The sequence below is a fragment of the Astyanax mexicanus genome, chromosome 17 (assembly GCF_023375975.1).
Source record: "Astyanax mexicanus isolate ESR-SI-001 chromosome 17, AstMex3_surface, whole genome shotgun sequence".
Classification (NCBI taxonomy): Eukaryota; Metazoa; Chordata; class Actinopteri; order Characiformes; family Acestrorhamphidae; genus Astyanax; species Astyanax mexicanus.
Window position 1 is genome coordinate 47,411,899 of NC_064424.1, and position 288,358 is coordinate 47,700,256.

Below are 288,358 nucleotides of genomic sequence, written 5' to 3' on the forward strand. Positions count from 1 at the left end.
TCATTCAGGTTTTCAGTGTGTGAACCATTAGACTCTGTGTAAGCTCACACTTCAGTTCTTCCCCTAGATAACTACAGTTCTATACTTTCAGTTTCTCTGATTTTGTTATTTATAGGTTTATGTTTGAGTAAAATGAACATTGTTGTTTTATTCTATAAACTACAGACAACATTTCTCCCAAATTACAAATAAAATTATTCTCATTTAGAGCATTTATTTACAGAAAATGAGAAATGACTGAAATAACAAAAAAGATGCAGAACTTTCAGACCTCAAATAATGCAAAGAAAACAAGTTCATATTCATAAAGTTTTAAGAGTTCAGAAATAATCAATATTTGGTGGAATAATCCTGGTTGGTTTTAATCACAGTTTTTTTTTTCATGCATCTTGGCATCATGTCCTCCTCCACCAGTCTTACACACTGCTTTTGGATAACTTTACGCTGCTTTACTCCAATTTAGACATGAAGCCTAAAATCCCACACTAAAATGATGACAGGTGTTTCAGTTTCATTGTCCAACCCCTATAGGTCAGATAATTTCAGAGATTTGGCTTTACTGAACTTAATAAACTGTAAATTAGTTGTCCTCATACATTTGAACACACAGTGTACTGTAAGAGTAGTTAAGCTCTGTTGTGTTTATCATTGTTCTAAAATGTGGAAAACAGTGTGTGTGTGGTTGTGTGGTGTGTGTGTGTGTGTGTGTGTGCCAGCGGGTGTGTGAGTGTGTGTCGGGGTGTGCCCGAGTGGCAGATTGAGCTGGTTAGTGTGAGATGTGTGTGTCAGGGTGTGAGATTGAGAGGTGAGGGTCTGTGGACATGGCTGCCTGGTTAAGAGCGTCTCTGGAGAGCCGGCCTGCGTAGCGCTGCGTGCTGCACGACCATATGCCTGCAATATGGCCCACACCACACACACACACACACACACACACACACGCCAGCAAGTCTGCATGACACTGCATTTTATTATTATGGGATAGCTGGACACAACTGAAGACATTGTGATTCACTCTGACCACTTCTGAACTGCTTGAATTTTTGCACCAGGAGTAAAGCAGCATAAAGTTAACCAAAAGCAGTGTGTAAGACTGGTGGAGGAGGACATGATGCCAAGATGCATGAAAAAAAAAACTGTGTTTAAAAACCAACCAGGGTTATTCCACCAAATATTGATTTCTGAACTGCATTATTTGAGGTCTGAAATCTCTGCAGAGCTGTAGTGTACAGGCAGTCATTAAAATACTGTGCTTTTGAGCATCACTTTCACTTCATTCCCAAGTGTCAGGTGTGCTCTGACTTTGGCGGATTGCTAATAAAATGGTGCATCGCTTTTGTTGCTTCTCAGCAGAGGAAACTGAGCTGCTGGTTGACGCTGTGAAGGAGCTCCAGCAGCTCATTTACGGGAACAGCAATGTTATTTTATTTACTATTCTGTTTATTGTTGATGTCCATGTGTGTATGTAACGGTTACTGGACTTATCTATTTTTATTAGAAAAAAAAGTAAGAAGTAGAAAGAATGTCATTATAAATCCAGTAATGTCACTATTTTCATCTAAAATAATTTCCCTACTCTACTTTTCACTTTTATTTATTGTTTATTAAACGGCCAGGAATCAGTTAAATAGTGTCTTTTTAGTGTTTTTTAATTTATTTTATCATCAGTTTTGAGCAGTGAGTCAAAGTCATTTTTTGTTGAAAATCTCGTTGTATTGGTTTCTCTCTCTTTTAATTGTATTAATTGATCATAAAGGCTCAATGGATATTTTAAGGCATATGTATTCTTGATGTGTGTAGTGTGTGTGAAGCTGGTGTAAGTGTGTGTGTGTGTGTGTGTAAGTGTGTGTGTAGGTTGTACAGAAGGGCAGGTGTAATAGTGAAGAAATGATTCTCAGATTTCTGTGTTATGAGTTGTTTTTGCTGCAGAGAGAGCGCAGTGTGGACAGCGCCGGCTGAACGCTACAGACATTAGGATGCTGAAGGAGCAGGTAATCAATACGGAGGAAACGGGATACACTCCACAGGAAACAGGAACTGATCAGAGCCGTGTGAACACCGAGCTCCACCGAACCCTCAACATCTCACTGCACTGATCCTCCGGCCTGTCCAGCTTCAAACGTGCTTTATATCTGTTTCTTAAAGTTAAATTCATCCTTTTTGTTACATTTTATACTGTATTTCAATGTATAGAGCTGTTATTATTATAGAAAGGATTACATAATTAACTTATTGTACAATATATGGACACAACTTTAATATTTTTACTTATCGAGTTGATGAAAAAATCGTGTATTTTATATTTGAACAGAGTATTGTTGCTTTTTAAATAGTGTAATTGCATTAGTCATTTATCATGCAGTGTGGCATGAAACAAAAAAAGTGAAAGGACAATCAAAACATGCATTGCACTTAAAAAGAGTATAAATGTATTATTATGCACTGCAAAAAACAAGGCAAAATCTATGTAAATTAAGACATATATGCTTACCGGCATTTTAAGCAAAAAAAAAAAAAAAAAAAAAAATTCTGCCAATGGGGTGAACAATTTTTTTCTTAATAAGATTTCTTAAAAAAGCAATAGCAACGTCTCAAAATAAGTAAACTAATACTAATAAACTCAAGTAAAAATCACTTGATTGCTGACTTTTTGTGCTTAATTTGAGTACAACAATTACTAAAATTCTGATTGCTAAAAAAAAACTGATTAAAATAATTATTATTAAAATAAGCATAATAATCTAACACTTACACAATGCTTAGTAAGACAAAAAAGTCCTATCAGAGAAGAAAATAAGATTTATTGCATTAAAATAAGAAGAATTCACTTGCTAAGATTTAGTTTTTTGCATTGTGCTGTTGCATCATCATCATCATCATCATCATCATCATCATCTATACAGTGGTGTAAAATGACTTAAATTGTCTTAAAATTACAATAATATTTTATTTTGTTAGAAATAAATATTGTGTTAATAGACTTGTTAAGCAAGTTAATTCTGGAAAGCAATATTAGAGTTTGATTATGGTTATTAATCTTATTAGAAGTACACACACACACACACACACACACACACACACTGAGCCTTGAGCCATGGCTTATGGGGTCACGTTTTGATTGACAGCTCCTTTAAAAGCTTCGTACTAATGAGCTGGAAAGAGGAACCAATGGCAGGAGTCTCCACTTCATTATGCTAATTAATAGAGCATTGATTGGCCGAAAGGCGGGAGTGGTGGTGAGGCAGGTGGTTGGAGGAGAAGACTGGCGGGGGGGTTGGGGAGGTATATGGGGGGTTAGGAGAGGTTTGGCGGGGGGGTTGGGGAGGTATAGGGGGGGTTAGGAGAGGTTTGGGGTGGAAATGTGACTTTTTTGCTCCTGACCTTTTGGACCCAAAGCTGAACAGAATCTTCTGACCTGGAATTAATTGGAACAGAAGTCCAGTCCTGATACCATCTGCCTGAACTACTGCTTCCTACTGACCACTACTGCGTGTGTGTGTGTGTGTGTGTGTGTGTGTGTGTGTGTGTGTGTGTGTGTGCGTGTGTGTATTTAATTACATTCAATCAGCCACTTAGTATTCTATATACAGGTGATATATTATTACAGTGATGTACTATTTATATACAGTTTATTTTTAACAGTTTTATAGATCCTACAATTGAACCTTGTGGAACTCCACCATTCACAATAACAATAGTATTAGCAACATTTGAAATAGTAACATGTCTCAGTAGACATACTGCATATACAATAAACAATAAATAAATCAATAAAAATATCTGCAGATCAGATGAAGTTCAAAGTGTGTAAGGCCACACAGTAGCTCCAGTAGGTGGTGCTTAAACATTTTGGCTTGATTGTTGGTGCTACAGTGCTGTAAGTGTTTGAGAACTACTGTACTAAAGTTTTAATTTGTTAACTTTTAATTACATTATTGCATGATTACATGAGTTTAAGTTGTTCTAATCTTCATTTTGCTTATTGTTTGAATGTATTTGTTGGTGTGTTTATAGTACAGTGCACTGAGGGCTGAAGTGTGTGTGTGTGTGTGTGTGTGTGTGTGTGTGTGTGTGGTATTTGGCTGTATGTAATCATTCTCCGCTGTAGTTATGGGGGTAGTTGCTATGTTGATTGCCGATGTAGTTTTTATTGATTTGTCAATACTTACATGCCTTTTTGGCAGCATAGGTTTGTAGCTAAAGGAACAATGCTATTTGATAATGCACCGCTCCCCTCCTCTCAGTTCCCACGGCCAATACACACATACACACACACACACACACACACACACACACACTGAGATATCGACCTGTCACGCTAAACATACACACTAATATTCTAATGGTATCTTATGTGTCTTTAAAGGAAAAATAATACACCCATCATAATCTCCCCATAATTCTGTCTAATAAAATATTGGGATTATTTTCTCAGGGGGTTCTGGGAAATTTTCTCTCTCTTTTATGTTTTTTTTTTATCCTCTGTGATTTTATTCCCGTCCAGAACGATCATGTAGGTGTTTTTTTCAGACGTCCTCTGAGAAAAAATTACAGGCTGAATTATCTACTGTTTTTCTCTGAACTCCGTGCTCCTCCGGTAATTTTAGTCCCGTCCAGACGCACATCTCTGAGTTTCGTCTCCTTGCCTTTAATAAAATAGATATTTGTCCACTGCCGCGCACCACCTTAGGTCTTGTGTAATTTAATCATTTATTTCATTTGCAGCATTTATTTAACGCTCTTATCCAGGATGACTTACAAGGTTATTTCAGTTACAGAACAGGAATTGAACCCCAGTCATGATAAGGTAGCTCACTGGCAGGTAGTGGTGTTTTCCACACGCTGTATACATGTTCTACGGTAAGAATTTGTTTGTTATATACATGTAATGCTGTAAAAACATCAGACATTTGTTACACGATGGTCTATAACGGTATAGAATCATTTCTGACTTCATGGTTGGGTCTAAAAAACGTTGTTGGTGCAAAATGTTGACCTTTCCATCAGTTTTTCTACATTTTTCAGCTGTTGTCCAGGTTCGGTTGGCCTGTGCTCTGAGCCACTGCAGCCTCAGCTTTCTGTTCTTAGCTGATAGAAGCCATATAACTGGTCTTCTAAACACAATGCACTTTTCTGCTGCTGTTTAAACCCATCTCCCAATCCAGTACTTGTAATTGGGGAAGTTGGGGAGCACCATCAGTTCCATAAAACACAATTCCACAGCTCCACAGCTCAATGCATGCTTTTATCTGCTCCAGAGAGTCAAATTCTATGGGCTTTACTTCTGAATACATTAATTGGAAGGGCGTGTCCACAAGCATTTGAACATAAAAACACAAGCACATGCATGTTAGTGAGCTGTTAGTAAATGAACTAGACTGGAGCTGTGAAGCTCTGCAGGCTTTGGCTTCTGACTGTGGGTCAGGAGACAGAGCTGATCCTCAGGATATTTGCTCCATTAGCAGACTGAGAGCTTTTAAATGCAATTAAATCGTTTCTCACGGTCTTAAACTGTGACTGCGGCACGGCAGATTGGTTTGTTGTCGTCTAGCCGCTGTCATCCTCTTCCAGAAGCAGGTCTTTATACTGCGTGAGTCTGGAGACACTGGTGACACAGGATTGAAACCAGTTTGTCCATCGTACACTGTTTTCCTGATTTTAAAATGCGTTAAGGAGTGTTTTAAATATTTCTGAACGTAATGAATATGCTGTTATCAGTGTTGTGATCACTGTGCCTGAGATTTCCAGCGTCTGTAAACATCCCCAGACATTTGAGTCCATTATGAATTATTACTAAAACAAATAAAAAGAGTATAAAATGTGTACATGTGCATGTAAGTGTGACTATACGCCTTTGTGTCTGCATTGTGTGTGTGTGTGTGTGTGTTTGTGAGTTCGTGTGCGTGTCACTGGACCCTCCATTAGAGTTAATGGGGAAGCAGACCTGTTGTCTCCTGCATTATTGCTAATGGAGGCAGTGCTGACAGGAAAGGTGGTTTCCTTTCATACCCACGGGCGTCACTGTCTGTCTGCGTGCTGCTATGGTGTGTGTGCGTGTGTGTGTGTGTGTGTGTGTGTGTGTGAGGGAGAGAGAGAGTGTCTGTGTCTATGTTGGCGTCTGCAATTTTGAATAACCTATGTCAAACTATAGAAACTGTGATTATACACACATACAGCTCTGAAAAATAATAAGATTTCACTTAAAAATGGTGAGTTTCTTTGATTTTACCAAATTTAAAAAAACCTCTGGAATATAATCAAGAGGAAGATGGATGATCACAAACCATCAAACCACCAAACTGAACTGCTTGAATTTTTACACCAGGAGTAAAGCAGCATAAAGTTATCCAAAAGCAGTGTGTAAGACTGGTGGAGGAGGAGAACATGATGCCAAGATGCATGAAAACAACTGTGATTAAAAACCAACCAGGATTATTCCACCAAATATTGATTATTTCTGAACTCTTAAAACTTTATGAATATGAACTTGTTTTCTTTGCATTATTTGAGGTCAAATTTGTGTCAAATTGTTAATCAGTTTTCCATTTATACATGACATAGACTGACTGTGTGTGTGTTTTTGTATGTGTGTGTGTATTTGTGTGTTTGTCAGTCGGTCATTACTCTGTGCACTCTCAGGGTATTTTTCCACAGGCACTCGGTCAGGCAGACCTGAAGGGGGTCCTGAGAGGAGATGTGTGGCTGAAAAACAGACAGGGATCAAATGCTTCTGTCATTTCACATCATGTCACTAGCCTGTGCCTGTGTGTGTGTGTGTGTGTGTGTGTGTGTGAGAGGGAAAGACCTCCTCTACACTACAGCTGCTGTTAGTCACATCACATCTCTGTGCTCCACCACCCATGGGCACAGATGACCTTGAGTCCAAACACAGACACACACACACACAAATGCACACACACAGTTTTTTTGTATTATTAAAAAACATTTAAAAGTATCTTCAAGTGCAGTCACCGCAAAGACCAGCAAAAACATCATGATGATGAAACTGGCACTCATCAGGATCACACCAGGATAGGAGGAGAAAGGACGGGTAATAGCATCCTGGTTCCTAGCAGCGTTTGTCTGGGAGAGTGAGAGCGAGTCAGTGGTTATGGTGAAGTTGGATTTAAAAAGATTGTTTTGCTGAAAGAACCAGAAGTTCAGTCTTGGATGAGTTTAGTTACTTAAAGCTGGTGATCCTCACACACACACACACACACACACACGCATACACACACACACACCTTACACGCATACATAGACATATACACAGTTTTTATTTCCCAACCTGTTCACTTTCAATAGTGACTCTGGATGAGGTCATGTCTGGATGTGACATCACCAGTAGACGTGCAGCCCTTGAAAATATATCAGAATAATTATAATTATACCAATATTATATAATATATTACATCGTACATGCTGTAGGTATGACCCCACGTGTGTGTGTTTGTGTGTGTTTCGGTGTGTGTGTGTGTGTGTGAGAGAGAGAGACCTGTTCTAATCAGGCTCAGGATGACAGATCAGTTCGATGCTGATGATAATTAATTACGTCTTCTTTTCTTTTCCTTTTCTCACCCCCTCCTTTCTCTCCCTCTCTCTCTCTCTCTCTCTCTCTCTCTCTCGTGTTGAGGGGTCAGTGTGCTAAGTGTCTATCACTCTGATGGTACTCTCGGGGTTTGCTGGTCCTGAACGCAGGAGAATCGGAGCGGTAGAATAGAGATTCTGAGCCCGATCAATTCCCACTAACAACTCTATTGATTAGCTGCAGTAACATTTTTCATTTATTAATTATGAGGAATATCTTCTTGGGATTTTGCTCCTCTCTCTGTCTCTCTCTCTCTCTCTCTCTCTCTCTCTCTCTCTCTCTCTCTCTGGTGTACCTCCATGCTGTCTGCTTGTCCTCGATGAGAGCACTTCCTCGTTTGTATCACTTTCGCGCTTTTTCTTTTACGTTCTGTCGATCCCGAGCGAACGATTGGACGGCTGCTTCCCCTGCGCGCAGCGATTAATGCTCTTTCAGATCCTCTCTGACTGCTGTGGCAGAAAGTTATAAATTCAGGTTTGGGGGTTTTTATATCTATTTTTTTGCCCTCTTTTGTGTATCTGCACATTTACCTCGATTTCCACATTTTGTTTCCTTACAACCATAAACTTAAATAAAAGATCCAACTTTTAGGGTTTGTCTCTACCAGCTTTGATCATCTAGAGACGGGATTTCAGTGGGATTTAGGTCTTTAGGATTTTAACTGGATCATTCTAACACATGAATATTCTCTGTTCTAAATCATTATAGCTCCACTGTAGCTCTGGCTGTATGTTTAGGGTCATTGTCTTGCTGGAAGGTCTCTGCAGCTCCTCCAGAGTGACCATGGGTCTCTTGGCTGCTTCTCGGACCAGTGTTCTCCCTGCTCGATCTGTCAGTTTGAGTGGACCGTGGCCATGTCTTGGTAGGTTTGCAGTTGTAAAATACAAAGTCTAAGACTCTGAAAGACAGTAATGTTAGTAGAAGTGTATTATTTATTTTAGAAACTTGGCTTTGTTTGTTTCATCTTTACAGGTAAGCTGCCAAAAAAATATTATTGTTTTAATAAACAATAGCAATAAATAATCTCAAAATATATGAAATAATAAAAAATACAAATATGTATCCCATACCTTTTATTTGACTAAAATGTGTTATACTAAATTTAGACTAAAACTATTAATAACTAAATGACTAAAATATGACTAAAACTTTTAAATATTTTAGTGAAAAGACTTTGACTAAAACTAAATTATTCCCAAAAAATTCCCATAACATTCTAGCAGTGATGATAAGTGATGAGTTATGATGAGTTATGATGAGTCATGATAAGGAGATAATGATAAATGTCGCTTATTTCAGGCTGATATTTGGCATCGAGGCTCAGTGGTCGATTTGGTTGGACCGCTTCTTCTTCTTTTTTTTTTTATTCTCCAGCTTCCTCTGTTCACAGGAAATCAGTCTTCTATCGGCAGAGTGTCCTCCTGAGATGAATGTGTTTCAGGTTGTGGGTGAAATCTATACTCCAGGCTTGAGGGACGGTATGTTCTGCTCCTCCGGGTGAGTGAGGGATGTTCCAGTGAGCGAATGTTCCCAACGTTACGCTCTGATCCGTCGGGTTAATGAAGTGAACGCTGTTAATTAGAGTTCGGCCAGTTTCTGTAGGTGTTTCTGCTTCTCGCACTCAGTTTAGAACTCTCTGGAGAATCAAACATAGCACCTTATAACACCTTAGCAACCATTATAGAAGCAGCTAACATCCACCTAGTAACCACTTAACAACACCATAGCAACCACTTAGAAACAACTTGGCAACCACCAAGCAACACCACAGCAACCACCTTGCAACGCATTAGCAACTGCACAGGAACTTTATATCCTGTTCATCTTCTGTTGGCAGGATAAACTTTAATACACTTAAAATACACTAATTTGTACAAAATAAATTAGCAGGTGTCCCAATGTGATTGTTTATATATTGTACAGGTTACTGATTTATATATATATATATATATATATATATATATATATATATATATATATATATATATATATGATCAGTACCAGTCAAAAGTTTGAACACCCTAAATTCAGTGTTTTTTTGTTATTTTAAAATTGTTCACATTATAGAGTCCTAGTCATCAAAACTAGGAATAAAAAAACGAAAGTATCCTTACATGCAGTCACAAAGACCATCAAAAACGTAATGATGAAACTGGCTCTCATCAGGATACCTCACAATGAAGAGCAAAAGTTCCCTCTGTTGTACAGGATAAGTTTAACAGAGTCATCAGCCTCAGAATCCAAAAGGACGCCAGACATGAGCACCTTAAAAAAGGTTTGTTTAACACTTTTAAGTTACTACATGATTCCTTATGTGCTCCTTTATAATCGTGATCACTATATATAAACTATATATAAACTATATATATATATATATATATATATAGTTATATATAAGAGCAGTTCTGTAACCTTGCCAGGGTGTGTGTTAGACCTCTAAAAATAAATCTGATTAGTGTTGCAGCCCAAGGCTCCGGAGGCCAGACCGATGAGAGTATTGATGAGTGGAGTCCAGCCTGGGAGGCAGCACTGAGAGAGAGAGAGAGAGAGAGAGAGAGAGAGAAAAGGAGAGAGAGGGGGAAACATCCACTGGCCAGCGGCCATAGTAAACCTATTGATTCAGCACCCAGCCCATCTGTGCACAACACAGTGAATACACAGCCAATTCCCACCTCTCTCTCTCTCTCTCTCTCTCTCTCTCTCTCTCTTTCTTTTTTTTAGCAGCATGTGAACATTCAAAGTCCAGCCAATAGCAGTGCAGGCTGATTAGCCATAACATTAAAACCATCTGCCTAATCCTCTGTAGGTCCCAAGAAGAAAGGATTCAAAAATAAATAAATAAGCACAGCGCTCCTCATGCGGGATCAAACCCATGTCGTCAGGGAGGTATGTAAACAAAAGCTCTCCAGAGAAGCATTTTATTTTTTATCATTATCGTTCATTATAGTTTAAACAACTTCATGAGCCAGATGTTTCCTATTGCTGACCCCTGACCTATGCGTTTGATATGTGTGCAGCATGTAGTTTTGGAATGTCTTATTTTTAAAAGTGTAGACCTCCTGAAGCCAGCATGCATTGCTCTAAAATCTCAGTGTACTTTTCTGCATTAATGCTGTATCACAGAAGTGTATTGAGATGTCTCCGTATCATGACAGATTCTAGGTTTTGGACTTGTTCTTGCTAAGAACAGTCTGTATAGTGGTTTTTATCTTTGGTCTGGAGCACATTTTATACATAATTTCCCACTTAGAGCTGCAATACTGATTCATCTGAACACTGACAACACACTTCACAGTGCAATGGTCCATCTGAGAAACCTGAGAAAGCCCAGAGAAGTGGTGAACATAAAGGTTCTGTTTTGCTTAATAACATTTTAACTCTTTATTGTAGAGCTGGTTTATGATAAAGGTACGTAAATGAATCCCTTGTTCACGTGGTTGATAAATCAGCTGTTGATGAATGATGGTATTAGAGATAAAGGGATTTAGCAGGATTGAGTTCTTTCCATTTCATGCATTGGAAATTCTTTCAGTTCTTTGAATGCTTTAATGATATAATACACTTTAAAGGAAGAAATATACATTTCATTTCTGTCTTTCATGTTTCTTTGAGGAACAATTGATTGTATGGAGCTCCATCATTCCAGAGAACACAGTTCCTCTGCTCTACAGCTCAGTGTTGGAGACTCTACACTCCTCCAGCCTGTAAGACCTTTTACTGCATTTTGGTTCATTCCTGTAAAATATAAATCTCAGCTGATCTTCACTGCCTGTAGAGAAATGACACGCACTCATGGAGAAGCTGGCGGTGTGTTTGGTCCTCCTTGGCCGTACGGACGCTGCTGGACCCCACTCAACCTTCTCCTGGACCTGCTGATTGGCAGATGGGTTCGGTATTGATTGCAGAATCAGTTTTAAGAGTAATTTGGCCTTTACCATGAGCACGCAGAGAAGTGTGTGTGCGTGTGTGTGTGTGTGTGTGTGACGTTGTAAACACTATATAAATGTTGTCAGTGATTTAGCAGGACATGCAGCCGACAGAAAAGTCTCCAAAACAAACTGTCGAAAGGAAGGCCAACGACTGCTACAAACTGTCTGAGAGAGAGAGAGATGGAGAGAGAGAGAGATGGGAAGAGAGAAAAAGATGGAGAGAGATGGAGAGAGAGAGAGTGGGAGAGATAGAAAAAAAAATTGAGGGGATGTGCATTAAATCATATTGTGATCTAATCAGGTACAGACATACATGCACACTCACATGCAGTAGGATCATCAGTACCATGGCCACAGTTATGACATTCTGGATTTAGAGAGAAAAGAGATAGCAGCACTAGCATTAGCATTAGCTTAGCACAGGCTAGCTGGATCATCTTATGTGGAAAAAAAAGAAAGCAAATCCATCAGTCACCTCAGCTGCAGTCTGATAGCCTGAATGTACCAGTTAGGCTAGGCTAAGCTAAGCTAATGTTGAGCTAAATCAAGCTACGCTAACCTAACCACAGTTCAGCTGGCTAGTTAGCCAACACCACCCAGAAAACAGGCAGAAATACTCACAAACGTGCAGCTTTCACATGAAGACGACTCAGCAGAGCAGAAGAGGAGAGTTTTAGCAATATTTTACAGTCCTTACATGTACCAACACCCTTTAATTTCACCGTTCTTCGCTTATAACGTTGGTGGTGTTAGCCTGTATAAACCATACGCCCTTTTGTCGTTACAGTTCACTTGTTACGGAACTACTTTTTGGTGTAAGGTCCGTATTAAAACATATTCATTATAATTTTTTTTGAGGTTCTTTTATTTTCTATTATTTTTCTGTTGTATGAAAGCAATAGAACACTCAAAGTCGTGTGTTATCTCAATTAACCTCATGGCTATAGAGATCTACATGATGTTATTTATTTGTGATAACACACTCCCTTTCGTGTTCTATTGCTTAAATATAATGTATATTTATAGGATTTTTAAAGATTCAAGAAGCTACAGGACCTGGGCTGATGATGACAAGGGCTTCACCACTACCCTCAAATCAAAGACTTTTCCTTCATATGTTGATTCCAAACCATTTGTTATATTTTGTTATATTTTTTTAATGCACATCTTGCACAAACACTGCATGTTTCTATACAAGCATTTTTGTCCCGACTTGGGGAGGGGGTTTATAGTTACAAATCTCCTACAAAAAGCCCGAAAAGGTAAATGTCACCTCCTTTGACAGCCCCTCTGAGCTTCAGCTGTCCATCATATCCGTTCCTGTGGTAAAGCTCAGCACCACTGTGGAGATATATGAATCAGAAAGGTTCAAAAATACATCTCTCAAACAAAAAACAGTGGGGTGTTGGAGACATGCAGCCATGCAGCTCAAACACTCCAGCATGTGTACACACACTCACACACACACCCCCCCCAACAATGATTTAACCAACGGTCGATATCAGCCATACGTCCTTCCAGCGGACCGCACAAGGTGAAACCACAGGGATGTTTGAGTATGAGGTGAATACATGATATTACAGCTTACGTACAGCCATACAAAACATCACAGCTCTCCAGCGCTGTTTACACTCTGCCTTAGAGTCATGTGACCTCCGGTTAAACCAGCAGAATACTTTATTTCCTGTTAAATAGGGATGAGTCTCACTTTTACCTAATTAAATATTCATTCGTCACATACATATTCACCCATACACAATTGTACTGTATATATATTAATTTTACAAAATTTAAAACCTCTGGAATATAATCAAGAGGAAGACGGTAGTAGTAAAGGCATGATAAAGGCATAAAGTTATCCAAAAGCAGTGTGTAAGACTGGTGGAGGAGAACATGATGCCAAGATGCATAAAAAGCAAAATACATGTGATTAAAAACCAGGGTTTTTCCACCAAATATTGATTTCTGAACTCTTAAAACTTTATGAATAGTACAATAATAGGGATTAAAGCGGCAGTGACAGTACAAGTATAAACAGATGTAGGTTAGAGCACAGAAAATACACCAAAATTTATATTACTGTTGTGGAAAAACATTGTAGGCTACCTTTACTTATTCCACAAAATGTAAATCTGGCAGGTCTTTATATTTTATCAGAATTTATCAGAAATCAATAGACCAGTAAAATGCTCCAAAATGGCTTGGAATCCATTTTTACATTCACTTCCATTGAAAGTTCCATTGAAATTAGATTTTTATTTCTTCTTCCAATAAACTGAAATGGACCAGTGCCAGGATTACTGTCCTAAAGGCCAAAGAGTGCAATCTGATCTGATTCCCCATCTAAGCCTATAAGGAACTTTACGTATGACTCCTCAATGAGAGCCCATTTTGCTTGTAATTGAAGGCACCTTATAAGTCACTAACGCCGGGATGGGAAATATGATTTTGCTCCGGTGAACGCTCACGCGATATTTCAGGCAGGATGGGGCAGCTGGCTGTCAGCGGGCGAAACTCGGCGATGGTTTACGGTTATATACGGCTGCTATAACCGTGCGATCCAGTGCTTGTGCAAACATGGCCGACATGCTGAGGGGACCGGGGGTTAATAGAGCGCGGCTCTTTTTTAATTGGAAAGTTGAGCGGACGGCCTGGGCGTGCATCTCCGCTCCCTGTTATTGCCAGTAATAAGAGGGATGGTGGAGATGAACGGTTCACCTGAGAGGAGGTTAATGAAGATCCGCGTGGGTCCTGCTCGTTCTGGACATGAGGGTTAACTGTTTCCCCGCTCCCTCTGCCCTGCCCCCTGGGAAAAGCTAAGCAGAATGAGGGGCCATCCATCTCTCCAGAGGGGGAGGACAGGGCAGGACAGGAGAGGACACGGATGGACACCAAAGCTGAAGTCTTGGTGGCCTGGTTTCTGTCTTAAATATACTATAGGCTTCAATTCCATAAGGTTGACCTTGAGTTGGGACTTGGTTTCAGCATTCTTTGGTCTACAGTTAGGTTCAAGGAGTACTTTCTGGTCTATAGTTGAGTTTAAGGTTGAGTTTAGGTATATTCTATTGAGCTACAGTCATGTTCAGGCAGAATTAGAATAGTTTCCATTATGTTCAGGTTGAGAGAGTAGTATGTCTTGGATTCTAATAGAACATTCTTGGTCTACAAAATTGTGTTGGTCTACAGTTTGTTTCAGTAAGAAAGTTGTTGGTCCACAGTGTGGTTCAGACAGCATTTGCTTGGTCTATTGTTTTGTTTATATACAACTTTGTTGGTCTAAAGTTGAGTTCAGACAGAACTCATTTGCTTATTGTTCGGTTCAGACAGGATTCTGTTGGTCTACAGTCAGGTTCAGGCAGAATTTTGTCGATTAAAGTTGGGTTCAGACAGAACATTGTTGGTTTGTAGTTTGGGTTAGACAGAATTCACTGACTTATTGTTGGGTTCAGACAGCAATTTATTGGTCTAAAGTTGAGTTCAGACAGAACTTTGCTGGTCTACAATTGGGTTCAAACTAAGTTTTATTGGTCTACCGTTGGGTTTTGTCAGACATTCGTTGGCCTATTGTTGGGTTCTGATAGCATTTTGTTGGTCTGCACCAACAGACCTTTGTTTGGTTCAGACAAAATTTGTTGGTCTACATTTTGGTTTACACCGACAGAATTTTTTAGTCTATTGTTAGGCTCAGGTAAAAATCTACACAGGAAAGGTTCTGTCAGTGGTGCTTGGTCAGTCATTTGCGGAGCAAAAGCACTTATGCCAGGCTATCACTTGGTTTATCAGTTTGGCAACCACCGTGCTAATAATGTGCTAAAAGGCCACGGCTCCCCCTCCATTATTGACTGGCACAACATTTGGATAAGCAGTGTTTGGGGATTTGCTGCTGAGGACTGTGTTAATCATTATTGTGGAAGGAGAAGTATCTAGAGAAGAGGCCCTACGATGCTACTGTCCGCCTAATTGAGAGAAGACACTCTATTCCTGAAGTCATTTCAGTGATATCACCTCCCAAGTGTTTCTAGTCATCTTTAGAGGGTCGTTTTGAAGACCTGATGGACAGATCTACACCTGCCTTGGTTTTACACATTTTAAAAGTTGATTTGGGCTGTTGAGAGGGAATAATGTGATTCATTCATCTACCACCCACTCCATCTACAGACATTATTTATTAATGCTAAAAAGCATCGCGCTTAAAGCCTTCGTAATTACTCTCGCTCTCACTCTCGGCGTCCCTAAGACAGGCCTGGCCTTCATTTCCGTTCGCCCCTACATAAATCCACTGCTGGACCCCGACGCTTCCTCCCGGTTTATTAGCACCATCCATTTATTTATCTCCTCTTGTGTATTATTCCACTAAGGCGAGATCATTTATTAATGTGCGATCCCACAGCGCTGCAGAGGTGAGGAAGACGGCGGTGATGAGGAGGAACGTTCCAGGGTGTGAAAGCCTTTTCCAGCAGGACGCTGGGGACAGAAGCACTTCAGTGCCACTGATCCTTTATAATGTGGCATGCTAATGTCATGTCAGTGTAGAGTCCTGCTTCCTGCTTTCACACTATAGAGCCCCACAGAGATCAACATCCATCCATCTGAGGAAGATGAGATTCGTCCAATCAGCTCTATTATTTTATTATATATGGTTATAAGATACCATACAGTGCATACAGGCCCAGCTGTAGCAACTTCTTTGGGTAAATGTGCTGTAGAATATATACAGCTCTGTAAAAAAAATAAGAGACCACTTAAAATGACGAGTTTCTTTAATTTTACCAAATTGAAAACCTCTGGAATATAATCAAGAGAAAGATGGATGATTACAAACCATCAAACCAATGAAGCTGAACTGCGTGATTTTTTTTGCACCAGTAGTAAAGCAGCATAAAGTTATCCAAAAGCAGTGTGTAAGACTGGTGGAGGAGAACATGATGCCAAGATGCATGAAAAAATAAAACTGTGATTAAAAACACCTGTATCCTGCACATGTCACTAGTGCTAGTGCTAGTGACCCTAGTGTCCCTCGTATCACTACTAGGGGTGACTTACTATCATATGTGGTAGCTCCCCAGATCATCTGTCATGATCTGTCAGGACTCAAACTCGGATGCGTAAAAACGATATAAAGAGTAAACAAAGAGTAAACATGGTCAATGTTGATAAACAGGAGCCAACAGGGAATTACATAACGTACACAGGAAACAGTTCAGGGTCAAAAAGACGGAAAAATGGGTAAAAAACAAAAAGCAAATAAACAAACAGAGCAAAGGAAACCAGGTTGTAAAGCAGGATAAACCAAACAATACTCGGCAGGACAGAGTTCACAGAGGGGGTATAAATACAGAGGAAAACAGGTGAGGCTAATTACACTGATTACTTCCTGGGTGTGCAGAGTCATGTGATTTGGTGAGTCAGTGTAGTCCAAGTGTGGTGTGTTCTGGGTATTGTAGTTCAGTGACTAAAGAGTGCAGGAAGAGCCAGATGTGACAACATCACACCAGCAGTTGGAGAAAGATACCGTTTCACACAAGGCCTCCAAACTCAAACCTAAAACAGAACCAGCGTTTCTGTGCACAGTGAAGTGTGACTGAGTGAAGACGTAAGCAGGGGTGGGATCAGGGATCACAGATAACGTAGATTAATATCAAATACAGTGTCTCACATCACTAACGTCCATCTGTTCATTTAGAGCTGGAGGAATCGGCGGTGTGGAGGAACAGCCCCGAGCTGCTCAAAACGGTAAAATCTCTTCAGCCCAGAGATTTAGACCAATGAGCCTTTATCTCCCACATCCAGCTATGGACTGAGGGCAGACAGGCAAGCATGAAATACTGTATCAATACACTGTGTGTGTGTGTGTGTGTGTGTGTGTGTTCATTTCAATTCAATTCAATTTAATTTAATTCAATTCAAGTTGACTTTATTAGCATGACTGTTTTGAAAACAATGTTGCCAAAGCAAAAACTAAATATATAATAAAAACTATAATAATAATAATAATAGTAATAATAACAACACAAATAACAACAATAATAACAATAGTAATTACAATAATAATAACAATAATAACAATAATAATACCAATAATTCATATAATTAGAGTAATTAGAATAGTCAAATATAAACATCTCTCTCTCTCTCTCTCTGTCAGTAATTAGTAAGGGGAAATACGCAGTAGTTGTGCTGGTGTAGGGGAGCTGTTGTCACTCTGTCTGTCGTTTAATTTTCACCCCGGAGATGGAGATTACACTCCTGCAGGAGTCAAAGATCATCAGCACACTTAAAAAATGATGCTGCATCAAATACAAGCTTATCTGCTTCCTCGTGTGCAGAGAAAAGAGACAAATGAAGTTTAGAAGAGTTCTAAGCAGAGGTAGGAAGGTAGTCACTGGTAGAGGAACCTAATTTATATAATGATTACATGTCAAGAGGTACCAAATATCAAAGTATGTTTCCTTACTTTAGTATAAATGTAGGTTATTTATACTTTACTGCAGTAATTATTATTATCTGAGCTTTCTCCTCCTTACATTTTAAAAACAGCCTTGTTACTCCTGTTTCATTTCAGCTGTTTTTTATTCCGGCTTCTCATCGTTCAATAAAACTCCTATCCAGATAAATCTCTCCATCCAGATAGAGTGAATCTGATTGTGATTGGATGTAGAGAAGTAGAAACATATACCATTCCCACTCCCTATTGGTTTATACTGTGATCCATCACACCTGCACACATCATGCCCCCCTGCAACTTTAATATGTAATAAATAACAATCATACTTTAAAATTGGCTTTTTCCTGAACTTCCTTTTTTAAATTAAATATTTTCCTACATACAAATCAAACAGTTCATGTCCTCCAAACCTTTAGTTTTGTTATTTTTGTCTATTTTCTATGTCTATTTTCAAACCTGCAGAATTTGTATAGTATACAACTTAAAGCTTTAACTTTACATTTTTAGTAATTTAATTTACTTTATTAAAACGTTACATGATACATTGTAACTTTAATTGAACTGCTGTAACTGTAGTTTTTGTTTTTTACACACTTTGATAAAAATGTATAAAAGTATATTTGGAAATATATATATTTATAATTTAGAAGAATATTGAGTTAAATTAAACAAAAAGTGTACTTCATAGTTTTCCTTTTTTTTAAATACACTATATTGTACTTTTTAAACAGTATGGTCAAAGTTTACTTTTAAAGTTTAACATTTAATGAAAGCATCGTGTTAATGTACTTTTAATATACAGTATAAATCTATCATAGTATATTTACAGCATACTTAGAAGACATTTCTCAATATGTTTAAAGTGTAATTAAGTATATTTACAGGTCAGCTGTAGTCTAGGCGCAGGTAGAAAAACAACAGCAGAAGTTTGTGCTTCAGATTTGGGATTTTTGTGCTTCAAAGGTTTGCTGAGGGTCTGAGCTGCATTGAACTTTCCTTTGATTTAAAGCTTTCAAGGAGATTCCTCCTGAAAACCAGGCTTTGAAATGCGCAAACACACACACACACACACACACACACATGGCCTGACCGCTCTCCATCTCCATGTCCACATCAGTAACGTAACCAAAACATCAAAACCTCCCTCTCTCTCCTGCTTTACGCCTCCAGATTACTTATTTATGGATTTCAATTCTGAAAGATGGAGGCTGAGAGAAATGAGAGCGAAAGAGAATCTCGTTCTTTGCATTAGAAATGTACATTGATTTTAGAGGGTATGGAAAGAATTATGAGAAGAAAGCAGGCCAGAGTGTGTGTGTGTGTGTGTGTGTATATATTATATATATATGAGAAAAAGAGAGAGAGAGAGACTGTGAGACGTATAGAGGCAGGTACGTCTCTCCTGGGTGGAATAGCTGATCATATATGAATGAAATTTCATCCTGTCCCACACTGAGAGGTTAATAGGTAGGACTCCTCTCATCACCCGCGACGGGGCCGGTGCGCGCCCTTACATATAATTCAATCACTAATTACCCCGAGCAGGATCACAATTTCAGCCTCTGACAGCCTCTGTCTGCTCCTCAAATATTCCACAAAGAGAAATCAATATTTTATCATCTTTTCACACAAGGTTAGCGCCAACGAGGAGAGGACGACAGGAAGAGGGTGACCACCATTTCTGAAATTCAGAGAGACGGTGAAACAATTGCATAGATACAAGATGCAGAGGTCTTATTCCATTTATATTCTATTTTCAAAATACTTAAAAACTGTAATGATAATAATGAGACATACATATGCAACACTGTATATACATACACACTAAACACTAAAAACACTAAAAAGTACAAATTTGTCCTTAAAAGTGTAGAAAGCTTGTCGTTGGGGCTGTACCTGATTATAAACATTATCTGAATATTTGTCAAGCACTTGATGATCCAAAAAAATTGTCTGTTTTTCAATTGAGAAATATATAATAAAATATATATAGTTTATTAGTACAGTGATACAGAATACTGAATGTACCTTTTGGTTGGTTAAATGGTTTAAATCTGAATTCCCTGCTGTTAAAAAGACTTATATATTTGAGCTAAAATAATAAAAAATGTACCTTTAAGTACAAGCAAGTCCTTATATAATACCTATATAATTTATCAAGACAATGTTTTGCACTTATCTTTTTTTTTTAATAGATTCAACATGGAGAATTTTTATTTTAATAGGTTGTTCTACCAAGTAAAAAAAATCATATAAACTACTTACTATCAGAGCTGATAGATATATCAGTCCTGACACTGGACTCTATGAAAGTCTTTGCTTATGTTGCTTATATTACAAAAATAATTTAAGCACTTTTTAATTAGCGTTTTCGTGTTATATATGTGAAATATATTTAAACTCTATTAAAAGAGTAAAAAAATGCAATATAACCAGTATTCATAGTATATAATTTAATTATTTAAAACACTAGTACATGATTATTTTAGCGCAATTGTGTAATTTCTTTCCTTTAGAAAAACAAACCTAAACTAAAGAGTCTGTGTACAGAATGTTGAAAGCTTTAAAAGATAAGAGAGGTCTGGTAAAAACACTTGTTATAACATTAAGATAACGCTGAGATAACGTCCGGATAAGGAGTGAGGAGAAGCTTACAGTAGCAGCTCTTACTCAATCCTCCCCGTCCAAAACAACAATGCTAACACTTTCTTATCCACCGATTGATTGATCACAGCGCAGCTGATTGACTCACAGCATTGATCAGGTTACAGACCGAGACCTGAAGCTGCGATCAGAGCGAAGATCAGACGACTTAAAGAAAAGAAATGAAATAAAAATAAAAATTATTAAACATCACAGCAGATTTACAGTGTGAGATGATGATGATGATGATGATGATGATGATGATGATGATGATGATGATGGTTTGCAATGGGTTAAGATCAGGTAATTATAATGTTTTTAATCACAGTTTTAATTTCATGCATCTTGGCATCATGTTCTCCTCCACCAGTCTTACACACTGCTTTTGGATAACTTTATGCTGCTTTACTCCTGGTGCAAAAATTCAAGCAGTTCAGTTTGGTGGTTTGATGGTTTGTGATCATCCGTCTTCCTCTTGATTTTATTCCAGAGGTTTTTGAATTTGGTAAAATCGAAGAAACTCATCATTTTTTAATGGTCTCTTATTTTTTTCCAGAGCTGCATAATGTTTTGCCCCTGCAGCTTAAACCAATTTTGCTTTGTTGTTGAGCTATTATATCATCACTGTCCAATAAAAAACAAGTATCTCCATTTTTGTTGATTTTTAGTTTACTACATAATTTGAAAATACAAACTGTTCCTTACACTGTACCAAAATTTCTTGATGAACGGACCAATAGAAATACTTTAAAATGACCTGAAATAAACTATTTTACATTGACTTCTATTGAAAATTCAGAAGCTTTTTTCTCTCTCCTGTAAAGTTGCTGTTTTGGTGATACTTGTTTTTCATTGGACAGTGACGATATGAATATTGTTCGGTTTAATTAGTGTAATAAACAATATACAATATAAACGTGTAAATGGGAGACATACACAGCTTGTCCTGTACCTGTAGTGAAGTATTGCCAATATATTAGGACTCTCTGTAACAGTAATAAACTTATATAAACCTACTGGCACCATTTAAAATTTGGTGTGAGCTAGAGGGGCAACATTACTTTACTTATTTTAAAGTCTACAGGACCTCGCTGAGACCAGTCTGATGTCTGTGTTGGTACTACAGGAATGCTGGAAAAGCCTGAGACACACAGACTCACACAATCTCTGAATGAGTAAACTATTAGTCCGGCCGGGACACACTGCGCTCTGTGCCAACAGGAAGCAGATTGTGAAGCTTCAGAGCCAATATTTACACACTGACCATCATCATCATCCTCATCCTCACACACGAAGGACACGCCTCACCCCTCAATGGGCTTTTCATTATTCCACCATTGTGCAAATGGTGGGTATTGATTTAGGTGGAGTGTTTTATATCTGATAGAATACAGACAGTTTATCAGTATATCAGTTTATCAGTATATCAGTATATCAGTATATCAGTATATCAGTTTATCAGTATATCAGTATATCAGTTTATCAGTATATCAGTATTTCAGTATTTCAGTATTTCAGTGCTGTCAGAGACACAAACCATAGAGTTTCCCAAAACACACTGTACAAATCAAACTGATATTTCAAGGCAACTTACTGTACAGGATCTTAGAGTTTTGAGGCCAAATCAAACTTTTCTCATAAGTTTTCTTGTAAAAGTTGAGCAAACTTCTAAACTTATATTATTTTTTAATAATAATTTTATATTATCTATTTTTCATTTTTATTAACAGGCCAAGATTTTTGTCAATTGCCTGTCTGACATTACACCACTAAATATATAATATTTATACCTTCCATGTATATTTTGTGCTAAATGTGTAGTGGTTGGGTGGGAAGAGATAGTAATGGGTAAGGTAATCTGGATGTAGTGGGTTAGATGTGGGTGGGGTGGGGTGGGATTAAAAAGAGATAAGAAAACATTGTTTTCTACAAAACCTTTAATAAAAAACTTGATTACAAAAAAAAGGAGTTCTATTTAAGCATTACATAAAAAACGTACATGTTTGATAAGGAACATTACTGAAATTACTTGTATATAATTGTAATAATTCTAATTGCAATAGAAAATATATTTAAAAAATCATTTGCAGCTTAGGGTTTCTTTACTTAACTAGATTTTGCACAAAAACACATTTTATAAATAATTTAGTGTCACATACTATGGTATATCAGATAAGATATTAGGCCATGAGCACAGTGGATAAAACAAATCAGACTAACTCTGTGTAGCAATGCATTTTTCAAGATTATTACACATAAAAATAGAGCAATGTTAACCTTCCTTCCCCTGCATTCACAAAGCCTATAATGTATGTTTCAAAGAACCGATTTTGATTGATTATGATAAATATATATATAAATTAAGCACAAATCATTGGTCACGTTCCAGCTATCAGAGCTGTTAGCAGTTTATAATTACACTGGATTTTTTTGTTGACCTTTTTCCTGTCCAGTGTTAAAAATGGTCGAGGGTCTCGGCCCCCCCACATATCTAGTGTGAGCAATTACAGGCTGAGTGTTCTCCACCACCTCTATAACCGATTCCACGCCTCGCTCGACCTTCCCTGAACGACGTGTTCAGTCAGCGCTGAAATATTTCCTGATCTGGGTTAGTTAACGCTGAGGAAGTCTTTAACGGTAATGGAGTCTCGTTAATTACAGCCGGACAGTGAGCTCCTCTTCTTCTGGTTCTTTAGCCCTTTTTTTCCACAGCAGAGCTAAATGATTACAAAGGCCATGCTGTATTATATTGTATGTTATATCATGGCTGACCCTTTCTAAATGCAAAATTAAGATTTTTTTGTTTTTTTATGCCAGCTTCCAGTCTCACAACACATTACCATCAGGATGCAGGATGATCACAAGACATCACTGAAAGCAGAACTGCTTGAATTTTTTGCACTAGTACTTGCATAAGCTCAGCCAAAAGTAGTGTGTAAGACTGGTGGAGGAGAACATGATGCCAAGAAGAATGAAAGCTATAAATAAAACTCAGGGTTATCCCACCAAATATTGGTTTCTGAACACTCCCTAACTTTAGTATTGTTGTTTCTAAATGAATATAAACTTTATCTTTTTCCTTATTTTGACAATTGCCAAATCTAAACACTGAAATTCTGAAGATGTGTGCACAAACCTTTAGACCTTCAGTATTGTAGTGTGTGTAAATCTATTTCTATCCTGTATGAATTTACCTTGTTGTGTCTGTCAGTCTGTTCTAGATTGTTGTAAACAGTGTTGAATAAATATATAATGAATATATTGCCATTTGTCAGAATCAAATTGCTAAGACTGTGTCGCCATCACTATGATCTAAGAATCAGGCTGCATCAGCAGCCAGAGTCTGAGAGAGCACAGTTCGCCTTGCTTTCTCTTTGTGGGTAGAGTAGGTGGCACATCGACGTCTATTAGCTAATGTATGGAAGGAGGCATGTGCTGGTCTTCACCCTCTGAGTGATAAACAGGTATAAGAAGGGGTTAATTGATTGGCCTTCCAAACTGTAAAGAAAATAGAACCAAAATTAACAACAAAATAATAAAGAAATGCCTGGATCACTTTCTTAAAACCGCTGCTCAAAGCCATAAGCTGGGCGGTACAGGATGTTTGTAACAGGAGTCGAGGGGAAAATCTGCTCATAACTCATAACCAGAATCACCGGCTGAATATCTAAAGATCCCGAGGTTTTAAACAGAGTCACTCTACAGTGAAGCAGCCAGATGGTCAGTGATAAATACAGCAACATCCAAATTATGTATTCAGGACCGGCTGCCGCTCATACCTGGGTTTAATTGCGTGGAACCATCAGGGAGCCTGAGCCCACCATCAAATCCTCAGCTACTGTTCTTCAGGGAACCGGAATCTGAACCCCCATAAAGATGCTGATTGCATTTTTTTGTGGGACGGAGTAAAATTTCCAGTCAATGTGCTGTAATTTCTTCTCGCTCTGGGTCAGGAAAGCTGCTACTGTGAGGGCGGAGCTTATTAGTTTGATTTGATGAGCTGATCACTGACCACTTCCCAGAGTGTGAGGATTGAAGGATGAAGAGCAGAGGATTGAAGAAGGGCTGAAGATTGTTCTGAATTGTGAGGTAAAAGAAAGCGTTCAGCAAATACTTCAGGTCATTTTCAATCAATATCATAATAATATATACACCAATCAAGCATCATATTCCTGTATCCTTTATCTATATTTTAATTGGTATCAGTTCTTTATAGCAGTTCTATGATTACAGATTGTAGTTCTTCTCTGCATTTCTCTGCATGCTTTATTATCGTCCTTTCATCCTGTTCTTCGATGAGCAAGACGTCACAGAAACACCACATAACTAGATCAGACACAGCAGTGCTGCTTGAGTTTTTAAACACTGCATCGAGAACCACCACCAACAGCATCCTGTACCCTGTACTGATGAAGGACTAGAAGATGATGAAGACTGTAAACATTGAGGCATTGAGGAGTTGGGCCTTAGGGCATTGGATTGATTAATGTTTAAGTACATGTACAAAAGTATTGGAAATTTTGAAAAATCTGCTCCTTCATTGTTTCTTTAAAATAAACTGTATTAAAAAGTTTATTCCGAGGAGATTTAATCCTGTTTTTGTAACAGTACCTGTCTCTACTGTCCAGGAAAAAATACATTCATTAAAAGAAGAGAAGGAGTGTCCACAAATATTTGGACATATAGAGCATCTTTTACAGAAATTGGTCTTTCTATGATAAAAGATGCAGACTGAACCTTACCACTACACACCATCGTCCGGCCATCAATCCTTTTCCCACAGTCTCTGACACTGACAAGAGCACAATGCAAAACTGTCGGGATGCTGAGATTTATGATCCTATTGCTTCATCTCTCTCTCTCTGTCTTTCTCTTTCTCTCTCTCTCATTCTTTCCCTCTCTTTCTCTGCAGAACTCTTCTAATGAGTGAGTTTGTGTGATTGATACTGGTCAGTTCCAGTGTACGGAAATTGATCCAGTGCGGCTCCAATCAGGACAAGGTTCCCTGGTCAACCTATCGCCTAGCAACACACCGCCATTCTCCTCATCCAGCCCAAGCATCCTATACGTCCTGTTGTCCTGTTTACACACACACACACACACACACACACATGCAGCATCCACAGTAACTGACCTCTGGCCATACATCAAAAACACAGCGACCATCTCCGCTCCTAATGCTGCTATTCATCTTTCCCACTATCTGTCAGAAATGGCCAGTGTTTAGCCTGACGTGACTCCGACTCAAGGCTTCGTCCTCTGGAGGACGGCCTCATATCTCATCCCATCTATACCCTTCCTCTTCGTCTGTCCTCCCCTCTCTCTCTCTTTCTCTCCCACACTCTCTCTTTCAGTGGGCAGCAGATGGCCGATGCCCACTCGGATTCCTGCTTCCTGCTGTCACTGCTGAGTTGGACGTACAGAAAAAGAAAAAACAGTGTTTTCCCAACTATTTGCTCCTGAAAATGTTTGAGAAATGTTCTTTGAGGAAAGACAAATCATAGACGAACCATTTGAGAGCTGTTTCCTTAAAATAATATGACTGTAAACAGAGCAATTGCCCAAAACTTCCCTCTGTCTCGCAAACTGATTTGAACTCCATTTCCCAGAATGCCGCCGACACTCCTGATCATCATCACATGACACTCACTGGTCTCAGCCACCTGACTATTAATTGTTTTCCCCTGCTTCTCTTTCTATATATACCCTGTCCTTCATTCAGTTCATTGCCAAGTTTTGACTAACCACCAAGCATTACTAGCATTCCTGTCGCTCTCCTTTTCTAATGTATGACTGTTACTACTCTATTTTTGACTTAGATTTTTTGCCTAGCCCTTGTTTGCTACGATGTCCAGCCTTGCATCTTTTGGTATGCACCTGCTTAGCATTTATCTTAGTCTTGTAATAAAAGTCTCTTTCCTTTTTTAAAAATCTGTATGTGTCTGGCTTTTGTCCAGTCCTGACAAAAACACTACATCAATTTGTTTAAACCCTATAAAGTTCCTTATTTTCACAAACACTGTATTGGGACCAAATATTGGGACACCTGTTCATTCACTGTTTTGTTACCCAAGATCAAGGTTATTAAAAATAGGTTGATTATCCTGTTTTTACTGGAGTACTGTGTCTGTATCATTCTCTACTAAACACCACCATTCTCCACTAAACGCCATCATCTCTATTAAGAATCACAATTCACAATGTACTGTTTAAAATATAGTGGATTTATCTGTAGGACAGTCTCTGTAGGAGAATCAGACAGGTATTGGTTTGGAAAGACCTGAACTGTTCCATTCCCAGTACGTATACCATGTACAAACATTTTCCATGCCCAATCTCCCACCCCTGTGTCCACAGCCATGACCCACTATAGCGGGTCTTAATTTCATGCTCCTTTGAAGCCAAACATCATCTGCTCACACAGAGGCCTTCAATGAAAACTGATTATTTATTGATTATTAATATAATTAATGGTGCTCACATTTAAATCAGATCAACCACTATTTGTCTGAACACTCATGCCAGTGGTGTAGATTAGGGAGAGTTTATAACTCGACTCAGTGGAAGATCTGTAGAAGAACAGTCGAGCTTCCAACACTGAACAGCAAGAGCCAGTTCTGTATTATCTTTCAATAACCAATCACTGTCCATGATGGGGTTTGGCGGAAAATGACGTTTTTTGGCGGAGAATGATAGAGTTCATGAATAATGATGGTCTTTTTAACGAATAATGGTGTTTAGTATAGAATGATGCCGTTTAATAGAAAGTGATGGTGGTGTTTAGTGTATAATGATGAGGTTTGGTAGAGAATAATGGTGTTTGGTGAAAAGTAATGGTGTTTGGTGGATAATAATGGTGCTTGATGGATAATAATGATAGAGTTTGATGGAGAATATAATGTTTGGTGGATAATGAAAATGTTTGGTGGATAGCGATGGTGTTTGATGGAGAATGATGATGATGTTGATGCATAATAATGATGGTGTTGATGGATAATAGTGATGTTTGGTGGATAACCATTGTGTTTAATAGAGAATGACGGTGTTTGGTGCAGAATAATAAAGTTTTGTGGAAAGTGATGGTGTTTGGTACAGAATGTTGGCGTCTCTCTCTCTCTCTCTTTCTTCTCTCTCTCTCTCAGGTGCAGGGAGCCCTCTGATTGGTTGTTTTGTTCAGTGTGGGTCTGCTGGGTAGCTGTGTTAATGGTTGGCTATGCTTGGAGGGAACTGTCAGAACCTCTCTCTCTGCTTAATGGACTGAAAGAACACGAGCCAATCAAAGGCCCATGAATCTCCCATTAGTCCATTTAGGTTAATGACCTGGCCAAGAAACACTTCAGCCAAAACCAGGCTAATCACACAACACGCCAGTTTGTTTTGTGTTGTTGGGTGATGGGTTTCTGCGCCGGTGGAACTGAGATGGTTTTAAGCAGATTCTGTATAAAGATGCGAACCTTTTTAGGCTCCTACAATAAGATCTAAATACTGTATAATAATGAGACAATCAGATGAATGTTGCTTTAAGTGTGTGTATATAAATATATGTTCTCCTCCACCAGTCTTACACACTGCTTTTGGATAACTTTATGCTGCTTTACTCCTGGTGCAAAAATTCAAACAGTTCAGTTTGGTTTGATGGCTTGCCGTTTTGTCTGTATTGTTATTATAATATGTTGCCTCAAGATAATCTATTGTTATATTAACGTGTGTATGTGTGTGGGTGTGTGAGTGTGTGTGTGTGTGTGTGTGTGTGTGTGTGAAAGAGATTATCTTGTGCATGCCTGTATGAGGCCAGAGCCTAGAGAATGACTGTAGTGTAAAGGTCGCTGTGTAAATGTCAGCCCTCATTATATAAAGCTTTTCTATGGAGATTATATAATCATATTATGTGTAGTTAACACCCCATATGATATTAGAATAAACCAAAATAATCATAATTTCTACCTGTAATTAACTCTATATAGCATTAAAATAAATAAAAGAAAATACATAAAGTCATAATTATATAAGGTCAGTGGTCAGTGAGAGTATCTACCTATATTAACTCTATACAACATCAGAATAATCAGAATTTGTTGTCAATAGTTTTTTATGTTGATTAGAAAAACACAAGTTTTGTTTTTTTTATTGTGTGCAGTCCATTCAGCGTATGGATTTGCTGTATTTAAATGTTATCATCAGGAAAACATTGATAATTATATTATTTATGCTTTAATATTTTACAGCTGATAAGATCAGAACATTGAAAGTATAATGAAAGTGTGTCTCAGACAGACTGTAATAACCAGTCTCACAGCAGTCTCTCACTGAGATCCAGATTACTATAATCCCACTCAAACACGCCGGAGTCAGATTAGGACACGGATTTAGGTTAGAGTCTGTTCTAACATACAGATTTATCAACACGTCTCAGATCATTTTAGCATCAGTCAACACTTAATGCTTTAAGAGTTTATTTATATTTAAGTAAAAGTTAATTTTATATACAACAGTACAAACCAGAAACAAGACTGACCAAAACATTAGAGCCAAATCACAGTCCAAAAGGGATAAACAACAAGCGAGAAATAAGGGTCAAAACCAGATCAAAAACAGCCAAGAGAACAAACCAAAAAGACAAAAAAAATAGAGGCTAATGCCAATTAATAGGTCATACATATAAAAAGATAAACAAAACAATGGAAATACTTCGCAAAAATTTACAAACAGACTGGTATTTATACACGGAAAAACAGCAGACATTAATCAGAACACTGGTGAGGCTGATCTAACAATCAGGTGCTAAATTGGCTGGCTGAGACACATGACTCAGCGGTGCATTCTGGGAGTTGGAGTTTATAAAGATGAACTGTAGTGTCTGTAGAGGCATTGGAAGGTTTGACACATCAAACCAATCAATTTATGCCCTATTAAAATAAAATAGCAGTTTTCACACAGATGCCAGGTTGCCTGTGAAAGGGTTAAATAAAAAAAACTTTACAGTAATAAGGAAATGCCGAGTAATGACTGGAAATGGATTGAAATGATGGGGAAATGTATTTAATAAAAGATTTAGGTACATTTGGTATCAAAAATTATAAGCCCCTGTCTTATAAAATCACTGTTTGATAAATATTACTTTAGATTAGAGGGAAGCAGGGAAAGCTGTAACATGGGAAAGTTATTAGTTATTATTTAATTTCTCCAATCTAAAACAAACAGGTATTATTATGGTATTATTATTTTTGTTACTTCAGCCGTTTCTCATTTTCTATAAATAAATGCTCTAAATGAATAAAACCCTAGTTTTTATTTGGAATTTGGGAGAAATGTTGTCTGTAGTTTATAGAATAAAACAACAATGTTCATTTTACTCAAACATAAACCTATAAATAGCAAAACCAGAGAAAGGCTGCGGCATCACAACCCGCGCTTTTATTTATATATTTATATTTATTTATTTATTAATTTGCGCAATCCGCGCGCGTCTCTTTCCGGGTCTCTCTCTCTGCGCCCCGGACCTGCTCTCTCTCCATCCGTCCTCATTAATTTATTTATTTTATGCTGGTTTTCCTCCCGTTCCTGCTCGGATCTGCTGTGAGCTCCGGGACGCTGCTGAAGCGGAACGCGTCGCTTCATTTCTGCATCCAGCGCATCCGGTTTCAGTATTATCTCTTTATTTTTCTTTTACCCTCCGGAGATGCCGCCGTGATGGCAGCTCGGTGCCTCGCGGAGAGAGAGGAGGACGGAGAGGAGACCGCGACCGACCATCCGACCATCCGATCCCCACACAGCATCACCAGCAGCATCAGGACCACCAGCACCAGCATCCTTTAATACCCGCCTCCTGCCGCAGCATCCCCGCCTGCCTCCGCGCTATCTCTCGCGCTCCCGTTAGCCGGTTGCATGATGGTTCGTGTGGTGAGCGTGCTGGGCTTGGTGATGTTCAGCGTGGCTCTGCTCATCCTCTCCCTCATCAGCTACGTGTCCATCAAGAAGGACTTCATCTTCACCGGCCCCAAATACGCCAATCCCGGCGGTCCGCGGATGTACATGTTCCACACCGGGTTCAGGTAGGCTGGTGTAGTGCTGGCAGTGTGTATGTGAATCTGAGTAAATGCTTTATGTTCTAGACTCTAGGTTATTTCCAGTGGTGTATAAATTGGTGTTGTCTTGTAAAATCATAAAACCCCTAAAAACCACAGAGAGAGGAAATAGAGGAGCTAAAGGCCTTGATGTTTTGGTACAGTACAGTAAGGGTAACACACGGAGCACACAGCGCATGCGCACTAATCCGATGATCAGAGCTCAGATTGATAGATACTCATATTTTGCTGCAAGGTGATGATGCAGTTCTGCATGGCTTCATGTAGGCTGGTTTTGTGAGTGTTTTATTGGTTCTAGCTACATGTTCTAGACTCTTTCTTTCCAGTGGTGTATAGATTGGAGTATCTGTGTATGGTGATTTGTAAAATCAGAAACCCCTGAGAGAGGAACTAGAGGAGCTAAAGGCCTTGGTGTTTTGGTAAGGGTAACGCTCGGCACATGAGCACTAATCTTATGATCTGTGCTCAGATAGATAGATACTCATGTTTTGCCGTGTTTAGATGATGCTATTGGATATTGTGTTGTAATATATGTGGATTTTGGGTTATTTTGTAAATGTTTTATTGGTTCTAGCTACATGTTCTAGACTATAGGTTCTCTCCAGTGCTATATAAATTGCTGTATCTGTGGATGGGGTTCTGCTAAAACCATTAAACCCCCCAAAACCACCAGATAGAGGAACTAGAGGAGCTGAAGGCCTTGGGTTTTTGGTACAACAGTGCAGTATGGCTATGGGTAGCACATGAAGCATGCACACTAATCCTATGATCTGAGCTCATATAGATAGATACTGGTATTCTGCTGCATAGTGGTGATGCAATTCTGCACATTCTTCCACCATCCCCCACTTACCAAAGCCTACTGTGCATACCTACTCACAGCCTCATAACATGATACTGTAGTCATTTTTGTGCAGGTAAATAAATAGAGATAGCTTGGAGCACCAATGAATGCCATAGTTTATGTAAATCAGTGTCTGTATATCATTCTCTATTGGATAGAGGTTTTAAGAAACCTAAAGAGGTTCGAAGACCTGGGAAATTTTGAATGCTTATGTATTCATGCTTGTGTATAACAGGGTTTCCATACTGATAATGCAATAATATTGTATATATTGGAATATGTAGAACTAACAGTGAGTGTTAGAACATATGTAAACCATTGTATGAACCACCATCCCTCTTGTATAGAGCTCTTATGAGACTGAAATTTGGGGAGATGTTGAATGCTTAGGTGTTACAGGTTTCAGGTTAGTGGGGTTGTGGAGCTCTCCGTGGTGCTGATTCGAGTTCATGGTCACTTAGATTGCCCTAAATTAACTGTTTTTTTCTGTTTCCAGTTGATTCTGAGCTTCTGTCACTTATCAGTGTTAAACAGGAAACCATCTTGCTGAAGTACGCAGGAAAGGAAGTGAAAAAAGAGGAGATCTCAGCTGTATTCTCACTGCAGTCTGATGAATTGTTGAAATACCCAGTAAGGAATCAGTCAGGAATGCTAGTTGGTGTCAATTGGATATTAATGAGCATTATTGCTTTGTGCTGCTATTCTTTGCCAAAACAGTGAATGCATCCCAAATGTTTTTAAGCGGTTGTTGGTTTATATTCATAAAATATGCTGGTATTACACATATTAATAATTATTTTGATTCTAAACATGAATGCATAGTGTTTTTGCCACCCACAAGGTATGATCTGATCTATTTTTCTGATATCTATGATACATTTTCAGAACTGGTCAGTTTTTTAGTGTGGTTTTCTTCCCTGAATAAATAATTTACTCATTTCAATTAAATTCTGCATTTTAGGAGATATTTGCTAAATTTTGAGTCTTTGCTTGTAGTAAAACAATTAGATTTTTGTAGGAACTTCAGTAATTACATCTTCAACTGCTCACCTGTCTAATTCAGGTCCAGACAGGAAGTTACAGTAAAACTTTTCCTGTTCACTGCAGAGATTTGGCCTCTAAAAGAAGATGGATGTGTTTAGAATTGGCTCTGGGAAGAACAGGAGCTCTGTGATTGATTAGAAAGTAAAGCCACAAAAGAAACAAGTTTTCACCTCCCTCCACCTCCCCCCACCTTACCCACACCTTCCCTGTTCCTCAACCTTCCCTGTTCTCCACACTAGAGCTTAGATCGGGCCCAAACAATTCGACCCGGCCTGAACCTGTGCCTGTGCATGAACTGTCATTATGAGCCAGAGGCGGATTTAAACCCCACATTATTTTTGTAAGTAAAGCGTTATTTTAGTAAAACTGAGCTATTTGAATGAGTGAAATCTCTTCAGAATGATGTTGATTAACATTGCAACACTGAAGAAGCATAGACCTATTGTTTGTGGTGGGAAATCTTGGCCTGAGTTTGAGGTTGAATCGAGTTCGGGCAGAGAATCTAAGCTCCCTTTGTCCTCCTGTTCCCGACATCCTCCTCGTTTTTACCCCCTCGTTTCTATAGACCCCATGTTTCCCATGTCCCCCTCTTACCTAGATCTTTTTGTTGATCCACACCTTCCTCATTCCCCTCATCCTCCCCGTTCCTAACCCCTCCCCGATACCTGTGCTGGAGCAGTGAGACAGTGTCCCGGACCTCAGTAACCTTTACTAATAAAACAGCAGCAGTTCTAATGAGTGCGGATGAGAAACTGACCAGGCCTGAAGTCTAAAAAGAGGCTGTTTAATTAGAGTGGCCATCGACTGCCCGGGGCAGGGGGTGAGTGAGTGGCGCAGGGGCGGATGGGGTGGCATTGATCCGAGCTACTTTCAGCAGCTGCCACCGCCGTGACATCAGGACCAGGTCCTCCTGTGAAATGGAACGGAAACTCCATTTTCCTGTTGCCCCCGCTACTCCACCACCAACCCCACCCTGCCCTGCCCAACCCCCTTTATACCCTCTTTATATTCAGCCTCCCTCCTTTTCTTCTCCTCAGGTCCCAACTGGCCATGAAGTTCCTGGACCCGGCGTTTACGCCTCTGAACAACGCCCTGAACGAGAACCTGCAGGAGAACTCCTCCAAGTGGAAGTTCAACAGGACGGCGTATTTAGAGCAGAGGTAAAGCGCCGCAGGACCGGCAGTGCTCAAAAAAAACTTCACCTCAAAAAACCTTTCATCAGTTTTAAAGTTTATTATTTTAGGTACAATTAAAAATATAATTTAATCAGATTTAAGTGATTCAAGCAGAACCACAACAACAACTACATCTTCCTCTACACTGTACTGTTCCTCACCCCTGAACTCTTCATTTATACACATGATCCCCCCGTTATATCACTTTATGACTACAGGTCAGTACATGTACACACTGCAAAAACACCTTTGCCAAAAACTTAAAAAACACATGTAAATCGAGACATTTATGTTTATATTAAGCACAATTTTCTTAGTAAGATTTTTTAAAATCAGCGATAATCTCAATGAGTCTCAAAATGAGAGAAAGACTTAAATCAAATAAAAATCACAAATTTTTGGCCTAAATTTGGATAAATTTATTAGAACAAATTGACTTTTAGTGATTATTTTGAGGCAAATTCCTCAAAATAAAGGGAAGAGTCTTAAGTAAGAGCATTTTTAGATTAAGAATCATTATTATTATTGGCTCTCTGCCGCCGTGGTACTGCTCTGCTAGCTACAAAGCTAATGCTAGCTGCATCATTACCAAATTACCAATCATAACCAAAATAAACAATTTATACAAATACATACATTTTAATAAATGGCGTAGGCTTAACATTACTGGACAAATGTTTGTGTGTGTGTTTAGATATATCACTAGATAACTAGCTGGTGAAGTTCCTCACTCAGTTCTTCTGAAGTCTCAGTTCATCTCAGTGGTCCTTCTTCAAGCTTTTATGTGTTCTCTATTTTAAATTTTGATTTGTTCCTCTTAGCTGTTCTTTTTCATGCTCTTTGAGAGTTCTCTATCTGGGTTTTGGATCCTCTCATTGGTTCTACTCCATCCTCCTTAATTGTTCTTCTTGGTTGCCCAAATGGCTCCTGCTCTTAGATGGTATAGCCAATTCTATCAAAAAGTTCCTCTATGGTTCTTCAGTAAAATTAATAGGAAAAGTGGTTATTTTCTATGAAAAAATGTCCTGTATATTCTTTTCAGTACTATCTAGAACCATTTTTGTTTAACGTGTATGTAAAGCTGTATTCTTTTCTGTATTTCAGTAAAGAGATCGCTCAGTACATCGATATTCCTCACAACTTCACCCTGACCAAGAACAGCGTTCGAGTGGGTCAGCTGATGCACTACGACTACTCCAGCCATAAATACGTCTTCTCCATTGGCGAGAACTTCCGCTCTCTGCTTCCAGACTCCTCCCCCGTCCTCAACAAGCGCTACAACACCTGCGCGGTGGTGGGAAACAGCGGGATCCTGACGGGCAGCCGCTGCGGCCCCACCATCGACAAGTACGACTTCGTCTTCCGCTGCAACTTCGCTCCGACCGAGGTCTTCCGCAGAGACGTGGGGCGCCGCACCAACCTCACCACCTTCAACCCCAGCATCCTGGAGAAGTACTACAACAACCTGCTCACCATCCAGGACAGGAACAACTTCTTCCTGAGCCTGAAGAAGCTGGACCGCGCCGTCCTCTGGATCCCCGCCTTCTTCTTCCACACCTCCGCCACCGTCACCCGCACCCTCGTCGACTTCTTCGTGGAGCACCGGGGTCAGCTCAGAGTGCAGCTGGCCTGGCCCGGAAACATCATGCAGTACGTCAACAGGTCAGAACCACCACCAGCTACTACACCAACCACCACCAACCTCCAACCTCCGGTTCTTTCTTTCTTCTTTCTTTTCTTTATTTCTTTCTTAGACATTAAAGCTCTACTGGAACACATAAAGTGTAAAGTGATAATCTAAGGGGTGGTAATAGGGTGCAGTTACGGGGTGGTAACAGGATGGAGGGGGGATGTAGAGAGACTGTAATCAGTGCGAAGACTCACACAAAAGCGCGATTAAAGGATACATGAGGTCAGTGTTGCATCATTGATGACTTCACTTTATTATGATCAAAAGATCAAAATCGAGAGGTATAGAAAGATACTTAAAGCACAAACGAGAGACAAAGAGAGAGACAAAGAGAGAGACAAAGGAGAGAGAGAGAGAGAGAGAGAGAGATCGATGGGGAGAATTGAAGAGGTGTTGAATGGAGTCCTGGAGAGGTACATGAAGAGGAGCTTAGCATTTTTTCACTTCCCTCTCTTTCTCCCTCTCTCTCATTCTCTTTTACTCTTTGTCTCTATTTCTCTCTCTCTTTCTGTCTTTCTCACTCTCCCCAACTTTTACTCTCTCTCTCTATTACTCTTCTTTCTCTCTCTCTCTCGCTCACAGTAATTTACTGCTGATATTCATTTGATTATATATATATTTTTCATTTGATCCTTACAACTATCCTAAATATTCTGTATTTCTTTGTTCTTCTACTGTTTTTTTTTATTCCTATCCCTTCCGTTGTTATTTTGTTTCACATATCCTCTTTCTGCCTCTCTTTTTCTTTGTTTGTTCTTCTTTTGATTCTTTTGGTTTCTATCTTATTTTTTCCTTGTTAATTCATTAATTTTTTATTTTTTTATTTCCTTTATTCTTTCTTTTTCCTTTTCTATTGATATTGATTTTACTCTGATAAACTTTCCAAACTAGTTTATTTCAGTATTGTGAGGTAGATCCAGCATTTTTTATTCCAGGTTTAAATCTATAAAATACTAATATAATATGTAATATAATCATAATATGTTCAAAGTAACTAAAGCAACTGACAAGCAGTTACTTTTTAACTATTTGGATTAGACAGTAAGTTATCTATAGATTTATAACAAAGATATCAGCTTATATTCAGTTGATTTGATTTGTGACATCACAAAAACAACATAAACCAAACCCAATATTTCTCTCTCTCTCTCTCTCTCTCTCTCTCTCTCTCTGTGTGTCTCTGTCTGACTCGCTCCCTGTGGAGTGCAGTATCCCATTAGAGGCGGGTGCGGGGACGGGGTGGGGGTAACCTTGCTGTGGGCGCTGGGGCAGTGCCCGGCCGGGTCGGGTCGGGGGCGTGTGGGTAATGCCCGCTGACCTTCACGCCCTGCTGACCCGCTCTCCTGTTAAACTCTGATTATCAACACAGAGAATAACCAGCACTGCTTTATTCCATTTACCCACAAATCCCAGCACTTTTAACCCATTACTGCATCAACAGATAAAATAAATAAAAAATAGACCCTAATTAATTGCACTATTTACTGTGATTAATCGTGATTAATCTCTTATTTTTTATTGTAAATTTTTAAATGTGAAATAAATTAATCACATGTTTTGGACAGTGATTTAATCCACATTTCAACATGAATAAAAAATAAAGGGATAATCTGGTAGAATTAGGTAAAATAATTAATTTGATAAAAAAAAAACACATTAAAGTTTCCAGATTAATCGTGTGAGTTAATGCACTGTTATAACTATAACACTTTATCTGCAATTGCTCTACTTTCACACTTTCAGAAAGGTGTTTTTAGATAAAATTGATTATTAAAAAATAAATAAATAGTTAAGTTGATTTTTCATGTTCACAATCAAACACAGTACAACAATAAGATAAATATGTACAATAGACAAAACTATATCCATCAGAAAAATAGAAATAAAAAAATAATAAAATATATAGATATATTAATAAAAACACAAAATATAGGATTAATAATAACATTATATATGGAATAAAATCCAATCAAGGAAATACCTTCATAACTCTATAATACTGTATAATAACTTAATATAAGGAGATTTTAGAAGATTTTATTCATCACTTAAATGAAAATGTTATCAGTCACATGTTACAACCGGTAAATAATGTGTTCATTTAGAGCTGACTGCAAACAAATATGTATATTTTAACATTAAAATATGAATTTAATGCTGCATTGCTGTAATTTGCTCAGTGGAAACTGATTACCATGCTATTAAATAGCATTACGCAAAGTAATTAACTTTACTTGTACCGGTAATTACAGTACTTCCCAACACAGCTGAAGTGAAGCTCCTTATTTCATCAGAATAGGATTAATAAGTACTTTTTACAGTGTATTGACATCCCTGCGGTGGTGCATATGGTAGCGAGGGCTGTCAGCGGTCCGTGACCTGGAAAATTAGCTTCTGTTTCCAGCAGCTGTCAAACCAAACAGGGCAGATTACCTCCGACTCCAGCGCTGACAACCCATATAACCCTCACTTACAACGTTTCTGACAAATATAACAAAGTAAAAGCTAAAATATTACCTTTAATACAACCCCAAATCAAAAAGTCTACTTTCATAAGAAATAAAAAAATGTGATATGAAAATTTCGTTTCATATGTTTATAAATCAGGCCTGTAACACATTCCAAATTTTTTGAGTCTAAAAGTTTTTATAAAATTGGGTCTGTGTCCAGCCCAATCAGCTCTCCCACCTGCCCCACCCCTAAACCCATACATCACCAAAGATTAAGATAAGTTCAGCTCATTTCAGCTTCCTATAAACAGCTCTGAAAAAAATTAGATCACTTCAGTTTCTGAATCAGTTTCTCTGATTTTGCTATTTACAGGTTTTGGTGTTGTTTTATTCTATAAACTACAGACAACATTTCTCCCAAATTACAAATAAACATATTGTAATTTAGAGCATTTATTTACAGAAAATGAGAAATGTCTGAAATAACAAAAAAAGATGCAGAGCTTTCAGACCTCAAATAATGCAAAGACAAAAAACAAGTTCATATTCATAAAGAGTTCAGAAATCAATATTTGGTGGAATAATCCTGGTTGGTTTTTAATCACAGTTTTTTTTATGCACCTTGGCATCATGCTCTCCTCCACCAGTCTTACACACTGCTTTTGGATAACTTTATGCTGCTTTACTCCTGGTGTAAAAATTCAAGCAGTTCAGTTTGGTGGTTTGATGGTTTGTGATCATCCATCTTCCTCTTGATTATATTCCAGAGGTTTTTAATTTGGTAAAATAAAAAATTCTAGAGCTGTATTTATATTTATCAAGCTTCAGTTTCTGCACAGTAAAGTTTGAAGTGCTTTTCGTGAATGTAACCCTGTATTGTAGTTCTTGATAAATGAATCTCATAGATTCTGTCAGCTGTTGCTGAATGTAAAGTCCGACACTCTGAATAGTTTGTGATTTGCTCTGTGTGGCGTTTTTTGTTTCTCAGGTACTGGAAGACGAAGCAGCTTTCCCCGAAGCGTCTGAGCACGGGGATCCTGATGTTCACGCTGGCCTCGTCTCTCTGTGAGCAGATTCACCTGTACGGCTTCTGGCCCTTCGGCTGGGACCCCAACACGGGCAAGGAGCTGCCCTACCATTACTACGACAAGAAGGGCACCAAGTTCACCACCAAATGGCAGGAGTCCCACCAGCTCCCCACTGAGTTCAAACTGCTCTTCAAGATGCACACTGAGGGCGTGCTGAAGCTCAGCCTGTCTCACTGCGCTTAGAGGTCAGAGGTCGTCGTCAGAAGGTCACGGGCTGGATTTAAGGGTCGGTCAGGTTTGCAGATGGACGGTTGGGCGGCTCTTGTTTTGCAGGGCCTGTTTTTGGGAAGGGGGGCGTATCAACATTGAGTTCGGTATTAATATCAGCAAATAATGATCTGAGAGATGATGCTGGTATTGATATCAACATCAGAGTTTCTGACATTAGCGTTTCTTTAAAGGTCCTGCTTCTCCCAGACTAGACCTGTCCTGTAAATCCTGCAATAAGTGCGCCAGCCCTGCTCTGAGTACAGCCCAGAACCTCAGAGCTCAGAGTCCAGCAGCGACTGCAGCTTCCTTTTACATCTTTCTGTTTCGCGTTTTCGTAGAAGCAACACTCGTGTGGAAAAATACACTTTATTTTCAGAAGTTTGTGGACACCTCTTCTCTAACAACTGCATTCAGCTACTTTAGAGTTAAGTCCTAAAGTACTAAATCTGTCTAATACACCAGGGGTCGGCAATTAAAAATGAAGTTTAATGTAGTGTAATGAAGTGAAATGGGATGGAGTTCTACAGACTAGTAGCTCTCCAGCCCAGAGGGTTGTTGAACCCAATTGCAGAACAGTTGATCTCAAATCAGGTAAACCCAAGAAGAAAGGATTTTAAAATAAATAAATAAAAAATCACACCGCTCCTCACGTGGGATCGAACCTGTATCGTCAGGGTCGCTGTCCAATACACTACCGCTGCCCCGGCTAGTGAATTGGGACAAGGCCGGGGAAAAACGCCCTTATAAGGAGATAAGGAACTTAGAGCCAAGAAAGGGCAGAAAAACAAGAACTGGCGGAAACTAAACTAAAGTCACGCCGACCGCGAAAGAGAGAGAGACAGGGGAGGAATGTAAACAAAAGCTCATCAGAGAAGCATTTTATATATCTATATTTTTTTATTATCGTTCGTTATAGTTCAAACATCCTCATGCCTATTGAACTGTGCAGAGCGTTGGAACAGTGTTCCCTGGATCGATATTTCCTTCATCCAGTACAGAAACTTTTGGGCCAAAAAATTTGGGATGTAACTAAAACGAACTACACTTCTTGCTGAATGCAGTCAAATCCTTACAACAATTTAATAATATATATATATATATGCCCTTCCTGGATAGTACAGACAGTTACTCCAACATAAACAGAATAAACTCTTTTTTTAATACCCTTTTAATTTCAGAATAAATAATAAAACGAGGAGGTGTCCCAATACTTATGTCCATATAGTGTATGTGAAAACAGAGAGTTTGAAAGACGTGAAGTGAAAAACAGACATTCTAAGCAACGTTTCAGGACCAAATGTTGTTTACAGACTGCACGACGGTTATCGTTATTTCTTATATTTACGTACAGTATTTAAGATGCATTTAGAATGTAAAAATGTTTGTTTTGAAGTGTAAAAACATTGAAAATGTCGGCGGGGTGGGGGGAGTGAGGGGTATTGGAGATAGTATGTGAGCAGAAGGTTCTTTCGCTTGGGGCCGATCTCATTTCAGCTTCCTAAATATGTGTTGGGACGCATATTTAGATGGGAAGTGTATGTACATATCCTCATATATAGAGAAACGCTTACCCATATCAAGTAGATACATGCCATATATGCTCATATATACACTGATAGATGAATATTTAGGGTTATTAGAGCTGATCATTCCTGTGTGGGTTTTATTATTTAGTTTTTTAATGGTCATTAGGATTTTTATTGTCATTTACTATTGGATAATAGAGCTGATGACTGTATATAAGCATGGACGTTTACGTTTAATTCTGTTCTATAGAAATGAAGCCAAAAATGTCTGCCCACTTCTACAAAACCAAGTGTCTCAGCATAAGGGAGTATAGAAGTATAGAAGCAGATTTTTTTCTTGTGGATGCTCAGTTAAATTCCCAACAGTAAAAGTGTATGTTCATTTTTTTCTGACGCTACTACAGTCCAGTCCACTTTGATTTCAGATTTTCTAATCCTGTTCTTGCAGTTTGCCATCAGCTGCCAGAGCCCTGAGAGAGCACAGTTGGGGAGAGAGCCTGGCTGTTTCTCTCTGGGTGGGTACAGAACAGTAGATTGTGCTCTTTCTTTCCTCTCATCACTCCTAGGGTGATGTGGATCAGCACAAGGCTGCGTCTGTGAGCTGATGTATCAGAACCGAGTCGCTGCGCTTTCCTCCGAGCGTTAGCGCTGTGATGCTACTCGGCAAAGAGGTTCAAAAAGAGGCGGAGTCTGACTTCACATGTATCGGAGGAGGTGTGTGCTGGTCTTCTTTATCCTCCTGGTGTTGGGGGGCATCACTTAAGATAGTCCTAATGAGTAGGTTAGGTAATTGGCCTTGTAAATTGGGGAGAAAATAGGAAAAGAATTGAAATAAAATAACAAAAAATTCAAATAAAAACAAAAACTTAAAATAAAATAGGTAGCTAGTTAAAATAACTACCCGAGCAAAAAAAATTAACTTAAATGCATGTTAAGTCATAATTACGACCTTCAACCTTGTAAGTAGGAATTTCTGAGGAGGACTTAAAGACACCAATAGACATTGGAGATGATAAAATAATTTTGCAATTGAAATATAGGGGAATGGGTGGAGCCACACGTCAGGCTGCAACCAGCCAGCAGAGGCGCTAGACCTGCGGTGGCGTAACTTTTAGATGTTTTAGATGTTGTGCTGTCCATGCTTTTATACAGTCAGTGAAATATATACGATAGTATATACAATAGCCATGCTGCAGGGTTACTTAGGGTTATTTAAGGTTATTTAAGTTCATTTAAGAGTTTTAGTGAGGTAATAATTAATCAGATTTAGCAAGCATAATCATAATCAGTTACAAAGGTGCAGGCATATGAATGTTATTGATTTATCTATATATGTATGTGTATGTGTGTGTGTGTGTGTGTGTGTGTGTGTGTGTGTGTGTCCAGGTTAAAAACCCACTAAAGCTACATTAAATAAAATCTGCTCTATAGATCAGAAACCTGCAACCTGTGCCAACATGCGTATAAGCATCTGTAAGCATCAGTACTGGACTTTAAAAACACAAGACCTGCTGTGTAAACAGACCTTTACTATTACAATCAACCATAGTGTTATATATGTTGGAAAATATTCCAAATTATAAGAGATATTTAGGAGAGATTTTAGGCATTTCTGATTAAAAGCGCAGCAGCAAATCAAAATAAGCTTTTTGGAAAATTAAATATTTTTACATATTCTCAGTATATTCTCAAATTTGAGCAGAATATATGTAATACTGTATATCACAAGGTTTTGTATTTTTTTTTTTTCAAAATTAATTTTTTGTATGGAATAAAACACAACAGCTAACAGACATAAGATAATATAAGAAGTGATCTCTCATAAAATTAAAAATATTGTTACAAATATGTTTCCAATATAAGCTATTCCGAAACATAAGGAATATATTGAGTTATTGAGTAATATACTGAGTTATATTCATTTCTAAAATGCACAAAACTTGCATCAGGTCAACTTAAACATCTATGAAATAAAATATGATTTTGCTACATGTTCTCAATATATTTTGAAATATGAGAAGAATATATTGTAATGTATACATTTATAATATTACAGTATATTAATTCTCACTATATATGTATTTTGCTATGGGACACATAAGTTATGACCAACACATATCATTGGTGGCGTAACCCCTAACAAAAGTAAAAATTATATTTCTACATGTTTTAGTTTATTCCACAGTTGGAGTTTGAGTAAATTATATAATATAATTTTAATGTATTACTTTTAAATTGTATTACTTTACTTTTATGGCAAAACAAAAAACAAAATCAATAGTGTATATTTTTTGTATGATCAGAACATATCAAAGGCCACATTACACATATTAAACTTACATACAGTCATATTATAAAGTATTAAATTATTATATATTATATATATTTTTAAATATATTTGCAGTATATTACTTTTCAATAAGAAAGAATCAGACACCTGGTGATAGAATACATTTATTTAATTTTTCAAGTTTGTTTATATATATATTTAATTTCGTAATTCAATATATTGTCCTGATTTTACTCGTATATAATAAAGCTCATTGTTAATGATGGCTCAAACTCTGAGCACTAAAGTAGTCGGTCTGATCATATTTCAAATAATCAATTAACTAAGCTCTCTGTGTTCTGTAGCTTCAGCAGGGTGTGATAATTGATTTATCAATATTTTAGAACCAGCCCTCGAGGAGGTAAATATACTGTAGCACACAGATGCACAGATGAAGCGCTAAATATTAAAAATACAGATTTACTGCAGACGCTTCAGAGACGTGGTTTATTTTTATACCCCTCTGATAAACGCAGCACTATAAATAATCCAGCTGAGAATATTTCTGAGAATATATCCATCTTCTTTCCAGCATCATCTTCATCATCATAATGATGATGATGATGATGATCATCATCATCATCATCATCTGTCTGTAGATAAACGGATGTTCTGTGGGCGATGATTGTAAAGTTTTACGGAGATGCCTTTTTGTTCTGGTGTTCAGTATCTGTATTGTCTTTATATTAATTATAATAATTTACTGTAAATCAGTATACAGTAATATTAACACCCCGCCAGACTGCTTTTCAGTGATAGTGATATTTTAAATAATCAGAGCTATTAAATATAAGATTTATGATTTATTCCTTGCTGCCTAATGCTTAGTATTAAGGTTTTAATTCTATTCTGCTGATGATTTCCACTCTACGGTGTTTATCTTTTACCGACTGCTCCAGATTGTTTTGGAAGAACAGTTTAAAATAAGAGTCAATAGGAATTGAATTGTGCTTGTTTGTTTGTTTGTTTGTTTTTGTTTATTAGTTTGTTTGTTTGTTTGTTTTTTGTTTATTGGTTTGTTTGTTTGTCTGATTAGCGTTCACAGTACAGTATTTGATTTCTTCAGCGTTATTGTAATAAAACAGTATAAAAGTCCAATCAAATGGAGCTCTGTCAGCTAACCGCACTCAGGAAGGGTGGTTCATTAATGGTATTAATGCAGAATAAATAAATGTGATGCTGTGATATTGATCATTATTGATAATAAGCAGCAGTTCTGGTCACTGTAATCAGAATGTATATATGTGGCCGTGGCGTCGGAGTCTTGTTGTCCGTCGTGGTGAAAAAGCCGGACGGAGGCTGAATGTTAAACGCAGCTGTAATATTGATTACACTGGCCTCTGCTTTTTCTCTCTGTTTCATTGTTTTTAATCATCATTTAAAACTCTGAGGATGTTTGCTTTGATCTGTTTGATCAGAACAATGTAGGAAATCAGAGAGAAACACAGAACAGATTAAATAACAGCGTTTTTATTTTGTTTCATTTTATTTATTTATAATTCAGTTCATACGGTTGAATGTAATGTAATGTAATGCACATTTTTGCAGCGAGAGAAAAACATACAATAAAATTCAGATTCATGAATCAAAACTGACTTTTCTGTTATTAAAAAAAAAACAAAAATATTGGTCATTTAGCATTACCAGCTAAAATACTGTTCACTGTTATATATGTAAACAAAAATACACAATTATCACATTGTCAACTGAGTAATAAGGACCAATTGGTCAACAGGACCCATCCCCCAGGACTCTTCTGAAAGGACTTTGGCCACAGGACATTGCCCACATAACACCCCCACCCCCTCCCCCCGGACTCTTACGAAAGGACACTGCCAACAGGACACGTCCCCCAGGACTCTTCCAAAAGGACACTTCCGAAAGGATGATGCCCACAGGACAAATCCCCCAAGACCCATCCCTCAGGATTTTTCCGAAAATACTTTTCTGAAAGGATGCTGCCCACAAGACACCGCCACACAGGACAAATCCCCCAGGACACTGCCCACAGGATGAATTCTCGAGGTCACTGCCCACAGGACAAATCCCCCAGGACACTGCCCACAGGAAGAATCCTCCAGGACACTGCCTACATGACGAATCCTCCAGGACACTGCCCACAGGACGAATCGTCCAGGACACTGCCCACAGGATGAATTCTCGAGGTCACTGCCCACAGGACGAATCCCCCAGGACGCCGCCACACAGGACGAATCCTCCAGGACACTGCCTACATGACGAATCCTCCAGGACACTGCCCACAGGACGAATCCTCCAGGACACTGCCTACATGACGAATCCTCCAGGACACTGCCCACAGGACGAATCCTCCAGGACACTGCCCACAGGACAAATCTTCCAGGACACTGCCCACAGGATGAATCTTCCAGCACGCTGTTGGTGGACTATTCTCAATACAGGTGTGACACTGAGGTGTTTAAAAACTCCAGCAGCACTGCTGTATCTGATCCACTAAATCAAGATCATACAGTAGGAGATCCAGGTAACGGTGACGAGTTCAATCATCTCAACATCACTACCTGACTTTACTGATGCTTTTCTGAGTCTGAATGTGATCACAGACAATTATACAGAATTACAGATAATTACAGGCTGTAGCAGATAGTTTCCATCCTTAAAACAAGAAGAAACAATAAAGAAACTGGTGTCCACAAACTTTTAGACCCATAAAATGTCATATTTTATATAACAGCTGATTAAACAACTGCATCAGCGTCCTGCGGCGCTCTGTTCTCTGCAGTGAGGGACGTGAGACATGCTTTTAATGTAATGTTGGTTCCCTAACGGCCGCGGGAACTGTCCCACTGAGGCCGTGCATCTCTGCAGTGTTTTGCTTACAGATGCCATAAATCACTTTTCCACGGCTCCTTCTCCGAGCGGCTGCACCAGGCCTGGTCAATACCTCCCCATTAAGAAATGCTTCACATGTGCGGCCGTGGACGTCTGTAGGGGGCGGCAGCTTCTGTCAAGGATACTTTCTAATATGATTTAAAACAAGAAACATCAATTAAAAACAATAATAAAAGCAATGCGTTATTGGGAATCCATGATTGGAGCAGGCGGAGAGACAGCGTATTGATCCTGCGAAAGAGAAAAAAACACTCACTTTTAATGTTCTTATGTCATAATTACAGCGAGGCACTGGGCAGCAGTGTGTACAGACTGGGTTTAATGGTGTAGACTGGACCCTTTAGTGGGCAATAACATGTTGGACTGATGCCGAAACGTTTTATGTCCAAAATTCTCCAGACATCCATTATTATGAGGGTCAATATCAAAATACTAAGCTTTTTGTATCTAAAACAAAAAAAAAAGAGTGAAATTTATTTTTTATATATTTTTTGCATATTACTGTAACAAAAAATCATATTTATCATATTTAAAAGACTTCAGACTACAGAAAATGATTTTAATTACTGATATATTTTATCGTGACAGAGTGGACAAATAAAGCTTTAACTCTTTAAGCTCAGTATAGAGACAATATGAGAATTATTAAGCAAGATCAATATTATTATTAATTGCTGATTCCTGAACATGCAGCAGAAAGTGTCTTCAGCCCCTCCAAAATGAAGCTGTATGAATTCTGGGACACATTTAAATATCATGATATTTTATATGTTTAAGTATATTTTGCCTTCAGGTTCAGTCAATAATTAGAAAAAACTAAATTCTATAATATATTGAAATATTTAATAAAATAAAAAAACTTTATCAGGGCCTTTATGAAAAACAAATTAGCAACAGATTAAAAACAGAAAAAAAGTCAGTTTAATATTGTAAAATAAAATGTTAAAAAAATATTTACAGCCGCACTAAAATAAAATAAAAACTGAGCTTTGAAAAGTGATTAAAAAATGTATTTATCTGTAGTAAAGCTGCAGTGGTGGAACAGATGGAGTTACTGCTGTTACTCTCTACTGCAGTATTTACACACTTACACACAACTAATAACTAAATAACTAGAAAAAGACCCAGAAACACTGAGAACTCTGTAACTATTAAACGTAGAAGTTCTTTCTTTTCTTTAGAGAAATTACAGATGATTAAGGACTTAGTCTCATTTTAGCAGCAACCTTTGAATTATAAATATATATATTGCTTTCAGACCTCAAATAATGCAAAGAAAACAAGTTCATATTCATAAAGTTTTAAGAGTTCAGAAATAATCAATATTTGGTGGAATAACCCTGATTTTTAATCACAGTTTTTTTTCATGCATCTTGGCATCATGTTCTCCTCCACCAGTCTTACACACTGCTTTTGGATAACTTTATGCTGCTTTACTCCTGGTGCAAAAATTCAAGCAGTTCAGTTTGGTGGTTTGATGCTTGTGACATATTTTATTTAGACATATACTTTGTGTGTTTTTGTGTTAGAATATAAACAGGGTGTTTTATTGTTTTATTGCTCTGTATTAAACACACTGACCAGGATTTGGCCTCTTCTTGTCCACGTGCCTGCCGTGACCCTTGACCTTTGGGCCTAAAAGAAGGGGTCAGAGGTTAAGCAGGGTGATGTTATGGGCCTCTTTCTTTCTTTACGGTTCTTATACCGTGCACACACACACACACACACACACACACACACACACACACACGCGTGAGTCCTACTGTTTCAGTAGATCTAACACTTTGACTGTATAGATAATGAAAGAGCAGGTGTCCCATTACTTTTGTCCATATAATGGGCGTGGCCTGTACAGAAAGTGTATCATCCAACTAATCCTGCAGCATCAGTACCAGACCTCACTGAATACAATCAAACTCTCACAGTAATGCAGTAACATGCAAACTCCCAGCTAAAACTCTTCATTTCATATTAAAGTATTTAAATATATATTTATATGTGTATATATTAATCAAACAGGAATATTGTCATTTGTAAGATAACACTGGGAAATAATTTTTTTCCCAAATGATTTTTATTGATGACTCAACATCAAGAAAAAAGCAGACCAGCATACAGTCAAAATACATGTACAGGAGTCATCAATGTTTATATTTAACAAAGAAAAATCACAAAAAAATGGAAATACATTTTTTTCTGATTTGAAAACTGTTTTTTACTGTTTAATGTTTATTTAAAAAGTACATCTGTTATATTTCTGTATATACTGTACAGCATTCTCTCAGATTATATTAGAAATTTTCTGTTAAAAGCTTCTTGTTGCATGCCTTAAAATACATATATATGTTATCAATTTAAATAAAAGCATGTATTAATGCATATGTATGGTGACAATTTAAATTACTATTCAAACATACAGAGACAGAAAGAGAAATAAAAGCAGTATAACACAGGGATATGTAAACATCAGTGAGTTAATGTGAAACTATATGTTACACACACACACACACACACACACACACACACACAAACATACACACACACATTTTGATCATCTTTTTTAGAAAATGAATATCAGTGTGCAGAGGATACTAATAAATAATAAAAAAAGACAAAATTACACTGTTTTACCGTGAGCTAATCTGCTAAAGCACACAATGTCATATTAAATGTATTTTATAATAATATATTTTTTAAAGATTTTTTTCAATAATCTTAAATAACCTTTTTAACCGCTGTAAATCAGAAGAAATGATATAGCAAATTTCTCATCATCCATATACACAGTATATATATATATATAATAAAACAAATATCTGTATTGTACCCACATAATCCTTTTGGATTGAGTTTACAGTGTATAGTACTGCATACATGTATTAAATGTAAGTCAATTGCGAAAAACATTTTTTCATTATTATTACTAAATTATTTAATAAATGTATGAAATAATTAGCTTAAAACATGTATTGTCAATAAATGCATTTCTCTATAAAAAAAAAAATATATATATATATATATATATATATATATATATTTTTTTTTTAAGAAAGTTCTGAACCCAACTTTACCCAGGATGTACTGTTTAAATTATATTAAATTATGTTTCAGTTTGCAGATAATAACCTATATATAACCTATATATATAAGCCTATATGCATGTATGAATATATATGTATATATATATGTGTGTGCGTGTGTGTGTGTGACTAATACATAAATACATTTATCATAAGAAACATATTTATTTATTAGTTCAATGAAAAAAAAAATGTTTTTGGTACAAAACAAATAAATAAATAAATATGTAATGAAAATGTAAAGAATGGGAATGTAATGAAATTGTTTGTTCATAAAAACATACATTTAATTCATGGATATTGAAAGGAAGGAAACATGAACCAAGCTTGATCCAACTTTGACTTTTTATAAGTGATGTAAATTGAAATTTTACAAAAAAACAGATTTTCTCTATGCAGATAATAACCCGCCTGTGGGTAATTTTGTGGCGCTCGGCTCTTATGAGGCACAAAGGTGGGTATTTGGTGGCATAAGTGGGCAGTTTGAGGCCATTTGGAAGCGATGCTTTGTGTGAGGAAAGCTCTGCGATGCCATTGATTCCCTCTAAACGCCACGGTGCAGTGCTTCTAAAGCCTTTCTCTCCACCAGCCTACTGACAAAACACACACACACACACACACACACACACACACTCACACTCACACACACACACACACTCACACACACACACTCTGTGGAGAGGTAGGCAGTGTGTAAAGCTGAATGCAGGAGCTGCACACTCTCTTATTTGCAGCGACTGTGGCTTTATTATGCAGGATTTATTATACAAAATATATTTAGGGTGAAAATATGCCCTAAAATATTAAAATATATAAAATATATAAAATATCATAGTATTTTAAGGTAATTTTATTAGATTGCAGATTGTAAACACTAAACTGCACTAGATTGTAGCATACTAATAATATCTATATAAAAATCTATATAAATCAAATCTATCTATCTATCTATCTATCTATCTATCTATCTATCTATCTATCTATCTATCTATCTATCTATCTATGTTGCTCTCTCTTTCCTGGTGCAACATTGTGAATTTACTCAAAGCAGGACTAATAAAGAATAATCTTATCTCATTAATCTGCTGTTATTAATTTGGTAAAATTTGTTAAAATAAAATGTAATTTCTTCCCAATATTTTACAATATAAACACATAAATGTTGGTATTCTGCACGTCTCTGTTGGTTTCTTTCTTTGAGAACGTGTTTGAGGTCTCTGATAAAGGCAGAAAATTACAGAACACTAGGCCGGTCATCAGCTCCACTCGAGCACTGAGACTCATTTACCCCACTGAGAAACTCGGACAGACGCCTGCCTGATCTGACAAGACAATAACAGCCGAGGAGATGAGCGAGTGTCTCTGACTCACAAACAGAAATTATGCAAACCTGCCTGAGCTGATCAATAACCCACAGCTTTCTATAGCAGCCAGGAGGAACCTCGATAAACCCACTATATATTATATTATGTTATATTATATTAAATGATAAAGTGTATGCAAAAGTTGTGTATAAAATGGTGAAAATACTAATGCTGTATCTAATGATACCTCCTATACTTAATTTATTTTTTTACTGCACTACCTCATATCTACTACTGATTACTTCCACACTTTCTATAGTTTTTTGTATTTATATATTTATGTATATATTTTAAGTCTCAGTTTAGAATTTTACAATTTAGAGTCTTTTATCCTTCAATGTGCTCTCGTATTTTACTACACTTATTGTTTGTTTCTACTGTGTTGTGTAACTGCTACTAGCTGCTAAATTTCCTTCGGGATCAATAAAGTATCTATCTATCTATCTATCTATCTATCTATCTATCTATGTACAAAAGCTCTAAATGAAACAACACACTTAAATTGTAACTCATATAGAAAATTCACCATGTGAATTGTCTCAATTCAGCGTAACTTAGTGTATTATAGAATGTATTTTAAAAAATACCATAAGTTTCACCTCATAAATGTACTAAATATTTTTAATTCAGTATAATAAACCCACTAAACCAGAGATCCACAACATTTTACATTCATTACACAGATTTTAATGATGCATTATTTTTATAATGTGTATTTGAACACAAAAAAATGTGTGTGTGTGTGTGTGTGTGTGTGTGTGTGTGTGTGTGTGTGTGTGCTGGATCCAGGATGTTGTAGGCCTGCGTGTTTGGTGGTCTACCTCTGCTGTAGATAAAGAGGTAAAAGGTCAAAGGTCACAATTTAAACTCACAGCTGTACAAAACACCAAAAACACTCATCAGGTAAACAGTATAAAACAGTAAACAAGTAAACAAGCAGGAAAATCCCTATTTAAAAACCTAATAATTAATTGCAGTGTTTCATTATTGAATGGGAGGAAGGCAGCGGCAAGCTGGCCTGTGTGTGTGTGTGTGTGTGTGTGTGTGAGTGTGTGTGTGTGTGTGTGTGTGTGTGTGTGTGTGTGTGTGTGTGTGTGTGTGTGTGTGTGTGTCACGTATGCAAACTGAGGCTGGTTATTCATTAACTCCGGCTTCAGTCACTCAGCCAAAATTCAGCATTAGTAAATCAATATCACATCACTGAGGCTGAGCATTGCATATCACACACACACACACACACACACTAAAAATAACAAAAATATATATATATTCCGGTAGCAGGGACGTCAGGAAATATATATTTTTAAATAGTAAGTTGTACATAATGTTAGGTTGTAATTTGAATTCAGATGTCGGAGATTTCTGAGTTGGGAATTTGAACTAGAAACTTCCTACAGGTCGGATTTCCTACTATAAAATTCCCACCATCCCTGAGTTCAGATTCCAGTTTATTATATAGTTTATTATCACTGATATCTGTGTCTCATTAAATCAGTCCTACACACAGCACTGTCTAACTTCCACCTGTTAACATGTTTTCATGCTTTTTTAATGTGTAATATATTGCCTAATGCATTGTTATTGTAACAAAAAACAGCCAACCTCACCAACTTCACCAAAACATTCAATCAACCTCATCAACTTCATCAAACATTCAATCAGCCTCATCAACTTCACCAAAACATTCAATCAACCTCATCAACTTCACCAAACATTCAATCAACCTCATCAACTTCATCAAACATTCAATCAACCTCATCAACTTCACCAAAACATTCAATCAACCTCATCAACTTCACCACAACCTCATCAACTTCACCCAAACATTTAATCAACCTCATCAACTTCATCAAACATTCAATCAACCTCATCAACTTCACCAAAACATTCAATCAACCTCATCAACTTCACCACAACCTCATCAACTTCACCCAAACATTTAATCAACCTCATCAACTTCACCAAAACATTCAATCAACCTCATCAACTTCACCAAACATTCAATCAACCTCATCAACTTCATCAAACATTCAATCAACCTCATCAACTTCACCACAACCTCATCAACTTCACCCAAACATTTAATCAACCTCATCAACTTCACCAAACATTCAATCAACCTCATCTACTTCACCAAAACATTCAGTTTACTCCCCTTATCCTCATCAACCTTATCAAAACATCAAACCAACCTCACCAAAATATCTAGTGAACCCCACAACACTCATCAACCTCACAAAAACATTCAAAGAACCTCCACCAAAACCAGAACCATCACCAAAACATCCAGTCAGCTCCAGTCACCTCACTAAAACATTTAATTAACCTCACCAAAAACCTCATTAACCTCTCCAACCTCACCAAAAAGTTAACCCCACCATCCAAGTCAACCTCACCAAAACATCTAATCAACACCACCAACCTCACGAAAACATCCAATCAACACCATCAACCTCAACAAAACATCTAATCAACACCACCGACCTCACGAAAACATCCAATCAACACCATCAACCTCAACAAAACATCTAATCAACACCACCGACCTCACGAAAACATCCAATCAACACCACCAACCTCAACAAAACATCTAATCAACACCACCTACCTCACGAAAACATCCAATCAACACCATCAACCTCAACAAAACATCTAATCAACACCACCGACCTCACGAAAACATCCAATCAACACCACCAACCTCAACAAAACATCTAATCAACACCACCGACCTCACAAAAACATCCAATCAACACCACCAACGTCAACAAAACATCTAATCAACACCACCTACCTCAACAAAACATCTAATCAACACCACCGACCTCACAAAAACATCCAATCAACACCACCAACGTCAACAAAACATCTAATCAACACCACCTACCTCAACAAAACTTCTAACCAACTTACCGTTTTAAATTTAAATATTTATTGTTGTGGTGAAAGTTTTAATAACTGTAGAGAAGAGAGGGACCATATGTAATCCTGTACAGTGTTAAATAAGTTTTTAAAAGTTAATTTAACACCTTCACTTTTACTGTGCCGTATTTAACCAGCATATATTCTAAATATGATATGTAAATATCCACAGATCTACAAACTAGAACCAGTGAATTAAAAGCTTTATTTAATTTTCATTTTAAAGTTTATTGATCTGTAAGAAAACGCAAAGTCATCCAAGCTGAGTGGCTTATATGCTTATGCGAGAGGTCATGTGGCGCGAGCCCACGAGGAGTGACCTCTGACCCACATGACCTTTGTTCTTTTCTCCTGGTGTTCAGCACTTTGTAGGACAAAAACCTTTAAAGCACCACAATAAAAATTAAAACTCACTTCTAAGAGCTGTGAGTGATTCAGAGCTTCTGTAAGAACAACCAGCAGCAGAGGAAATGATGGAGCTTCATCAACCATGAAACATTCATTCATATGTGGTGGAACATCTCAACAACAATTTAGGGGTTTTAACATTTTAATGTTTTAATGTTTTAATATATAAATCGTTTTGTGCTTCATGCTGGAGAGACTTAAAAGTCCAAATTTAAATGTTTACAGCTTACAGTGTGTTTAATAAGCTGCATAAGTTAAATAAGCACACTATTTGGCTATTAAAGTTGATGTAAAACACTAAATATTAGAAATTGAAATCAGATGTTTTATTTATAATCCACAACAAAATATGTTGTTTCATTCTTTAACAATCCCATTTTTACACTGTTAATTGTTTGCTTACACTAAAGTCACTGAAGTTATGGTATAATAAACCTTAGGTTATAATTTTGCTGTGATTTTAAGGGGTTAATAAGCACTTGGTTAAAATAATAATAATAAAGTAGAACATTCTGGTTGATTGTGTGTTTGTGATAAAATTATGGTTTAAACCCTGATTAGAACTCAGTATAAAGTTAAAAACTGGAATAAAAATGACCCAGTGAATCTGTTTAAAAGACCTCAGGCTTTGAGTTCAGCCTGAAAACACAGGTAGTATTAAAGTATATACCGGAGGATTTGTTTACAAACCAAAGCATAAAATTATTTATTTGATTAACTTATTTATGCTAGAATCCATCAGTAGGATTGTATTTTAAAACTAAAACCTAAACTCTAAATGATTTTTATCCAGTATCCAAAAGTATCAAATAATTTAATTTTAAAGTAAAAAAAATGGACATTCATGTGCTAAATTCTAGGTCTATGTTTAAATGTCACAATTTTAAATGCTAAAAATGAACTTTGCAAATGCTCTTAGTACGTTTGATCTCTTACTTTATGCTGAACACGTCATAGAATTCTAACATATTATTCTAGAACGTTCTAAAGGTGTTCTGAGTACGTTTGATCCTTTACATTATGCTTAACACGTCAGAATGTTCTAAAATAGATTTCTAGAACGTTCTAAAGGTGTTCTGGGTACGTTTGACCCTTACATCATGCTTAAGACGTCAGAACGTTCTAAAAACATACTGATGGCGTCAGCGCGTTGTGAAGGCGGTCGGCTGTTCTGAAGTTTGGAAGTTTTAATGAGAGCGCGCGCTGATATGTCAGGCGCTTAAATTGAGCTTAATTGAAGCAGAGACACTGCGGGAAATATCGAGCTCGCGCTCTTTCCCTTTTTAGCGCGCGCGGATCTATATCTCTATATCTCGGGCGCTTCTACTGAAGGTAACGTGAGGAGTGTTCCATCATATAATATAATAATCTACATTATTATAACCGACATTTATTTACTAATAAACAATATAAATTTTTAAATGCTATATAAAAGCACCCTGAGCATTTTATATCACTATTTAAAAACAAAAACAAGATTATAATAATAATAATAAATATTAATGTATAATAATAATAATATTAATAATAAGATATATATTATAAATATTTAAAAATGTTATTATGATAATAATGCTGGGACGGGCGGGAGAGTTTTATTTACAGGTGCTCAGATAGCTGTGACTAGCTTTAGCAGCTCGTGCTAAATCAGAGGAGGAAAGATCAGTGGTCTTTTGATGATTTGCGAGTTTAAATCCGCACGAGCTGCTGATCAGCCCACCCTGAAGGTCTCGCGCGCGGACCTTTCAAGTGTCCTGTTATAACTCCTTCCGGTAAAGCCGGTCTGAACCCAAGCGGAAAAAGTTCCCCGGAGCTCGAGCTCAACTCTTAGACACGCGGCAGGAGCGCGCGGCGCGTGCCGACCAGTTAAAAATGTTTGAATCAGGTTATTTAAAATAATAAAAATAAGTAAATAAAAATAACAACAATTAAAAGACCCTGTGAAAAGACAATTTTTAACATATAGGGCCTTAGTCACAGTATATACATACAAAACAACACAGTAATACACTTAAATAAGCAAATCAATAATAACAATAAAATTATTATTATTAATAATAATAATAATAATAATAATAAATGTGGTCAAATAGCACCGTTTTCTTAGTGCTTCTTTAGAAGAACGGAAAAATAATATTTGTTATTACTATAGTAATCACACTAATACACATTAAAAAAAATAAATTAGACAAAGTTTAGTTGTGTGTATAACTAGTAACAAAAAAACATTGTGTTCAATAAAAGTAAGCTACACTAGTACTGAAACAGAAGTGTTTACTAGTAGTTTTTACTGTCTGTACAAACAGGGAGATTGCACAAAAGTGTGTTATCGTGTAACATATCATGCTGGATATGTCTAATAATACACAAACACAATTTTAGAATAATTGTTAAACATAATAATAATGTCTGTCATGTTGTAGGCCCCTTATTACAATATAAATCAACAGCAACAATACTACTACTACTACTACTACTACTACTACTAATATAATATAATATAATATAATATATTAATATAATAACTAATTAACTAATTAATATATTAACTAATATAATAATAATAATAATAATAATAATAATAATAATAATAATAATAATACACATTTAAAATAGGTGTATTAAAATAGAACTTTGTAACTTTAATGTTAAGTTTGCTAATAACACTAATCTCTAAGAGTCTGATCTGTAGATAAGCTGAAGTCCTGCAGGGAGACTTGTGTTAGCAAACCTGGAGAAAGTGCGTGCGCGAGCTCGCCCTGCACCGTGTCCGATCACTCATCAATCAGCAGCACGCGCTCTCCGGCTCCTTCCTTCATCTATCCCAGCCGGCACCTCAACGTTTAGTCACGGTTCAATTAACGTCAAATAAACGTTAACGTCAAACAGAACGTAATTTCAGCGTCTTTCAAATTTTCAACGGTTAATAAACTGTAGATTATTTTCCTTTTTAAGAAAATCTATATTATACACTCTAAAAAAGTACAAGTTTTTTTTCCTAAGTACAAGGAAAATGCTTTTATATAAAACCATCAACATTTAAAAACAACTGTAGCTGAAAAGGTTCTTCAGATCAAAGCAGAAGTAGCACAACTCCAAGTCTCTTCACAACTTTAACTTTTTAATTTGTTGTTTTTGCTTTATACTTTAAACAATGACATTTACGTTTGACATATTACGTTTTCTTATAATCAAGATATAATACTATCATAATAATATTAATTACAAACACATTACGTTGATTACTTTTTTTTTAAATCAGCGTTGGTAAGTAGTTAGTTAGTGTTAACCTTTTCACATCCATTTAACAATAAACCTTGTTTACATTTTTTAAAGGTTGAAACAACAACTGACACAATTTCTACCACATTTCAACCACACTGAAAGTGGATCATATTCCAGCCTGGAACACTATCACATCCCATAACTACAATTACTATGTAACAAAAACTATAATAACAACGCTCTTATACTGTTATAATAACCCCTACAGAGGGCCGGTTCGTGCTGCACGCGCCTCCGACCATCCGCACCACAAACAAACATCTGCTATGATCGCTACCGGCCTCGCGCACATTTTACACTGACTTTTTAAACCCTGCCCGTCACCCTACCACCCGCGTGCACCAAAATAAAGAGCACCCCCACCATCCCCCAAAATCCACACACACACATACACACACAAGCGTGCCGCGTGCACCCCGCAGTATTAGCAATAGCAGCAGCAGTAGCAACAGCGCGTGCATTTATTTATCGGTACAGCGAGGAACGCGCGAGCGACTTACCGAGCAAAGACCCCGGTGCAGCGCGGTCCAGAAGCATGCATATGTGCGTGCATGTATGCATGCATGCGCACGTTTCTGTTTTGTGCGATGCATGTGCACGGTGTGCCTGTGTGTCTCGTGCGCGCATCGCGCTGCGGAGGGGGACAGATGCAATGCTAACGGTGTGGATTAGCATGGGGTCCGCGCGCGGCACAATGAGCCCTAATCAATAGCGCTGCAGCGCGCGGCAGATGGGCTGGAGACACCAATAGAAGAGGACACACACACACACACTGTTCACTGTTCCACATGGAAGCAGATGCATTTAGGCCGCTGCTGGACTTCACCACCTTCACAGCCTGTAGCTATAGCTACACACATTAGGAAAATTAAATACCGATTTGTAGTTAAAAGAGTATAAAAGCTTGTCTCTGGGTCTGTACCTTATATTAACTAAATATCAACTAAATGTGTGTCAAGAACTTGATTTTATATATATATATATATATATATATATATATATATATATATATATATATATATATATATATATATATATATATATATATATATTGCACGAAGTCACTATGTATTTGATGTAATAGTTATATTAGTTATACATACTTGATGTATTGCATTACTGTATGTGTTAATTGTAATGCATAAGATATAATATTAGTATAGTCTACCTAAAACGTATATTTGTAAAATGCTGTATTTGATTAAATGTTACTGTTCCTAAAAGCTGTACACTTATGAATGAAATTAATATTTATATATACAGTATTGTGCAAAAGTTTTAGGCACCTGTGCGAATCTCAGTAAAGAAAATGCTTCTTATCTGTGCAGTAAGTACAGATAGCATTACAATAAATACAAACAGCGATTTAACAAAAAGCAGTTACAGCTTTTACAGCCCTGTTTGCCTTAAAACATCTCCCAATTTCTCCTCATCTGAGTTTAATAGAGTTAATATTTCTAGTTCTCATCATATATAAACACCTGGTTTGGTAAAGTACTGGTAAATGTTGTAAATCAGGTGAGCTGCTGACGGAACTGAACATATACAGATGCTGGCTGAGGAGCATCTAGGAGAAATCTGGAACTACATTTACTGTTACGTTTTATTGTATGTATGTTTATTTGCATCTAAAATAATATATATGTCAGTCTCTCAGTCGTGGCTTTATTTTAATAATGGCGTAAAATAAAGAAGAATGTCTGATTAGCGCGAGACTTTCAGCACCAGCTAACACAGACTACATTACATTACATTACATTACATTTGGCAGACGCTTTTGTCCAAAGCGACTTACAATAATGAAGTACAAAAGTAATAGGAATTTAGATAACCCATTTTTAGATAGGGCTTAAAGGAGGTCGAAGGGAAATAAAGGGATAGAGGAGTGAAGGAGGGGAAGAAGGAAATGGGGTTAGAAGTAGTTAGTGTGTTAGACGTGTTAGGAGAGTAAGTGCTCTTTGAAGAGCTCTGTCTTCAGGAGTCTCTTAAAGATAGCGAGAGATTCTCCTGATCTGGTAGTGGAAGGTAGATCTTCACATTAGTGTTTGATTAAACACCCAAACCAACGGGGGACAAAGTCCATCTCTCCCTCGCTCCCTCTCTCTCTCTCTCTTTCTCTCTCTCTCTTTCAGTATTGATCAGTTGGTATGAATAACGGCCTGTCTGTGTTTTTTCTCTCAGCCAATCACTCTCTTTGTTTCGGTGCGCGCGAGAAATAAAAAAGCCACACAAAAAAAAGCAAATCAGATCAGATCAGACCATCATCAACTTCCTGCTACAATGCACTGTTCTAATTCTCATCAGAAATAGAAACAAAGTGACTTCATACACTTTGTTGTGGTAAAAATCATGCATAATTAATATCTAAAATACTGACGTGTATTTATGAGAGTGTTACACGTTTGTCATAATGTGAATCGGTTGTTCTTTTTATTGTAACAGATTTTCATGACGAACGGACCAATAAAACCTCTTCAAACTGACCTTACTTAATGTCATTAAGTTTTTTTCCCTTTCTCTCATAAAGTCTCTGATCTTAGATATCAATTTGACAAACAGTGACGACAAATTAGTTATATTTAACACAGAAGATATACTAGATATATTACATAAACTTTAAAATGTGTTAAATACATTATATTACATACTATTATAAATATGATTTTCTTTAAATGTATATATCTAATTATATCTAAAATATACTTGCCATTTTTGTACTTATTGTACAATAAGTATTTCCTGTGCTGAATTGATGAGTTTTGGTACATGGTATTTCTTTGCCTTGCTGCACTAAAGTTTTAGAACGCCCCTTTTTTTCAGGGATAGTAATCGGTAAGTAAACTGAAATAATATAATATCCAGTGCCTCAAATGGTACAAAGGTAAACAGAAAACTGATAGGAGTTTTGAGGAGAGAAAAACACTGAAATATAATGCATAGTAAATCAGAATGGCCTTTTTAAAGAAGTATGTAAGCAATAATCAACCCAATGTTAGTTTTTGACAGATAATGGAATTAGCTTTTTAATCACATTGTAATGTCTCTTTAAAGTTGCAGTTTGTTGTTAATCAAATGCTGTTTTTTTAATGGGTATGTGACCTTGATTTTCAACCAGAATTCAATGTCTTTTTATTCTAAACACAAGAACACAGATAGAGCAAACAGTGGAGTTCTTACCTTAAGAGAAATTACAAAGCATATCAGTGATGTGGTACAGAGAAGTCTCTGGGCAACTGGAGGAAACTGAAGTGTTCTGCTAGAGGAAGATATCTGACTTTTAAATGCACATCAGCATCAGTTCCAAATACAGTTTCTGAGAGACAACAGCTTGTGAAATTGGTGGCTCACATGATTGGTAGCTCAGTTTAACACTAAACCAAGTAGATTTGGAGATGGTATTCTAAAACTTTTGATTGGTAGTGTACTTTCTTTCACTTGTGTATAAGCACTACATTTACTGAGCTGTGGAGTGAGCAGTGGAACTGTGTTCTCTGAAATGATGGTGCTCCATCCAGTCATTTTGAGATGTGTTGGGGGTTGGGGATTTGGGGATTTGGGTGTGGTGGTGATCATCCAACATTCAGACCTCATTGCTATCAAATTTATTAGAGACAGTTACTCCAATAAAAACAGGATCAACAGTATGGATCTTCTAACTATGGCTTAAGAGCTACATGTGTCGTGAAAAGGATTTGCAAATAATGTAATCTTGTTATCTGGTTGAATGTAGGATGGAACGTTGGGCGTTTGTCTGAAGTTGGAACCTGATGTCAAACTAATGTTGTTGTTGTTTTTTTTAGCGATATTTGACTTGGATTACCAATATTCAACATTTGTACAACGCCGGCTTTTGCATTTATACCTGTTTTTTTGTTTGTTTGTTTTTTCGAAAAAGTTCAATGTCTGTCCAAACCCCAAACGTTTTTCTAACGTCAGGTGCCTGGTGGCATGGTGGAACTAAAGCCTCAGAAGGAAGACTCCCCGTGGCTTTGATTCCACTGGTAGAAGCTTCTACAGGGAAGTCCCTCAGTGCCGGAGTCTATGTGTCCACAACGACTGGTTCCGTTTCAAGACTTTCAAATGGCCATCATCCTCCTGTTCACATAGGGACGGTGTCTTGGTGTCTCGTGTCGTCACAAAGGCGTGTTCCGCTTCCAGAAGGCGTCCCCGCGCTGCAGGCTGCTCCTCTCCTGACAGCTGATCAAAAGGGGGTGAGGTATGGAGGGAGGGGGGTAAATAGGTCACGCTTTTCAGACCGCTGTCCCCCTCGCGCTTAATTACAGGACCTTTAAACAAAAGCAACATCTGCGCGAGTTCCAAACCAACCGGCCGCCCAGCGCGCGGTGCCACGAGCCCACGCGTTACAAGCCCGGGGAGACTCCTGCAGATTGTGCGCCATCCTGGGAGCAGTAAAGTGCAACCGGCTTGCACACGATGAAGCGCGCGCTCGTGAGAGCGCCTGCTATATATTGCATAAAGTTTTTGGGGGAACAAGCAGGCAAATGAGACGCATATTAACTTCGCAGGCATTAGAAATGTAGCTTGAGTGCTTGAGTAATGTGATTATTTAATTAATCAATGATAAATTTAACAGGTGTGCGTTTGTGTAAAATTTTACATTTATTCATAATTTACAGTCTAGTAGTCACTATAAAACAAGCAATAAAATACAAAGTGTGTGCTGCAAACAGCTGAAAGACCAATTATGCTAAATTCTGCATATCAGTTTATTTAATTGTTTCCACAAGCGCAGCATGATGGATAGAACCATAAAACAATTAGTCAGATGTTTTCAATAATGGCCTATTTACAAAACCTGCACCTGCACCCCAAAAAGAAGAATATTCAATTCAACTGTTATAACATTTTAAAATTTGAAAATGGAAATGCAAGAAAAGCCAACTGAACTCAATTCAATTTAAAATTGCCACTGAAATAGTTTCTGATCTTTAAATTCCAGATGTAGAAATTGCGCCCTGATTATATCTTTTTTTTAGTTTCCACCCATATTCACGAAAACCCCGCCCATCGCCTCTGAGAATGGCCAGCCCAGAAGCTCGTGAACAACGTGGCTAATGGCAGCCCGCTCGTGAGTATGAACTAGCAACAAATCCCAGCACAGGAGGCGGACCGACACCAGCCAATCATAGCCAATCCTCGTGCTTAACTGAAAACAGGTGGGAAATAATACAACAGCGTCTCTCAACCCGTCTTGAATGTCAGCCAGAGACTAAGATTGGACCCCAGCGAATGGGGGGCGCGGTTCAAAGAACACAATTGGAACACAATTTTCACGTCCCGCCCCCTTTTCTTTCCCATCAAGCTAGGCTGCGTGGGCAGCAAGCCCATCCCGGACAGCTCCAGCTGCTCCACCAGAAGACGTAGGAGGAGGAGAGGGCTCGGACATGGAGAGAATCAGCACTGGCCCGTTTGATAGAGATTGGTCTTTTTTTTTTTATTTATAAGCCAAAAAAAACCGCAAAACAAAACAAAAACCAAGAGGCCTTAGAACGAAGAAGAACCCAGAGGAGACCCAAGGAACCCGATCGCGCGTCCCTGGCACAAGAACTACACGCATTTTAACGGATCAGATGGACTGAATGAAGACTGCCTACAACGCCTATCGATGCCTGGCCAAGGATCTGGACGCTTACGCCATGAACCCGGAGATGACAATGGACAGCATTGGCAATCTGCACGGTGGTGGCGGGGTGGGTCATGATCAGGACCTGATGGGCAGCCCCAGCCCGCACCACAGCCGGGGCGGCGCGGGGGCCTCGTCCTTGCGGATACACCAGGACTTGGCTTCGGCGTCGTCGCGTCCGATGGTGTCCGGCATGGCCACGATCCTGGACGGCGCCGGGGAGTACCGACCGGAGCTCTCGCTGCCGCTCCATCACGCCATGAGCATGCCATGCGACACATCCCCTCCCGGGATGGGCATGAGCGGCACCTACACCACGCTGACCCCCTTGCAACCGCTGCCCCCCATTTCAACGGTCTCGGACAAGTTCCACCACCCGCACCACCACCACCACCACCACCAGCGCTTGTCTGGGAACGTGAGCGGGAGCTTCACGCTCATGCGGGACGAGAGGGCTCTCCCGGCCATGAACAACCTCTACAGCCCCTACCATAAGGACATGGCCGGGATGGGTCAGAGCTTGTCCCCGCTGGCCAGCAGCCCGCTGGGGAACGGCTTGGGCTCCATCCACAACGCCGCCCAGCAGGGCCTGCACAACTACGGCGCGCACGGCCACGACAAGATGCTGAGCTCCAACTTCGACCCCCACGCCGCCGCCATGCTGGCCAGGGGGGAGCAGCACCTCGCCCGAGGCCTCGGTGGCCACGGAGCGGGCATGATGCCCCACCTGAACGGGATGCACCACCACCACCACCACCACGCTGGGCACCCGGGCCACCCTCCATCGCACGGGCCCGTGTTGGCCTCCAGCCGGGACAGGCCACCCTCCTCCTCCTCCTCCGCGGGCGCCCAGGGCAGCGGCTCGGGCCAGCTGGAAGAGATCAACACCAAGGAAGTGGCGCAGCGCATCACGGCCGAGCTTAAGCGCTACAGCATCCCGCAGGCCATCTTCGCGCAGAGGGTGCTGTGCCGCTCGCAGGGCACCCTGTCCGACCTGCTGCGCAACCCCAAGCCCTGGAGTAAGCTCAAGTCCGGTAGGGAGACCTTCCGGAGAATGTGGAAGTGGCTGCAGGAGCCCGAGTTTCAGAGGATGTCCGCGCTACGGCTGGCAGGTAAGACAAGGTGGAGATTCCCCTACTCTCGATTCTTTTTACCAAAAGCTTGCGTTGCGTTTGGTTTTCTTTAAAGAAAAAAAAATCTCAGGTTTGATTTGGACTAAATTATGCTGCGTTGGATTAAAAAAAAAATCAAATATAAAATGTGAAATGTTTGCATTTCTTTAAAGAAAATCCATTGTTTTCTTTATTGAATGAGTAATATTTTTATTTGAATCAGTTTAAAAGAAATCCCCCAACCATATCCCTTATTAGATAATAATTACGATCAATATTAATGACAAGAGTAGAGTAGTGAGTGTTAGTACTGTATATCCAAAACACTACTTCAATTGATCAGATGAACAAAATATCGCAAAATTAAAGAGATAATATAATTGGCTCATTGTATTTATTTATTCTTGGTGTTAATATTTACTTGCTTTAAAACGTACTCGTTATTTTTTTAGCCTTGTTTATAAATAAACTGTGGCAGAGTGTGTTTATATATATATATATATATATATATATATATATATATATATATATATATATATATATATATATATATATATACATAATGGTTGTACCCTCTCAACAACTGGCTTTTCTTTAAAAACAGAAAATAATTATTATGATTTTGAAACGCGATTTGTTTTGCGCTTTAGAAAAAAAGCGCTATTTATAAGAAGGCAGTGAATAAATAGATGGAACTATCAGTGGCTGTTGGGTTGAAAGCTCTGGTAGTCTGGATCTTCTGTCCTTGCAGCAAGGTTGTTGCCCCCTCTAGCGATGGGCAGCGCATCTCCAACAGCCGCTTTCCTTTGTTCATGAGAAGAAAACAGGGGTTGATTTTCCTTCATCACTTTTTTTTTAGCGCTGATTAAAAAGCTTTGTTCTTGATTTAGATTTAAACTGGGGTTGGCGTTTGCATTGCTAAATGTTTTGTTCAGTTATATCAGGTATATTTGTGATAAAGCATCACAGGCAGCGTTTCTTATCCCAGGATGATTGTCTGGATGATCAGACTGTTGTTGTTCTGATGCTGGGTATGTTGTGAAGAGAATGAAAGGGCTGGAGAATTGGTAATGCAACGCAAATGTGATTTTAATCGGCAAAACCGCATTAGCCATTGCATGATGCAGATATAAAATTTATGTTGCATCAATATTCCACAGAAATCTGATGTTCTGAGAAGGCAAAACATTATGCATCACACCGTTCTCACGCTGTACTTAAAAATGCCTACATACCAAAGCACCGGCCAGTTTTATCAGCGCATACCATCGTGGCGTCCATCGATTATTCGAATATGGGCTAACAGCACATGTTCAATACATCCACGTAATGAAGTGGTGTTTGGATGGACGGCATGAAAAGAGTCTGTCTTGAGAAGACAGACTGAGATGGAGATGGAATGAGAAGAATGTCTTTTTCTTCGTGGAGGAAAAAAAACTACAATAGAATATATTGGCAAATATTTATAAATAATAATAATAATTTACCGCATAATTAACCGCAGTGTTGTTTTTGGTAGCGATTGCTTTTTTTATCGTGCAAAGTGCTCGAGAAATAAAAGCTATTTTGGAGGGGGATGGGGGTGATCAGCGCGAGGCAGAGGGGCGATTGAAAAGAAGAACAGAAGCTGCATCGGCTCAATGAATTATTGATAGAAATCTCCGCGTGACCCCTCAGCTCTCCACGTCACCTTGTCTTGGGTAGATTTGTGTTTTTGTCAGAAAAGCATTTTGAGTAAATCTTATGAAAAAAATATTTAATCCACACAGAATTTAATAGTATTATTTAATACTTTTCAGAATAAAGGATTCTAAATGGTGTTTGGTTTATGGGAAGAAAACTGAACAGAATTTATGTTGAAAGTATAGATTTAGATATTACCTTTAAAAATAAGAAGAAATGTTTAAGGGACTGGATATAGATGTTTTTTTAAGCAACATTTGTATAGTAAATGCCACAATTTTGCATAATCACGTATTATAATTAAGATATAAGATATAAAATATAAGATTAAATTAATGTGATGTAGGGGGATGCAAAAAGTGCTTTTTCTTACTGTAAATCAAACTTTATCAGTACTTTGATATTTCACACCTGGTTATACTTAAACTTATGTTTAAACATATCATAATTGGTTATTTAGATTATAAAAGATAGATTATGGTATAGATTTTTTGTAGAATATAAATTCTTAAAATATCACACATCATAAATCATAAATACAAGAACACATATTGGATTCCTATAATAACAGTATTGTTAATGGCACAATCACTATAGTACTGTTACAACCTGGTCTAACCGTTCTAATACATTAAAGACACATACATAACACATTATATATTGTGTTATTCAGAGTTACAGTAATACTATGGGAGTCTAGAACACACTAAGATGTGTGTTGATACGTTTCTAACAGTATCACTATAGATACTGTTTAGTAAATTGGATATGGTCATTCATGTTTTTTTGCATTTTACAAAGCAAAGATTGTTTCAATTAAATGTTTTTTTAGGAACCAAAAGAAAGAACAACAACATAAAGCAATGCTACTTATATCAATATTACATAAGATTCCTATAATAACAGCATAGTATGTTATTACCATAGTTATTATTATGGTACTAACGCTATAACCTTCAATCTTTTGGCACATAAATCCAATGACTTGTATAATATAGCCAGACATTAATAACCGTATTGTCAATTGGCATAACGACTATATAGTAATCAGTACTGTCACCACCTGGTCTAAGGTCTAGCCATAATAATACATACACATTATAGATTAATAAGACAATATTCTTCCATTCTACAGGGATACTAAGGGAGCTTAAAGCACAGAAAAATATATGTTTCTATGAGTTTAAATTTAACATTTTGCCACATTAATAACACTGTTGTTAATTGTAGTAATTACTTATTATATTATTGACTGCCTCATAAATACTAAGGTAGTTTACAGCATTGTAAAGTTATTTATTATTTGACGTTTATTACAGTATTACCACAGATACTGTTTAGTAATACTATAATCATAAATATAATGATTATATAATAATACTATAATCAATATTTTTATATTTCACATATCGGGATTTTTCTTCTTAATTTAGAGTGGTTTTTTTACAGAAACAAAAGTTGAACAACCTTTTGATGCTACAATCGTTTGTAAAAATCACATATTTTGGCACATAAATACATAAGCATTCTATAGGATTTACACTCTAACATTAATAACACACAGGAATGCTAAGGGAGTTTACAGCACAGTAAAAATATGTTTTCTATTTGTAGTTTATTACAGTATTACTAGAGATACTGTTTAGTAAAGTGGATATTATAATCCATATATTTTGTAATTCACATTTAGGGTTCTTTTTCTTAGTTTAAAATGTTTTTGCACAGACACAAAAGTTGTACAACCTTTTGATGCTACAATCTTTTGTAAAAATCACACATTTTGGCACATAAATACATATGAACTTCTATAGGATTTACATGCTAACAGTAATAACGCTGTTGTTAATTGATGTATTTACTGACTATTTGTGTCTTTGTTGTATTGTACATATAGTGTCTCCCATTCTTTTATATTATATATCTATTTCTGAGTGTGCTGTAATGTTGGGAAGGAGAGTAAGGTAATTTCAGTTTTCTGTATGTGTTGTACATGTATATGCAGTATTGATAATAAAACTACTTAACTTGACTATAATTGGCTGCCGAAGGAATACTAAAGGAGTTTACAGCACAGTAAAGTTATTTATTATTTGAAGTTTATTACAGTGTTACTACAGATACTGTTTAGTAAATTGGATATTATATAATCAATATTCTGTATTTGGGAGTGTTTCTGAGCTGGGGCTGTTGGTGCAGAGTTTAATCATATTTAGGAGGTCTACACTGTTATTAAGGTCGCTCTGGTGTATAAATGAGAGGAGCACCTGCAGGACAGGTACGTTTCTCCGGGCCCCGGCCGCTGATTTCAGCAGGGAAAATGGCCCCTGTCTTCACGCTGTTCATTTGGTCAAACCAAACGTGACATTTGACTCCAGGCTCATTCCTCGTCTCCCCTCGCGGCAATCAGCCCGGAGCAGCGGCGCGAGAGCAGCAGCCCCACCAACATGATGAAAAGGGACAGGAGGCATTAAGAGCTGAGGAGGGTGAGATTGGAAAAAGCGCTCGGCTGGCTGTAAAGTTACCTAAATAAATATATCTAGAACCTCAGCAGCACTGTTGGTTTTGAGGGTTGAGGCTCAGAGTCTCACAGGCTGAACTGTTTCTCTGTTCCTTAATGAAATGAAGACAGAAGAAGCTGATAGAGCTGCTGATCAATCAAACCCAGATCAGACTCAGCCTCAGAACTCAGATTACAATCACAATTCTGATTGATCAGCCTGATCAGGGTGATTAGTTTAGCAGAACAGGACTAGTTAGTCTTCTTCTAGAGTTTCTGGAAGGCAGTGAGACATCTTCACCAGAATGAAAGTAGAAAAAGTAGAATAAGAAGAAGTAGAAAAAGTGTAGGTCGGTTTGGTTGGTGAGACTCAGACTCAGACTCAGACTCAGCAAAATTATGTTTTTTTTTTCTGAAACAGAGGGTAAAACATCTCAAAGAAGCATTTAAATGCTTAAATACTTAAATGTTTAAATTAGGTCAGTCACCAAGAGAATTGTTTGTGTGATACACAATATTTTTGTCATTTTACAACCATTAAATGCCACTACATAATGATAACAGTATAGCATAAAAAAAAAATCATACGCTTTTAAAGAAAGCTAAATAAATCATAGTTTGGTAATGATATACTTATTTCTTAACCTTCTGCAGTTCACACTGTGTTTAAAGAATTGGTCAGTTTTTCAAAAAACAGAATTGGCTTAAATACTGTTTCCTATTATATATGTGAACAAAAATACAACAAATAAACACAACAGACGATATCACATGTTCATTTATTGTACGATAAATCGATAATGTAATTATTGTGACAGGCCTAGTTTAAATGTTTTAAGTGTTTGTTTTAAAGGACTAATCCCTTAAAACCCTGAATCATTGATTCACTTGTTAATGCTAAAGTGAAAACTTTAAGCTGTTAAGCTGTTTGTAGTTTAAGTATTGTAGTTTAGTATTAAAAAGTCTAAAGGTTATTTTGGATTTTGGACATGTTATGATAAATCTGATGAAATTATGATTGTAAAGAAGTTTGGGCTTAAAGAGATTAAATGCTTTAGGGTGTTAAAAAGTACTTTAAATGATTAATGGTTTAACAGTTCATATGGTTCTTTAAATGCTGGTTAAATGGTCTTTTATGGTGAAAAACAGCTTTGTTGTTGGTTACATTTTGATACATTGAAATAAAATGTATCAATTTATTCCAGACCTAAGGTGCAGAAAGTTTCCAATGTATACCATTATTCCAGTACTTTTACTATGACAACAAGATAACAAATGTTTTTCTCAAGGTAACAAAAGTTTTTATTTGGTTTTCTGAAGAATTCAGATATATTTTAAATTGTTTTGGTTTTATTACAAGAACTTTTCTTCAAAAAGAGAGTATTATAAGTTATAAACGTGTAAAAACTAGTTATTCTGTATAAGAAGTTATTTTTGTATAAGAAAACAAATAGTTATGAGCATTAAAGTAGAGAAGTAGTGTAGAGTAATGTTATGTTTAAAACAATGTTATTGCTGCAGGAAACAGCAAAACATATCTAAATAAAGTCTAACATAATTTGTTTAAAAAAGTGCAATAATAATTAGACATATTTAAGATTTTGAAGCTGGTCAGTTTGACTGAATATTCTTAATATATAAAAGTTCATTGCGCTCTAAAAAGGCGTAATAGCTTAGTTGTGCTATTGTATTCATAAACATATATGGCATATAATGGTGTTAAAATTATATATATATTTATATATATATAACAATATACAGCCCCAGCTAGAATCTTAATCATTTATGATTTTGTTGTAGTTGTTGTTTGTTTTGAGTTGGAACTTTTGTTCTTGGTTTTGTTCTTCACATTTTGAAAATTACTAATTTTTACAGATTTTTACTGGGTTTTCTCACTGAAGTTGCAGTAGTTTTACTGTGGGCTGGCTTTAGGATATTCTACACAGCTTTTTTATTTGATTATATTTGTGAATTTTATTTCTATATGTCTATATTTCTTTTTTCTCGTTAGTTCGGCTGATCTGAGACTGTGTGTAGACTGTGTGTAGGTGGAAACACTTTAATTTAAAGTAAAATATATGTATATATATATGTATAGAGTGTATATACAGGGCCTGGGGCTGCTGTATATAACCTCGCCGGGTTTATTTTGGTTCCTGAATTTCAGTCTTGGTGAGTTTTGTCACTTTCTCAGACGAATGCGTGTAGCTGAACGGTTGTGGATCGATGTTGGGGTAAATCTCTGGAAGATTAAAAGGGCATTAATGGCGGCAACCATAACACAACCGTGTGGACCCAGCAGGCATTGATCTGGAACCCGATCCGGACTTGTTCCGGTAAAAGCTGACGAAGGGAAGTTTCTTCCCAGCTTCCCAGCACGCCAGAGACTGACTCGGCTCGAGGAGAGGGGAAATATATAAATAATACAAATAAATAACAAACCTCTACTGCTGCCTGTGCTGTATTATAATCATATACCGTACTGGGAATGTAGGAAAATATGAATACATCATAAAGTATTGCAATAGTGTATCAAGATAAATTATTAGTGATTAGTTTACATGCAAATTATTAAGTGATTTTATACTACGACAGTTAAACAGTTAAGCAAAACACTACATATAATTACATAATACCACCTTGCTTACAGTATCACGACATATTGCAATATATTGCATCATATTTGTTTTTACGTCAGCAGTAGGGATGCACCGATTATTCGATATTCAATAACCAAAGTTATTCACAAACACTGTGAAAGTGCATTTTAATTTCATTTGTTAAAAATTGTGAAAAGAACAGAAAATCTATACTAAAATTTTATTAATTTTTTGACTGTATTATTATGCTTTACGGGTGTGCCTATTTTTAAATTGCAGTTTTGTTGTTGAGTTTTTGTGATCCTGTATCAATTTCCAAGATCAGTTTCTGAATCAGTTTCTCTGGTTTTGTTATTTATAGGTTTATGTTTGAGTAAAATGAACATTGTTGTTTTATTCTATAAACTACAGACAACATTTCTCCCAAATCACAGTTTTTTTTCATGCATCTTGGCATCATGTTCTCCTCCACCAGTCTTACACACTGCTTTTGGATAACTTTATGCTGCTTTACTCCTGGTGCAAAAATTTGGGCAGTTCAGTTTGGTGGTTTGATGGTTTGTGATCATCCATCTTCCTCTTGATTATATTCCAGAGGTTTTCAATCTTTTTTTTCCCATTTTTTTGTCATACTTTTTATCCAATCAGAACAGCGGGAGTCACTGTAACAAGAGAAGAAGACTAAAACACTGCCATCTAGTGGGTGGAGTTTAAACACATCACTAAATAAATCACTGTCTGCTACCAGTCTCTACATCTAAACGTTAATTAATGTAATTAGGAATTTAAAAGTGATACTGTGTTTTTAAAAATCAAAACAGTACTACAAAACAAAAACAACAAAAGTGATACTAATATTGATATATATTGATATTTTCGTACACCTTTCCCCAGTGTCAGCCTCTTTGTAATGCTACGACTGTTTCACTGTTTCAACTTTTCGTCCAATCAGAGCGTCAATACACAACAGGGAAGAATGACAACAATGGAACGGATGGAATGGAATGGTGGTTAATTAATTCCCACCTAATTAGCTGATTAACTCATCCAGCGAGAGAGAGAGAGAGAGAGAGAGAGAGAGAGGGAGGGAGAGAGAGAGGGAGGGAGTTTAATGGGCTTTTTTATGTTTTAGAAGCGAGATTCTCTTAATTCAGCAGATGAAGCTGCAGGAAGCAGGGAAACAATGCTGTTACAGATGGATCTGCAGGACAGTAGCAGTGCCTGCCTCCTCCTCTCCTCCTCCTCTCCTCTCCTGCTCTTCTCCTCTCCTCCTCTCCTCCTCTTTCTGCCGCTGGATGTTTAGAAATAATTGACTGTGTGAGTCAGATGTGCTCAGGGTACTGATGCTGCCTCTTCAGACTGAGCTTATGAGAGGCAGCATGAAAAATGATGGCAGATAATGGCCAGATAACTATTATCCTCAGTGTTTCAGCAGACAGGGCCTTCGCTCCGCAGCCGAGCCAGCGTGAAGAGCTCCAGTCAGGTATTAGAGGATTAGGATGGAGACGAGGGGTGGCTTATATGGCCCAAAAATAATAGCAGAAATATTTTAGGCTATTTTGTTATAATCATATTCTTGCTGATGTGGTAAAACACTGATAAATACTCCTTTATTAAATAATTTGTCTCTAAGGGTATTTTTTATTTTAAATTGAAAGCGTATTTTAAAATATTATAATTCATTTTTCAATATCACTGTCCTCTCACGATCTTCCCTACAGTGTCTAAAATATCTACACATTTTGACAGCATTGGTGTAATGTATTGACATTAACTTGCATTAAAAAAAGAATGAAGAGATCACTTCAGTTTCTGAATCAGTTTCTCTGATTTTGCTATTTATAGGTTTATGTTTGAGTAAAATGAACATTGTTGTTTTATTCTATAAACTACAGACAACATTTCTCCCAAATTCCAAATAAAAACATTCTCATTTAGAGCATTTATTTACAGAAAATGAGAAATGACTGAAATAACAAAAAAGATGCAGAGCTTTCAGACCTCAAATAATGCAAAGAAAACAAGTTCATATTCATAAAGTTTTAAAAGTTCAGAAATAATCAATATTTGGTGGAATAATCCTGGTTGCTTTTTAATCACAGTTTTCATGCATCTTGGCATCATGTTCTCCTCCACCAGTCTTACACACTGCTTTTGAATAACCTTATGCTGCTTTACTCCTGGTGATCATCCATCCCCTCTTGATTATCTTCCAGAGATTTTTAATTTGGTAAAATCAAAGAAACTCATCCTTTTTAAGTGCTCTCTTATTTTTTTACAGAGATGTGAGTATTACACAATATCTTAATAAACACTGCACTACTCTTTAGTTTAGATTTTGGAGATATTGATTGAGTTTATTGTTTTTGCCAAACGTTGTTTTATTTTTGACAGCTGAAGATTTTTTGGAGTCCCACAGGGTTCTATTTTAGGGCTTATATATATTTTACTGATACTACTGAATAGTATTTTTTTTTTATTCTAATAGTAATGAAATCAGTTCAGTGCCACATCCAGGGTTCAGAGGGTTCAATGGGTTAATCCAATCATGCTCATTAAGTCAGAACCTTGAAGATAAGGTAAAAAAAGAGGATCTTGGTGAAACGTCAGCTTTTTCTTGTGTTTTTCTTTTATTATCTCTCCCAACTGCTCAAACAGTGTTGCTCTGAAACGTCTGGTGATCGGGGGATAACTGTCAACACGCTCTCAGCCGGAGCAAAGGGCAGAGTTTAGTCTCTCAGCTCCCAACAAAAAAACCCAGCTGCATGGCTGTCAGCCGACGGACAGGACCGCTCAAGCAAAAACATGTTTTTATCAGACGGGCGGCGCTGAGGGTGGTGTTTTCCGGGCCGAGGGGGCGTCTGGAGGATTGGTCTTCTTTATTTCTGGCTCCTCCAGCAGGGCTGATCCGGGGTGCAGCACACTGAGCAGATACTAACACCACCTCTTACTGCTGTCAGTCTGGATCAGTCACATCCGTCTGCTGGAGGTGTGCAAACATCTCACAATAAGAATAACATCTCTATAAACTGTCAGAGGAAGACCAGAAACCCAGGCCTGGTATTGCTTATATGAGTCCTAAGGCTGTATGATTAATTATAGGACTGCATGATATATCGTTCAAGCATCGTCATCACGATGTGCGCATGTGCAATAGTCACATATCAGGACGTGTGATGATTTCACTAAAGGCAGTTAAATCAAACACGTCACGTTGCAATGTTGTTTTGATTCTTGACACAAGAAGAAGTAGATACACAGCGCAGTCTCTGTGTCTGTGTGGGTGACAGGCTGCTGCTGCCTAAAAATGCATGCACGTGGTTGGGCACGTGCTTGTAAACGTGAGCACGTGTGGAAAGCTGTGCTCCTCAGTCCAGCACAGTTTAGCAGCGCAGATATTTCCAGTTACAGCTGAATTCACACGTTTAATTACCTTTTAAAAAGCCATTTAAACGCCTGATTAAAAGGCTGATTATTGTTGTTTTGCTGTTTGAGTTTATCCTGCTTTCACTGGCGCTGGTGACAAGAGCTAGTGTAAGTGAGGTCTGGAGGGATGTTTGATTGATTAATTATGGTTATGGATTATGATCACCAACCCAACTCATCCCCAAATTTGAGGAATTCTGACTAGAGCTGCAACTAATGATTATTTTGGTAGTCGACTAATCTGATGATTTTTTTTCCGATAAGTCAATTAGTCAATTAGATTATTTCTATCATGTTTTACATCACTAAAAATGATAGAAACAGCTGAATATGAGATTTAAAAGGCATTTAAATGTTTGGATGTTGTTTAAACATGGAAAGTACTGATATTTAGTGAGTAAATACGTAATCTGTTGTGTTTGGGCACTTTTGGAGACACATTTCCCATTGTGTTTCTGTCTCCAGCACTGTGCGTAATGCGGTACTGTTATAAATTAATGATTAGTCGACAATGAAATTTATAATCGACAAATTTAAATAATTGACATTGTCGATTATATGGACTAATCGTTGCAGCTCTAGTTCTAACTGGACACTTAGACTTTCATAATTGTCTGTTGCTGTATCTTTAATGGGAGAAGCTATGATGTTGACTGAGCAGAGCTGCTGTTTAACCCTCCTCAGTATTATTTACCAGTTTGGCTGATTATTATTTCCTCTGCAGTGTTTTTACATCACAGAGTAAATCACAGAGCTGGATGACTGGCTGTATCTACAGCGATAACTCCGTCCGCAAACAAACCTTTGAGCTGCTGTCGTCATCAGCGTTGGCCCACTCGCCCCAGAGCCCGAGCCCCCCAGGATAGACTTTGGGCTGTTTTCTGCCTGATTAGAGAGAAATGTGCGAATGTAAGGACTCCCCCAGTCCTTCAGAGAGATTAGATGATACTGGTTCTGCTGCCGGAGCAGATGGAGGATCTGAGACTGGTGGAGAGAGAAAGCTGATACACTACTGAGCCCTGAGTGAAGGACTGAGAGAAAGAAAGAGAGAGAGAGAGACAGAGAGTTCAACATTATATTCTGTTTCTCTTTTCTTTCACTGCTGATTAGATCAGTAGTTGAGTAATAACAATAATAAACTTTATTTATAAAGCACCTTTCATAAATTAAAATGCAGCTTAAAGTGCTTAAGCGCTTTACACACAGAGAGGTAATCAGAATAAAAAGGATAAAAGGAAAAAGTAAAAAAGTAACAATTAGTAAAATTACAAATGGTTGTAAGACTGTGATATATTAAAATAAATCAAATAAAACAAACAAATCAAACCATAAAACAAAAAAAGAAAACATAACAATGTAAAAATCGATACATATATCGATGAATAATAATAATACAAATGGCTCAATTATTAAAACAAAGTTTATAAAAAATATGTCATTAGCTGCTTTTTGAAAACTGTTTCATAAAAAACAAAATGCTTTTTCTCCTCTTTTCTTATTAACTTTAGGTGCTTTAATCAGACTGGAAGAGCTGGATCTTGGAAATGTTTAATCAATCAATTGTTCTGATTGTTTATTGAGTTTTAATCACTGAGCTCATATCAGGAAAACAAACTGGATTTTCCTCAAAAGTACTAAAGCTTTAAAACATAAAACAAATCCTACAAACCATAATATATATTTAGTCTATAGATTTGTCAATTAAGCAAAGAACTGATCAGCCTAAACATTACCACCACCTTCTGATATCACCACTTGTTTCTTGGTTCTTGGTTCTTGGTGTTCTTGGTTCTGGAGCAGTGCAAGAACTGTGTTCTCTGGAATGATGGAGCTCCTTCTAATACTTTTGAATGGATTTGGGAGTTAACAACCAAAATCCTGACCTCACTAATGTTTAATAAACGTCTTCATTGGACAGTAGAGACAGTTACTCCAAGAAAAGAAGGGTACACTATATTTAATACCCTTGATTACGAAAAATACTTTGTCCACAGAGTGTGTTTTGTATTCCATAAGGAGGTCATGACAGTTCTACTCTTCACCCACCATCTCTCTCTCTCCCTCTCTCCATCTTTCTTTCTCTCTCTCTCTCTCTCTTTCTCTCTGCTTCTCAAGTGCCTGCCCCGCGCATTAAGAACATCCGCATATGCACAGAATGACACAGCTAAGTGCAAGGCTGTAACATAATGCATTTACCAAGTCCTTTTACTCCCTCCCTCCCTCGTGCAGACAAGCACACACACCCACACACACACACACACACACACACACACACACACCCACACACACACACACACACACACACACACACTCACACACACTCTCTGACAGAGTGCCTGGAGAGCGGCCATCCCAATCAGATGGTGGTCTTGTGAAATCTGCAAGCAGAGCCAAGGACATGCAGATGCACAGCAGCTCTGGTGTAGGGTTGGGTGATACGGCCTCAACATAATATCATTATATCATTATATCAGAATATTATTGTATCTAAATATCAGAATATTTTAGGGCATTTTTGTGATGACAAAATTGTTGTTGAACAGCCAAATCAAATTACATTATCAGCGTGCAGAACAGAGAGAGCTGTTCACACTGCAGACTGAGACATAACTGGTGAGGTAAAGTGAGGTAGAGTAATGTAGAGTGAGGTAAAGTGAGGTAGAGCAAAGTAGATTGAGGTACTGGGAGGCAAAGTGAGGTTAACTGAGGTTAAGTGAAGCAGAGGGAGGTAGAGTTAGGGAAAAGTAAAGCAGAGTGAGGTAGTGTGAGATACAGTGAGTTAACTGAGGTAAAGTAAGATAAAGTGAAGCTGAGGAAGGTAGAGTGTGGAGAAGTAAAGTAGAGTATGGCAAAGTGAGGTAAAGTTGGGTAAAGCACGTATAGTGAGGTATAGCATGAGGTAGCGTGAGGAGAATTACGGTAATGTAAGGTAGAATGAAGCAGAGTAAATTAGTACAAGGCAGAGCGTGATAAAGTGAGGAAAAGAGAGGCAAAGAAAGGCAGAGTTAGGTAAAGCAAATATAGTGAGGTAAAACGATGTAGAGTGAGTCAAGGTAGAGTGTAAAGTAGAGTATGGCAGAGCAAGACGAAGCGAGGTAAAATTAGGGCAGAGAGAGGTTGAGTTGACTAAAGCGAGGTAGAGTGAGGAAAAGTGAGGCAGAGAGAGGTAGAGCGGGGTAAAGTAAAGTAGAGTGAGGAAATGTGAGGTTGTGCCAAATGAAGAAATGTTGATAATGTGTCTGAAGGTGATTTTCCAGTAGAAAATGGTGGAAAAATGAAGTGTTTTCTACACCAGTCCAACTATACAGTGTCTCGGGTTAACCTGTCCAGTAGAGTTAATGGGACGTGGTGCTGAATCTGGTTCCCACCAGTTGGTTAAATGTGAAGTGGTGCCCTATAGGTGCCCATCACAATGAGATAAACTGTATTTGATCATAGAGGAAAATGTAATTTATTGTTAATGATGGAACAACGATTAAAAACTCTGATCATCTGTTCTAAACACACACTTTCTAGAATTCCCTTTTAATTTTTTTGCCCCTGCTCTTTATACAGCTGGAATCCGTCACTGATATGGTACATGCCTTCTCATACACTTCTCCATCCAATAGCCTGACAATACAATACAGTGTGTGTGTGTGTGTGTCAGTCTGTCTGCTGCCTCTGGTCTGTTATGTGGAGGTTTCACTCAACAGAAGGAAACATCATTGCTGCTCATGTTTTGTGGTGAAATATTGATCTGGAGCACCACCTCCCCCTCCCCACCCAACGCTCACCCCATCCCACCCATCACTGATCACTCCCGCACACACTCACTACTCTCTCACACACTCAAGCCACACAATTCATCAGTCACAATAGATTAGCATTCATCATACAGAGTTAAAACAGAGTTAATTACAGGTAGACTCTCTCACTGACCAATCACATCATGTTTATTTGGGTTTAGTATTCTAATATCCTGTATCTGTATCTGTTTCTCTGTATAATTTATTATTCTCCTTCTTGTTGTCATCCTGTCCTGTTTGTAACAAAAGTCAATGATCCAGAAGTATTAGTCATGATCCTTACAATAATAATGCACTCCAAATATCTCCATATATTCAGGATTAACGTAAAATAAATTATACTGGACAGATATAATATTTGCATTTTTATTTGAGGTCTGAAAGCTCTTCATCTTTTTTTTGTTGTTGTTATTTCAGCCATTTCTCATTTTCTGTAAATAAATGCTCTAAATGAGAATATTTTTATTTGTAATTTGGGAGAAATGTTGTCTGTAGTTTATAGAATAAAACAACAATGTTCATTTTACTCAAACATAAACCTATAAATAGCAAAATCAGATCCTATCCTATCTATTTAAACAGATAGGAGGCTGGTCATTGCCAAGATGGCCGCCAAGGAAACTGACTTGCCTATAAAGACTGATAATATAATATAGATAATAATGCACCACAATCACAGCATCACACTTTCAGCATCACTTATGCTCACTCATATGGATATATCCCTCATCAGACCTTAGTTGTGATCAGATTTCAGCTGTTTGGGCGGTTTGGGCCCAGGCTTTACAGATCCAGCAGATCTGCTGCTTCTGAAACATCACTCTGTTCCGGGTCCTCCGTTACTGTGATCGGTCTCTGCGCCAAACATTAAGCGCATCCCAGCCCACAGCAAACAAATGGAGAAGGAGCCGAGCCTTCCCAGCGTTTGCCGGTCAGACTGCACCTACATGTATAATTCAGAGCAATAACAGCTTGGCTAAAGCATCGTGTTCCTCTCTAGCCGGGGCGTTTCATGCTGAAAGAGCTGCACTGATGAATCTGCCCCGGCTCATGTGGGAACTCTGCATTAGTGTCAGATTCTGGGCATTTATAAACATGCAGCAGACTGCGTAACATCATCAGCAGCAGCAGCAGCAGCATCCATAACCGTTTAATAGCAGGAATAGCAAATATCCATTAAACCAGAGAGTGGAAGTATTTCTAGCATCACTGTTAAAAAGCCTGAAGCTTCTGCTGATGTTCCATTTCAGATTAGATGTCTGTTCCGGGTTCAGTGCCGCCTTAAAGTCGTATCAGAAATATCATACTGTACACTCATCGTTAAAAAACGTATAGCTGAACACATGAAGGAATGAACAGACAGGAATGAAACTCGGTGGGTAGTTGTAGCAGTGAGTTTTCTTCAGTGTTGCTGAAGTGCAGCGTTTGTCTTGGTGGACCAACGCATCCGTGTGTGGAGTCACAGTGTTCCTCACCAACATCAACAGTTTATTTTTACACATCACATATCCAGAAGGCCTGTTGTCATGGTGTGGGATGCTGTTTCGTACAATGTATGATCATCTTTGATCTTTACAGGCATTTTTACAGCCCAACGTTACTTTAATAATGTCCTGCAACCAGTGGCCCATCTTTTCTAACTCCTTTCTTCAAGTGCAATATTCCAGCAGGACAATGCTTATCCGTATGCTGGTTTGTTATGGTTAACTGGTTTTGGTAACAGCCTTTACCTGGGATATACAGGAGTTGGAGAATGAAACTGAAACACCTGGTTTTAGAGCACAGTAATTGATTGTGGTGACGGACAGTTCTGGTGGAAACAGGAGAGTTGAGGTGCACATTGAATTCTGCGTGATTTGATCAGCCGTGGTTTTATATTTTTTGGATACAATCCGGGTTAGCACCCGAACATCCCTTTCAGACAGCTTCCTCTTACAGCATCCACAGTTAATCCTGTTGGATGTGGTTGGTCCTTCTTGGTGGTATGCTGACGTTACCCTGGATACCGTGGCTTTGATGCATCACAAAGACTTGCTGTCTTGGTCACAGATGCTCCAGCAAGACGTGCAACAACAATTTGTCCTCTTTTGAACTCTGGTATGTCCCCCATAATGTTGTGTGCATTGTAATATTTAGAGCAGAACTGTGCTCTTACCCTGCTAATTGAACCTTCACACTCTGCTCTTACTGGTGCAATGTGCAATTAATGAAGATTGAACACCAGGCTGCTCCAATTTAGCCATGAAACCTGAAATCCCACACTAAAATGATGACAGGAGTTTCAGTTTCATTGTCCAACCCCTGTATGTTGGATAGTTTTTTCTGCATTTGCTATAAAGCCCTGGTAAATAAGAGTCTATTCATGGTGTATATTAAAATCTTTAGGGTTAGGGAACAGATTATTTGCATTTCTGATGTTCTGCAGGTGATTTGAGCTCTGGCCTCACAGATCTAGTCATTTGCTGGTTTTAAAACATCACTCTGTTTATATAATTCTCTGTTTCTGTGATTATCAGTCTCATCTGTTGCTTTATCAACTGGTTTTGGTAGCAATGCTAACCTGGAACATTTGTCATAAAACACTGGTAATTCAGGTGTGACAGTGGGACACCATGTACATCTTACAAGGTAAATGTTTGCGTGAGAAACACACATAAAACAAGCACTCTGTCTAGATTTTTAGTTTTTGGCCTACTAGTATGGCATCTATGAAGAAAATCATAACTTTTGTCAATAAAAATGTTTAAATAATATTAGAAATGTAAATTACTAACATTACTACAGAAAATTACATTAACATTTTATTTATTTGTAGTATTAAAATGTATTATAATTGTTTATTTTTTTATTGGTTTAATTTATATAAACACAGTACATGTAGCAGAAGCATTGCTGCCCTGATCACAGGTGCTGTTATATTACATATATAACAGATTAATGTATTATATCTGTTGTCTTGTCGGCAGCAGGTAATTCATTCATACGCTTGTTATCACAATAATTACACCTTTTTTCAAACATTATATCAATAACAGTGAAGGCTACAGACTGAAACATCGTGTTCTAACATCTGCCGGATGTACGATATTTTAATATTTGGTGCCGCGCCGCCGTATCTGTAGGGTGTTGTGCATCTGTTATTGGAATATTGATCGTTTTTCTCAGCATTGTTATGGGATTTAAACAGATTGTGAAATGAAACACACAGCGCCTCTGGCCTGTTATTAATTACTGAAGTCGTACAGACTGTAAATGAACGGGCTGTACGGCGGCGCTGGTTCTGCCGGACCGCGGCGAGGCAGTCTGTCCTCCGCAGCCGCAGACTGGAGTCCAAAAGAACCGCCGTACAGACCCATAACATTGATTTACATCGGCTAGAGGAGAAAGATACACCGGGAGAGGAGCTCTTACTCATTTGATGAAAGGCCAGGGAAGCCCGGCGGTATCGATCCGATTGATTTAACCTTCCCCTTTTAGAGAAAACCCCAAAGTTGACCCATCCCCCTCCTCCCGCTGTGGAAACGCTGCGTCCCATTTGAATAATTATAATTATATTGCTTTTTGGTCGGACTGTAATGCACTCTGTGAGAGGCGGCTGGGGATGTGTGTGTGTGTGTGTGTGTGTGTGTGTGAGTAGCTCTTTTGTTGGATGTGTGTGAGTGTGTCTAGGCCTGGCATCGTACATAGCAGTTCAGGACAATCGTAGGTTTTTCTTTGATTTTACCAATTTGAAAACCTCTGGAATATAATCAAGAGGAAGATGGATGATCACAAACCATCAAACCACCAAACTGAACTGCTTGAATTTTTACACCAGGAGTAAAGCAGCATAAAGTTATCCAAAAGCAGTGTGTAAGACTGGTGGAGGAGAACATGATGCATAAAACGAGATGCATAAAAAAATGTGATTAAAAACTAGTTATTCCACCAAATATTGATTTCTGAACTCTTAAAACTTTATGAATATGAACTTATAAATGCTGTAAATGAGAATATTTTTATTTGGAATTTGGGAGAAATGTTGTCTGTAGTTTATAGAATAAAACAACAATGTTCATTTTACTCAAACATAAACCTATAAATAGCAAAATCAGAGAAACTGATTCAGAAACTGAAGTGCTCTCTTCATTTTTTCTTCAGAGCTGTACATACTATATACTAGCCAATGTGCTCATGGCAAGGCCATGTGAATTACAGGCCTTGTGAGTTGGAGTGAGGGCTGATAATAATGTCCAATAATCATCTAAATGAAACACATTACAGTGTTTATTTGTGTAGGAATGCAGACAGCTTGTGCAGTTAATCCAGTTATTGTTATATAAACACTCGTTTTCCTGGATTACACATATTAACTCCTAACCAAGGCTGTGCTGCTGCTGTGCTGAGGATCAGCAGTGAATAAACACGCAGTAAACAGCAGAAAGAGAAGCTGCTCTTATCTGATCTCGCTCCCTGGTGAGATAATTAACATCGCTTACCGTCATTTGGAGAAAATAAGCTCATTCAGGTTTATCTGCAGCAATTAAAACCTTAATTCCATAGATAAAGCATAAATGAGCGTGCTTTAGTCCTCATATTCATCCTCATTATTACTGTTATTAATCATTCCTCTCATCTGATTCTGATTTCTAACTCCACAAGATTCATTATTCATATGTATTTATGCTGCTACCTTAGAGGTGTGTATATTTATGCAGATGTGCATTATGTATTTGTATCAAATATATCTATATTTAATATTTATGCTGCTACATTTCTATATATTTAGATACTTTTTACTTACTTGTTTAATACTGCAATATCACCTATCACGTTCTTAAAATTTGTGCTGCTATATAACACGTTAATATATTTTTATATCTAATGTTTCTTTTTTTCCACTATATTCGTGCGAGACCATGCAACGAAATTTCATTCTGACTACACATGTGTATTATGAATGACAGGGCCTTAACTTGATGATTAAAAATCATTTTGATTATGTATCATGTTTATAAGACCTCAGACTACACAGAAAATATATATATTTCAGCTGCAAAATAAGATAAATATTAGAGGGAATGACAATTATTTATTATTTAGAATATAAAGCAAGTGTCTTCAGTCCCTTGAAAATGTCAGTTGTGATGGTTGTGATTTTATTGATGATGTTTATAAGGTCACTTTCCAGAAGGCAGAATTATCACAAGATAAACATGTTTAAATAGCTTTAAATAGTCTAAAATAGATTTTTAGACGATATCGAAGAAAACTGTATAAAATATAGAATAAGGTCTTTAAAATAAAAGCTAACATTCCTCTATATCTGTAATAATGTAATATTAATCTGGAACATGTTATTAATGCACATTTTTGAAGGGATATGATTCTGAAAGATGATACCTGCAGTGTCTCTTTGTCTCCAGCTGAGAACATCTTCAGATTCAGCTCAGGGTTTAAATCATCACAAATGAGGCTGTGTGTTAAAGGGTATGAATTATCACAAATGAGAGAGAGAGTGTGTGTGTGTGTGTGTGTGTGTGTGTGTGTGTGTGTGTGTGTGTGTGTGAGCGTCTGTAATGGGCGCCTGGAGCAGAATGGCTGTAGACACTCATATTACTCTCCTACAGCTCAGCCTGTTTATATGGAGAGAAGTTAGTGAATAGTGCCATCTACTGACCACACACACACGCACACACACACACACACACACACACACACACACACACACACACACAAACACACTTGCATACCGGTGTGTGTGGTGTTTGTATGGTATTATGGCATTTTTTTATTTTATCTGCTAGCAATATTATTCTTTTTTATATACATATTATCTGTTTTTCACTTTTCTCCATGATGTAAATCTGATCATTGTTATTTATATTCTGTATCAGAATGTGTCAGTTGATTTGCTCCAAAACGATTTGGAATTAAATCTTTTTTACATTTACTTTCATAGAAAGTTTAAAAGGTTTTTAGCATTTCTGAGAAAAGAGGATTATGCACTGCAGTGATAATATATATATATATATATATGTAATATTGTGGCTGCACAATTCATTCTTTCTGCATTGTCGTTGTGATGCACAATAGCCGCATTGTAGGACATGAAAGCATTGCTGTTTTTGATGTTTTATATACAAAATATATACAGCTGTGGAAAAGTTAAGTTTCTCTGATTTTGCTATTTATAGGTTTATGTTTGAGTAAAATGAACATTGTTGTTTTATTCTATAAACTACAGACAACATTTCTCCCAAATTACAAATAAAAATATTCTCATTTAGAGCATTTATTTACAGAAAATGAGAAAAGACTGAAACAACAAGAGAGCTTTTTTACAGAGCTGTATGTGCATCGTTTCTGCATCTGGTAAAATGTAGGAAAAATTCCTGTGTTTTTAAAATAAAGCCTAAATTTACTTGCTATCAAATGTAAACAGTGGGACAATAATAAACTAATAATTAGAGATCAATACTGTGTTTTTTTTTTTTCATTGATAAAGTATGGCAAAAGTAAATATTGCTATACTCTGATATATCAAAAATATTTTTTATAAATATTTGATCACCCCTAGTATCATCATAATAACAGCAGTTAATCCACATAAGGCTGAATCTACTCTTGGTAAAAGGGATTAAATGAGTTTAATCAGAGTGATCAGTAGTATCTGGAGAGGTGAGCGGGCGTCTCTCCCGCAGGTTAGTGTGGGTTTGGGTTCAGAGTCTCTGCAGTGTGACCGGTACCGGTCCGGCGGGCAGCAGCCCCTCTGCAGTGCTTTCCTCTGGAGCATGAATTATACATGCTGAATGTGGACGACGTATCGGTGTGCATTTCTCTCTATCAAATATTTAACCCAGCTGAGCTCTGAGAGGACACTCCTGTAGCGCAGGATCAGAATCACTGCTGGAGTCTGGAAACATCCTGTACCTCTGTCTATAGACCCTCCACCCATTAAAATCAGGACCAACTCAATTTCATTCAGCATCTTATCCTAAAAATAAAAATAAGAGCTTCAGGATTATTCACATGCTGCGGCATACCTGTCAAGTCTCCCGTTTTGGCCGGGAAACTACCGTATTTTACTCCTCTTTCCCGCCGTCCTCCCGTATTAGTATTTTCCCGTAAATTTCCCGTATTATATTAAAATAAAAATATATATATTATTGAGGAGACAGGGCACTGACCGCTCTGTGTCTCTTAACCAATCGTGGAGCCGATTCAAGGAGAAAGTCCCGCCTTTCAGGAGAAACAGCCAATCAGCTTGCAAAGGAGGGTCAGTGTGGGGAAGCCCCCCCCCCCCGTCGCTGTGAGTTCAGGCAGCTAGTCGGAGCAGCTGATGTTAAAACAGATCTGGATATACAGCGATTTTTCTAAAAGAAAGGTAACGGTAGGCTAATCATGTAAACTGTGATGATATTTTTCTGATAGCTGCTTAAAAATACTCGTCTCCAAAATAAAACACACAGATTAAACCTTTTAAAATAAAAAAATACAGCTTGTGACTCAGTTTAAGCAGAAATGTGGAGAGGACCGAAATTAACTGAACTGATCAGGGGTGGAGTGATCAAAAGGAAGAAGTATTAATTAAAATTTATTGTGCAGGCCCCTTAGGACTAATTTTTACTGATGAAACATATCTGGTCCATGTCCTTTTAGTAAAAGCTCATGATACTATTTTTAGGTCACCAACAGTCATTTTGCAGAATTTGTGCACCCTTTGTTCAATTTTAAATCCATTAAATAAATAAAAAATATATCATATAAAAGAGTTCATTTATTACAAAAAAGACATGAAATCTTAATTTTTTAAAAAATATATAGAAAAGGGTTTTTAATTTGGCTGTATTAAAAGAATGACATATGTAGGAATGTCCACAACATTTCAGATTCTGATAATCTGATTGTAGTGTGTAAGTGGTTCACTTGTGGTTATTTTAGATTTTTTGTAAACCTGTCTTAAAATGTAAGGGATACTGAACCTTCGTTGGGCTGGTGGGACGGCTTTAAGCGTACAGAGGAAAATATCCCTTATTTTTAAATCTAAAACTTGACAGGTATGTGCTGCGGTCACATAGCGTCAGAGCTGTGTACTGACTTTAACTACATGATATATTACAATACTGTTAACAAGGTATTTTACTGACTTTTTGAATCTAATGACATCCCGGCGTTCAGTAGCTCCTCCATTTCCACTCGCTGTTGTGTTTTTAACATGGATCTCCGTAGAAACTGTGGCACGCCCAAAGTGTACAGTAATTACGGTGCGCGGCAGTGGACAAATATCTATTTTATTAAAGGCGAGGTGACAAAACTCAGAGATGTGCGACCGGATGGGACTAAAATTACCGGAGGAGCACGGAGTTCAGAGAAAAACAGTAAATAATTCAGCCTGTAATTTTCTCAGGTAATGTCTGAGAAATAAAACACTGACATGATCGTTCTGGACGGGAATAAAATCACAGAGGATAAAAACCCCCCATAAAAGAGAAAATTACCCAGAACCCCCTGAGATACTAATCCCAACTGAATAGGACTAAAGGAACACATTTAATCTATTAATGAAACAGTATGGTTCACTGAGCCACTTGAGGATGCCCCACAGATGCTCCATAGGGTAAAATAAAATATTTAACATATGTAAGGGGTATACTCACTTTGGGCAGATACTGTAGATACATAGACAGACAGAGGAAGAAGAAGCTATTCATTTTATATGTAAATGCCCTTTAGCTGTGTAAAAAAACATGTATCGTAAGTGTGTTCAGTGTGTTCAGTATGTGCTGACTGCAGGAAAAGCCCAGGAGCAAGAAACACACCAATTCTCACATAAAGCTGATTTAACAGCGCTGGCCTGTTCGCTTTCTTTCTGTCACAAACCGCAATAATCATCGAGTAAAGGAAGGATCTGGACATGGTGACAGAGAAATAAACACACTGCACTCCTCACACACTCCTCCACACACAGGCCTGTGTTTATTTTCACCCTCCCGCTGACTTTCTTCCTCTTACATAATAGTTTTGTACTCAATCGCGTACTTAACCTGATTTATATTGATCGTGCCCGGCCTCGGTTGTGCATACTTAATTCAGAGAGGTAATCAAATCAAATCTTAAGCCCTGTGTGTGTGTGTGTGTGTGTGTGTGTAAAGCTGCTGGAGCAGTCACACTCTATCATTCTGTCATTAGGTTTAAGCCACACACACACACACACACACACACCGGGCAGCCGCCGCTCTCAGGCCTAGTTTATGGTTCCTCTGATCTGTAGCAGAACATCATGTTATCTCTAAAATGAAATTTTCTCCTTAAGTCATTTTGCAGAATTTTTATTGAAATTTGGGGAACACATTTTAGAAGCATTAATTTATTGTATTTTACACTGACATCAGGATATCCAACAGTGTTATCGCATGTTGCATTTTTTGTCCATATCGTTCGCCCCTACTTAGCTTGCATATGTGTTGCTGTAGATAACATTTAGGTGATATTTTGGGGCGGGACTTGTTGTTAAGTAGACAGGGGGATTGGTTCTAGGGGAGGTTGGCTATGGGAGTATGGAATATGTCTCCCTTTAGTTTGATGTTTAGGCTGTTTTATTCAGATAATGTTCTGATAATGTTTTATATTCTCTGTTTTACATAAATCCAGTCTAAATTAATTCCATCTCTCTGCCTTTCTGTGTTTTAAATCTCTTATACATGTATGGAGATGCCCTGTTCCTGATGTTGCCCAGCCTGGCTCTCTATTGCCCACTGTGTCATAAATTAGTAGCCTACCTGTTACATTAGCTTTAGCTATAGCTCCACATTATCTTTCTGTACTGTTAGCTTTAGCTATAGCTCATATTAATTCTCTGTACTGTTGTTTTGTTCCGTTATTTGTTTGTTGTTTGTTATTTGTTTGTACTGAGGCGGTCGACCCGAGTGGGATGGGTTCCTCTGACTGAGTCTCGGTTCCTCCTAAGGTTTCTTCCTCTTAATTTAAAGCAAATTTAAATTTTCCACAATAATCAGCATCTCTGTGGTGCTGCTCATAAGAGGTGCGGACCTGTTTTTCTCTGTAAAGTTGATTTGTGACAAATTCTGTTGTTAAAAGCTCTATAAATGCATTTGTGCATCTATGTCAGTAATGGGGCTGATTAAAGTAGCTGAATGTATTCATTAGAACTGGGGTGTCCTATATAGTGTAGCTGAAGGTGTGGAGTAAAGCAGGTATTGTTAGTAGAGGTACAGGAGCATCAGTGTTAGAAGATGCTGGTGTTTGTTTACGGCCTGATCTTATAGTAATTGTCTCGTCATCAGTGAAGGTTTCTTGTTTATGGACTCATGGCTCATGTTTAGCAGCAGTTACTCTGCTGTGTTCAGGGGGGTTTATTGCTGTACTGAACGCCGCCATGCTGCTCTGAACGCTGTGATGGTCGTTATCAGAAAACTGGGCCTTTTGACCCTGAAAACTGGTCTGATAATGAGCAGCAGATCATGAGTTAAAGCTTCTCTCACTGCACTCGGCTCCCGACCCGCTCCGGCCTCAGCCGCCTAAAAATACCCCGCGGCCTTTCCTCCTGAATCCTGGGTCATTTGGGGAATCGCTGCGGCCACAGAGGCAATTACCTGGAGGGCACCTCAGTTCTGTTCAGATAAGCCAAAGTCCTGAACGATTCCTGCAGAAAAAGACATCGATCTGAGCAGAACTCTGACTAACACAGATCCTCCTCCGGCGCTGAGATCACAGAATTAAAACACATCATACTGGATACGTTTTACCTGCGATTTTACCTGCAGTGCGTTTACAGTCGTCGCTTTTACTATCAGATGAGGCTCGATCCTGTAGTGATTTTAATCCAGTATGTATTGTGTGCAATAAATGAATGAAGTTTGAGTTTAAAGTCAAACTAGAATAATTGTAGAACCAGTACTTTAAACCAGTATGAATCTGCAATGTGTGCTGCTTTTAAAGTCAAACTCCAATAATTGAATAATATTTTAATCCAGTATGAATCTGCAACATGTGCTGCTTTTGACGTCAAACTCTAATAATTGTTGAATACTTTAAGTCCAGTATGAATTTGCTATTTGTTTTAATGCAATATGAATCTGCTATGTGTGCTGCTTTTCAAATCAGTCTATTATAATTGTAAAATACTTTAAATCCAGTATGAATCTGCAATGGGTTTTAATCCATGATGAATTTCCAACATGTGCTGCTTTTAAAGTCATACTTTAATAAGTGTGGAGGTGTAGAATCATTCAAATCCAGTATGAATCTGCATTGTTTAGTTTTTACATATAGAGTGAATTTAAGCGAGTATTAATCTGTAGAGGGAGTTTAAATCTGATCCTGTTTTTTTAATGGAAAAAGCACTTATATAATTCAGAATATTTAGTATAAATTATGTATAAATTTGCTTAAGGAACATTTTAAAGCATCTTTATTTTTAAGGGCGTGTCGTGTGTGTTTGTGTTACTGCTATTTATATTTAACACACGATGTTTACATTTCTGCTAACTCATGTCCCTCTCTCTTCTCTTTATCTCTCTCTCTCTCTCTTTTTATTGCTGCTCCTGGAAAAAAATGAAACCCAAAAGCCTGCAAAAGAAAAGAACAAGACTCCAGCAAGGAAAGGAGCAATACACCAAAGAAATCCCGCCTGGTTTTTACTGACCTCCAGCGGAGAACACTACTGGCCATCTTTAAAGAGAACAAGCGTCCATCCAAAGAGATGCAGCTGACCATCTCTCAGCAGCTGGGACTGGAACTGAGCACTGTTAGCAACTTCTTCATGAACGCCCGCAGACGGAGCCTGGACAAATGGATGGACGAGGGCAGTCCCGGAGGAGCCTCGTCCACCTCCAGCACTTGTACCAAAGCCTGATTCCGGAAAGCGGTGGACGGGGGGATGGGGGACGCACAGGGAACGGGGGGAGGATGGGGTTGGGATGTGAGTTGGGAGGGGGGGTGGGATGAAGAAGGATGCAGCAGCAGCAGCATCAGTCCGGGTTATTATGTTGCTGGGATGGGTTTTGTGCGCCAGGGAGTGGGATTGATTGGGAGGGTCCAGTCAAAAAAATCACCATTTTCCAAAGAAATTCATTATTTTCTCGGGTGGAGCGAGGACGGGAGAGGGGCTGCGTACTGGCCGACATTACACACATATAACATACAGTATATAACAATATAATAACTTCATAATAACATCGCCGTTCATCCGCATTAAAAAACATTCAGTCGTCATGTGAGAGAGAACAGGAACATCAGTACACTGCCTGTACCCTGGCATTCGCTTTTTCAAAAATGCTTGAAAATTCTAGAAATGCTAGAAATGATGTCAAACCCTCAAAATCAAACGAAAAAATAAGAAAAACATAAACTGTAAAAAGTGAGCTTTGAAAGTATTGCAATAGTACACAACAAATAACAAACATCAACGTACAAAAATGTCTGAAAGTTGGAATTCAACTGGCGCCAAAGGTTCCAAACACATTTCCGTAACTGTGTCTCACTCGAGATAACCTTAAACATCCAAACTTAAACACTTAAACGTAATCTTTTAAATCAGAACTGGAGTAATTTAGCATTGGAAAATTTCCAGAAAATGGAAAAACCTGCATCAAGAGCTTCTATTGCAACACAGAATCTAGAACATCAAGTTCAAATTCCATTGGCTCAATTTTTAAGAGCGAATGCCAAGAGGTCCAAACACATTTCCGAAACTTTATTTAACGTAATTTTATTTTATTCTCTACGTTAAGATAAACTACTACTAAAGCCAAATCCGAGCTGCTCTACTCACATAAATATCCAAACAGTCATTGTCATGCTGATGGGCGGAGTCAGTCCACCAGTCGGTTAGACGGTGTCTGCTATTGGCAGGGATGCAAGCACAAACCTATCCTAGTTAAGTAACGGCAACATTCAGGAAAACACACACTTACACCTATTCTTACACACACACACACAGTGTTACTGACTGCTGACACGGCAGTTTTTTTCCTTCGTTGTTCCTCAAGATATTAGGTGGTCCGCCAAGTATGTGAGCACAATTTTGAAGCACATATTTCATTTGCAATAGAAAAGGGGCGGGACCATGGAGATCGTTCTTCAATCATTAGAAAACTCAGGATGCCATTTCTATGATGCGACTGAAGAACGTCTACAGCAGTTTCGCTCTGTCTTTAACTCTCTTTATCTAAACTTTAACTATTATATTATATATAATCTCTCACTTTCACTCTTTCTCTCTCACATGTACACACATTCATCTACCCACATATACACGCAGAAAGTCCCCATGGTGATCGTATAAGCTGTTATATAAATATTATATATATTCTTAAATACACATTCTTAAACATCTCATTCAAGCAAAGTAGATTTGATATATGTTTCCTATTATATATACATATAGATAAATACACACAGTATACTACATATACATATAGATATACAGTATATGCATCTACATTACATCTACACACTGCTAAATAAGGAGCCTAATGAAAGTGAACTGGCATTGGCAATCAGGGCCTTTATAATAATAGAATAAAAGAGGACAATCTCCTAAGCAATGCCTGCCAGTTTAGCTTTCCTAAAGCTTCACACGGAAAAGAGAGGAAGGTGGGCAGTTCAGTAGGCAGGTGTATAGCACACCTGTACCTGTGCATTATATTAAAGCAGAAAGACTGAGCTTTCCCCCTAACCTGTTCTACTTTTCTTCTTCTTTTGAGAATCCAAAATGAGTTATTTTTACGCAGATTTCTCAAAACACACATCCATACATCCCACTCATCACGTTCCCATCCCATTCATCCCACCCCCCGTCCGAGTCTCATCAGAAACAGTGTGAGCCAGTACGCAGCCCCCCCTCCCAGCTACACAGGAGGCCAAAGGCTTTAGCGGATCATTCAAAAACGGACACTTAAACCTAAGACTTTTTCTATTTATTGACAAATCGAAACCAAAGAAACTTTTTCTGCACCTAACTGTTCTACAAACTTAAAAAAACAAACTGTTAAAAAAAAAAACGATGAAGGAAAAAAAAAGAAAACAAAAAGGAACAGCGACGAACAAACGACAAACAAAGCGAGGAAGACGAGGAAGAAGATAATAAGGGTGAACGGATGGTCGTGATCGCGATCGTGATCATGATAATGATGATTACGACGGGGAGGAACGAAGAGGACTACTCTGTTCTGTTCCGACTCGTCGCAGACTGTGGAAAACCGGAAAAGGGGAAGCAGAACAGGGCTGGAAGGGTTTGGAAAAAAGGAAAAGAAAAACGTGGCGGAAGCGCGGAAGCCGTTGTTTCCGGAAAAGGCCGAAAAAATGTGTCTCTCTCTCTCAAAACAAAAAAGTTGAAGATTGTCTTTAACGTGTGCCTATGCAGTTTTACACCAAAATGGAAAAAACGAACAACAGGAACCTCATCAGCTACAAAACCAAAGATTCCCAACGACGCCCTGCAGCAGTTCCCTTAACCCTCCTCCCGCCGGGTCCTGCCAAACGCCACACCCACACGCCTGCACCACGGATGGAGTGTGTACATGCTTGCTGCATGATGTCTGATGTGTGTGTGTTTGTGTGTGAGTGTTATGTATGGATATATATATGTGTGTGTGTGTATATATGAGCGTATGTGTGAGGGTGTATGTGTGTGGTGGTTTTAAACAGTGTGCATCTGTCCAAACATGGGAGCTCTGGAGGTTCAGTCGTGGATTTTCACCCGTCCAGCACAGCCTACCTCGCCTCGCCATTATCTAGCCCTGCCAGGGTTGGGTATCTGATAAGCTCCACCCCTTTGGCCCAGGATGTAGGGAGTAAACACTGGCCAGTGTGCCGACCAAAGATAAACTCCCTCCATCAGGCCACGCCCCACCCACGCTTCACCCAACACAGGGTGGCACTTCCCCAAAACTCAAAACTCAAATCAAGCAGAATACTAAAGAGTACGTTATTCACTTTATACCTGGTTTTAAAGCCGTGATCCACAGACCCAACGTTCCCCAACAAACTGCAACCTTCCAACACTGACAGATCATTTTATACTGTTTCACAATTAGAACCGACAAGCCAAAAGGCCTGGAATAACATTCAAGAACAGGGTGAATGAGAGAACAATCTACTACAGTAAGAATGGGCCTTCTAAAACAGAGTGAATGTAATGCAAGTTCTAGAGCAGTGTAAATGAAGGTTCTAGACCGGTGTGAATGGAAGTTCTACTAAAGTCTGAATGGAATGTATGTTCTAGAGCAGTGTGAATAGAATGGAAGTTCTAGAACAGTATAAATGGAAATTCTACTACAGTATCAATAGAATGGAAGTTCTAGAGAAGTATTAATGCAATGGAGGTTCTAAAACTGTGTGAATGGAGTGATAATTCTAGAACAGTGTAAAGGGTATTGGGGTTTTTAAATAGTGACTGTGTGAAAGTATTGGAGGTTCCAGAACTTTATGAATGGAATGAGCATTCTAGAACAGTGTGGATAGAATGGAAGTTCTAGAACTGTGTGAAAGTATTGGAGGTTCTAGAACTGTGTGAATGGACATTTCCTAAAACTTCACCCTTCACCAAATGTTTCAGGGTTTGTTGGGATCTGTTGGAGAACGTTGGGTCAGTGTTTTAGCTTTAAAATGTAAAAAAAAATGCCATTGAAATCACTGCAGTTATCCACGTGCGACAGAACGTGAGCTCCCATGTTTGCACAAGAGCTGTTCAGGGGTCCAGAGGGTCAAGTGATCCAAGGCACAACCAAGACCAACTCCATTCTCCAACACAACGTACACACTCGCAACCGGAGCGTCCGAAAAGCCAACAGAAATAACCACAAAATAGCCGACAGGTTCACGTTTCAGAGGAAACTGCTAAAATATCGGTCGAATAGCTTTATCTTTTAGTTTTCTCTCTTTGAAGCTTATAGTCCAAAGAAGCTCCGCCCACCGCTGACCTCTGCGATGTTTGGCGCTGAGGGGTCAAGGGGGCGGAGCCCGCTTCCACTTTCACTTCAGTCAGGTCTTGAGAAACGTAGGCCAACTTTGGGTACGAAGTCCAAAAAAGAAACCAAAAAGAGCTTTACATTGCTTGTCTTTAGTACTTACATTTTGCCAATGTACAATATAAGTCTTTCCTAATTTTTTTTTGTTGTCTTATTTTGTTTTGTTTTTTGCAATATGTGATTATTTATGTAATTTATATTTGTTATGATTGAAACCTAATTTAAAATTGCCAAAAATCCCCAGAAACCCTTTTCCCTGATTAGCTTGCCAAAGTTTACATTTTACTCTTTTCTCTATTTGTGTCTTATTATTATTAATGTTATTATTTCATTTGTTTGAGTGTCTGACACTGGCGAACTTATTTATTTATGACAAAGTGTGATAGAACACGTGCATAGTTTTCTTTTTTTTCCTTTCTTTTATTTTTTTAATGGTAATTATTTAATGTTATTTAATTAGGTATAATTGTTTGGATTAATATTTATGGCTATTTGACTATTTGAGAATGTTAGTGCATCAAAGATGCAGTGCTGATGTCCCTCATGTTAATTTATTATTAGTTAGCTTTACTTTAAAAAGCAAATTAATTGTGTTTTTTTTTTTATGTAGCTTTAATGACAACAAAAAAAAAACGTTTCCGACGTGTTTAGCTGCCAGATTGTTAGTTGGTATAAATATGTTGCCAAATATTATTTGATTGATTGATTGATTGATTGATTGATTGATTGATTTTAGATGGTTTCTTTGTTCGTTTTTGTTCATTTTTTTTGTTTGTTTTGTTGAAAATCTGAAATACTGATTGAGCACTGTATCTCCATTACTGTTGGGAGGGACTCCTGCTCGCTGTGACGGACAAGCAATTCGCAATTCATTCAGTCTGCTGTTTTTGCTGTTTTTTTGTCGTTGTTTTACACTTTTCTTCTTCGGAAATGGATCGGACAGGGCGACACGTTAACAGAGATCAAAGCAGAACTCACCAAAGATAAAACCCACGGACGCTGAGAGGCCGTTTGTTCATTGCTTCACTCGTAGAAGGATAACAGAGGATTCCCTTAAAAGAAAAAAAAACTAGCTGCTTCCAAGACTGATTGTGTGCGTGTAAAAAAGTCTTTCTATTTCTATAGTGAGAACCAAAGAGGCTACCTCACTGAATTTTCCATTTGTAATTTTAATCGTGTTGATGAAACCAAAGATACCAAAGATTTTTTTCTCTAGTACGGTCTGCGCTTGACCCCATGCTGTCGTTTTGGTAATGTCACCCTCTCTTTTATAACCCCCTACCCCACCTCCCCCCAGCCCACACCTTCTCTACAGTCTCTACAGTTATCGGGTGTTTCAGGTGTTTCAGAAGGTCCCTCACCGGTCAGAATGTCAGCGATACCAAAGTACTTTATACTACTTTAAAAACGGGCCCATCAGTGAGCCCTGAGGTTCCCCACATCATCCCATCCTATACAGTCTGACTGTTCTTAATCCTTAATGTTAAGATGAACTCTTATGACGTGCTGTATTGTGTTTGTTGTCATCTTCTTCTGCATTTAACCAAAGATCTGCTCCAACTTTTTATTTTTAAAGTTCTTTTATCTCTACAGAACTCTGTCTTGCAAAAATGTTACCAAAGAAGAGATCAATCAATGTATCAATGTAGATCCCAATGTCAGCTTATCTTTCTAAATGTGTTGAATGGATTAATTGAAATGCACCAAAAATAAAGAAGAATAAAATCGTTTTACATTGACTTCCACTGACGATGAAGAAGGTTTTTTCCTTCAACTGTAAATTTGTCATTTTGTACATACAAGGTTTTGGCCTGACAATGACAAAGTACTGTGAGTACGTATTTGGAAACGTATAAAAGTTGAAAAATGAACTTGAGCAAAAGTTTAAAATGAATGTTTTCAATAAACTAAATTCCATTTGTTTGCAGGTAGAACTCACCCTGCTCACCTACAGATTTCAACATACAACAAAAATAAAATAATCCAGAATATAATATAATAAATTAGTAACCAGAAAAGGTTTTAAAACAATAAAACTAATAAAAATAAGTATTTAAATTGAATTTATAACAATATATAGATTAAAGTCCTAAAACAATAAAATCCAGAATCAATTCTAACAAATTATATTTATAACATATTTATAATAATTTTATAACATAAAAATCTAGAATGAAGCTTTAATAACAAGAAATCCTGAATGAAGAATTTATTAATTTTGAACATTACTATTACAGAATGAATTTCTTATTACATTAATAGACAGAATTCATTTTTAACAACTATAGTATCCACAATCATTTTTTTTATTAACACTAGTAACACAAAATACATTTCTATCAAAATTACTACTAAATTACTATCAGCAGAACCCATCATCAGCATCCATTTCACCCCAGTGCTATAAATATTCATATGCAGCAGAAATTATTGCTTACATTTTTTTATTGAAATAAAACTCAGAATGTACAAAAAATGTAAAACCAAACCAAAGAGACTGGTGAGGAGAACCTTCTGGAAAACACCTCGGAGAAACGTCACCGTGCTGAAACAAAAACTCGTATTTAATCATTTTATCTCTTTCTGGAAGAATAATAAATGCTGAGAAGCTGGACAATGGAGAGAATCCATTGGGGAGGTGTGCAGTGATGTCATACATGGAGTAACACAACATTAAGAAAGTGCATATTGATCTGGTGGGAATGAGATTTTCATTGTGTAATATCTCACAGAATGTGCTAAACTGACCATCAGCTCAGAGCTGATAGTCCTCCGCTGTACTGCAGATGATCTGTAGATCTGTAGATAAACTGTAGTTCTGTAAATGATCTGAAGATGATCTGTAGATGATCTGTAGATGATCTGCAGATGATCTGTAGATCTGTAGATGATCTGCAGATGATCTGTAGATAAACTGTAGTTCTGTAGATGATCTGTAGATCTGTAGATGATCTGTAGATGGTCTGTAGATGATCTGTAGATCTGTAGATGACCTGCATTGTTTAAATCAAGAGTATAAATCAAGCACATTCAATGCAATGGATTCTCTCAGTTTTTTAGTGGCTAATCTTATTTATTTTTCCAAAAAAGTAACACGCCCCCAACCCCCCGCCAAAGACGCAGAGAGCGCTTTTGTTGCAAAGTATGAGATAACCATGGGATGAGTGCCTTGCTTGAACCAAAGTAACTCCTGCGTTATACCTCAGCGTCCACCTGACCAGGTCTCGCGGTGCTTTGCAATGCAATCATGCAAAGATCAAAGGGAAACAAACTGATACCAAAGGTTTCACACTATTCTTTCCTCTTTTTCTCTTTTCCTCTCTTTCTTTCTCTTTCTCTCTCTCTGTCCTTCTCTCACTATGGTCGCATAGCTTTAAACAGTAAGAGAGAGGGGTGTAAAAAGCGCAGAGGCGTGCGGAGAGTGCAGACCGTGCTTTCCTTACCAAATTTTTTCTCAGATATACCTCATAGATAATAGTGTTTAGGGTAATGTTATTATAGCGTATGTAATAAATTATTCACTTGCTCTTCTTTTTTGGTAACTGTGACTTTACGAGACAAACGGAAAAAAAGCTTTATACATTTTAAGTTGTGATTTTTTTGTAATAGTCGAAGAGGTGCGCTTACCAGAAACAGATGCTTGTCTTATAATCTCTTGTTAATGTGATGATTTTTTGATTTTTTTGTTTTGTTTAGTTTTTGAGATTTTTTTTTGTATTATTATTTTTATTTTTACTTGTGGTACAGAAGTTGTTGTTTTTTATTTTAGTTTTGTTTTGTCTTTTTTTTTTTTTCATTTGTATGTTTGTTGTTGTTGATGATGATGATGTTCTTGTACTTGTTGTTGTTTATACTGTCTTTATTTTATTTTTATTTTATTTCTTTTCTGTTGTTTTGTTTCAGAGGGTGGGCTCAGATTCTTTGTATAGGGATATTATTTTTGGATTGGTGATGGTGGCGAATGATGACGAGGATTGAGCCTGAGGTTTACAGTTTTCATACTTCCATGTCGAAACACCACTTTTTTTCCTTCAATTTCCTTTGTTTTAAAGCGTTTAAGCTTCTATTTCACCTCCACGCGTTCCTTTTATTATTTTAATTCTCCGTCCTACTTGTTCTGTGTGAAGGTGTAGCATAACAGTTAGCAGCTGTCGTTCAAATGCTGTAGCCCTGATTTGATGCATGAGTATATTTACGGTTAGCTAGCAGTGTAATGCATTGTGGTTAAAAGCCTTTTCGTTCACAGTCCGTCTCATTTTACCCAGCCGTCTCGGTTCTGCATGTCGGCCTTTTATTGGTTCTGAAAGCTCTGCTCAGTTAGGTGTGTAGATATTTGGCCCGAAGTCTGATTCAGTGCAGTTTGAAGCAGCCGTGATAAGAGATAAATAACCCAGACCAGCGTATCCAGCATGTAATTCGGAAAAGTAACGTACTGGAGTTTCCCAGACATTCTTACTGTATGTAGATACAGAGTTATCCTACAGGCCTGTGTGCTAAAATCTTAAATCTCACAGGCACCACTCTACACTCTTAGAAATAAAGGGATTTAAATTTTAAATTTTAAAAAGGGGTTCCTTAGCAAAGACCGTGACCAAGAGAATAAATTTCCATGATTTTTTCATGACTTTTCCAGGCCTTCAAGGCACATTTTCATGACCATACGATTTTAAAACATCAGTGCACACATGGACAATAAAGCCAAAAATCAACTAAAACTATAATCAAAATGTATTATAGTAGGCCTAAAAATGTTGACACACAATCTATAAACACACAGTAATAAAATGTGTGTCAGATCCTGAGAGCTCCATTGTTTAAGGCTAAAATTACTGAATTACTAATTAATTCAAATTACTTGGTAGCTCAAAATAGATTTTCTCCATCGATAAACTGAAACACAAAGATCTGTAGACCTAACTTCCATGACTTTTCCAAATTTTTCTGGGTATTTTATATTTTTCCAAAAAATAGACTTTTCCAGGTTTTTCACGACCGTACAAACCCTGACTCAAGTTGTCAAAGTTAAAAAGTCAAACAACCCTTTTCGGTGAAAAAAATGTGTTGTTGTTGTTGACTCTTTATTTGGTTTTATTATGTATATATTCTTTATAGAATAGAGAAATTGAACTTTTTAAAAGCAGTCTGACTCGTATCCAAATGATTACACGACTACAGGAGAAAAAATATGTAAAAAAAAATTGACTTTGTACCCAAATATACACCATTGAAACACTTCTCCATCATAAGATCTAAAAAAAATTGGTTAAAATGGTTTATTTGACTCTATTTAACTGCATCAGAACTAAAAAATCATTTTGAGACACAATAAGTTTTAAAAATGTTTTGTAAAGAACCACTTACATCTTAGAACCAGCTCTTAGTCATCAAAAAAATAAACTTTGAACAAATCTTTGCTTTTTAATTCACTTTTAGTAAACATAAATGTTTTACAAAGCAAAAAAGGAGATTCCACAAAATAATCATGATCTTCAACAAGAGTGGATTCACAAGAAAAAATAGCTTTTAAAAGGAACCTTTTCTTTAAAGAAACCATATTAACCATAGAACCAGTTCACTCTCATACAAACAGCATTTAGCATCATTTCACCACCCAGTAAAAAGTTCTTTAGTAAACCAAAAAAGGTTCATAAAGCAAAACATGGTTCAAAATTGCACTAAAATTAGAAATCGTATTAGTTTTGGACCCTTTGTAAATGTGATAACCTACGTTTGAGGATTATAGGTTTTAAACTGTAAAAGTTATTTAAAGTTTTCTGAAAAGTAACAGCCACTGTCTGTTCTAAAGAACCCCACTGTTTTATAGTGTTTTTATTCACTAAGAACTCTTTCCAGAACCTTTACGGTTCTAAGAGTGTAGAACCAAATGATGTCCAGAAGCCTCGACTACAAAACGTCACAGAATGAACTGTACCCGACAATCTGCTTCTCTTCTAACCACACTTCATTCTGCTGAGAAACTCTGCTCTGAGGCAAGAAGTGCCAGCATCGTTCCCTAAAGAGCATCCCCTCCAGAACAGGATGAACAGTCCGAAATCCCCCCCCCCTTTAGAAAGCTGAATATGAGCTTTAATAAGAGCTTTAATCCTGTTTCAGACACAGAAAGGGCGAATACAGCATTCCACAGAAACACGCTGGACTTAAAATCAAAGATCTAGATGTATTATTTTTTTATTTCAGTCATTCTTGTTTTGTTTTTGCTTTTATTTCAAATCGGTTGCTGTAAAAATGAAAGGATTTGTGTTCTTTAATGAATTATGAGAGTAAAACAAAATGGGTTGATCCAAAGATGTTCTTCCACAATGTGTGAACTCAAACTCAAAATAAAGAAATCACAATGATTTCATTCCAAACTGCTCGCTTTTATGAATCAGACCAGTGCTGAGATGTGTATTCTACCAAATACTTACAGAAGGGGATTTTATTTTTACACCTGTAGTTCAGTTTATCTGGTCAGAATCAAGTTTGGAAACATGGAGTGTTTTACCTTGGTTTCAATTCAGTTTGGGTTGGGTTGGTTTTAGTTTGGGATTGGATTGGGTTTGGTTTGGGATTAGATTGGGTTTGGTTTAGTTTAGTCTATGTTGGGTTGGGTTTGGTTTAGTTTGATCTAGGTTGGGTTGGTTTTAGTTTGGGATTGGACTGGGTTTGGTTTAGTTTGCTTGGGTTGGTTTCACACTGGGAAAACAAAACCATGTGAGAACATTGTCTCCACATCAGTAGAGCGAACATTCTCACATTACTTGTGCTTGGATTTTTTTCCTGTGCCAAACCAAACCAGACCAGACCAAATGAAGTCAAATCAATCCAAACCAGACCAAAACAGATCAGACCAGTCAAAACCAATTTAAAATAAACCAGACCAAACCAAACCAACCAGATCAAATCAAGGGGAAAACACTCCAATTTTACAAACTTATCAGTGAATGTTCCTGATGAGCTGGGATTGAGTCTTAATTTAAAGATCTTTATAACCCACTGATAACAGTATGATAATGAGCGCTGCCTATATTATTAACCAAAGCTGATTGACTACAGATTGTTTTGCCATTTAAGTTCATTAGAAAGGAGAGTGTTCTAATTTTCTCTGAATTAAAATAAATTAAGGTAAAACCATTGGAATGATTGGAAGAACTGGGATGCATTGGGATGTATAGAAACAAAAAATTAATAATATTGAAAAAAAATAATTTAATAATATTTAAAGCCTTAATTAAAGCTAATGATGTGTTCCATTTGAACTCAGATGTTGAATTTTCTACTTCAGAGTTTGTGTATTATTAAATCAGTCGTACAAACATACATTCTGTGGGTTTTCATGGTGTTTAACTGTTTAACTGCACAAAACACTATAGAATTAAACGTTTTCCACGTATATTGCTAATAGTTTTAACCTGGGGAAATGCTAACAGTGAGAAGAACAGTGTAACGTATTGGTTGGAGTTTGTGTAAAATCCAACTTTTACGAGATCAATGGAACACAGCATAAGCTTGGATTTGTAATAATATACAGATATTATGGGATATTTAAGCAGCTGAGGCATTTGCATATGTTTAAGTTTTAACTTACCTTTGGAGCAGTGCATTCTGGGTCTGATTTCTTTAAACAAAGTTCAGTGTATGAAACCCCTACGGTCTCCAGGTAGGGTCTCCAATCAGTATTTGCGTCTCTCATCTTTGCAATATTAATATCTGTGTCTTTGAGAATGAAAGAAAAAAGGAAGAAAAAAAGAAAAGAGTACATTACGATTTCGGTAATGAAGAATTTAAAAAGCATATCGTCGCTGTCCTATGAAAAACACTTATCTCCATTTTTGTCGATTTTCAGTTTAGTACATAATTTGAACAGACAAACTGTCTTTTACACTGTGTCAAAATTTCTTGATGAACGGACCAATAGAAACTCTTCAAAATAACCTGAAATAAACTGTTTTTACATTGACTTCCATTGAAAGTTTACAAGGTTTTTTTCCCTCTCCTGTAAAGTTGCTGTTTTGGAGATAAGTGTTTTTCATTGGACAGCGACGATATGTATCAGTGTTACATGTTTCAACGACTGCATACACACACACACACACACAGGGGTTTTTAAGTAAGTTGTTAATGTATTGAACACTTTAAACTCTAAAGCTGAAGGAAAATACAGAAACATCCCAGTCCTCTTCCAGATGATTGAGCTTGTGTGTTTGTGTGCTGTTTATCTTTTCGCTGTTTACCACGCGACGCTCGACCATTGCTAAGCGCATTAGTGATTTGTCTTCATCAAAGCTTCTGATTTTCTGTTCTTTTCAGATTTATTTTGTCTTCTTTTTCAGGTTGTTTGTTTTTTGCCTTCCGTACCTCTTGTTTTTATTCCCACTATCATCAGATGGTAGTGCTGTATATTCTGCTATTAATATCAAATAAACCGCTTTGATTCATTCACATCAAGCACTCACTGTGGTGGCCTGGTTTATTATTGTGAATGGGGAATGATTTTTATATATGATTTTTTTATATTTTAGATTATTAACTTTAATTTCAGTAATTATAATAAAAATCTGTAGGGGGCTAATACTCAAATATGTAGCACTGGAAAAAAATAAGAGAGCACTTCAGTTTCTGAATCAGTTTTTCTGATTTTGCTCTTTATTGGTATATGTTTGAGTAAAATGAACATTGTTGTTTAGATCATTTATGTGCAGAAAATGAGAAATGGCTGAATTAACTAAAAAGATGCAGATCATGTTCATAAGGTTTTAAGAGTTCATGCATCTTGGCATCATGTTCTCCTCCACCAGTCTTACACACTGCTTTTGGATAACTTTATGCTGCTTTACTCCTGGTGTAAAAATTCAAGCAGTTCAGTTTGGTGGTTTGATGGTTTGCGATCATCCATCTTCCTCTTGATTATATTCCAGAGGTTTTTAATTAGGTAAAATCAAAGAAACTCATCATTTTTAAGTGATATAAACATATATATTTTTTTTTTCTAGAGCTGCATAGTTTATGGATGTGTATAGAAGTACTGGTTGGTATTCAACACTGGCCACACACCTCCCTCATCTTCCTTAAACAGCGCAGCATCAGTACCATACTCTACAACCTTTCCAGGCATCTTCAAGTGGCCTTCCTTTGATTTCTGTCAAACTGCTCCCCAGCTTCTTCACCCTTCAGTTGCGGGGCAACCAGCATCCATGTTCCTCCTCTTATCCGCTGACATTTGGCTCCCCATTACCTGTGAGGGAGATGAGCGGCTGCAGATAAGGCCTGGCATTAAGAAATATGGCTTTGTTCCAAATCACAGACTTACCTCTGTCAACTGCTCCACAGCCATCAAAGCAGCGGCTGACAGCTTTTACCAAAGACGCTCGAACACTGAGAACCTCTCAGAGGAAAAGGCCACCAGACTGCCCTGAAAAATCCCAGCAGAGCAGAGAAAGAGCCGATAATCTCACACCTATATCTACACCCATCCAAATTACACCAGACACTGTTCAAAACCTGGGGTCTGAGACACAATCCGGAGTTCTTTATTTATAACTATAAATAAGTAAAACATTTCCAATTTCAAATAGTCACTGTCCAATGAAAAACACTTTACAGGAGAGAGAGAAAACCTTCTAAACTTTCAAAGGAAGTCAATGTAAAAAGAGTTTATTTCAGTTAATTTTGAAGAGTGTATATTGGTGCATTCATCAAGAAATTTTGGTACAGTGTAAGGGAAGGGTAGTTTGTCTGTTCAAATAAACAAAGTGTTTTTTATAGGACAGCGACAAAATAGATAAATTATGCAGAGTAAAATATTAAATAAATAGTGTAGATCCTAAATCTATATCCATATACTATGTATATATTGGTGATGCACAGAAAGGAAACTAAATGTACTGTAATGCTAAACACCAAATGTGCTTTTCCACACTTTTTTCACCAATCGCATTAATTACATAACATAAATGTATTTTGCCATTCTTTTTAAAGGAACAGCAAACACAAAAATACAATTTCAAAATATTCACTGAACTCTTAACATTCACATCCCCTCAGTTCAGTGATTTTATTTTAATTATAAATTTATTAAGCTAGCGCTAACACAGCCTGTGAACAGATCGAATGGAAAGCTTAGCTTGGTCGGCTAGAATCGATTCTGAACTATTAGCTTAGCCTATTTTAGCTACCCAACTAACAAATTAGTATCAACTGCAATAGAAAAACAGATTCAAATTAATCACAAAAAAAAAACATATTAAACATTAAAAACTGTGGGAGAGAGAATGTAAGAATATCGATTACTAGAATTTAACAGAACAGCTTGGCCAAACTAAGCTAAGCTAAACTAAATTAAATTGGCTAAGCTAAACTAAGCTAAGCTAAGCTAAATTAAGATAAGGTAAACTAAACTAGGATGAGCTAAGCTAAACTAAGATGAGGTAAATTAAGATAAACTAAACTAAGGTGAGGTAAGTTAAACTAAGCTAAGCTAAATAAAGATAAGTTAGGCTAAACTAAATTAGGACGAGCTAAACTAAGCTAAACTGAACCAAGCTAAGTTAAATTGAGCTAAGCTAAGCTAAACTAAAATAAGCTGAGGTAGAATAAACTAAGCTAAATTCAGCTAAAATAAACTAAACTAAACTAGGATGTGCTAAAATAAGCTAAACTAATCTGATCCTTTTTGACTGGTCAGACTTACCATTCAAGATACTGTATCCATTTTCAGCTTTATCAATGTACCAGTGTTTTTCTAATGTAAGATTTATTTAATATAGTTAATGTTAGCTAATTTAGCTTTATTTTACAACCTTGAGACACTACTATGACCTTTTAGGGCCACTCTAAAAAAACGTTTACTTTAATATCAAATATTACAATTGAATTCTCATAATATTATGGCATTAATCTTGTTATATTATGACTTTAATAAAATTGCCAGATGGGGCATAAATAACCTTTCTACCTACCGAAAAGAACTGTTGTGGATACTGTTGGAATCTTGTGGTTCTGTGGGGCATGTCTATTGGTTCAATCATCATAAAATTCTGATATATAGTATTTATTAATGTATTTATTTCTTGAAAAAAGTCAGTTTTTGGATTTTTTTTTAAAGATGTGTCCAGATATATGCAGACAAGAAGCTTAAATACATATCATTTTTTGGGGCCTCAGAATCATCAGACAAATGATATAAATCAAAACAAAGGGTTTATTTTCAACATTTAGTAGTCAAGTCAATGTACAAGCCTTACAGTGTAGGCTACATGTGCGTACGTCAGCGAGACTGCTGCTTAGAGCAGAACATTAATTCAACTAATCATGAAAAAAAAAATCGATCAATCAACCAATTAAGCAAGCAATCAATCAAGCAATCACATATTTCAAATTCTTTGCACTCATTCTAATTAAAAAAATGAAGGGCCTTTAAGGAGCCATTGAGGAACATGACAAACACAAGTTTCATGTTTCAAGAAAATAAAGGCCAGGTTTCTCTCTGAATGCATCAAGGTTTTTCAAATGTTCCTCAAAAGTTCCTGGAGGCCATTTTTGAGGGTCTGCATAAAGAGACAGCATGAGGAATCCTTCAATAATCTTTCAGGAAGTTTCTAAAGGCCATACATTTTAGAACAGTGTTCAAACCAGAAAAATTCAAAATACACTCATTGACAAAAGAAAGCTGATTTTGCATTTTAAAATGCTGAAATGCATTTTAAATGTAGGTCCTCTATGCTGGATATAAGATGAGATTGAGAGGGTTGGGTTTGGAGGTTCTACAGGTTCTGTATGGATCCTGCAGCACATTTACCCACAGATGTTTCTACAGCTGGGCCTGTAGATCCTGTAGCTCTACACTCGTAGGTTGAGGCTGAAGCTGCAGAGCCCCAGCTGCTCCATAAATGCTGGATTAGAAAGAAATCTACCAACTCGAAAGGCCAAGGAAGTGATCATTTGACAGAGACAGTATTGGAAAACCTTTGCTGTGTGTGGGTGTGGGGTACACTACTCAAAAGTTGCCTCTTAGAGAATACCTGTAATCATTTACTGCACATAACTGCATGTTAGTTTTAGTTTTAAAGGAATTTCCTGTGCCTTTTTAAGTCAATGAGTGTATGCATATCGTTGCTGTCCTATGAAAAACAATTATCTCCATTTTTGGCGATTTTTAGTTTACTACTAATAATAATTTGAACAGAAACTGTCCCTCACACTGTGCCAAAATTTCTTAATGAACAAACCAATAGAAACTCTTCAAAATGACCTGAAATAAACTCTTTTTTTTTACATTGACTTCCATTGAAAGTTTACAAGCTTTTTTCTCTCTCATGTAAAGTTGCTGTTTTGGAGATAAGTGTTTTTCATTGGACAGCGATGATATGCAAATGCAATTCTTGGGTTCTATCTAGTAACCCTAGGGAGTCACAAAATTTCCTATTGTCCCCTCTCTCTTTCTCTTTCTCGCACTGTCTCTCTCTTTCTTCACGTCTATCTATTCCACCTCTCCCCACGGTCGGTCTTTCTTCACCTCTCGGGAATCAACGTTCACAATTCTTTCATTCTTTCCCCTGTTTTCCCCTCCTCCCATTCTCTGAACCACACCATCCCCCTATTCTTCCCTCCGTCTCTCTCTCTCTCTTCGTTTCTCTCACGTTGGAGAAATCAATCGCTCCCCTCTCAATTAGAGGTCACACTGCTCAGTAGAGCCGGCGTCCTCGCTTTTCAATTACCAGGAGGCTCCCGCTGGCCCCTGGAGCATCCCACACACACACACACACACACACACACACACACACAGTCAGCCACTCCTCTGAGGGGTTATTGGGTCCAGGACAACCAATTTCTCTCAGCTTAATCAACAGTAGCTTGGACATGCTATAGGGAGGGATGGAGAGAGAGAGAGAGAGAGAGAGAGAGAGAAAGAGAGATAGAAAGAGAGAGAGAGAGAGAGAGACAATGAAATGGAATGACACAAAGGCGGGATCTGCTACACTGGACGAAATTCTTTCCTGCTTCTTTATTGGCCAACAGCGGAAGACTGATTTCAGCTCACAGAGAAATATGCCACAGCGTTTTGCACGCTCATCAGTGCTCACAGACTGGAGATTAAATAAATAAATACCTCACAAACCTCAGCTTTTCACCAATTTCCTTAATTACGTTAATTAGACGCTTAGTGGTGTCAGCAAAAAACAAAACCAATGACTGTAGAAAAGCACGGACACAGCAGCATCTCTCAGAAATGATGCCACCACAGGTCTAGCAGGTCTATCTAGCGCCTCTGCTAGCTTAGCTCTGGGCAACTCTGGAACAATGACATTTGATGTGTATGATTTGTAGCTCCACCCATCTCATCTGATGTCATTTTGGTATCTGATTCAAAACAGGTAAATTGTCACTGTGGTAATATTGGCACATTTTCATTTCCCCCTAAAAATTGAAGTCTTTAAAGCCTAATTCTGCTACATCATTAAAAAGAAGAATTAAACAATTGAGTAATCGACAGTCTTCGCTTAAGCAGCCAGTTGTGACAGTTGACCAATCAGCCTTAAGTATTTAGCTAGTTAGTTAATTAATGAATTATACTATTATGAATTAATGTTCCTGTGTTGTGTTGAGCTGTGTTATGCTGTTGGTTGCATTAAATCTGTGAACAGATCTGTATAAAGGTTTTTGTTCCTTGCAGTTTTGTTATTTTTTCGTTAATTTTTTTTATGTTTTTTTGATGTTAGTATATAAACAGCATAAAAACAAAAACATGTGATCAAACTAGTTTTAAGCCAGACAGTTTTCTTATTATGTTAGTCTGTGTAGTTAGACTATACAGAAATCGCACATACTGAACAGATTGAGAATCTAAAAACAAAAATCTGCTCTGGTTCCAGTTGGTCCTTAAGGCTAAAATGCTCTAAACTCAATGAAGGCAGTATGAGACACTTGCTCTAAAAAAAAAAAGGGGGGACAGGTCTACTAAATGAGTACATGGTAAGTCTTACTCTGCCTCTGGTTTCTAATCCATGCTCTGAAGCTACAAATTTGACAAAACTGGCATCGATTCGGTCTTATTTTCTATAGAATATGAGAGGACTAAACCACAGTGTCCGTGCTTATATACAGTCACTGGCCAAATCTCATTAACACACACTGCTAAATCTGCATATCTATAACACAAACACAAAAACTGACAAAACAAAAAAAAATAAAGAATACATACCACATTCAATTAATCAGATTCTAATAATATAAATAAAACAGAAAAAAAAGCTAGTATTGCATTTGTTGTTAACACAACTTAAAGCACTTAAGAAGCTAAGTTCGTCCATGGAGTCCTCCAAAAGACAGAAAAAAGGCACATGAAGTAATGTGTGTGGGCTGTGCGTTAAACACCTCCCTCCTCCCAACCTCTAGGTGGCGATGCTGCGTTTAGCCAGTCAGAGAGGAGTTTTCAGATAAAGTTAAAAATAAAACCAAAATAATAAAGTCAAACGCTGTTGTGCGAAGAAGAACATGGATCACAAGTAGAAGTCAAACAGGCCTTATCAAAGTCATGAAAAGTCTTTCAAACAAGTCATTTTCTTTCAGGTCTGGAAATGATCCCGATCTGTCCGTTCACACGTTTCGCTTTACAGGAAATGCTCAACTCGGTTCAGGCAAGGGGTGGAGCCTGTACAACATATGCAGGAGGCATGGCACAACTTGCTGCAAGTTCTACAGATAACTACCTTCTTTTATTAGCACATGGGCTCACCTGTTTACTATTCGTGCTCGATGGATGACTTACTGTGACTTAAATTTAAGACGGCGGCACTCGGAGAATTACCTTCACTATGGGATGTAAACAGTGGTTTTTAATAAACTTCTTGTGCAGTTTTAACGTTTCGAAATGCCTCCTTTTAAATATCAGGGCTCTCTGGAGCTACTTTGAACAGAATAACGGTGGAAAAAGCGATTCATCTGCAGGCGCAAGAATATGCCCCAATTAAACCCATTCTAAAGCCTGTTTGGGCAAAGTGCACAAAAAATACTGGATCTCAGAAAGCTGCAGGAGAGCGGAGGAGGACTATTCAACAAAGGTTAGTGGTTTTTATCACATTTTTATACACCCAAAGTCCATTTCAATCTACGCTATGACTTCAGTAGTTTCAATAGATACAGGAATTACAGGCGTAATTTGTTGTACCAATAGGGGAGTCAGATTTCGGCACAACACCAATTCTTTTTTTTCTTCTATTGTTGAATGGAAGCCTCAAATTCCTGTAATGGGTGCCAAATTTTCTTTTTTGGGACCTTTTACACCTGCGATTTTGTTTAGATCAACTGGAGCTTAAAAAGTGACATACGTATTTGAATCTGTATTTTGTATATTTACTTGTTTTTTTTATACATTTGAAATATTTAATGGCGTAATTCGTACGTTGAAATATTAACAATGCTTTGATCACTCTCACAGTCTGATATAGAGTTTACGGATCTGATTTGTTTTTTATCTACTGACAGCAAATTTCAGCACCTCACGTTCAAAAAATACAAAAACCATTGCCAAATTGTATAAATTATACCATTGAACATATCAAGGTTATTAAAAGTCAGTTAATTTATTTTAAAGTACACATAATTCAGACTCAAATAGTAGTTTTAGCTTTTAAGCTCCATAAGAATGGACGTTATTTAGGCTTTACTGTAGCAGATCTCAGAAGGCACTCAAATCTCGCAAATCTCCAGAGGAATGTTAGCAGAAAACAGAGATCCCAGAAAACACAACGCCTCCAGACTGTTCCTCACAAGCTCTTTCTCTACAGCTGACTGAAAACGATTGGTTTAAAGCACAGCACATCAGCGGCCAATGGGGCGGCCCGGCTCGGTCAGATCGGGTGATCAGGGTCTTTTATAACGTGAGCAATGGAATCGGTTTGTTCTGTTCGGAGCTCCATGTTCTGCTATTTTTTGTCTATTTTTTTTTTAATTAGGCAAGTTGCACAATGTTCTCCTCATATCCTGAAGGGGTCAGAGGTGAGGGGTGAAGGGTCAGAGCTTCTGGCTGGAGAAGAAGGCTTTGGCCTGTCCACAGGTGGGGTTCACACACAGAGGACAGCGCAGGGTGAGCTGCCGAGAGCACGGCTCATTAGAGCTCAGGTGAGTCTTCACCAGGTCAGCTAACGCCTGAGAGAGAGAGAGAGACAGAGAGAGAGACAGACAGTGAGTGAGAGAGAGAGAGACAGACAGTGAGAGAGAGAGAGAGAGAGAGAGAGAGAGACAGAGAGAGAGACAGAGAGAGAGAATAAAGCTTATTTGAATTTGAAATTTGAGTCAGTCACAACCTGAGGGACAACCAGTGAGATCGTCCACCAATCATCACTAATAACTGTACTGTTATTATTACAATTATATTGATATTAATATATTAACGTTACCTCTTTCACTTCTATTAATCTAACATTAACATGCTTCTATGATTACTTTTTTACTTCTTTCCTTTATTGATAACTCAATCTTTTTTCGTTTTTTTCTTCTCTCTAATCTGTAGGTTTATTTATGTATTTTATTTTTGTTATTATTACTTTCTAATATTCATTTACTTGTATTATTAATGGCTTGGACAAAAGTAAACCTGAAACATTTAAATCACTGGTTATTTCCTTAGATCTGAATTCTGAAGGCCAAATTTCTTCTTTTTTTTATCAATATATATATTTTTTAATTAAGGGTTGTTACACACATCTATCGTAACTTGTAACAATAACTGTTTAACAAGGTTAACTAAGTTGCAGTATGACAAAAGTGACAAATTGTCTTCAAACTCCTTTGAATAGCTTAGGATTTTAGATTTTTTCTTACGTTAAATAGAATCTTTTTAGATGGAACATAAGATTTGATTATGGAGTTATTTTATACATATTGAGGAATTAGGGGGCTAAAAGGCTAAATTTTTTAACAGGATGTACATTAATAAATAAAGTGAAGTTGAGCAGTCATAAAATATAAAATAGATGAAGTGATTAACGAAAATGTTTAGCATTTACTGATTGATCCACATCATCATAAAGTTCATTACAGGTCACAAACTGCCTGTTTTGACCATCACAGTTATTGTCAACATGATCACTACTGCTACTACCATCAACATCACCGACACACACCAACACAGTGCTGTAATTGGTCCCGTGTGTGTGTGTGTGTGTGTGTTGCATGCATGGACCTCTCTCTCTCTCTGCAGTGAGTTGAAAGCCGCTGTGATTGATTTCATGGCTCTTTAATAAACCCAGCAGCTCCCTGACGCTTTTTATAACCCAGCGACGAGTTCCAGCACGGCAGCGTCCGGGAGGAGGATCACGCTATCGACCCCGGCTCACGCCTCTGGCCTTTCTACTCCAGCGCCACGGCCTGCACCGACCATTACAGCACACAGCCAGAGAGAAAGAGCGAGGGAGGAATGAAAGACGGAGAGCGAGTGAAGAGGAGGTAGGGGAGATGTGGACAGAGGAGGTTGTCTCAGTTTGAAAGGCTGAAAGGCTACAGTCCCGGAGTTACCGGCTAAAGTCACTGCCTTCCTCCAGCTCCCTAATGAGTCCAGCCACATCTCCAAACCCGTCCACCCCGTCCACCGACCCAACAGAGAGCCTCACCTCTAAATGAGACTCCTCTCAAACACTGAACCTCTGAACATTAAACGAGTCCAGAGCTGAAATAGACTGCAGAAAGTTACTGAGCTTCATATCTACAGTTCTTTTATCTGCTGAACTTCCTCCACTACTGAAGAAGAAACTCCCAGATTAATGATCTACTACTCGATATGAATGATAAATGAAGTTACATTTATATTACACCTTTCTAGGAACTTTATACAAAGCCATTCACACTCACAGGTGATTGTATAATGGTATCAGCTGATGTATTTATTGTATTCTGGAGAAGAACCAATCAACGCTGGCTGAGCTACTTTAAAATTCATTGATTTAAGCTCATTTTTAAAGTTATTTAGAGGTCCCAGGGTGTTTTGTCTATAAATGCTTAAAATTAGCATATCAGCCTGGGCCAAAGATTCCCACATCGGTGCATTCCTAATTAAGATTATATTAAACACTGCTGCACTACTTACCTTAAAGAACAGTGGGTTTCCGTTCAGCGACTCTGCTCTCCTGATGTTTTCAACCCCACACTGAAAAACACACACAGAACTCACGCTTCAGTCTCGATTCATTTCACAAAACAGAGTCAAAGTGACAATAAGAGAATGAGACAAAAAGAGAGCTTTCAGGAGACCTGAGAGACAAACAGACTAAGAGCAGGAGAAATACTAAGAGAGACAGAATGTCCGAGAAATACAAAAAGCTAAAGACAAAAGAAAAAGAGAGTGCAGGAGACAGAGCATGAAAGAGTGTGTGAGACAGAGAGTGAGACAGAGAAAGATACAGAGTGTGGGACACAGCAAGAGTGAGACAGAGCAAGAGAGAATGTGAGAAATCAGGAGAGATATAGACTGCATGTGAGATATACAGCACAAGAGACAGTGAGACTGAGAGAAACAGCAAATAAGAGAATTAGAGAGACAGAGCGTAAGTTGGAGAAAGAATGTAAGAACAAGACAGAACACGAGAAACAGACAAGAAAAGGTGAGCAAGATCAGAAAAAGAGGGGGAGAATAACAAAGAAACTGGGAGAGAAAGTGAAAGAAAGTGAGAGATTGCAAGACATAAATAAAGGAATGAATAAAATCCTGTGGGCGTCAGATCTGAGTGGAGGAGTGCGGTGGGCAAAGATAGACAGATCAATGAGCAGAGAGAAAGAAAGAACCACCCTGATAGATCTGCGGTTTGTGTGTGTGTGTGTGTGTGTGTGTGTGTGCCTGAGCCTGCCTGCCTATGGGCTCCTTGCTGGCTGGCGTTAGTTGGGCTGGCCCATCTGGAGCCATAGAACACACACACACACACACACACACACACACACACACACACACACACACTTGTTGTTTCTCTCATAATGTATCACTTTCCTCCCCATCATTCCTCCTTCATCCCTCTGTCTGTCTCCTCACTGCTGCAGAACCAGCCTGACCCAATCTGGATCAGAACAAACTCAACCCACACACAAGGAGAACTCCGGAGATACACGTTAAAAACACAACAGCGAGTGGAAATGGAGGAGCTACTGAACGCCTCGATGTCAAAGCCTAAAAACTCACTGATCCTCCTGTTTTTACAATTGCAGTCCGGATGCAGGAGTTTTATCACTAAAGAGAAGAAGAGTGAAATATTTTACACAGACGCCCCCCTGAAAAAATAATCCCGTCCGGATAGGGCTATAGGGGTTCTCAAATATAGCGCTTTTCAACAATGTTCCCAACAGACTTACAATACTAGTGATAGGTAGCATAGAGTTACCCATACAAAGACATCGCTATTTTACACCATTAATAAGCAGCTCAAAGTAGCTCCACATTTCATTGTTAGAATAAAAAAGGTGTTAATTAAAAACACTGTTTATACACACAGGACCTTTAGGTAGCTCTCCAGCTGCCAGAATAGATTGCAAAATTAAATCAGAAGAAATGCGTAAATATTATATAGATATTTTTAACAAAAGCTTGAATTCAGTGTAAAAAAATAGTAATTTTTTAGTAACTCTATGCCCCCATCACTAGCATTGTAAGCCTGTTGGGAGCAACAAAAGCACTGTTTTTGGGAATGCTGGGGAAGAACAAAAGTTTGTACTCGTTATCAAAGTCTATTTCACACTGGAGTTCTCCTTTAACACTACTGGCCTATCCAAGATCACACACACACACACACACACACACTTACAGAACCTGCCATGCTGAGGGGTCAGGCATTGATGTGGCCCTCTGTACACACACACACACACACACACACACACACTCGGCAGCACTGCATGAGGCTGGGAACACACTCTCTGGCTTATTCTCATAAGAGCCTCTGGCAGCTCAGTGATCCGGACTGGCAGGAGGCTGATAGACTGGCAGAGGAGAGGAACTGTGTGGAGCATCTCAGGTCAGGTCAACTTACCCCCTGCTGAACACCAGCGCTCAACTCCAGCAGAACCACACTGTTCTATACCGTGAGGTTCATCCAATATATCACATGGTAGCATCATGATATTTAGACTAGCATTAAAGATCCCATAGTTTACAATCCTTCATAGTTTAATGTAAAAGACGTAAACAGCCTATGTATTCAGAGTGAGTTTGGTGTAAAACGCTAGCGGTGCCAAAAAATAGATACTAGAATCATGATTCCTAGTCCTGGCGATTCTGAATCCATTTAAAATGCCGTTTTTTATTTTATCGCTCCCACCCCCGATAGTACTGCATACTGCATTATGCGTCCACTTGGCCTTCAGAGAAGAAGGCCGTCTAGGCCACCGTACTGCAAGCTAGTTAGTTATCCAGCTCCATTTATCTGAATGGAGTCTGCTAGCACGGAGCAGGAGAATAGTGTGGGAAAAAAAACACTAAAAGCCAGTGTTTGAGCAGAATTTGGATTTTACAATGTCCGGGGAAGAGAGAGCTTGACATGAGCACATTAGAGTACTTCGAAAATACGTCCAAAAGCAGCAGCAGACCAGCAAACTCTGGAGCAACACAACAAACTTCCAGCTGTGAAGATTTCCCACACCATCTCCACTAAATCACAAAGGATTTAAAACCATACACCTGAGTCACGGTTTGAGTTTATGGCTATAAATGGCGATAAAACAGTGCCACAACTCTACAGTGAAACAAAGATTAAAGTGGGAAGCTCTGAATAATGCTGATAGACCAGTGCTTTTTACCGCTTTTCAGAAATCTCAACTAGTTCATAGCTTCAGTAATGTTCTGGATGTAAATCAGGTTAAACTGCACCTGAACAGCCGTTTAGCACAAACATGAGGAGTATATTTGATAGCTGGGTCGGATTGAGGCCTGATCACATTCTCACCACAAATTAACCAGTCAATGAACCAGTCCGAGACCATCTTCATCTCAAACCCCCACTCTGGTTTTCCTCCACACTGAGTCAGTAACTCACCTCCTCTCCGAGGATCTGGGAGTACTCGATGTCCAGTTCGTGGAGGGTCTCGATGTGGTCGCTGGTGAAGGCGATGGGGACCAGCAGCAGGTTCTTCTTCCCTCTTTGACACAAGCCTTTTATGACCTCATCAGTCTGTGGCCCGAGCCAAGCCATCGGTCCCACCTGAGGAGAAACACACACATCTCAAACCTCACCTCACTGCTGCCAAATACAGATAAAAATTATAGTTGTGTTTACATAGTGTTTAAATCTGTAACAGGAACAGAGCTTAGTGGTTATATTTAATATTTTTTCCTACTCATTACTACATGATAATGTCTAACCCTCCTGTTCTCTTCCGGGTCAATTTGACCTGTTTTAAAGTTTAAAGAAAATCGAGAAAAATAGTACGAAAATTGTAAGGATTTTTGGGGGGGTTTCAGATCATCTTTTGGATAATAAACAAACATGAACCAGCTCAGATTGACTCAGATCACTGCTGTTCCTGACAAATGAACATAACAGGAAGGTTAAAGCAGTAAGATAAATCACATCTACAAAATGCATCTCCTGATCTAAAGCTGATGAACTGAGATGGTGATTTGAGGTGATTTAATTGGGATGAGCTGGAGCTTCACAGCGTGAAGGAAAAGCAGCAGCTATAGTTCAGCACCTCCAGAAACTCCTTCCTTCAAGACACTGAGAAAACTATTCCAGGTGACTCTCCCTCCCTCTCCCAAGACACTGAGATTAAAATCTCACCAAGAGTCTTCAGATCTGAACTCAATCATACATCTGATACTTATAAAGTAGAAAGAACCTAAAGTAGAAAACACAATCTGGTTTGTTTAAAACAATTCAGCATGTGTTTCTGTAGAGCTTTAAAAAAGAAAAAAAAAAACAGACAGGAGGATTGAGTGCTCTTACACCAGACTACCACAGGATGGCAGTGTGCACCTTAAAATAGCACATACAGTACTGCCCTCACAGATAATATATATATACACACACAATACATTACAACAGGAAAACACTTACACTGCATGGCCAGAAACATCCGGACACAGTTTCAGCTTTCATCGCGTCCAACAACTAAGAAGACTTATAAAACATTTCCCATTTTTGGGAGGAATTCTGATCAGGTCTTTCTTTTTACAATAAAAATTAGACTTATATTTCTTATTTCATAAAAGGCACATAAAATTAAAGTTTCAACAGTAAATAATTAATAACCAAGTATTAGTCTATATATGGTTATTAATTGTATAGGATCAAAGTGTTGAAGTGTCTAAACTATAACACATAACTTGTGTAATCTCCATAAAACAGCAACAATTAAAGAAGGACATTAAAAAAGTGAGTGGGACAAAACTGGAAATATATTATTATTATAATTATTAAAATGACACTAAAGATAGAAGAAAATATTAAGCCCAAAAGTATGTAGCTGGTTGTGAAAGTGGATAAATATATATATATATATATATAGTATACAGTACATACATATATAAAAAGCTAAATACCTTGGACTGCCAGACCAGACGGTACGGGTTACAGTGTCCTAACCTCTCCATCACTCTCTGCACTGTAGCACCAACTTCCTGAGGGTACGGGTCTCCTCTGTTCACAACCTGCACACACACACACACACACACACAATTATATTACACTTCATAACTGCATATGCCTTGCTTCATAGTTTTAATAAAGGAAAAAAATGTTAAATGAGAAGGGGTGTGTCCAAACTTTTGTTATCATGTAAGATGCAAGTTTGATGATCACAAGCCATCAAACCAAACTGAACTGCTTAAATTTTTACACCAGGAGTAAAGCAGCATAAAGTTATCCAAAAGCAGTGTGTAAGACTGGTGGAGGAGAACATGATGCCAAGATGCATGAAAAAAAAAACTGTGATTAAAAAGCACAGTGCTGTTTTGGAGATACATGTTTTTATTGGACAGTGACGATATATATATATATATATATATATATATATATATATATACAGCTCTGAAAAAAAAACCTTTTTCTATATATATATATATACAGGGCCGCTGCTAAGGTTTTGGAGGCCCTAAGCATAACTGGTCAGGTAGTAGCAACTTCGCGCGGAACTTGTCTCCTGCCAAACTCAAGTAGCGTTGCTACTTTAGTTAGGACTAAGGTTGCCAGATAAGTTACGATTTTTCATCCTATTTGTTTATTTTATTTTAAGTTTTTAACTTACACAAATATTGCACTGGACAAGTTTTTGTATAGAATGGCCACATACACTTTAAAAATGGTTAAACATGCGCAAGATTTAGCGCCTCCATGCATTTTTTGATTATTTATTTGACTGGAAAATGTCACATCTGGCAACAACCAACAGAGCAAACCGAGCAGTGCCATTTCAGGCAATAGGGGTGGGGGCATTATATTATGCACAAAATAATAACGTGCCGCTTTTAAGTAGTAGAGTAGGTGCCCCATGCAATGTTTAAAGACAAAAAAGATGAGCGTATCATAAATAATTCACATTGGGTTTTAAATTTAATAATGTCATAATTTCAACACATTTCATTCTCAGTCAATTTGGCTCCCTGCAACTGCAAAATGGTTGAGGCCTAACGCTGGCTGCGTTGTCTGCGTATGCAGAGCGGCGGCCCTGTATATATATATATATCGTAGTGCCATTGCCCAGTGACCCACTCGCCACCCTATAATATTCATCACGTTTGTTTAGTGTGTTTAAAGTGGAGTGTGTGAAACAAACATCAGTAAAATTTTATTACCACTGTTTTATGATTCAGTTAAACAAGTTCAATGTCTTCTTTCATAATGAAACACACACACACACACAGCTGACTGAACATGTGATTTTAGTGGACTATAACACACTCTATTACGTATAAATGATGTGTGTTGGGTAAAGATTCATTCTCATACACACAGATACTCACAGACATGGGGAGGGAGTGAGCCGAGAACAGAATCACCACGTCGTCCCTCTTCTCCGGAGGAAACTTCTCCAGCTCTATACGCACATGCTCAGCAAAACACTGCAGAGAGAGAGACACACACACACGTATATATCAGTTTATTCACCTTACATCTACAGCTCTATACAGATTCATCCCCTTTAACTTCTTTATATTTTATCTTCCTTACAACCACAAACCTCAATAAAATAAATGTATTTTATTGTTATTTTAAGTGTTAGACCAACACAAAGTATCTCATAATAGCAGGTATTTTAGGTTTCGTCTCTACCAGCTTTGATCATCTACAGACTTTTCTAGAGATTTTAGTCCGTTCTTCTTTATAAATCAGCTGAAGATCAGTCAGGTTGGATGGAGAGCGTTGGTCTGTGAACAGCAGTTTTCATGTCTCTCCACAGAAGATCAATGAGATTTATGTCTTTAGGACTTTAACTGGAACATTCTAACACATGAATATTCTCTGATCTAAATCATTATAGCTCCACTGTAGCTCTGGCTGTATGTTTAGGGTCATCGTCTTGCTGGAAGATCTCAAGTCTTTTACAGCCTCCAACAGCTTTTCTTCTTCCAGGATTGTTCTGTATTTATTTATCTCCATCCATCTTCCCTCCATCAACTCTGACCAGCTTCCTAAATCTGTCAGAGTGTTCAGGGTGAACACGAGGTAACCGCACGCTTGGACTTTATTCACATGGTTGGGCACGTGCTTGTAAACGTGATCACGTGTGGAAAGCTGTGCTTCTCAGTCCAGCACAGTTTAGCAGTGCAGATATTTCCAGTTACAGCTGAATTCACACTTTTAATCCCAGAAAAAACTTATTCTTAATCTTATTTACCTTTTAAAAAAGACATTAAATGCTGATTAAAGGGCCGATTACTGTAGCTTTGCTGTTTTCTCGGGTTTTGAGAGCTCGGTCCTGACTCAGCTCTGAATCGGTCCGGGAGTGAGATATATATTGTCGAAAAAAGAACATTTGCAATGTAATTTTTTTCCAGTATCATGCAGCCCTACATGAAATTATACAACACGTTATTAACATTTATTAGTTTGAACTATATACATATGTATTGCTAATATGTTCAGTTTCTAAAGCTTGTTTTCAACCTCAGAGCTACTCGAGACGCACTCCGCCACCCCATTCAGATAATGATGCAACCCTCCCACCACTTCAGCTGAAAACACGCCGACACAAACACCTGCTATTTATCCAGCATCAACACGACCATTCACTGTCTCATAGCAACTCACCGAGCTCCCACATCCAAACAGACAATTCCTCACACCATCCACCATCTACAGACTCAACCAAACACCTGAACTCAGTCATCGAGAGGAGCGTGCCAACAATTCTGTCCATCTAATGCATCTACATTCAGTATAAAATGAAGAGATCACTTCAGTTTCTGAATCAGTTTCTCTGATTTTGCTATTTATAGGTTTATGTTTGAGTAAAATGTATATTATTGTTTTATTCTATAAACTACAGACAACATTTCTCCCAAATTCCAAATAAAAATATTCTTATTTATATGTAGATGATCCAGCATCAGGGTCTTGAAGCGTACATTTAATAATTTATCCATGATGTGTAAAACGCAACCTCTGTACTCAGTCACTAATAACGTAACTAGTTTGTAAATCTACTAGCTATCTTGCTGTGCAGTAAATCTATACTTATATAGTTGAAGCATTGCTCTATATAATATCTGTGGGGTATTTTTAATAATAATCTGTGCATATTGCTTATTGTCATCTCAGTCACTATAACAGTATGTGAAACTACCTCCACCATGTTTAGAAGCTGCAGTCGGGTAACAGGAAGCTGAAAGAAGAACTTACCTCAATCAGTAGTGGGTGGGTGGGCCACCTGTCAATCACACTCCAGCGCATCTTCGGCCTGGTGTCTCTACTGCTGTAGTATCTGTAGATGGCATTCAGGCTGCTGCCTGCACACGCGCACACACACACGAGAAAATGGCAATTACTTAAGGACACATACTTTTTTTTTTACATTCTCTTAAGTTCTAGATACAGTACTAAATAATTATTTGAATGTCAAGTTCGATAAGAGTTTAATGCTAAGTTTAAGTTCCAGGCATTAGCTATGTATCCTTATCAACCCATTGTTTAACCAAAAAACTCTATCAGCGGTTCCTGGGAGCCAATTAGATCATATTTGGCTCAATCTTGGTTACAGGAAGCTGCGGTACCTCATCCAACAACTTGATGGAGATGGAGCACAGCTGCAACCACTCACTAATTTCGGTAAAGTCAGAAGTCAGTCTGGAATTATTATTATATAAATATATTTTTTTACACATGTTCGTATGTGTAGAATGTGCAAGACTAATATGCCTTGTGGAGGAAAAAGAATAAAGACTTTAAACACCACTACTAACTGGATAATACTTCTCTCAACAAAGCAGCTTTCAGTCAACACAGTGAGTAGTAGCGCTAACAAACACCACTAACCACACAACACAGCAAACACTGCAGAGCACATTTTTCCAAACACACTCAAAATAGTGACGTTTTAGCACTGGATAATTTTCGATTGCCTCATTCTTGTGGTAATCGTCTGATTGAGCTGAAAAACAATCGGCAATCAGTGATCAGCCCCTAAAACACTGATCAGTCCATCTCTAGTATTGGGTGTTAATTGAGTTACGTACAAAATATCAAATTTAAAATAATATTAAGTTCACATTTCACTGCTAAATGCAGTACGTGCAGTATTACATCAGGGGGGCACAGTTATGATTATTGTTCTTGTGTTACAGGATCCGTTACATACAGGTTTTTCTGCTGATTTTAATGATTAGATGTCGGCTGATCCTGAGCCACAATCTTTAAATTCAGAGCCAAGATTTTTCACAGCTGAGCAACTTCCTGCCCAAATACCCACACAGTGTATACACAATGCACAGTGAGTATGAGACTGTGCAAGACTCAACACGTCTAAAAAACATTTATTTAAAGTTAAAAACTTACTTTAACAATATTATTTTCATATTTTAAATTAGAACTTTTGGAAAATGCATAATAAAATTTTATTAACTAAGGTACTCAAGAAAAGACACTAAATTAAAAGGAAATCGTTTATATGGCTATTTAGTATTTAGTTATTTAGTGCTTAGATTAGTTTATTTTATGATAAAAACCTTAATTGACAACTTGAATGTGTTTGTTATTTATATATATATATTATATATATATATATATATATATATATATATATATATATATATATATATATATATATATATATTTATTTATAATTTTTTTTAAGTGCAAGTATCGAGTTGGGACACTAAAAATGCTCAAAATCAAATGACTCCCTCCTAATACATAATATTTTTCACATTAAGCTTTTGTTTAAACATTTTATCTTTTATTATCTTATAATATTTCTTTTTCTTGTGATCAGATAATTATTAAAGTTCTTCACAGCAGAGTTCTGAGTGACCGTGTACATTAGAAATAAAACTAATTATATTAGATTTGTCTTTTATAAGTGAGGACAGGTGAAAGTCTGTGTGTTACCTGTAGTGGAGCAGCTATACTGGGGATACTGGGTAAACGCTACAGCTCTCTCCACTCCATCCTTCTCCATCACCTCGATCGCCTCCTCCGTCAGCGGGTGAACATAACGGAACCCGATATAGAACTTGTGGGGAGCTGTGGATCAGAACCACAGAACAGCATTACAAACACTGTACATATAAATATTATATAAATTATACAGTCATGTAATAATCAGCAGCCTGTAAAAAGCTCTGCTATCAAAACACAGGGCTGGGGAAGGTATATTTGAATGAATCAGGTATATTTTGCTGTTTTAAGCAGGGTAATATGGACATTAAAAGCAACATAGTCAGCGCTGTATGTGTGTGTGTGTGTTAGTGTGTGTGTGTGTGTGTTGAAGAGAGGGGCGTGGGAGCCACTCGCCCACTGCTTATCATCTCCACTCCCACTCCCCCACACACACACACACAATAAACCAGTTTCTTATCAGCCTTAGACTACCAGTATTGAGTGTGTCTACCAGAAACCAGAAATTCTCTGCTTATTACCTGTTTATTTGAGTTTATACTACGATATATATATATATATAAACTCAACAATTACAATAACATTAGAATAAAGCAAATAAACCTAGTTAGTGTTCAGTTCAGAGAGTGTCTACCTGTAATTAACTCTTTATAACATAATAAACTCAAATAAACATTAATAATAAAGTCAGTGATCAGTGAGAATGTCTACCTGTAATTAACTCTTTATAACATTAGAATACTAAACACAAATAAACATTAATAAAGTCAGTGATCAGTGAGAGTGTCTGTATGATGATGATATGAGTTGATGAGTTGGTCAGTTACTGAAAGAGGACTTGCCGGTTTTTCCCGCTATTTAAACGCCCTGTTTCGTGGTGCAGCAGCAGCAGCAGCAGTAAATATGGTGTGTGTAGATACCATATCTAACACCAACCACAGCCACGGATAATACCACTAGGAGCGGGAATAATTATTGACTCAGTGGCAATAATATTGCCACTATAGAGAGGGAATCTGTAAGCATCTTATGATTTGATTACAATTAACGATTACGAGTCTGTAATGCGACTATGAAATGATTATAGAGCATCTTGATTCAACTGATTTCATCAGTTTAACTGGGAGCTTTAATGGAGGAAATAAACTAAATAAAGAGTAGCTGCTTAATCTAATGTACTTTAGAAAGAGGTGTGAGTGAGTGTGAGACAGAAGAGACAGCCAAAATAGTCAATTAAATATCCAGGGTAACTTCTGCTCCCCTAACCCCCTCCAGAGTGACGAAAAGTGACCCTCAAACAATTACATTTTTTACTCCCATTACTGATCCAATAACACAATCCGCTCTGTGAGATTTCTGATCTATAACTCTAGAATTATTCTAGTGTTCAGTAGTGTTAGCCTGCTGTATATATTTCAATAAATTCAGAATTCAGAAAATACACTGACGAAACAGCTAACGTTTATTTTCCTTTATTTACAGGCTGCATATCTAGGGGTTCATGAACATATCAAACGGTGATAAACTGAGATAAATTTGGGTTATTTAATGCTCACCGGTCTCAGGGCTCATCTCGTCCAGTAGTTTGACCATGCCCTCCCCCTGCATGGTGGTCCAGGCTTTGATGGGAGATCCTCCTCCTATCTTACTGTACTGTTCCTGGATCTTTGGGGTTCGGCGCTTGGCTATGAAAGGGCCGAGTTTGCTGCAAAGGAAAAAACACAGGAACAGCCATAATGCAGATTATATTACACTACATAATTCTATAAACATACACTATACAGACAAATTCCACAAAGACAATAAATCCTAACCTCAGTTCTACGTTAAATATCCATTTCAGAAAACTGACAACATGTACCTGGATCAAAAATCCAACCAGAATTCTGACAGAGGGCCCAATTTTAGATATTTCTATAAGCAAGAAGTCAACTAAGCACTGCGCAACAACTGGTGACTGTTGTGAGGGTTTAAATCAGTCAGTGGAGCTCCTGTGTTTTCCACAGGCAAGATATCAAACACCAGAAATTCACCTCAACACCCCTCGTCTTCAGACCACCACAACGCCCACATGAACAAATAGGTAGGTACATTTTTATTTTGTGGAAATGCACGAATTCTAGCTGTTGCTCAAAATATCTCTATAAAAACCATGCATTTCCATACCCAGACCCAATAAGAAACAGCTTTTTCACCACCTAGATCATCAAACACCAGGTTAGACCATCTAAAACCAGCAACAAGCAGAAAACCTGGATTTCTCAGCAGAAATCCAGGCTGTGCCACACAGAGCTCATCCTTACTTCTGTACAGGAATCTGCATCAGATCCGTGTCCATGAAAAGCCGTAACAGGAAATCATGAACATCTTCCAGTTTCTCTGGTCCACCCATGTTCAGCATGAGGATCCCCGTCTTGGGTTTTCTGAAACACACACATTTCAGAATGCTTAATTAGATCAGAATCAGATATTTTACACATCATTAAGTGAGGAAAATTAATCAGGTCGGGTCAGGCTCAAGAAAATTACCTAAGCATCTGTTTTTAATGCTATTTATTTATTTTCTACAAAACTATGGTGTGATAATCACAATATAGCAAAGTAAGAAATTTAAACTGTTTTTTTTGTTAAGTTGCACAAGCTAGAATATAAGTTATAATATCACGGCTCTGGGGCTCAATCACATGTGTCTGGACTAATCACCTGTAACCTGTGTGTAACTATAGGTTTAAATAGGATCTCCGGTGGATTTGGCGTTTTTTTTTTTTTTTTTACAGAGACTCTAAGACTAGGTCAGTATAGGCTGAACTGCACAGCATTATTACACATGTTGTAAAGTAACATATGACATTGTAAAGACTGTTATTAGTGTAAAATTTGTCTTTATTTTGAAACATTTTTATCTGTTGTCCTTGCTGTTTGCCTATGTTCACATGTATGAATATTCATGAGCAAGAGCTGAAATCCTATTGTTCTTCCTCCCACTCCTCCACAAGACTAAAGCAGCATTATACCAGAGCATCAGAGCCTTTTTTTTTCTCACTAAAAACAGCTCACATGGCCTTTATTTATACTAGGGACACAACTAGACTTTTTTAAATAAATGAAAAAATGATGGAATTATTATTATATATATATATATATATATATATATATATATATATATATATAACTACATAACTGTTTATGTTTAGAGTTTATATGCTGGCAATACATTTTTCTATCATATTTGACACATTTTTCTCTTTTTTTTCTGCTGCTTTACCCACTGTAAAACTATATAAAACTTATCACTACTGTGCAGCATTATTATTCTCCTCATGCTGCTGTTTGGGTCTTTGTTATGGTATCTGCTGATGACCAGAGGAGGACCGGTTCCCCTGTTGACTCTCTGTTCCTGTCTCTCTGCGGGGTTTCTTCCTCCCGTTACTGTATTCTCTGATTCTCTCAGCGGGGGAGCAGATCCAGAGAGCCGGATCTCTGTAAAGCTGCTTCGTGACACAGCCGCTCTTAAAAGCTCTGTATAAATAAACCAGACTAAAATAAACCTACTGAATCAGTTCTTAAGTCCTTTAATAGTGGTAATAATAGCGATGTCCTGATCACATTTTATAGACACTTTGTTTACTAAATAATTCTGCATGTGTTCTTGTATAGTCTTCTATATCAAATTTACAATATAAAATAAATAAAATCATAAAAAGAAGGAAAGAAAACACACAGAATGAGAGAAAAGAGGTGTGTCCAAAACTGAACAGGTACATAAGATAGAATTGGGAGAAAACACTACGAGAATAAAAAATCTCAATGTAAGCACGGTTTTTATCTTTATCTTCATTTATATTACTCCTACTAATTGCTGGCACTGTACCTCATCCCCAGGTGGCTTTAGTTCCTGAAACTTCCTGTTTCTTCTCCTGTTAGAAGAAATATCGGTAACACTTTAAAATAACACTACCTTTACAAAGGGTTTATAAATGGTTTATAAATTGATTTTTTACTTTTTATTTTGTGTTTTCCATCAATCACCATTAAACCTGTTATATTAATATATCTAATTTCTAAGTATGTTAAACTATTTACCATAAATTAAATGACTAAGTTGCCACTGTTGCTTTTATAATTGATGTGTTTTAACTGCTTATCAATGGTTTTTAAGGCCTTTACAACCTAATCAATAATAGATTATAGTAATAATCTAATTTATAAACCATTTATAAATCCTTTATAAAGGTAGTCTTATTTTAAAGTGGTACAGAAATATCAAACTAACTATCACCCCTAAACTTCTGTCATACAGAAACTATATAAAGTCTGTTATATTATATTTGATGTTTTATAATTTAAGGGACAGTGTGTTTTGTTGTTCCCTGAGTTTGACACCGTCTACAGGCCCGTTCTTCTTCATCAGCTACAGAAGTATCAGATCATTCAGGCTGTAATTCAGTTTACACTCCTCCGTCTGCACCACGTTATCCCCCTATCAGTCCTGACCACCCGCTGACCCCAGCGCTGACCGTTACAACCGCCTAAAATAACACAGAGCCGCCGCACTGTGCAGCTCCTCACGTCCCACTGATACACACACTGTCCAGCAGACTTCCCCTTTACACACACACACACACACACACACATACACACACACACACACATATATATATATACAGGTCTGGAAAAATAAAGAGATCACTTCAGTTTCTGAATCAGTTTCTCTGATTTATCTATTTATAGGTTTATGTTTGAGTAAAATGAACATTGTTGTTTTATTCTATAAACTACAGACAACATTTCTCCCAAATTACAAATAAAAATATTCTCATTTAGAGCATTTATTTACAGAAAATGAGAAATGACTGAAATAACAAAAAAGATGCAGAGCTTTCAGACCTCAAATAATGCAAAGAAAACAAAAAGTTCATATTCATAAAGTTTTAAGAGTTCAGAAATAATCAATATTTGGTGGAATAACCCTGGTTGGTTTTTAATCACAGTTTTTTTTCATGCATTTTGACATCATGTTCTCCTCCACCAGTCTTACACACTGCTTTTGGATAACTTTATGCTGCTTTACTTCTAGTGCAAAAACATTCAAGCAGTTCAGTTTGGTGGTTTGATGGTTTGTGATCATCCATCTTCCTCTTGATTATATTCCAGAGGTTTTCAATTTGGTAAAATCAAAAAAACTCATCATTTTTAAGTGCTCTCTTATTTTTTTCTAGAGCCGTATACACACACAGAGCTTTTCAGTCCACTGAACAAAAGAGCAGAGCTGAGGAGTGTTCCTATTGGTCCGTTTCTCTATCTGGGCATCAGTGTTCTGACTTAGTGAGAATTCCAGCTTTGTGAAAAACTACACCCCTCCACCCCACCCCTCCATTACACCCCTCCACCCCAGCTTCAGTTAACTACACCCCTCCACTACACCAACAATTAACTCCACCCCTCCACCTCCACCATCTGACACGTAATCTGTGTGTAAGAAACCAGCCCTCCCTCATACCCAGCTCACAACACTCACTCTCTTCCTCCTACTTTAACTTCCTCATTTGATTTACAAAACATATAGAGGCTTTATTAAGAGCCTCCTTCCCTTACGACATCTACAGACTTCAGTGTCTCTCAGCAACATAATGACTTATAATGTTTTTTATTCGATTATTACATAAAAAGCAAAGACTTGCAAATCGCATAATCTCACATAATACTCTTTACATTAGAACACACAACACACAACATTGATAGTAGTAGTAGTATTATGCATATATACATATATTTAGTATTGGTCACACTTGGCTTAGTAGTAGCTCCTCCATTTCCCCTCACTGTTGTGTTTTTAACGTGGATCTCCGTGGAAACCGTGGCACACCCAAAGTGTAATTACGGTGCGCAGCAGTGGACAAATATATATTTTATTAAAGGCGAGGAGACGAAACTCAGAGATGTGCGTCCGGACGAGACTAAAATTACCGGAGGAGCACGGAGTTCAGAGAAAAACAGTAGATAATTCAGCCTGTAATTTTCTCAGAGGACGTCTGAGAAAAACACCTACATGATCGTTCTGGACGGGAATAAAATCACAGAGGATATAAAAAAAAAAAAACATAAAAGAGAAAATTACCCAGAACCCCCTGAGACACTAAACCTGTCCAGATGCAGGAATGAAAATCTCAGTCTCAGTATCACTCTACAGTACCTGCTCTCCTGGGCATCGGGGGCAGGTGGGCTGGCGAAGGCGGCGGCGGTGGCGGTGGACTGCCATCTGAGAGGGGCGCTGGCACACAGGCTGGCACTGCCTCCACACCTGGAGACTGAGAGAGAAAAAGAGACAAATGCATTCACTTCTTTTTTCCAAGGGTGTGCATGTGCACTCACTTCTGAGAGATCACTCTCCTCCTGCACTCACTCCTGAGAGATCACTCTCCTCCTGCACTCACTCCTGAGAGATCACTCTCCTCCTGCACTCACTCCTGAGAGATCACTTTTCTCCTGCACTCACTCCTGAGAGATCACTCTCCTCCTGCACTCACTCCTGAGAGATCACTCTCCTCCTGCACTCACTCCTGAGAGATCACTCTCCTCCTGCACTCACTCCTGAGAGATCACTCTCCTCCTGCACTCACTCCTGAGAGATCACTCTCCTCCTGCACTCCGTTTCAGGGCACTGCAGGATTAGGGCACTAGAGGGCGCGAGCTCTCGGTTACGCAAGTTCTGCCAGGCTGTGTTGTGTAACCTGATGTGAGGAGCTGTAGCAGGTTTATGAAGAGCTTTATTCAGTAAATAACTGTTTTTACACACAACAATATACACCTATAGCCGCGTGCACGAGTCTGTTATCTGTTTATTAGTTTATATGTGTTGTTGTGGTGTGCTGAAGGATGTGCACAGTGCAGATTCAGTGATCTGCAGCACATTACAGAGGAGTCTGTAACCTTAAGTTACCTAACATTCCTCCCTCCAGCTGCCCAAATAACTTATAAATAAATAAATAAATACAGCTATTTCTTAACAGTTCAAACTTAAACCTGACAGTTACAGGTACCAAGCAATAGGACAGGTTAATATATAGATATCGAGAGCTATAGAGATTAATATAAAAACAATATAATACAGATTCTACATAATACACACACATTAAACACAGCACTACACTGTATTACTGTCTATAAAGGGACATATTCTGATATATAGCACTACAGCAGGAGAGCAGGGCACCCTGAGGAGTGTGTGAGGGTGCTGCAGGAGTGTGTGTCAGAGTGTTCTGGGGTGAAACTGGTGTAAATTGATCACTTACTCTGGAGAAAGCGGACCGCGGCTCCCAGCAGAGCCATTCTGGAGGAGCTCCGGGCGGCGCTGCGCCTCTACCGCCGGAATTCCGCGCTAAATCCGGCTGATTAAACGGCTTTACTCCGTTCGACCTCTCCGCTCCTAAATTCCGATTCTCTCTCTCTCTCTCTCTCTCTCTCTCTCTCTCTCTCTCTCTCTCTCACCAACACGCTGCCATGACGCAAACCGGTAGTCTGCGTGATGACGCCATCCGGGACACCGCCCCCAGCACGCCACGCTCACATAGTATAAAAATATATATAATATAATATAGCAAGGTTTATTAATAATATAATATAATTCAATATTATATAATTAAAAATATATATCTTTAGTGTAATGTGATATAATTATTTTATTTTATTTTTATTTTATTTCTACTGTTTACTTTTGTTATATTCTTAATGTAATGTTTAGCTACTCAGTTATTATACTTTTATAATTTTTGTCTTTCTTATTTTTTCTTATTTATTTATTTTTTATTTTTATAATATAATATAATATATTATAGCAAAGTTTATTATTCATATTTTATAATGCAATATAATATAATTAAAACATATTTTATTAGTGTATTGTAATATAGTGTAATATAATTATTTTATTTTACTTTTTATTTTATTTCTACTATTTACTTTTTTATATTCTTAATGTTATGTTTAGCTACTCAGTTATTATACTTTTATAATTTTTTGGTCTTTCTTATTTTTTCTTAATTTATTTTTCGGATTTATTTTATTTCTTGATAATTTCATGCTTGGTTTTCCTTATTTTAGCTTATCCTGATAAAATACTTGATGTTAATTATAATAAATATTTTTTTCAGTCCCTTTTAATTGTGAATGATCAGTTGCATTAAAAATTAGCATTACCTTCAACGTATATTGAGTGAAAATAAAAGTTGACTGATAATAAAAAAAAAAAACATTTTTTTTGCTAAACCAAAGGTTCTAATGTATTGCTAGAAATGTGTAATTTCTGGGCTTAATTAAATATTTACCAATTAACTATATTAACACTGGCTGCCCTGTTAAAGATCAGCAGGTCATCCATAAAAACATACCCTGTGCGGGGTATGCTCAGAATAAGTTTTGTTTCTGCTGGACGATCAGCTGATTTTGAGCTGGATTTTTAAGCAGAGGGCTTTAAGATTATCCAGATTCTTTCCCTTAGTAAAGCGGTTGGTGTGTGTGTGTGTGAGCAGGTGTATCTGACAGGGGTTCAGTGAGTGTGGGTTTGGGCCTCTTTATGACCTCTTGACTTAAGTAGGTCTATACGTCTATGTGTTCAGCAGCTGTGTAGCTTCAGTACAGTTAAAGTACTATTGCGATGTTAAAGTAACAACAACATTAGAGTATCTTTCCAAAAACACATTCACAACGCTTACTGATGGATAATTCCGCTTCATGATTGCTGAAGGTTGATATTTTGCCGTCTGCAGGAATGACGAACCTGACTGGCTACTGTCAGTAACTTGTGGGAGGAGCCTCCTCAAGGGGGATTCTGTTATGAGGCTGTCAATGGCAAAACAAATTTCTGTACTCTCTTTGCCATAGGAAATGTAGAATTATCAAGTAAATCCAGTATAAACTGGTGGGATAAGGTGGACCGTTTTAGTGAAATCTAGTGGCACATAACAATGTGCAAAATCTATAGTACCAGTCAAAAGTTTGGATAAATCTTCTCATTCATTGTTTTTTCTTTATTTATTTGATATATATGTTTGCTATATTTGTAGGAGGAGCGACGGGGTGGCGGGGTGTCCTCCTGGCCGCGGGAGGCGCTGCAGGCTCGGGTTCGGGGTGGGTGTTGTGTGGTTGTGTCCGCGCTGGGAGGAACACGTGGGTCAGAACAGAAACATGGCGGCGGCCAAGAGGAAGCGTGGAGCTGCTGCCGCGGAGGACCGGAGCGCTAAGCGGGAGAGAGCGGAGGAACATGCCGGAGACCCGGAGAACCCGAGCGCTCCCAGCGCCGAGATCACCGTCCCACCTCCCGTCTCTATGGTACCTGTCTAAATACCATTCTACACACACTCTAAACACTACACACACACTCTACACACATACACTCTACACAAACACACTATCTCAGGCACACACTCTATACATATTAACAAACACACTCTGTAACGTTTACTAGTTCTGTGTCTTTATGGGTTTGCTAGAGAGAGAGAGACAGACAGACAGACATACAGAAACAGAGAGTCTGTGAGAGAGACACATACTGAGAGACAGAGAGACACATAACTTACCTAGAGACACATACACAGTGAGTGTGTGAAAGAGAGATACAGAGAATGTGAGAGAGAGAGACAGAAAAACAGAGAGAGCTACAGAGAGAGTGAGACATACAAAGAGAGACATACAGAAAGAGTGAGAGAAAGAGATAAACAGAGAGAGACAGAGAAACATAAAGAGAGAGTATGAGAGACGGAGAGAGACACAGAGAGAATGTGTGTGAGAGAGAGACACAGAAAAACAGAGAGTGTGAGAGACATATAGAGAGAGGGCCATACAGAGAAAGACATACAAAAAGAGTGTGAGAGACATACAGAGAGTGTTAGAAAATATTGATATATCGAAGTATCACAATGTTTTGTTTTGTAATCCTATATTGATACCTGTATTTGATTTATAGTAAATAGAGATCATGTCTCAAATGTTTGTTCGACTGTTGATTATTTCTGTTCTTTCTTTTAGGGAAAGTGGAAAAACAAAGAGCGTGTTCTGGTTTTCTCCTCACGAGGAATCAACTTTAGAACAAGGCACCTCATGCAGGACCTGAGGACTATGATGCCTCACTCAAAAGCAGGTAACTGTCGAGCATTCACCCCACTAACAATAACTGTATTTGTCCCCACCTGACAGCCACTAAGGCTTGGAGAAGAAATGGTAGAGAAATAAAAAATAAAAAAAAGAACACCTCTCCAACTGTTTAACATGGGGGTGGGTGGATCATGCATTTCTGCAGGTTGTGTGAATATTTATCTCATTTGTTTCTTCATCTGCAGATACAAAAATGGACCGGAAAGATAAGCTGTTTGTTGTTAATGAGGTGAGATTTTTATATTGGAATGGTTCAATAGTTCAGCTTGATTCAGTCCAGTGATGAAATTATTATTAAAATATATTGTTTGTTTGCTGCAGGTTTGTGAAATAAAAAACTGCAACAAGTGTGTTTTCTTTGAGGCCAAGAAGAACATGGATCTGTACATGTGGTGAGTCTTCATCTGTTTACCTGTTTTCCAAAAACAGCTTTTTTATGAACCCACAGTTGGTGACCAAAAGTCTATTATTCTGTTTTTTCATAGTATACATATTTCATAGCTAAATCTACATTTAAATAAGTAATATTAGCATTTATTTATTAAGGGTAGGAATCTCTAGGCACCTTACGAGAGTCTGTGATGTGATTATAAAACGATTATCTTGATGCATCTTTTTGCTCTATGCAGGATGAATTTTTTTTCTCATTGCATGTAATGATCCATAATAAATCCTGATAAGGGTCTTTTAAACTCATTCTATGTACTTGAAAAAAGCATACTTATTTCAATTTAAAAAATAATTAATACCAATACCTTGTATAAATAGTAATATTATGTTAGATTTAACATGTATATACATTGTTTAATTATTTTTTTTGTATTATAATTTCTCTATCTCTATCTCTAATATACTAAGTTGTACGGAGATTAACTGGGAGCTTTAATGGAGGAAATATACTAAATAAACAATAGCTGCTTCAAAGAATAGCTGCTTTAACGTGTAGTTGTTTTGAACAGTTTGGTGGAAAATGAAGCGTGGGGGAAAGCAGTGTATGGCTCGGCGGTGGTTTTCTGGATTAACGTTCATGTTAACCAGCCTTAAATCATTGTCTATAAACAGATTAAATAATCTCACTGCTGCTGATTTTCTGTTGTAGGGTGTCTAATGTTCCTCACGGACCTTCAGCTAAATTCCTGGTTCAGAACGGTAGGTCTGATCAGTTTTTTCTGAATGTTTTTGCCTGTTTCTGTTTTGTGTGAGTAGTTTTACCCACTGTTACAGTTTATAGCCGCTGTATGATTTCCCACGCTGCTCTGTTTCAGTGCACACACTCGCCGAGCTGAAAATGACCGGAAACTGCCTGAAAGGATCCAGACCACTGCTGTCATTTGACCCGGTACAGAACGAAATATTATCATCAGTACATTTATACATACGTGTCTAGCTTCATGCCCTATCTGAGCTGGATGAGACTTATTATTATTGATATTAAAATTGTTTCTCTTTACAGAAATTTGATAAGGAGCCTCAATATGCCCTTTTGAAGGAGCTCTTCACACAGGTATTCCTCCTCTTTCAGTGTGTAGTCTTATTTGTCACTGTGTGAAACTCTGAATTTTAAAATTATTATATTATTGCATTAAATTAACATTGTTTTTTCCACTGCAGACTTTTTCAACGCCTCACTACCATCCGAAGAGCCAGCCGTTCGTGGACCACGTGTTTACTTTTACAATTGCAGACAACAGGATATGGTTCCGTAACTACCAGGTAAATATTCATCTGTTGTAAATAGAAACGAACATTTCAATAATTAAAATATTTATACATTTGGCTTTATTTAATTTATTATTTGTTTATTATCAAAGAAATGCCATTGTTGGGTATAAATAGCTTTTTTCACTTTATTTCAGTTGCTATTATTCCTTTTATAAATAAATATGGCTCTGGTTGAGAATCATAGAACAAACAAAACACTAAAAATATTTTTTGATATGATATTTGTGTGTGGTTTTGAGACATTATTGCAAAATTATATTTTGATATATCAGGTTTTTTATTACACTCATACGCTGCTGTATTTGATATATTATTAAACTCCTCTGTTCAGTTTTACTGTTACTATAAACTGTGTGTTTTTTTTATCTTGAATAGATTATAGAAGAAGACGCGTCTCTGGTGGAGATTGGACCTCGCTTCGTCCTCAATCTAATTAAAATATTTCAGGGCAGCTTTGGAGGCCCGACGCTTTACGAAAACCCTCATTTCCAGTCCCCGAACTCGGTAAGCTGCACTACTGCACTTCACCTTCCAGTCTGGGTATTAGCTTGGTTCTTTACACAGCAAAAACATCACTCAATAAACCTTCTGTAGCTCCTTCATTATAATGATTTTTAAAAAATCTCTTTCTTTAAATACTTTAAATGCTGCAAACTGAGTTAAATCCAGTTACACTATATTGACCTTTACTTGTCTGTCTTGTCTGCACTACTCATCCAGACTAACCCCTCCCCTCTTTCTGATTTTATTCTTCAGTACCGCCGCATGGTCAGAATGGCCAAAGCAGCTAAGCAGAAGGAGCGTCAGATGGTGAAGGAGATCCGGCTGGAGAAGAGGAGGGAGGTGAAGGAGGTGCTGACGGAGGACGTGACGGACGACGTGTTCGTGACCCCGGCTGAGGAGAAGCCGGAGATGGTGGAGAACGAGCCGCCGGTGCAGAACATCAACAAGAAGAAGAAGCAGAAGCTGATGGAGCTGAAGAGGAAGAACGTGATGAAGCGTAAAGGTCTGCTGTGAACCTCAGCAGGATCAGAGCACGGGTTCAGATGAAGCCTGGCCTCGTTTTTAAACCCTCACTTTATTCTGCGATGTTAAAGTGGGCGTGGTTTAGGAACAGCGGGCTGTGGAATACTCTGGGACTGATTTATTATGTGAGAGATAACTGCTTCTGTAGATTTCTATGGTTATTGTATGAGATGAATTTTCTCATTCTGTGTACCGACTGTTTTGTACTTTGGATAAATACAAATATACAAATTCCAGTGTTTTTTTGTTTGTTTTTTGCTTATTTTGTTGAGTTTGTAATAACACGATTAAACTCTGACCCTGATTGTCTGAATTTATGTCTGTAAGTTTGTTTATATGGGAGAAATCTCAATACAAAACTAAAAATTGCATTACCTGAAGGAAAATCAGGATGGATATGCAGCTAAAATCTCTCTCGCTGGTCACTAATGTGGTTGCTAGGGTGTTACTATAGTATCTGTACTCATTGCTATGGTGTTTGTGGACGTTGCTAAGATGTTGCCAGGTGGTTGCTTGGATGCAGGTTTACTCTCAAGTCATTAATCCAACATGACATTATATTAATAATTGCCCTCTGTAAATTGAAAATCTATATATTGTAAAATTAACAAATTGTATGTGTTGCATATAAATTATATTTGTTAGATATAATGACATGTTCCATAGAAAAAAGATTACTGTAAGCAAGACAGTATGTTATTATTGTTTAAATCAAATTTGAGGAAACTTCACAGTATGAAATATTTCTAACGTCTCAATTAAAGGAACATTTTCATTTTATCCAATCAGAACAGTGGAATCTTTGAATATAAACTAATTATAAATCATTATTGTGTTTTTAAAAGTATATTATACCTTACGCCACCCATCAGAACATCTAGCTGTGAGTTTACTGTATATGTCCTTAAAGTCAGATTAGCAGTTATTAGACCTGTAATTGCTTTAATGACCTTTATGCATTTCTTCTAGACATTTTTGCATACATATCTACAGAACTGACTATTAGATGATCACTGAAACATTACTTTACTACTACTATAAAAATATTAATTCTGATTTGGGAAATTTGCCTCAGTTCACTTTTAAACGAACAGGCCTATGCTTTAAGCCAAAAGTCTGACCAGCTTGGTGAAATGCTTGGTCTATTAAACTAAAGTGTGGCAGATGCTGGTTAATAAATATACTAGTCTAGCAGCGTTGGGTGAACAGTTTTATTATTACACTGACCATCAAAAACCAGCAGGGGGCGCTCTCTACATTAAATACAATGACTAAACACGTTTATAGAAATTAACATTTAAAGTAAATTAGGTTTCCAATGAAAAATAAACAATTAAGCATATATTTTAATTATAATAAATATTATTTGTGTATGTTTCTTTTTAATATTCAATTTAAATGTTGCAGGAAAACTGTTGTTTAATGTTAGATTTTACAGATTTGTAGATAGATAGATAGATGGGTGATACCGTCAACTATAGATACATATATTATTATATTCATTTGGCAATATTATTGCATACAATATGATAAATGGAACACTTCTAATCGAGATTTTCACCAGACTGTAACAAAAATCAATAGTCCAACAAGCGGTGTTGTGTAGAATTTGCGGTACCTTGTCAAATCGTATTTTAAAATCTGTAAGTTCTCTGAAACCAGGATAAAAATACATATACAAATAAATATACATCTGTATCGCTCTAGCCGGAACTAAATATTGTGCTGTGCGAGTTTCTGCCCGGACACAGCAGGACGGAGCAGCATGGCGTTCAACTTTGGCGGCGGCTCGAGCAGCGCGGGTGAGTTTATATAAATATATTTATATTAAAAACTGGCTGTAAAATCAGCTTCTATCAGTTACATCCCTGTACTAAACCCGCTCAGAGTCAGATAGAGCGGCGCGGGGCTCCTGCAGCTGTAATAAACACAGAGCAGCGGTAGGGTTAGCTAACAGGCTAACATCAACATTCCAGTCAACAAGGCTTTATTATTATTATTATTATTATTATTATACAAATATATACAAATAAATACAATAAATACAGCACACTAGAGACAGTTTAACAGACAGGACAGTGCAATGAAATGATACGGTACAATGAAATGTGTATAGTAAGGATAAGGTGCAAAGATATGTAACATAACGTTACTGTAACATATAGAACATAACGTTACATGATCACAGCAGTTTATAGACTTTATAGTTGTAAAAAATGAAACAGCAAATGTTGCTGATAGGGATAGAGACAATTCAGTGTGTATGTGTGAGATGGGTGGGTTAATTTTCCGCTCTGCTTTAACCTTATTACAGTACATTACTGTAAATTACAGAGAGTAATAATATCGCCAAAATGCTGACACGATAAAAAACATCCATATTGTGATATTTTTGAAAGCAGTCAATTTAAGGTGGCTCTCCATTGATCTTCCTCTATTTCTCTCTTTCTCTGTGCTTGTCACTCTGCTCTTCTGTTTTTCTCTTTTTCTATCTATTTGTCTCTCTCCTGACTTCTCTCTATCTCTTTCTCTTGTCACTGTCTCTACTTCTCTCTTTTTCTCTTCATTGATAGCTCAGTCTCTTTCTTTTCTCTATACGTTTCTCTCTCTCCATTGATCTTTCTCTATTTCTCTTTCTCTGCTTGTCACACTCTTTTTCTTTCTTTCTCTACACCTCTCTTTTTCTATTTTTCTTTCTACTTGTGACTGTCTCTAGTTCTCTCTCTACTCTCTCTACTTGTCACTCTCTCTTTCTGTTTCTCTCTACCTGTCTCTCTTTCTCTTTATTTATATCTCTCTTTTTTTCTCTTTACTTTTCTCTCTACTTTTCTCTCACTTCATTGATCTTTCTCTTTGTCTCTCTTTCTCTCTGCTTGTCACTTTCTTTTCTTTTTCTCTCTCTCTCTACACTTCTCCCTGTTTTTCTTTTTCTCTCTACTTGTCTCTTTATCTACTTCTCTCATTTCTCTTTTTACCTGTCACTGTCTCTAGTTCTCTCTCTCTCTCTCTGATATCGCTGCTTGTCTCTCTCTACTTCTGTTTCTCTCTCAACTTGTCTTTCTCTCTTTCTCTTTCTCTATACTTGTCTCTCTCTCTATTTTTGTGTCGTTTCAACCCAATACCAACCTCAGCCCTCATTCTGTTCACCTCTGTTCAGGGCTGCCACTATTTCCATAATCAATCAGTCAATCAATCAATCAAGCCGTGTATCATCTCTGATATAACTGATATAACTGTTATTTCAGACGTGTACACTAATGGATTGTGCTTCAGCTCTGGTGATTTTACTGTATCTCTGCTGTTTGGCCGGTTCAGATCTTGTGTATCACCCATCGCTCTGTTTCTGATCAGCATGGCTTCACTGAAACGCCTGAGGAGACCCAGACCTCCATCCTCCTCACGCTTCTTCATGCACTTGTGGTCACTGATGTCTTGTTTGTTGTTAATAAAGGCTCTTCAGGGTTTTCATTCGGTTCATTCGGTGCCAAAACGACAGCGCCAACAGCGTTTGGCTTTGGTACTACTACCAACACTACCGCTTCATCTGGATTTGGTAGTAAGTTCATCTGTCCACATTCATACTATTAACCATTATCATTTACATTATCATTCTACTGTAACCCATTTAATCTCATTTCCCACACTGTCCAAAGTTCATTACGTTTAATAAGGGTTCTAAAGAAACTATATTTCAGATTCTCAAACAGGGATGATGAAGCCTAGTAATTAGGAGTCTAACAATACACGATTGGGTTTAAATCCATGATTTCCATTTTCACACGATAATTTAAACAAATCTGAATTAAGAAAATTATACATATTTTCTCAAGTGGAAACAATAGGGGTGTAATGGTGCACTAATTTCTTCATAACTGTATAAACAACAGCAAATGCACTTTATATAATGCTCCATTTATACATATTTATCATTAAGTGTTACAAGTACTATTTCTGTTTAGTACTATTATGCTGTTTAATTGCTTAATTTAAGCTCTTATTTTTTAAGTGATCTAGAGTAAAAGTATCAGTGTGTAAGATGTCTAAACTGATCAGTTTTAAAAAGTTATCTAAATGCAGTTGTGTGATTGGCTTCATTCTAAAATGATTGACATGTCCTCCACCCTTTGCTTATGCCCACTGGAATTCTGTCCTCTTGTGTTCAAACAATTTAACCTCGTGAGATTTAATAGTAACAGAACATGGAATCGTCTGTTCTCAGGATGCACTTTTTTCTATCACAATACATCATTACAGCCCTATCAGTAGATCATTTTTTACCTTCAATGGAAAAATCTCCATTTAAAATGCTGTACCACACAGGCTAGGCTTTAATCCCTGTCTGGGAACCTGCGCCATACCTGGACACGCATTGTTAAAGTTGTACAGTTTTAACCCAGTTTGCTCTGGACTAACAAGGATTAAGGACGATGTAAGAGCAGAGTAGGCCTGTGTGAAATTCTACAGATATGAACAATTAATTTTTATTTTTTACCTTTTTTTTTATTGCTTTATGTTTAACAGCCCCAGCTTTTGGAGTCCCCACTACAACAGCTGCACCCACGGGGTTTGGCTTCGGCTCGACAACCACAGGTTTGTTGATATGTCAATAAATTATGGTTTCACTTTATTTAATTAATGCATGTTGTGATACAAGCTAAACTACAATAACAGACTGAGAAAAAAAGTTCATATTTCCCATTTTCAGTGTTTTAGAAGATGGAACATGCACAGGAAGGCTTATTGTATTTTAAATATGATTGAAAATTGTTAGTAAATTCCCATTAGTTCTGGATAGTACACACAGAACTAATGGATGTATATTTCTTAATTTCAGGTTATACAGTATAATTCTGATATGGATATAAATAGTATAAAAAACACCAGATGTGTTTACACTTTAGGGAACTTGTAACTCTACAGTGTTCTTCCCTTTGTGCTCAGCTTGTATATTAGTGAACTGACGGAAACTCAGAGGCCAGGTTTTGATAGTTTGATGCAGCTTTATTCCCTTAAAATTACACAGAAATTTAAAAAATACTTTCATTGCAATAAATATTGATATTAAATTAATGATTACTGGAAATTTCTAGTAATCAGTCAGATTACTAGAACTGTATGCTTAAAAAAATGCATAGTGTACAATATATGTATCACCATATTTTGACAAATTGTATTAATAAAACCACACCTGCAACTTTTATTTTATTTATTGATTGTTATTATTTTATTATTGTTATTTTATATTTGACTCTAGCATGAGTACATTTTGTACTCCTGGAACTTGAATAATTTTTTTTTAATTCTGATGTGTAAATTCTATACAATGCAAAATATACAGAATCATATTTTTTATTCCCCCCACAAGGCTGGTTGCCAGATCTTTACACTACACTATGCAGCAGTTTCGTGGACAGGAATTAAGCCTAATCTTAAACTACACAGTGTTTTTAATGGAGATATCTCATTGAAATAAAAAAAATATATATGGTTTATGACTAAGCTTAATCCCCTTTCCAGGAAACTTTACCTTTAACTGACTCTTAACTAATAAAATTGTCGTTCATTCCTCTTTTTCTCTCTCTTCCTCTTTACGGCTTTCCGTATCATCAGGATTTGGGGGGCTGGGGCCTGTCAGCACCACTACAGGGGGGTTTAATTTTGGGGGGTTTGGTTTAAACACTAATCCAGCAGCTGTCAACTTTAACATGGGGGGCTTCAGCGCCCCAACCACCACCGCCACTGTGTTCAATTTTGGCAATAGTCTTGGTGGTGCAGGTACTGACCTGTCTGAAATGATCTGTCTCATGTTCTCAGTGTAAACATCATCATCATCACCATCACCATAATCACTGTTTTACCAGTCAACCATCGTTCTTGCCTTATCAGTGTTCCTGTAGAAATATATCTGTATGGTTGGTTGCAGCACAAATAACAGGAGAGAGCAAGTTCCAACATCACACAGTGTTAACTGTTAAGGAAACTACCTCCACCATGCTTGGAGGCTAAACTTTATCCTAGCTAGCTCTTGAGTTGTGAGTTGTAGATCTGCTTCGATTTGGTGCTGTATCACAACACCCAGGGTAGATTTATGTAGTATAAATGTATCAAATGTTGAATTTCTATGCATTCAAAATTGGCAGATGATGTTGCTATTAGAAATTGCATAAGTACATTGCATAAGTTGGTGCCTTGTCCTCTCCTGTTCTCTGTATTTATGTTCACATTACCAGGCTGAATTGGGTCAAATCCTTGGACATTGGTTATAAATTGTATATATATATATTGGATATGTAGTATGCAGCATGAATGTAGTGTTTCCATGCATCTTTTCTGTCTATTCCTGTCCATTCGTCATCAGCTAGCTCCAGTGTTTTGCTGAATTTCAACTCCATGCTATTACACAATAAAACCGCGTTCAAGAAGATTCTGATTCTGTCAGCGAGTCTGAATTGGCAACAGAGGCAAAGTGCATAAATGTATAATTTAAGGATACACTGAATATTTGGATAGGATAGTAACATTAGCTGAGCTAACTTATCCTTAGTAGCACTTGAGCAGCACTGCTGAGGTAAATTCATGACAAGAATAGCACTGATGATGTTAATGTATTGTTCTTTGCTGATATGCTGATATGTTTTCAGTAATGTTTTTAAATTGTATTTGTTTTACTTTAAAAAGGAAGACAGTACATTTTATGCTATTTTATTAGTTTAATGGATGTGAAACGTCACAATCGACAAATCTGGTCTAAGGAAAAAGTCTGAATTGATTTATGAGAATAATAATGTGAACATAGCCTTACTGAACTGTTGTCAAAGTAATTTGTATGGCATCATTTCAGTTATAGAGAAAAACAATAAATCATGTTTATTCTATTGTGTGCTCCACCAGATGTTTACAAAAATCTACAGTATTTTCCTTCAAACACTTCTGTAATGAGCTTTTTTTTGGTCATAGAGAGTAGATTTATCCTAACTGTGTACATCATTCCACACTAAAGCTAAATAGACACCCCATTTCCCTTAGAAAATCCAGTTTAAATACAATGTGACCCCATTACCAAACACATTAGGTTGTTGCATTAAGTGATTAGGTGTGCATATGGTTATAGTAAGGCCCAATTCCATTTCTTTTTTGTGCATCTACACCATCTTTTTAAGGGTTTACGTTTCCCCTCTTACAATGGGACAAAGAGAAGTGGTTGAAATTCTCTCTTAAAGAAATTGGGCAAGATTTGGCAACCCCTACCCCTCGATTCCAGTTAATGAAATGGGATTGGGCCCAAGTGTGTAAGACTGAAAGAAACTCTAGTTGTGTTGATAGCTTTTACTGTTCATGTCCACATAAGCACCCATTCAATCACCCCTCCTTTCACTTTCACCATCTCCAGTCTGAATTCTTTGGATTTCCTTCACTTTCTGATCCCTCTCTTCTCTTCTCACCACCTGTATTGTTGTATGGTGTTGTACAGGTGCTTTCGGAGGCTTTGGCACCACCACTACTTCAGCAGCTGCTGGCTCCACCTTTAGCTTCTCCACCCCTTCAAACACAGGTGATCTCTTCTTCACTTTCTGCTCACCTCTGTTCCTCACACGGCCTCCGTCACGGTAGTTCCTCTACAGGCGTCTCTCTCTCTCTCTAACCCTGTGCTTCTTTTTACCCACCTCTAGATGGCACTATGCTTTAGAATATGTTGTGCAATGTGCTGTAAATGCAGTTATGACTAACGCTGTATTTGCGTCTGACTGTAACAATATATAGGTTTTCGACATATAAATATTTTATCATTTACACTGACAAAATACATCAGCAGTGGCAGATTCTAAAAAAAACTGCTTTTAAAAATACCCTTTCATGCAAAGAACAGTGATGTTCATTTCATTTCTGCTGTACATCTTATGCTGTACTCTTAGATAAATGAAATGTGCAGTTGGGTCAGTGTTCTTTAAAGGGGACATTTATTCCTCTTTTTACACCAGTCAGAATAGGTCTATGGGCTGTCGGTCCCTTTCAGAATGAGCCTTTTAATGGCTTTGTCATTTTAATGCAAATAAACTGTTACTGGCCATGCAATGGTTATGCTTAATGTTTTTCACACGTTAGGGTTAGCTTGTTCTAAATGGTAAAAGCACGAACAGACAGTAGGTACAGATCCCTCCTTCAGACAAAGTCTGCTGTCTAATTCTCCTGTGTACTGTTCTCAAAATAACCAAAATGGTGTACCTTAATTCATTAAGTGGGTGGGGCTCTGGTGAGGTTTGATGGGTGAGGGGTAAAGCCAGGGTGGTTCTATGCAGATTTTTTTATTGTGACCTCACAATAAGGGAGGAGCAGCCAAACGGCTTATAGCACACAAAAAATGATGATATCCTCGATTTACTTTAAAAAGGGTATTGATACCATAAATAAAAATACAGCTTTTCACTGTAACATCTTGTAATTCAGTGATGTATGAAGAGAACTGTATAATTCACAGGATACTAATTTCGACTTATTATAATAATGTACATAAGAACTGCTGTTAGTCAATCTGTTGACTGATACAACAGAAAGATTCTGTGGATTCAGAGGTTTATTACAGGTCATGTGGTTTTAAGACCTTGTGAACTGTATTATTATTATTGTTCAGAAGTTTGTGATGTACAGCAGGACTAATTCAGCAGGACTCTTATTTTGTTGACAGGTGCTGGTGGTCTGTTTGGTAACACTCAGAATAAGGGCTTTGGGTTCTCCTCTGGTCTGGGAGCAGCATCTGGTGCTGGAACTGGGTTTGGAGGACTGGGAGGTGGAGGCCTGGGTTTCGGCAGCTTTAACCTCCAGCCTGCGCAGCCTCAGCAGGGTGAGAGCGTGTAATATATAGTATTATATGATGAGCTGTAGTTGTGAGAGTAAAGGGTTTGTATATAATCGTGCTGCAAAGGCTAATCTTTAGCTGTTTTACCTGCAGGAGGTCTGTTTGGTCAGCAGGCTCAGGCCCCGGCCCAGTCTAACCAGCTGATCAACACCGCCAGCGCCCTCTCCGCCCCCACGCTGCTCAACGACGAGCGCGACGCCATCCTCGCCAAGTGGAACCAGCTGCAGGCCTTCTGGGGAACCGGCAAAGGTTACTTCAATAACAACATCCCGCCTGTGGATTTCACCCAGGAGAACCCCTTCTGCCGTTTCAAGGTGAGGCATATGAGTCATCTCATTCTAATACCTTTACCACTAGAGCCTCTGTCTTTTTGGATCTTGCTGGAATGAAAACAGAGATTATTTAAACTGTTTAATTAATATTAGGGGTGGGGAAGATTCAATTCCTAGATGCATCTCAATTCAGACGGGGACGATTTTGAAACAGTTCACAAATTAACAAAAATTCACCAATTGGTTCTTGTTTGAATGAAAACATTTGAGCATGTTTGTCATGTTTTACTGTTTAATCTGTATGATCTCTCTCCTCTTCAGGCGGTGGGTTTCAGCTGTATCCCGAGCAGTAAGGATGAGGACGGGCTGGTGGCTCTCGCTCTGAATAAGAAAGAGCCAGATGTGCGCAATCTGCAGCAGCAGCTGGTGGAGTCGCTTCACAAAATCCTGGGAGGAAACCCCACCCTTGCTGTCAACGTGGAGGGGGTCAAAGCTCTACCGGATGACCAGTTGAGTACCCAGCTCACCTCAGCATTTACTTTATTAAAATAAGTGTCTATCATAAAGGCCTATTCATATTTCTCTTTTGTACCATACCGCTTGTTTTGTATTGAAACATTGTAAACAATACCCAGCCCTATACATGTAACTCTATAACATAGTAAAGGTAAAACAGTGCTAAAAACAATGCTATTTTAATGTTTACTGTTCTTGTGTGTGTGTGTGGTTGTGTGTGTGCGTGTGTGTAGAACGGAGGTAATAATCTACATAGTAGAACGTTCCCCCAACGGCACATCGAAGCGAGTTCCAGCCACCACCCTGTTTAACTACGTGGAGCAGAGCAACGTGAAGAGTCAGCTCCAGCAGCTGGGTGTGGTGATGAGCGTCACCCGCACCGCTCTGTCTCAAACTCAGCTCAAACAGCTCCTGCAGAACGCTCCTGCAGGTAGGTCATCATCATCAGCAGCAGCCTGAAAATGCTCCTCACCACGAGCTTAAAGAGCCTGTTTACACCTGCTGTTAACATGCGCTTTACATCTGCTTTAACCACATTCCTTTTACACTTATTAAAATGTGACCCCTGTATGATCAGATGAGATCTGATTTTCCTGTCGAGCATAAAAAGCACATTCACACACATCCCCACATAGGGATGGGTATCAAAATTTCAATTCAAAACACAAAGAAAGCACGGACAAACACAGAGAATGTGCACAGAAATGTGGATTAGCATGTGTACTGAAACGCAGAGAGCATGCACAAACACGAAAAGCATGCTTAAAGAACACAGAGAGCACACACAAATGCAAAAAGCACATGCACAAACCCGAGAACCTTGTGTACCGAAACGCAGAGAGCATGCACAAACGCTGAAAGAATGCTCACAGAAACACAGAAAGCACGCGCAGAGAAACGTAAAGAGAGTGCTAAATATGTAGAAGTCTGACTCTGCTTTAAAAGATTCATCCACAGTTAAAGTTCCTGTTAATACTGGGTGTAAACAGGCCCTGAGGAATCACAAAGTCCTGATTTTGCTTTTCTTACTGCTAACGTGTACTTATCCCCCCTTTAGGAGTGGATCCCATCATTTGGGAGCAGGCTAAAGTGGACAACCCGGACCCAGAAAAGTAAGTGTCCATCGGTCTCCAACCAAACCACCTGTTTTGTTTCGTTATATTATTTGATCAGTCAGATTAAACTGACTCACATATTCATAAAGTTTTAAGAGTTCAGAAATAATCAATATTTGGTGGAATAACCCTGGTTGGTTTTTAATCACAGTTTTTTTTTCATGCATCTTGGCATCATGTTCTCCTCCACCAGTCTTACACACTGCTTTTGGATAACTTTATGCTGCTTTACTCCTGGTGTAAAAATTCAAGTAGTTCAGTTTGGTGGTTTGATGGTTTGTGATCATCCATCTTCCTCTTGATTATATTCCAGAGGTTTTCAATTTGGTAAAATCAAAGAATCTCATCATTTTTAAGTGATTTACTTATTTTTTTCCAGAGTGGTATATTATATTAAAAAGAGCCCGAAAACATCAGACTAGGCAGAAAAATCTGGTTTTGGTCCAAACTTTTACCTGCTGTGTAAACGTGGCCTTGCTTCATCAAAATCAGCTCACTAAACCTCTGGATATCTAGATTGGAGGACATGAAGAGCAGAGGCCATTACAGTCATGCTGAGTTTGCTGTGAAGGATCTGTTTTGTGTACCATTTGTAGAAATGTTGAAACGCATGCTTTTCTGCTGCTGCTTCTGCTGCATGTGGGCGTAATAAACATCTTCCTCAAATCCAGGCTGATCCCAGTGCCCATGGTTGGGTTTAAGGAGCTGCTCCGAAGGTTAAAGATTCAGGAACAGATGACCAAACAGCACCAGACGAGAGTAGACGTGAGTAATCATCAAAACTAAAAACTTCTCAGAAATCAATCTACCAAACTCTGTCTTTACCAAAAGTGTTAAGTTACAAAGTACCAATACTTTATTACATTACTAAGGTAAGGTAGAAATGCTGGTTATCTATACTTTACAGGAGTTCTATTTTACACACAATTATCTAAATGTTCTGTTTATCTGTCTGTTCCGGGTCATTGTCATGCTGGAAGACCCAGCCACGACCCAGCTTCATGCTCTTACTCATAGAAGGATGTTTTTGACCAAAATCTTGTAATGCATGACTCCATCCATCCTCCCGGCAATACTGCACAGTCGTCCTGCCCCCTTTTGCAGAAAAGCTAAAGTATATAATCAAAAAGCTCCATTTTTGTGCTTTGTTGTTTTGTAATGTAGATTATCTCCAATGACATCAGTGAGCTCCAGAAGAACCAGGCCACCACCGTGGCGAAGATCGCTCAGTACAAGAGGAAGCTGATGGATCTGTCACATCGAGTTCTGCAGGTACAGTAGAGTGCTAATCTCAGGATTCACAGGGGTGTCAAATTTCAGATAATTGATGATGAACAAAATTTAGCATTATTTAAATATATTCACCTTGCTGTGTATTTGCTCCTCGTTCTGAACTGAAGGTGTGGTGCTGTGTTGTTGTGGTTTATTTGAGTACAGGTGCTGATAAGGCAGGAGATACAGAGGAAGAGCGGTTACGCTATTCAGGTGGATGAAGAGCATCTCAGGGTGCAGCTGGACACAATTCAGTCTGAGCTTAATGCTCCAACACAGTTTAAGGTAAGGGCTGGTGCTGGGCACTATGACCTAAATTATTTATTACTTTTACTGTTGTTTTAAACTAATGTTGAATCAATTTTTTTTTAAATTAAAGGCAAATCTGATTTTTTCAGTTTTTATTTGAAGCTGTATTAAATCCTTTTTTTCCTCTTTTGTGTGTGTTTTTGTTGAAGGGTCGGCTGAATGAGCTGATGTCTCAGATCCGGATGCAAAATCATTACGGTGCGGTTCGAGCAGAGGAGAAATACAGCGTAGATACAGACCTGCTCAGAGAGATCAGACAGGTAAACACTGCTCTGAAACTTCAGTGATCCAGTTCATATACACTCTCATGTGTGAGAGCAAGTTGTTAGAAATTCAGCATTTCCCCACTGGGGATGCGGGGAGTGAGGGATGCGGTAGTCAGGGATGCAGGAGTCAGAAAATCAGGGATGCAGGAGTCAGGAATCGTACCAGTACAACACACATTAACACCTCATACACCACCACCATGCTAATCAGTGCAGTGCTGAGAACAACCACCCACCACCAAAATAATAATAATAATAATAGCTGTATCTCTGTGGTGGTTTTCTATCCTGTGGGTTGTGAGTACTGAAGAACAGGGTGAAAAAAAGACGAAAATAATAAAGTATATAAAGAAATACAAACACAACTACAGTCTGTTATTATTATATTATAGAAATACAGAGTAAAATATTTGATCAGTGGAACTGATAATTATGATTTTGATAATGATGACTTTTGACTCTGAAGCAGATAAACACTCATGAACCTGTTGGTACCCTAAATCATTTATACATTAATCGTGTGTGTGTGTGTGTGTGTTTGTTTTTATGGGATCTGCTCTCTGATGGTGTAATTCTCTGTTCTGCAGCATCTGAAGCAGCAGCAGGAGGGTCTGAGTCACCTGATCAGTGTGATCAAAGACGACATGGAGGACATCAAGATCATAGAGCAGGGTCTGCACGACAGCGTGCACGTCAGAGCCGGGAAACTCAGCTGACCTGGGTCTCTATATCACCCTTAGCCCTACACACACACACACACACACACACACACACACAGACGGACAGAAACACACACCGACATTTGGTTTCATGTCAGTCTTAAGTTCACATCACAAACAACTATAACTCCGCTCTTGTCCTCAGTCTTTACTCTACTACATCTCTCTCTGATCCACCACATCACAATTTTACAAAATAAAAGTCTCCATTTTCAACTCTGTCTTTTTGATAATTAAGTGGAGTGCTGATCCTGCTTGTGTGTAGGAATAGAGTACACTAGTGTTCAAAAGTTTGGAATCTGAAATATAAACAGCAATATAAAGCCATTTTTTGTTGAAATTAATGTGTATATATAAATATATTAATGTACTAACAGGAAGTGGTATACTGTTCACACTACTACAACAACAATGTGGCCTTATGTACTTCTCATCATCTCTGAATGTGGTTTGAGTGATCAGATTTCCATGCGTCCCTAAGTTAAACTGTACCCTGTTCACACCTGTTTACACCTGTACTTTATCTATGATGAAACCAGATGTGAACGGGACCTGAGTATACTCAACTTTGATCTATACTGATCACTTTTATACTACTAATATGTACTACATATTCAAAACATAGTTATTAATGAGTATGCAATTAGACGTGCACCCACTGCTGTGAAATTGAGCTAAAATGATGCATAATTACTGTATTACTGAATAGCATTTTTCATTTGTGTAATTTTATTATTTAAACTGAATTATAAATATTGCTTGATTCCAGACTTTTTAGCAGTAGTGTATAGTGCATGTTGGCAGTGTGATTTGCTGTTAGAGAGAGCTGTGATTGGTTAATGTTGTTTGTGTAAACGGCATGTTTCATCACTAGAGGGGTATTTTAATCGTGATCCTCTTGTAAATAGGGCTTTTATTATGAATCTTATTTTTTCTAACGTGTGTATGAAAATGCAGTGTGTGCTGTATACACTTCAACTGGTTTAAATAAAGTTTTGTGGCTGTCAAAATTAAGATTTTTATATATATATACATCAGTTTGTTTATAAGTTAATGAGCTTCAATTATTACATCAGAAACTAGAGACGTAATGAAGTAAAATAACACAATCAAAATTATTTGGCAGAAATTCCCCCTAAAATATGTATTATATGTTTGTAATTGTTTGAAATGTGAGTTTGAAAATTGCATTTAAAAATATGTTTAATTCAACAAATATATTTAGTTTATATTTAGTTTATGCTGTTTAGTTAATTAGTTTGTGCAATTGTGAAAAGTTCCAAATTTGAATAAACTAGCTGTGATGCTACTCTTTAATGATAAAATTGATAATAAATTGAACACATTATATCTTATTCTTTTAGTTTATTGGCTGGTTGCAAAACTCAAAATGTAAAATCATGCAATTATTTTTCACGTTATTTGATTACACAAGTTTACCCAACATAAATGCATTGTGATGGGACTGCTGATGAACTCAGATGCTCTGCAGTAATCAGATTATGGATGATTATTTTAAATCTATTTAAGGTCAGTTAGCGTTTGGTTGTGTAAACTGTGCCAGCTGGTGTCCATTAAACTTCAGTAGTGCTGGCATTTTCACATGAAGATCTGAACTTTTCCTCTTCTTTCTCTTTATTATTCTCTTTTATTTGAAGTGATCCTGCAGTTGCTGCAGTTCTTTAATAAACAAACGTGGTCTGATTGCATTTCAGCTGCATGTTGCTGCTCTGTGAGCGGATTCTGCAGTACCTGTAGTTTTGTGGTTTTCCTGCTTTTTTTTCCTCTCCGTTGGTCAGGTTTATATCTGATTGAGCATTTATGGAGCATCTGTGGATAACAGTAAAGGTGCTGCAGGATCCATACAGAACCTGTAGAACCTCCTCCATACCCAACCAACTCAATCTCATCTTATATCCAGGTATCATTACATCACTATTCACACAAACCGTGCAAAAAAGGAGTATTTAATATGCTGTCGATTTTGCAATTTTTCCCACCTACAAAGAATGGAGACATCTGTACATTTTATCATAGGTGCACCTCAAAATCCAGCAAGTCAAATTGTATAATTTTAAAATAAATAATTTGCATTTTACTGCATGAAATAAGTGTTAGATAAAACATTGACCAAGTTTGCACAAACACTGCATATTAAGTTTCAGCTCCCTGCAATGATAGGCCACTCCAGGACCATGAAATGCTTCTCTTACAGAGCCACACCTTAGTTGCCCTGATTTTGGGTTTGGGGTCATTGTCATGCTGGAAGACCCAGCCACGACACATCTTCAATGCTCTGAGGAAAGGAAGTTGTTGGACAAAATTTTGTAATACATGATCCCATCCATCCTTGCTGCAAAAAGGTGTTTTCTGCAGGTATTTGTTTCTACAGGGAACAGAATTCTTACTCGTTGGTAGATACTTATGTATTTCATGTAAATTAATGATTTAAAAATCATACAATGTGATTTTCTGGGTTATTTTTAGTATCTGTCTTTTACAGTTTTAAGTCAACATGTGAAGGAAATTACAGTTGAAAACTTGCAAAATCGGCACTGTTACGAATTCTTATTTTCGCCACTTTATAAAGTTTCATTTTATTCTATTCCATCAATTTACATCTTTGTGCCAGAAACCACATAATTAGCTCTAACAGAGATTATTAAAAAAAAAAAACATCCACACAGTAAAAGGAGAGAGTGTGATGATTCAATTTTCCCACCAGTTTCATCACAAATTTAAGATACCGAACATCTCTTATCAGATTTGGGGAAGCAGAAAAGCTGTAAAAGTAATTTTATTTGCTGTGCTGCAGTTCTCCAGGTTCTCTTTAGGTTCTCCGGCTGGAGAAGCTCTGCTCTATGAGGGGCTGCTGGGCTGTGGGGGGTCGGGGGACGTCCCTCCGTTCATGCTGATCAGTATCTGGGCGTGAGAACAGTCCACCAGCCTGAAGGCCTCCATAAACTCGTTGATATCGATGCTCCCGTCCTTATTAAAGTCGATGCTGAGCGCCAGGTCTGAGATAGCCTTATCACTGATCTCCATCTTCAGGTGAGAACTCAGCAGCTTCCACGTCTGCCTGAACTCCTCAAACGAGATCAGTCCTGACAGCAGAAACAGTGCAGTGAGGATTAAAAACACAGCGATAGAATGAAGTAAGTTAAACTCCACCCACTAGATAATAAGTGCTGTACTCTTGACGCACTGTTATTAGATCCCACTGTCCTTATTGGATAAAAGAAATGACATTTCTTTCACTATAAATATGATAGATTTTTTTTCACCAACAATTTGACATATTGTCTTGCCTACAGGATCACAATATATTAAATAGTAACTGCAGTATCATGACCAGAGATCTAGAGTACTAGAGATCAGATGAACCATGGGAGTTGTAGTAAGGGGTGATAGTGGGTGCAGGTGAATTATGGGAGTTAGAGTACCTCACTGTGATCAAATAGCTGGTAATAATAATAGTAAACAAGGCCAATTTATTCCATTAATACAATATAATGTACGCCCTTACTAACTTTGTTATTAAGGATATTCAAACATTGTGATGTAAAGACAGAAATGTAATTTCTTAATTCTTAAATTTCATGTTCAATGTGTTTTTTCAGCAGTATTGTTCTGCCCTCAGGCTAAGCACATAACTTTAGTTTAATCAATAAGTGTATAAAGCAGATTTAAACAGTTATTGGTTTAGATACAGTTTGTAAACATCGAGGATCGCTGATGTTCTGAACGATACTGTGTTTGATTGTTTTGGTCTGTAAGTATAAATACGTTAATACACACTAATCTCTGTGATATTTCTTTAATTAGCATGCACAGGCTTTTTCCACGGCGGTTATAATAGCGTGGGTCAGACAGATTAATGGAAGGGCAACTGAGTCAGAGCTGATCTTCTTACCGGAGTGATCCGTGTCTATTATTCTGAAGATGGTCTCCAGGTTGGAGTGGTGTCTGTACATGGTCTCCAGGAGCCCTGTGTGAGCCAGCTGGGGGTTTAGAAGAACAGGAATTAAAATTAAACAAGTAAAAAATTAAATCTTATGAAGTGTTTAGTGAAAAACAAACCCATGCACTGAACGAGATAATCTCAAACTCCCACTCTTAATAAATAAATTCATCTAAACCAAACCCCCACTCTGAATTAATTAATCTCACACCCTGAACAAAATATCTCAAACCCCCACTCTAAAATAATTCATCTCAAAACCCAACTATGAATTAATTAATCTTAACCCCCCACTCTGAGTTAATTAATTAATCTCAAACCCCCACTCTGAATGAATTAATTAATCTCAAACCCCCACTCTAAAATAATTCATCTCAAAACCCAACTATGAATTAATTAATCTTAACCCCCCCACTCTGAGTTAATTAATTAATCTCAAACCCCCACTCTGAATTAATTAATTAATCTCAAACCCCCACTCTGTATAATATAATCTCAACCCCCCACTCTGAGTTAATTAATTAATCTCAAACCCCCACTCTGTATAATATAATCTCAACCCCCCACTCTGAATTAATTAATTAATCTCAAACCCCCATTCTGTATAATATAATCTCAAACCCCCACTCTGAGTTAAATAATTAATCTCAAACCCCCACTCTGAGTTAAATAATTAATCTCAAACCCCCACTCTGTGTTAATTAATCTTAAACCCCCAGTCTGAATTAATTAATCTCAAACCCCCACTCTGTATAATATAATCTCAAACCCCCACTCTGAGTTAATTAATTAATCTCAAACCCCCACTCTGAGTTAAATAATTAATCTCAAACCCCCCCTCTGTGTTAATTAATTTTAAACCCCCAGTCTGAATTAATTAATCTCAAACCCCTACTCTGAATGAGTTCTCTGTAAAATCCTCTAGGGGTGCTGTAGTTGTTTCCAGGCTCATGCTCTGTATAGGTCGGACCCCCCAACCCCCCCCCCCTTGTTTAGCATGTGTTCCACCCCCACCTCAGTGTTCGGGTCCATGAGGGCGAGTTCTCTGAACCAGTCGTTGTAGTTGATTATGCCGTCCTGCGTGCTGTCGCCCACCAGCTGCTCCCGCAGGACTCTCCAGGGCAGACCCAGCTGCAGGACCGTCTCTGTGGCCACGGCCCAGTGCTTCATAGAGATCACTCCTGAAACACATGATGGGTTTTACAGTATAGTGAGGTGATTTCTGTACTATTTACTACAGTTTATACATGATATATTACCTGTGTGCTCTGGGTCAAACTCCTCGTAGGCACTGGTGAGGTCAGACTTGTGTGCAAAAACCTGTTCCCTCAGAGCTCGTAAAGCAGAGCGCTCCGTCCGACCAACACTACACACACACACACACAACATAACTACAGTTATTCTAAATATGCATTTACACAAATAAAAAATAAATAAATGCAAATATACACTTTATTATGAATGCCTTTTTATTAAAGGAGAACTCCTTTAACTACATTATGGGATGTAAACAGTGGTGTTTAATAAGCTTCTTTTGCAGTTTTAAAGTTCTTAATGCCTCGGTTTAAATGACAGGACTCTCCGGATTCTACCAAAGAAGTGTGGAGCCACTTTAAACCTGAATAACGGTGTAAAAAGTGATTTATCTGCAGGAGCAAGGCTCATTCTAAAGCCTGTTTGGGCAAAGTGAACAAATTATTGGATGTCAGAAAGCTGCAGGAGAGCGGAGGAGGGCTATTCAACAAAGGTCAGTACTTTTTATCATGTTTTAATAAGTCCATTTTACACAGGAGTTCTTGTTGTTTGTACCTCTGTCTCAGTGTGAGCTCTCTGGTGGATCTGCTGGCCTGGTACTGGACGACGTGTGGGTTGAGGTCCGGCCCCAGTCTGATGTAAGCTCCTCTGTTACTGCCCACCTCGTAGTAGTTGGATGCGGAGAAGATGGTGAGAACCTGTAGAGACAGACAGACACGGTTCGGTCACTCAACACTTTCCTTTACTGTTCTCCTGCAGCTTTCCAAGATTCAGTCATTTTGTGCAGTTTGTCCAGACAGGCTAGGTTTGCACAAACTCGGTTTTATCAGGGCATATTTTTTTATATCAGATTCAAAGGCCCTAAAATAGAACCCTGTTGTACTCCACATTGTATAGTACACTGCACAGTCACCAAATAATTCTCATATTTTTATATTTTTGGTCATGTATGGTATTAGTGTGGGTGTAACGTGGTTTTCTGACCCTGCGATTGTGGCAGAACTCGTATCCGTCTTGTTTACACTCGTGAGATCGGATGAGTAGCCGCAGGTTGTGTCGGTTCAGGACGTCCTCTGTGATGTCCGGCCCCCAGTAACACCCCCCGCCCCGCACCTCATTCGGGATGCAGCCGTCCTGAGACATCGGGTCACTCCACAGCATGTCCACTATCTGTAACCCAGAACACAGGAACAAATTAATCTGTGTGCTGAGCTCAGCTTTCATGCACTATAATACACCTAGGACAGGAATCAAACGACAGGATTAAAACATGGTGGGTAGTCGTGCCAGACTCTAACAGAGTGACATGTTTATTAGTTCTTTTTGAGTGATTGAGGTGCTTGTTTTTCTTACTCTACCTGCTTCCACTCCTCAGCGTCCGTCTCCAGAACCTCCCCAGAGTCGGGGTCGGAGTCTGAGGACGGCAGGTCGTGGATTCTCTCGCAGGAAGCGCTGAGCCCCGCCCACCTCCTCCTCTCTCGGAGCTCCTCCTCCACGTTGTGTCCGGTGCGGGTGCTGTAGTTCTGCAGGGAGCGGCGCTGGAGCTCGCGGCGGGAGGACGCAGGGTTACTGTGGGTCAGAGAGCGGACCCGCCTCCGGCCGACGAGGCTGTACTGATCCCAGTCTCCACCTGAGAACCGAGCATTACCATCGCTAGAACTCAGAGCCTGCGGGCGCTTTGGTGGCCTGAGGGCGGAGACGTACTGCAAGAGGGCAAAGGTCATGGAAGAATGAATAAAAAAGGTTGGTGAAGATATTCAGTTTGCCTCAATAATCGTATCAGCGAGAACTTACAATATAGGGATTAGTAGTGGATGGGGTTTAAACACAACACTAAATAAACAATTATAAATTAATATATATATATTAATATAGACTTCAGGCACCAAAAAAAAATGGTGATCTGTTAGTGTTAAACAAATATGTATATGTTCGTAATAATATTCTGTATTAAACTAGACAATAATGAACATTATGAAAGCATTATAAATCATTAACCCATGTGATCAATCACATGAAAAATTAAGTGAGATTAGATGAGATAAAAGGTAGATTACTTTTGATTTATGACCATCAACCTAAATATAAAACCCCTTCAAGATTATCTTACATTGATTCTTTTATTTAACCTTTTAAATATTCATTATTAAAAGATTAAGAGCCCTATTTTACTGATCTATGAGCGAGCTGTCAACCACACACTGTGCAGCTTGATTTAGGTAGTGTGAGTGTATCTTTGCTATCGTAACAACAGGAAAGTATTAATTCTCTTAATTACTCATGGTTGTGGTTTAAGGGCGCAGGCAGAGGGTGTGACAATAGACTGTTGGCGGGGTGTAACATAGCAATAAGCACCGTAGATTAGATTGTAGGAACAGGGTCGGAGAACTCACTCGGTTTCTTTCCAGTTTGGCGATGAGTTTGAGGTCCGTGGTGTCGGAGATTCCGCCGTGCAGAATCAGCACTTTCTGATCTATCACTGTTGCCAGGGGCAACCAGCTAAAGATCTTCTGAAGCAGCTTCAGTATCTTCTTCCCGTGAACCTGTATCACGATCCAACAGGTAAAAAAACAAAACAAAAAAAAAAAAACAGACAGTCAGGACATATAGGAAATATAGGTTTTACACTATATAGAAAGGTACCACTTTGAAATAAGACTACCTTTATAAAGGGTTTATAAATGGTTTACAATTAGTTAATTAATGGTTACTAATTAGGTTGTAAATGCCTTAAAATCATTAATAATCAGTTATAACACATATAGGTAGAAAGGGCAACAATATAGATGGCTGTGGGTTCACTATTTGGCAAACAACAGGTCATTGTTTTCCTTTCTTCGTATGTGTTATAACTGATTATTAATGGCATTTTTAAGGCATTTACAACCTAATTAGTAACCATTAATAAACTAATTGTAAACCATTTATAAACCCTTATAAAGGTAGTCTTATTTTAAAGTGGTACCCACTTCAGTTTCTGAATCAGTTTCTTTTTGATTTTGCTATTTATAGGTTTATGTTTGAGTAAAATGAACATTGTTGTTTTATTCTATAAACTACAGACAACATTTCTCCCAAATTCCAAATAAAAATATTCTCATTTAGAGCATTTATTTACAGAAAATGAGAAATGACTGAAATAACAAAAAAAGATGCAGAGCTTTCAGACCTCAAATAATGCAAAGAAAACAAGTTCATATTCATAAAGTTTTAAGAGTTCAGAAATAATCAATATTTGGTGGAATAACCCTGATTTTTAATCAGTTTTCATGCATCGTGGCATCATGTTCTCCTCCACCAGTCTTACACACTGCTTTTGGATAACTTTATGCTGCTTTACTCCTGGTGCAAAAATTCAAGCAGTTCAGCTGTATATTTGTACTGATGTTTTTATTCAGAGTAAATCTTGGACGTTGTATTGCTACACAGTGGTTGCATAACATTTTAAAAGACTATTGTAAAGACACATAAGACACGTTATATTGTGATTAATCCATATTGTTGTTAGCTCAGCTATCCCCGCTACCCCCGCTCCTCTCAGTCGGCGCAGTGTAATCAGCTCTAAGTGGACGTGATGAATTTAGACAGGCGTTCAGCGCCGGCTAATCTGCTATCTGTGGTTTTAGCAACTGATGCTAATGCTGCTGTGAAACCTACACCCAAATATGAGTGTGTGTCTGGGCCCTCTGTAGTGGGTCACTGGGATGGTTATTTAAGGTAGACTGAGCCTCTCCTGGACAGGGAAAGACCGTCTAATCCCATAATCCTGCAGGTGAAAGTGAGAGAGAGAGAGAGTGACCTAAATCAGGGGTGGTGTTATCCACTCTGCTGGACGCCTCGACCTGATCAGGCCTGTGCAGAAGGAAACCCGTCACAGGTGATGAAGATGCAGGTGTGCTCCCTCAGCTAGAAGCTTGAGAATTCCATGATTCATTCACCAGCGTGTGTGTGTGTGTGTGTGTGTGTGTGTGTGTGAGACACTTACCCTGTACTTCCCAAGAACCTCCTTAGTGAAGCCATACCTAAAATCAGAGGGTGAGAAAGAAAGAAGTTGTATTTTAAACATCAACAATAAACAGAAAACTAAACATAACATTCTCTTCTCAGCTCAGTTTCCTCTGCTGAGAAGCATTTGTTTGTTGGACACATCCAGGTAGCTGCACCGTTAAAATAGCAATCCACCCAATTCAGAGCTCACCTGACTCTTGAAGGGAATGATGAATAAGAGATGCTCTGATTGGTTTATTTCACATTACGCCCAATTATATTACATTATTATTATATTCCAAAGTTGCTAGGTTGTTATGCAGGGATATTGCTAGGTGGTTGCTGTGGTATTCCAGAGTGTTTTTGCAGTGCTTGGAGTTTCTTGGGTGTAAACTGGATCGTGAGATCACAATTTCGTTCCACCTTAAGAACCACATGTGATGCGAATGACAATAAAATGAAAATAAAAAAAGTTGCTAATCTGTCTTTTCAAACAAATCATTTAATTTTCTATTTCATGATCCAACATCCTACAGTAAAGGAGTCTCAGTAAACCCTTCGAGTTCTCCAAGTACCTCAGGTTCACAATGTGGTCTTCGTGGTTCCCCCTGTTGAGATGAACATCATTGGGGTAGACCAACTGGAAAGCAAACAGGATCAGCAGAATCTCGATGGAGTCTTTCCCTCGATCCACAAAGTCTCCGTTAAAGACGTACGGAGTCTCCACCGAGGGCAGACCGTTCTGGTGTTAGAACACAAGATTAGATTTTTATTAATGTAAAAGATATTAATAGCTGGGTATCACCACTGATTTACAGAATTGATTGTGATTCACAAGGTCCCAATTTGATTGGATTTGATTTGATTTAATATCCATTAATTTAGGAATATTTCAGTTACACATATAGGCTTTCAGATAACTAATGCTGTAATTGTACAAGAAACACAGCACCTCCCACTATTAAAAATAATAGAGTGTACTTTAACAATTATCCCATGTTAAATTATAGTGTAAATAATACAACAGTGTACATGTAATGTAATTTCAATTTATTATAAAAATGTTAAAATACATTGAATTTATTTTATATTTAGGGGCGATTTGTTTGCTAAAAGCGAGTGAGATTTAAATTTACTAAAAATTAGTATTATTGTGTAAGAGAAAATAAAGCATTAGCTTCTCTACAGCATGTTTTGAAAGTGCATTTAGGGTGGAATTTAAGGTGGAATAGTAAGAACTCACTATCACTATCGCATGTTTTGAACACAAAATTAAAATAGGCTATTTTTACAGATCGATCTCATGTTTATAATAATCAATATTGGATTATTTAAATAAAGAACAATTTCAAGTGTAAACCCAAACCTAGTTATTAACATAATATTAAAAATACTTACTTTATAAAACACCAGTAGGAGATCTTCAAGCTGGCCATGTAGATCTCCTTTTAAACAAAGAGAAAATAAATGTGCCTTTTAGAATCTACCAAAAAAAACAGACATGCTGTAGAAAACACTATCAGCCATAATATTAAAATTAGATTAGAACTGGATTAGAACATCTCCAGAACATCAGGCAGGAAGTGTTGGGTGTTCTCAGTATGCAGTGTTCATTATCTATCAGTCAAGCTCCAAGGAAGGACAATCAGTGAACCAGTTTACGATAGTGATATAACTTACAGAACTTAAAGACTCTGCTGGAATGTTAGTCTTGGTGCGAGAAAAAAAAAAAAAAAAACACTCTAAATTGATCTGTAAATGTATGTATAGGTATGTGTATAGTATAGGATTGAGTGTGTGTGAATCAAATGTATGTATGACTGTGTGCCCAGATATGTTTTGGCATGTATTTCTGGGTAAATGCTGTAGTGCTGGATGCAGTCCTCCTCCAGGTGGACGGTTGTTTCCGGTTGAGAGTACGCTGTGTGCTATTGGCTGCTGCTTCTCACCGGTGTGTGGACAAATGCTGAGTATAAAAATAATTGTTTGGGTCTCTAGAAAGGCACTATATGATTGTACATTCTTTAATTCATTACTTCATTCAGATACGATAGAGCACACTCCAAGGTCTTGTAGCGTCTGTGGCTGTGTTCCAAATGCATACATTTAATACTTGCGTACTCTAACGACATAAAGTATAGACTTTTTTGTGTGTATTGTGATATTTAAGTATACTCAAACTTTATCTACAACATACTACATATTACATTCTCAAACTCCAACTAATCATAATAATTAGTTCGTAATTTAGGACAGACCTTATGACTCAACGCGGCAGAACTTTCTTCTTCAGGCAGGTGGTCTTAATGTTATGGCTGATAACAAGCTTAACAAGCTTTACCTGAGCCAGGTGAGCCTCTTAATTAATATCAGGTGAGTGGCAGAGCTTAGAGGGGCTTGGCATTGACGTGAGATCCTCTGAAGTAAACACAGAAGCACATGGCCAGGCCACGGGCAGTGCCGCCCTGAGCCACAGAGGGAATTCCATCACATCATAAAACCTCTCACTGGAGATACTGGAGATACACTATATGCCCACAAGTTTCAGCTACTTTGCTGACACAGACGTGCCAATGCACACATACACAGCTTGTCTAGTCCCTGTAGAGAAGTGCTGCCAAAAGAATAAAACTCTTTAAAGCAGATAAAGAAACAAGAATGCCAGGTGTGGGCAGACCCGTCTCAACAAGGCAAGCAAACCAATTCATTGAACCGCTCAATGCTGGAAAGTACAACAACACTGTTCTCAGTATCAGCCCCAATGGGGCGCCTCCCACTAGTTACTGACAGGATCCGACTGACAAGGTTTGTCATTCCTGCAGATGGCAAAATATGAAACTTCAGCAACTAAGTGGGATTAAGGATGTCCATTTTGTGTGGAGCCTCCAAATGCCCTAAAACGGCCCTGGCTGTTTATCTTTATCTATTTTGTATATTCTATTTTTCTTATATTCTTTTATTTTGTTATCTTATTTTATCTTTATATCTACTGTAACAACAGCTCTTGGGTGTAAACTGGATCGTGAGATCACAATTTCATTCCACCCCATGTACCACATGTGATGCGAATGTGTCAAGTATGTGTGTGTAATTGCTGTATATTATCCCTCTTCTCTTACCGCAGATGGTGATCTCCTTGCTGTGGAAGGTGGAGACCTCGTTGATGTTTGGGAGAATCCTCAGGAGTCTCCAGGTTTCCCCGAGGAGCTGAAGGACGTATCGTGCATGGAGATGCTACTGGGAAGAACACACAGATATAGACCCTGCAGGACGGAGGCTAGAGATTTTACAGGTGGTCTAATTCTTACTATGCTCCTTGCTAACACAATAAATAAATACAAGATATGAATGCACCATATTAAGTACGAATACAGCTCTGAAAAAAATAAGAGAGCACTTAAAAATGATGAGTTTCTTTGATTTTACCAAATTGAAAACCTCTGGAATATAATCAAGAGGAAGATGGATGATCACAAACCATCAAACCACCAAACTGAACTGCTTGAATTTTTGCACCAGGAGTAAAGCAGCATAAAGTTATCCAAAAGCAGTGTGTAAGAGTGGTGGAGGAGGACATGATGCCAAGATGCATAAAAACTGTGATTAAAAACCAGGGTTATTCCACCAAATATTGATAATTTCTGAACTCTTAAAACTTTATGAATATGAACTTGTTTTCTTTGCTTATTTTTATTTGTAATTTGGGAGAAATGTTGTCTGTAGTTTATAGAATAAAACAACAATGTTTATTTTACTCAAACATAAACCTATAAATAGCAAAATCAGAGAAACTGTCCTAATTTTTTCCAGAGCTGTATACCCTCGTCCAGTTTGTGGCTCTGAGTGCATCGGCGGATGTTAATGCATCAGCAGCCGGAGTCTGAGAGAGAGCACAGTTGGCCATGCTCTCTCTGGGGTGGGTAGATGAACTCTCAACCCCCTGGTGTTGTGCAGCTTGCTCATGTACGAATATTTCACATGAATGAACCTACTTGTTTGTGTTTGAAGGCCTCGACCAGCTCAGTGATGATGTTAACAGTCAGGGGGAAGGTGAGATGAGGTCCGGTGTACATGTCTGGCACATCGATGCTCTTGTAGCAGAAGTACGGCTCCCATTCTGCATCCTGGAACACCTCGCTCTCTCTGAATATATGGGAGATCAGGTTTCCTGAGGGAGAAGGTTTTGCAGGAGAGGTAAGAATCATGAGTTTATAGGATCTACACACACATATATGTGTATTTATACAGCAATCAAGCAAACTTTATGACAAGCTTCTTGTTTCTACACCTGTTGGCCATTTTTGAGCATATGTGACTCTTTGTAGTTCTATAATAATTACAGACTGTAGTAGAAGCAGAAGTTCTGAAGTTTGTTTACACTCTTACTTTCACTGCTTGCTGGAGTGAAGTGATCCATGAGAAAACCAAAGAAATTATACAGCTGAGGAAGAAAAGAAAGAGAGATTCAGTCACGTCACCATATTCATTATATAGTGAAAGAATGGGTATTGTATCACAATCTAACTCAATTAAAGTAGCAAAGATGCTGGGATATGGTGAAAAAATGGATATTGGATCACAATCAAGGACAATTCGATTAATAAAGGACTGGAATATGGTGAAAGAATGGGTATTGTCTCTCAACTTAACTCAAATTAGCAAAGAAGCTGTGCTGTAGTGAAAGAATGGTTATTGTATCTTCATTTAACTACTAATCTAACAACTAAAAATCAGAAACTATACTATAGTGAACGCACAGGCATTTTATCTCAATCTGTCACAGTTGAATTATCAAAAATGCAGTGGCATTGTAAAATAATGTGTATATTATCTTAATCTAACTCAATTAGAAAGTAAAAAACTGCACTGTAGTGAAAAAATCGGTATTGTATCACAATCAAGGACAATTCAATTAATAAAAGACTGGGATATGGTAAAATAATGGGCATTGTATCTCATTTTAACTCAAAATAGCAAAAGAAGCTGTGGTATAGTGAAATAATTAAAAGGTCAGAAACTTTAATATATAACAAAGAAGATACGCAAATGAATGGGTATTGTATCTCAATCAAAGTCTAACTCAATTAAAATATCAGAAACTGTAAAATAGTGGGAGTATGGATACGGTTTTATAATCTAACTCAAATTAAAGTAGCAAAGAAGCTGGGATATGGTGGAAAAATGGGTATTGTACCTCAACTGAACTCAAATTAGCAGAGAAGCTATGGTATAGTAAAATAAAGATCAGAAACTGTACTATAGGGAAAGAATGGGTATTGTATCTAAAAAGTCAAAAACTTTACTATAGTGAAAAAATAGGTATTTTATCCCAATCTAACTCAATTAAAAGAGCAGAGATTGCACTATAGTAAAAGAATGGGCACTTTTTCATAATCTAACTCAATTAAATTAGCAAAGAATCTGTAATATAGTGAAAGAATGGGTGCTGTTCCATAATCTAACTATATTAAAAGAAGAGAAACTGTACACTAATGAAAGTGCATTTCTCTTTAGATAAATGCAGTTTGTTGACTCACCTTGATCTGGTCCTGTTCTCCTGAGTACTCTATGGATTGGAAGATGTTCCAGGTGCAGCGTCGCCTCATCTCCAGCCGGGCCACATACTGCCGATACCAGCGCTGGATCAGCAGCGCCGCTCGCATCGCTGTCCAACAGGGACACAACTTAAATGAGGCAAAGCAAAGCTCACACTGCCAGAAGCCTAAATTACTAGACTATACTACTGCATATTTCCTTCAACAATCTAATGATTTATAGTAATATGCAATACAAAATACTAAACTATGCCCTCTCAGCTGTTCTAACCTATTTAAACCCACTCACTCACCTGTTGCAGCTTCAGAGAAAAGAGTGAAATAGTGAATAGTAAATGCATGTGGTAATCAAATTATTGTAAGTGTGAATATTAGACAGATATGTTGACAGTAAGCTATCAGTATAACAACAGATCTTATTGTTGATCAATAACTTGATCAGTTTTGAATTACCTGGACATGAGACGCTCGCTAACGGAGAGAAGAACAACAACAACAACAAAAACAAATATCAGAGTTTAGAAAGATGTCACACACTTTTAGATAGTTAAATCACTTTACTCTAACTACTGCTACTACTACTGTACTACTACTAATAATAATAATACTATCACTATCACTGCTGCTACTCTTAATACTAATATCACTCTACAAACCTCAACTGCTACTATTAATACTACTAGTCATAGTCTCACTACTACTACTCTACTACTATTACTGCTATGACTATTAGTACTGCTGCTACTACTACTGCTACTACTACTGTAATTAAAGCTACTAGTAGTGCTAATGCTAGTGTTACTAATATTACTACTACCACTATTTGTTGCTAAGTCTATTAGTATTGCTACTACTATCAATACTGCTTGTAGTACTATTCCCACAACGCTACTAACATTATTACTACTATTAATACTACTACTATCCCAGGTAGAAAAGGATTTGCAAATCATTGTATTCTGTTTTTTATTTATATTTTACACAATGTTACAGTTTAATTGTAATTAGAGTTGTAATTATACTGCTACTACTACTTAACACTACTGCTGATACTACTCATTGAGTAAAGTCTGGTTCTGGGAGTACCTCTGTCGTATTTTTTCAGCTGGAGCTGTTTGGGTTTGTGTTCAGGAGGTTTGGAGGATCCACATCCCATCTCTCCTCCACACTGTCTTCACCCTGCCCCACACACACACACACACACACACACACACCAGACCAGATACAGACCAGTTACTCACTATACTCTTACTCACACTCTTACTCACACTCTTACACTCTTACTCACACTCTTACACTCTTACTCACACTCTTACACTCTTACTCACACTCTTACTCACACGCTTACACTCTTACTCACACGCTTACACTCTTACTCACACTCTTACTCACACTCTTACACTCTTACTCACACGCTTACACTCTTACTCACACTCTTACTCACACTCTTACACTCTTACTCACACTCTTACACTCTTACTCACACTCTTACTCACACGCTTACACTCTTACTCACACTCTTACTCACACTCTTACACTCTTACTCACACGCTTACACTCTTACTCACACTCTTACTCACACTCTTACACTCTTACTCACACTCTTACACTCTTACTCACACTCTTACTCACATGCTTACACTCTTACTCACACTCTTACACTCTTACTCACACTCTTACTCACACTCTTACACTCTTACTCACACTCTTACTCACATGCTTACACTCTTACTCACACTCTTACTCACACGCTTACACTCTTACTCACACTCTTACTCACACTCTTACTCACACTCTTACTCACACTCTTACACTCTTACTCACACTCTTACTCACACTCTTACTCACACTCTTACTCACACTCTTACACTCTTACTCACACTCTTACACTCTTACTCACACTCTTACCCTCTTACTTATACTCTCACACTCTTCCTCACACTCTTACTCACACTCCTACTCACTTACACTCTTACTCACACTCTTACTCACACTCTTACTCACACTCCTACTCACTTACACTCTTACTCACACTCTTCCTCACACTCTTACTCACACTCTTGCGTACGTATGACTGGAGTCCACAGTGTTAATTAAACTCAGCCTGTTGTTTACCTGCTGCTAACGTAACTCATCCGCAGACTGAGCCAAACGTGTGCCCATAATCTCACGCGCCAAACGCGAGTAAGCATGACTTCATCAATGAGAGACTTGCAGCCAATAATCTGGTAATAATCTGATTATTGATGCCCTGCCCACTTTCAGAGCCTCATGATTGGTGTTAGGCTTCATCCTGTTGTTTTTTAAGAACAATGTTTGTTTTCTTTAGCATTTAAAACAACAAAAAAATAATTCTGTGTGAGGCTCTGCCTCATGATTTAGATTTTCTTATTGCAAACATTAATGTTTGTGGGTTTTATGGGTTGTTTAGGTGGGTTATGTGTGTGTGTTATATTATCTATTTATATATCATATTATGAGATATCTACAATAATTAAATAATTATATTAACACATTTGGAGAATAGTTTTACCTGTGAAAATAAAATGTGTAAGTAGAGTTAATAGAGTTCATATACTGTATTACACTGTAATATACGGTGTAACATGGAAAATATACAGTATATATTAGCCTTATTTTATAGGCAAGCCATTGACCACACACAGCACAGCTTGATTTAGTGCGTGTCAGTGTGTCTTTGCTATCATATCGACGGGAAAAGTACACCTCGTGCGGTTCAAAACGTGCAAAAGTCCATCCTTATCTCTCTATCTATCTATCTATCTATCTATCTATCTATCTATCTATCTATCTATCTATCTATCTATCTATCTATCTCTCTATCTCTCTATCTCTCTATCAATCAAAGCAGTGTAAAGGAGCAGATTATAGATTGATGAACTCACCTGCCAGGTGTTTCTCAGAGTCCCGTCATGTCAGCGTGAGGACCAGCCTGAACACCTCAGATGTTCTTCAGCAGGTAGATGGAGGAGTGGACCTGTGTATCATAACAGGAAGCAATGCAGAGCTCCGCTCACTTTCTGATGAAGCTGAAGATGAAGGTCTGACTGGTCCTCTGTGGGGAGCAGGACCCCGTCATCCTGTGGTGAAGCCGGTGTCTCGCGGTGGTGATTACTGTCTTTCACAGCCCTGTGACCCGTTAATCAAAACAACAACTAACAAGCAGATTAGGATTAGGCTCTCTGTGCTGCTCTGTCAGATTGAATAGATGAGTCGGGATTTTGGTAAAGGGGCCACAAGTGTCCGACAGTACCGGATCAGGGGTATCTACTGGTTCAGAACTTTCCTGTTACTTTATATTTTATTTACAAAAAAAAGAAATAAATAAGAGAGCACTTAAAAATGATGAGTTGCTCTGATTTTACCAAATTAAAATCCTCTGGAATATAATCAAGAGGAAGATGGATGATCACAAACCATCAAACCACCAAACTGAACTGCTTGAATTTTTACACCAGGAGTAAAGCAGCATAAAGTTATCCAAGAGCAGTGTGTAAGACTGGTGGAGGAGAACATGATGCCAAGATGCATGAAAAAAACTGTGATAAAAACCAACCAGGATTATTCCACCAAATATTGATTTCTGAACCCTTAAAACTTTATGAATATGAACTTGTTTTCTTTGCATTATTTGAGGTCTGAAAGTTCTGTATCTTTTTTTATTATTTCAGCCTCATTTCTCAACATAAATCCATAAATAGCAAAATCCGAGAATCTGATTCAGAAACTGAAGTGCTCTCTTCATTTTTTTCCAGAGCTGTATATCAGAATATTTTAATCTATACTCACTGACAAAAAAAAATGGACTTACTTTCTTTACAAGCTTGGTAGCTGCACCGTTAAAATAGCAATCCGCCTCAGCTCACCTGACTCACCTGATGGTTTATTTCACAATATACCCAAAATTAACCACACCCATGATTCATTAAGAGAATTAGTACATGACTTTTGCGTATTTCGAGCCGTGCAAGGCGTACTTTTTGCACCCTCGCGATAGCAAAGCTGCATGGTGCAAAGTTGACAGCTCACCTATAGATCTAGTGATTAATCACATACATATAAACATTCATACATATCTGACTGAGATATAACTGCATTCTGAGTTTTGCAGGTTATTTTTTGGTCAGTAAGTGTACATGGCAATTATTCAGCAGAAAATTAAAAATTAAATAAAAAAATGCAACTTTCAAGGTTAGACATCATGTTAAAGATGATACATGTGGATCAGAATAGCAAGAGTTTGACCAGGAGGGTCTGGTTGTGATCTGAAGGCCTTCTGCCACCTGCAGCTGCTGAAGGAGATGTGAATAGATGGGGGTATCAGGCTCCTCTTCAGATATCTGCCTCTAAACTGAATGAAGGGAGTCAGGGGGCGGCCGGAATCAGTCTGCAGTCAAGGCCAGTTACACTACTGACTGTCCCTGACAGCAGATGAACTTCTGGGGTCTTTTGAGGACAAATATCTGCTGAAAACTCCAGCTTAGGATCTGCTTCTGCTGGTGGCTGGTTTAGACTAATCTACAGTTAGGACCCAATATACAGCTCTGTTAAAAATGAAGAGATCACTTCAGTTTCTGAAACCGTTTCTCTGATTATACTATTTATAGGTTTATGTAAGGCTAAAATAACAAAAAAGAGCTTTCAGACCTCAAATAATGCAAAGAAAAAAACAAGTTCAAATGACGTTTGTGTGAATTTAGCTCATATTTAATTTATTTTAATTTATAAAAGTCCTGGCCTGTTAAGAGGTAAATTAAAATAATAAAAAAACTATATATATACATATGTTTTTGTTTTTCGTGTACAGGAAGCCGGAGGGCCTGTGTGAGATTGGATCTGGATTTATGGGGGATGCAGAAGCAGCACTGTGTATTAAAATGTGTTGACTGATGCCACCGCGTGCCCTCTGTGTTTGGCATCTTATTGTGGAATGCCCGTCCTTGGGCGGCAGGTGTTTGGGGAGTGCATGAAGTTTATAATCATAAAAGCAGGACGCTTTTATTAAACACGGCTTCTGCCAACAGCAGCTCTGTGGGAGCCGGCGGAGCTTCTGTCCAGTTCAGGAGTATCCAGCACAGGAATGCAGATAGTTTACTACAGACTGCAGGAAGGATTTCGCCAGGCTGCCAACTCTCTCTCTCACACACACACACACACACACACACACACACACAAACACACACTGGCACAATACACTCCACTCTCCTGCTCTCAGAACACACTCCTCATTACTGACTCATTTAACCACCTCAGATATATCAGGGATAAATTATCTATATATCTATGTCTCTATCTCTCTCTCTTTCTCTCTCTCTTTCTCTGTCTCTGCCTCTCTTTCTTTGCTTCTCTGCACCATGGTAGTTTATTTTGCAAACGTTGACCCTTTGGCCTCATGTGAAGACACTGTTTGTACCATCTAGTGGTCACATGACAACATTATACTCCTTTACAGCGTCAACCAGCAGCTCAGTTGCGCCATTAAAATAGCAATCCACCAAAGTCAGAGCTCACCTGGTTCTACTCTTAAAGGGAATGATGAGCAAGAGACACTCTGAAGTGATCATGTAGTGAAGGAATCATGTAGTAACTTAAAAACAGTGTTAAACAAACCAAAATACTCTGTGAAGTATTTACAGTAGATGCTTTTATCTGGGGAGCTGTTTGTTAACTTGTGGTTTCTGAGGCTGGTAACTCTGATAAACTCATCCTGTACAACAGAGGAAACTCTCGCTCTTCTATCTTTTCCTGGGGCGGTCCTGATGAGAGCCAGTTTTATCCTTGTGCATCCTTCTGAGACTAAACATAAGGATATTCTTGAAATTGACTTTATTCAAATATTCACTATTCACTGTGTCCCTGTAACTCTACCTCTTCACTACTTTTCCTGAACTGATGCTCTCAAACACTTTATTAAGAGGCAAGAAATTCAAGTAATTAACTCTTGATGAGTTCAGCACAGCTGTTAACTGAAAGCCTGAATTCCAGGAGACTCTACCTCATAAAACTGACTGAGAAAATCAAGCAGAGACTTGCAACTGATCATCTAAACAAGAGGAGGTACTTTTATGTAAAATTTAAAACATGTTCTGGGGGTTTTAATTCTTTTTTTAGTTTAATAAATTTTATTTATTTCTCTTTATAGTTTGGATGGTAATTTAGTGGTTATTTGAGTGTGTCCTCACATCACCTGGGTTTGGATCACAGTTTATCACCTCTAGTGTATCATCCTCACAGTGCGTTACTGTGCTCTGTGTGGTCCCATTAACCGTGTCCTGTGAGGGGGAAACTGTGAACTTTCTCAGTCCTTTCCTTTCTCTCTACTATCTGTCCTCCCTCCTGCCATCTCCCAGTTGTAAGACATGAAAACAATGCAGAGTATTCCAAGGACAGACCTGCTGAACGTGTAGATAAAGTGCAGGTTTCCCAGGCCGTCCAGAACAACAGCTTCCCCCGTCCTCCTCACAGAGCTCCCACTGGATTTACTGACTGAGGAGCATCTCTAACAGCCCTGCATCACACTCACCTGCTGAAGATCACTTTATTACCTGCAGACATGTCCTTCCTGCTGCTTCTGTCGGTTGTGCTGATTGGCTCTCCTCTCGGGAAGACCTTCGTCCTTCATCTGGAGGAACCAGCAGCGGCTCGGCCCTCACCTGCCATCAGAACCAGCAGGTAAACATCAACATCAGCACTATTTTAATCTGCTATAACTCTTATAACCTCTTATAACTCTTATAATCTCTTATAACTCTTATATTCTTTTATAACTCTTAATATATCTTTTATAATCTCCTATAACTCTTATAATCTCTTATAACTCTTATAATCTCTTATAACTCTTATATTCTTTTATAACTCTTAATATATCTCTTATAACTCTTATATTCTTTTATAACTCTTAATATATCTTTTATAATCTCCTATAACTCTTATAATCTCTTATAACTCTTATAATCTCTTATAACTCTTATAATCTCTTATAACTCTTATAATCTCTTATAACTCTTATATTCTTTTATAACTCTTAATATATCTCTTATAACTCTTATAATCTCTTATAAATCATCTCTTATAGCTCTTTGTTCTTTTATAACTTTATAATATCTTATAAATCATCTCCTAGACCTCGTATAATCTCTTAATAAAAATAAAGATAAAAATTTGCTATTTGCCTAAATCTAGCACATTATTTACATCATGTAATAATAATGTTGATTAATGGGTTTTATACATAGAGCTAGGCCTAATTTAGGTAGTATCAAATTATTTAAATGTGATTTTGCAATTCATATGAAAAAACACTGAAAAATATTTTATTAATTTACATATAATAATTAATAATATAATATTGCAACTTGTTACAATATGTTACAATTTGATACAGTATAAGAAACTGTATAATATAGCAAAAACATTGTGCAGAATATTTAGTGCATGCATATAAACTGCAAACATTAACAATTATATCATAATAAATAATAGACTGGTTTCAAGACAAAATACCACTGTTATTACTATATAATAGTACATATACACACCTCCCATTGCTTTCATTCAGCTTTATTTCCAGTGTTCACATGTTTCTTAATAACCTAATTAAAGCTTCTCACAGGGGATTGGTCTATCTATCTATCTGGATGGAGAGATTTATCTGGATTGGGGTTTTATTGAACAATAAGAAGCAGAGGCTTTAAAATGTAAGGATTAGAAAGTGTGTGAAAATGTAATAAACTGTGCAATTTATATCAATGCTGTCAGCAAAATACTTCACACAGTATTATACTGCCACACTCCTTTACACTTCACCTACACACTTCAACAGTACTGAGCAACCTAAATATGTTTGTTTCTTATATATCAATAGTTCTTTTAAACCTAATTTTGTCTGTATATAGTTCATCACACAGTATAATGTGCCAAACCATTCAGCCAGTATAAAATCCTGAGTGTACGCTATGCTAACCTGGCTAACGCTTTGTGTTTTACAGATGCCAGGTTGAGTCTCTGCAGAGCATCCAGAAGATCCTCCTGAGCTCCTTAAACCTGCAGACCGAGCCCCAGCTGTCTGCTCCCGGGATGATTCGGGTCCGGGACCTGTGGAAAGGTTCATTCCAAACCGAATCCACTCAGCCCGGCGACGCGGGTAAATACACCAGTGACGATGTTCTGCTACTTCTAACATAAATACAGTTTAATGCAGGGACAGAACATTTGCTACATTACTGATTTTGTTTTTGGCATATGAAAAATATACAGCAAAAATATGTAAAATTCACTTGTCAGCAATTTATTGTGATCTATCTCACAGTTTAATCACCATTTAGCTAAAAAAAAAAATTAAACATGAGGCGTCTTAGAGCTTAAAATTTCTTGGCAAAACTTTACAATAAATGGTTAAACAAGGTCATAACTACTAATCAAATGACAGTAGTTAAGACTTAAGTTATTATTAAACATTACTAAATGTTAATGCTTAAAGATTTGTAAATAATAATGAATTGAGATATTAGCTAAAATAATTGTAATTATTATTATTGTATTAACTAGTGTCAATTAACAAATAGTTAATCAGTAAGAACTGTTAATTAAAGGAGAAATCTGGTGTGAAATGGACTTGGAGTATAATGAAACATGAGATATACATATATACATACCTTTTACTCTTCAAATATAATGAATGGTATTACAGGCTGTAGCGACCATGTACATGTACATATTCGTATCTTATTTACTAAAAACTAATTAAATCATTTTTTTTCTACAGTATGTAAATATTTGTAAATATGTAATAATCATACCCTAGTTTTAGTTTTTTTTTGTTTTTATTTAACAAAAAGTCTGCTATTGTAATATAATTATAATAATAAATGCGCAATAAATAATATATATTATTATTATATACTCATATCTGCAAATAAACAATTTAAAAGCTTTTATATGATTTAAAAAAACATGATTCCAAACTTTGAATAGTAGTATATAAATATTTTATCCTCCTACGACATGTCTCTCTTCTTCACCTGTAGAGAGCAGAGCATTCTCTGAAATTTCCGTCCCGAGGAACTCCTCAGTCCTGCAGTGCTGCACGCTGAGCTCTCAGATCTTCATTAAAGGTACGAGTGTGTGGAATATACAGTCTTCTGAAGTGCAGAGATCATGTGCTAAAAAATTTAAATCAATAACAAATCATAAATCATTACAGCAGTCAGACGAGCTTCTCTCTGCGTGTTTCAGATCTGGGCTGGGAAAACTGGATCATCCACCCGGAGAGCTTCACCTACGTCCAGTGCAGTGGGTGTGTCCCTCAGACGAACCAGAGCATCCCTCACTGCAGGGGAGACGACCCACCCTCTGCACAGGTGAGACCCTGCAGAATTTAATATACAACAATCAACCATAACATTATAAACACTTCCTGTATTACCAACATTGTGCTTTTTTCTGCTCCACTTATCATATAGGGACACTTCATAGCAGTCCTGTATCTGTATTTAAATATACATTTAAATGCTTTTATATGCTGATGACACAGTTTTATATTGCTTAGCTGACCACATTAATGCCTTACAGTTTGCCTTTTGCAACCTTAAACTTGTTTTAAATGACAAGTGTACCAAAAGCAGATCATTTAACATTAAAGCAATGTACCACTCATTATCAAACCAAAATGCCACCTACTAGAGCTACTGTGTGGGCCCTACCCACTTTACAATAGGCAAATTATTGATTATTATTTCCTGTGTGAGGCAATGTAGTGGATTAGAGGGCCTACAAAGCACCATTTTGAACCCTAGGCTGTGAATGGTGGTGTTCCACAGGGTTCAATTGTAAGACCCATGAAACTGTAAATAACTGTTTTTTTTTTTTTAGAGCATTTGTTGTTCTGTTGAGTGTAATGGCCTGGGATTTAAAAGAACTGTGTTTAAAGGCGAGGAGGGCATTTTCTCTTCCAGTTTGCTGTGAAAGAAGAGGTTACAATGAGCCTTACAATGGTTACTTCACATCCCATAGTCTTATTCTGCTTTTAGCTTTACTGTATTTGTGACTGCCAGAAGCTGATGGGATGTCAGTGAGAGTCACACCAACAACTTTTTAAATGTAAATACTTTTTATTTAGCAGGTTTTGCACAATTTAAAATAAAATAAAAAACATTGTAACTCACCTGAAAGCGTCCAGGCAGTATTCTTATTTTCTTCCTTTTAATTCTTCTGGAAAACCTTCTCTCCATATCTCCTGAAGTCCACACAACCACATCACAATTTCTCTTTTCTCTCTTCTCTCCTTCAGGAGCCATGCTGCGAGCCCACCGCCAGCATCATCGTGCCCTTCCTCTACCTGGATGAAACCAGCAGCATCACCATCACCTCCGTCTCCCTGACCAGCGAGTGTGGCTGCAGGTCCAGGAGCGACGCCCAGGACCCCGAACCCTGAGAAGACCAGCCCTGGCTCTGAGTTCCTGCCCTTTCCCAACACCGAGACTGAACTTCATAACCCTGATCACCTTCATCTTGTAATCACCGCTCACTGCTGCTGGGAGCTCAGTGATGAAGAGCACTGTAAATATCACAGGATCACACTCACACACACACACACACACAATGTTCAGCAGGACTTTTAAACATGAAGAAGTGTCCAAGAAGAACAAAACTAAGCAGATCTTTTATTCTACTTTAAAGAAAACCTTCTTCCCCTTTGAAACCCTGTAAATGTTATTGGAAATGCTTTAAAATAGATATAGATATAGATCATTACAGTTTAAAGAAGAGCCCTGATGTTAGTTAAGAAAAACAACATATCCAACATAGTTTTGAAGATCCTCCAGTTAAAGTAAAGGTTCCATGGATTATACATAAAATGGTATAGGGTTAAAGGGCCTTACCATAATGCGAAGTTCCAAGGAACAGCCCTCAAACTTTCAGTTTTACAAGAACTTCTTGTAAAGCTTGAAGACTCTTCTACTGATGTAATGTGTGAGTTTCCCTCCTTTTCAGGACAAACCCTTAAACTGATATAGTTTTTATAAGTTCTAGATGGAACCATTAAGCTGCTAGAGAATCTTTCTTTAAAGTTGGAAAACCAAAAATGTGTTTAATTTGGTAGAAGACCAAAACATTTGATAATTAATACTTTAATTTGGTATAAAACCCCCTCTTAATTCACTGTAATGTTAACATAGGCAGAACCCTTAAACTGTTCCATAATGTGTATTTTTTAGGAGGTGCATCACTGTTACACAATGTTGAGGTTCTAGAATAAGCCCTTAAACTAGTGTACACTGTTGAAGCCCGGATAAGTTAAATTTACTTTAAAAAAACTGAGGAAACCGGTTGCCATAAAAAAGTTAAGTAATGGAGAGTGAAAACTTGAGTTAGCATAACTTAAAACATCAAGTTATTACAACTAAAGGGGAAGTTGATTTATTTGTAAGGTAGCGCAGGGGGAATCACTACACACTGATGGTGAGTGTCTGTCAGAAACTGTTGGACACACCCAGTATGCAAATAGATTGGGCCAGAAGCCAATAGAAAAGAAGCTGCTAATGGAAACAGACTAAACTCAGTTATTACAAGTTGGTTCAACTCAAAGATCTCAGTTTGAATAGTACAGTATATGAGCTCACACATTTTCAAGACACTCAACATAGTGGAGTATTGTTTAGAAATTATCCAATTTTATGTAAAAACAGACTTAAATCATTTGATTTCAAACAACGTATGGGTTTACAGTGTAGAAGCTTTTAATTAAAGATAAAAGAATCAATCTCTTAAAAAGAATACCCACTAATGTCAACCAAAAACTGTTAAACTCTTCTTTTTCGCAGCTTTGCTAAAGAACCACGTTTTTGTGGCCCTTGTTTTTACAGAAAAGCTGCTAAGTTTTAATGGAGGCCATATCTCAGATCCCCCTCCATCACTGAGCTCATTCACCACACAAGTCATGTTCAGCTCCGGAGCTGGAGCCTGGCAGGGAGCTGAGGTTCAGGCACAGAGTGTTCCTCACAGAAATGTGATCCGTGCAGCAGCTCTGTGCTGCCAGACTTTCCCAGGCTGGGCCTCTTTAGCTTCTTTCCAATAAACAACATTATAAAAAAGTAACCCAGAGCTGCAGACAGGCGCAGGATTTGCTCTTAGCCTCCAACACCCTCGTCCCACCTCCTGAGAAACAGAGGAAAAATAACATTTTCAGAATCCTAAATTTCCTTCGGGATAAATAAAGTATCTATCTATCTATCTATCTATCTATCTATCTATCTATCTATCTATCTATCTATCTATCTATCTATCTATCTATCTATCTATCTATCTATCTATCTATCTATCTATCTATCTATCTATCTATCTATCTATCTATCTATCTATCTATCTATCTATCTATCTATCTATCTATCTATCTATCTATCTATCTATCTATCTATCTATATTATTGTGTCTTTAAAAGTTCTCAAAACTGTTCAACCCATGTTGCTCCTGTGCTGATTTATTCAGAGTTATTCAGAGTGGTGCAGAACACTGTCACTATGCTTTTTACAATAACTGCTTTTGTTTGGATTATATATTGTCCGAAAAATTACTGCAAAAAACAATATTATAGTTATTTTAAGATTTACAAATTACAACCAATTAAGCAGCATTCAACCAATGTTGTAGGATATTAAATTTAATAAGAGATTATATTTGTGTTTTAGCAATGGAAATATTTTGTTCCATTTGCCACCACTGTAAACAACTCTGAGTTTATTCTAATGTTTTCTACAATCTCAATTGTCAATCACTGTTTTGGGCAGAATAGTAGCATAATTAACATTACCGCTCTTTAATGTTTAATTGTTTAATATATTTCTTATTATATATTATAATTCACAGACAAGTATTATAATGCCTTGCTAAACATTTATATCATTTTTTCTTTTGTTATATATCAGATGTGAGTATCAGCATAACCTTTAATCATTAAATAAAAGCTTGGTAAAAAAAAAATCAACATTTTTGTGTTTTTTTTCTTCATTGTATGTGTTGTCTTTATTGTTGTTTTTTTCTACTACAGACAACATTTCTCCCAAATTCCAAATAAAAATATTCTCATTTAGAGCATTTATTTACAGAAAATGAGAAATGACTGAAATAACAAAAAAGATGCAGAACTTTCAGACCTTCAGGCTTTCATTGAGTTCATTGAGTTTTATACACTTCTATACATACATTTTTTTCTATGTTTATCAGCAGACACAGAGCAGGGGATGGCAGACCACCATTTGCCCACTAACAGCAAACAGTATAAACTAAAAGGGCAATTTTTATTTTATTATTTTCATTTTCCACCAACAGCCCAATGTACACATTTCCCCATCATGTTTTAACTTTATTATGCATTATATATTACTTTAGTGAATATTTTTATATAATTTTAATAAATTTGTCATTTTTTTATTTACTATTTATTCATGGTGGACCAGATTTTTTAACCAGTTCAACACTTGGAATTATAGTATGGAATTACAGTAATTAAAATGCCTACACTTCATTTAAAATCTTTAATCATTTCTTTCTGTATGCACCAATCAATCATAACATTATGACCACCCCCTTGTTTATGCACCTATTATCCATTATTTTTCAGCTCCACTGATCATAATTATTATTATTCTAGTCCTTTCATCCTATTCTTCAATACTCAGGACACACAGAATAGACCATCACAGTAATTACAGAACTACAATGTGTCATAAATACTCGATGAAGCTGGAAAAATGAATAATAAGTGTAGAAACAAGGAGGTGGTCATGATATTATGCTTGATCTGTGTAATTACAAAGGCTGTAGAGCTGGCAAACTTGGGTTTTGGGTGCATATCAGTGCAAAGGCGTCTCAGGTTACTGGAGAGCTAATTCTGGAAGCTGCTTGGCATACTTACTGAGCACTCCAGTGTGCAGAGAAAGAGTCTCTCTCTCTCTCTATTCCTCTCTCTCTCTCTCTCTCTCTCTCCCTCCCTCTCTCTCTCTTTCTGTTCCTCTGTTCTTCTATTGGACAGATTTTGTGGTGCTAAAGAAATGGATTGAGGCGAGTTGCTGGAGTGGACGTCCAAACTGTGTGATATTAAGGCAGGAGGGGAGCAGAAGAAAAGGACTAAGAATCCAAACTCCACCACGGAGAGAGAAGTTCTGGGACAGAATGGCGTGGGTCCGGTGGTTCTGGCTGCAGTGGGGGACGCTGTGTCCTCTGCTTGCTCTGCTGTTTGCTCAGGACAGTTTGTGGGACTGCAGTGAGAAGGACAGCCTGGTGGAGGTTCCAGTAGAACTGGACATGCCGTCTGAATGCATGCTGGGCTGCACTGCACTGACCTACAGGAGGATAATGGAGACACAGGATAGAACGACCGTCCGCTTCAAAGACTCGTACAGCGGTGAGTGACAGCACATACACAGCTCTGTACACTACATTTGAGAATTTTTAATACTTTCATTACAACCAGAGAAAAATACTACAACTTGTACAATAACAAAATGGCAAAAAGATGTGTGGCACTTACACACAGTATCAGTATCTGTAATAGAGAGCACTAAAACCATGGGGCAGTTACTGAAGTGCATGCCTGCCACTAGATGAAGCTGGATTAAAGCCAGCAGCATTCAAGCTTTCAAGCTAAATATATCTTATTTAGGATGCATACACTATCCACAATACACATATAAACAGCTGTCAAACGTTTTTAGAGCACTCCACTTCTTTTAGCTCTTCAGGTCCAGTTAATAACCGGAAATGGTACAAAATCCATTGTACAAAAATTTGCAGTAAACTGCCAGGGCCTTTAAAGAAAACAAATAAGCTAAAAACCGAAAGAGAAAAATGTAGTATTTTGTTTAAAAAAAAAAAAAAAAAAAAAACATTTTGTACATGGTATATAATAATAAAAATATGAGCTTTGGAAATGGATTTGAAATAATGTCAATTTACAATTGACAAAGCAGTATTGAAACAGATCGTTGAAACAGCCATAGTAGAGCACAGCTACTGGACAACTAAAAAATAGGGGTGTTCTAAAACTTTTGACAGGTAGTGTATATTTAGGATAAATATCAGGATTTAGGCTTATATATTTCTAGGCACCTATTAAGTAGTTAAGGTAAGTTTGTTTCAATATCTCTATTCTGTATCACCATATACTTGAAAAGCTGTCATGAGAATACATTTGTGATTTCTGTATTTTTGGACAAACCAATATTTCAAGGGATTCAAGGATTCAATGAGATTTTATTGTCATTCGCATCACATGTGGTACATGAGGTGGAACGAAATTGTGATCTCACGATCCAGTTTTACACCCAAACAAATATAAACTTGCACGAAAGTTTTGCACACAAAAAAAGAAACTGTTCAAACAATATGATTATTAAACAATATGGTCCATGCAACCTTGACGGGTTAAAAACTGATGATATCATTATGTAAACAGACATGCAATCAATCACAATGGGCAATATTAAAGTAATCACAAATGCTAAATTCGATAGAGGAATTGTACTTTAATGTCATTGTTGTGTTTTTGCAGGAGAACCTGAGGAGTATTGCTGGTCCACAAAGATCAAGTGCAGCGTTGGGCAGAAGCTTCATCGAGCGATCATCGTCCTTCCTGTGGATGGACCAGTGGAGAACTGGGAACCATTTAGACTTCAGATCAGCTCAGCAGAAACTATAGAAGAAATTCTGCACCAGCACACCGGACCTTCCCTCCTGCCCTCAGACTGCGGCCTTCACTTCCAGATCACGGAGCAGCTCGTCAGGAGCCGAGCCCAGCTGGTCCTGTGCGTGAGAATCCTCCCGCAGGACAGTGGCTCTGTGGGAACAGCTTTGAGATGTCCACCATTCCTGGTCACAACCTGGAAGCGCTGGAATCAGGGAGAAGGATGAAAGACGGGGTGAAGGAAAGCTTGTGTAGATTAGGGGTGTACAAATTTATCCACACTCTCAAAAACTATGTGTTAAGAGTTAAGAACACATTGTGCATCATAATGTGTAAAATCCCAACACACCATATGCTAAACCATTGACCAGTCCCATCCATGGCAAGCTAAAAATCCTCAAATCTGAAATTCAACAAATATTCCATCATACAGTTAAACATTAGAACTAGTCAGAAACAATCCTAATTCAAAGTGTTGAAAAAAGGTGACGGCGTTTAATGTTTGCTATGCATTGCAATAAATATTTAAAGGTAAACTGTTGTAAAGTAGATTATTCAGAGGTAAACATTTTTTAAGGAAAACTCTTCCTGAGGTAAACAAACTTGTAGTGAATTATACTGAGATAAACTGTCCAGAGTTAAATTATACAGGAATAAACATTCTGGGTAAACTTGTCTTGGGGCAACCTATCCTGAGGTAAACTTTTCTAAGGTAAATTATTCCTGAGGTAAACTCTCTTGTAGTAAATTAAATTGAGGTAAACTATCTAGAGGTAAATTATCGACGGGTAAACAATTCTGGGGCAAATTATCTCGAGGTAAACTTTTCTGATGTATATTATTCCTGAGGTAAACACCCTTTTTGTGAATTATATATAGGTACAATATATAAATTATATAGGCAAATTATCTATGGATAAACAATTCTATCTTGAGATAAACTATACTGAGGTAAATTACCCAGGCATAAACACTTCTGGGGTAAGTTATCTTGAGATAAACTATCCTGAGCAAACACTCTTGTGGTAAATTCTACCAATGTAAACTGAGGTAAGTACAATTTGCCAGGGATAAACAATTCTGTCAGGTCTTTTGTCTGTCTGCTTCTCATGTCTGTGTTATTCTCAGGTCTGTGTTTCATTCCCAGTGTTTTTCCACTCACCTGTGTTCATTTGTAGCTCCGCCCCTTCGTCCCAGGTGTTTCCTGTTCCCTGTGTGTGTGCACCTCTATTTAAGGTCCGTGTTCCATTTCCCCGGTGTCGATCCTTGTACGTTTATCGTCTGTCAGTGCTCCATGTTTTCCCCAGTTTCCTCAGTCCTGTTTTCAGTAAATCCCAGTGTATTTTGTATTTGTTTTCGTTAATAAATCCCTTTTTGTTTGCATTTGCGTCCGCCTCCGCGTCCTCCCTGCACCCGCACCTGACAAATTCTGAGGAAATTATCTTGATGTAAATTATCCCTGAGATAAACACTCTTGTAGTAAATTGTATTGAGGTAAAATATCTAGAGGCAAATTATATACGGATAAACAATTCTATCTTGAGATAAACTATCCTGAGGTAAACTTTCCTGTGGTAAATCTGCCCATGTAAATTATCCTGAGGTAAATTTAGCTTCCTAGAAGGCTCCATTAATTCCTAGATAGCTAGCATGCTTAGCAACGCCATAAATAATTCAGTTTGCTGTAGCTACACAATTTTAATAAAGTAATTTTAATAATGTAAAATTATTCTATTCAGTCTCTCTGTGAGCAGTTAGCTGAATTGTGATTTAGATCCTGACGAGTGCTTGGAGCACAATTTTGAACTTTTGCACAGGAGTTAGCATTTGCTAAAAGTTGCTAAACAAAAAGTTTAGCAATCTAGCAAAGCATAGCAAAACCATTAAGAAAGGGCTATGCAGCCGACAAAATGAATTAAACATTTTTATAACCATATACAGAGAGCTAGCATTAGTTAGCTTATTATAAAATATGTATTTTGTATGAAGTGTGTGAAGTTTTCAGTTGAATTAAAATTTGTGCTAAACTACAGGCTAAACTGCTAATAGTAGCAAAGCACACAGCAGAAAGAGCCAGTTAGCGAACTAGCTAATTAGCTCTTTAAACACTTAAATTGATGGTGTGTGTTTTGAAGAATTTCTAGCTAAAAAATCACATACTTCTAAGGACATTTAAATTTATTTACCCTAAATAAAAGTTAAGTTGCCATTAATGAATGTTGGGTTGATGTTTGTACCTCATGAAGTTCAGGAAATGTTCTCCCAGAGACATTTTAAAAAATACTGTCTAATATTAAAAGTTCAGTTCAGCAAAGACTGAAAACAACAGTTTTTAGTGACAAATTTGGTGACAAATTTACTTTACTTATTTATTTGTAGACATTTATCCATAAGGTGTGAAGTAAGGGTGATTAGAGCAGTAATTTTAGACATTAATGGAACATAATAGCCAATGATGTTCTAATAATAATAATGATGAATTTGATTAATTTAATGAATAAAAATAATTAATTTCTGTAATACTAAAGATGTTCGTTTTTATTTTGTTGTTTTGCAGATAGCACTTAACGCAAAGTCCCATTGGACCTTTGTCCCAATCACACTTAATTTACCATAGTAAATATATATATACAGCACATGTCAAAAGTGTGGACACACCTCATTCAGTATATTTTTTCTTTCTTTTTATGATTTTTTTTAACTTTGCACATTTATTTTTGAAGATTATATTGAAGCTACACAGTAACACATGCAGAATCATTTTGTAAAAAAAAAAAGTGTTAAACAAGCGAGAATATGTTTAATACTTTAGATTTATTTTTGAGGACAGATCTGCAGACTCTTGGTATTTGTATCTCAGTGTCTTCATGAGGAAGAGTCACCTGGAACAGTTTTCCCAACAACATACACACATACATCTGACAAAAGGTTTTAAGACATAAAGCTAAATACCATAAATCTGCTTTACATGTGTGTGCTGCTTTTTGTAGAGCTGTGTAAATAGAGACTTTCGTCTGTAGTTTTGATGAAGAGATTAAACCTTTATTATTTTTTAGTGTATTCTGAATTAAAGCACTATATTTTATTTTTTTTTATTCTCTTTTACATTTTGTTATGTCATGTATTTTTGCAGTTTTTAATAAAAAAAAATGAAATGAAATGGTTTAATTTTTAAGTGAGTTTCCAATCAAGAATGTTAATGTTAACTAAATGTTAATTATTTTTCTGTATGATTTTATTTAAAGGACCTGTTATCTTCTGTTGCTTTAATAAACTGTAATAAATCAATATCTTTGAGTATCTTGAGTTGGTTTGAGGTTGTTTTTGTCTGCTTAAATGCAAAGTTTGACTGTATTAATGTGCTAGAGATAAGACAGGATTTCATGCAATGATTTTTTGCAGTTTGGCCACTTAACTTTTCTCTTTTCTTTTTTTTTTTGAAAAACAATGACACCAAGATTTAATGAACCTTTATTATTTGGTATGAGACAACAGCCTTTATTTTTAATACCTGGAGCAATACTGCCCTCTTCTGGACCAGGTCCTGGATCATTGCTCGCTTTCAAGGATTCAAGGATCCAGTTTTACACCCAAAGAGCTGTTATTAATAGATATATAGATAAAAAAAAATACAATAAAAGAAATAGAATATACAAAATAGATAGATAAATATCCCAAAGAATAAAAAAAATAAATAGAGAGTAGAAGGTTCAGCAACATGAAGTCCAGAGTGCAAGTGTGCTATAGCAGCATGATAATGTGAATTAGAGCAGTGGAGATAAAGTGTCTCAGTGCAAGTAAAGTGACCGTGTTGGTAAACAGTAAACAGTAATTTGTCCTTTGTGTCAGTGCAGTGTGTTTGTTAAGTGGAGTTTAAGAGTCTTACAGCTTCCGGAATGAAGCTGTTTCTGAGTCTTGTTGTTTTGCACTTAATGCTCCGCAGCCTCCGGCCTGAGGGGAGTGGGACAAAAAGTGCGTGTGCTGGGTGGGTGGGATCCTTCCTGATGCAGGTGGCCCTTTTCCTGCACCTGGAGGTGTAAATGTCTGTGGTGCTGGGGAAGCTAACTCCAACAATCCTCTGTGCAGCCTTCACCACCCTCTGCAGTGCTTTCCTGTCTGCAGCAGAGCAGCTTCCATGCCACACATTGATGCTGGAGCACACGACGCTCTCCACCACACATCTGTAGAAGGAGGTGAGGACTACGCTCCCGAGTCCAGCTCGTCTCAGCCTCCTGAGGAAGTAGAGCCGCTGATGTGCCTTCCTGACCACAGTGGAAGTGTTGTTGCTCCAGGTGAGGTTGCTGGTCAGGTGCACACCCAAGTACCTGTAGCTGTCAACCACTTCCACCGCAGATCCTCCAATGTGCAGGGGGAGGTGGGCATGCTGGCCCCTTCTGAAGTCCACAATCATCTCCTTTGTCTTTTTTACATTGATGCAGAGGTTGTTTTGCACCAATCCTCCAGGTGTTCCACCTCCTGCCTGTAGCTGGACTCATCTCTGTTCGTGATGCATCCAACCACTGCCGTGTCGTCCGCAAACTTCACAATATGACAGCCTGGATGGAGAGGTGAGCAGTCATATGTGAGCAGTGTGAACAGGAGGGGGCTCAGCACACAGCCCTGAGGGGAGCCAGTGCTGAGGATTATGGAGGGGAGGAGATGTTGTGAATCCTCACAGACTGCGGCCTGTTGGTCAGGAAGTCTAGGACCCAGTTGCACAGGGAAGAGCTCAGTCCAAGTGAGGAGAGTTTGGTTATCAGTGTCTGAGGAATCATGGTGTTGAAAGCAGATGTGAAGTCCACAAAGAGCATCCGAACGTAGGAATCCTTCTGCTCCAGGTGGGTGAGGGCAGTGTGGACCACGGAGGAAATGGCATCCTCTGTGGATCGGTTCTTCCTGTATGCATACTGGTGTGGATCCACAGTGATGTTGATGGTGGCTTTGATGTGGGTCTGAACCAGTCTTTCAAAGCACTTTGTGACTATCGGAGTGAGGGCTACTGGCCGGTAGTCATTCAGACCTGTCACTGTGGAGCTCTTGGGGACCGGGATGATGGTGGCGGTCTTCAGGCAAGTGGGGACAGCTGCCTGGATGAGGGACGCGTTGAAAATTTCGGCCAGGACGTCCGACAGGTCTGACAGGTCTGCGCAGTCTTTTAGCACCCGTCCGGGGATGTTGTCCGGGCCGGCAGCTTTCCGGGGGTTAATCCTCCTCAGCGTCCTCCTTACTTCTGCTGGTGTCACGCTGAGGGGCTCCTCTCCTGGTGAGTGTGGGATTCTGGTGCTGGGGGGTGTGTCAGGGTTCTCAAAGCGGGCATAGAACGTGTTGAGAGCCTCAGGCAGGGATGGGTCTTTGCACCACCTGCGCTTTGACCACAGGTTGGCGCTGTGGAAACAGGATGGCACATCAAAGTAATCTCTGACGTTACTTCATATATATAGAATATATACTTTTTGAGGCAGTCATAATGAATGCCAGTTTCATTATAATGTTTTTGATGGTGAAAGTTCTTTAACCTCTTCACAACTTTACAACTAATGCACTCAAACACATTAAGAGACAAGAAATGCTATTAATTTCCCATTGACAGGTTCAGCACAGCTGTTAACTAAAAGCCTGAATGACTAACACATTAGGTTGAAGATTTGAAGAATGTAAAATATAAAACAATATTGTGGTTTGATTAACACTTTTTGGTTAACTAAATAATTCCAGTTATAGTAAAGTATGAGGAGGTATAGTGCGGCCTAGTGAGGTATAGTGAAGTATTGGGAGGTATAGTAAGATGTGAGTTTCTTTCTTTCTTTCTTTCTTTCTTCTAGTCACCCAAACTCTCACTCTCTCTCTCTCTCTCTCTCTCTCTAAAAGTCCAGTGTCTAACCTTTCTCCGCCTCAGTCACTTTCTATCTCTCTCGCTCTCTCTTTCTCTCTCTCTCTCTCTCTCTCTCTCTCTCTCTCTCTCTCTCTCTCTTTCTCTCTCACCCAAACAAACACTCCCCTTTCAGAACATTCTCACTCCCTCTGCAAGGCCTCCACACACACACACACACACACACACACACACACACACACACACACACTCGTGCTTCTGCCATGTGTGTCTCAGTGGCCCAGCTGGCTGCTGATTGGTGTAATGCAGCATCTTCCACTCTGTTGCCTACAGGAAGTATGCTGGGATAAACGTGACACCCCCTGCCCCCACCCCACACACACACACACACACACACACACACTCTGCCCTAAATCTCACTCCCACTGGAGACAAACATGACCTAACTTGCATCAACCTTCCCCTTTAGCCACAGGATATACAGCTATTAAATAGCAGAAGTACAAGATGGGTGTTTCTAATAAAGTGGCCAGTGAGCAGAAGCACACAGTGGTAGCTGGGGGCTTCTGAGGGGCTGCCCTGCTTAGAGATGAGGCATTCGAGGTCAGACAGGAAGAAGGACGAGAAGGACGAGTAGGAGGGAGCAAATAGGCACAGAGGGAGGTGGGAGGTTCAGTGCACTGTGCACCTGCACTGTGAGAGAGAGATAAGCTCTGGCCAGGCTTCACACACACAAACACACAGACACACACACACACACACACACACTGCATTAGTTAAATGCCCTTCTTGCAAGGTCCTCCTTTTGGTGGATTGCTATTGTAACGTTGCAGCTACCTGGACGTGTTCAACAAACTCTTCTCAGCAGAGGAAACTGAGCTGCTGGTTGACGCTGTGAAGGAGCTCCAGCAGCTCATTTACGGGAACAGCAATGTTATTTTATTTACTATTCTGTTTATTGTTGATGTAAAAGTTGGGTTTGTGCATTGCGCAGGTAGGTCCGTGTGTGTGTGTAATGAGTGGGGTTTAAACATGGTGCACCTAGATAGTTAAGATAGGTATAGACATATATATGTCAGGGTTTTAATCAGTCAGTGGCGCACCTGTGTTTTTCACCGCCAAGATAGCAATACCCCAGAAATGTATATATATATATATATATATATATATATATATATATATATATATATATATAGCACAGGGTGTAAGACAGGGCCACTAGTGTCTAATCAATTCACACCTGCAATTATTTACATATCTGCCTTTACATACGACACGATTGCATGCTAAGTATTGCAGCAATCTGCGGTGCTCCAGAGTTTAAAATAAATAAATCTAACAATATAAATCATTCCCAGAAGCACAGTTTTAATCCCCCAGCTTCAGATGAGTTAGACATTCCACAGAGGCCTGACTTTAAACAGGAGCAGGAGCTCAAACACCCACAACTACAGCCTGCATGGGTGGAGGGGGTTTAGCGTGGGGCGTAAATAGGCCTCGGCTGAATATTGTGTCCAAACCCCGAATCTCCCCAACCCTCACCCCTCACTAACCCCAGCACTGGAGCCTCTGTGCTGGGGGAGGTAATCTGAGTTGATCTGTTGCTGTGGGTCATACATACCACACACACACACACACACACACATACACTACACACACACACTGCATGTCCCTGGTTGGCCCTAGGCCTGGAGAAGTGGGGATTTGAGGCTGCGGGCTGCAGGGGGGAAGTGAGGAAAGACGAGGCTTAGAGGGATCTCAGCGCAGAGTATCTGGCAACACAGTTCCAAAAACAGCACTTCACAACTGCAGCTGGAGTCTGCAGAGTAATGCAGGAGGAGCCCTCCATAAACTCCAGCTGGTATTATTTACAGTCCTGTGGGTGAAGATCAAGAGGTCAAGAGTTTACAAGGGGTCTACAGAACCGACCCACCCACTATACTGTCCAAAAATATGTAGACACTCAGAAACGGCCACAAAAAAACTGTATATTTTGATGTATTGTCCCAGAATAATCAAATAAAAAACGTACATGTGTAACATGCAAAAATATTCATCCCCCTATTTCAGTACTTAGTAAAGCCACCTTTTGCTTCAAATACTTGAATTACTAAAAGTCTTTTTGGGTTTGTCTCTACCAGCTTTGTTTATCTAGAGACTCTAGAGAGATATTTACTCCATTCTTCTTTATAAAGAAATCTGTCTCGGTTCTGATACCTCAGCTTAATGTTTATCCCCCTTTATCATCTGATACGACCCGTGAATGGCCTGGTAATGAGCCGAGGTGTCAGACTGGGCCTGTTCGAGGAATAAACAGTAAGGTTTTTAAGATGTGAATGTGCTGAAGGTGTCAGTGTCCCCTGCAGTGTGTGTGTTAGTTTATCAGTGTTTTCAGGAATCTCTGGTGTTAGTTACGTGTTGACTGGAGGAGTTTAGCTGTACTGCACGTGGTGCCAGAGGCCTGTGGACTTTGACTCCCTGAGCAGTGCCGTCTTATCTGTCCCAGACCTTTGTCAACAGAAGCACAATTGCACTGTTGGTTTGGATAATGTTGTTGGTACTGTTGTAAATGTGTCAACCAGCTTACTTAAGAACATCAATTACCAAAAATAAAGAAAAGACGTACACCAATCACCAAAAACTCCTGACTGATATTGTCTAAGATATTGTATTGTAAGTCCCCAATACAGCTTGACCCGTTGAGCCGTGAACCCCACACAACCTCTAAAGGTGTTTTGTAAAATTTCAGACCAAGACTGAAGTCTTTAAGTCATTTTTCAGCAGGATAATGCTCACCCACACATAGCAAGATTTTCTCAGGAATGTCTGCACCAGATTGGCGTATCCGCTCACCAGGTTTTCAAAAAGAACGCATTTGAGAGCCAAGTTGCATTAAATAGATGAAATGATAATTAAAGTTAACTTTTCCTGAGATTAAATGTGTTTTTATTCTGAAAAATTTTAATATAATAAAAAAGCAAAAACAAAGAGGTCTGTAGGGGGTAAATACTTTTACACAGCAATGTAGAATGATGATTTATATGATCAAAAGGCAGACAATCTGAATTTATCACAATTTTTGTTATGGACTATTTTGCCTCACCAGAGTTTGAGGTATCAGGCCGTGTATTCATAATAATTAGGTGTGATTCATTTATGTGAGGAGCTTTTAGATCTTTAGATGTTCTGTCTCTATTCACCATCACTCTACACTACTCTTACTAGGTAAAATTATATCGAATCGAACGCTTCACACCAAACCCACCAAACTCTGCAAACATCTTGTAAACTTTCAATGGAAGTCAATGTAAAGAGAGTTTATTTCAGGTCATTTTGAAGAGTTTCTATTGTTCTGCTCATCAAGAAATTTTAGCACAGTGTAAAAGACAGTGTTCTGTTCAATTTATATAGTAAACTAAAAATCCACACAAATGGAGATAAATGTTTTTCATTGGACAGCGACGATATAGAACCTCACTCTGACGTCACAGTGAACGACCGATTGCTGTAGTCTATGCTGGACTGAACTACACTAGTTTTCTGGTGGTGACCGGACCGGACAGGAGCTGAATGAAGGCGAGAACATTATGGGCCTCTCCTGAATGACCGCAGTCCTGACCTCGGTGGAGAACCGTCCAGCTGGAGTCCACAGACGTGTGAGAGAAACACTCCGCTCTGTGTTTCAAGGCGATAATAAATCAGACTGAACTGAGCAGTGAGAGATAGATCACAGCCCAAAGCCCTGTACACACTGTCCACTCACACCACTCTGTTTGTGCCCACCCTGGTGCCCTCGTGCATGGCACACTGCTGGGTTCTCTCTGCTCTAGCTCACCTGAATACTGAGTATTCCCAAGTATTACTCAAATACTGCTCACTTTATACATTCAAATTGGATCTTTCAGCTGAATCAACTTATAATACCTGGATTTAGTTCACTGTCATTGGCAATATATTCTCTTGGCTGCTGGCGTCATGTATTTGCACGAGGGCTTTCTCATATAGTGACTGACATTCACCTTCAGTGTATAGTCACTTCTCCAGACTACCATTGGTTAAGGTGTGCATGTCATATATACTGATTAATTGCCTGGCCTTTTTAAAGTTGTAGGCTGTAAAAGCAAGTTATCATTTTCCTGAGCTGGTAACTCAGATATTGATATATAGTTGATAATATTATTTTAAAGAATAAAATAGATTTATGGTTTATTCAGTGATATTCTACTATCTCAAGTCTTCTGTAAACTTACTTAAGATTTTAAGACAAACAGAAACCAGTTTCCTTAAAAAAATTAAGTAAATTCAACTTATACGGTGTAAATATCATTGTATATCTCATTGTATATGAACATATATAACATAATAAAATATAAGGTGACAGTATAAAACATACAATATTGATATCAACTGCATAATTAGCAACAATTTCGCAACACTTCAATAATCACCTAGGATACCAAAGCAATCACCTTAGCAAAAGCCTGAGGTATAATATCAGTCACCTAGCAACCACTTATCGATACTATAGCAACCCCTTGGGATGCCATATTAGTTGCCTAGCTTCCACATTGCAACACTTTAGCAAGCACATGGGATACCATATCAACCACTGAGATATGATAGGATCCACCTAGCACCTCCCTAGCAACCACTTGAAAACACTGTAGCAATTAATTTGGATAAGACATCACCAGGTCACCAGGTTACCTGTTCAGCTAAATATCACATATCATTATAACAGTTTTACCCCATTTATAAATAAAAAGAAAAAAGGTTTTCCAGTTCAGGAAATGATATTAGTAACACAGTGAAAGTTATAAAGTAGCTTTAGGGTGTGTGATGTGTTTTTCCTGGTTGACCTCACCTCAGAGGTTCACCTGTGGGTTGGCCATTCATCCCAGCAGGGTCCATTTATCCCAGTGCTCCCTCAGTACTAGAAACATCACCAGGAGCAGACCATAATAGGCAGAGCCCTCCCTGTGTGGGTTTATCACAGCAACTGTCATTACCCACTGCAGTGCATTACGAACGCACTGACCTCCAGCTTCGTCTCACCTTAGCAACCACCTAGATATCACAGCAACCTCATAGCAACACCTTAGAGATCACCTAAGAATGATAACAATTGCTCAGCGACCACTAATCAACATTGTAGTAATCACTTGGGATATCAGCTACAGCAATTGCCTAGCAACTACATGGCAACACTTTACAATCCACATGGGATAACATAGCAACAAAATAACAACACCTACCTGGATTACCATAGTAACTGTCTACCAACACTTTAGTAACCACCTGGGATAGCACAGCATCAGCCTAGCGGCACCATAGGAACCACCATGAGTTCCATAGTAATTGCCCAGCAACACACTGGGTATCATGGCAACTGCCTATACACACTTGATTAATGGCAACTGCCTAGCAACAGATTTGTAACCTCTTGGAATATAAAAAATATACCATAGCAGCCACCAGGGATTCAAAAGCAACTGCCTAGCAGCTCCATGACAACCACAGAGATACCATAGCAACTGTCTAGCAACATATTAATAACCAATTGCGATAGCATAGCAACAGCGATACCATTGTGCATCGACTTGGTTCTGATACATCAGCTCACAGACGCAGCCTTGTGCTGATCCACATCACCCTAGGAGTGATGAGGGGAAAGAGAGAGCACCATCTACTGTACTGTACCCACCCAGAGAGAAACAGCAAAGACAGTTGTGCTTTCTCGGGGCTTCGGCAGCTGATGACAAGCTACATGAAAAAAAAAAAGTTTTCTAAAAGTTAGGAAAGGTTTATAATTTTTTTAGCAGGACTGTTGTGTGGTATTACTTCCAAAGAACACATTTGTTTCAGTTATTAATGAAAAAATATGGTTTAGAGTTTAGTGCCTCTTTAAAGATGTTTATTTGACTATTTACAAGGCTAATTATCTAAAAAGAAAACTTTTTATGAGTGTAAATGAATGAAAGAATATAAAATGTATAAGTATAAACTGCAGTTTAGAGGATAAAGTAGATAGATATGTATCGTGTTTTAGGGCTGTGAATGAGCGCAGAGAGCAGCGCGCTGTTTCTATAGGAGTTTTCTAGTTCGGGCGCTGTGTAATATTTTGGCCGCTTTTACAGAATAACATGTCCATAATAGGAACGACAGGACCGTACCATGTGTGACGGCGGGGGTGTTCAGCGGGGACGCCGGAAACGTGACGACGCTCGAAACGTGCTCATATGCGGACACTGTGATATTTAACGCGTTAAACGGGGTAAAAAACGCAGGATCAGGCTCGTGTCGTGTGTTTATATCGCTTAACTCGCACAAAACAACGCGATAAACTCCGTCCCAGCTCCCCCCCCCTCCGCCCGCCTGCCCGAGTGGAGCGGTCCGCTGAGTCCAGGGATCAAGACTCGCCGCTGCGCTACAACAAGTTGTGAAGTATGAAAGAAGGAATCGACTCTTTCCGCGCGTTTAAATCGTAAATCCGCGGCTTTTCTCTTTATCCGAAGCGATGTGAAGGAAGGCCAGACTGTTCGGGACTGCCGAGAGCCCCATGGCAAGCCGAGCAACTTCAAATTTGGTTCATAATCCGCCTCGCACCATGGCTGGCCAGTCTAGGTAAGTGAAGCCCAGCAGCAGCAGCAGCCAGTTTAAACCAGCCAGCTGGACCAGCACTCCTATAAACACACAGAACTAGTGCAGGAAAAGTTCTTTATATTTATTGGCAAGTGTTTTTAAACCTTCATCTTATCGTGTCGACCTCTATTTTATCCATATTTAGCTCCGTCAGAGCTAAAAACCCCATACTTGTATGTGTTTTGCTACTGAATCGGGTTGTTTGTTTGGTTAACTAACGTAGTTAGTTAATTCATTAACCTATAACCTAGCTATCTTAATCTAGATTCGTTTATCTGATATTCTAGATAATAGGAAATCACGGGGATTTAGACTCCTGTATTAGAGTCTGGTCTTTTCCAGACGCCTCTGAACCCAAAGACAGACAGACAGAGAGAAAGAGAGAGAGAGAGAAGTCAACACCACTTCTGGACATGGTTAACATTTAACATTAAACCAGCCAGCTACTGCAGAAAAGTTCTTAATATTTACTGCCAGCTGTTTTTAAACCCTCAGCTTCCCGTGTCGACCTTTGTTTTATCTATATTTAGTATGTGTTTTGCTACTGAATCAGGTTGTTTGGTTAACTAGTTAGTTAATTTGTTAACCTAGTTATCTAGACGCCTCTGAGCCCAGAGAGAGAAAAGTCAACACCACTTCTGGACATGGTTAACATATGGCCTATGTTTTGTACAGTAAAGTGTTGTAATTTAAGTGGCTTTTCTTTGCTGGCAGTTGTTTTCAAACCTTCATATTTTTGTGTTGACCTCTATTTTATCCATATTTCTTACTGTTATAATTGACTTCTGACCCGGGTTGTTAATTAGTAGATTAGTTAGATCAGTATTTCTCAGCCCTGGTCCTGGAGGCCCACTGCTCTGCACATTTTAGTGCTTTTCCTGCTTTTACACACTCCCACATCCACTGTGTGAGGATACATCCCAGATGCCTTTGAGCCCATAGAAGTATTCGCCACTTCTGGACACAATTAACATAACACCTAACATAAGATATGGTAAGGATAATAAAACCCCATATTTTTTATGTGTTTTGCTACTGTAGGTTACCTAAACCCTGACCCAGGTTGTTTATTAACTAGATTAATCTACATTAGTTGATCTGATTTTATAGATAATAGGAAATCACTGTGATTTAGACCTGTGTTTTGGAGTCTTGGCAATCCTAGACGCCTCTGAGCCCAGAGAAGTCAGCACCACTTCTGAACATGGTTAATATACAGCCTCTGTTTTGTACAGTAAAATTTTAAGTTTAGTTTTAATCAGCCAACTGGAACAACACTCACTTCAACTGGGGGGAAAAGTTGTTTATATTTGCTGGCAGTTGTTTTTAAACCTTTTCAACCTTTATTTTATCCATATTTAGCTCAGTCATCGTACTAGAACCCTTGAACAACTTTGCTCTGTCTGGATATATAAAACCAAGTGTATGCCACAAATAGCCAAATATGTTAAAAACACCATGTTTTGTATGTGTTTTGCTACTGTACGTAGGTTACTTGAGTCCTGACCCAGGTTGTTTGTTAGGTTAACTAGTTAGTTCATTAATTAACCTAACCTAACCTACCTATCTTAGTTTACTGTAGTTAATCTTGATAAGTTGATTTGATTTTATAGATGATAGGAAATCACTGTGATTTAGACCTGTGTTTTGGAGTCTTGGCAATCCTAGACGCCTCTGAGCCCAGAGAAGTCAGCACCGCTTCTGGACATGGTTAATATAGGGCCTCTGTTTTGTACAGTAAAATTTTAAGTTTAGTTTTAATGAGCCAAATGGAACAACACTCACTTCAACTGGGGGAAGAGTTGTTTTTAAACCTTTAGCTTTTTGTGTTAACCTTTTATTTAATCTATATTTAGCTCAACCAGTGCTAGAAACCCTATATTTTTGTTTTGCTACTTGTAGGCTAACTTTGACTCTTGATCCAGGTTGTCATTTAGTTAATCGGTTTGTGATTTGTTTTAGTTGTGCTGGATCAGTATTTTTTCAGCCCTGGTCCTGGAGGACCACTGTGTGATTGTCTATCCCAGATGCCTCAGAGCCAACAGAGGTCAACAACAGCACTTCTGGACATGGTTAACATAAAGCAGAGTTTTGAGCACATTTTTGATGTAATTCTGTAGTTCCTGAAAAAAAGTTTGCCAAATGAATCCATTGTCTTTGTGGTTCTGTCACAGGGAATTGAAGCCCATTCTCCTACTTTATTTAAATAGTAGGTTGAATTGAGTGTCGGTGTTTGATGGAAACACCTGGAATTGTTGAGAATAGTCCTCACTGAGAAACTGTACCTCTAGATAACTGATTTATCAGCTGGCCTCTAGGCTCTGTATGTGGTTTATTCGCCTTATCTCTCCACGCTTACCTGTTATCTGTGCTGAACCAGCTGGAAAAGTGGCTTTTATTCAGAAGAACATGTGTACCAACATAAATATCCAGGTTCCTTCAATCTCTTCAGTCTTGTTTGAAGTTAATCCAGCATAAGTTAGTTAGTCGTGGCTGCTGTTGTGAACTCAGTAAAGCTGTAGGAGATGGGGGGGATTATGTTGTGCAGAAGATCAGGAACACGATCTGAACAGGAGGAAGACGAGCGGTAAAAGAGGCATGAGGATGTAAATCAGTTAAATCCGATCAGGAAATGATGTGACCACTGATAATTACGGAATTGTTGATGTTGATATTCAATATTGTCTGCATAGTTGTTGATGGCAGAACTTTAAGTTGTAATAATTGTAATAATTTCCTTGTACAGGTTTATTCCTTTACTGTTATAAATTCTGTTAATATTACAGCAATAGGGAGGAGAACTTAATCATAATCAGTCATTAATAATCAAATAATAATTATTCATTAATCATAATCAAGATAGACCAATCATAAACGTTGTGTTAATTGTAATATATTACAATAAAATCTTCAGTCTAAAACAATTCATTCATAAACTGCTACTGTAAATGACTAAATTATGCATCAATTTTGAAATATCAGTAAAATTTTCCTTCAAGTGTAAGACCAAGATCAAAAGATAATGAAACAAATCATTTAGACAATCGTAATCCAAGAATTTGACTTTATTTAGAAAGAGATTTTCAGATTTTTTTTTTATTTCTTTTTGAATATGAATTAGTTTTTTATTTAAGATCTGAAAACCCTTAGGCCTCTCTTTGTTTCAAAACACAAAAATACAAGTTTCTGTATTGTGTGTAAAATTTTTAATTTATGGATCTGCAAATGTACTGTAGTTTTTTTACATAATCACAAAACAATTCTGTTTAAAATACAAAACTTCACAAAAAACACCATTAAATAGTTCAAGTTTATCAAAAGCCAGGAAAATGTCATTTTAAATATATATATATATATATATGAAATGCAGATTTAGATCCGTACGTCAGCTTTTCATCCCAGAAGCAGTAAATTCTTCATTAATTCAGATCTGCTGATGATCTGCTGGTGTGTTTTGTACTGAGGTCAGTTGTGGATGTGTGCTGCTGGTGAGGGTTAGTGAGTAAGAGGCGTGTTGGTCAGGAGGAACGCTGTACTGTGTGAGTAACTGTGAATCTGCTGTGTGTAAATCAGTGAGTGTGGACTGTGTGTAAGAGCGCTGTGCAGGCGTGGTGTTGTTATTGTTGAATTCCACAGAGAGCAGGAATTCATGTGTAATCCAGGCTGTGAGGTCTGTGGTGTTTCTGTCGCAATCGGCCTGGACCTTCTACTGCATCACCCCGAGGACTTTACTGATCCTCCACGACCAGATCACCTCCTGATCAGCTTTACTCCACTTTATCAGGACCAGTAGCTGCAAAATTTCAGCTCTAGAAAGTAAAAATTCAATCCCTCGTTCAAGTGGAATGTTTAGTTTTGGTTTCGCACTGCAGTTTAGCAACTAATACCAACTTACACCTAACGATTTTTCAAGTCGGGATAAAATCATGAGAGTCTGGCTGGAGTCGTGGTCGCGTCAACCTGATAGTTCAGTGTAAGGTGGTTACTAGGGCTGGGCAATATGGCCTTAAAATAATATCACAATATTTTATGATATTTTTGCGATAACGATACTCTTGGCAAAATGACAAAACACTGAATTGCAAAAAAATATTTCAAGAATAAACTACTGCAACAAAATTAAAATTACATTTTATTATTGCATACAATACAATATAGCACACCCCTAACTGAGATATAAAAAAAGTTTTATCAGAAGTCTTTAACAGAAGTCAATGATCCAGAATGATCAGTCATGATACTAAAAATGCACTCCAAATATCAGCCGTGTTTAATATTATCACAAGTCTTGAGACTCGGCTCACGCAAATAGTGACAAGAACGATGTCAACCAATAGGAGAAGAGCTACGGAAAGCCACAAGAATATATTTTACGTGACTGGTTTAAAAAAGAACACATTTTGCAGTTAATATGCCTTATATGGTTCCCACTTTAATATGTACAGTATTTTAAACACAGGCAGCAATTTTACAGCTATTGCATTTTATTTTGCACTTTTTTATTTTTAATACAGATACGTTTAATAAATACACATTTTGCTAGAATTATGTTCTTTAACAAAGGCAAATGTACAGCAGTGAAACTGTAATTCGGGGGGGGAGTAACAAAAGTAATGCAATAGTTACTTTTACTAGTAACTAGTTACTTTTATAATGGAGTAATTCAGTTAGGTTGCAATATCTGCCAAGTCCTGTTGCACCAACTTTAGTCCAAAACGATTGTGAGTATTCACTTGACTCATCAGCTGTATTTTCACAAGTTCTCAGTTCCTTGTTTTAAAGGTCAGGGTGCTAGGAATTCTACCAGTGAAGTGTGGAGCTTCTTAAATAAAAAATAGTGATTTTTGTTTTTGCATGAGTAACTTTATGCCCCTATCACTAGTATTGTTGTAAGCCTGTTGGGAGCATCGGCCAAAAGTGTGTATTTGGGAACGCTGGGGGTGAATGGAGTTCTCCTTTAAATCGATTGGTTTGTGAAGGGCTCGTTGCCTCGTTTTGTTATCAAGTCTGTGAAAGGAGAGACGGATTTCAGCACAACACCTCTTCTTTTTCTTCTTCTTTTGTTTAATAGGTGATGATATCCTACTTCAGCTTTATGCTGTGTGGTAGTGTACGCTGGGTAGAGCTCAAAATTCAGATTTTCCCACTTATTGACTACTTACTTATTTATATATATACAATTTTCCATTGTTATAGATCTATTAAAGGGGGGGGGGTTCTAAGAAATGTTTCAATAACGGTCATATCAATTTTGTGCTATATCGATATGTATTATTTACAGAATCTGTCACAAACAGGCGTTTTGTTACCGGCGTCATTTCGCAGCAGAGCTGAACACAACCAGGCTCCGTAGCCGGGCTACGTCAGTGCGTGATGACGTAATCACACAGGCATGTAGCCGGCTAGGCTAGGCTAGGCTAGACCATAACCGAGCGGAACTCGGGACAAATTTCCCTACATACAATATTTTCCTTGCTATATATGCTATATTCTAAATTCCTATTACTTTTGTACTTCATTATTGTAAGTCGCTTTGGACAAAAGCGTCTGCCAAATGAAATGTAATGTAATGTAATGTAATATGCAAATAAAATTGAGCATTGACTTATTTTGACATTTTTTTATTTCTAAAGTATTATATAGTGTTTGTGAGAGGAGGTTTCAAAGACTTTTTTAAGTCTGTATTTTAACCAGTCGTGAACGACCAATGCCTTAACATTAACTGTGACTAAATGCACACAGTGTGAACTGCAGTAGGTAAATAAAAACGCTTTTTTTATTCTATTGTTATTGTTAGTCAATGGCATTTAAATGGTCTTAAAATGACAATAATATAATTTATCTGATTGATTTCTGGAATAATATAGTGTATCTTCCACAAAAACATGTTATGGTGACAGAGCTACAGTAAAATATTTTTAGTGTTTTTTTTCTGAAGGAATTTCTTCAGTGTTTCCAGAGAAGTTCCCCACAGTGTAGATAAGGCTGGTGAAGATAAGCTGTAGTATGTCATGTTTTGGTTGGCTGCTGAAAGCTGCGGGTATCTGCTGCAGACTCTACAAACAAGTTTGAAGATTAAACATTTCCTTTATGAGGATTGAGATTATTTCTCTCGTGGTGAGAGAGAGTGATCTAGAGCTGAAGAGTGCACTACTGTTATTGCTGTATTACTGTATTCTATAGGAATGAATGGAGTGCAGAAGTCTTGACACTATTTGATTGGTTGAAAAACAAAAAAAAAAAACACCTGAGCAACCACATTGGCTAACACAGCAACCACTTCAGAACTACCGGAGACACCATAGCAGCCTCTTGTGATATCAGAGCAGGTCTTTGCAGAAAAGGAAAAGTAAAGGATTCTGATGGTGAAGGGAGTGTAGCAGAAACTAGAAGGTGATTTTAATGTTATGGCTGACCACTGTAATGTGTATAGACACAGCTGGTTCTATTGTTGTGGCTGATCTGTGTTGTGATCTGCGTATGTGTAAAGTGTAAACACTTCTTTTACTTTATGATAATATCTCAGGGTAGATTAGATTCTTTTTAAATGATTATATTATTTTATGTTCTGAGTTACCGAGATTAACTGAGAGCTTTATAATGGAGGAAATAAACTAAATAAAGTGTAGCTGCTAATTTTAATCTTCCTTAGAATGAGTAAATGTGCTGTGTGCGTGTGTTTGAGAGAGTGAGAGAGAGAGAGACAGCGCGAGAGTGAGTGAGAGTCTTCAGCACAGTGTTGCTGTTTTGAGAGTTTGGAGAGGATGGCTCTTTAGGGAGTTTAGCGTTTAGGATTAGCATTTGTGCTACCTGGACATAAATCAGTATTGATAAACAGTGTCTATAATAATTATTAAAGAAATATAAAATGTACTATATGGATACTGGGTGTAGAAACAAGGAGATTGTTTTACTTTTTATTGAAATTATCACAGACTGTCTCTTTTAGTAGACTCGTGGGCAGGTCTTGTGTAATCTGTGATTATACTGTTTGAGTACAGTGTAATTTTCTCTCTCTCTCTCTCTCTCTGTGTTTCTCTCTCTCTCTTTCTCTCTCTCTCTCTCTCTCTCTCTGTTGGATCAGCGTTTTTTATGAAGTGCAGCATGCTGTTAATTTTCAACCCGTCCAGCGCTGAAGCGCTCCGTGCCAGACACGTGGAGGCAGCTGTCTGCAGACGGATCAGCTTAGTGACGGGTTTGGGAGTGTTTAGTTAATTCGAGTGTCACGACTTGGAGACGCACAAGTGTTTACACTCGTCTGAACTGAAGCTGTGTTTCCGTCACAATGTGGGGCTGTTGTTGGGCACGTGCTGAAACATTCACTCTGTTGAGTAAAGAGTTAAAGCTAGCAAAACACACGTCATTTGATTTTGTGTATCTGCCAATATCCCATTTTCTCCACAATTTACACGGCCAATTACCCAACCCACTTATTAGGACTCCCCAATCTATCACTAGTGATGTTCCAACAAAAAGAGGGTTAAGAAGACCAGCGCACGCCTCCTCCGACACATGTAAAGTCAGACTGCACCTCTTTTTGAGCTGCTGCTGATGCTTTAGCATTACCGCGTAGCATCACAGCGCTAACGCTCAGAGGAAAGCGGCGCAGCGACTCGGTTCTGATACATAAGCTCACAGATGCAGGCTGGTGCTGATCCATATCACCCTAGGAGTGATGAGGGGAAAAAGAGAGCGCCATCTACTGTACTGTACTCACCCAGAGAGAGAGCAAGAACAACTGTGCTCTCTCTCTCTTTCTCTCTCTCTCTCTCAGGGCTCTGGCAGCTGAGGGAGAGCTGCATGACTGGCAGGAACTGTAATTATGTCCATAATAGTAACGTAGACCCAACTAATTTATTATTAAATAAGTTTCAAACTATTGTTCGTTGTTCAATGCAGACCCAAACCGATAAACTAATGAAAAGGATTTAATTCTGATAGTGTTTATTTAAAGCGGCGGAACTTTTCTTGTCTTTACAGTTTACTTGCTTTATTGCGCCACAGTAAACTCACAGACCAAACACGTGTGGTGCAAGATCAACAAACGCTTTCCTAAGCCAATCAGATCTGTGCAGACCCCCTATTCTGCAGCTCCCTCAGTGTTTTCTGTTGTTATTTCTGTTGATATTCGCTAGCGAGAAAGCTATAAACAAGAACTAACGAATCTGACTCTGCTTCGCGAGCCGACAAAACGCTGTAAAACTGCTGGAGTGGAAACTTACTTTCAGTTTTTGTTATTTCCTTCATTTTCAGTAATGATTATACTTGGTTACTTGGCTATATTGTGAATACCACACCAGAGCTTTATATAAAATAAAAATATAATAAAAAAACAGATGCTTATGTCACAAACTATTTTTCAGGTTCGGGCAGAGAATCTAAGCCTTAATATTGAATATATTGAAACTGAGCCGATACCGTGGCTCAGGAACCGCGATACGAACCGAACCGTGGCAACACTGTACCGTTGCATCCCTAATGAGAGTGATGAGAATTCCCTTAATTCTTATATCTCTGATGAGATGATTCTTAACGGCCTGGTGGTGGTTTTCTGAATGTTCTCCAGCAGACTCTGTGTCTCTGTGAGCGTGTGATTAATGGTCCATCCTCTACGCCGAGTGCGGTCCCTGATCTAGGCCACCTCATCTGTTGCCATGGAAGCTCAGGCTGAGGATGTGATGGGTCAGGGAGGAGGTGTTTTGGATATGGAAGGGGCTGATGGGGGGGCAGTAGGGATGGGTGATAAACCGGAAATTAACTTTTTGAGAAATGACACAATCTGGCCTTAGCCATCGATATGTAGTATTTTAGATTTTTCAACCAATCTTAGCTTTTCATTATACTGAAACACAAAACTAAAAATATAATTTAAAAAATCTATGAAATTAGCTGCAGTTATAATTTTAATTAGTGTCTATTGTTTCTACAGTAATTTCATCAATTATTCATGCAGATATATAAAGTAGGCTATGATGAAATGTATTGGCGTGGTCACTTTGCATAAACTCAGTTTATATAAGTGATAATAAAGTAATCTTTGCAAAAAAAGCTTCATACGTGACGCTGCTTTACGTTATTTGAGGGTCACGCGAGGACACGCCGGTTTGCGACGTGCTTTATGTTATTAAACTAATGAGAGCTGAACAATGGAGATGCATTTTTCTTTTAAAAAGAATTGTTACTGCTTTGATATATGATATATAATATATATATATATATATATATATTGCGGCACTAAAAGGTAGTAATTCTCATTTGTGAAAGTTTGGTTTAATGTCACTTTGAAATAAAGTTGGATAAAAGTAAGCAATGATATTATTATTGTCATATTTTTTAAGAATAACTGAAAACATACTTAAATGTGGTATATCATGATATATATTGTAATTGTGATATAAAAATATTCCATATATTCCAGCACTAATTTTAATATATATATATATATATATTACATTTAGCTCTAAATGGCTGTAAAATTGGGGCACAGGCTGGTTTTATGGATCATGCTGTAGAAACTGGTTTCCAGTTCAGTTCAGTTCCTCCCAGTGCCTGGCTGAATGCCAGTTGCAGTATTCATGGCCAGATGTTGTGTGTCCTGTTACTGAAGCCCCTGAGGAACCTTCATACAATCACACCTCACACCTGTCTTCTGCACCTTCACACCCATCTGCACACACTTCTGCAAATACACCACCTGTCCAAAAGTATGAGGACACCGGGACCTCCAGCACATCTTCTGCAGTTTAAAGTTGATATGGGTTTTATCTGTACTGCAGTAACAGTCTTACTCTAGATGTTAAATGTTTGATGTGAGGATTTGATTTGCTCTCAGCTATACAAGAGTAATAATAATAATAGAAAAAAGTACTGAATCAAAAAGCACTTCACAAAGGGGAGTTTTGCCTGTTACATCTATATAATAGAAGTTCAAAATGTGAAACTTATATATGTATTACACACAGAGTGATCTATTTTAAGTGTTTGTTTTTCTTTTATTGATGATTGTTATTGTTTACAGCCAATGAAAACCCAAAAATCAGTGTCTGATCATCAGTAAATTTTATTTCATATGTGAATGAAGGGAGCAGAGTCTGGAGGAAGAGTGGAGAGACACACAGTCCAAACTGCTCGAGGTCTAGTGTGAAGTTTCCACCAATCAGTGATGGTTTGGAGAGACATGTGATCATCTGCTGGTGTTGATCTATCTATCATTTTATTACCCTTAATTTGAGAAGATACTAAGACTCAGCAGGTGTCCTGTAATGTGTGTATATGATGTGTTGTGTATGTGATGAGTAGTACAGTACGGTTCCACTGAGGCATGATAAACACTTGAGTTTGTGTTTTAAAAGCTGTGGAAAAGGTTGAGCTGAATAATTCAGGCGAGCTGAAGTTGTAAACATGCTATTTTTAGTTGAGTGAGGAGCTGTCTGGGGCCGGACGTTACAGTTGGCGTTTGGGACGTTCTTCACTCGTTTTCTTCTCTGAGATCTGCTCCTGAGGGACCCGGGGCTGAGTTTCAGGACTGGAGTAATTGTAGGTTGGATAGGTCAGTGTAGGATGAGGGGGAGGGGTTTTGGGGGTGGGGTTTGGTCTGGAGGGGAGGGGTTTTGGGGGTGGGGTTTGGTTTGGGGGGAATGGCTGTAAATGACGTCTTTTCCTTGGTGTTTTTGGAGTGTGTTGAGCGCGAGCAACAGGCCGGAATCATCACTCACACAGTGACTCAGCGACGGGTCACACCGCTAAATCAGCCTTTCCTCTGTCCTCATTTAACATCATCACACTATCTCCAGATCATCTTCTCAATCACACGGAGAAGAGTGTAGAGCTTTCTGTCCGGGACTTTCAGCTACAGAACACTTTATTTTTTTTGGCTCTTATCGGGTCTTTATTACAGGTCTAGTTGTGTCTCTAGTTTGAATAAATGCCATGTGAGCTGTTTTTTGTGGGGGGAAAAAGTGCTCCGGTGATCCAGTATAACACTGTTTTAGTCCGGTGGAGGAGTGTGCAGAGTGGGGAGAAACGATAGGATTTCGGCTTGCTTGTGAATATTTATACATGCAAACATATTGCCTCTGATTGGCTAACAGTATATTATCAGTATAGTAACAGTCTTTGTAATGTCTTAAAGTCTCTGTAAAATGCAAAATCCACCGGAGATCCTATTTAAACCTATACTTAAACACAGAGGTGGGTAGTCCAGGTCCTGAAGGTAAAAAATCCACCCGATGTGAAATTAATTAATATATATTTAACATTACAAATCTATTATTAAGAGATTTTATCTGTCCAAGATCATTTATTTTACTCCAGTATTAGATACATTATTATACAGAGTGCAATAATAAAAATAATATTATCTGGTGAAAAACTCAGCTAAACACTTGCCCTTTGCGTTTAAATTCTTACGTTTGTCAGTATTTAGAACGTGTCACTCGATGCACATTGTGAAATGGAAAGTACCGGCGATTGCTCATACTAACGCTCGGTCTGTTCAGACACGTTCTTCACTGGTATTTCCTGTTTAAAGGTGGAATTTGATATGATTTAATTCTGTATTGAGTGCATTAATTAATTTATATATTTGTTAATACTTGTTTATCTTCTGGTTTGTGCTCAGCTTGCGGGAAGAGCTGGAAGTCCTGCGGAGGAGGGAGTGGGAGCGGAGGAACCAGGAGGCTCAGCAGGACCGGGAGCTCTTTCAGGAGAGCACACCCCTCTTCGGGGAACCCTACAAGGTAAAAATAAATAAATAAATAAAAATAAAAATGTCACTCCTTTAAAGATTTGTGTTCTGGTCCCTCCCGTGCTCAGGAAGCTCACCTGTGCTTTACCTGACATGTCTGTGATAATTGGGAGGTTAGGCCAATTGGAGGTTGTATTGATCCGATTTAGTTGAAGGGAAAATTTTGTATCTACAAAAATGGAGACATCTGTAATTTTTAAATATTGGGTTCATTTCACCTGTAAAAGACAAAATAAAAAAAATCCCCATAATCATATTTGTATTTTTTAAAAGTAATTATAAGTTTATTGCATAAAAAAGTGTTTGATGCAGTAGAAAAATAACTTAATAGTTGGTAATTAAACATTTATTTGCTTTATTTGAGTTAAGATGGGTCAGATGGGTTTTTGGCCCACTCCTCCATACAGATCATCTGCAGATCTTTCAGATTTCAGGGCTGTCTCTGGGCAACATTAACTTTCAGCTTTTTCCGAAGGTTTTCTATTGGGTTCAGGTCTGGAGATTGGCTTGGCCACTCCAGGACTCTGAAATACTTCTCTTACAGAGCCGCTTCTTAGCAGCCCTGGCTGTGTGTTTTGGGTCATCGTCATGCTGGAAGACCCAGCCACGACCAATCTTGGCCAAATTCTTGCGATACATAAGAGTCGTTCTGTCCCTTCTGCAGAAAAGCGCCCCCACAATATGATCACTAGTTTTTTAATCAGCTGATCAGATTAGACAAGTTAATTCTGTACATAATGAGCATTTTAGCTGATTCAGCTAACAGCTGTTTTGCTAGTCTGAACATCAGGTAATTCCCATGTTTGGGGGGGGGGGGGGGGGGGGGGGGGGGGGGGGGGGTGGAGTCCCAGGAGAAAACTGGTAACTCACCTGGATAATCACATGGAGAATATGGAAACACCAAATCAAATCAAATCAAAATTGTGTTAATGTTTCAGGTTTTGAGTTGTGGTGAGTTGTGGTGAGTTGTGGTGAGTTGTGGTGAGTTGTGGTGAGTTGTGGTGAGTTGTGGTGAGTTGTGGTTGGGGTGTTTAGTTCTGTATGATGCCAAAATAATCCAAGTCACCCCGATAAACAGCGTCTGACACAGAAGCACCTGTGGGCTCAGATAGTGAGGGTTCTGACTGTCTCACACACACACACACACACACACACACACACACAGATGCATGAGTGTAGAGCAGTAAGAGCTTTAATGAGGCCCCTTGGAGCTCTCTGTCAGAGCGCTGGGATGAGAGAGTGAGGACTGAATGACCGGAGGATCCCCAGAGAAAGAGAGAGAGAGAGAGAGAGAGAAAGGGAGAGGGAGGGAGGGAGCGAGCGTTTCCTTAAAGTAAAACTGCGACCACACACACACACACTGAGTTCGCCGACACCCGTCAGCTCCTGCAGCTCGTTATCTGAAGACTGCAGTTAATTAGGCTCTTTGGAAAAGAGGGAAAGAGAGAGAGATGCAGTGAGTTGAGAGAAAGAGAGAGATAAAGAGACTTTTTTTATTATTATTATTTGTATATTGTTTGCCTTTTATATATTAACTTCTTGTTTCATTTTTTTGGCAAAAGTTGCCGAATTGCAATTCATGCCAATAAAGCTATTTTAAATAGAAAAAAAAAAAAATTGGGAGAGAGAGATTCTCAGAGATGGGAGAGGGAGAGGGAGAGGGAGCGAGAGAGAGAGAGAATGACTTTCGAGATAGAGAGAGAGAGAGACTCCTGAAAAATGGAGAGAGATAAGGAGAGAGAGAGACATTGTGTTAAAAGAGACCGAAAGTAAAAGTTCACTTCTGCTCACACACGACAGACAGACAGACAGACAGACAGACAGACAGACAGACAGACAGACAGACAGACAGACAGACAGACAGACAGACAGACAGACAGACAGACAGACACTTTATTGATCACCGAGGGGAAATTCTAGAAATGTAAATTATGTAAATGTATTATGACTGGTTATATCAGGGGACAGGCTGAAAATGCTCTCACCTGTACAAGTTGTTTGGTTCTATCAACAATTGATTAGTTCAGGTTTTACAGAAGAAGCATTATTAAACAGTGCACCAATAGCAAGGATGAAAAAGAGCTGAATATGGATGAATTAATGAATAAACTGGAGTTTCTGAACTGTCATTAAATCATCCCTCCAGACCCGTGTGTGTGTGTGTGTGTCTGTGTGTGTGTGTGTGTGTGTGTCTGTGTGTGCGCTGTCAGAGAAACCTGCCTGTTGGAGTGTAGTTAGCTGTGCCCTCAGGGCAGCAAGGCCACTTCAGGACCTGCCTTCTTGCCTCCTGTGTCACGTCCTGCTGTCCTGCCGTTAAACACAGTGATCTACTCAGGCTTAAGGTTCAGCTCTGAGAACCGTCAGATACAAGCCAGGATTACAGGAACTGAAGGAGCCGTTCTCAGAGCTCTGGATAAGATCTCCACCTGCAGTCTAACTCAGGGAGCTTTCACACCTGAAAGTCCGGACCGTGCTCTGAATCGAGGTTCATGTGTTGCTGCGTTTTATATATTTGTTCTGTTTATTTTTGTTTTCACACTGCAGTTTAGGGAGCGCACCAAAGAGCTTTGTGTGATGTGTTTTCCTTTACCTGATGCTGATTGGTTTTAGAAGGACATGCGTCTGACGTTGGCGTGTTGATAATCGATATCAGATCATTCAAATAAAGATTGATTTAAATCAAAGAAACAATTTTTTAAACACACCCTCAGTCTGACTGCAGTCCTCAGCAGAGACCCGGTCCTGTCGGTCGTCCTGCCTGCAGGACAGCTCGGTATAAAGATGGTAGATAGCGACGCTGTGCTGAGATCAGGAGCTAATGCTTGTTGACAGCGGCTGCTCTGCAGGACGTTGTTGGCTGTGATGAGCGCGGCGTATAAAAGCGAAACCCCTGGGGCAGGACGTCTCTCGACTCTGTGTCTCAGCCTAATGTAGCCTAGCTGTGCCTTAAAAGGTCACATTAGCCGCTTGTCACAAACATTGGAACACATTGGGGAGAGTAAACTGAAAGAAAGGTCACAAATCAACCTTTAGGTGGAAAATTTAGTGGGAGATTTTTGTTGCAAATATGATTTGAAAGTGTTTGAATATTCGAGTACCGTGTTTTTCTCACTGTAAGGCTTTTAGGATTCTAAGCAACAACTAGTAAGAAATTTGTAATTCAGCAGGTCTCACTGCTGAGTGGTGGTAGTGGGGGGTAGCTAACTAAGTTAGGTAAGGACAAGCTAAGTAAACAAAACTGTAATATAAAAAAATCCTTTTTAAAATTAAACAAGCACTAGATGTTAATCTACACAGATTTCTCTCCTGGAAACTGTTCATTCAACGCTTCAGTTTATTTACAGTGAGCTTAGATTTCCAAATTTCTCCAGCACTAAGGCAGGAGGAGCTTTAGTATTAACAGCTAATCTCAGTTTTTGTTTTCATGCATCTTGGCATCATGTTCTCCTCCACCAGTCTTACACACTGCTTTTGGATAACTTTATGCTGCTTTACTCCTGGTGCAAAAATTCAAGCAGTTCAGTTTGGTGGTTTGATGGTTTGTGATCATCCATCTTCCTCTTGATTATATTCCAGAGGTTTTTAATTTGGTCTCTTTATTTTTTTTCAGAGCATTTATAGAGCATGTATATATTGAACAAACAGGACTGAAAAACCTTTTCTTTCTTTTACTATTTCTTTTTTTCCCCAGACGAACAAAGGAGATGAATTGTCCCGGTTTGTCCAGAGGATGCTGGGTAACTACGAGGACGAGAACAATTCTCAGTACATCCAGTACAATGGGGCGATGAAGGACCGACCCTCTGCTCAGCACGTGCGTTCGGGACGCCCCTCCCACAAAGACAAAACTGACCCCTCATTCCAGAATTTGTCAAGTTACGGGACCGCCCAGCCCGGACACCCCGGACACGGCTCGGGACAACCTTTAAAGAAGTTCCCGTTTCCACACGGCTCTTCCGTTTCCCACAGTAAAGAGGAACATTCAGAATCCCACCAGCAGAAAATGGACACCTGGTCAGATATGAGAGACTACTCCACCTTACCCCCCGTTCTCCCTGACCTTTCACCCCCCGCCGGTCCTCTGTCCCCGTTACATTCCAGCGAATCCGGCGACTCCAATCAGGACATGGATAACGAAAACGAACACAACCACTCGCTTTCTCCAGAGTATACCGGTTCCTCTAACAGGAGGGAACCACTTCATCACCTGGAGCCCCAGAAAGAGGTTCCCCAGTTAACTGGAGACGCTCCACCACTGGTTTCCCAAACCTTCCCACTTCCACTTTCCTCCAAACCCAACTTGGCCAACTCCAAGAAACCGATGGCGTTGGTCAGACCCATGGACGGATTGGACCAGGTGACCAGCGAGTCTCCGGACCTGAAACCGTCCCCGGAGGACTTTCACGGACAGTCTTATGAGAGCTTACCGGACCTGAAGAACGGGAGTAAACCAAGCCTTCCTCCACTGAAGGTTCCAGCGCAGTCTGTGGAGGTGAGTACTGCTGTGAGCTTTCATTATCAGTTTTAATGGTTGGGTAACTGCTGGATTTCTCTGTTATCCAGATAACTTTTACAAAAAGTAAAGCCTCACTGCTACAGGGAGAGGTTTACTCCTACTAATAAAAGTGACAGGAGGAAACCGTTATACATAATCACACGAGAAGAATCTGTTTTTTTTGTTTTCTTTATCAAAATTGAATAAAAAATGTGGATAAGTATCACATCATATCCTGTGGGAAGTAAGTTTTCACCATATTTCTGAAGTACAAAGTCAAACGAGAGCTGGATTTTAATCTACACAGATTTCACTCCTAAAAACTGTTTATTTGGGTGAGTAAAGAGCTCCTGTTTATTTACATTAAGCTTAGATTCCCGAATTTATCTTAGCCGGTTTTAGCAGCAAGCTACAGGCCGATAATCGGGAAATAGCGGTTAGCTATGCTAATGCTAATACTGCTCCAGTCTGGGTGCTGGAGGACTAAACTGAATCTCCTGTATAACTCTGTACTTCAGTGGAGTGACTTTACTGCTCCTTAATACCTGACTGATAGAATTCATACATAAGGAGCACCGGATTATAAGGAGCTCTGATGATTTCTGGGAAAATGAAAAGAATTTTAAGTGCAACTTAAAATACGGTATACAGTATTTAACGTAATTACCAAATACAGTAATTAATCTCATTCAAATATGGCTATAACCTCTATGGTAAAGTCTCACAGGTGTTGCCATTTTTTTTGTTTGTTTGTGTGTTTGTTTTTGTTTGTTTTCTGTAAATCTTTGGTTAGTAAGAGCGTGTGAATGCAGAATGCCATTAGTTTATGTTGAGTAACAGCAGTGTAGAACAGGTCAGGTTATCCTCCACACAGTAAACAGTAGCTTTAGTGATGTGCAGAATGTGAAGAATGCAGGTAGACTTGAACACTGTGTACATTACACTGGGGACAGATTAACGGAAACAGGACACTCTTGGGTAATAGAGACTGTGTGAAGACTCTTCTGGAGTGCAGGAACTCTCCGCTGGTGTTCTGAGAGCGAATCTGGATGATTAACACACTTCATCACTCATTAAATCCTGAACGAGTGTGTGCTGTTTCCTTACCTTTAGCAGTGTGCTGAACCGAACGCTCGTTCAGTGAGGGATCGAGCTTGATTAGACGGGTCTGTTAAACGGACGTTACAGAATCACGACCCAGTTTCTGAATGGTTCGGCTGAAAGTAGGTTCCGGATCCGCTGGCGTGACGCGAGATGCCAGTTTAACCAGTGAACTTGAACAACCTCTTCAGACCGGGGACTGGGAAAGGCCAGATCCAACCGAATTTGCATACTTTAGCCCCATTCATTCTGCGGATGAACATTTGCGTAATTGGATTTTTGCGACAGCTTCCTTCTCCGTATTTATTATAATTTTTTTTGGCTATGAATGCTGTTTAGAAGAGACAGCTGGGCAGTAATATGGGTGTACAGCACAGGTTTAAAGCAGCAGTCTGTGAGAATTTTCAGGTGTTACTGTGATGTGGGAAGTGGAATTCACTTTTACTACACTGCTGTAAAGACAAATCATGCACTAAGTGCCCCCCCGTCATAAGCCCTATCTGTACGGGATACGGGGTATCTGTGTAAAATATTTCACACTTCTACTCTTTAGTGATAAAACTGCATCCGGCTGCAATTGAATAAACAGGAGGATCAGTGAGTTTTTAGGCTTTTTCTCGGTCACATGACATCATCAGTAGTGTTCAGTAGCTCCTCCATTTCCACTCACTGTTGTGTTTTTAACGTGGATCTCCGTGGAAACCGTGGAGTGCCCAAAGTGTAATTACGGTGCGCGGCAGTGGACAAATATCTATTTTATTAAAGGAGAGGAGGCCTACATTCTCACTCCCTCACTCTCCCTCACTCTCCCTCACTCTCTCTCACACCCTCACTTATTCACTCCCTCTCTCACTCTCTCACACCCTCACTTCCTCCCTCTCTCCATCTCTCTCACTCTCACACCCTCACTCATTCACTTTACAGTGTAAAGAATGTGTTTTAGGATCTGATCAGCAGTCGGCTGCACCCTGTTGTAAAAAACACGCTGTTGTCGGAGGGCTGGGAGCTGAACCGTGGATGAGGAGCCCGAGTGCCCCCCGGCTGCCCCCCGGCTGCCCGCTGGCCGGCTGCACCTGTGAGCAGCGTGAGGCTTTGTTGGCGGCCCTGGCACACGTGCTCCAGCCAAAGCCGCATGTGCTGAATAGGCTCTTTCAGCACCGCTGCTCACGCTAATCCTGAGCCGCGTGGTTACAGGGTGACTCATGTGCCCGTCCACCGTCTCAACCCAACACACAACACGTCCACCAGCGTGCACATATGCAAATACAGCCGTGCGAGTACCTGCACGCACATGCCCAGTGCACACTGATCCAGCAGGTGCTTGTTTACAGACTGATCTACAGAAGAATTTGAAACTGTGTGGTTTTTACGCCCGAGTTTCCCTGTCTCTCTTTATTAATGCAGAAATCTGCAACTGTGGTCAAACGTGTTCAGTTATGAGGGCAGATGTAAAACTTACACTTATATTGATTATTTTTAGGGAAGAAAGATATCTGATTATGTCTGATTACAGATTATATGTATAGTTTTTTAGAATCGAAAAATTTAGATCCAGTAGTTGCATCAACTGATATGGTTCGAGTTTGTCCATTATTGCCCTGAGATAAACAGCAGAATCTTCTGTATATGTGTTTTTGTACTGAGTAGAGGCTTCTGTGTGTAGACTGGTGTTTAGTGCTAAACTGATTGTTGACTTTCTGGAAGTTTATCCCATCTGCACTCAGGATCTTTGCAGCTCATCCAGTGAGACCTTTTGGTTTCTTGGTAACCTCTCTCACCAAGACCCTTCTCCCTCGATAACTGAGTTATAAATTGAGAATTTCAAATGATTTCTGTGTTTAGTTAACGACGCCTGCTTACCCCTCTGCCCCGTGTTCACAGTGACTGTAGTATCAGGTGTGTATCTGTACCTGCTGTGACGGTGCTGCTGCTTTTTTCAGCTCTTCAGTCTGCAGCTCTGTGGACAGCAGGCTACATCCTGTTCCTCACGTATTCAGCCTGTCTCTGTGCTTTAAGCTCTCAGGCTGGAACATTCTGTCTGCCTCAGTCTAGATGTTCATTTGGGTGTTTTAAAGATGAGGAACAGAACAGGAGTTCTCACAGACTGCAGACTGCAGTAATGGTTTCAATTTAAAACTAAACGCCAACTATCTGCATTCTGATTAAAATTTTAACTCATATCAGAACTAACCTCTCTACTTACTGACATACCCAGCGTCCATCCCCATGTCCTGCCATCTCAACGTCCACCCGTCTCCTACCATCCCAGCCTCCACTCCAAAGTCCAATCTCAACATTAATCCCAATGTTCTACCATTTCAGCATCCGTCCCCATATTCTACAACCCAGTGTCCATCCACATCCCCGTGTCCTACAATCCCAGCCCCATCCCCATGCTTAACAATCCAAGCGTCCATCCCCATGTCCTACCATCCCAACATCCATCACCGTGTTTAACCATCCAAGCATTTATCCCCATTTCCATGTCCTAAAATCCTAACATCCATCCCTATCTTGAACCATCCCAGCATCCATCCCCATCTTCATGTCCTACCATCCCAGCCTCCATTCCAAAGTCCTGTATCTCAACATTAATCCCCATTTCCTAACATCCTACACATCAACCTTGCTTTAGACTTTGCCTGTAAGTTTTAGGTGTGAAAACTCTGCTGTGACGAGTATTTGATTCCATTCAGCTAAATGATGCTTCACTGAGATCATGTAGTGATGTTAGATGATGAGATCTGCCAGCCCTTCCACCAGATCATCCTTAAATTACTCCATAGCTCAAAACCTAAGGGGTTTATACCCCTCTGTCACAGGGTTTCTCAGTCATGGTCCTGGTGGGACCTCCAGTTCACAATATAACCCTTTTAATCGGCACAGTCTTTTATCTACCATTTATCTCAGGGTAAATGAGGTTATAGCCAGAAACTGGTGTGAAACACACACACACACACACTTTCTAATCTGCTGTGTGTGCGGGAGGCAGTGTTTGACCTTAGCTAACCCTGTGATCAGGCAGCCCCGCCCCGCAGCACCCTGCCCCCCCCCGTGAACCTGCTCGCACTGCACCATAAAGATGCTCCGTCATCTCCTTACATAATCCGTCTCAGTCTCAGCCCTGCTGCTGCTGCTGCTGCTGCTGCTCCTCAGATCCGGAGCGGGGCTCTCGGCTCACAGGCGGCGCTGTGTCTCCATCTGACTGAGATTAACTGAGGGTGGAGGTGGAGGACGGGGACAGATGTGGACAGATGGTTTGGTGTCAGCAGAAAATGTTGGACGTGATTGTAGAGTCAGTACACTCTTACACTGTGTGAAATTAGCAGAATTACATTAATACTGACTGAAAGTCATACCTAGTAACAATTAATAAAAACAAATTGTACATGTCTTTTATTTTTCATGTTACATAAAGAGTCTATCTGACAGGTGGGAGGAGTCTGTCTGATATGTAGGGGGGGCATATAGGGGGGGGGCTGAGTTGGAAATAGAGTTGAGTTATAAGGTTGGAGTCAATTGTTTGAGGTTTGATGGAGTTGAATAGTGAGGAAGGGAGGAGTTCAGTATTTAGTCGAGTTGTGAGGAAGGAAGCTATGGGGTAGAATGAGTTGAGTTGTGAGGTTGGATAAGTTGAGTTATGAAGTAGGATGGAGTTGATTATATAGGTAGGATTGAGTCGAGTTGTAAGGAAGGAGTCGTGGATTTATGGGATAGAATGAGTTGAGTTGGGAGGTTGGATAAATTGAGTTATGAAGTAGGATGGAGTTGATTATAAGGGTAGGATTGAGTTAAGTTGAGTTGGGAGGAGGGTGGAGAAGTGGCCATACTGTGAAGTGGGAGGAGTTGGGGCTGGGGTGTGGAAGGAGTTGGGCCGAGTGTGGGAGGAGTTAATCTGGGGTGTGGGAGGAGCTGGGCTGTGCTGTGGGAGGGATAAAGTTGTAAAAGGCTGGACAAAAACAAACAAACACGCCCACTTTTGCTGTTATGCTAATTGTAGCATATTTGTTTGCATTCAGTGTCAGACTCGGAGACAGTAACTGTGTTTTGGGAAATAGTAAGAGAGTGTGTGAGAGTGTGTGAGAGTGTGTGAGAGTGTGTGAGAGTGTGTGAGAGTGTGTGAGAGTGTGTGAGAGTGTGTGAGAGTGTGTGAGAGTGTGTGAGAGTGTGTGAGAGTGTGTGAGAGTCCCATCCTCCTGCAACATCCTGGAAGGAGTTTCTGCAGGCGTGTGAATGCTGGACAGGAAGGGGCGGAGTCGGAGGGAGGCATTCTTTAGCTGTGTAGTCAGTAACCGGCAGCTCTCTGACGTCACCTCAGAGACGCTCCACAGCTTCAGTAGCGTTATCCTGAGATAACCTAATATGATGTCGGCTTTACTGGAGTATAGATCATATTTATTCAGCTACATGTTGACAAATTTACTATTTAGTCAACAATGAATGTTGGTCTGCTTTGTAATGGTGCTCTATTTCGCCACCAAGAGGTGGGTCACGTGATTTAAAGCAATAAAACTTGTCTATTAAATACAATACTTACTACAAAAACACACATTAATATGGTGCAGAGACTGTATTGATGGGAAATATGAAAAAACAAGTGGTAGATTTTGTTGCTAGGAGAATATAATTGAACGATAAAAGCCTTTTTTATTTTTAATTTGTTTAATGATATAAAACACTCCTGTTTTGGTTTATTCTGCATTAGTTTAAGTGGATCTTCTGCCTCCATCTACTCAAGGTCAGGCTCTCAGGTGGAGCACAGATTTCCTGTAGATTGTCTCTTGGGCAGGTACCCAGAACCCGTCACCTGCTGCAGGAGGAGCAGTGTGGAGGTCACGGGCTGGGCTGCAGGCCAGCATCAGGAAGCTCTATTTTCTGCATGTCGACTTTCTGCTCATCACACCTGCTTATGAGGAGAGGCGTTTACTAGAGCTTCTTTAAAATACATCAGCCTTGCTTCAGATCCAGGTTATGTACCCTGAATTAGGCCTGTTAGTATGATTATCATTATTATGCTGTCGACATATTGTAAAGTGAAGAGAGATGTTTTTTTTTTATCATTTTTGGAGATATTAGTATTTGCCATTTATGTTTTTTAGCATGTAGAGCCAATTAATTTATTTCTTTATGTTTTTGAGGTATTTAAAAACATTGCTGTATTTTTGTAGAGATGCACCAGAATGCAACATTAAACCAGGTTGAATTCTAATGACCTTTTTCATGGATTTTTGTTAAATTTGACACTTTTTTAAGTACTGTGTAAATGAAATGGCTTAAATGCACTGCCTGGACAAAAAAATAAAATACACACTATAATATTTGGTTGGAGCACCTTTAGCTTTGATTATGGCTCACATTCACTGTGGCTTCGTTAGCGTTAACATTAGGGTTAATTAACTTGCTGCAGCTGAAACATATTAATCACCCATGTGATAATTATTATCCAATGGGAGGCTCTCATCTATTTGCTAAGTTAAATCCAGGTGGTGACTTTTTTTTTTTGTCGTCCAGGCAGGATATAGTCTTGTAACTTCTAAGCAACTGAAGTCCCTCCTCCTATTGGCTGATAAATGTGGCTTTACATAATAATAATAATAATAATAATAATAATAATAATAATAATAATAATAATAATAAATATATACATAATTATAGATACATTATGTAGTATATCGTAGTGTGTGAGTGTGAGTGTGAGTGTGTGTGTTGTAGAAGTCTAAATGTCACATGACACGGGTGGTTCAGTAACGCTTGGCGAGGGCATGCTTGTCACACAGATGTGCTCATAGATAGCAATCTCTAACACACACACTACTCTAACACACACACACACACACACACACACTTTCTCTCACTCATGTCTGCTTCCTCTGTGTCTCACTGTAACGTTCTGTCTTTCAGGCGCTGTCAAATGAGGTACAGGACATTCTGAGGGTGAGTACAACACACTCATTTAGCTCACACACTTCCCTCTATATACAACTATCAAGCATAACATTATGACCACTTCCTTGTTTGTACACTCATTATTTATATTTTTAGCTCATATAATCATATAATGCACTTTATAATTCTGTTATAATTACAGACTGTAGTTCTGCATCTGTTTCTCTGTATACTTTATTATTATTAGCACTGCAGTGATTAGCATTGTTAAGCATGGTGGTGGTATGTGAGGTGTTAGTGTGTGTTGAGCTGGTACAGTGGGTGGATAAGATACAGCAGCAGTGCTGCTGGAGTTTTAAAACACCTCCCTGTACTGATAAAGGACTAGAGGATGATGAAAACTGTGAACTGTGTTTCCGCTGTAGGTAGGACTGTGTAATAGTGTGGAGGACAGTGAGAGATTAAACACAGTGTTTAAAAACTCCAGCAGCACTGCTGCATCTGATCCAAAAAAAGTACAGTACTGTTGTTTTACTTTCAGTACTTCAGAACTACACTTTTAAAATAAACTACTCACAGTACTTAGGTACAAAAAGTCTGGGTCTCTTGATTTGATCTCTCGACCAAATTGAAAACCTCTGGAATATAATCAAGAGGAAGATGATAGATAGAGAGATAAATATTTTATTTATCCCGAAGGAAATTTAGGCATCCAGCAGCAACAACAAAATATAATAAGAAACAAATTAAACATTAATTAAAACACAGAAGAATAGAAATATATAAGACTATTTAAAAAAATTATCACAAGCCATCGATTCAGAACTCTTCAGAACTCTGATTCAGAAGCTGTTTGGAGATCAGCTCGCCCTCTACTCGTCTCACACACTAACAGTAATGGTGAGCAGGGTGTGTAAACTTTTGCACGGTCCTTTATCTCTGTCCCTCACAGGCTGTGTCTCGTATTCTCTCACACAGGAAATGGCCTCATGGCCTCCTCTGCTTACAGCCATTCACACGCCGAGCACCGCCGAGCCATCCAAGTTCTCCTTCCCCAGCAACGTGAGACACACACACACACACACTCACACACACACACTCACACACACACACACTCACACACACACTCACACTCACACACACACACACTTATTTTATTAGTATACAGGACCAGTCAAAAGTTTGGATGCACCGCTTCTCTCTTATTCAGTGTATTTCTTCCTTTTTTATATTTTTTTTACATCGTAAATGTAATATTAAGACTATATTAAAGCTTTACATTAATTATTCATTAATAGTAAACCAGAATCTGTTTTTTTTTACTTTAGATTATTCTAAATAAGTATCAGTGAGTGTCAGAGATAAGCATCTTAGAGGACAGATCACCATCTCAGTTCATCAGGTTTAGATCAGGGGATTAATGTGGAGAAGTTACACTTTTTCACTCTTTATTACAGAATTACATATGTGTCCCTTATTCGCTTTCATCTCTTTAATATTAATCTATAATGGAGAAAATACATTAAATAAGGAAATAAAGCAAAAAACATGGAATGAGAAGAGAGCAGGTCCGAACCTCTGACTGGTGCTGTTCAACTGCCCATAGAAAATATTTATTCATGTTTTCATTCAGAATCACTAATCACTGTTCTACATTCTGATGCACTCAGTGGTGATAAAAGTGTAGGTGTGTAGAGACAAGTGTAAAAAGTGAAAGTGACTGATGTTTACACACTATTGCAGGAAACTAATCATAAATTTCTCCTGTCGTTTCTGTAACAGGATCTCCCCATTCACCCAGGATACCAGCAGCCTCAAAGTAAGTGTGTGTGTTTGTGTGTGTGTGTGTTTGTTTGTGTGTGTGTGTGTGTGTGTAGTGTGTATAGTGTCTAGTGTGTTTATAGAGTGTTTTATAGTGTGTGTGCTATTATTATTTATATTAATAAAATAACCTTTTATATAGCCTAGATTGATCTGTATAATCAGGTTATGGTTTTGATGGGGAATGTAAAAATCTCACACAAGTACATTGTCACACACACACACACACACACACACACACACACCCGAGTCTATTTTAGTCACAACTGTCAGAGACTTGCAGCTAGTTATACACACATTTAGAGTTGAAGACACTCTGGTGCAAGACCACCAGACATTTAGACTCTCTCTCACACACACACACACACACACACACACACACACACACACACACACACACACACAGTTTTTAATATACATGTTAGTAGTGCAGTAGTAGGGTAGTAGTGGCCCAGACAAGTTGTTTTTTTTTCTTTTTTCTCCTCTCATCAATAACTTTATTACTGCACTTCTTCACCTGTCAGACTAAAGCCCAGTTTATACCTCTGTGTTGTAGCCTGTGCTGTAGTGCGCTACGCAACGGAGCGCGTTTATACTTCTGCGTGCGCTTATCAGCAGCTCTGCGCCGCTCTGCTGTTAAGCTGAGCTAAAGGCTAAAGCTGTTGCCATGTGGGTCAGCCAGACGTTTTTACTATATTACAATTTTTTTTTTTTTTTTTTTTTTTTTTTTTTTTTTTTTACTTTTTTTAATCTGCAATATACCTTTTTTTTATTTTTTTTATTTTTTTTTTTTTATACTAAAACTGCGTGCATCAGTGTGTGTATGTGTGTGTGTGTGTACATGTGTGTGTGTGTGTGTGTGTGTGTGTGTTTGTGTGTGTGTGTACTGATTGTTTCTCTCTTTCTCCTTAGAACACCATGAATCTACCCCCAAAGCTCCCCTGTCTCCCTGCAAGCCAGCCCCAGTGTGAGTATGATTAACCTGTCTGTCTGTCTCTTTCTTTCTCTCTCTCTCTCTCTCATTCTCAGATTAGATCAAACCACCAACGGTGTCTCTACACTTCTGTATAAAGATATAGAACAGGAAATGACATTTCAGTTAAACACACACACACACACACACACACGCTGCGAGGCAGATGAAAGGAAGCTGGTGTCTATGGTGGCACACAGATCTCACCATAGAGCAGGCCCTGTGGTTTAGAGTCAGGAGGTGAGAGGGGAGATTCACAGGACTGTAAATATATACGGCTTAAAATACAAAACATTGAGTTGTTTTATACTGTATTTAAAGTTTGCAACATAATTTTGTGCTTGTACATGTGATTTGATACTGTAATTTTGTAATTTTGATGCTGTACATAAGCTTTAGTAAATAAGATAAGACAGATCCAGAACTGTTAGTGGGTGATCTTGTTTGTTAATAAAATGTTAGCATGTTTAAAATATTATACCCTGATATATGGTGCCATATCACACACCCCTAATTATCACATCAGATTAGTACTTTTTTACTTTTTTTATTTTTAATTTCTTTACTGTTTTTATCAAAAGGAAAATCACACTCAAGTTCTAATTTCCCATTATATATCTACTAGAGACTATAGATTATATCTGTCCAGTATCATTGATTTTATTTGGAGTGCATTATTATCATCATCATAGCATAATTCTGGATCATTGACTTTTGTTACAAGTCTGATAAAAATTCTTGTATTTTTTTTATATTTCAGTTAGGAGTGTGCCATATATCATATAATATAATATGCAATAATAACATTTAATTTTCATTTTGTTGTTGAAATATTTTTCCTTTTTAATTCAGTGTTTTGTCATATCGCCAAGAGTATCTTTATCATGAAAAAAACATAAAATATCGTAAGATATTGTTATTTTCAGGGCCATATCGCCCACCCCTAATCCCTAAGCAGTATAATAAAATGTGAAAACAGATCAGATATTGTAAAAAAAATAACAAAAGAACAGTATATTGAGTTAATCTTTACTGCACAGACTTTATTGTGTTTAATATGATTGTTTTGGTGCAGTATTAGAGGAGCTGAGTAACAGATGGTCAGGTTAAATTAGTATGTAGTGATATTTCTGTGTATTGTGGGCGTGAGCTCCTGTAGAGCGGCGTCTCGGAGGAGGACGTCCCCCGGAGACCATGTGCCAGACTGTCTCCCACGTTCTCCTGTGGGCCAGTCTGTCTGATCTTCTGCTGAGGGACAACTCGGTCCCTCAGCATCCCCAGCTCCCCAGCTCCTCAGCTCAGATCTGCTGGTTTAACTGGGAAACCTGCAGCTTATTAATAGCAGCAGAGTGATGGAGTGATGGAGTGATGGAGTGATGGAGTGATGGAGAGTCAGTGCTGGGATGATGGAAGTGTGTAAAATTAACTCCATCTGCCTATTTATAGACCTGTTTTTATGGGTTTCTAACAGAATGTGAGAAATAAATCCCCAGTTTATCTTTTAAAATCACATTTAATAGTAGAAATATCAGTGTAAGTTTTCATGAATGCAATCTCTCTTAGACTTTATAAATATACCCATAACACATGGCACTGTCGGACAAAAGCATTATTTTCTTTAAATGTCATGAACTTCATAATAAAAGTCATTTTGCAGCAATTTTTATAGAATTTTTAAAATATTATAACACATTTTTTGGTCCGTAATTTTCCTGCGTATGTCCCTGTGGATGATTTTAGGTGGTAATTGAAGTTTTTAGTTGTATTATAGATGGTAGATTGAACTAAAAAGTCTCTGTATTTTCTCTCAGTGTACCTGAAGATGATAGCGGTGTTGCGTTGGCGCCCTCCAGTGGGGCGGAGTCTGGCAGTTCCAGCGAATCAGGGAGCAGCTCGGAGTCTGAATCCGATAGCGAGAGCAGCGAGAGCGGTAAAGAGGAGAACCCCCCCGCCCCCCAGAACACATCACCTGCCAAGGTATATACACACACACACAAACACACACACACACACACACACACACCTCTCCAAACAGAGCAGAAATCAGAAAAAAATATTTGTACAGTCATTTTTTTATACTGTCCCAAGTTTTTTTTTTTTTTTTAATAAATAGGTTTGTATTAATATTAAGATTTTCAGGATGGTGGGCAAAATGTGTTCATATTACAGTTAATTTTCCAATCGCTAAAACACAATTTTGTAGGCTGGATTTATCCAAATACAATTCCTGAAATGTATAGTATTGAAGTAGAACAACTCCACTACTGTATGTAAGTACTAAAATGCTGTATCTGTATCTACTGAAGTATTATTTTTACTCCAATACTGTACTTAAGTACTAAAATACTGGAGTATTAGACTGGAGTCACCATGTTTGATGAAGCTGCTCCTGTTCTGCCTTTAGCACTGCTAACTTTTCACTGCTTTCTGTAATAAATATACTAATGACACAGTACTGTACTTTTACTCTCAGTACCTTCAATACTGCATTTAAATAGAACTTAAATAGATCTTAGTACTTCTACTTAAGAGTGGAGCTTAAAGAACACTTTAACTTCTACTCAGGTTACTTTTTTGATAGCGCACTTTTACTTTTACTTTTTATTTTACTTTTAAATCTGGATATCTAGTACTTTATACATGTCTGCACAATTCACAAAACCACAAAATACCTCATATATCCTGCAAAATGAAGCACTGCACCCGAAACTATCTACAGCATTATCACAATCAAACTTTTACAGCAAATAAATTCAAACACTTCATTTATATTTACAGATTCCTGTTTAACCAACTGTAACACACTGCTGCATATAATAAAAAGCTTGCTTATCTTTAATAAACTTCATTATAATACTAAAATAGTTCAAACTGCACAAAATTATTCCGATTTTTTTACATGCACAGAAATATTTGCAGACACAGACTAGAGGATAAATTGATGTACTTATCTTTTTAGGCTGTAAAACTTAATTTAATCTTTAATAATTGTTTGTTTTATGGGTCTAAGTTTTCTGTGTTTGTCTCACTCTCTTTTTGTCTGTCTGTCTGTCTCTATCTCTCTCTGTCTGTTTGTATGTCTTTCTTTATTTTTGTGGCTCCTCTCAGGAGGAGGATCGGAAAGACATCAGCTGGCTGTTGGGCCCTTTTATTAAGAAGAGCCAGCCCAAACCCAATCCTCAGAACCACAGCGAGATCGGCCCGGACCTCGAATCAGTCCCGAACACTAAGCCTCAGCTCCGCACCCCTCCACCCGAGGAGACCAAGCCCAGAACCAAGCGCTGCCACACCTCTCGCACCCCACCTGCGCAGGTACAGCCTGCCGATGCTGCTTCAGAGGCTAAATCCACCGGCCCGAACACCGGCCACAAGCCCACGCCCAAACCCACCGAGTCCGGCCACAGGAAGACGGTGGGAAACAAACAGCCAGGGAGGAGCAGCAAAGCCCCCCGGCCCGAGGAGGCCCACTCCAGCCTTCAGGTGGAGAGCGTGGAGGTGACCCCCCGCGACAAGGACTCCACCTTTACAGACCGGCCCAAGGTCAAAACGAAAAGCGCTCAAGAGAAGAGCAGTGTTAAGAAGTCCAGGTCTAAGCACACTCACTCCAATAAAAAGGAAGGGAAAGACTCCTCCGCCCCCCCCAGAACCACGCTGGTGGTGGAGAGCAGTAAACCGGCTTCTCCAAGTCCTGCAGCCCCGCGCTCCACCTCCCCTCCACCCAAATCCACCAGCACGACCGAAACACCCACGCCCACGCCGACAAAGAGCTCCAAAAAGAGTCGCCCTCGCTCGCCCTCCAGAGAGAAGAAGAGTCAGGGGGTGTCCCGGTCCCACCCCGACCCTCCCCAAACCCTGCTGGTGAAGATCGAGCTCAGCCAGCTCTCCAGAGTCCCTCAGCTTCCCAAACCAACCAAAACCAGCAAGACCAGTAAGAGCAGTAAGAGCAGCAAGAGCGTTTCCTCAAAGAGCAAAACCAGCCTGGAGAAGGAGCTCGGCTCCACCGGCAAACCGAGCAAAAAGAGACCAGTGAGTTCCCTCCTTTTCTTCCTCTGTAAAGAGAAACGCTGCTGGGAGGGAGCGTGAGCGTGTACTGCTAAAGTATAATATAATATATCGCAATTTTAAGAAATATAAATCTGACTTCACTACTGATCGGGGGAGTCCTAAAGAGTGGGTTGGGCAATTGGCCTTTCTAAATTAGGGAAAATGGGATTCAAATTAAATCTAAAATAATAAATAAAAATCTTAGATCTTAATGACCAGGATTGAGCAACTTTACCATGAAGCCATGACTTGTTTTGTCAGTATTTTACTGGTTTGTTTGTTTGTTTGTTTGTTCGTTTTTGTTTAGTGTTTCTTGTCTGAGATTCTCCAGAATTTTGAGAGTGTCTTTAATCAGATGAATGTTGGTGCGCCACCCAGTGGTACTGTACGGTGGCCGAGAAAGCCCAACGCAGTGCAAATTGAAAAGCGCTGCAAAAGCACAAAACACATCCATCAAAATTACAACACAGGCGCAGCAAATAGAAAAACGCGCTGCAAATACAACCACAACACAACGGAATTTTCCCGGGGGACCTTAAAAGATGCTGTACCAGCTAAGCTGCGTCTTCAGTAACGTCTCGGACTTCACTATGTGTACAAAGGACAATAAGTGGCAAACAAGGCGTTTTGTGAAGCAGAACTTTTAATAATATGCACACAACCGTGGTAATCACAGGTAATAAACATAACTTACTTTTCAGAAGCTTGTTTGCCACTTATTGTCCTTTGTATACAGCTGGTACAGCATCTTTTAAGGTCCCCCGGGAAAATCCCGTTGTGTTGTGACTCACTTCCGTTGTGTTGTGGTTGTATTTGCAGCGCGTTTTTCTTTTTGCTGCGCCTGTGTTGTAATTTTGATGGCTGTGTTTTGTGCTTTTGCAGCGCTTTTCAATTTGCACTGCGCTGGGCTTTCTCGGCCACCGTAGTACTGGATATTACAGCACTGTTAAATTAAAAGCCACAAGACAATTTTTTTACGTGTATAAAACGTGTGTGTGTGTGTGTGAGTGTTTGAGAGAGTGTTTTATTTTTTATTATTATTTTACACATTTTCATTTATTAATGAAGCTAAAATCCGATTTTTATCTTTTGTACTTTCTTTGTTTTTCTGAAATAGTACGAAAGTTTACAGAATACTCTTACAGTATACTGACACTACACCCCCGTTCTGTTACACCACCCTTAATACCATGATTTCCACCCCCCACTACCCACTGGCCTGCACTCACATTGTACTTATTGTTCATGAAATGAAATATATATTGGATTTATACTGAATAATAAAAGTTAAAGATAATATAAAAAACAGTGTCTGAGGATTAAACAGTCTGAAGAGAATCTGTTTGTGTTGTTTTTTCTCAGGCAGAGAAGAATGATGAGTCTGTGCCCAAGAAGAAACCAAAACTGGAGGAGAGCAAAACAACAACAACAACAACAACATTATTATTATCATCATCATCATCATCGTCTCAGATCAGCTCCAGTAAAGCCGAGTGAGTCTCTCTAACCTCATTTACACTCTCACACTATCCCTCACTGTGTGATCTTAGGACCACTATTGAGGGCTTCATAATAAGAGTCCTCTGGTCAAATTGTACAGACTGGAGTCATAAACCCTCAGTAAACATAATATAAAGCTTTAATATAAGGAGCAAAAACAGGGAAAATCAGAGCACAGTCTTAATATAGGCGAGAATCAGAACCAGAGAGACACTAAACCCATACATCAGAGCTAAAATCACGAGCGAGTCAAAAGAGGGAAAACCTGAGCCAGAAAAAATCAGAAGAACACAGTATAAACACAGCAAATACGTGTCAAAAAAACAGGTTAATACACATAAATATAAACACTAATATAACGCTCAGTATGACACTGAATAAACAGCGACAAGACATATAAAAAAGACTAGCTTTTATACACAAGATCATTATTAGCAGCTGAAATTTATCTAAAATTCCATGAATGATGAGCATGAGAATGAGAGCCGATTGGCTGACTCTGGACACATGATGGTGTCAGATGCATTCTGGGGGTTGTAGTCCTGACGTAAAGATTGTCCATTTACTTAAACTCTGTATCAGTTCACTGCACTTAAACCAAGCAGAAAGATAATAAAATAAAATAAGATAAAATAAGCTAATATATTATGATGTACATTTTAGCCATATTGTTGAATTAATTAAAAAATGTTTACTCCTTTCCCAAAGTCAATAAAGCTTTACAAACACTAAAAAAAAGGATTAAATACTGAAAGATCCAGAGCTGGAGGAGCCGAGACAGTGAGAAGAACTATATAAAGAACCAGTTCAGACAGAAATGAAGGAAACAAACTGTAGAGCGTAAGAGTTCTGCAGGTGAGAAGAAGGAAGGATTTTCTGATTAACTGTAATTCTGAATCCTGAGGCTGATGATCAGTTCAGGGACGGGTCTTCAGGCAGGTCTGTTAGTCAGGATGGGAAGTCCCTGATTTTCCAGCAGCAGGAGAAGCTCAGCTGCTCCGTCCTCACCATGCACCCGTCCTCTCTCTACCACAGGACAAACAAGAGCACCAGCAAGGAGAAAGAGAAGAAGAGCAGCAAGACCACTCGTCCTCCTCTTCCTCCTCTTCCTCACGGCTCGTCTCAGGAGCAGACGAAGAGTTCGGGACACAAGCGCGGCGGCGGGGAGCAGGAGGACAGCGGACATGTCTCCGGCAGCAAACACAAGAAGAAAAGCTCCAGCAGAGAGGAACCCGACAAGAACCAGAAGGTACAGCTCTGACTTACTGTACTAACAGCTCTTATCCTCAGTTATTCTTACAGTTTAGTTGTTTTGCATTATGTTGAATAGTTAATTACATAATTAATTACATTTTGGTATCAGAAGTAGCTGTACTCAATATCGCATGTTGTGTTTACTTAGGAAAAAGGATCAATTAACAAGAATGAGCAAGGATGTCTACTTTAGTTTAAAAACAGTGTTTTCTGTTTTTATTTCAGTTTTAGTTATGCAGAATATTTACTACATGTCTAAATATTCATATTAATTGAAAGTCCATTTAAAAGTTGCCTGTAATTGCATTGTTATTATATTATCATTTGAGCAGCAACATGACGTTATCTTAAATTTCTATTCATTTACATGATTAACTATATTTTTGTGCAAGAATTTACTTACTTTATATTAGCCAATTACCTTTTTTTCTTATTTCGTAAAAAGCAAAACAATAATACAGCATCATTTTTAAATAATAAATTAAGGATTTATTGACAATAATCAACAATCACTTTTTTTCGCTTTTTGATGGACATTTTGGTAACACTTTACAATAAGGGTACATTAAATAACATTACTTACGAGAGAATGCCACAGCTAATTATTAATTTACAGTAGTTAAGATATTAATAATCATAATAATAATCATAACAGTAACAGTAATGTTTACACTTTAAATGAAATAATAATTAAGACATTATTAAAGTGTTAAAAATCCATATTCTTTCATACCCATTTGTTCTGCATGCCATTCTCAAGTGAAAATAGTAATTAAACCTACCAAATACATGCAAAACTGATGTAGTTTCAGTTCATATAAAATGTGACTTTGAGCTTGTATTTTAATTTTGTATTGACCAATAGAAATGCTCTTTTGGTTCATTTACAGTCTTTTTCCCTCGTTTTTTTACAGAAAGTATCAAAAAGTGCCGATACCACCTCAGAGCCGAGCACTTCCTGTGCAGCTCCAGCTCCACACAGACCCCTGCTGAAGTTCGAGGACAGGTATACATTTATTGTTAATTAGTCTGACAGCTTCGGATCTGCACTGATTTTACATATTGTCAATATAAAAGAAAAGAGTAATAAAGATGTGTCACTTTTTGGCAGTTTTTAGTATTCAGATTGTAAAATTAAGTCCATTGATTCTACTCTTTTAATGTTTTATTTCTGTTTTTGAAATGTTAATATATATGGACCATTGGATCACAGTCTGTCGTACTGTTTCCTTACTTATACAGTGGCTTGCAAAAGTATTCATAGCCCATGAACTTTTTTTTGCATTTTGCCATCTTACAACCACAAACTTAAATGTCTTTTATTGAGATTTTAAGTGATAAACAAACACAAAGTAGCACATAATTGTGAAGTGGAACAAAATGTATACATTTTTCAAATGTTTGATCTAATTAAAATCTGAGAAGTGTGATGTGCAAAAGTATTCAGCTCCCGAATGTATTCAGCTTCCACCTGAGCTGTGGATCTCTGCAGCTCCTCCAGAGTGACCATGGGCCTTTTGGCTTCTTCTCTGACTCCTCTGATTACACACAGCTGGATTAGCTCTATTAACTAATTATGAGATTTCTGAAGGCTGTTGATTGCACTGGATTTTTATTATGGGGTTTCAGAGTAAAGGGAGCTGAATACTTTTGCACACTTTTTATTTTTTATTTTTATTTGATTAAAATGTTTAAATCTTGAATCATTTTTGTTCCACTTCACAATTATGTGCTAATTTTTGTTGGTCTATCACTTAAAATCTCAATAAAGTACATTTTAGTTTGGGGTTGTAAAGGGGTAAAACGAAATGTGGAAAAGGTTGAAGGTGTGAATACTTTTAATTATTATTTATTAATAATAATAATAATAATAATAATAATACCTGTGTTTTTAATTGCTGTAAATCTGTAGGCTTTACTCTGTGGATCATCATATGAAGGAAGCCAAGAGGCTGAAGCACAAAGCCGACGTCACGGTAACCATTCCACCTATCAAACATCAGGATTTCTTAATAATATGCGCATACATTAATAACATCTATAAAGCAGTATACACTGACATGACAGAAGTCATGGGACAGCAGTATGTATGTTGATTGTGAAGTGTTAGATTATTGTAAGGCTTGGTCTGTACTTTGTGAGGTGTTATCTTGTGAGTGAGGTCAGCTGATCAGAGCAGCGTTTGTTTAGTTTCCATGAGAAAAATAATTTAACACACTATATTAGTTCCTGTCTGTCCCGTGATTTTTGGCATGTCCTTGTATCTCTGCGATGTCTGTTGTAAGCATCTTAAAGATACTACACAGTCTCCTGTCTGTCTGTCTTTGTCTCTCTCTCTGTTTTTCTATGTTTCTCTCTGTCTGGCTCTTTCGGTCTCTTGTCCTTTCTCTCTCAGTCTCTCTCTGACTCTGTCAGTCTGTCTCTCAGTATCTGTCTCTCTCTCTCTCTCTCTGTTGGTCTCTCTGTCTCTCTCTCTCGGCTGCTCTCTGTTTCTGTTGGTCTCAGTCACTCAGTCTCTGTTTCTGTCGGTCTCTCTGTCTCTATCTCTCTCTTTCTATCTCTGTCTTTCTCTCCATTTCTCTCTGTTGGTCTCTCTGTCTCTCAGTGTCTCTGTCTCTCTCTTTCTTTCCGTCTCTGTCTCTGGTGTCTCTCAGTGTCCCTCTCTGTCATTTGCTCTGTCTCTCTGGGTCTCTCTCTCTCTCTCTCAGTCTCTGCCTCTGTCTCTCTCTGTTGGTCTCTTTCTCATTCTGTGGTGTCGATTGGTTCTCCTCCCTCTAGCTGGATAAAACGGGGAAGGCTTTGAGGTATTTGGACGCTGTCCTGTCCTTCGTGGAGAGCGGCATCGCCATGGAGTCAGATCCCCAAACGCCCAAATCTGCGTACACCATGTTCTCCGAAACGCTGGACCTGATCAGGTAGGAAATGTGAGCGGGTGAAGGGGTGAAGGGGTGGTTTAAATGGGTGGGTGGGGTTTCGATACCCTGCCCTGGTCTTGCAGATACTCAGGAGCGAGATCATTGAGATCATGCAGGACGGTTTTATGATCAGTACAGAAGTGAACTGTGAGTCAGTGCAGTGCTGGTCAGACTGAGATAATAAGAATCTTTAATTTTAGTACAGACTTTAGTATGGACTCTGACTGCAGCATGTGTGCGGCTGGTAACAGTGAGAACCACAAACGTTAAGCTACTTCCTGTTAGTGAGCTGCTGTTAAACGGTCGTGTTTTTTTTTCTTTTCAGGTTCACACTGAAGCTGAAGAACTTCTGTGACCCGTCGGCTCCGGCGTCTGACCGAGACTTCCTCGTCCTCTGGTGGGTTTCTGTCTGTCTGTCTGTCTGTCTGAATTTAACACACTGAACACACTCAACAGAAGCCTGATCTGCCTTTACTGTCTTTATATCAGTGATGAACTGACTACGATTTTTGTACATGAGGCTCCTGATCTTTAATCTTGATTTTAATGCAGTTTCCAGTTTTGCTAAATGATTGGCCTACAGATCTCTAACTGTAGTGTGTGTGTGTGCGCGTGTGTGTACAGTATGCGTTGTCAGGCTCTGCTGCAGATGGCGATGTTCCGCTGTAAGAGAGAGTCGGCGCTGAAGTATTCCCGCACTCTCACCGAACATTTTAAGGTACCTGATCAGCTCACTGTTCCTGCTGAACCTGTTTACTCTGCATTAATCAGAAATAAGATTTATTTATTTACTTTATTATTTTCTTACAAATAATTATAACTAATTAGTGGTCCTGGATTTTATTACCCGGTCCGGTTTGCTGTGTTCTTATCCTATAGACCCAGGGATATACGTGTTATATAGTGTTTATATACGTTTACAAAGTAAAATATACAGGACATTAAAATAAAATAAAATAATTAAAGTTTGAGTATGATTTTTTTTTTGAAGTAAAGTTGCTGAGAGAATATATAGGGTAAGCATTGTCAGAGAAAATCTGACTAATTTACTGATTTATAATTTTCATGTCTTTCTTTCTTTCTTTCTTTCTTTATTTTTTGGAACGTGAAGAACACGCCTGCTCCTTCTCCCTGCATCTCAAAGTAAGTCTGTGGTCCTGCTGGAGATTTATTTTAGTTAGCTCATATTTATTTAAACACTAATATTAATAATTCTTTGCTCACAGAATCACGGGCACCCCGTCCCCCATGTCCCCCATGCCGTCTCCCGCCAGCTCCGTCAGCTCGGGCCTCGGCTCCAACCCCAGCAGCAGCAGCAGCAGCAGCACCGTGGCCATTCCCCAGGTCATCCAGCAGGTGGCGTCGTCCTACGTCAACATCACCGCCCTCTTCCTCAGTGCTCACGACACCTGGGAGCAGGCCGAGGAGATCGCCCGGAGAGGCAGCGGTACGCCTCCAATTATTACCTCTAACATTAGAATAATTATCCTAAATAAACTTTAAAAAGTCAGTGTTCAGTGAGAGTGTCTACCTGTAAATCTGTGAATTGGATCATTTTGAATGTTTTTTCTCATGTTCACTGTTGTACTTTGAGTGGTGTATTTTGAGTAGTGTAATTTGAATGGTGTAATTTGAGTTTTATAAATTTAGTATTGTTATTTGAATGGTGTAATTTAATTAGTGTAATGCGAGTGGTGTAATTTTAGTATTATAAATTTTGTACTGTAATTTGAGTAGTGTAATTTGAGTAGTGTAATGTGTGTAGTGTAATTTGAATGGTGTAATTTGAGTACTGTAATGTGAGTACTGTAATGTGAGTAGTTCTCCACTAGAGGGCGGTGCTGTAGAGTTGTGTGCAGTGGGCTGATGTGTGTTACTGATTTCTGCGCTGTTGTTGTTTCTGCAGGTTTGTTGAAGGATCTGGACGCTGTGATTGGTCAGCTGAGTTTGACCTCTGGAATGACCCCTCTGGTGCGCTACACCCGTCAGGGTCTTCACTGGCTCAAACTGGACGCCTCGGACTCACGCTGAGCGCTCGGTCTCACGCTGAGAGCTCGGACTCACGCTGAGAGCTCGGTCTCATGCTGAGAGCTCGGTCTCACGCGGACGTTTTTTAGTTGGGTGTGGTTTTTACGTTCTTTTACGTTGTGGCCAACCAGGAGGAGAAGCCAATGAGGAGAGGGAGTGGGCGGGGCATACCTGCGGATTATTATTGCACTTTGTTCTGAGAGGAAGTTGGAGTCTGGACCGCGGGAGAGACGGACGGACCGGCCTGAGAGCAGCGGATCAATACAGCTGATCGATTAACTCACTGTGTTTGAGGGGGAAAGCCACGTGTGACCAATTATGATCAGATGAGGATCGATTGGGAGTTTTTCCCTCTTTTTTTTTCTACAACCTTTTTTCAGGTGTGTGAGTGAGAGAGACTGGAACCCCAGAAACACACGACGTGGGTTTGTGTCCCAATACTTTTGTATCCCAGAGCATCGGACAGCGCGGGAAAACTACAGACCCTGACACTAAACTCACGCGCAGCCGAATGTGACGACGATAGTGAACTGAAATGTGCACGGCAGCGTGCGGACGCTCACGTATCTGTGGTGAAACAGATCATTGATCTCAAGATTATTTATTTTGCCTATATTATTAATATTATTATTATTATTATTACAGTTTATTATTAGTAATATATTGACCTTGATTATTTTTCTCCTTCAGTTTAATCTTTAAATCACCAGCAACTGTGTTAAAATGAAGACTTCAGAAATGATTATTTAATTTTTTAATTTTTTTTATTTACATCATCTCTATGAACTCCTGCTGTTTAGGGTCTCGTCATGCTTCAGTATTTTTAAGTAAGTCTTCCCAGCTCAGATCTGATTGAATTAAATTACGATTGATTATTATCAAATAGAAAAAGCAGACCCTGTAAGAGTCTGATCTCACACTTTTCCAACAGAGCAAATCTGATCTCAGAGAAACTGAAGGTACCGATGTGATTCTACCTCAAGCACGTTATTAATTATGAATTCAGAGGAATTAATCATTTATAAACCTAGAGACTCTCTGTAAAGCTACGTTCACACAGTGCAAAAGTGGCCCAAGTCAGATTTTCTCACCCAGATCTGATGTTTATCTTCAAATCTGATGTTTGTTTTAGATGTTTCTCACTTTAATCTAATCTAATAATTTAATATGATCTATAATCTGACATTTCCAGTGAATAGTTAATTCTCCTAATCTGACATGCGTCTGCAGAAGAGCAGAAAGGTGCTTCACGTGTCTTTATCACGCTTGTGATTCTTCTTCCCCTGAATCACAGGATCTGTTAGAGTTCTAGTGGCTGCAGATCAGTTTATCACAGAGTTTCAGATCACTGTTAAAGATTTAATACGTTATTCAGCCAAATCAACTTGTTTAGTTCGTCTCTTTTTGGTTTCTTTAAAGTCTCAAAAGTTTTTAGGTTTTTAAATTTATTTTGACTCTCACTTTCTTTTACCTCAATACTCCACTACTGAAACCCTTCCTCACTGCCATCGTCCATCCCCCCTCACATTTTCCCTGATTGCATGAAATCCGAAGTCTGTGTGAAGTCTGACACAAATTGGATATACATCAGATTTAAAACCACATTATAAAGTGGCCTGAATAAAAATAAAAAAGTATCTGATTCAGTGTTTAAAAATAAAAAAAATACATATGATGAACAAAATCCTGAATTTGGGCCACTTTTGCTTCCTGTGTGAACACAGCCTTAAACACAGAACACATGTGCCTTATTGGACCTGGAGCTGAATGTACAGAACCTGCTTTTTAACCCTAAACGCTGAGCGAATAGTCCATTTAACGGCACATTCATTCTTTAAAAAAAAAAAAAAAAAAAAAAGCAGCAGAAAAAAACAGTGTAAATGCACTTTTTCTGCTGATGCCTTTAGACCTAATAAAATTAGCTTCATTAGCTGTTAGCTTCATTAGCTGTTAGCTTTATTAGCTGTTAGCTTTATTAGCTGTTAGCTTTATTAGCTGCCTTAATGTCCTTAAAACTTCCTGCGACATCCTTACGTGCCATACTTCCCCAAATAACTACCTGTCTACAAATTTACCTGTCCTCTTACCCCAAATAACCTCATCTTCATCCTTACCTGACTTATTATCCTGTATTTACACCCGTCTTTATCCAAACTGAGACACATCTGAACGCATCTGATTGTAGTTGCGTTTTAAACCACCTCTAATCAAAAATCTATACAAAATCAATCTGTATAGAATATAGATCTGCTGAAATCAGATCTGGGCTGGCAGTCTGAACACCGCTTTAGATGAAGTTAAAAACGCTCTTCTGGGTAAAGATCTGTATTATTGAGGCTGGGTTTAGGTTTTAGTGGCTGTTCACACTGTTCATTTCACAGCTTTCACTTGGAATCTTCGTGTTTGAGGAGTTTGGTGTGTTTTTTTTATTATTTTTATTATTTTTTGTAAGTAAATTCACTCGTCACATTTTGGATTTCCAGTGGAGGTAGGGGGGGTGGGGGTTCTTCAGTATGATGGACAGGTAGGATTTACCTTTATCACACCTGTAATTCCTCCTTTTACGGCGGGATCACCCCGGTCGCGCTCTACCTGCTCGGGTTTCTGTTCACGACCGGCTGCAGCGGCACGTTGGGCTGCTTTAGAAGATTCGCTTATCGTTTATTTGAAGGTTTTCTTAAATGTAATTCACATTAAATGATTTTATTTAAACCCGAGGAAAGTGAATACTGGCCAGATCTGCCCTTTTGCACAAATTTCATTGGTTTTCCATAGCATTTCCAGCCCCCTGAATCCTGCTGTTCTTTTTCTTTCTGTTGGTTTTGGTTGATCTTGAGTTTCCAGCAGAAACACTGAGCTGAATTCCAGGACTGTGATTCTTTAACGCTCCTAAAACACAGTTCTAGAACTGATTTAAAGAAAAGTGCACCGCCGGCCTCGACCACAGCGGACCCGTCTCATCTCGTGCCAAGACGCATTCCCTTTAATGAGATTCCCCGCCGGGATTCCTGTACTGGAAAAATCACACGGACTACTGGAATTTCAGTATGGAACTGAACTGTTGATAAGCAATGCTGAGATATAAGGGCTGCACATGGAATCAGAAAATAATTATATGTATTTATTTTATTACGATTATCAAAGCTATGAAAGTACTCTAGATTTATTAATATTCTGATTTATTTCTGCTTCTCGGTTTGGCTGTTTTGTACGTTCGATTCTTCCAAAGAAGGCTGCTTTTATTGTTTATTATTATTATTATTATTATTATTATTCTCTGCACACTAAATGAAATCATTTCATGTTTTTTGTGAAAATTCAGAGAGAAGCTGAAGTTTTGAGCTCGGTCTCGTTTTTCTCCAGCCTCAGTTTCATTTACAGATCTGGACTTTATGTTCATCACGTGTTCACACACACACCTTCACTGAAAACGACTGAAAACTGTTGAGAATTATTTTGTAATTGAATAAAGACTCTCTTGCCTTGTTGCAGTTGATGTAAATATGATTCACTGTTCTGTACAGAGATGTAAAAAGATTGGCAGTGATTTTTTCTGTTCTTTAACTGAAAAAGACAAAAAGATCCTTTTTTTCCAAAGCTGTTTTTTGCAGATGTTTGTAGCTTTGGTGGGAAACGGAGGCGGTTTGGTCGAGTGTTGGTTTATCAGAACCTCTCTGACCATCAACCACAGCTTAGTTTTGTCTGATGTTTCAGAGGCAATAAAATTTTGGGAAAAAAAATTAAAATGTTTGGGTTTTTTTTTTTCATTTATTAGAAGTAATTGTGACTTTAGAACAGCAAAAAGTCCTCTGAAATTGTGGTGTTTGGACCCCAAATGATTTCCAGTTGCTCTGTGATGTAAGGTCAACTTTTATAGCTGCTTATAGAAATCAATATTTCTCAATATTATACACAAATTTACATGAAAAAACTAAAAATAGACAATTGATTATTTTTTTAGTTCGCTAATATGTACCCCCTTACACTGATTCCCTGATGAAAATCATAAAATCACAACAAAAAAAGAGAAAATCCTTTCCTTCTTTAGCAATTCTGATTATTTAAGTGTATTAATTTATTGATTTTAAGTAGCATCATCTTTAATAAAATATTATTTGTTAGTTGAAGAATAAAATCAACGGTTGTGGTAATATGTGGTAAGTTTTATATATATATTTATATATATATATATATATATATATATATATATATATATATATATATATATATATATATATATATATATATATATATATATATATATATTTTTTTTTTTAATAAAGCTAAAATCAGCTGAAAACAACACTACAGCAACAAGAGCAGCGTTTCTCCAAATAAAACAAAGATTTCATACAAAATTATTTTCACCATATTTATTTATTTATGGAGTCAATATAGCATAATGCACTAAATTGCTTCTTTATTTTAGACTTTACATTGTGTGGAAATAAATAAATTGAGTTTTTATTTCTTTAAATAATGTTAAAATGTCATATAAAAGCAGTGTTTATCAAAATAAAACAGAAAAGTTACACTGTAATATTTTCCACTAAATTACCAAATATCATAAGATATCATAAACTATCATAGTCTTACCCTTATTTGCATTTTTTGGACCATTTTAAAGTGTTTTTATTGATTAGAAAAATTGCTTATTCCTGTTTGAAAATGTTGATGCAGGGTCTTCTTTATAATGAATTTTAAATTTTGTTTATATTTCCACAGTTGTTATAAGGTTTTGTGTAATATATTTATATTTGTTTAAGTGTATATTTTGTGTTCATCATTATGAGGTTAGGTAAAGTTCTGGTACTGCTTATTTAATAAGAGGAAAGTCCTTTTTTTGCCTGATTTTTATTTATGAAGTTTTCTTTACTTCCTGTTTTCACCCAAAGGACTTTTATTTTGAAAAGAAAACATTGTTTGTGACAGGAAGTGGTGACGACTGCCATTTTTTTTTTTTTAGAATTGCCATGTTTGGGGAAAAGTTTGCTCCACAGTTTTAACCTGCAATAAACCTTCAAACATCTCCATCAACCTGCAAACATCCATCAGGCGGCTCTTCTCACTCCGGTTCAGGAAGCTGTGGACTCTTCATAAAACTGGGTAAGAACGTTTCCCTCTATTTTTATTTTCAGTGTTTTTTTAGGTATGTTTTGCATCGTTGAGGACTTATTTTTTTTGTTTTGTTTTTTTGTGAGATTTCAATCTGTTTTTGGGAAAAGCTTTTTTGGAACTGGTGCTGATTAATACGAATATAAATATGAATTTATATTATTTATATAAAAACTCAGTGGTGTGCAGTAAGCCCCTTCTAACCCTTCAAAGAAAGAGTAACAACAGGAGCATTTAAATCATTTTTTAATATTTAATCAGTAAATATTTATTATAAATTAGTTATTGTAGATTGTAAGCATATATTTAATGATTAAAGTAAAATAAAATAAAAATAGCAAGTATTAAAAAAGCATTTCTCTGCGATTTTTCAGTCGCTTTAGGACGCATATCTGACTGACAGCGTCATTAACCAATCAGAACTGCTCCTTATAATGGTTCCTTAAAATTAGCGAAGTCGCAGGACAATGTAACCAATTAGATTAGATTTTCGCTGCGGGGGCGGGGCCATGGCTGTCTGACCCCTCCTCCTCCGCGCTCTGATGAAGGTGTTCAGGTGTTGGTTAGTTGTAAAACGGAGCACGTGCTTAACTAGGCTAATTAATATAGAATAGCGGCTGCAGGTGAGACGATATCACGTGGTATCGAATTAAAAAGCCTTTTTTTAAGGCTTAATTAGCTTTAATATGAAAATAATTCACAGTAACAGGCCGCCTGACTGGTGAGTTTGTTGTACTTAATGTTTTGGCAGACTGTAGGTATTTATAGGATTTGTGGGTTATTTTTGAGGTTCAGGAAAATGAAGTTTTGATAAACGTTTGTAATTTGTAGCTGTATTTGTGGGCTGTTATTGTTAATGTGTGTTTTAAAGTTCATATAAATAAGTCTAAATCTGTTGTTATTGTTAGGTCTGTCACGACTGATAGTACAATAAATGGAGACGACCTTAATAATATTTAATAGATTCAAGATGGTGAAAAGAAAAAAATATATATTTCCCAGACTATGATTAATTAAAATGTATTTAGAGGGTTAAAATTGCTTTATGTTATTCTATCATAATTTCAGTGCTATTATTGATATTTAATGTCTTAAAATTACAATAATATCGTTTATCGCTGTCATTTCTGGGGCAATATTTCGCGCACAAAAAATGTATATTGTGACAGGTCAAGTTATTGTAATATTTAACACACCACTATAAAAACTAAACTTACATCACAGCAGTGTTACGATTTTTTAAAAAGAAACTATTAATTAATTTCTAGCTGTTAAATTTTTCCCTCACCACTATTGTCCATTTTTAAAGTGTTAAATTGTTTTTAAAATATTTGTAAGGCGTGACCGGAACGGCTTCCTACTCATTAGTGTGCACTATATAAGGAGAAACGAGTGAATTCGGACACGCCCTCATTATTAACATGCGCTCGCGCTACTACTCGCTTCCTACTCATTAGTGCGCACTATATAGGGAGAAACGAGTGAATTCGGACACGCCCTCATTATTAACATGCTCTCGCGCTACTCGCTTAAACTCCTGAACTCTTTAAACTGTTATATTTACCCTTATTAAAAAATAATCCTTACATTAATGATGATCTATATCTGAAAAACATCTGAAATTAACACTGGTGTTCTGTCGAGTTGTGCTACCCTGTCAAACCGTGATACCCTAGTGTATACTTACCAGTATACCAGAAAAAGCATCATATTTAAAAATAATCTAGGTAGAACATTAGAAACGCCTCAATAAATATATCTGGATACAGTTAATGGTTAATAGGAGTGATTAAAACCCGCATTGTTATTATTATTATTATTAACTGCCATTTACGCATTACGCAAAGTTGTAGTAGAACTACCATAAAATACATAGAAACTACCGGTAAATAAATTTGGTGTTCAGAAGCACATTTTGATGGGTAGCTCGCAGTGTTGCCAGATTGGGTGGATTTATGCCATATGTCAGAGTTGTGTTTTAACAGGTGGATAAAACTACCAAGTGTTAAGAGTTTATACTATAAATTTAACTCAGCAATGTTTTATATACTGTAACTAAGAGACAGAGCTTTTAGTTCTGCGGATGGAAATGGAATAAGCTGTTTTTGTGATGGTTATTATGTATGAGTATTTGTTTGTTTTATTGTTTGCAAGTTGTTTTATATCTTCAATTATTTTTCTTTAGTTTTTGTGCCCTATCATACAATACACAAAACACAAATATAATACATGCAATAGAATAATTTTTTTATTGGTGCTATTAAAGATATTTATTTTATTGTAAGATATGTATTAAATCTTATTTAAGATGTCTAAGGTATTTTATTTAAGATATTTATGGGATTTTATTTAAAATATTTCAGATTTAAGGTATTTTATTTAATCATGTTGGAATAGGCCCTGTAATTCTGTTTATGCTAAACATCAGCTGTTTTTGTTTTTAGGCGTATTCCTCCGTTTTTGTGGATTTGAAACCCGTTTTAATCCGAATCCCTCTGTAAGAATATGGCAACCATCTGTCAGCGCTGTTTGTTCTGTTGCTTAGTAACGAGACTCGCGATGCATTCTGGGACATATTTAGCTCAGGTAGTATTCAGGGATGTTTATTATATATCATGATGCATTATGGGAGCTTATAGTGCCTCAAAATCACACTTAAATTCTACTACGATTCGGTTCTTAGAAGTGCCCTAAATAGTAAATGGGGAGCCGTAAATTCGGCCACAGTCTTATTAAACATACCTGTAAACTACTTAAGCTAAATGTGTCCCAGAATGCATCGCGAGTCTCGTTACTAAGCAACAGAACAAACGGAGCGGACACCAGCCATCAGGGTTGCCAGTTTGTTAGATTTGAGTCCAGATAAAAAAAATGCTAAAATTACTATAAATTAATGTAAATGCATCAGATTCCACTTTACAGGAGCATTATTTATCCAGATATCACATAAAATTAACAAAATACGTATGATTTATCGTCCTACTCTCATGAGCATTATTGTAAAATGTCTTAATTCTTTCAATTAAAAAAAAAAGTGTAAAATTTCTAAAAAATATTGCTAAAATGTCTGTAGATTCAGGTGGATACTGGTAGTGTGAGTGCTTTACAAATACAATTTTAGCTAAAGATTAAGGTTGGCATCAAAGAGAAACATGTAATAAATGTAAAAGTATAGAATATAAGAACACAAACGCAGGGAGACACAAGATCTTGTATTTGTGTTTTAATTGAACTTGTTTTCAAAGTGCCATTCAGAATAAAAATGTATGTACAAGAAACATTTAATACATTAGCTACATTATTAACTCGAGGTATTTTATAGCTGTAGTATTAATTACAATCAACTTACAAACACTGAAATTTGAACCCTAATATAAAGCACAGACGAGTATGTAATTTCTGATTATTGCTAAAAATTCATATTCATGTCGTTTTTCTCTTCCTGTAAAATATAAATGGTGTGTTCCTGGTCTGTACAGATTGAGGTGAGCCGGGCTGTGATCTCTTCATGTGTCGGACTCTCCTATAAAGTTCGGGTTGTTAAAGGCCGGCTGAAAAAAAAGAGAGTTCAGGTTAGAGATGTTTATATTAATTTATATATTATTAAAAGTACAGCTCAGGAAAAAAAAAATAAGAGCACTTCAGTTTCTCTGATTTTGCTATTTATAGGTTTATGTTTGAGTAAAATGAACATTGTTGTTTTATTCTATAAACTACAGACAACATTTCTCCCAAATTACAAATAAAAATATTATTGAGCATTTATTTGCAGAAAATGAGAAATGACTGAAATAACAAAAAGGATGCAGAGCTTTCAGACCTCAAATAATGCAAAGAAAACAAGTTCATATTCATAAAGTTCAGAAATCAATATTTAAATATATAAAATCAAAGAAACTCATCATTTTTAAGTGTCTAGTGACCTGACTCACCACTTCCACACGTTTGTTGTCTCTGCCAGGAAGACCAACAGCACTCAGTTTAACTCCTTTCACACGGAAGACGTAGTATAACACAGCCAGAATCAGGGCCACAGCCAGTATCGCTCCGATCACAGCGCCCGCAACCGTCCCTGCGTGCTCTGAGAAACAGAAAAAAAGGCAAAATAGCCTAGAGTCAGATTCTGTACACTAAATCCTACAGAAGTCCAGGAGAACCAATCATCTGCATAGTGACCTAGTTTACATTTGATTTCATTTGATCAATTCATTTTATATTTATTTTTGAATAATTATATTTGAATAATAACCTTGTAAAAAACTATTTTTTGTAAAACTAAAACTTCATTTCAAAGGTAATTCTTGTTAAACAGATATAATCAAAAAGGCAGGGCATAACATAGGCCTAGAACACTGGTTTACAGAATTTTAATCAAATAAAAATCTAAAATATGTAAAAGTATTCTGCCCCAAATATAAATACTTACAGCTGCAAGCTAAAATTCATTATTTTGCACATAACTGTGTATTTTGTGATTTGTGCTCTTGGCCTTTGTTAAGCCTGAAGAAAAAGAAGCACTGGTATATATTTTTATTCCTAATGCTTTTTTTGGGGGGGCGAACTCCCCTTATATTTGTGAACTCTGCTCTCTCTCACATCTTAACAGTTTTTATGATTCTTGCTCTTCCACAATTCTTCTCTACGACGTCTCCAAGGTTAGTTTAGAACTGGGCAGTAAAGCTTAAAGCTTTCTCCTATTTTGCACCGTAGTCTTAGAATAACCTTTATAAAATTAAAGCTGAGCTTATTTAGTTTAATAGTTTTCTTAAATTTGGTACTTTGGTAAACAGTTCTGTGATGAAAACACAGTAGGCGTCTGCTTCTCCTAAATGTTTTCTCTGTCTGTTTGTAAGCTCTTCCTCGAAAAAAGAGATTTTAATCTGAAGGGACCTCATGGTTACATAAAGGTTTAATAATTATTAGCCATATTTAATTTAACTAAAAAAAAAAAAAAAAAAAACGGAAGAATCTTACCAAGGTTTGGATCAGAAGTTGGGCGAGTGACATCACCCGAGTAGTCTGAAGAAAGAGAGAGTAAATGATAAATCAATAACAGAAGTAACGCAAATCCTCTTCATGCACAAAATCACTGATCTATTTGTACATATGTAATGTAAATATCTGTTTCTGAAATTTCTGTTTTCCACAGTGCCACCAGAAGTAGAACTTCATAGAAGGAATCACCACCCTGTGGTACCACTGTGGTTGGTAATGATTGTGATAGACAACCCATACTATTTCCTGTTCCATGATATTCAGCTCTAAAATCGAGCTCTTGAAGGAACCAGGGCAAAACTGGAGGTAAATCTTACGTTGGTGAACTCTGCAGGCGAAGCCTCTCTTCTGGAAGCAGTTATTGTCGTTCCACGTCCCGTCCGGATACATTTCCACACAGTCCTCCATCCCCAAATCGTGGTACGCCTCGTTTGGCTCGCCCGGAGCCCAGTTAGTGAAAGCCAGCGCAGTCAGATCTGTCCAGCCCCATCCCACTGCAAATCAATTTAAAACAGCTTTAATTTTCAGCAGAACAAAAGCAGCTGAAGCCTTTACTGTGCTTTAGTGTCATACCAACAAATGCTGATGACCAACAAATGATATATCACTACAATTAGTATGTGTTTAAGAAGCTAATCATTAGCTAAATCATTCTGATTTTCACAATAACATCTGTAATCCTCAGTTTGTAGTTTATTTATAGACCTCTCTAGCTACGCCTGGCATTAGGAATGTTGTAGGAACGTTTATTATCTGCTTTATACTTCAGGTACTTCTCTACTACAGGGACTGGACAAGCTTTGCGTGAGTACATTTGCACATCTGTGTCAGCAATAGGTGCAACGTAAATTTAAAGCTAACTGCTGAATTCATAAAGTGAACATCTAGACGCATTTGGACAAAGTTTAGACAAGTCAGAAGACTAGGAAAAATAGATGTAGCTTCTCTGGCTGTCCTGCATTAGCACTTTAGCACTGTTAGCTCAGACTATTCCTATAGTGTGCAGGAATACAACGCATTAAATATAAGTCCAGCTAGTTTCGGGGGAACAAAGTGGGTACACACTCACATGAGCCGTCCCTGGTGAGTCCGAGCCACACGTTGTGGTATTTGGTGTAGTTGATGTTCCTGATGAACTCTACCTCAGCTCTGCTGTGTACTGAGGCCAGGTCACCTCCTTTAATCAGCTGGCAGTAGTGTCGAGCCTCGGGCCACGAGAAGCCCGTCTTTCCATTATACACGAAGTAGCAGTAACGCCCGTAGTGCGAAAAGCCCGGCATGCATTCCCCGTCTCCAGGAGCGGGAGTCACAGGGGGCTTCTCTGCATCAAGACAAAGGAGGGATTATGAGTGGAGAGATTATTAAAGAAAAAATCATAAAAAAAAATTACAGACGGATAATATTGTACATGTCTTATTTAACAAATATGTCTTGTATGCTTGTATGCTGTGTTCTTAGTTTTATAGGTCAATAGCAGGATTTCCAGCGTCCTTACCGAATGTGATCTTGCAGATGTACGGTTTGGCCACGTCACAGGCCGTGTCGTTCCAGGTACCCTGAATGAAGTGGGATCGGCCGTGCATGCTCACGCAGCCCTCTCCCTTGTGAATGGTGGGCTCCCCTGGACCCCAGTGCGTATAGAAGACTGGCCAGCCATCTGTCCACTGGTAGGTGCTAGTTTCCTCCTGCCAGAAACAGAGAGAGTGTAAAAAACAGCGATTTACTGTTAAACTTCAATGAAAAGCACATACATTATTGGCAGACATTTAATAGGCTATCATTGATTTAATTGCTGAAAATGTATTAATGACATGAAAGCCTTTTTTACATAATTATATGTCATAGTGGTCAAAAACAGAATTTTCAGATGCAATAAAAACAAAAGGTTTCAAATGTGAAAAACTGGATGTTCTAATGTATTTTTGTAATTATGTAACAATGGGATTCACTGATCTAATTTAAGTTTTTAGGTGTTAAAATAGAAATTTCTAACATCATAACGTTAACTTTTTTTGGTAAAAAAAAAAAAAAGAGATTTACTAATGAAACAAATGTTTATAGTGGTGTACCAATAAGATTTACCTGTGTAAACAACGATTTTAACAATATATTTATATAATAAAAGCATCCAGTTTTGTAACAGTAAGACTGACGAAAGTAACAAAGACTTTTTCGTATGTAATTATGTAACAAAACAAAACGCTATTAGTGTTTTAAAAATGTTCATGTTATTAAATCCACGGGTGTGGTCTTACATTGCGCTTGAGGCCGATCCAGGCGTCTGTGCGTTCCTGTTGGATGGCTCCTGAGATGAAGGCCTGGTCGTAGCTCATGTCCACACTGGCCAGGTGCCCTCCCTCCTTCACACATGCCGCCTCTGCATCCGCCCAGCTCTTGTGCTCAGACACCAGCTTGTAGCAGTTCTTGTACCACGAGACGTAGTCGGAAGGGCAGGGGCTCTTAGTGGTAGGGGGAGCGGGAAGATGGCTGTCTGTAGGAGTGCAGAAGAAGCTTGGTCAATATGGTAAACAAGTAAAAACAAAATGATTCAGACAGACTCTCCAAACAAGTGTGTTATGTGGTCAAAACAGTTTAATAAAATGCTTTAAAAGACAAACCAAAAGCTGTAAGATCAAGAGGGCTAGAGGGGTATAGCATTTAATGGTGAAGAGTATGGCTATATTATTTTGTAGCCGATGTCTTGTGTCAGGTGTCTGTATGCTCCTGTTAAATGATGGTAAATCTCACCTTTCTTCCTGTAGCAAACCCAGCCTCTCTCCTCATTACAGTTCTCATCATTCCAACGTCCTGTCAGCAGGTGGTTGTGATTAATGCTGACACAGTGCTCCTAGAAAGGGTCAAAGATACAACAGCAGATTTCAGAAACATAGACTGAAAATATACTCGGCTGTTTCTTTTAGGAATTTATGTTGTCAGTCCATTGAGATGCCTTTACAGGTGTTCTGACACTGTCCTTCGAGTGCAGATTTGTCCTGCAATTAATTCCTTTTATAAGGTCTTAATAAGTAAGGGTTAATCTACAGTTACAGTAAATACAGAATCACCAGCGCCGTAATCTGTTGTACCCGTACTGCTGTGTGACTATACTGCACAACACCTTTTCTTGTTTAAAAGGTGACAATTTCTGTAATTGGTCTGTAAGTCCAAATCATCAAGTGTTATGCTAAAAAACAATGCAAACAGTGGTCCAGTCGATTCAGACTGTGGTTTGTGGCACTTTTCACGCCTGCTATTTTGATTAAAACCACATTGAAAGGTTGGAAGGTCTGGATCAAACAAGGTAGGTCTGAAAGCACCCAAAGTCTTCAAAGAGTTAAGCTAGTGTAAGCTAGGGTCACTTGAGTCGATGACTGAATTTATTGGTAATGTATATTGGCTGTACCTTGCCATCGTTGTTGTTGGGCTCTTTCTCCGCCCAGTTGGTAAACAGGACGGGACTCACTCCATCACTCCAAGCAAATTTGTCCTCATGAAGAACATCAGACAGTCCAATCCACACAGGGTGGATCATGTCCCTCAGATAGCTGGCCACAAAGTCTGGAGAGAGCGAGTAAAAAAAAAAATGGTAGTAATGGTTAAATGTACAACATTTATGGTTTGGTGGTAGTGTGAGTGAGTAAAATCACAGACATTATTTTTTTATATTTATTCTACGCTGCAATTTTCTCACAACATCTCACAATAAGATCATCTATAAGGTTGAAAAACTGTTTATTGTAACGCTTGCTTGACTATTTAAGAATAAGTGTGCTAAGCTGCGCACAGAACACTCATGGTGTAAGAAAATGAGTAATATGAGGAAAAACTACTACTCAGAATCGGTCTGTATCTGCTTGTCTGCTTTGTCTATTAATCTGTCTATCCATCCATTCATCCATCCATCTTTTTGTCCGTTTGTCTATTTATCAGGACAAACGGACAAACGGACAGGAGGAGGAGGAGGAATCGCAGGAGGACAGACTGATTAAAACACTAACTGGGCTATGTGCAATAATTTCTAAAGACTTATTAAAACATACCCAAACTATTTGCAATAATTTTTAAACTGAGTGCAATAATAATAATAATGTGCAACACCGCTCCTGCTGGACTCTTGTATATTGTATTTTTTATATATTTCTTTCCAATTTTCCTTGTGTATATTCATTGTTTAATGTTATGATGCTGCTGGAATTTAAATTTGTTTTTTCTGTCTGTCACTTGCCGTTTTCATTGATGTCATCAATAACTGCGAGGTCTCCTTGCTGGGATCTGCACCAGTCCCGGGCATAGGACCAGTTGGCTTTGATCTCGTTGTTGTAGTGGTTTCCTTTGAACAAGTAGCACTTGTTATGGAAACGCATCCATCCTGCAGAGGAACAGGAGAGGAACGGTCAGTCACACACTTTCACCCATCACCTCAGAGCATCACTACACATTTTTTAAAAATATATTTGCTATGTATTAGGCTAATTTCACTATAACATTTATTACTACATATTTGGAGCTCTGTTAATACTCAATGTGCTCGCTTGGCAAATGATAGTTTAGCTCTTAGTAAAACTGCTAACCCTAATAAGTGTAACTTCCACACTGTATAAAAAAAAAAGTCACCAATATAATTTACAGTATTTTCCAGTTTTTTTGTCTGTGCATCTATGTGGTTAACACTCTGTAGGAGAGCAAAAATATTTATTAGATAGTAGTAGTATGTATTCAAACTGAACTTAATGTGATTTTAGCAGTTTATGCTTTTTAAATGAACAGTAATATAATATTAATGTATACATAATCTACACAATGCATTTTGAATACATAAAAAAAACTTAATTAATTTAAACTTGGGCTTTTACTCTAACAGTAACTCTGTATTCGGACGGACATAAAATGTCTCTAAAATCTGTAATTTTCTGGCAGAGAGGTGCCAGAATCATTGTGCATTATTACATCTACATTGCAATTATTTTATATTAAATGTTTGTTAAATAAAGGGGAACTGTTTTGTAAGGAACACAAATAACCTTATTAATGATTTTTTTTTTGTGGATTAAAGCCCAAATAAAAGTTAAACAAATGCACAATACATTAAGCTTCATTCATTATAGCTATTATTAGCTCACAACTGAAGGTCTATAGTACAATTACTATTATTAATAACATTATTCGTAATGTAACACAATGCACAAAAAAACACCCTGTAAATATTCACTGGTGTTCATCTGTCTGTAATTAGTGAAGAGTAGAAGCTAAAGCACCTGAACTGTTAATGTATGATAATATTAGAGAATGTCATTTTATTTTGTGGTGGGGTGGTTTGAGAAAGTTACCCTCAGGACAGTTTCCCTCCCAGGGCTGGGTAGGTGGAGGAGGGGTGTGATGTTCTCCAGGTAGTTTCTTACACACATATCCCGCAGTGGCCCTGCCGCAGTTAGCATCGTTCCAGGTGCCTTACAGAAACCAAGCAACAACAAAAAATTTTATAATCACATAAAAGAAGTGTTCAATCTTGAAAACGTATGGATTGGTGATGGGTTTCCTCTTAGCGATTATTTTTTTGATAATTTTTTCCATGCCCTCTATTTCTTACAGGTGAGACTCCTGATTTAATGCATGTTTTTCTGCACATCTACAGCTAAACCTTTACAGCCACCGACCAATTTTGCAGAATTTTAACATTCCAATATTAACCTAAATATTACAAACTATATTATAGGAAACATTCACACAATACATATATGTTATTTTCAGAAGATTCTAGAATTACTTCAATACTTCAGTATTGTATGTATATATCTCAAAACTGGAGGGAGACGTATGGAATTATGTAATAAAGTGTTTATCCTCAACATAGATCCATCCTAAACCCTGCTAAGCTGATATGAACTGAGTTAGGGAACATAGTGATGAACAGTAGCAACAAGTCTTGAACAGTCTTGAATTCTAGGTTCTATGTCAAACAAAAGAAACTGCTTAGAAGAATCTCAAATATAATACATATTCTGGGTTGTCAAACACTATTTGTTTACTACATAATTCCATATGTGTTCCATCATAAAATAAAATAAAAAATATGTAGACAAATAATACAATAAAAAAAATACTGAATGAGAAGGGGTGTGTTCAAAAAAATATCACCAATTTGAAAATCAAGAGTCTGTCAATATCTTTCTATAGAATTATAGAGGATATCACCCAGCGCTAACACCTCTATAAGCACTGTACCTGGATATCTGTTCATCTGCACGCACTGCTCCTCCCCGTTAGCGTTGTTGGGCTCTCCTGGAGCCCAGTGCACGTACGTTATCGGAGACAAGTCCACCCATCTGCACAGAGAACCACAGGCTACACATGAGATACCCTGCACATTAGGATGCAGGCTCTCAAACAACTACGAGGCACCTAATCATAACTGTTAAACTAATTGCACAAAGTCTACACACAACTCTGCTTGCCCCAAACAATATTAAATTGATAATTTCTGCTTTTAATCAAACAATCTAAAACAATAAAGTAATCCCTCAGTCTGTAATTGTTATTTGAGAACTACAACTGATACAACTGATAAACGGGACATACATGTACTCTCCTCCCGCAACCCCAAACATCTGCATCCCAATCCACGCAGCAGCGATCTGGCCTGTTCCTACCTGCAGTGAAAACACATCAGAACAATCACTTTAGAAAAACGAAAAAAAAAAAAATTGTGATGAAAGAAATAAAACATAAATAGTTATATATAAATAACTAGAAATAGTTAGGAAACTGCATTCCGTATGCATAACTAGAAATAATGCACTCTGTAAAGAATATGCAAAATAGTTGCACAGCTAAAGTTGTTCCTATTGGTTGCTGTTGCAATCTAGGAGGTTGCTGAGTTAAGGTGTTGCTAAGTGGTTAGTTAGGTGTTACTTGGGTAAGGTGCAATTGCTATGCCATAAAAATAAAGTTAAATGAATTAAATGTCATTAACAAATATAAAAGCCTTTATTATTTTCCATTACTCTTACTGCAGGTGCACACACTGGTGCCGAAACCGCATGCTGATGCATGCCAGAACTATATATGGCCAGTGACCTAATAATTCCATACATGCAAAAAAATCCATAATTTGAAAAAATGGGAGGATGTTAATTTGTCATAGATTTCTTACAAGAAACTGACATTATATTAGATTATAAGTACAATAGACTCCATGAAATGTTGTTGGCTTTCTTCACCTGAACATCTTTAATAAAAACTAGTCATCCAGTATTATCATTATTATTATTAAGGACCTTGACATTCAACTAAATACCTACTAACCCCTTAAAATCCAACTAAATCATATCAGATACATATTTGAGTTCTTTAACCAGAATACATTAAAAATATATAATGATGAAACACAGTGAAATCGTTCTGTCTCTAGGTGGTGCCAGAGTGAGGCTGTTTCTCCTCACCATAGAGACAATGTAGGTCTGCTCCTCTGGGCTCAGAATGGAGGCCAGCAGAGCTTTTTCATGGAAACACCTCTCCAGCGCTGTGAAGAAGTCCACGGCCTCGGTGTCGTTGTAGTAATAACAGATGCCGTTGTTTTTCCTCCAGCCAGGGTTACTTCCACAGTCCGGAGCTGCAGAGCAGAGGGAGCAATAGCATCAATTCCCAGCTCATACACAGCAATACAGCAGACTGATTCTACAGGATCTCATGCAGCTCAAATATTCAGGCATTTATTTAAATACATACTTACTCTGCCATGGCCAACTGCATCTCCAGATCTATCCCTGATTATAGAAAATGTGTGGGATGCTATTGGAAGATCTTTCAACACTCCTATACCCCTACCGCACAATCTGCATCAACTGTGTGTGGATATTGAAGTTATTATGGGATGGATTTTTACAGGAGGAGAATTAGAAACCTCTACAACTCTTTAGATGCAGAGACCTCTGGCATGTTGCATTGTTACACTCCATCACACACACAAGTTATTACTTCTACTACATTACTTTTGTGTGTAAAATAAAATATGAAACCTGGCCATATCAGTTTTTATTGCTCTGGTAACCTTTAACTTCATATCAACATTTTCTCCTGGGGTGCAACAAGTTTTAAAAACAAAAACTATATTGAGAACTGTAAAAACAAATTACAGAATTAATCTTCTTCTCACTTAACTCTTCATACAGACAGAAATCTAGACCAAGGGTGCTCACACGTTGCATTGATGTGTTAATATGTATTACCTGGTATAGCTGAAGGGGGTACTGGGGGTTCGGTGGGAGTCTTGCCCTTGGCGATCATGCACACCCAGTCCTGATGGGCATCACAGAAGATGTCATTCCAGTAGGACGAACCATTCTGAGTGGTGACCAACTCCACACAGTTCTCCCGGCCGGCGTGGTCGTTCGGTTCCCCAGGACCCCAGTTAGTGTGACTGAGCGCGCTACCATCGCTCCATAAATAATCTGCAGAACAGACAACAGAACTCATATCAGAACCTGTTACACACAACTCATAACAGAACCTGTTACACACAACAGTACCGTTACACACAACACCTCCTGGTTCAGTTTACCAAAAAATTACATTTTTAGTTATCCTTTTAGTAAAACTAGGCTGCAACACACCTCCCTCCAGTGCGTTCCTGCTTAGGCCAATCCACTGGGTCTTGCCCTTGGTGTATTCAGCCATGAATATTTCCTCCTCTGCATTATGGATGCTGACGAGGTCAGCGCCTCGCGCCACACAGTCCTCGTGGGCCCCTGCCCAGCTCTTCTTATTGGTATATTCCTCTGTGTAGAGCTAATGGGTGAAAGATACATACACAAATAATATCCTGTTATCCCAGGTTCACACTACATGACTGTTTGTGCTGTAATTGTGAGCCCTTTACACTACATGACTGACTGGTGACATGGGATCACAATTACAATTTTTTTTTTGCTCTACTTTCTAAAATAAAAGAAATACTCAGAAGAATTCATAGAGAATAGACAATCACTCACGAGCTCTCTCTAGAGGATAGCAGTAATTTTCTGATATAAAAAAAAGAAAACAGAAAGTGGCCAGACTCTCTATGAACAGCTCTGGTCATGCAGAAGATGAGTTTTGGACCCGTGGTTCTCTCTTTCTACGTGATCTCATTGGCTGTAGGTAGCCGCAGCTCTTGACTCCCAGTCAGTGACTGGATCAGATATTAAACCTGCTAGATATTTCAGAAACGTCTTGGCTTTCAGTAGTTCACACTACACGACTGAGCTTTTTAGAAACACCTTCTACTGTATGGTCCTACCCTGTAGCACTGTCTGAAGTGTGGCAGGCTGGTCCAGCCTGTGGCACACCCTGTGGCGGGGGGCGGAGTCGGGGCCTTGGTGGGAGGGGAGATACCATCTCTAGGTATCTCGCAGATGAAGGGGTGGGACTGGTCACAGTTCCTGTTCACCCAAAAGCCTGCAGTGGGCTTGGTGGTCATGGTGACGCAGGGGCCGGCACCGCTCTCTGTTGATGCCAAAGAAAAATGTGTCAGGCACATCAACATGATTTAATGATGATAAAATAACGGACTATTCTATACTACAACATTAAATGGTGAAAAATTCATCTGACTATTAAATTATTAAAGAAAAGAAAAGTGTTAGTGCACACATACCATTACCTTTCTGTTATTTTAAAGTGTTAGTGTTTATTTGTGACTGTTTATTTGTGTGTAAGTTCAGAGTTACCAGGCTGGTTGCGGTCCCAGTGGGAGTACACCATAAAGTCCCCATTGTCCCAATAATAATCCACTCCTGCTGACTCGCCCTTCGCTCTCAGACCGATCCACCAGTGCCCAGAGTAACTGGCCAGGCGGGCAGTGAAGTGGGCCTGCTCATACCTGCATCACCCGCGGGTCAGAGAAGGAAGAGAAACATAAAAGGAAGGACAGAAGATTATTATAGAGTATTTGTGCTATTCCCTCTTTCTGAATCTGACACACAATTTTTAGCTCCATTGTGTAGGGCCAAATGACTGAAAAGATTTTTTTAGACCAAATTTCCATGACTTTTCCAAAACTTTCTGGGTATTTTTAATTTTACAAATTTATCCAGACCTGGAAATAGCCATTTTTGTCTCACACTCACAGGTCTCCGATGTGTAGAAGGCTGCTGTCTTTATCTTTGGTCTCACAGAAAGTTTTAGCCTCAGCACGAGTCATCGCCGTCTCCTCCAACCAGTAACAAGAGTACTCGAACGCATCCCAGCCCTGGGGGAGGAGGGAGTGATTGGTTGGGAGATGAGTGAGTGAGTGAATGGGTAAGTGGGTAAGTGAGGGAAGTCTGTACGTTGCGTGATCTGAACCCACCTGAGGGCAGCCGTACACAGTGGGTTTGATAGAAGGCAAGGGGTAGTGACCTTTGGTCATTTTGCAGATAAAGGTGTTAAGTTCTGTGCAGGTGACGTCGTTCCACCGGCCGTTCTATTAAAAAAAAAAAAACAACAACAACTAGGGTGAAAACAGGCTGAATGAATTTTCATAACATAACCTGGTAACACTTTACAATAAGGCCACAAATAACAGTACTTACAACAGTAATAAACACTATTAAATAGTTAAATAATGGCTCAACTAACTATTAATTGACACTGGTGTTGGGGAATGGATGAACAGGGGGTGCTTTATAATTATTACACCTACACTGTAAGCATAAGTATACACAACACAAAGAGAACCCACTTATACACAAGCTAATAAACATGAAAATACACACTTTACACAAGAGCAAGAGTAAGTGGTAAGTAATAAATGAGTCCTGTACAACTGGTGTAATTTAGCAGCAGGTAGGCTAGCAAAAATATATGGGTAATGCTAACAAACTAGAACAGTTAGATAGTTTAACTACAGTATTTCTCTCTCTTTTTCATGTAATGTGAATCCAGTCTTTCTCTTACCCCTTGGTACATCTCCACGCAGTCCTCATTAAAGCCCAGGTGGTTGTTGGGTTCTCCAGGTGCCCAGTATGTGAAAGTGACCTCATGGTTGTTAGACCAGAGGAAGTAGCCGGAGAATTCCAGATCGTTCAGCCCAATCCATACGTCACTGGTGGCTACAGGATAGAATTGTATTTGATAAGAGTTATTAGGGGGTAATTCAGCATTTTACCTTCTCCTCAGCATGCTTATATGATGGAGTTGGGATGTAAAAAAGGCACATTAATCCTGATTTGCACTGCTCCTCCTGGATTTGAAAAAGTGAGCTAAAATTAAACTGAAAATGCCTGTTGACACCTGATGTTACAATGCACTTTTGGTGACCTGATCATGTTCAGTTTCTACGGATTACAATCAAATCCCTCATGCAGGGCAGGATTTTTTTTTTTTTAAACTGTTTTTTTCAGGAAGTAAAATGGTAATGTTGTAGTTGTGGTTCTAACGAGAGAAAGTAAAATTATGCCCATCAGCATACATATATATTCAAAAGCACCGTTGCTTTTTGAATGACGCAGACAAAAGGCGTTAAAAGACAGGGTTCAAGATAGCAATGAACATTGCTATGCTCTTTGTGATGGGTGTAGTATAGGGCCAAGTGTGTTTTTATCATCCCACTGCCACACAGATAACTAAAGAGCTTGGGGCCACTTTTACCAGCTGTGTAAACATAGCCTTGCTGGCTCAGCCTTAATTCAACAAAACAACCAGAACCTGTGGCTGGTAAAAAAAAATGTAATCCTTCAAAACTGCAAAGACCAACATCACAATACTGATAAACAGTTAATATATCATGCAGCTCTTAATGCATACCCAAGTAGAGGTAGCTCTCCAGCCAGCTCTGCTCTGTGATGGACATAATAGACACCAGGTCTGCGCCCAGCTTCCTGCATTCAGAGCGAGCGTCGTACCACGTCTTCTTCACATCAAACGGCCTGTAGCAGAATTCTCCAAACTCGTGCCAATCAGAATCGGGACACCTCAGCTCTGTGTGGGAAAAGATGATCACCTTTATTTATCTTTATTTTAGAGTCACAGTTAATTATGTTATTTTTTCACTTGCTGTCCTCTATGATATTTAAGAATCTAAATAATTGATGAACGAAAAAACAAATTAATAACAGAAAATAAATGTTTAACTTGAGTGAAAAACATTTACTTATACATACCTCCATCAGCAAACTGGAAGGACACAGAGTAATCTCCAGAGAATCTGGGAATAAAGAAAACATGAGGTTATGAGTAAATCTGTCCGATGATCACTTCAGGCTAATAAAATGTATTCTCTTTAAGAGTCAGGTGAGCTCTGGATTGCTATTTTAACGGTGCAGCCTCTTTGATCGTGTCCAATGCTTCTCAGCTCATTTACAGGAACAGCAATGTTATTTTATTTACTATTCAGTTTATTATTGATGTAAAAGTTGGGTTTGTGCTGCTGTGTTTTCATGTGTGTGTAATTAGTGGGGTGTATAATATAGATAATATGTTTAATATAATAATAATACAATAAATTGGGCCATACTGTTTGGAGGTGATGCCGTTTCTCGTGGAGCCGCTGTAGAAGCTCTGACCGGGGGCTTTGAGCACTGTGCAGTCTCCTCCGATCTCATTCAGCACCACTCCCGCATGAATAGCAGCTGCACAGATGTTCGAGTCCTACAACAAACAGGCCAGTTACTTTAGCCTGAGTTTAATCTCAAAGCCAGACCCATACGTTTAGAAACAATATAGAATAAACAAAACTACCACTAAGTGAAACTCCATGAAGATATTAGATTGTTCATTTTATTTGTACTCACCCCACGGTACGTCATAGTACCGTAGACATTGTAGGTCTCATGTGCACAACCAGCGGGACAGTGGACACTAAAACACAGAAGCACAACCAGATATTATCTACAGCTCTGGAAAAAACGAAAAGATCACTTCAGTTACTGAATCAGTTTCTCTGATTTTACTATTTATAGGTTTATGTTTGAGTAAAATGAACATTGTTGTTTTATTCTATAAACTACAGACAACATTCCTCCCAAATTCCAAATAAAAATATGAAAAATGACTGAAATAACAAAAAAGATGCAGAGCTTTCAGACCTCAAATAATGCAAAGAAAACAAGTTCATATTCATAAAGTTTTAAGAGTTCAGAAATAATCAATATTTGGTGGAATAACTCTGGTTTTTAATCACAGTTTTCACGCATCCTGGCATCATGTTCTCCTCCACCAGTCTTATACACTGCTTTTGGATAACTTTATCCTGGTGCAAATAACAGGATAACTTTATCCTGGTGCAAAAATTCAAGCAGTTCAGTTTGGTGGTTTGATGGTTTGTGATCATCCATCTTCCTCTTGATTATATTCCAGAGGTTTTCTATTTGGTAAATCAAAAAAACATAACTCATAATATTTAAGTGGACTCTTATTTTCTTCCAGAGCTGTATACACTCACTGACTCCTTTATCAGAAGCCCCCACTTGGTAGCTCTACATCTTATTAATAAGAACTAGAAATTTGAAGCACAAGGTACAGTATGTGTTTCTGTTAAGGTGGCCAGTGAGTGAAAGCATAAGGTGCAGTCCTATAATGTGTGAACGGTTTATTTAATGTCTGATTAATGTATGGTTGACAGTAAGCAATTCCGAAACGTCGAAAAACATTATAAAACTTTGCGAATTTTATTGTAAATAATCAGAATTGCGTGATGTGTGCAGTACATACCTCATTTTATCGACAGAGTGGTCCAGGCTAGGAGTTCTACTGCATGGAATGGCATCTGTATAAAACATATACACACAGCACAAAAACAATGAAAACAACAGATATTTCCAGTTATGATACCAAATTATATTGCAATATATTCCACTTTATTTTTAATATACTGCCAACATATTACATAATTAATGATATTGAAAAATAAGCAGGGTTAACATACAGTCTGGTGCACAGCCCAGAATTTCAAAGCGCAGTCCTGCTTCGTTGTGCCACTCTAGTGGGAGTATCCGAATATATTTCACGGACACAGGGTTCCCAAACAGCTGAGTCTCAGCACTGCCTCGGTCCACTGAGCCTGGAAACTCCTCTACCTACAAGACACAAACACACACACACACACACACCTGTATAAGTACATATGCAACATATGCAGTCATACATACAGTTTGGGAGGGCACTGGGTGATGTATGGGTTTAGGGGTGGGGAGGAAGGGAGAGTTGATTAGGCTGAGTAGTGTGCCTCTGATAGTGGTGAAGCGCAGATGATTGGACGTCACCATAGTGAATACCATAGTACTGCATACAAAAGTACACAGACATATCATCCTCGACTATAGGTGGAATTTAAAGGTTAGGAGCAGTTTAAGCAGGACTGGTATGTGTCCTAATCTCAAAGAAAAATATTTTAGCTATTAATGAAAAACAATGGTTCAGTGTTTAAAAACTCTTTAAATAGTATATATAATATCTAATATCTACAGAAATAAACCTTAGTAAATACTGAGGAGTTACAGCATACAGTAAGAATAACCACCAATTCTTACTTTTAGTTTTTTCACCAATTCTTACTTTTAGGGTTTTTACTGTTTGGGTTTAGATACCATTTGGGGTTTATACCTTTCCCTCAGCAGTGTAGTCTGTCCAGGAAACACCGTCCAAACTGGTCTGGACCTTAAACTTGGTCACCCAATGGTCAGCAGTGGGGCAGCCCTGGATCACCACCCCTGTGATCTTCTTGGACTCAGGAAGAGTCACTTGAATCCATGAATTAGAAGCTGATGTTCACAATCAGAAACACAGAATTTCAGTAACGCAGTGTTATTTCAATATATTGTAATATTTAAGTTCATAGCAATTATCTAATATTACTATACACTAAAGAGTATAACAAATTTATATAAAGTAGAAAATACTGACCGGGGCTGGAGGGCATCCAGCACGAATCTCCGTTCAAACGTCCCTTGCTGGGTTCTTTTCCGCTCATGGAAGAGGAGGCGGAGAGCATGGAGTCTGTGATGGTGCCATCTTCCACCCCCAGACCCTGCACACACACTGAAATAACACACACATACAGACAAAACATATATATATTAGATCCATAATGTATACAAATTAGACTAGAATTACAAGCTTAGCCCAGTTTCATTTCTTTTTCTGTCTGTCTTTGTATTTTTCTTCTGCCTGCCTCTTATATTTGTCATGTGCCAGTGTACTGTCTCTTCCCTTGCAGAACTTAACTAAATAGTATTCACAATTGTGCCTCTTTTGTAGCCCCGCCCTCTTGTTATCTTCCCTAGGTGTTTCTTTTCAGTCTCAGTTAGAGCTATCTAATCTGGACCGAGCATGTCGATTTCTAAGGATCAGAATAATGTGGAAAAGGTGGCTGGTAGGCTATGAAAGCGGGTGTGCAATATATACATATATTGTCTGTTTTCGAGTATGCTAGCACAGACGCTAATCCAGAAAGCTAGCTACCCATCTATCCTAGCTAGATAGGTGTTGTGCTGAATGCTCTCTCACACACATACATACACACACACACAAAAATATGCAGCTAAACTAGAGTTTATTGTCTTCATTAACGTTCTCAGTTACAATATTCTCATTTAAAAAAGCAGCAAAGCCAGACCTAAACCACACTACAATACAATACCGTCTCCCCTCCAACAATACAGGAAACTATTAGCATTTTAAAAATATGAATCATGATTTTAATATTGTGGAGATTAATACAATCGAACACTAATTCTTTTATTTACATTTAAGAATACTTTAGAATTTGTGAGGTTCATAATGAATATCTCAATTTCTACATACCAGACTGCTCACAGCTGTAGACCACCTCCATGTATTTGGAGACGCTGGGGCAGATGTCATTGTCTGTGTTGGCGAAGACGAAACAGAAGCCCCGATTATCACACTGCTTCCTCACCTTCTCCAGAACGCCGGGGATAGTGCAAGTACCTGCAGAACAGAAACATAGTCAGGATTGAGATCTGCTGTTATTTACAATGTTACAAATAAGGTGCCCTTATTTGCTATCGTAACAATGGGAAAAGTACACCTTTTGCAGCTCAAAACGGGAAAGTCATTCACTACCTGTATTACCTTAAATAATGATGAGTGTAACGTGAAATAAACCAATCAGATTGTCACTTGCTCATCATTTCCTTTAAGAGTCAGGTGAGCTTTGACTTTGACGGATTGCTATTTAAACGGTGCAGCTACCTGGTCGTGTCACACGCTCCTCAGCAGAGGCATTCACGCTTTGAAAGTGCACCAGCAGTTAATTAATTTTATTTAGTATTCTGTTTATTGTTGATATAAAAGTTGGGTTTGTGCACTGTTTGTAAGCTTACCCGTAGAGCCGTCCAAGTACGGACAAATTTGGTCACTTTTGCGGCCGAAGAAAGCAGACTGGATATTGATGACACTGTTGGTCTCACAGTGCAGGACCAAGAGGGAATCCTGACATGTGTACACTGTTAAAAAGCCTGCAGAGAGAAAGAAAACACATACATATGTACAAATATATATATGTTATATATATTTTAAATGATAGAGCACAGTTCATTTATCATGCTATCTCTTGACCAGGCTCAGCTCAGATTAGCTTGGCTCTTGAAAGAAGCAACTTCTCTGCTTTGGAAGATGGTAGATATTAGTTATATGGAACTCTACAACCGTCTTGTAGTGCTGTAACACTCCCATATTTTTGTGTTGTGTTGGAAAGATAGTTCGTATTACTGCAAATGAGTTTAAATCTTCTGTTGGACTGTTGGTCTGTTGGGTTAACATAGCTAGGTACATTATTATCAGTGTTCACTTTTAAAAGTAGTCGTTGCTACATAAGGTAGATATGTTACCGGTACATACTTTCTCTCTTTGTAATATGTAATACTGTATTTTTTGTAATAAAATAAAAAGTCACATACCGTCATGGGGTGGTGGAGGTTCTGGTGTGTTTCCTGTAACAGAAAAAGTTGGTTGTAAAAACAGTTTGTCTGCTTGAATCTGAATGTGAGAGCAGATAGGACTGGGGAACAGTACCGCGGCGTTTGCAGACGTAGCCCCGTTTGTAATCGCAGTTGTCGTCATTCCAGTAGCCACTGTTGATGTAGATGGTGAGACAGTCCTCACCATAGTAGTCATCGGGATTACCTGAAGCAAAAGGTCAAGTACAACAAAGAGATGTTATACACTTTTTAATCAATACATTTCCATGATTTTTCATGACTCTTCCATGCCTTCACTGCAAATTGTAATTATGTAGTATGCGCTCTGCAGAGTCTTTAGCTTGGTGTTGGTGAGAGAAATACCGGTGACTTGTGTTTAGCTAGCTAATGCTAACTAGCTCCTTGCTGCTTCTCACAAATTTTACCAGCTGCATGGTGGCATTTCTGCATATTTTCCAGTTTTCCGGGTTCTTATATTTGTATAAAAGAAGCCAGGCAGCATTAAATCAGCATTAGTCCCTCACTGCTCCATTCATAGCAAGCTGACAAAAAAAAAACATTTTTTTTTTTAAAAACAAAATAGCTTTTCTCCAAATTTCCATGACTTGTTCAAAAATTTTTTAGGTATTTTTGATTTTTCAGAACTTATCCAGGCCAGGACAATCCGTGTATCATTCGTTCATTTGATATTCAATTGAGAATCAAAATCGGAAAATTAAAAAACCAATTCGTTTTTTCGTTTTTGAATATAATACCAAAAAACGAATAACGGCTTGTATTTTGTATTTTTATTTGGTTATCCAAACAAAAATTGGAAATTTAAAAAACGGACCAGGAGCCGAATTTGATTTTGATTTTGAACTTGACCCATTTGTGTGCCCCGGAAGTTACTGATTTGTTTATTCTTGGTGGGTTTCTGTTGCGCGGGAGTTCACTGCAGTGTTATCTACACAGTCTGTATTGCTGTAGGCAGCATGGCCGGACTGGAACCACATTCTGGCCTAATTAAAGATCTTTTTGAAGGTGGTAAGACGCATGAAGAGATTTCGTGCACGTTGCAGCAAATGGGGATCCAGCGATGTTCTGCAATGAGTGTTAGAAGGTTCTGTGTTCAACACGACCTTAAGCGAAAAAGACATGTATTTTCTGTTGTCATATCGTCTTCTTTCACTGCAACGCGTTTAGTTCCTCTGAACAAGATAAAACTCTCCATCCTCAACTCCATCCAAAGCCTACAGCAATACAGACTGTGTAGATAACACTGCAGTGAACTCCCGCGCAACAGAAACCCACCAAGAATAAACAAATCAGTAACTTCCGGGGCACACAAATGGGTCAAGTTCAAAATCAAAATCAAATTCGGCTCCTGGTCCGTTTTTTAAATTTCCAATTTTTGTTTGGATAACCAAATAAAAATACAAAATACAAGCCGTTATTCGTTTTTTGGTATTATATTCAAAAACGAAAAAACGAAAAAACGAATTGGTTTTTTAATTTTCCGATTTTGATTCTCAATTGAATATCAAATGAACGAATGATACACGGATTCAGGACATTGCTATTTTTAAATCCTTTAAATAACTTTTCCTTTTTTTTTTTATCACCACACGAACCCTGAGTAAATGTTTCTAAAAAGGTTTCTTTATCTCACCTGAAGCCCAGTTGATGTAGCGGAAGGGGGCCCGATCTGTCCACTCCCAGCCTCCCTCAGTGACCGAGTCGTGTCCTCCCATCCACAGAGACACTCCATTAGGGATCGACTGGATTTGAGCTACAAACAAAAACAATAATAACATAATATTTTTTTTATTAGACATAAAAAGTTGCTTTACAACTGCTCCTGGGCTAACTCTATAGATTACTCCTATATGATATTGACCTTGAACCCCTAATAGCCTAATGTCTGTTCACACAATGCTTTTGGGTGATGACACAGAACACAATGTAAGATGACTGCATTATTATTGTAATATTGTGGTATAAGGTGTAGAATGTGTGTGTGTGTGTGAGATGGGTGTGGCTACCCTGGATGAAGCCTTGCTCGAATGGTTCAGTGATGCTGAGCAGGTCACCCCCCTGGTTCACACAGTCGGCTCGAGCTTCTGCCCACTTCCGCAGAGACAGAGAGTTAAAGAGGTAACAGTAGTCATTGAAGGGGTCAGCAACCCACGATCCGCACTTCTCATTCCAGCCTGAGAGATAGAGAGTGATGTAGTGGTGTAATTACTTCAATACTATGATACTATTACAATTTGACAGAAGTAACTGATAAAAAATAAAGTTTGTAAAGTTAAGTTATTTATATTGACTAAACAGACAATGATATTCATAAATACAGGGCCATCTAAAAAAAAATAATATCTTTGAAAAGTTATCTTATTTCAGCAATTCAGTTAAAAATGTAAAACTCATTATATATAAATGTTTTACACATAGAGTGATCTATTTCAAGCATTTATGTATTTTATTGTTGATGATTATTGTTTACAGACCACGAAACCCAAAAATCAGTGTCTCAGAACATTTTATTTTATATAAGACCAATTGGTACTTTCTGCAGTGTGGGCAGTGTGCCCACACTGTCCTGCTGGAAAATGAAATCTGCAGCTTAATATAAAATTCTAATTTTCTGAGACACTGATTTTTGGGTTTTCATTGGTTGTAAGCCATAATCATCAATAATAAAATAAATAAACTCTTAAAATAGATTACTCTGTGTGTAATACATCTATATAATATATGAGTTTCACATTTTTGTGAACTGAATTACTGATTTAAAGTAACTTTTTAAATTTAAAGTTTCTTTTAACACTTGAGAGTAATATAAATAAATGTAAAAAAAATTATATATATTATAATTAGTTTGTTATTTATGCATTTCTAACTCTTATCTGCAAAGTGGCTTAAAACTCAAAGTACCACCTACAAGTCATTTACAGGAACATATACAAGCAAATTTAGGATTGAACGAAAATGAAATGTGTAAAAACACTGTTGAATATCCTGATGTTAATGTGAAATAAAAAAAAAAATAATGCTATTTAAATGCATACTCCAAAATCCAAAAGTAGTTGAGTGTAGGACAGATGGATCTCACCTGGTCCAGAAGTGGGAGGGACAGGTGGAGGACCTTGTCCTTTAGCTAAAGAGAACACAAAATATAATTTTACCATAAACACTTGAACAATAGGACACTATGAAACATGAAATATAAAATGTAATTCTGAGACTGACAGGGTCAGAATCTTTACTCCTTTATTTTATAACAGTGCTTTCATTAACAACCAGTGCCTCAGCTCAGCACCTCCTGCCAGGACCTCGGTAAAAGCTGGTGTCCCACCTTTTTGGCAGATGAAGGGGAACGTGGAGGTACACGGCAGGTCGTTGAGTTTGCCGGTCTCCCAGTGCTCCGTCCCTCGTATGTGCACACAGTCCTCATTATCCTGCCAGTTGTCCGGCTGACCGGTCTCCCATTCTAAAATCGTCTGTGAACAAAAAATTGCAAGGAAATTATATTATACAAATTAGACTGAGCTCTGTGTAGATGTGGACTTTGTATTTTTCAGCTCATCTATATACCATATGCTCATCTCCCACATTCAGTACAATATACTGTATTTTTTAGAGTAGTGAATGACTAATTTACAGGAGTTGAAGGCTTATTACAAACTACTGTTTATGATTTTAAAACTATAAAACAGTGCTGTTGTCGCAAAAAAGATAAAAAAAAAAAAGGCCAAATGCAACCAAACAAATCCAAGTTTCCCAACTAGTAAATAGAAAAAAAAAACAATCAATAATTTTGTGAGTAAAAAAAAAAACCCTGTGATAATATATAAATATCCATTAATTAGCTCATTTACCCAATGTTTACATTCACCAGATTCCGTTTTTCACGAATGTTAAATGTAGTAAATAAAAAATGTGTGTTAGACTGTCCTTAATTGTGTGTCTTAATTTTAAATATATTTAAAATTTTCAATACCGGTTCCCATACAATACTTTTACTGAATTGTAACCAAACAAAACAAAAAAAAAAAAAACTAAACTTAAAAAAAAAACTCTTAATATTGGGACAATGTGTATTAAACAGCAGATCTAAGTAATCTCATTCTCATACTGTCACCATGAGAGACTCTATCTTTCTGGATCTTGTTGGAACAAACAGTGAGCATGTTAGTGTCGCTTCATTAAGAACAAAAATCACTGCTTGTGCTTAAATTGCATTTTTTTCCCTTCGCATATTGCTTTATGCATTTCAGTTTTAAGAGTTATTTTAAAAAATATCAGAATTACATTGAAAAAATTAAGTATATTAGTGATTTTTGAGAGGAAGGCAGTAGTATCTAAGAATCGATACTATATCTAAGTATTTATACCTTTCAGTCGGTGGCTTTTGGTATCGAATTTCGATACCCAGCCCTAAACTTAATGACTTAAAAAATCAACAAAGGAAGGACAAAGAAATTACATTTACAGACAATGATACACTTTCAAATGCAGGCTTTGTCTCGAAATCTTTGGAAGGTTCTTTATAGTTTAGAAGAATATCTGAAGTGTTACATACGATGGCTGATCCGTCCGTCCACTTCCACTGTCCTTCTTGGTCAATGTCATTCAGACCCACCCAAGAAGACCTGGGCATGTGAGCTAAGAAAAGGCAGACAGACAGGTTCATTTATATGAAGAAATCAGAGTTGGTCAATTTCTCTACCACAAACCACAACTTCACATCACAACCACCCGAAATGACTGTTTAAATCTTAATACTGAACTATTTTTGGAAATAAATAAAATAAATAAATAAAATATGGATTTACTGTTTAATCTGTCTGAATTAAATAGTGTGTTTGTATAATCTAGAGCAGTAGTTTTAAAACTGTGGGCTGATGCCCCCCAGTGGGTTTCAGGAGTACTGCAAGAAAAAATATATTTGTTTCTTTTAAGCATAGACTGTATATAGCTGGACAGAGCATCGTCTCTCAAAAGTGAAGCCACCACAGGTCGGGCGCCCCCTGCTGTTCGGCTGCAGAAAGCTGTGTAACTCCACCCATTACCATAGGTTTCAATGCCAAAACAGACAACTCTCAATCACGTTTTTTTCCAATATAAATGGAAATGAGTAGGAGCTCTCTACAGTCTTTCTCCCTCCTCTGGTCTCTACTGCGCAGAATCGGGTGGCAGGATCGCTAACATGGCGGAAGATTTTGGCTTCATTTTCATTTAATGTATGGGAACGGAGACACGGCGTCCATCTTTTTTTTACAGTCTCTGCTTTTAAGTAATAAAAATCAAATTGTTCAGAAAATTAAATATTCTTATAATTAATTAATAAGAATAAAAGAAGTTAATCTGTTTGCAAAACAAACTTGTTAATTGGTGTGTTGTAGCACAATTATGAAGTTGCACTGTATTTGGTTTTAAATTGCAAATAAAATATTCCTGGGGCAGTGGACAGTTTTGTGGTGGGTTAGGTGGGTTGTGAGTTGCAAAAGTTAGAGAACGCCTGATCTAGAGTACACTACTGTATAATACTCTATAATAAACACAGAAAACAGAAAATGAGTAGCAGATGAGACTCACCTGTAATGAAGCTGGTGGTCTCCTGGTTGGGGATGCTGGCCAGGTGTCCACTCTGAGAAACACAGTAGGCTTCAGCTTCCTGCCACGTTTTAGACATTTCAGCTTCAAAGTGGTAGCAGTAATTTCCATACAGCAGATACCCTTCGTCACAGTGAAAGTCTGACCAGAGAGAAAGAGAGAGAGAACACTTGTTAAATGTTTTAAATAATTTTGTTCTAAATGTTCTATTTTAATACTTAGTTTCTCTAAATATCGAAATATCCAGGTACTCTGTCCTGCCTACCTGGGGCAGCAGTCGGTTGAATATTTTGACCCCCCGTCATCTTACAGATGTAGGCCATGTTCTTGAAGCAGTTGGTGGTCTCCCACTTTCCAGCATAATTTCCTGAGATAAAAAAATATACAGGAAGGGTCAAACAACAAGCATCTGTTTTTCATTATTTTATTTACTAATACAACTATTAATACTTGCAAATACTACTATTAATAAAGTATTCAGTTTGTAATTAATTATTTATTATCTACAATATATTATTCACTATATATTATGCATTGTGTACTCTAGCATGAACTGTTTATTAGCTATAAATGTATTTAGCATTTGCTGTAAATTATTTAGTAACCACTACGGATTCTGTATTGATTATAAGTGACTCAATATTACCTATAAACAAAAAACAGCATCTACTACATTCAGTAGTCTCTACAAATTGCTAAGCATCCAATATGACTTATATGAATTCTGTATTTATTAAGAACTGTACAGTATTTACTATAAATTATTTAGTGTACACTATGATTTGTTTAATAACCAGAGTAAATCATCAGGATCTACTATAAATTATTCAGTATCTACTATAGATTATTCACTATCCATTCCAAATTATTCAGTATCTACTACGAATTACTCAGTATCTAGTATAAATGATTCAGTATGTTTGCTAGCTATGGTATGGTATGTAATTTGCTTGTAACGCTGACCTGTGAAGATTTGTCCGCAGTCCCAATAGACCTCTGTGTTTTTTGGGAATCCGGAGTTCCAGTTGGAGAACTGAATGTCCGTATTATCAACCCATTTAAATGCACCATCCTGGGCCATATCTGCTCACAAAGAAAAAAAGAAGCTTTTAAAAATAGAGAAAGTAACGGAGATCAACGACTTTTATTACGGGCATGATGCAAACTACATAACACAGACTGGCAACTTTTGATGTGCTCAGAACAATGGCAACCATTAGGCTGTTGCACCACCATATTCTTTCTCATTTTCCTCAGAAAACTGCCACCCTTTCTGACCAAAAAAAAAAAAAAAAAAAAAAAACATACCTGAAATCCCAATCCACACATCTGGGATGTCCACCTGGTGCAGGTCAGGGAGCTGAGCATTAATAAAGAACTGCTCATCCTCACTAAAATGTACAAAACACACCAATATGATATGATATACACACATTTTTGCTATCAGATCTTTACATTGTTTATAATACTATTAATACCCAATTTAATAAGCACCAATAGATGCAACCATATATTTACTAATGGCTAAACTTACCTTGTGATGGTCAAAAGTTTGCCATTCATTGAATTGCATCTGCTGAAGGCCTGATGCCAGCTGGTCAGCAAATAGTTGTTGCTGACCACCAAATAGCAGTTTCCACCGAAGCTCAGCCACCCCTCAGGGCAAATGGCTACAGACAGAAAAACACACCACTAAGTAACTGTAATAAGATATTCAGTAACTACTTTAAATGATTGAATAACTTCTATAAATGTTTCAGTAACTGTTAGACATAATTCAGTAAATATTATAAATCATAAAATAACTGCAATTTAGGATTCAGCATCTGCTATACAGATGAGAAACTAGTATGTTGTTCCAAGTCTTTAAAGTTAAAAGGGTAAAATCTAGGCTTACTGTTTAAGCCTCTTTTGCATAGGTAAGGCCTTTCATAGCGGCACACATGGGTCTTCCATTTCCCATACTCATCTCCTGCATCCTTGATCATGGAAGCGCACACACCATTCTGCTTATCACTGTAAAACACAAACACACACCATTAAGGGTTTTAAAATAAAACACTTTTTTTCCTAGTACTTTGCTACTAGGCTAGTTCAGTCAGTTAGGGGATTAATTAATATACAGAATAAACATCTGGAGCAAGAAATACATGTAGAGGTGGTAGAATAGTATGGCAGGATTGTACTGAAATTACTATGACTATTACTCTTACGTGAGGTCAGGCTGCCCATTAGGCCAGTTTGTGTAAGAAGAGCTGGAGGAATCTGACCAGGAGAAGGTGGTGCCATCTACTTGGATTTGGCAGGATAAAGTTGTGCATTTCTGTAAGAATAAAAGCTCTAGTTAAAGAAAGCATGTTTACATACTGTTTAGTCAATCTCAGGAACATGAAAGAAATAATCTGGTTTGTCTTTAAAGGAGAACTCCAGTGTGAAATAGACTTGGGATGCAGTGTAATATTATAACAAGTATGATCTTTTGTCCAATAGCCCTTCTCCGCTGGCCCCCAGCATTTTGAAATACCGCACTTTGAGCCGATGCTCCCAACAGGCTTACAATTCTAACAATTGGGGCATGCAAAGAAATCGCTATTTGTTTTTTCCACTATTAACAACAACCTCAATGCTTTAGCTTTAAACTAAGTCACGATAAGTCGACTTATGAGTATAAATAAAAAGGTAAAAATAAATGTTTGCGACCCGCTAAAAAGGACCATATCTCATTTTGTATCCAGGCTAGAGGCACCTAACAGGGTATTTCCTGCTCATTTTAAAGTTTCCCCCATAACCTTATCATTTCATTACAATTTATTAACCACTTAGGAGAGATCATCATTACATTTACACATATACAGCTTTATTGCATTCTAATAATCATCTTCATGGTGCAATCCTGTATTTGTTAGTGAGTGTACAAGCATTAGACCCTCACCAGGGTGGAGTAACCAATCCACATGTCAAGAGGGGAATGGTCCAGGCGGCTAATGACGTACTGCTGCTCGGCCGCAGACTGAATGGACACTAGATCACCTCCTTCCATCACACAGTCAGTGCGGGCAGCAATCCAGCTCTTCCTCAGTTGAGAGTTTAGCTTATAGCAGTTAGAGCCGTACTGCTCCCACCCATTGGCCGTGTCACACTGTGGTGTGGGGTTTGCTACAGAGAGAGAAAGATCACATCACTGTGATAAGTTCATGGCTTTTTTGTGCATCGTAATGCATTACTCTGTACACGTAAACAACACATTATCTATGCAATTACTGCAGACAGCTACAATAATAATAATAATAATAATAATAATAATAATAAAATTGTCACTGTCCAATTAAAAACAAGTATCTTCAAAACGTTTGTTTAAAACATTACAGGGAAAAAAAACTTCTAAACTTTCAATAAAAGTTAATGTAAAAACAGATTATTTCAGGTCATTTTAAAGTACTTCTATTGGTCCTTTCATCAAGACAAACATGGAGATACTTGTTTTTCATTAGATAGCGACAATATACATTTATACACTTTTGTACAAAGGTCTTGGGACATTTTCTATGTTTACAGCTACATCTATCTTAAATTTCAGATAAAAAGGGAACAAACATGTTGAGCCTTACGGTTGTCTCGTCTGCAGATGTACGGCCGCTTGGATGTGCAGTGCTCATCATTCCACTGACCGTTATTGTTCCCGTCTACCTGACCACAGTCCTCATTGTCCAAATAGTTGTCTGGCTGCCCTTCTCTCCAGTACCTGTACACAGTGTAAGGATCTTAATTTGATGCATATAACATCTCAGACTATGAACAGTCGCAAGATTAATGGTCGTTCTGGTCATCCAGCTCATTCTTTGTCGGCTTGCCAGCCCAACACATGTAAAGCAATCAGGCCCATACTTACGCCAGGTAGGGGTAATACACACTCCCGTCACTCCACTCCCAGTTTCCCTCAGAGACAATATCATTCAAGCCAATCCAAAATATGGTGGTGCCAATCTGCGTACTGACCCACAACTGAAGAGAGAGATAAAAAAGTGTTAACATCATATAGGCCACAAATGCTGACTTCATGAAATTTTAAATATTTGGGGGAAAAAACAATTATATTTAGACCAAGCTTAATGACTAGTCAGACATAGTACAGTGACATGACCAACAAAGCTAGTTAGTATGAGTGAAATGTTGCCTTCTTATTGTTTTTTAAAACACTTCTAACCATCATGGATAAATGGTTAAAAACGGGCTCTTTCACAATGAAAGATCATGAGGAAATTCAGGCCTATCATTATTGTGCTGTATTTATTTTGATTTTTAAACATAGATAAAATGTAGATAGCATGTATGTGTGGCACACTAAGAGAGAAAATCTCGTCACTGTTCTTAAATCATGCAGGCAAAATGAAAGTATCAATATCAACAAAAATTGGGGCAATGGGAGCACTGTGTGCATTCATACAAAATATTTGCTTAGAAGAGTTTTGGACTTTTTACCCGCTCATGAATGTCACTGATGCTCATCAGGTTAGCATTTTTACTCTGGCACTCAGTCAGGGCGTCATGCCACGTCTTGGTGTCGCTAGAGAAGTAGTAACAGCGATCCTGATAGGGCCTCCATCCTGCTTCACAATCACCCAGGGCTGAGAGAGAGAGAGTTCGTGAATATAAAAATACTATAAGATAGTGATGCTGAAATTTACTTCAATAAAAGTATAAGTCCTCCCAAATGAGTAAGTGTTTGTACAGAAAGTAACACTCTAGTATGGCTCTTTTAACAAAATGTTATAATTACTTTGACACTGATGTCACTGATTACATTTTATACCCAATTTTCTATTTTTGAATTTAATTTTCCTTGTAAAAGAAAATTGTATTAAGTATCTTATGTTTTTTAAAAGGATACTTAACATGGAAAAGTACATACTTTTTAAAATTAGAATATGTACATGAATACATACTAAATGTACCCACTTTTTTAACATCTTATGGCGACTTGAGTATATTTTAATTGTAATTAAGCTACATTTAAATACAAAAGTAAAGCATTAGGTTGTGATATGTTTAAGTGCGTCTTCGCTTTGGGAACTTAAGTAAGTTAGATTTAAGTGTGTGTTATTTTAAACAATTTTTAATACACCTGAAGTATATTATAAATTTACTACTTTACAGATTGATGCAAATACCTTAATTTTACTGGGAAAAACAATACAAAAATACATTTTATGGACATACAGAAAAAGTATATTTAATGTGTATTTTCATAAATTATTTTAAATAAAAAAAATATTTTTAGTATTTAGTATTTTTAGTTCTTTACCTAATTTTAACCTACTTTTAATGCTCTTAATTAACTTAGAACTTCCTTTATACAGCCAGAACTTTAAACTGCTAAACGTTACACTGACCAGTTAGCTTAGCTTAGCTGTTTGGCTAACGACAATCATTTAGCTTTTTTAGGTTGGCATTAGGTTAATTAGGCTAACTGTGCGATATTATTGGCATTTTCAGCTTCTAGGAGTTATTAAATATGACTCGCTATTTCTGGTACGTTTCAATATATACAATATAACCTAATTAGCTAACGTTAGCTAAGTAGTGTTCCTACTAGGAGGAAGCAGCGCGTCCGCAGAGCACTGACTGAGGGTCTGAGGTAAACTAGCCTGTTAGCTAACGAGTTACCTCAAAACTGAACTCGCGCGCTTTGATTTGACCAGCTGTGACTGGAGCTCGTGATCCGCTGATCTCCAGCTTAATTCCCCCAGAAGAAGCCCAGGAGTATGATTTACAGATCTGGGCTGGGCAGCACTATTTATGTGTTTCTAAAATCAAAGATAAGTCTTTAGTTTCGACGAGATACTTTCAAAAAAGATGTGAAAAGCATTTACAACATTCATAGGTTCGTGTTATCAGTTTATCAGTTACATTTTATGAACGTTAAAGGCTAAATGCAAAAAATGTCAATGTAAAATTGTATGTAAAAATTTTATTTATTTTTACATTTAGTGCAGCGTAATATAAATACGTTTTTACCCAATTTTATAATATTTAGTTTTTCCTTTTTTTGGAAAAATCTAAAAAAAAAAAGATCTTTTCTTTATTTTCTGATTTGTAACAAAGTTTTTTGAGATTATAACATCAGATATGTTTTGATTTTCTCATTAAAATACCACATAATAAACAGTGCTTTTCAGATTAAGTTTTAATTCTAGAGTATAAACTCTGATGAGTTTATTTAACTGAATTATTGGTGTATTTTGGAACAGGCAGAAGCCATTGACTAGAACAAAGGTCTATTGGGAAAGACAGTAATTACATGCTAACCTAAAGAGTTCATATCATATTATATAGTTTATTTTTCTCCAAAATATTTATTTTATTATATAGTATTGTTTAGATTTTTTATTTAATTTGTTTTTGTTATATGGTCGATTTTCGGCAATATATCCTACTCATATTTGCAACCAAACATTAACATATTTTTGTCTAAGTAAATATTTTGGCTGACTGGGTATAGAGCAGCATGTTGTGCTTGCTACAGAAAATAAAAGGCATAAAAGTGTTTAATTTGCTGGACATAAAGATCTGTTTTCTTGTGATGGTTAGTTTTTACCACTGGCCTGCATAATCATCTTGACAACCAGCTTGGTCATGTTGGTTGGGTCAGCTAAACCATCATTAAAACGATTGTTTTTTTGCTTAGCATGTACTTCTAAATCTGTTTTATCAAAACTACAGAAGCATAACATTAGAATATGACCCTGTATTCTGTAAAAATCTGTATCTCAACATCCACCATAAAAGTCCCATGACAGCATGTACAGCCATGTGAGACACACCACTGTAGTTCAGCTGTAATCAGCAGATATTGGTAATGTTTGACTCCAGTAGCTTCATCAGTTTGCAGAGACTCATAAAAAAATCACATGAATCTCACAAAAACAAGTTAATGTATATCTGCTCTGAATTACATGATGGTGTGAATTATACCAGAGTTCTGAACTTTAACATCCTTAATTATAAAAACATACAGTATTATGTAAAAGTGTTCTCTGTGCCAATTAGTATTAAAAATCTTCTTTTCTGGCCACAGAAAAAAGACTTATATTAGAATGAATACAAATACATTAATGAAATGTAAATTAAAACATCTCCAAAACTCTCACATTTCTCATCATATCAGTATTAGGTGAATAAAGCGTCTATACACTACTGTATATAATATAATAATATATTAATATACTTTTAACAATTTAAAGAACACCAAATTCTGCATCTGTGAAAACTCTTAGCTGCTATACACAATATTTTCTTATATGCATATTATCTATTTATTACATTAATACTTGTGTGTCCGCTTCCTTTTAGTATTTCCGGAATCTGTGCAATTTCTCGATAATTTTCCTCGGGAATATATTTCATATTTACATTTTATATTTCAAATGTAAAATAAATTTAAAAATATTCTAATAAATAATACAAACTTTTTGTCAACAAAATGGAACTTAATTAGTACAATCAGCATTCAAAGCTTTATTGTTTAGAACTTCTTTGTGTTAGTGTTATAAAATCACAAGATAAAAAAATATATAATTTACCATTTGCATAATCATTTATTAATAAAGAGATCAATCTGATCTTACAAACCTGTGTAAACCATTAGAACCGAACACAACCAGAAGCACCAAGTGACAAATAAATATTGTGAATAACAAACTGCACCAAAGTGAAATATTAATATTATAGAATAAAATAACAGTTGGACTCACCAGAATGGAGGAAAGCACACAGGGTGAAGAGCAGCACGATCATCCTCCGCTCCTGCTTAACCTTCTCTTTATAGATTCCCAGATGACAATTTATTCTATATATTTTCTACTAAGTTTAAAAAAACAAAACTTCTAGAAAAGTCTAGAAATGCGGAATGATTTCTACTGTAAAATCAGAACTCAGACATTGCCTTAAAAACTCAGTATCCCACAATGCCCTGAGAGAGGCCCTGTGTGTGCACCAGCTGCCGCTCTGCAGAGCTCTGAGCATCTTCTCTGGATGAGTCCGCTTTTCACTTTCAGTCCAGGGTCCAAAGATTAGGCTGTAAAACCAGCTTAGACCTCCAGAAACTAGACCCAGCGTAGACCAGGCCAGATTTACTGCCACTCACACAGGGTCAAATCAAACAATCATGATTTATTACAGACAGTGATTACACATCTACCCCCACTGACGACACCACCAGTGGTTAGAACCCCTCAGCTGGGTTCTTTAATGGTTCTTATTAAAGGAAGTGACTATAGAGAGGACTAAACTAGCTTTAAATACCATTTAATATTTAAAACAAACAGTTCTTTATTAATGCATTAAAAATTCTGAGAAAACTCCAAAACTTTTCCACAGCAATCTGTGATGTTTCCAATCACCTTTAATAGTAACTGTATTGTTGGTAGTAGTAGCAGCAGCAGTATTGTTAGTAATATCAGTAGTATAGTAGTATTGTGGTAATTGAAGTAAAATAGTAGTATTTATAGTAGTCGCAGTAGTATTGTTAGTAGTAGCAAGAGTAGTGCTAATAGAAGCAGTAATAGTAGTAATATTGATAGTTGAGTAGTAGTAGTAGTACTAGCAGCAGCAGTTGTGGTCATAGAAGTAGTTGTATTGATAGTAGTGTAGCTTTAGTATTAGTAGTATTTATATTAGTACTGTTAGTAGTAACATGAGTAGTGCTAATAGAAGCAGTAGAAGCATTGATATTAGTAATAGTGATAGTTGAGTAGTAGCAGCAGTAGTTGTAGTCATAGAAGTAGTATTGATAATAGTAGTAGTAGCTGTAGTGGTAATATTAGTATTATTTATAGTAGTAGCAGTAGTATTGTTAGTAGTAGCAGGAGTGATTGTTATAAAATTAGTAGTATTGATAGTAATAGCTGTAATAGAATTAATAGTAGTAGTAATAGTACTCATTGTAGTAGAATGTATAGTAAAAGTGTGGTAATAGTAAAAGCAGAAGTAGTATTAGTAGTTGTAGTATTGACAGTAGTAGTATTGGTATTTTAGTAGTGGAGGTGGTAGAATATTTTTTATTGTTTGTTTAAATTTGTTGCAATTAAAACTTTTACATTATCCTACATTTCATTTATTTTTATTTTGAGTTTATGGGTAATTTTAAGTGAATTACATCATCCTGTCTGATTTGAGTTAAACTGTAGTATAATTTACAATGTTTATGTTAAAATGTTAACCTACTTTACAACAGCCACTACGGGTCAGAGACAGTTTGAGGCGGGTTAGCGGGACGGGTCAGTGTTATTGTAATTTTCTGGAATCTAAACCAAATTTGTCATGGTGAAAAGGCACAAATATCAAAGTCCAGAAGAAACGAGTGGATAAACTTTATAATTGCACATTCTTTCAGACTGTAAACGTTATATAATAACTGCTACTGTTCAATGTTTACTCTTTACTGTTTTACACAGAATTTATAAGCAGGAGCAAAATCCCCAATAAAACAATAAAGAGTACATTTTGGAGGATTAAGACAGACAGAGCAAAAGACATTCAGCAGCTACACTGCATTCTACTTTAAAAGAGCAGAAACCCAGTGAAAATATGGGTACCACATGGACACATGGATATCACAGTCAAACTCAAACAGCTGATAAACCATACTGTGGTGAAAGTATGGGTACGATATCAAAATTTAACACATTTACAAGAGCAGAAACAGTAATATACTGCATCACTTTTAATTAAATTAAAATAACAGCTAATGTACTACAGTAAACACATGGGTAATCTATCACAATCTAACTCAAATAGAAGTGCACAATTTTGAGATTCGAGGTACTAAATCACAATCTAACTTAATTTAAGAGCACAAAATGTACCACAGTGAACATATGGGTATAGCATCACATCCTAACTCATTTAAATAAGAAGCGAAACAATATTACAGTTAAAGTTTTTGTACTATATATATATTAGTACTATACATATGCTATAATGAAGGTATGGGTATTATATTAAAATCTAACTCAATTAAGAGAACAGCAACTGTATTTCAGTGAAAAAATGGGTAATGTATTATAAACCCGACTTAAGACTTGAAGTCTTTACTATAATACATCTATTTAAATTTAGACTGGGATACCATCTCAATACTTTTCACTATAGTACTACTTGATTTAAACCAAACATATAAAGCCAAAAATAAGTTGTAAAATGAAAGTATTATCTTATAAATGTGTGATTAAAGAAAAAAAAAACTGTTTTCTTTATGAATTTATTTTATATAACTTTATTTGGACAATACAAACAGACTGATCAATGCAAATAGTTGAGTAAAATACAGTACAGCTACAGTACAAGTCACTTTCACTAGAAAGATCAGTTCAAAACACTCCACTGTAAAGATCCTGTGAATCAACCACAGATAAAATAACTCAGCCATTCAAAATATATTCCCGTCTGATACAGAAACCTCACACTCGGAGCAGTTCAGTCAAAAAATATGATTATCTCGAAGTCTTTAGTCATTCTCAAGTCTTCTATAAGGCAATCGACTGCAATCGAGTCCTATAGGACCAAATGTTCTTTATGCCTTACGTAGAAGAAAATCACCTGGTTTGGGTGCATTAGGATATGCATCAGAAAACAGGCTGTTTTTGACCTACATCACTAGACTGGCACTCTTCTTATATTTTTATATTTACTCTTTACAAATATTTTTTGCTATTAAAATCTGCATTGCACGAGCCAAGCGCCACATTAAAATGGCAGTTTAATAAATAACCTCATCTGGATATGATTTTCTTAGTCTGACCAGTGCATTAAATAGATAATCCTTCTTAAAATCTATATAAATATGCTACTCAAGCATATTATTCACCCACTCTACCAGAGTCACTCACTAGACTGTGGATATAACAGCTGACGCCATTGTTGTTTATAGCCAAAGTGATAAATATCTGTAAATATTTACTGATTAACTAATGATTTGTCACATATCTCTCTACATCTGCAAAAAAGTAAAATCTGTGTCAGCATCACTTCCAGAATGTAACTGCACAATTCAACACTATTAATACATAAATAACTAAGTGGAAAAGAGAGATTGCGGTACATGACTCAATTAACTAAAAGCATATATAAATATACTGTATGAATATTCTATATCTAAATTTCTGAATAATCCATTCATCCAATTGAAACGACTGTCTGAAGCATTTACAGAAAGCATTACTGAACCCAACAGAACATTCCTCAGGAAACCCGAGAGACAGCTAGCGTAGAAGAGTCTATAAAAGCTGATGAGAAAAGAGTGTGAGAGATGGAAACGGCACAATCAAAAGCAACCTTTAAACTTTAAAATAGCATTAATATGAGAACATTCGATTTTTCCCAAAAATACAGACAAAAATATACTCAAAGCATGTTTCTAGTCCAAGAAATTAGTGCACAACAGTCAATGAAATAAAGGTACAAATATCATAGAAAACGTCCAACATTTTAACTCGTACTTAGAGCTACTTTCCTCCATACAGGCTAAATTTTCATTTGGCAGCAAAAAATACATCTGAATCCCAGGAGTTCCCAATTCAACAATCCTAGAAGTAGAAATCCACAACTCTACAACTAGCATGTTATAATTGTTAAAATGAAAAGAGTAAAAATTAAAAGCTCTTCCAATTCCCAGGGTTAATAAGTTCTACATATACGAACATAAAACCAACATAATTATAAAATGGGACTTTTTGTAGCTCATTAAGAAGCTTTGTTGCATTTGAATTTGTTGAAATTGAATTAAACCTAAACTTTTGGATTCTAATTAAAACTCTAGAACTGCAACTTCATACCCAAGAATATACTTAGAATTCCAGAGTAAATACTCAATAGCTTTTGGAATTTGAGACCTATACACAATTCTAGAATGGAGACCTCTTAAAAGCCTTCAATAAGCTCTTGCAATTCCGGAACTAAAACTCCATAGCTTTTACACTTGTAGAATTAAAACCTCAAAATCCTTCTAATGTAATGCAACAAAACCTCAGGATTCTACAACAGAAACCTCTCTGCTCTCAGAACTGAATAAGTAGAATCTCAAATCCTAGAATACCAGAACAAAAGCGTAGAAATGTAGAGTTAAAGCTTCATTGCTCTGGGGAATTTTGGACTTTACACAATTCTAAAATGTGGAGAGCTCTTGGAATTCCAAGAAAATCTCTAGAATTTTATAAATATAACTCTAATTTGAAAATTGTAATTTGAAATCTCTAGAACTGTAATTTTACAGCTTTCAGAGTCTACAATTTCTTAGAATTACAAAAACTATACATTTACATAGTTTACATAATTCTAGAACTAGATAATTTCAGAGATCTAAAAATTCTAAAATGGAACTTTATAGCTAATGGAATTATAGAACAAATTGTTAAAGACCCTGAAATTCTAACAGATTTGAACAAAACCTTAGAATTTAAAAACTTTACAAAATTTACTCTAAGAATTATGGACCTAAAACTTTAAAACTCTAGGATTCTAAAATTGTAAATACATATTTTTCATATTTCCAAAGTGAGAGCATACCTTTAAGAATTTTAAATGGAGTACACATTTCTAGATTGGGAAGATCTTAGAAGTCTTGAAGTGGCACTTTTTAACTCATTCAACAAGCTCTTTAAATTCTGGAATATACAATATATTTGTATGGAATTCCTAAAAATCTAGAACTCCAGTTAGGTCAAGAAGCTTGATCAATCAAGTAAAAGAGCTCTCTTTAGCCTCATTCACCAACATCTAACTAAGAATTTACTAAAATTAGTTATTGAGAAAAGCAATAAGTCTTCAGGTCTACATAAAATGTATAATGTGTTTATAAAGTGCAGAATTGCTCATAGTTCAGCTCTTAGAGTAATAGATCCCATTGTTCTCATAAACTGAACAAATCCCAAATCAGAAGACATCAGTGAATGCTGGAATTTATCTAAAATATATATATATTTTTTTACTTAGGAGTGATGTCATGCTCTCTCAGACTCTGGCTGCTGATGGTGAAGTGGTGTGACCCAGGATTTAGCCATTTAAGAAAATTATTTTTAAGAACAGTTGGTGAATGAGGCCCAGTATTGTATGATGTTTCCTCAATAACATTTGGACAGTGTTCCTAAACACTCCTAAGGCAGACGTTCCATCGCAAAGAAAGATCTCTCCCAAATAAATCACCTCAAATCCTTTCTAAAACCCGACTACCTGACTGAATGATTGTCCGTAAATGAGCAGGGGACTTGGCAAGCCTGTGGCATAAAAAGAAAACATCTTCAGGTCATATTCTCTCTTCACTCATTTTGTGCGCTTACTATCTTTACCTGATTTCATTCTGGTGTAGATTAACTCCACATTCTGAAGAACCCTCAAAAAGATCTGTACCGATGCTGTCGATTTGCTGAAACTGGCCTCTTTACTTGGTTTTGCTTGGGAAGTTAAGATGTTGCAGGAGACAGGAAAGGATGAGCAGCTAAATTAGCCTTAAAGATCTCTCACTCATTTTTTTTTAAATATAGCACACTATCGATAGCTGCAAAACTTGACACACAGTTGTGTCTCAGGCAAATATGAAAATGATTACAGTTGTGGTTTGATTAGACGCTAGGGCGTCTTTACACCACAAGAGGGTGTAAAAGTGCTCCTCCTGTCGTCCTATAGGCTACAGTAGAGTAGTGTACCTCTTGGTGAGAGAACTTTAACTACTAGAGACATGCCTCCACGATGTTCTCGAAGACATTTTGCCCAGTTGTTAGGCTCTGAGTGGGAACCCATCACTGGACTGAGAGAAGCAGGATGGTTTTTCAGGTGATTTATATACAGCTCTGGAAAAAAGGGGAGCACTACAGTGGCTTCTGAATCAGTTTCTCTGATTTTGCTGTTTATAGGTTTATGTTTGAATAAAATGAACATTGTTGTTTTATTCTATAAACTACAGACAACATTTCTCCCACATTACAAATAAAAATATTGTAATTTAGAGCATTTGTTTGCAGAAAATGAGAAATGGCTGAAATAACAAAAAAAGATGCAGAGCCCAAAAAAATCCTGTTTTTTTTATCACAGTTTTCATGCATCTTGGAATCATGTTCTCCTCCACCAGTCTTACACACTGCTTTTGGATAACTTTATGCTGCTTTACTCCTGGTGTAAAAATTCAAGCAGTTCAGTTTGGTGGTTTGATGGTTTGTGATCATCCATCTTCCTCTTGATTATATTCCAGAGGTTTTCAATTTGATAAAATCAAATTAAGTGCTCTCTTATTTTCTCCAGAGCTGTACTCATACTTATTGTTGTACTTATATCCTTTACTACAGCCTCACCTACAATATGATGGGTTCTAACGTGACACTGGGCCATGTGTTCGATCACAGGTATAAGAGACAAGATCTGCATTATAAAACAGAAAAGGAAAAACACTCCAGAATTCACAAAACTAAAAACATTTTTAAATTATTTGAACAGAGGCTGTGGATTCCTGCCTCAGCTTCAGCACTGTTATACAAAATATAAGAATATGAGAGAATAAAGATAGAGAATAATTACTGATATATAAACAGGAACTTTTCTACAGTGATACGACTAGATGATCTGAAAAACAGAAGAGTGTTCAGATGAGGGTGGAGTGGTGCGCTGTACTGAGTGGTGTGTATATAAATGCTGGGACAGGGGCTGTGGTTCGGTCCTCTGATCCTACTCTTACATGCAGTCCACCACGTTACTGGACCCCTGACCCACGTCCCGTATCTGACTGATGTGAGTGGCACAGACCGCTACGCCTGCACCCGCCCTGCAGTGAGACACAGACCCCACCAACTCCCACCTACACACAAAGAGAAAAGACACACACATAAATACACATATAAATACCTATCGCTGCTGTCAGACAAAAGCCTTGAGTCTCCAAAACAGCTTCACTTTTAATGGAAGTCAGTGTAAAAATCTATTTTATTCAAAATCATTTTGAAGCATTACAAAATAAAGATGTGATATAAACCTTTAAATAAAAACCCAGTACTTTTTAAAGCTCTATTTTAGCGATCTACAGGCAAGTCGTCATCCGCACACCGCACAGCCTGATTTAGGGCAGTGTGTCAGTGTGTCTTTGCTATCATAACGATGTGAAAAGTACACCTTTGTAAATTTTAAGCTCATCATTCTCTTTAAGAGTAGATCAGGTGAGCTCTGTCTTTGGTGGATTGCTATTGTAACGGTGCAGCTACCTGGACGTGTTCAACAAACTCTTCTCAGCAGAGGAAACTGAGCTGCTGGTTGACGCTGTGAAGGAGCTCCAGCAGCTCATTTACGGGAACAGCAATGTTATTTTATTTACTATTCTGTTTATTGTTGATGTAAAAGTTGGGTTGCCAAGTTAAACTGATAATGTGTATTTCAATTGTTTGAGCCGAAAAACACCCAAATTACACAGGAAACGGTTCAGTGTCTAAAACCTCAGTCAGGTGGAAAGCTCACCTGTTCATACGGGGGTCGAAAGCCTCCACCGTGTTCAGGTAGATGTTGCCGTTGTGGCCGCCCACCGCAAAGACCCGACCCATCACCGTGGCGACGCCGACTCCGCCTCTGGGTGTGGTCAGCTCTGCGACATACTCCCAGCGGTGCATCCTGGGATCAAACCGCTCCACCGAACTCAGCGGAGAATTATCGTCAAAACCACCTAAACACACATAAAGAGCAAAATTCCAAAACTTTACAGAAGAGAAAAATAACGTCAAAAATATAATTACAAGCCTTTTTGGAGATTTTCTATTGGTCAATTAATTATCATATTTTGATATAATGTAAAGTACAGTAGTTACTTAAAAAAAATCCTATTATATTATAAAACTATTATATTCCAAATTTACAGCTTAAATTGAGCTGTGAATATGTTATCTCTATGATAGCTCTATTTCTGTTATTAAGCTGTTGATGTGCAAAAAACATAATGGAAACTATAAAAATGTGTGTAAATGTTCATAAATTATGTAATGCAATAGTATATATTATTTATTTATCCCCCAAAACACTTCAATTTAAATACATTTTTGATAAACAAAAATATATTGATATTGTGTTAAAATATTCTGAAATCTGTATTAGAGATTTGTTTGTTCATATTTTTTTATATTTAATATATTACAATTCATATTATTTAAATTGGGTTGTCCAAAACATACTTTTCAATATGAGGTTGATGTTTCTCTCTGTTTTTGTTTACTTCAGAAGCACAACACTGTTAAACATTCTGGGCTCTAAAACTCCCCATAACTCTTCATAACTGAACTGCCAACCTGAAAACTGTATTTAGAGCCGAAGCTAAAGTTCAGCACCCTAAAGTCCATTAATGCTGACGAACAGAGATCCCGGCAGCAACACCAACATCCCAGTGTGATTATGAGATGCTGAAATTACTCAAGCTGCTGTAAAAGTCATGTGTTAAAGCTACCGTCCAGTCACTCATTCACACATATATAACTCATATATCAAAGTTCAGCTCTTTCAAACGCAGATCATTTAACAGGACTGATACCAGGGCTGATGCTGCTGGGTCTTTGGAGGTTACTCCTGTAGATCAAATGTAATTTCCTCCATCAAACAGCATCTAATCTACGCTGTATCGGGTCGTTGACCCAGATGAATGTTAGCCTTGAGTTAAATTACACTGTCATCAAATCAAATCCATTTTATGGGCATTTAGAGCAATTCTGTGGTTTATAATGTGTTTTATTCACACTGAAAGCTTAATAACAGGAACAGTGCTCGGCTACTGTTGTAGCTCTGTTGTGTATCAGGTTAGAAATCGACATAAAAACATAAGATATAAGATTCTTCAGATCCACTTCCTTTTGTTTCTATAAATGTGTTTTATTTTGTGCAGTATTGTTTCTTTTCTTACCCTCCTGATTCATGTTTTTATTGTGTTGCACTTTTTGCATGTGGGGTTTGCATTTTTGTTTTTAAAATTTGAGCATCCTAAAAAGCACTATAAAAATAAAACGTATTATTATTATGTATGAACACACATTAAAGTAGTATCATTCTGGGCTCGGCCTGTCAAAAACTTCAAATGCTTCAAAATTTAGCTTTGTTAAAGGCGGGCAAAAGAATGCTTTGCCAGAACTGAATAAAGTTATACTAATTGTAAAAAAAAAATAATATTACTTTACTGCCTCAGTCCACATGCCTCTTTTACTTCAGAGTCTGCTTCTCATTTCTCAGCTTGTCCAGAAAAGCATATGTAATATGAGTCCTTAAGGGAGGGGAGACCAGAGACTCACTAGCTGCATTAAATGTTTAAATTAAGTTTATTTGTGCTTTATAGGCCAAATTGGTTTTATTACAGGGGTTCTTAACAGGGGATCGTGAACTCCAAGGGACAGTCCTTGATTGGGGGTTACGAGAGTGATGGATTTTAAGTGTTCCTTATAGTGCGAAAACTATGTTAACTATTGCATGGTTTTGCACTTAAAAAAAAAACTTCAAAATCCAAAATAAAAGTCTCTAGAAAGTAAAGTGGTCTCCCTGTTCCTCACCCACAACGTAGAGGCAGCCATTGAGTTCGCTGACCCCGTTTCCAGCACGTCTCTGTCCCATCTCTCGAACATCTGTCCATTTATTGAGATGTGGGTCAAAACGCTCCACACTGGAGAGAGATGCTACGCCGTCGTTTCCTCCCACAGCATAGACGTAGCTCTGATGAAAAAACAAGAAAACAAGCATTTAATTCTATTATTTCCTAATAAACCTCTGTGGCCTTTTACACAAAATACTGTATCGGCACAGCTATTCCACTCCGAGAACTGCCTTAAAAAAACTTCCCTACCGGAAACGCTAAAGCTCCACTCACTGTCACTTAATCTCTACCTCCACTTAGACTGTTTATTTGACTTTAGTTTACATTTTTTATGTTTTTGGTATGGTTAAAACCTTTCTTCAAATTTTACTTATGAACTCTTATTTCTTACATTTCTTATGTTTTTTTATTGTTTATGTTTTAATTTACACTCTTATTATTACATTCTTACTCTTGAACTTAACCTTTGTATTCACTTTATCTTATTTATTTTACTATTTAATAATTATTAAAAAGTATTTTTTTTTCTACATCAGTCTATATTCTATGTAATTAATTTAATCGATTCAGCCCTAGTACTGTCTCGGATACTTTGTTAATAAGAGCTACCCTCGATTGTATGTTAAATTTAAATATGGACTGATTACATCCACATTTCAGTTATTAGCATAAGATCTGAATACTGATGACTGGTGCGTGGTGCTTTATGTATATTATATATGATATATATGATGTATATTAATGTATTAGACTTACACTGAAATATTTTCCAGACGCCTAAAATGAAAACAATGTCCTACATTACACAAATTAATCTTACATAATGTAGATTTATCACTCAGGAATGATTCGTTGCTCTTACCCCCAAAGCCACTGAGCCGACTCCGCCTCTGGGAGTGTTCATGGAGGCCACGGCGCTCCAGCGATCCGACTCTATATCATACCGCTCCACATCACTGAAACAGGAGTTATCATCCAGACCTCCAATAGCGTAGATAGGACCTCCTAAAGCAGCCAGTGCGATTCCCCTCCTACACAAAAACAACCACACAAACAATTATTTATAACACACACACACACACACACAAACAGAACAGGCATGCAAAGCTGTGAGTGGGACTGTTACCTCTTAGTGTTCATGGAGGCCTTCATCATCCACTTGTTGGTCAGGGGGTCAAACATTTCCATATTGCCCAGGTGTTCACTGCCGTCATGGCCGCCCACTGCGTACACTTTACCTGTGGGAACAGTAGAGTTATAGTGTTGTAGCAGATCCTACTGTTGTTTTTACACCATGTAAAACAACTTTTACCAACAAATTCAACCATTCCTAACAAAACAGGCCACCAAACTCCTGCTACACTCTGTGATCATCATGCCTCAACTACAGCAACGCGGCCCGTGATGTAAAACCAGTTCAGATTGTCCAAATCACAGCAGTTCGATTGATCTTCAACCAGGCAAAACCAACAGGCACATCTCACCCCACTACTCACTGAGCTCCACTGGCTAACGGTTTATGCTTATATTAACTCAAAGCTCTTACAATCAATGCACAATTTAATGTTCACTGATTCAGTTCATGAGGTGTGAAATAATGTTAAGTTTCTGATTGTACATCTCTAATTTCTCAATAGAAAGTTAGAAACACACAGACTTATCATGAAATAAATGTGTTTTGACTAAAATACAAGTACCAAAACATCTAATTTTGACTTTAAAAGAAAAAAAAGCATATAGATGTAATCACATATACAGGAAGGTTTGCTGTATAAATATATAAAAATAAATACGTTATTTAACTACTAATGACCAGAAACTGCAGATACGCCACAGATCTTCCTAAAACTATTGGAGCTTCCCATATCTCTCACCTCCGACTGAGATTACTCCCACATGTCTGCGTCTGCTGTTCATCTCGGGCCCGAAGAACCAGCTGTTCTTACTGATAGAGTAACACTCAATACTGCGAAACGGATCCCCAGAACCGCCACGGCCTCCGACACAGAATAGAACCCCTATTAAAACATCAACAGGAACATTTAAAGCACAACCTCAAGATTTACAGACTTGTGATGTGGTGATCTGGTATATGGTAACTGGTCTCTGAAATGTTAAATATGCTAAAATCTATAAGAAAATGCTGTATATTGTGATGTGCTGTACATATAATTTGCAAGGTATATCCTGCTATATTTATAATTACCTCATACAAATACAATTTGCAAATACATATCACAAAATTAACTGTTTCATTTTGTATGTAAATCCACTTTTTATATAATTTCTATAATAAATCTAAAGCATTTTACTAGATGCAGTTCAGTTTTTAAAGAAATATGAGAACTCCTTTAAAACCTAAATAAATATTACCTGGTAGCATCATATTATTAATGAATGATTAATCACTGTAATTAACTGCACACAAAGGCAGATCTTAATATTAGGACAATTTCTGAGGGAACAGAAGATGTGAATTGATCAACAGGTTCTAGCTAATCAATCCCAGATGTTTATCAGCTGGATATTTCAGCCTAAAAGAGGACCTGCTGGATATGATGATCTTCTCACCTGCAGTGTGTTTGCGGGGAGTGGTGCGGACCGAATACTCAAAGTCGGGCACGCTCTTGTTGCTGAGGTGCAGGTGATAGTTCCTGGCCTCGTCTAGCAGGTCTCTGCAGCTCAGGTTGGATTTGATCATCTCCTCTTTGGCCACAGTGCCGGTGAGGAAGTCCACCGGCAGCAGGGGAAGACGCACCTGTGAGAAAACAGACAGAAAACCCCTTAACATACAGTATCTATTGGGAATGTCCCCGATCTGATCATGTGATTGGAAATCAGAGCCAATCACATAATTTACAAAGGAAGGAAATGAAGTGTAAAAGATCCGTATTACTAATTTATCAACATCCCCAAGATATTATAATACAGTAGAAAGTCTAGTCTGCTAAGCCTAAAACCACTAAATATACAGAGAGATATCAGCATTTAAAGAAATAAACCATGGTCTTAAATATGATTAATCATAGAATTGTTGTTGTGTGACATTTTTTTTGTTTGTTTATTTATGAAAAGATGCATATTTAAATATAAATAATTTAAATGACCACTTAATACTTGCTTATGTTGTCATAAAAATGGCTGTTTTTAAAGCATTGTTTCAATAATTAAAAATGAAAAAAAAAAAAAAAAAAACTTATAGACACAGATAACTTGGATGTGTTTTACATCATTGCCATAGTGAAAATCAAATGACTTGAGGGCAAAAAATGTGATCCGGAGATCCCTACTATCTATCACTACAATTAGTTTTCAGGTAAATGTACAGGTGCTTAAATTTTGTCAGCAGTCCTGCATGGACAGCTTTCATTAAAAGACAAACTGTTGACCAAACTGGTTCAAACCACTGGATATCAGAAGGTGATTGGTTGGTTTTCAAGTCAGTTTCTAATGAAATTAATATTATGTAATGAAACAAATCAAGTAATTCAGTAGGGGTGTGCCATATCATACAGCACCCAATAATATTGTTATAATTTAATTTTAAAAAGAAATTCATACTATGATATTGGCATTATTCTGTTTTGAAAGCATTCCATCTACCCAGAAGTATTGTGATATTATTTTAGGGCCATATTTCCCACCCCTATAATTCAGAATAAGCATCACTATATATCACCTGAGACATGATCTGGTCGAGCCATATCTCGTGGTGCTGGGGGTTGGCCTTCAGCCACTTGACGGCAGCTTTGTAAACCTGCGTCTCCGAGTGGATGTTCAGGTCGCTGGAGCTGAGCAGCGTCTTCAGATGCTGAGGAGACACGCAGGGGAAGTCCTCGCAGTCCACCACCTCGCGGAAATGCTCGCAGGCGTAGCGGTCGGCCATGTCCATCAGGTCAACCCTGTTGTGGCTCTCGGCGAAGGTGCGCACGGCGAGGCAGTTGGACGGGTGGAAGTGGGCCTTCATGTACTCACAGCAGGCCCGGGCCACCAGCTCCACCTGAAGGATGCAGGCGGCGTACAGCAGGGGCTGCACGTTATCCACCGTCAGCGTCAGCCGAGAGGAATAAGCAAAGCGCACCAGGTCCTGAATGGCATCGCCGTCAAAATCGCGGATCTCAATCAGGTCCTGTTTGGCCTCGGACATGTCAGAGAGGAACATGGCACGGAAGTACGGGATGACGCAGGCCAGCACCAGCTTGTGGCATGGTATCAGTTTGCTCCCCACCTTCAGAAAACAGAAAATCCATTAGAATGGTAGTCTTTCATTTTCTTCCACGTCCCTCTGGTTTTGCTATACATTAGAGATCATTTTAGCTGAAAAGACTGACATTATCTGCACTTCTTTATACGTTTTTCCCTCTACAATTAACTTTTTAATCAAAGTTCTGATGATGTTCTTCACAACAATGCCTGGAATGACCCACATCTCTTAGGCTCTCTGTACTGGCTTTATCCTTAAATAGGGCCACCTGGTTAACTTCCGTTTCCTCATAGAATGATTGACTTTACTAATTTAACTCCACACTGCTATTATTTTGAAACAGCCGTTTAGTTAATTAATCAAGCTGTGTATTAGCATAATTAATTAATTCATGAATTAATTAATTAATTAATTACTATAGCATGCATTTCATGAATGTGGAGTCTGTTGGCTTTCTAAGAATCTTCTGCACCAACTGGTAAATTGTTCACCATGTGGTAATATAAGTTATATCAAAAACAGTGATTGATCTGGTTAGCAATATTGGGCTGCTATTATTTTGATCACTACTGTAAGCCCGTGAAAAAATACAGATCCTGATGACACCATCAGCGTTACCTTGAGTGTGACGTCGCAGAGCTCTCCGTTCTCGTAGAACTGTCTGAGGGAGTTGTGAAAGTCCTTCCAGGCCTCCTGCGCCTCAAACACGAACGAGCCGTCAGCCTCACACTCGCCGTTGGGCGACCGCGGCACACACTTGTTCCGGGGTTTGTGCTGTTTCCCGTGCTCCGGCACCATGTCTCCCGGTGCCATCATCACTCACACACACATCTGCACCTGTGGAGAGAGAGTGGTTAATTTAACACAGCGAAAATGTCGAAAAGTGTGTGGACACCTGCTTCCTGAATTTGATTGCATCCAACCACATAAAGAGCAAGATTTATGTTGTTTAGGATGTTTCCAAAGGTACTAAATAGAGGTATATCTACCCAAAGAAACCTACAGAACAAATAAAACGGGTCGGGCTCATGCCCCCTTGGACCATACTCATGACCTTAAGCCCATGTATTGGTCAATGCTTTCCAATGGAGCCTACACATGAAAAAACCAACGCACCTGAACTGACATATATGGACATGTACTCTAAGGACTAGGATGAGGAATACACGTAATAAGCTAACAAAAATCATCAAATAAAGAACAGCTAACTCACACAAACAGAAGAAAAGGCCGAAAATAAAGCGTCCCAACATTTCTGTACCTGTAGATCATCCCAGACCTGACCAAGAGAAGATCCCCGTGTCAGTTTGCCCGCTACTGAAGTGGTGTACTATGGTAAAACGATGCTTTTATAGATGAAGGGAAGCTCCCGCAGCACTGATGGCTGGCCCCCCCTGAATGGACCCTCTGTAGGACACTCACCTCATCAACATTCATTCACAGCCCTGCATAAAGGCCAGCCTGGATTTCACAGCAGTCCTGCATCAAAGACCCTTTGTTTTTCCTGCCAAAGCCTCGCTCAGTAACAGGACGTGGGCTACAGGCTCCTCGTCCCCTTTCGGACCCCACACTGGGAAATGTGAAGAGAGCGAGAAGCAGTCCTCACTGACTGACTAAATTATCCTGGACCAAAGAGACTGACTGATCAGTAAAAGTGCTTTTACACCTGTCACGTTTAGGTCTGAACCAAAACAGCAGTTAAAGCTAAAAGGTACCGAGAACCATGGTCTGGACCAAAGGTCCAAAATTTGGTGCGACCAGAAAGAGAGAGAGAGAGGGAGTCTTGGCTTTAACACCAGAAAGTCTGGACCAGGGTCGTGTTCAAGGTTCATGTTTTTGTTCGGTTGTATACACTGGGTACCATACATCACCACATTACCTATGTGGGTGGAGACTCCCCAGGACAGACTGGTTTGTAGAACAGTCCCAATTTGGCAAGTTGCGTTTTTTTTGGTGTTTTGCTAAATGTTACCTTTCTCTGCCAGAATTCATCTCTATCCTTCGAGTGCAGGTTTGTCCTGAAGCAAAATGAGAGATTCCACTCAGATCACTTTTATAAGTGTTTATAAATAAGGGGTAATTTACAGTTACAGTAGATACAGAATCACCAGCACCAAGGAGAGACGGATTTCAGCACAAGATAGATAGATATGTTCTTTATTGTCCTTATAAGGGGATTTTTTACAGCCTGTACCATAGCACACATTCTGCTTAGACATACAAGGTAACATAATACATAAAATACAGATATTTGTCAGAAAAACATGGAGAACACATTTGATCACACAAGGCTTTACACATCAGCTTAACGAGGTAACTTGTTAGTGTTCTGTATCTCCGATCTGATGGAAGCAATGTGAAGAATGTATATAAGACCTATTTCCTTCTTCTATTGCTTAATATGTGTCAAAAACCTGCCGGTACTTCCTGTAATGGGTCTGAAATTCTGAACTATTTTAAAAGTGTGGTCACAGCGTAGACTGAATCATGGTTCAGTTGAACCAGACTGAAATCACCTTATATTAAGTCGAAGCAAATTTTATTTTGTCTTTTGGTGTGGAACATTGTTTTCTTTAGACCTGGTATTTTGGATTGGAGCTAAAAGAAAAAAATCTGACAGCCAGGCCAATCAAAGTACTGTAGGTGTGAAAGCACCTACTGTCTTGATCAACTAGACCATAGTTTACTTCCAGTAAAAGTGTTTTACTTCTTTTGTTAAGCTGCTGCCTGAAGGTTACTAATTTCATTTATAAGTTTGCACGTTTAGACTTTATTTTCCACCCCTACACTTCCATTACCTACACACACTGCCAATTTCCTAACAGTCCTTATGACAACCTAAATACTGTCATATACGGATATATATTTAAAAATCAACTCTGATAGATACATATAACAGTTAGATAAACATCAAACAGACTGTACCAATAAAACGATGTGTAACGCCTGAGATTAACAAATTCAACTGATAAATGTAAAAACTAAATAACCAAGAAAACACAGACAGCAGTATAGCTAAATTATTCTAAATTCTCAATTTAAACTCAAGTTTTCACCTTAATGGCCTGACAACTTTAAATTCCACCTTAAAAAGGAGCAGCGTTCCATTACAGAGCTTGTACAGTAGCAGACACGGTAAACGGCTTATTTAAGGTGGAACGGAAAATTCGTTCCCACTGTACTTTCGCTTTAATTCTCCTGTTCAGCGCATTTGCGTTACACTGTACATTAAACATTAAAACAGCATACGCACACTAATCTGTAACCGCTTTAATAAACGCTAAAAAGCCCAATATTTGCCTAATTTAAGAGTTTAGTCCTGTAATTTTAGCAAATGTTCCTAGCTTACCGTTAGCACAGTTAGCCGCTGAGGTACACACTGTAAAACACGGAGCTCTTACACTGTTTCCTCACCAAACCTGACCTGAACTATGAGTTTTATATTTATATTATGAGATGAATGTCGGTTATGATGCTGTGTTTGGGGTTAAATATGCGCAGAAAATTGTATTTTTGCTGTTTTACCTCATGTTGAGTGAAACAGACCCAGTTCACGCGACCGGACGGGTTGTTGTCGTTAAACAGCGGAGAACTATGGGTAGTGTAGTTTCGGTTTTATTTATATTTACATATCAATATACAGTATATTTATATAAATACACATTTTCTTCTTTGTAAGACTAAGTTTTTTATAATGTATATGTAAATGTAAATAAAATAATCAATGTTAGATTGACAAAAGGAAATTTGATTTACAATAGTGTTGCCAATCGTTTTATTAATTGTATTAAGCACATGTATTAAACATTCATTATATTCAATAATTATTAATTATGATAAAAGTTTACATGCAAGTACTTCATTGTATTTTTGAGGGTGGGACCAAAATAATTGAAAGCTTTAATGGACGAAATGAATGCAAGCTCCATATTCCACATTTAACAACTTGAAAAGAAATGTTTCAGCAGCCATGCTTTTGTGTGTATGTTGGGTTAATGTTGCTATATACAGCTTAAACGCGTAAATGATTCACCAGGTACACCTGAACAGAGGAGCTAATAGGGGTTAATAAAGTGTCTAGTTTCTAATGGAGTCAGTGAACGGAAAGAAAATAAAATAACAGTTTTATGATCATCTTAGACCTTAGAGGATCTTAGAGGTGTGAGTTGTTTGACCACAGTGATGTTTGGGGGAATGAAGGTGAGGCATTCAACTTCAAGAATTCTATACCAACTGTTAAGCATGGTGGTGGTAGCATTGTGCTCTGGGGCTGCTTGGCTGCTTGTGTGAACATGGATTTAAAATATAAATATACAAAAAAATCTATATAGTATTTGGACCATGTAACAGCCTAATGAAGACATCCACACTGAGCGTGCACATGCACACACACACAGATTAAAATAATAATATTCAGCATTTATTATTATTAGTCATAAGCATGTAAAGTGAATGATTGTTTCCAGAAGTGGTGATGTGTGTCGGTGCATTAGGTGGTTTTATCTAAATGATGCAGACCAGAGTTATAAAGTAATTGAGAGTGTGTGTTGGCATTTATACACCCCTAAAAACACCTGACTGACATCTGCTTTATCTCTTATCACATCAGTACACATTAACACTCTTACCCATTACTCATAACACATCTATCCATCCATCCATCTCTCTGTATATATCTCTACATCTATCAATCTACTGACCTGTCTAAAACCAATGTCTCACTTCTTTGTCTGTCTCTGTCTACCTGTCTGTCCATCTGTTTGTACATAAAACCAACCCACGCACATCTTCCTCTATCTGTGTGTCTGTCTACCTATCTATGTTACAATTCTGAGGTTTCTAGAGTTGCAGATTAACTCCAATAATTCTGCAGACGTTTTGAACAGAGCAGACTGTCAGAACCGACCCGTCAAAAAACATATGAAACATGTTTATTTAGAAAAGCTGCAGTAAAGGGCCGACTTCAGTTTCATATATCAGTAATGTGGGACACTGAGGAATAAATGGGTCAAATACTAAACTGCAGTGGGCTTGGCCTGGAAGGATTTTTATGTCTCTCAGTTCTTGTTCTTTTGAGTTTGTTCTTGTAAGATAACCTCCCTTCACACAAACATTCGAAAGAATTCAAAAGAACTCTTCATATTCTCTGTTTTGATAAAAACAGCAAAACCAGAAACATTTCAGATCCTGGTATTTTCTTAGTGTCTTCATGAGATTTGTACACATGACACCTGAATTATGTAAAATAAACTTATTTTGTCCGTACAGCTGTATATGGAAAGCAACATGACTTTAAAACAAAATCATAAACCAAGCAAAACAACGATTAAACTGTAAAAGTATTTTAATACAGGGTTTACATGAGACAACGACCACAGAGATACTGATGCTGGGGTGAAATGATTGGTCCACACAGTCCTTTCACTGAACCAATCAGCTTAGAAGAAACAGTTTTAGAATCCAGAACATCTGAGATTTTAGTTGCGTTTCCTCTTTTTCAGCAGCGCATCTCTGAGGGCAATCTGAGGGAAGAAACAAGAATATAAATTACACCACAGTTCTACTCTACTCATCTAAATTAGGGGTGTAAGAAAATAAATGTATATTGAACTATAGCAAAGTTGTTTTTTGCAATGCTGTAGCTAATTAAATGTTGTCCTTGATTAAAAGTTTATAGATTAAAATATGAAAAACATTGGTGGTGAACAGTGGTTCACTTAGTGTTCTGGAATTAGTATAGCATGTTTTTATGTCTTTTCATGGTGCTAATGTTCTGACTGATCAGGATCGAATGAATCCAAAGCCTGTGTGTGTTCACACCTATT

At 38.0% G+C, this 288,358-nt stretch overlaps 11 protein-coding genes and 3 long non-coding RNA genes across 23 annotated transcripts in view; 6 read left to right on the forward strand and 8 right to left on the reverse strand.

Annotated features, from left to right (window-relative positions):
* Positions 1-1,185, reverse strand: part of LOC125782410 (uncharacterized) — a 318,736-nt gene extending 317,551 nt beyond the window's left edge. The window contains exon 1 of the long non-coding RNA XR_007425058.1: positions 1,135-1,185. This is a non-coding gene — a long non-coding RNA (uncharacterized LOC125782410). The remainder of the gene's footprint in view (positions 1-1,134) is intronic.
* Positions 1,186-30,096: 28,911 nt separating this feature from the next.
* Positions 30,097-44,634, forward strand: st8sia3 (ST8 alpha-N-acetyl-neuraminide alpha-2,8-sialyltransferase 3). The gene is made up of 4 exons (XM_007252753.4): positions 30,097-30,654; positions 33,613-33,735; positions 34,855-35,412; positions 38,879-44,634. Exons 1-4 carry the CDS (start codon positions 30,488-30,490, stop codon positions 39,159-39,161), a joined length of 1,131 nt encoding a protein of 376 aa, XP_007252815.3. The 5' UTR covers positions 30,097-30,487; the 3' UTR covers positions 39,162-44,634.
* LOC125782408 (uncharacterized) lies at positions 44,439-57,648 on the reverse strand. Its single transcript, XR_007425056.1, has 2 exons — positions 57,474-57,648; positions 44,439-47,549 (listed from the first exon to the last, which is right to left on the reverse strand). It is a non-coding gene; the product is annotated as an uncharacterized LOC125782408 (long non-coding RNA).
* Positions 57,649-62,313: 4,665 nt separating this feature from the next.
* On the forward strand, positions 62,314-89,634 carry onecut2 (one cut homeobox 2). Of its 2 annotated transcripts, none has more exons than XM_015606769.3 (2): positions 62,314-63,739; positions 89,294-89,501. In XM_015606769.3, exons 1-2 carry the CDS (start codon positions 62,574-62,576, stop codon positions 89,367-89,369), a joined length of 1,242 nt encoding a protein of 413 aa, XP_015462255.3. In that variant the 5' UTR covers positions 62,314-62,573; the 3' UTR covers positions 89,370-89,501. The 2 variants fall into 2 exon arrangements, with proteins under 2 accessions (XP_015462255.3, XP_007252814.3); XM_007252752.4 differs by having other exon boundaries at positions 62,315-63,729; positions 89,294-89,634.
* A 6,158-nt stretch (positions 89,635-95,792) lies between these two features.
* LOC111193956 (uncharacterized) lies at positions 95,793-104,733 on the reverse strand. Of its 2 annotated transcripts, none has more exons than XR_002650838.2 (5): positions 104,656-104,733; positions 103,008-103,109; positions 102,752-102,932; positions 101,286-101,413; positions 95,793-96,242 (listed from the first exon to the last, which is right to left on the reverse strand). It is a non-coding gene; the product is annotated as an uncharacterized LOC111193956 (long non-coding RNA). The 2 variants fall into 2 exon arrangements; XR_002650837.2 differs by lacking the exon at positions 104,656-104,733 and adding an exon at positions 104,388-104,596.
* A 146-nt stretch (positions 104,734-104,879) lies between these two features.
* On the reverse strand, positions 104,880-128,704 carry fech (ferrochelatase). The gene is made up of 11 exons (XM_022676683.2): positions 128,514-128,704; positions 127,415-127,529; positions 123,525-123,644; positions 122,778-122,926; positions 121,213-121,347; positions 119,509-119,615; positions 117,630-117,728; positions 116,211-116,318; positions 114,706-114,870; positions 111,780-111,839; positions 104,880-109,843 (listed from the first exon to the last, which is right to left on the reverse strand). Exons 1-11 carry the CDS (start codon positions 128,548-128,550, stop codon positions 109,709-109,711), a joined length of 1,230 nt encoding a protein of 409 aa, XP_022532404.1. The 5' UTR covers positions 128,551-128,704; the 3' UTR covers positions 104,880-109,708.
* Positions 128,705-130,361: 1,657 nt separating this feature from the next.
* bxdc2 (brix domain containing 2) lies at positions 130,362-134,431 on the forward strand. The gene is made up of 10 exons (XM_007252751.4): positions 130,362-130,548; positions 131,245-131,356; positions 131,556-131,599; positions 131,692-131,762; positions 132,470-132,519; positions 132,636-132,709; positions 132,824-132,874; positions 132,982-133,083; positions 133,468-133,596; positions 133,849-134,431. Exons 1-10 carry the CDS (start codon positions 130,405-130,407, stop codon positions 134,107-134,109), a joined length of 1,038 nt encoding a protein of 345 aa, XP_007252813.1. The 5' UTR covers positions 130,362-130,404; the 3' UTR covers positions 134,110-134,431.
* A 1,417-nt stretch (positions 134,432-135,848) lies between these two features.
* On the forward strand, positions 135,849-147,657 carry nup54 (nucleoporin 54). 6 transcript variants are annotated; one of them, XM_049466359.1, is made up of 15 exons: positions 135,849-135,920; positions 137,570-137,674; positions 138,640-138,708; positions 139,729-139,893; positions 141,590-141,670; positions 142,802-142,957; positions 143,066-143,286; positions 143,566-143,753; positions 143,994-144,190; positions 144,818-144,872; positions 145,547-145,640; positions 146,040-146,147; positions 146,313-146,432; positions 146,606-146,716; positions 147,310-147,657. In XM_049466359.1, exons 1-15 carry the CDS (start codon positions 135,884-135,886, stop codon positions 147,436-147,438), a joined length of 1,836 nt encoding a protein of 611 aa, XP_049322316.1. In that variant the 5' UTR covers positions 135,849-135,883; the 3' UTR covers positions 147,439-147,657. The 6 variants fall into 6 exon arrangements, with proteins under 6 accessions (XP_049322316.1, XP_007252806.1, XP_049322317.1 ...); XM_007252744.3 differs by lacking the exon at positions 139,729-139,893; XM_049466360.1 differs by lacking the exon at positions 137,570-137,674.
* Positions 147,658-150,222: 2,565 nt separating this feature from the next.
* LOC103028051 (serine/threonine-protein phosphatase with EF-hands 2) lies at positions 150,223-162,317 on the reverse strand. Its single transcript, XM_049466356.1, is given in 15 exon segments — positions 150,223-150,545; positions 151,355-151,442; positions 152,417-152,583; positions 152,662-152,768; positions 153,212-153,354; positions 153,641-153,826; positions 154,015-154,359; positions 155,050-155,199; positions 156,642-156,678; positions 157,219-157,385; positions 158,042-158,088; positions 159,763-159,880; positions 160,636-160,811; positions 161,030-161,084; positions 162,181-162,317. Coding segments are annotated over 15 exon segments (2,157 nt in total). The 5' UTR covers positions 162,307-162,317; the 3' UTR covers positions 150,223-150,300.
* A 4,534-nt stretch (positions 162,318-166,851) lies between these two features.
* On the forward strand, positions 166,852-175,186 carry gsdf (gonadal somatic cell derived factor). The gene is made up of 5 exons (XM_007252749.4): positions 166,852-168,891; positions 170,208-170,362; positions 171,246-171,332; positions 171,454-171,578; positions 172,508-175,186. Exons 1-5 carry the CDS (start codon positions 168,773-168,775, stop codon positions 172,649-172,651), a joined length of 630 nt encoding a protein of 209 aa, XP_007252811.3. The 5' UTR covers positions 166,852-168,772; the 3' UTR covers positions 172,652-175,186.
* A 14,927-nt stretch (positions 175,187-190,113) lies between these two features.
* aff1 (AF4/FMR2 family, member 1) lies at positions 190,114-231,624 on the forward strand. Its single transcript, XM_022676688.2, has 19 exons — positions 190,114-190,352; positions 201,991-202,108; positions 205,808-206,608; positions 213,614-213,646; positions 214,577-214,660; positions 215,381-215,417; positions 216,332-216,386; positions 218,204-218,369; positions 219,501-220,418; positions 221,799-221,929; positions 222,972-223,185; positions 224,105-224,196; positions 225,103-225,166; positions 225,969-226,105; positions 226,431-226,502; positions 226,730-226,823; positions 227,217-227,248; positions 227,332-227,552; positions 228,012-231,624. Exons 1-19 carry the CDS (start codon positions 190,288-190,290, stop codon positions 228,134-228,136), a joined length of 3,459 nt encoding a protein of 1,152 aa, XP_022532409.2. The 5' UTR covers positions 190,114-190,287; the 3' UTR covers positions 228,137-231,624.
* Positions 231,625-236,456: 4,832 nt separating this feature from the next.
* LOC103025801 (macrophage mannose receptor 1) lies at positions 236,457-268,751 on the reverse strand. Its single transcript, XM_007252743.4, has 50 exons — positions 268,491-268,751; positions 265,219-265,364; positions 264,629-264,741; positions 264,348-264,481; positions 263,672-263,895; positions 262,953-263,062; positions 262,637-262,755; positions 262,274-262,409; positions 262,048-262,130; positions 261,703-261,822; positions 261,005-261,106; positions 260,722-260,880; positions 259,706-259,788; positions 258,479-258,623; positions 258,236-258,280; positions 257,163-257,330; positions 256,790-256,909; positions 255,233-255,343; positions 255,118-255,150; positions 254,542-254,676; positions 254,000-254,146; positions 253,100-253,234; positions 252,800-252,957; positions 252,123-252,273; positions 251,909-251,963; positions 250,990-251,056; positions 250,713-250,846; positions 250,360-250,403; positions 250,004-250,177; positions 249,155-249,309; positions 248,568-248,681; positions 248,347-248,468; positions 247,948-248,099; positions 247,518-247,723; positions 246,853-247,027; positions 246,469-246,690; positions 245,683-245,852; positions 244,820-244,890; positions 244,466-244,566; positions 243,571-243,690; positions 242,469-242,612; positions 241,647-241,801; positions 240,992-241,091; positions 240,499-240,734; positions 239,739-239,928; positions 239,313-239,564; positions 238,561-238,737; positions 238,223-238,267; positions 237,181-237,329; positions 236,457-236,799 (listed from the first exon to the last, which is right to left on the reverse strand). Exons 1-50 carry the CDS (start codon positions 268,531-268,533, stop codon positions 236,755-236,757), a joined length of 6,495 nt encoding a protein of 2,164 aa, XP_007252805.3. The 5' UTR covers positions 268,534-268,751; the 3' UTR covers positions 236,457-236,754.
* Positions 268,752-270,972: 2,221 nt separating this feature from the next.
* Positions 270,973-286,123, reverse strand: klhl8 (kelch-like family member 8). Of its 3 annotated transcripts, XM_022676689.2 has the most exons (11): positions 286,059-286,121; positions 283,956-284,103; positions 283,152-283,370; positions 282,009-282,557; positions 280,901-281,087; positions 280,204-280,347; positions 279,456-279,567; positions 279,192-279,360; positions 278,289-278,448; positions 276,229-276,430; positions 270,973-275,578 (listed from the first exon to the last, which is right to left on the reverse strand). In XM_022676689.2, the coding sequence occupies exons 3-11, from the start codon at positions 283,347-283,349 to the stop codon at positions 275,455-275,457; spliced, it is 1,845 nt and encodes a 614-aa protein (XP_022532410.2). In that variant the 5' UTR covers positions 283,350-283,370; positions 283,956-284,103; positions 286,059-286,121; the 3' UTR covers positions 270,973-275,454. The 3 variants fall into 3 exon arrangements, with proteins under 3 accessions (XP_022532410.2, XP_007252801.3, XP_022532411.2); XM_007252739.3 differs by lacking the exon at positions 283,956-284,103 and having other exon boundaries at positions 286,059-286,123; XM_022676690.2 differs by lacking the exons at positions 283,956-284,103; positions 286,059-286,121 and adding an exon at positions 283,795-283,927.
* A 1,736-nt stretch (positions 286,124-287,859) lies between these two features.
* Positions 287,860-288,358, reverse strand: part of sdad1 (SDA1 domain containing 1) — a 12,300-nt gene continuing 11,801 nt past the window's right edge. The window contains exon 22 of the mRNA XM_049466557.1: positions 287,860-288,055. Within this exon, the coding sequence (XP_049322514.1) occupies positions 288,011-288,055 (45 nt within the window). The 3' untranslated portion in view covers positions 287,860-288,010. The remainder of the gene's footprint in view (positions 288,056-288,358) is intronic.

Excerpts from the sequence above, each read along its gene's own strand:
- onecut2 (XM_007252752.4), top strand. The coding sequence starts at position 62,574 with ATGAAGACTGCCTACAACGCCTATCGATGCCTGGCCAAGGATCTGGAC. Across the intron at positions 63,730-89,293 it reads GTCCGCGCTACGGCTGGCAG|CCTGCAAAAGAAAAGAACAA; the intron begins GTAAGACAAGGT and ends GAAACCCAAAAG.
- nup54 (XM_049466359.1), top strand. The coding sequence starts at position 135,884 with ATGGCGTTCAACTTTGGCGGCGGCTCGAGCAGCGCGG. Across the intron at positions 143,287-143,565 it reads ACCCCTTCTGCCGTTTCAAG|GCGGTGGGTTTCAGCTGTAT; the intron begins GTGAGGCATATG and ends TCTCCTCTTCAG. Across the intron at positions 146,717-147,309 it reads TGCTCAGAGAGATCAGACAG|CATCTGAAGCAGCAGCAGGA; the intron begins GTAAACACTGCT and ends TCTGTTCTGCAG.
- st8sia3 (XM_007252753.4), top strand. The coding sequence starts at position 30,488 with ATGATGGTTCGTGTGGTGAGCGTGCTGGGCTTGGTGATGTTCAGCGTG. Across the intron at positions 30,655-33,612 it reads ATGTTCCACACCGGGTTCAG|GTCCCAACTGGCCATGAAGT; the intron begins GTAGGCTGGTGT and ends TCTTCTCCTCAG. Across the intron at positions 33,736-34,854 it reads ACGGCGTATTTAGAGCAGAG|TAAAGAGATCGCTCAGTACA; the intron begins GTAAAGCGCCGC and ends TCTGTATTTCAG.
- gsdf (XM_007252749.4), top strand. The coding sequence starts at position 168,773 with ATGTCCTTCCTGCTGCTTCTGTCGGTTGTGCTGATTGGCTCTCCTCTC. Across the intron at positions 168,892-170,207 it reads CCTGCCATCAGAACCAGCAG|ATGCCAGGTTGAGTCTCTGC; the intron begins GTAAACATCAAC and ends TGTGTTTTACAG. Across the intron at positions 171,579-172,507 it reads ACGACCCACCCTCTGCACAG|GAGCCATGCTGCGAGCCCAC; the intron begins GTGAGACCCTGC and ends TCTCTCCTTCAG.
- LOC103025801 (XM_007252743.4), bottom strand. The coding sequence starts at position 268,533 with ATGATCGTGCTGCTCTTCACCCTGTGTGCTTTCCTCCATTCTG. Across the intron at positions 256,910-257,162 it reads CGAGCAAGGCTTCATCCAGG|CTCAAATCCAGTCGATCCCT; the intron begins GTAGCCACACCC and ends TTTTGTTTGTAG. Across the intron at positions 243,691-244,465 it reads GCAGATGAACAGATATCCAG|GCACCTGGAACGATGCTAAC; the intron begins GTACAGTGCTTA and ends GGTTTCTGTAAG.
- klhl8 (XM_007252739.3), bottom strand. The coding sequence starts at position 283,349 with ATGATGGCACCGGGAGACATGGTGCCGGAGCACGGGAAACAGCACAAA. Across the intron at positions 282,558-283,151 it reads TCTGCGACGTCACACTCAAG|GTGGGGAGCAAACTGATACC; the intron begins GTAACGCTGATG and ends TGTTTTCTGAAG. Across the intron at positions 276,431-278,288 it reads TGGCTGCCTCTACGTTGTGG|GTGGTTTTGACGATAATTCT; the intron begins GTGAGGAACAGG and ends ATGTGTGTTTAG.
- fech (XM_022676683.2), bottom strand. The coding sequence starts at position 128,550 with ATGGCTCTGCTGGGAGCCGCGGTCCGCTTTCTCCAGA. Across the intron at positions 117,729-119,508 it reads CCCACCCACTACTGATTGAG|TGTTTTGCTGAGCATGTGCG; the intron begins GTAAGTTCTTCT and ends CTCTCTCTGCAG. Across the intron at positions 116,319-117,629 it reads CTCACTCCCTCCCCATGTCT|GTTGTGAACAGAGGAGACCC; the intron begins GTGAGTATCTGT and ends GTGTGTGTGCAG.
- bxdc2 (XM_007252751.4), top strand. The coding sequence starts at position 130,405 with ATGGCGGCGGCCAAGAGGAAGCGTGGAGCTGCTGCCGCGGAGGACCGG. Across the intron at positions 132,520-132,635 it reads TAAATTCCTGGTTCAGAACG|TGCACACACTCGCCGAGCTG; the intron begins GTAGGTCTGATC and ends GCTCTGTTTCAG. Across the intron at positions 133,084-133,467 it reads TATGGTTCCGTAACTACCAG|ATTATAGAAGAAGACGCGTC; the intron begins GTAAATATTCAT and ends TATCTTGAATAG.
- aff1 (XM_022676688.2), top strand. The coding sequence starts at position 190,288 with ATGGCAAGCCGAGCAACTTCAAATTTGGTTCATAATCCGCCTCGCACC. Across the intron at positions 190,353-201,990 it reads ACCATGGCTGGCCAGTCTAG|CTTGCGGGAAGAGCTGGAAG; the intron begins GTAAGTGAAGCC and ends GTTTGTGCTCAG. Across the intron at positions 215,418-216,331 it reads AGGATACCAGCAGCCTCAAA|AACACCATGAATCTACCCCC; the intron begins GTAAGTGTGTGT and ends CTTTCTCCTTAG.